The following is a 288,358-nucleotide window of genomic DNA, read 5'->3' as shown; positions in this document are numbered from 1 at the left end:
TATAGCATTATTTCCAGCACACTGACTCATGCATTGCAGATTAAATGAAGCTTTAATTAAACATTATTATTATTATTATTATTATTATTATTATTACCAGTAATTTATATAGCGCACACATATTCCACTTTACAGAGAATATTTGTCCATTCACATCAGTCCCTGCCCCAGTGGAGCTTACAATCTATGGGCCTGATTGAGACCCGCTTGCAAGCGCATAGCGCTCGCAAGTGGGTCGATGGTGGCCCAGTGCGCACGCAGTGTGTGCGAGCCCCGGACACAAAAAGCACTCGCTCCATGGCTCACTACAAAAGGGGTGGCTGTCTATGTTGATTGGCAGCTTGCCCCGTTTTGTACGCATGGCGGGGAGGTGGATTCACAAACGGAGGCGTTCCCAAGCGAACGCCTGCCATTTGTGGGCGGCCCCACTGACATCACCAGTGATGTCAGTGGGAGAGCTTCTGGCTCTATTAGAGCCGGAAGTTCTCTGGGGCTTGCGGTCACGAGACCCTTGCGGTCTCGTCGCAAGCCCGATGGTCGCGATGGTCAAGACCATCGCAACCATCATCCTGGCCGCTCGCAATAGTTGTGGGTGGTCACCCACAGTTATGCGAGCGGCCGGGAGGCCGCTCCAAAAAAAGCAAAAACGCCCAGATTCAGAGCGAACGCTCTTCCAGAGCGTCCGGCTCTGAATCAGGGCCAATGTTTCCTACCAAACGCTCACATACAGACACATTAGGGTTAATTTTTTGAAGTGTGGGAGGAAACCGGAGCTCCTGGAGGATATTTTGGAGTGTGGGAGGAAACCGTAGCACCCAGAGGAAACCCACGCAAGCACAGAGAGAAAATACAAACTCCACACAGGTAGGACCATGGTAAAGTTGAGACAATAGAACATTGTAGTTAATATTGTTTTTTTTTTTTAAGGAAAGAAAAACCCTTTTTTCTCAGTAGTTATTTCAGGTTCGAAAGAGCAAGAAATTTTGCATTTAAAAGAAAGTAAAAATAAACCTTACTAAAATCGTGTATATTTTGTCTTTCAAGAAAATAAGCAAGTTAGTGGAGACCTACTGTAGTCACCATAGGCCTAGACATACAGAGTGGTGATGACTGGATGAAACTCTCCATTGATCATTGAAGGTTTATTCTTCTAAACATCTGCACTTTTTCAGAAAGTGAAACTGCAACTGACCTACTGATGCTTGAGATCTATGATCTCTGACCTCCCAGTGACAAAGCTCGCCATTCTTTATCCCTGCTGGTTGTCGGTGGAGATGGGATTCATTAAACCTTTGAATGATCTTTGTTTTACAGATAAACTGGCCGCACATGCTGATTTTTCTCAGTCCAATTCTGCATCATGGACATGTACACCTTAAATTCCCATAGATAGAAATTGTTTGGTGGTCCTCCTCTAGTAGACAGACACAGGCACTGTATCTATGATAGCTTTGTTTGTGGCTATATCTCTAGAATTCACAATCTATTGCTTGAGTTTTTTTTATCCTAAATAATGACACAAAATCAAGATCAATAAAATGTCATCATCCATGCATGTAGCTAAAATAGATGCAAGCCCAATTATTTGACATTCAGGTGTAAATCCTAGGGGTAAATTTACTAAAGTGAGAGTCTTTTGAAGTGGAGATGTTGCCCATAGCAACCAATCATATTCTAGCTATTATATTCTAGAAGGTGGTAATTAAATGTTAAGTAGAATCTGATTGGTTGCTATGGGCAACATCTCCACTTCTAAAAACTCTCACTTTAGTAAATTTACCCCTTAGAATGCAATATTTGTGGCCACTTAGGACCTTTTCATAAAAGTGCAGATAGGAAAAAAAAACTGACCAGCTACTAAAGCACATCCAATGCATCATCACTCAGCTAAACACCGTGTCCTGCCACAGTCTTTGCTTGACCACACAAAGAGGTTACTGTTTAGGGGTCACTCTGCCTGTACAATGGGGGACCAGTTTAACCCAATTTAATTAGCTTGGATAATGACCAAGTTAGTTAAACATCCAGTCGTTGGGATATCAGGCACAATGTACCTGATTCAGAAATTTATGCAAACCCAATGTACATCTACGATGGCGGGGGGCTGCGCATGCACATGACCCGTTCTGTGCAGCAGGAGTCCTGTGAGATTGCACGCAGTGCCCCCAATATTTGGGGATGGGGACATGGAGGTGCTGCCTGCATTTCCAGAAAACAGAGACATGTTGGCCCCATATTCTGGGAGTGCAGAGGCCAGTGTCTCCATCTTCCCGATGCAGATATACTGGCCTCGCTAGCGGGCAGGAGGTAGGCTTACCCAGATGGACAATGTTGCCAACAGTGCAATTGATGGTTGCGATTTTGATCTGATGCAACTTAGGACGCTGGCATCAGATCTGAGATGCCGGCAGGAGGCATCTTTTTCCTTCAGACGCCTCCTGCAGGCAAAGATGCAGCTGCTATGTAAAAGCATACAATTCTGAATCAGGCCCATTGCCCCTATCTGACGGTGTTTGGTAAACCTAAGGGTAACGCCACCTAAATATGATTTTACTTTATTCAATCAATATGCTAGTGATTACAACTTTCTTGAATGACACTTTCATGCTGGGGTTCTTGCTTTGCCTTTCTCTACTTGATAACACACAGACACAGAAAATCCTTTTGGAGGTGTAACTTTGCACATTCGGTAGGTCTGGTGCAAGGTTCTGATTTGATGATGATGATGCTGGATGCCACTATATGCTAGTTTCAAAGTTTCACATACCGTATATCTTAAGATACCTGCATCTCAGAACACAGCCACAGAAACATAAGTGTACAGAGATATTTTGCACAGAGATGCAGTTTTACACCCCTATAACTCTGCTTCGCCCCTTGTTGCTGTGATGGGTTCCGGCCCACAAAAGGGCGTATCATCCACATTAATATACTATAACATGCTGAGTCTTTTTTAAATTATTTTTGCATTATTTCCATTTAACATGATCATTATTACTTTTGACACTTAGATAACAAGTCCCAGTTGTAGTGTTTCGGTAGATTAACCAATGTCTTCTATGTCATTTCTTTTCTTTACTGTAACCTACAGCTGCCCCAGTAAACGTCACTTACAAGCAGACATGTACATGTTAGCAATAAATCAGCTGTCAGACCTGACTCACTGAAACATGTAAGACACAGATTGCACAGTGTAACTATGACTCACATAACTGTCACCTTTAGGTAGAATTCCGAGACCTCTGAGATATCACATGAGCAGATTCATTGTCTGGGTTCCTTTTATTTTACAACATTTTCTGGAAATCTGGAACATGTTGAGATCTGGTAAAGGGATTTTCTACAGAAGCTGAAGTCACCACTTTAATTTTACCCCCTCTGGGGCCTACTAGGTCATATCTACAAATGATTTTAAACATTTCAGTCTTTGTCTGTGTTGCACGCAGGGATCTGCTAAACCGGTGTTCAAGGGCACTCACTGCTAGTGATTGCAAATCATTTACTCTTCGTCAGCTTTGTGAGATTTTATTTTTCAAGATTATGTTTAAAGTTTTACTTTTATTTGTTTTTTTATTTCATTTTGTAGCTAAATGGAGCATAAGCTTTGATTTTATGTACAGTAATTCGCACCAACAGCTGTTGCATGTATGCTGACTGCTTGGAGCAGGAATACCAATGGTAACTTATAATAGGGGCAGTTGAGTTGGTAACCTGGTTTTTGCAGAAACCTTTATTTTTGGATTAGATGAAATCTGCAATTTGCTAAAGCAACTGTATCTTTCTGACCTTTTCTAAAATGTTGGTCATAGTCATTTGAATTAACATGTGATATAGACAGTTCCTTCACAAGACAGGGCAAATGAGATATTTGCCTTAGGACCCAAAGGGATAAAGCCTTATTAGCATGTCGATGGGTTTTTATAAATATTATCTTTGGAATAAATAAGTTAGTAAGGAGGAATGTTTCATGAGAAAGACCTCAGCTTTTATCAAGTCACCCCTGGGACCATCAGAATAAATTACTTTCCATTGGCTATTTTTGTAATCCAAGCAATAGCTGAGCTCTGTAATGAGCATCACAACCAACATATTGAAAGGCAAAATTGGGAAAAAAATAATCCCCATCTAATTCAACTAAATACTGACACATTAATGGAAAGTTACACCCACTTTCTTATGGAACATGGGATATGGGTCAATCAGCACAGTCCAAACGAAATGAGGACTACTGGGTCTATGCAGTGTGCACCAACGCAGAAAGTAGAAGGAGTAACTTAAGGGGAAAAATACAGCGCTCAGTGGGTATAGAAATAATCTAAAAATTCTTCATATGCGTCTTGGTTACTGAAAGATTCATATAATAAAATTTTAAATGTTGTAATATAAAATATCAAGATATAATTACTAAAAACAATTCATATATATATATATATATATATATATATATCCATATAATAGGCGTACCTGTCCTTATGTATAAGCAGTGCGAACACTGAATCGGTGTATTGATAGGAAATCCCAAAATCCTTGGATTCATTAGTGTGAATAAGGTCTGTTCCGATTTAGTGTCCAGTAAAGGTGAAACTTGGTGTTACCCCTTTGTAGATCTTAATTAGCAAGGCATCCTCGCAGATAGTCCCATTCAAGGGTAGTAGATGATCTAGGTGAGAGTCACCAAGTATAAACTGGTCCGGCAATTGCAGGTAAAGTAATCCAGACAGGTCTGGTAGTCCTAGTAACACCTCGCAGTTTAACGCGTTTCTGTGTGGTATGAGCCCACACCTTCATCAGGAGCAAGCAAGTAGAAGGAGCCATTATTAGATTGATATGGTGGCAAGAATTGGTGGTGCATCCACTATGGCTGCAATATATGTAGGCACATGGGCACATGAGAAAAATGCCCTATCCCCTTGACTTATGGGGCCAATTTTTTTTGTTTGCTAGTGTTTTTGCAATGGAGGACCTGGAGACCCAGGTCTCACCATCATATACAGATCAGCAATGGCATATAAGGGTCCTGCACTGACATGGCATCATTCTTTGTGGCTAAAGCCTCTTCAGTGACTATTATTGCAATGTAGCAGCAAGAGAGGAACACTAGTCAATATTGGGTCTCTTTTAGTAAACATATGAGGTATTGATGTAATGTAGTGTTAATAGGAGCTATTTATATATTGTAGAGGCTACTGATGCAGTGTATTACATGTGGGGGCTAATCATTTAATTGTAGGGTGAGTTGGGGGGGAGGCCTATTTATTAAATTTGGGTGATATTGATTTTAATGTTCTTGCTGTTTGGTTGGTTATCCCAACCAGTGGCAGAGTTTACCTAGGGGCTGCAAGGCTTCAGCCATGCCAGTCAAATTTGCCACTTCAGTGAGCCAGTTGCAGTCTGATAAATCTCTTGTGCAGGTGCCGGGACCCAGCCGGGACAGGTCCAGGTCTGTCTCCTCTCTATGCAGCTCGGGCAGCGGCAGCCCCCTAAGCTAAGAGGGTTGGAGTCACTGCTGATCCCAACCAAACAGCAACAGAACTTAAGAAACCAGAAGCAGTTAGCCAATATTATTGGCCCACATACAGGGTTGGTGGCCCACAGCAATACAGGGGAAACCCCCGGTGGGCCCCACTGTCCCAGGGCCCACTCCCTCCTCTAGGGATCTGGTTCCAGACTATGCACTTGAATTATACATTATACATATGTTACATACGGCACAGGACTGTGGTGTATTTTCTACAATGCCTTGCTGTTATTAATCTGGCACATAATCTTGCATGCCCTAGCAGTATTTACTACTGTTTATATATGTTAAAGGGGCTCAAACCATTCACTCTCTAATTATTAGATAAGTCCCTGTGGAGGCTGGCTCACCCCTAAGTATGGGCCCCTATCACTGCATTCCCCCGGTGGGCTCTTCTTGCCCCAGTCCGACACTGCACACAAACGGTGCAGGCCTACTAAATTCATAAAAATGCACCTGCCAAGGGCCCTATATCTTCTTAATTCAATGCTGTGGTCTTGACTTCTAACAGTGTTATAGTAAAAAAAAGTGTATTTACTTTAATGCTTCATTATATGGTATTTGAGAGAAGGTGGGGTTTCATTGCCAGGGCTGTGTGACAATAGAACACCCAGGACACAAGTAAAGGGTGGCAGGGCACAGGGAATTTACTACTTTAGGATAATTTGGTCAAACTTGTGGGCATGACCATTAAAGTTTTATTTTTTGCCCCAGGTGCTAACATTTATAGTTACAGCTGTGTTCATTGCATTACACTTTGAACAATTTTATGTTGGGAGTTGCTATATTAAAAATGAAGACAGTAAGAATAAATGATGTTAACAGTGTGTATTAATGGCATCATTTATTATCAATGAGTTTTGATGTTAAAGTTTAAGACATTAGAAGCAAGTATCATGATACTGAGACTAATGGACTCTTGTGCCACTCTATTCTGTTTAGTGCTGCTAGTCTGGAGGCGCAGAGTCTAACAAGCCCCCTGGTGTTCACCAAAAACCACCACAGGATGGACTTTGCTGCAGGGAACTCAGAGAACTCACAGGTTGCCTCACCCCCAGACTAGTACAAGTTGAATTAGTGAATGGAGTAGATAACTATAAGGCATGCTAGTATAGATGAGGCACTGTAGAGCAAGTGAGGGTTAATGCACAGATGATGCTGCAGGACTGCTGGAGTGAATGCTAATGCACAGGAGATGTTGCAGGACTGCTGGAGCAGCGTGAGAGGTGATGTACTGGAGATACAGCAGGTCTGCTAGAGCAGTAAACAGCTTAAAGCATAGATATAGGTGCTGGACTGCAGGAGCAGTGTGATAGACTGTGCACTGGAGATATTGTGGGTGTGGTATATTTTGTTGACGTGATCGGAATGTCGACATGCAGCATGTCAACATTGACCACGTCTGCATTCATCACATCTACATTTCAACAGTGTCACCATGCTAAATGCCGACGTGGTCAATAAATGTCTACATTGTAAATATCGATATTATGACTACAGCCCAATGTTGCAGGATTGCTGGAGCAGTGCAGAAGTTAAAGCACAGGTGTAGCTGCAGGAGCAGTGAGGGTGGGGATTTATCATACCTTGAAGAGAGATAAAGTGGAGAAATTGCTCATAACAACTAATCAGCTTCTAACTGTCAATTATCTAGCACAGCCAAGCTGATTGGTTGGTTTGGGCAACTTCTCCACTTTATCTCTCCAATATTTGATAAGTCTCCTACTGGAACACAATCATACCAGGAACTAGAAGGTAGAGATCTGTTGACCAATTAGGTTAAGTTAAGCAGACAGTGAGGAAGCCTATGGGCAACTCCTCCACTGGTTCACATCTCCTCTCTTTTCACTGATTGATACATCAACCCCTATGTAAAAAAAAAAAAAAACCTCACCCGCTGTGACATCTGCATTGAAGACAAATTTGCCCCCTCCTCTTCAGTCCCACTTTGTCACTCCAAACCCCAACCCTGGCACTCCAAATGTACCTGGTTCCTCCAAAAATGCACCTGCTCCGCCATACGCCACTGGAGAATTTATCACTCCTGGCAGACTTTTTTCACTTATACTCAAAAAGAATAGTGTTTTGGTGCACTCATCTAAAAACATTATTAAAATATAACTTTTAATTATAATTTATTAATATTACATCAACACACAGTGAAATATTAAAATGACAATTCTGTGTCTGGGAACTCTGTACTCATGTTAAAATCTATACTTTCTGGGCTGGCATCCTTCGGCGTTCTGGCATCGATATTTCAACGCCTATCTTAAATCCCTTGTCGGGATTCCCTTGAGGGTATTGAGACCGGCGGCATCGCGGCTGCCGGTCTCATAACTACATCCTGTTCATATGGCATACCAGCCAACTGCTTAACCATGTTGCCACAAAGTTCACCTCACCCTCTTTCATCCTACATCTCCCCCACTCTTGCTACCTGCCCTCAGCTCCCGAGTCATCTGTTTGTCTCTCAGACCCATTAGTATGTAATATCAAAATATTAAACTAATAATATCAAATTATTATCTTATTCAGGTCTGGAAAAATACAGTTAAACCATGTTAATTGTTGGAATTTATTATATACAGTGCATCAGGAAAATATTCACAACGTTTCACTTTTTCAACATTTTGTTATGTTACAGCCTTATTCCAAAATGGAATAAAGTAATTTTTGTCCTCAAAATTCTACACACAATACCCCATAATGACAACGTGTAAAAAGTTTTTTTGAGATTTTTGCAAATTTAATAAAAAAAAAACACTAAGAAATCACATGTACATAAGTATTCATGGCCTTCGCCATGAAGCTCAAAATTGAGCTCAGGTGCATCCTGTTTCCACTGATCATCCTTGCGATGTTCCTACAGCTTAATTGGAGTCCACCTGTGGTAAATTCAGTTGATTGGACATGATTTTGAAAGGCACACACCTGTCTATATAAGATCCCACACTTGACAGTGCATGTCAGAGCACAAACCAAGCAAGAAGTCCAAGGAATTGTCTGTAGACCTCCGAGACAGGATTGTCTCGAGGCACAAACTGGGGAAGGGTACAGAAAAATATTTGCTGCTTTGAAGGTCCCAATGACACAGTGGCCTCTATCATCCATAAATGGAAGAAGTTCGAAAACCACCAGGACTCTTCCTACAGTTGGCCGGCCGTCTAAACTGAGCTATCATGCTATCGAGGGAGAAGGGCCCTAGTCAGGGAGGTGACCAAGAACCTGAAGGTTACTCTATCAGAGCTACAGCATTCCTCTGTGGAGAGAGGAGAACATTCCAGAAGGACAACCATCTCTGCAGCAATCCACCAATGAGGCCTGTATGGTAGAGTGGCCAGATGGAAGCCACTCCTTAGTAAAAAGCACATGGCAGCCCACCTGGAGTTTGCCAAAATGCACCTGAAGGACTCTCAGACCATGAGAAACAAAAAAAAGAACTCTTTGGGGTGAATGCCAGGCGTTATGTTTGGAGGAAACCAGGCACCGCTCATCACCAGGCCAATACCATCCCTACTCTGAAGCATGGTGGTGGCAGCAACATGCTGTGGGGATGTTTTTCAGTGGCAGGAACTGGGAGACTAGTCAGGATAGAGGGAAAGATGAATGCAGCAATGTACAGAGACATCCTGGATGAAAACCTGCTCCAGAGTGCTCTTGACCTCAGACTGGGGCGATGGTTCATCTTTCAGCAGGACAACGACCCTAAGCACCCAGCCAAGATATCAAAGGAATGGCTTCAGGACAACTCTGTGAATGTCCTTGAGTGGTCCAGCCAGAGCCCAGACTTGAATCCAATTGAACATCTCTGGAGAGATCTGAAAATGGCTGTGCACTGATGCTTCCCATCCAACCTGATGGAGCTTGAGAGGTGCTGCAAAGAGGAATGGGCGAAACTGCCCAAAGATAGGTGTGCCAAGCTTGTGGCATCATATTCCAAAAGACTTGAGGCTGTAATTGCTGCCAAAGGTGCATCAACAAAGTATTGAGCAAAGGTTGTGAATACTTATGTACATGTGATTTCTTAGTTGTTGGTTTTTTTTTTTAATTAAATTTGCAAAAATCTCAAAAAAAACTTTTTACAAGTTGTCATTATTGGGTATTATGTGTAGAATTTTGAGGACAAAAATTTATTTATTACATTTTGGAATATGGCTGTAACATAACAAAATGTGGAAAAAGTGAAGCGTTGTGAATACTTTCCGGATGCACTGTATACTGTATTTTGATAATCAGTATTCTTAGTGCTTAGAGTGTGCATCTGCATGTTTCCCATTTTTCTGCATTAGAACTACAGGTCTCAGCATGGTAGCACCTCTTATGTTTAAATTAGGATGTGCCGCCCAGCCCCCCTTTTCCCTATGTATGTGTGTATTTAAGGTACACTTGAAGGTGAGACCCCTTCTCCTGGGCTAGCACTCCTCCCGCCTGCCCCAGGTGACTTTAATTAGTATGGGTCCTGTGCATTGCAGTACACACATGTAATGGGCACTATTATAGGCAATAACTAGATAAATTTATGCAATGTGTCAGCATTAGGGATGTTAGGGACCCACCTGATGAGGTCACCATGTTGTGGTAGGTGGGCAAACATCTTTTGCCAAACATGTACTAAGAACCTTATTATAAAACCCTACTTACCAACATTCTGACAGCCCCCTACGGGAGGGGGCTGCCAGGTCAGTGCAGCAGGGGGAGTGGCGGCAGTGGCAGCTGAAGTATGCGGTGGCGTGCTGGTGCAGTCGGGTCATCGCTGCCCCACCCCCCGCTTTGTAATGCCGATATTATAGGCATAGTCCGACCAATCATTATACAATCTGTGCTGAAGATTGTGCATGAATCTGCAATACTCCAACACCACCACCTGCATCTACGCTACCGGTCCTATATTCTGAGGACACATACATGTGTAGCAATGCTTTCCACACAGCAAGCGCCATACAGAGAGAAGTATTTCCCAGCACTATAAGTATTTGGAAAGTCATTTAGATTTCCATTTAGACAAGTCTGGACAATTTACAAGACAATTATTGTCTTAAGCATGGTCAGCACTTTCACTATGGGGTTTTGATCTATTTAGCCGCTGGAATATTTTAGTACAGAATGTATTTATTCCTTTGAGATTTATTACTGGGGTCTATAGGTTCCTCATTAATACTGAGCTTTATGCTCAGCTGTAATTGTATTCAGTATGTACAAATTAGGGATGTGCAGGCTCGGATAGGTTCGAGTTTGCACGTGGAGTTCGGATTTTTCCCTCCAAAAAAACGGAACTCAGAACGAGGCAAAACGTCATCTTACATGGACGAACATCATCATTCCTGGTCTTTTGTCCAGGAATGATGATGTTCGTCCATGTAAGATGACGTTTTGCCTCGATCTGAGTTCCGTTTTTTTGGAGGGAAAAATCCGAACTCCACGTGCAAACTCGAACCTATCCGAGCCTGCACATCCCTAGTACAAATATACTATTAATGTTATTCCTTTCTAAGAACAGGTTGTGCTTTGCTAATCTACAGTATTATTGAATGAATTGTGACATCTTTTATATTTTTTTTATTATTATATTTTAGTTATTGATTTTCCTAATTGTATAGAAATTTAGTTAATACAATTACATTTTAATTTTAGCAATACTGGTTAGTAGAATTAAAAGTTATATTTATGAATTATTTATTTATTTTGCTCTGTTAGATACCGTACATGTGTATATTACAACTGGGATACCTTTCAGATCTCATTAGAGCATGCTAAAAGCTTCTAACTTAAATCTGCAAGATGATACATGAAAAGTGGCACGCAATCATTACATATACTGTCTGTCTGACTGCATTTCTTGGCATTGGTATGTGTGTCATTATAAGTGTTCTTTTTCTGCAACACCTACAGTGATTTGTGGACAATTTAAAATGACCAAAGCATATTTACATAGACTTAGTAATATGTAATAGCATGTCACAGACTACTAAGGGGTAAATTTCCGAAAGGTCAGTTTTGCAGTTTTGTGCACTTGGCCGTCTAGTTTTACCAGGGCCGTAACAGGGATTTTCTGTGCCCTGTGGCGGCCACGTCCCCTGAGAGCATGATGTCATAATTTCATGCAGAGGGGGCAGGGAGACCCGATAATTACAGCTCTGACCGGAGCATCCTCAGTAGTGATTCTAGTTGCAGAGTGTCGTTTTGGGCACCCTGCTAGCCAGATGCAGGGACACCATCAGGGGGGGACTGTCGGGACTGGAGTCACGGGCCCGAACACTCGGGGGGACCTGCCAGGCGTCTACTGCTGCCCGACCGCTACTAAACCTCTGCAGTGAAAGGCCTGGAGGGGGGGTCCCAGCCGCTCCTGCCAGCCACTCGCGCATGTGCCCACCACTATGCCCCTGGCCGCCCCGCCCCCCCCCACACAATACAGTGAGTAAGTGACTCATTTTAAGTCACCTCTCACTCAGCCCCAGCAGTGCCGCCCTCCTGCATTGGCCAGCGTGCCCACTACCTTGCCCCCGATAAAGTTTTTTTTACACTGAAGCGCTGCGCCGCTGAATAAGAGAGAGGAGCCTCAGCAGGCGGGTGGTTAGTGTGAGGAGCCGGAGTCCGGGGCATAGAGGCTGAGACAGAAGAAGGAGAGAGAGAGGTAAGTTTAGTGTATGTGTGTCTATGTCTGTGTGTGTGTGTCCTTTCTCCCAGACCCAGGCCAGGCCATTTTGATGGTTGTGTAGTCAATTTCAGACAGTGGATACAGTTGATGGGACTGAGGGAGAAGGGATGGGAGCCCTGCCTTTTTTGTCAGTCCTGGGCCACATCATTTCTGATGGCAGCCCTGGCCAGATGCAGGTGCTGTGCGGTGGAGCCACTCACACACCCCTAGTTAAGTCACTGAGTTTTACTACCGTGAAAACCGATGCAAAACCATCGAAAATCTGGCTAGAACAATTTAGAACATCGGACGAACTATCGATACAAGAGTTTTAAAAACCGACACAAAAACGACAGCAAACCTGCCCAAACAATATATCTGCTTGTGATAGGTGAGTTTGGAAGAAGCACTGCACGGATCACTATGATCTGTGCAGCATTAATTAGCTTTTAAAGTAAACAAAGTATGACAGTTAAAAATAAATTGTGTCTACCCCCTCCAAATCCATAACCAGCCCCAGACCTTCGCTTGTACAAGAAAATAGGGTGGAAATCAACGTGGGGTCCCCCTATTTTCCTATAACCAGCACCATGCTGAACCAGGTGACACACAGCGTGTGTCTCCCTGTAGAGTATACAGTGATCCAACCCCCACCCCAGTGTCCCTGAGCATTCAAATTCCGTCTCTGTGTTCAACTGCATGCACAATGCTGTATACAGTGCAGAGCGGCTCTCGAGTATCCTCATCAGCGTCACATAAGTGTTGTGTCATGTAACGCTGATGAGGGGACTCGGAAGCCGCTCTGCGCTTTATGCAGAACTGACTGTGCATGCAGAACAGCCACAGCAGCCCCTGTCCAAGAACAGGTACCATCTGCTCTCACTAATTTCAGGGTCACGCTGACCCTGTGTGAGGGCCCCTCTGTACTGCAATTACTTTAGGATGAGGCATCTCTCCAGGACAACTTTAGACCAGCAAAAAAATCCTTGACATTTAGACTATGAGATTAAAAACCGAGGTTTCCGTATAGTACTGCTGACTTCTGCTGTTGTGCAGGCTACCCACTCAAAATATTAAAACATATTTTAGCCAACTGTAGGCAGAACAAGTAGTATAACAGTCTTTATTTCATCTAGTTTGTTTTGGCACAGTATATTCTATGTTCCTTTATTGTGGTTTTACTGTTCAGCAAAGTAACTTGTTCAACATGCACATGACACAAGACAAAGGCAGACAGACAAAACAATTCTAAAATAAACAAATTAATCCCAAAGCAATAGAGAATCAACATCATTTATCTAATTTCTCTGTAAATAATACGAGTATGCTGCATAGAAATAATGTGTGATGGTGACATTATTATTATTATTATTTATAGTGATACAGGCAACAGTGGGTGTTCTTTCATAATTATAAACAAACAAGCACAAGAGACACAACAATATATATAAAGACACAATAAAAACTTAACATAATTCCACAAACCATCATTTGCTCAGATTTGTCTGTAACTTTGACACACAGTTGACAATATTAGCATATGTAGTCAGTGATGGATGAAGACTATACGATGTATAGAACTGTATTAGAACTATATTTCGTACACATCATACAGAATGCACGTCTGTTCCGTTGTTCACGATGGTGGTTCATCGCGTCGTTCCATCTACTGATAGCAGATTGGATGATGCAGTGAATGACATGGTACAGTTACAAGCAGCATGTAACGGTACATGAGCCATTGCATGCCGGATCGTGCAGTGTGTACGGCACACGCGATGTGTCACTGCATCATATCGCACCGTCGTTGGGTCACACAATGGTATGGTGTGTACCCAGCTTTAGGCTCTGAGTGGTACATACATAGGCATAGCTATAGTGGGTACAGGAGGCCCAGAGACTTAGGGGGCCTGGTCCTAGGTCATATAGTTTCCTACCAAGTTTTCAAAATTGCCTGCAGAGAAATTTTGGGGCGCTCTGTGGCATAATGGGGACTGGGATCAGTGTCTGACATAATGTGTACTGGCAGCACTACGATGTGGCATATTGTGAAATGGCAATACTACAATGTAGCATAATATGAATTGGGGGCACTGTGGGTGTAATAGAAACTTGGACACTACTATAGGGCATATATTGAATAAGGGCACTACTATGGAGCATAAAATTAATTAGGGTACTACTATTGATTATAACTTTAACTAGACACTACTATGGAACATAAAATCAACTAGGACACTACTGTTGGTCATACAATGAACTAGGGCACTACTATGGTGCATAAAGTTAACTAGAACATTATTAAGGTTCATAAAATGAACTAGGGCATGGGGCAAAAAATGAGTGAGAGAGAGAGAGAGAGAGAGAGAGAGAGAGAGAGAGAGAGAGGTCTCTCGTAAAGCATTGTGGTGGGGGCCCCTTCAAAATATTTATATGAGGCCCTCAAAGTTTTGGCTACACTTCTGGTAGGCTCCCAACTTCACATATGTCACATATGTTCACCCCCCATACACCCTTCTCTTGCTACAATTGATCTATCACTCTCCCTATGTCTCATAGGCTCCCACATAATTTCCCCTTTATCATGTGTGGACTTTCCTTCCTCCACCTCCACACTCCTATACCTTATCTCTCAGAACCCAGACCCACCCAGGCTCCTGTCTCTGTGCTGTCCTGTGGAGGTTGTTATTGGTCTAGCAATAGGAAGGCGGCCATTGAATTATTGTCTAGTTGTCGCCACTGTAACATGCTTTGTAATGTCATGCGACCAGTATTTCTACATCATTCCATTGTTTAAACCATAGATGTTGCAGTTGAGCATATGCACAGAAATCAGAGCTGGTTTGTGCATTAGCAAAGGAGCACTGCCAATGGGTCAGTATTTCTCGCTGTGGTATATCCCCACACATCAGGATAACACACATCAAAACAAATCATGCAATGGCGGCATCAAATAGCAAAAGCATCTTCATCCACTTTGAAACATCGATTGTTGCAAACTATCGATTTCTGGTGTTTCTCACAGCAGCTCACACCACTGCTGCTCTGTGTGAGTGATAGTGACTTCTGGTGATGAGGTCACCAGCAGTCTGATCAGACTGCCCACATGGCGGTGAGTTGTTGGTGGACAAAGGATGAATTCAGCTTGGTTGCTCCACCATACTCCATTAGATATAGGGCCTGATTCAGAGCCACTCGTAAGCAGCAGCTCGTTCGCTCCAAGCGATGTTTGCCCAACTGCGCATGCGTACGGATCGTTATACGCAATGCGGGAACCAGTAAGTGAGGCCGAAATTCATGTGCTCGCAAAATAGCGAATGCCTGCTAATTTGAGTGACAGAATGAGGCGTATGTGGGTGGTAACAGGGGAAGGTGCTTGAAAACGGGGAGTGGAGATCCGATCGCAGGCGTGCTTAAAGGTCAAAACGGGTGTTTTATGGGTGTGCATAATTAAAACAGCAGTGTCACTGACCACGTCACTGGTTTTTTTTTAAGCCAGAACTGCTCGCAAAATTGTGGTAGGAAAAACCAACCACAAGAATAGCGAGCAGTTCATACCCTGTTCGATGTACTTGATTAATCTAAAAAATAGCGGACATGACGTAGGATGCGAGCGGCCAGGGGGCGTAGTTTCCCAAAAAACTACCGCAAGTTTTGTACGCTCATTCAGACCTAGAGGCGTGAACAGACCGCAAACAGCGAACGGTTCATTTGAATAGCCACCCCTATTTTCAGGACGAGCGAGCGCTAATTGCGTCCGGCTCTGAATCAGGCCCATAATTCCCCTGCTAATACCATAGATCAGAAGTTACCAAACTCTGCCATTTGTTTGTTATAGCTTGCAATGCTCGTTGTGTTTAAAATGTCTGCTGGAAAGTTATTACAAATAGGTGTATTCTTTTTCATTTTAGTGTGCTTATCATTGCCCTAGAGTGTATGGTATTGGAGCCAAGTGTCCCCTCCCCCCTATTTGCCCATATTACAATCCACCAATCTATGTAGCTTATACCACTACAAAGCAGTGTTGTGCAACACTCAAGTATTTGTAACAGATCCCAGTTGGTTTTCAGATAAGCAATCTGAAATAACGTGGACAGTGTAGAATGTACAAATAAAACTTGTTATATATATGCAAATTTGGATCAAGATGTCAAATACAAATTGTGGAAAATTCTCCAACACAGATCAGAAGAACGTTTAATACAGAAAGAGAGAAAAGAGGGATGTCAGATAAAGGTGGGAGCGGGGAATACAGGAACATACGCTCTTAGATCCCCAAGAGGAACATTGGGAGTCAGCCAATTTGCCAGTGTAAATGTGGAAACGTCTTTGGCTAGCATGTGTGTCAGGTTAATGAAGTCAGGTGTCAGTGAGGATGAGGAGGAGAAAGTAAAACAATAATATGCATCCAGGTAACACAACACCATCTCCATTCTCTATCCTCCTCCCTAGAGAGCTCTTATCATTTCTAATGAGTACATGCAAACACCGAGGGGAAGTGTAGAAGGCATAATATAGGCAATTGCTTACATTTACTATATATGGATTTGTAATAAGTATTCTATTTCTAACACTTTTGAAGATCATTTAGCACTGGATCAAACCTGTCTTTTTTATTTTTTTTAATCTTATTTAAATTATTACAAAAACCAAGTACACCTACAAACAACTAGGCAACTATTTCTCATTTACCCACAAATCAGAAATGACACGATGCATCAGCAATAAGATCAGAGAACACTGCAAGTCAGCTCCTATCAAAGGAGGAGACTCAAACAGGAGATGCAATTTATAGAGATACCTAAGATCATATGAAAGAAAATATAAATGAAATTAAAACAACAAAAGGAAAACAATAGAGAATAATAAAATAACTCCCCCAATGTTCTACAATGAACATTGCTAAGATAACCAAGGTAGTTCAAGGAGAAATACAAACTCGGGGCACTCAGAGAATCTGGGGGCAGCCCAGCACTCCTGGAGGTACTGGGCTCCCCCCAGAGACTCTCCCAGCATTGCCGGCTCTTCCTCAGTGATCGGGAGCCAGGCAATGCACAGTAACATCATTGTGCAGCACCTGGCTCCCGGTCACTGAGGTGGAGCCGGCATTTTGGTGCCATCCTTTGGATGGTGATACCCAGTGTGTGCTTCGCACCGCTCTAGTGATGCCACTGCGCAGTACAAAAATAATCGTTCAACATCGCATACAACGGCATTGCTTCCACCTCTCAATCAGGGCATTTGTCTTTTTATTGGTATCTCTAATACTTGGTAGAATACTGTTGATACCATTCCTATCACTAAATGCAATAAGAAATAAGGTTCTCAGGGCCTGATTCAGCAAGGAACGCAAAGGAAAAAACACACACACTTGGCCGATGTTTTTGAACTGCGCATGCATACAAATCGCAATGCGCATGCACGAACTAGCCAGTGCGTACTGGGTTAGGGTACGCAGACTACACGCAGTGTGTACCCAGACCCTTCCGTTTTTGATTGACAGGAAGTGCCATTTGTGGGTGGTGACGTTGGGTGGTCTTGCGAATGCAGGCGTTATAGGGGCGTGCATAATTAAGGCAGTGTGACGGCATACGCAGCCATACCGTAAGCTGTATGGAGGAAGCGGGCAAAATCCTGCGGCAGGTCAGGTCAACCACTATTGTGCGTATGAGTCCGATGGTTCTCGATGTTTACGGTATCTTGCGTAATTATCAGACTGTGAGTAAAGGGAGATGGGCGGTTTTATATGGGGCTGGGTGTCTGCATCTTGTTCTGCGGTCTCCGTATGTATGCATTGATTAGCATATTCTCGTAGAGGAAGGGTGCATGCGTCTGCTAGCGTGCGTTAAGTGCTGAATCAGGCCCTCAGTGTGATAATATGCGCCATAGCTGAGTGAATCCATTTAGTGTACCATGAAATTGATTGTATTATGGCAGCATTAGGGGTCATGGGTTTAACATGGAACCTTTTTGGTAGTTTGCTTTTATTATTGTCTAAGTGGAATTATTACATGCATGTAGTTTAAAAATTTCATTATAAACATCAAATTCTATAAGTAACAAGATATAAAAATATAGATTTTTTTATATCTTTTTTTTCTTCCTCTATGCATACAGTACATTATGTTATACTGGAACTGTATTACAAAAAAGGTTCTAACTATAAATTAACTTGTGGTTTGTCACTCAGCTAAAATATTTCAAGGATCAAATACAGTTTACATTGTGTTAATAGCAATACTTATGTTTACATAGTTGGCATAGTTTAAAAAAGCCAGATTAAACATTTCTCACTGCTAGATTTGTTTCCATATAGACTGCATATTGGAATCTGGCACCGGGGAGAGGGGAGTAGTCTCTGTTCTAGAGCTTTAATACGGAACATCTGGCAGAAGCTACTCCGAGCTCTGTTGGGAATCACTTGGGGGACAGAGAGATATTCAGACTGTATGCCATGAGCACTGCACACCTATAACACATGCAAAAACAAACAGCAGGGTTAATGCTGTGCAACTGTTTACACAAATATAAGTTTAATATATATAAGTGATATATACAGGGCCGCGTCCACTTCGTCTTCAGACCTGGGGCGGGAGGTGGGACTGCACCTTCTCATTCTTCAGCTCTCCTCTCTGAGGGGTATATTTACTAAAGTGCGGGTTTATAGAAGTGGAAGTGATGCCCATAGCAACCAGAGCCGTAACTAGGAGTGTGCGACCGGTGTGGTCACACAGAGCGCAGGACTCTGTGGGCGTCACCGCCCCATGGCCCCTACTTCTGACCGTTCCAGGCACCCTGCAGCCAGTATCAGTGTGGAAGTGCTGCCCCTAGTGATCTTTGCATGCAACGCTGATATTTACGCATTTTGAGCGATTGTTAGCCAAAGCTGTACTGCACACGTGCAGCAATTGTGCATACACAGAGGATTCACTAGCAAAGTGAGTGACAGGTAGTCAGCATTCATGGAGTTAACAGGGGTTAGTTAGAAATACACAAACGTGTCGGACCGTTTAAACACCGTTTTCAGGGCGTGTGTAAATTAGCCATTTCGTCCTTGCTTGCAGCAGGAAAGCCCTCTGCGTGTCTTGAGAAGCACTATGCCTGTGACACCATAGACTTACTCAGTCTGATGGGTGCCAGATCTGCGTTCGATGTTTCCGGTTTTGTGAGTGTGCGGCAGATGTGAGATGTTTTCAGCAGGTGTCTCTTATCCCTTGATAGCGAGTGGGTCATCAGCATATTTTTAAAATTGCGTTCCATGAGAAAACGCAGCTGTGACGGCATTTGCATGCGAATCTGAATTAGGCCCATGATGAGGTGAGCATACAAGCTTTGGAACACTCTCCTTTTGTTCATGGTAAAACAGACCCACCAAAAATGTGATCAATTAGTTATATGGCCTACAAGAAAAAGTTTAAAGGAACTTATCTTACATTTAATAGTGCATTAGATATCTACATAGAGAGAGACGAGGTTTTCTCTATAACAGATTGCTGGCAAAGGAGCAGGAGGGCAATAGCCACAAAGACCACTCTTGTTTTTACAGGTGAGCGTATCGCTGAAAGACAAATAGGACATACTTATCTACTCTGTGGACTTTTCCTCGCAAGATCTGGGAGAAGGGATAGAAGGATCCATGGGGGGCACATAATTACATGATTTGTGTAATCATGGCTCTGCTCTCATTGATGCAATTTATAGCATCATGGCTCCTCCCGGATGTAGTTAGGAAGCCGACGGTCGAAATGCCGACCGCCGGCTTCTCAACACTGAAATCCCGGCATGGGACTGATAGGTGTCTAAATGCCAAAGCCAACACCCAGCATACCGATCGTAGGTAAGCCAGGCGTCGTGAGTGGATATGGTGGGTTAAGGGAGGGCAGGGCCGGCTCTAGGGGTGTTCGACCAGTGCGGTCACACAGGGGCGCCACCCGTAGAGGGCGCACCCCTCCCCAGCATCCCCAGTACTGTTCCGCTGTTCCACCCACGGGCCGAAGTGGCCCGCAGGTGGTCAAATTGGGAGATTGGGGACCCCCACTGCGACAGCTGTACCGGACCCCCGGAGTGTGAATGGATGCCGCGTGCATGTGTCCATTCACTGACGGGTGAGGGCTGGGGGAAGCCCAGCCAGTGACTGAGTGCTGGGCTTTACCCCCAGCCTGACGTTATTTGGAGGTGTGCCATGCAAATAATGTCACATAGGGGGTGTGGCCTATGGTAAATAGGCCACACCCCCAAATTTTGCAATGTAAGGGAGCATTATTAAGGGCTGGCACAGGGTGCTTCAACTCCTGGAGCAGGCCCTGGGGGGAGGGGTAAGGGGGAGGATTAGGGTAGTTACTTACCTTAGTCGGGATCTTCATCTGCCGACCTTGCGGCGTCGGGATTTGAGCCGCAGGGCTGAGGTCCGGCGGTCATACATACCGACTCCGGCTCCTCCATAGTGCATTTAGCAGCTAATCGCGTCATCAAGGCCACGCACACTTCCCAAGAAAGTGAAGTGGGATAAAGGAAGGCAGCCTGCGCTCTAGAGAGGAGTCCATGAAATGTGTTAGTCTCCCAGACATCCCGGGACGGTAGGCACATATAACATTGTGTCTTCTCCTGTGCACCACTCAGCAGTGCCAGTCACTGTATATGCAGCTGCTTACTGTATGTCACTGGTGCATATAAAGCTTCATAGAATAGATCTCACTATTAGGCTTCAGAACAGGAAGTAGGCAGAACTACTGCTTGCAGGATGACATAACTACCGACACTATGGCTATTTATCTCTGTGTTGCTTTCCAAAGCAGCCTGCTATTGTAGATCTATAGTTGCTGCTGTCTACAGACCACTTACATCTGCTTACCCCCCAGTTGGAGAATTGGCAGCCCTCCTACCCTCTGTATTATAATGCTGGTGCACCCAGTTCTCTCACACTGACTGACCTGTATACCGGGAGAAGGAAAGGACTTCTGACAGGAAACCATTACTCCTCTTCTGGATATTGGTACATCACTCACAATGTGTGGGCTGTGTAACTGGTTTAAGTGGGGTAATTTAATTTTAGAAAATGAGCTTTCTCTGAACTGGGCTAAATGCATTATGTATTATATACATTATGTGTAATCATGCTGCTACTGTTGCATTCAATTCACAGGATGCAGTTCTGACGATAGAATCCAGGAGTCCTGGAGAAAGAGGCATGTTTCAGAGTTATACGTAAGTCTTCATCATCAGCACATTCGCACCAGCCCTCTCCGTGGTGCGAGAGATCCAACTGAAGGTGGCCAGATCTCTGTATATACTCACCTCTGAATTATCCTTAACTTCATCAACACACCCACAATATGGTCACGGCAAGCTTAGCCTATGTGCAAACGCCCCATTGCCACCCAGTTCCACTCACTCAGCTGTAAGTGGAGATACGACTGATATCCGAATATCTCTGACTCAACTGTAATTGCTGTCATTTGCATATACACCAGATCCGTTCGCAGATGGAATTGCGTGCAACCGTTAGACATCTAATTCATATCATTATGAAGATATACAGGCAGGATACCCAACGTCACATGACCAACACACCTAGGGGATTACAGTGCGCTGCACAGAGAAGTTAGCTAACAGGACTACAACATGGACTGGAAGTTGAGTATAATCATAGGGAGACAGGATCATTTGACGAGTGAAGTTACAAAAGTGGGGATGGAAATCCAAAGGCCAGTTACACATTTGGTAGTACTGTATAATACATCACATTTGTATAATCTGAATGCTAGCATTGGTATATACCAGTTAGGATGCACTCACATTAGGAAAGGGGAGTGGTGCTGCTAGAGCGGAGGGATCATTCATAGTCTATGGTAAAAGGTCACATACATTAATACATTGCTTTTTAAACATGCTTATTTCTAGTAGCCAGGAATTTCCAAACAAGAAGCAGTGTCTGAGAGAACACTGATACATTATATCACAAATTGGAAACCGAGTAACTCGCTAGCAGGATTAGATCAAAGTGTTATCATCGGATTACAGAACACTGAACAAGTGCATATACAAATCTTTCACAATGGGGGGTATGCAGTCAGTTTGTCATTATTCAGAATATCAATAGCATAAGGTCGACATGTTCTGAATGTCGACAATCAGGATGTTGACATGCACATAATGTCGACATTCACCGTGTTGACACTGTGTCGATGTCAGCAATCTGTGAGCTGTGTAACCCGGTTTTAAGTGGGGTAATTTAATCTTAGAGAATTAGCTTTCCTCTGAACTAGGCTAAATGCATTATATACAGTATGTGTAATCCTGCTGTGAATGTCGACAGCCACAATGTCAAAACCTGACACTTAGGTTAGGGTTAAATTGCAGTTAGGGTTAGGCTTAGAGTTATGCTGGGTACACACTGGGTCAACGGGTCAGCCATTTGGCCGACCTATCTGACAAGTGCATATACACTTACCAATCGTCGCCCGATGTGTCGGGCCTGACCTCACAACTGCACAGGCATTTAAATTTGCCCGCCCTGTCACTCACCCTTCAGCATGTGTACGGGTGATCGGCAAGTCGCCCGTAAACACCAGCAGATGCACCAATATATCTGCAGATATATCGGCCATCTGCTGTGCTACACAGTCAATGTGATATGCCTATGAACAGTATGAACGATATTGTATCTATTTCTGTAGGCAGTCAGAGGCCTGAATCAGCCTTTACCTGCTCTGCCTTTGTTTAAGGCGATGTCCTAGTGATGGTACACAAAAATTCCCTTAGTATTCATATTGAACATGGTCTGTAGTGGTTGTGGTGCCAGGAACTGAAAGGCAAACGCTGCCGGCCCCATTACTGGCCCCCAAGGATGTAATTGCAGCAGATATACAGTGATGATAGTGCACTAGGGGGGACAAGAGTACCATTGCTAGTAGCCATTTATAATCACAACTTCAGAGATATGTGCTTTTTAGAATGGTTGTTTATATGTACAGACAGAAGGGGTTAATGATGTTGTTATTCTGGATTTGAATTGGCGAGAACAAACAATTTACGACAACGGTGATTTGATTAGAATGCACTCATAAATACATAGAAGAGAATCAATAGGAAGCAGTGCAGATGTCACGTATGTTACAATATATGTGCTATACTTTATATGGCCTGATCCAAAGAGTTGTAGTGTGAAAAGAAAAATGTGTGAATTTCTAGAAATAAGACCCACAATGCCCCAGTAGGAGATAGAGCCAAATGACATAGGTCACTTTAGGTAGACATCAATAGTAAATTAATACCAAGAGTTTAGAGTCATTGTCTGAGATTAATATCCAGGGAGATCAAAACAAGTCAACAAACTGTAGAGATGGAGACAAGAGCTAACTTGGCTAGCGGCACAGCAGTCCGGGTCATCACTTACTGTGTAATTATGTAACTTTGGGGTTGATGTATCAGCAGTGAAAGGAGTGGAGAAGTGAACCAGTGAAAAAGTTTCTTATAGAAATCCATCAGCCTTACTGATCATTTATAAAGTGTACTCAGGGGATGCAGTCTGGATACCGACAGGTGCTATCCCGCCCGCCAATATCCCGACACTGCAAGCCCGACATGGGACTAAAGATAGGCGTTGAAATACCGACGCCTATTATCAGCCCCACTACGAAATCCCGACACCCCGGCAAACCGAACAATGGTAACCCGGGCAGGAGGGTTAGGTTTAAGGATCCCCGGGGGGGTCTTAGGGTTAGGGCCCGGAAGGATTAGGGTTAGAATAGGAAAGGGGGGGTTAGGGTTAGGCACCACTAGGGAGGGTTAGGATAGGGAAAGGGGGGTTAGGCACCACTAGGGAGGGTTAGGCACCGCCCAGGGAGGGTTAGGTTTAGGGTGCAGGGAGGGTGGTTAGGGCTAGGCACTAATGGGGGGAGGTTAGGCTTAGGCACTAGGGGGGAAGGTTAGGCACCACTAAAAGAGGATTAGGGTTAGGGTAGGGTTACGGTACTTACCACCCCCCATCGGGATTTCCCTCCTTCGGTCTTCTGGTGTCGGTATATGATCTGGCTGCTATTCAGCCACCGGCATTACATTCCGATTCCGTACTTAGGACCTGAGTCAGCGTGCACTGCTGAATGCAGATTCCCGATGTTTGGGAATCTGCTCAGGACCCATTCTGCAAGTGTGCAGAATGGGTCCTGCTAACTCACTCGCAGACTGGCAGCAGACTGGCAGTGATTGACAGTCTGCTGCCATTTGTGGATGGGGAGGGGGCGTCGATGCCCTCAGTTTCCCATAACGGAGTCATGTCGCAGCCGTTGCGGGGGAGGGAAGAAGCCAGAATCTCTGTCGGCTTACAGAGATTTCCTGGCCTATTCTCCTAAACTGTGGGGCTGGTTGTGGGACCCCATGGGTCACAGCAGCCAGCTGATGTTACGCAGATTATCTGATGCTGCGTTGGACAACACAGCTCGGATAAGTAATGCACAGGAGACGTGATGCCTCCTGCTGCTTTACCATATCTGCAAGGATCGCAATTACAAAGCTGCTTGCATGCATACATCATATGTCTATAGCCTGCATGCAGCTTTGCAATTACGATCCTTGCAGAATCAAGCCCTTAGTGTTTAAGCTCAAAGCCCTGCAAATTGGAGTATGAGTAACAACTGGCCACACACTGTGAAATATACCCATTAAACATGATTGCCTAATCAGAGCTGAAACTAGGCTTTTTGTCACTCGGGGCAAGGCCATAATTTGGCTCCCCCCCAAAAAAAAATATAACATAGAGGATGAAAAGGATGATAGTTTTGTGACACAGTAATGCCCCTTACCACACATTTTGCCACAAACTAATGCCCCTTACAACACATTCTTCCACAGTAATGCCCCTTACAACACATTCTTCCACAGTAATGCCCCTTACAACACATTATGCCACAGTAACGCCCCTTATACATTAAGGTGCAGTAATGCCCCTTATTCATTAAGCCACAGTAAGGCCCCTTACACTTTACGCCACATTAAGGTTCTCTACACATTATGCCACAGTAACGCCCCTTATTCTTCAAGCCGCAGTAATGCCCTTTACACATTATGCCACAGTAAGGCCCCTTACACTTTATGCCACAGTAAGCCCCCTATACATTATGCCACAGTAAGGCCTCTTTTACATTAAGCCACAGTAAGGCCCCATCTCCCTTCTCTTATCTGCTAGGACAGTGCGGTGGATGAGCTTGGGGTGGCGGGAGACGAGGCTGCCACACGCTGGGGAACTGTCAGTACTGCCGTCATTGTAATGCGGTGCCGCTCGCGAACCAATTGGAGCTCGGCTGAATGGCTTGCGACCGGCACCACATTAGACTGACGGTGTCTCTGTGCCTCTCAAGGCTGGGATGCGGCTCCAAACCCACAAGAGCAGCAACCTAGCCTCCCAGCAGCCTCTCCCCGACACCCTCTCAAGTCCGGCACCCGAGTCATGTGCCCCCTCCCCCAGCGGCCCTGGCCTAATGATTTTATCTGCGGCCATCTTGACCAACAAAATGAAAAAGCAAACTGGACAGAGCAGGAAATTATAGGTTGAATGACCAGACCACAAAGCTCTATTCCTATTTCCAGGCCACACAAGGACCTCACACATACTGATAGGAGCCAGCAGCAACACAAACCCGCTCATTTTTTAAATTTACATAAACAGGTAAAACCAGATCCGTGCTGGTGATCATTGGCATCCAGCACGGACCTTGTACAGAGGTGGAGGAAGTCAGATATTTGCAGGTTCCTTAACGCTGAATCCCGCATGAGGGGTGTAAACATGTAATTCCTGTACTCGGGGTACGTCAGACCGCCTCTTCACTCACCCATTCCACCTCTCTATGCACAGAAACATCTCAGTCTTCATGCGGGTTGACACACTCTATTCTACTGCACATGTGCAGTATGAGAAACACAGTATGTGGGTCAAAAATGTGTTTGCACCAGCTCTGCATGAGCCCCATTGTCTTATTATAGTGCAAATCTTACAAGCAGCTTCAGATGTAGCACACATCACAGCCATCTGTCAGTATCTGCTTTTCTTTTTTCTAAAGCTGAGTACACACTACACAATATATTGAACAATCTTGCGAACTGCAATGGTTCACAACAACCATCGTATACTGTGTACCCGCAGTTCTTCTTTTGATGAATTGTCTGGTCGCATCTTCCCATCTGATGTGCTGCAGGTCAGATGGGACGATGTGCCATACGTTACTGTGCAGCAACTTTACCCTGTGAGGATATACAGTGTCATCGTACCACGGATCGTGTAGTGCATACATAGGCATAAATATTGTTACATATATTCAGGCTATCCCTAGATCAACGTGTCATTCAAGTGTGTATGCAGTTTAAGGGGTCTATTTACTAAGCCTTGGATGAAGATAAAGTACCAGCCAACCAGCTCTTGTCATTTTTCAAACACAGCCTGTGACATGGCAGTTAGGAGCTGATTGGCTGGTACTTTATCTCTTTTCACTTTAGCCCCATCTAAGGCTTAGTAAATAGGGTATGCAGTCAGGAAGCCGGCGGACGTAATCCCGACGGGACGGCCAGCTTCCTGACTGCTTTATCCCGGTGAGGGTTAAATGACCGGCGTCTACATCTAGACGCCTGTCATTTTACCAATGCCGGGAGACCGGCGCCCGGCATCCCGTTCGAAGTGATGCCAGGCGCCGCTGCGGACAACCGCGCAGGGGGGGTTAGGTTTAGGGCTCCCGGGGGGGACTTAGGGTTAGGCACCCCCCCGGGAGGTTAAAGTTAGGCTAGGGGAAAGAAGGGTTAGGGTTAGGCACCCCCTGTGGGATTAAGGTTTAGGCACTTAGAGGGGGGATTAGAGTTAGGCACTAGCAGGGAAGGTTAGGGTTAGGCACCCCTAAGGAGGGTTAGGGTTAGGGGGGGAAGGTTAGGTTAGTAAATACTTACCTGGGGACGTTCAGGATTTTCACCCATGTCGGGGAGCCGCTGCCTGGTGGTAATTCATATCGATTCCGTAAATAGACCCCTAAGTCTTTCAGTTAAACTTTATTAACGATTTAAGAGAACTACAAAGCACATATAGTACAGTAGCTGTCGCAGTACCTGAATACACATATATATACTGTATATATATATATATATATATATATACACACACTGTATATAATAATACACTATGACCTGTCCTGTGTCAGTCATGCACAGTAGGAGCAATCACTCCCTCCGGAGTTCCCATCGCAGCAATTGTGGTGGGGCAGATCAGGAGAGGAGAACCCTGCAGCTCTGGCAGCAGGTAAGTATCAGGGGCAGACCCTGCATACCACAGGTCCAAACTTACTAGTAATATTATAGCAGATGTAAGTTAAGGATAGAATATTCTGCACAGTGTTTATACTGTCTGGCTGACACGTGCGAAATAAAGCCGTTTGGGAGACTAGTCAGGATAGAGGGAAAGATGAATGCAGCAATGTACAGACACATCCTGGATGAAAACCTGCTCCAGAGCGCTCTTGACCTCAGACTGGGGCGATGGTTCATCTTTCAGCAGGACAACGACCCTAAGCACTCAGCCAAGATATCAAAGGAGTGGCTTCAGGACAACTCTGTGAATGTTGAGTGGCCCAGCCAGAGCCCAGGCTTGAATCCATTTGAACATCTCTGGAGAGATCTGAAAATGGCTGTGCACCGACGCTCCCCATCCAACCTGATGGAGCTTGAGAGGTGCTGCAAAAAGGAATGGGCGAAACTGCCCAAAGATAGGTGTGCCAAGCTTGTGGCATCATGTTCATAAAGACTTGAGGCTGTAATTGCTGCCAAAGGTGCATCAACAAAGTATTGAGCAAAGGTTGTGAATACTTATGTACATGTGATTTCTTAGTTGTTGGTTTTTTTTTTATTAAATTTGCAATAATTGCAAAAAAACTTTTTACACATTGTCATTATGGGGTATTGTGTGTAGAATTTTGAGGACAAAAATTAATTTATTCCATTTTGGAATAAGACTGTAACATAACAAAATGTGGAAAAAGTGAAGCGTTGTGAATACTTTCCGGATGCACTGTATATAGGAATTTGTTACAAATATGTAGTTTTGTTTTGTTATAGGTTTTGTTTTTATAGATTACGGATTATTTTTGGCCATCTGTAAACTGGGAATAATCTGACATCATATTAGTTTGATTTAAATAATGTTTTGTCTTTTCCACCTTGTAAAAAGTGTTTATTTTAGTGACTAGGATTTGGAATCTGGTTTGTAGAACTAATAAAAGGGGCACCCGCTGGCTGCTAGGTACAGTTCAGCATCTATGACAGCGTGAAGAGGCACCAGGAGGAGAAGGTTTCAGAGAGGGGATTGCAACACATCTGGGACACGTAAAGCAAATATGGAAGTAGTTATACCTGAGCGCCTACTAGCTGGACTGTGGTATATAAGCAAAAGGTTTACTTATCTTTCCTAGTCAGGTGCATATAGAGTCTTCTTAAAGAATATCCATAAATTGATACCGAAGGTACACTCCAAACACATGTAAGGAGAGAAAGAAAAGGACAATCTAGTCTGCATCTGGGACAGGGCTCACACCATGTGGTCAAACCAGAACTTGCCAGACAAATGTAATATCCATTACAGTGTATCTTAGAGGCATCACCAAAGAGCGATGCAGATTGTGTCACTGTGGAAGACAGGCCTAACGCTTTCTGGGCCTGATTCAGCAACAGACGCAAATGCAATCGCCTACGGATCGCAGTTGCTGAAATATGCTAATACTTGCCAAAGCACAGCCGAGCATAAGGACGCCCACTGCTGCCTTCTCATATCCGTCCAATCTTGCTATTATACGTAAACATCGGTACCATCTACGTACATCGGGCAGTCACGCAGCATTTATAACAAGTCTGACCAGTTGTAAACAATGCGCCCCGGACGTGAACCCCTTAGTGTTAGGGACTGCTAGCAACAGAGAAGCCGTGACGTGGCCTAGCAGCCTCCCATGTATTTGCAAATGCATGCAACTAATATCTCTGAATTTCTATGACCATATAGTCTTCATATATTGTTGCAGGTATTATTCAGTGTGCTGAGGTACAATAGGGGGTTAAACCCCCCTCCTTTTTCTACTTAGTATAACCCCTGCCTTTCATGCACCTGATTAGTACTGCTAGATTGATTGAGCAGCTGCCATTTTTGTTCAGTTGTAAACACTGCAAGTCTCCTCGCGCACAGAGAGCTCTCATGCTGTGTAGGCAATCGCAGTGGCTCATTTATGCACGCCCAGGAAAACGGCGTTCAAACGGTTAGACACGCCTGCGTTTCTCAACCACCCCCCCAAATACTGTCAGCCTGTCACTCACTTTGCAATGGATTTCTGTGCATTCCTTTTAAACTTATTTTTATTGAAGCACAAGCATCACAGTACAGACAGTGAGATAAGTACTGTACAGAAGTCAAGATGAAACAGTGATATCAGAGACAATATCAAGAAGCAATAAAATACATTGCATATGAGATGTAATGGATATAAAATTGTAATATACAAAGCATACAGTATAAAACGTAATGTGATGCTGCGATTAAGCAATAAGAGACATTGGGCCTGATTCAGAGCCGGACGCTATTTGCGCTCGCTCGTTCAGAAAAAGGGGCCGGATATTTAAATAGAGCGCTCGCTCTTTGCGGTCTGTTGACGCCTCTATGTCTGCGCGAGCGTCCGAAACATGTGCTCGCTATTTTGTAAAGATGCCCCTTGGCCGCTCGCATCATACGTCATCTCCGCTATTTATTAGATTAATCGAGTACATCGAAAGGCGTATGAACTGATTCTTGTGGTAGCATTTTCCTACCGCAATCATGCGAGCAGTTCAGGCTAAAAGACAACCAACTCACGTGGTCGATGACGCTGCTTTTTTAATTATGCACACCCTTAAAACGCCCGTTTTGACCGTTTGGCACACTTGCGTTCGGATCTCCACTCCCCGTTTTCAAGCACCTTCCCCTGTTACCACCCACAAACGCCTCATCCTGTCACTCAAATTAGCAGGCATTCGCTATTTTGCGAGCACACAATTTCCGACCGCACTGACTGGTTGGCGCATGCGCATTACAACCTACACGCATGCGCAGATGTGCGAACATCACTCGGAGCGAACGAGCGGCAGCTTACGAGCGGCTCTGAATCAGGCCCATTGTACATGACATATAATGGAAATCCACAATAAAATCGTAGTAATATGTAAAGCATGCAATATAATGTGTAATGTGATGCAAAGCTTCCTCCACTAACATTTTCTAATTTTCCTTACTAAGAAAAAAAAGGGGAAGCCACGGTTTTCACCGCAGACACCTCCCAAGAAAATATAAACAATTCACGATCTTGCATTGTAAAAAGTATTAAGTCATCACAACTCAGAAACAAGAGTCGCAGAGACTGAAACCAAAAAATTGTGAGAGTATACAAAGAACGGGGATAGATAAATAAACTGATTAGTGGTTTTGCTGATAATTTAAAAAAGTTATGTAACCTAATATAAGAGATGACATTGGAGTCTATGGGTAATTTTGAAGAACACTTATAGTGCACAAAAATTAGGATATAAAAATATCGGCTAGCTAATATAAATTGGAGACTATTGGGGGGTTGGGCAACTTAACTAGGTGAATGTCCAGGGACAAAGAATATAGTGTAATAATAACCGAGAGTACATATAAACAAAAATGTACTGTGATAAATAATATTATGGGGAAAAAATAAAAAGGTACATATTAAGATTACCTCATCTAAAAAAACTCAAAAAACATCTTAAAATTTTCTGTGCATTCCTACTCACAATGCGATCACTGAGCACGCGCAGTCTGGCTTATACGCATGTGCGATGGGAAACAATCGATCTGCACCTCGCCATTGCGTGCACTGCTGAATCAGGCCCTCAATAGATCGGATTAAGGCCAGAAGCTTACAGTGTAATCACTTTTTGTTAAAACACAAACCACTATATAATTTCATCAATTAACAACTGAGCAGCCTGATTTGCCAATAATCGGGTGATCTGCCTCATTTATTGATATAGTGTGTATGAACGATCGTTTCATCGATAAAATGGTTAGAAAACATCCAGAAACGCATTCCTTCGATTATCCGATCTATCGGTCAAGGGACCAATTTCCCAATATGAAGCAGTGGATCTCATTCAGACCCGCTCACAAGCGCTGAGTGCTCACAAGCGGGTCGATGTTTAGGCCCTGCGCACGCGCAGCGGCCGCACTGCGCATGCGCAAGCCTTGGAGCGAGAGAGAAATTCTCTCACTCCGGAGCTCACTACAAAAGGGGCGGCTGTCGATGTTGATCGACAGCTCGCCCCGTTTTGTAGGCGTGGCGGGGGGGTGGTTTCACAAACGGAGTCGTTCCTTAAGCAGTGATGTCAGTGGGGAGCTTCCTGCTCGATCAGAGCAGGAAGCTCCCTGGGGGTTGTGGTTGCCAAGACCCAACCTTAGGGTCTCGTCGCAAGCCCTGATGGTCGCAATGGTCTTGACCATCGCGACCATCAACCTGGTCGGTCACTAAAGCTGTGGGTGGTAACCCACAGTTTAGCTAGCGACCAGGAGGCCGCACTTCAAAATACAAGCTGCCGCCCACATTCAGAACGAGCGCTCGCATTTTGCGAGCGCCTCTGAATGAGGGCCAGTGTGTGTTCATTCTGAATACTCTGCCCATATTCCCTATGTTCTCCTGTCACTATGTCATCATCCTTGTGGGCGGACATATGCAAACTCACTGTGAAATTCCCCAGGTATTGCATTTAAATTGTATAGTGTGTAACACAGATACCGGGTGATTTACTGAAATATTGTCCCAGTTATCGGTTTGATCAAAAAAATCGCATAGTGTGTACCGAGCTTATCAGATATTGCTATGAATTTTCCCAAGTGCTTGCTTCCAAGTACAATAAGGATACTAAATACTGCAGCTAAGATGTGTGAAGACCACAGACTTCTCTATTGGCAGGTAGCAGCGGTGTGTAAATGGAGGTTAGACCATATGGCAGACGACATAACCAGTTGCAGGTTTATTAACCAGGTAGGAACAGGCAAACACAGGCTTAACAGTAGGTACAGGATATCAGGATTCCCAGTTGCAGCCAGGAGTATTTGTAGGGTTTGCTTGGCGTTGTTGTGCGCCAGTGTAACATACACTGTATGTGCTGCTGATGGTGATAGTGGAATGCCAAATTTAATGAGCGGTGGTGGTACAATGGATATTGGGTCCACCATACTGTATCTATAACCTCTGTTGGGGAGGATAGCGCTGGGGCACGCTTGATGGAAGGAAAAGATGCTGCGGGGAGCTGCGCATGCGCAGTCGCGCCTCCGTGTAAATGGAGGCAGTGGATTTCGCTCCTTTGCCATTATCTTCTAGACGTTTTGGTTGAACAAATATAGAAGGTTACAGAACAGAAATTAAACTTTCCATAAATAAATTAGTACTACATTAGGTAGCCCAGTGGTCAGCATTGATGCTTCAGCGATGGGTAAGCGGTTAATTTCTGGCCTGGGTTCTATCTATGTGAAGTATTGGTTTAATTCATCTTGTGAGAAATGTCTGGGCCACAAGGCACACTACCCATCATCCTCGCTTAAAAATTAAAGCGCCGTATACACGGTGCGATAAAACAGCCGATCCGACGGATTGGTGCAATATGGCTGCTATATCGCACCGTGTATAAGCATGGTGTTGGACCAAGCGTGCACCCATGGGGTTGTACATCGCACCCCCTGATCTTACTGCAGGTTCAGTCGATCAGGGGATGCGATGTGCGATCCCATGCAGCGCTATGCGACTGGGGGAGCCGGCATATCGGGCGGTCGGCCAACCGATCGCACCGTGTGTGCGTACCGCCCGATATGTCGGACGTCGGATCCCCCTCTGAGTCGCACGGTGCCTATTGCACCGTTTATGGCCCGATTAAGTCAACAAGCTGATCTAATCAGATAATGCCTTAATGTGCAAACTCAGAAGAGAGCAATAAAAACATGCTGTTAAAGCTATTTTATTGAAGCAATACAGACATACAGGGTGATATGTTAAAAGAAACAGATGTTTGTGAACATAACATGCACTGACCATGCCTTTTATGTTCACAGTGGCCATGCTCGGTGAAACCTGATGACTTAGGGTCTATATCATTATGGATTACTATTGCGATCGCAGCTGCGATTACGCACGCAGTCTCACTGCCAAAATATGCTAATGATTGCTATAGCAATGCCGTCGCAGCCTAACATAAGGACGTCCACTTCACCTTACACACATCTGTAATACTTAGCAAGCCTGCAAAACCATCGGTAACATGGAGTACCATCGGAGCCTCACGCACACTTGCACAAGCTCTGAAATTGCTAACCTCATCGCACGCAGTGAGAGCTCAGGCTGCGTATGGCATCGCAGTGGCTAATTTATGCACACCCCTATAACAGCATTCAAACGCAATGGCATGCCTGCGTCCCTTAAAACGGTCACTTCCTGTCAATCACTCTGTGATGGTTCTGCGTACTCACTGCATACACGTGCAGTACACAACAATCGGCCGATTGCGTGCATAATCACAGTTGCGATCGGTAATGAAACAGGCCCTTAGAGCGGTGAAACGTGTAAGGATTCTAGTGGTACTGTGATACAACTGCCTCGTCAGAATAAGAGCACTGCTAGCCTTATTCAGAGATATATGCAAACCCGATGGTTTACATACATCTCCGATGGTACGAGATCTGTGCATGAGCAGATGCCGCACTGCGCCTGTGCAGATCTCGTTCTGCAAGATCGCTGGCAGTGCCCCCTAATCCGCAGCATGATTCACATGCTGCGTCCGTTGTGGGGCGGGACTGGTCAACAACAGAAAGCGTTCTTGAAAACGGAGGCGTGTCGCCCCGGTTTTCGAGGGGTGTTGAAACAGTGTCTGCGTCTCCTGATGCAGCTTCACTGGCCCCGGCTGTGTGAAAACACTGCCCATCTTGAGTAACCTCAGGGTTACTCAGATGACTGATGTTCATGCAGAGTGATCCGATGCTGTGTCTTTGGACACAGCCCTCGGATCTGCGATGTCGGCAGTAAGCATCTTTTTACACTGGACACCTCCTGCGGCATTAGCATATTATTGCACAGCCGCTGCGTGTCCATCTCTGAATCAGGCCTTATGCTGGGTACACACTAGACAATGTCTAGTGTGTACCGACCTCGCTCACGATGGGACCCGACGGGGTGCCAGCTTCGGCAAGTGCATACACACTTGCCAATGTCAGCACCGATGGCCATGCTGTATTAGGCAGTATGGCCCCCGCTGATATCGCACGTTGGACCAACATGTAGGGAGCGCCCATTGTCCGTACACACTGGAGGACTTCGAGAATTTATAGTAACAATTGCTTGTTATCGGCAAATTAGTTTACAATGTCATATAGTGTGTACCTGGTTTTAAGGTGATAGGCCCGTATTTCAAATTGAGGCAAAAAGTCCAGTTTTCCAGGCGGAAAAATATTGCGCGCGTGCCCTCTATTCACCATATTCAATTCCAAAGTAGGTGAAATCGAGAACCGACGAAACTTTGATCGGCGAAAAAATACGGGAATTTGATCGGCGAAAAAATACGGGAATTTTCGGGAAATAATTTTAGGACCCCCCTAAAGATGTCCAGACCTTGGGTATAACTAAGGGTACCCCTGTTTTTGCCTGCAGAAGAAAGTCGGGTTTTTATCTAGCCGCAGCAGGTGCATAAATGCGGCTTTGAAGAAGGTGATGCAGAAGAGCATTTAGAAGTTTTTTTTGGGAAAAATAACTATGCCCATCAAATTTGGGGTACTTGAAAATGGGTGCAAGCATATTTTTAAGTCCCATAAATGATATTTAAAAATTCTGCAAAAATGCACCTGCCGCTACTCCTGCAATTAAGAAAACACCCCGCATATAAGGGAACCCCTCTGGACTCCATTCCGCTAATTTAGAAGTGTGTTCCCTATTTGTTTTTTTTAAACCCCAAATTTGAAAAAAACATTTTGGGTTGTCCCTATTTTTTAAAAAAAACTTTTTTTAACACAGATTTTTTTTTTTTTAGGGACCATTTACAAGGTGCAGGCTATTTTTTGTAAGCCTGCACCCCTAAACCCCAATTCTGCACTTTTTTTTGCCTGCTAAAGGCAAGCGAAAAATTATCCCGTTATTTTTAAATTGACTTTTCGCACCGGCGAAAAGTCAATGAAATTGAATATGGGGATATTGGAAATAGGTATTGTGGAAAGCAATGACTGGAACAGAAATACACATAATGGAGCGTACACACGGTCAGATTTGTCAGACTTGTCAGATTTGTCAGATGAACGACTGAACGATTTGAACGATTTGAACGATTTTACCAAAGTTTTGAACGATTTGAACGATTTTTGACTGCATTAAAATGAATGGAATCGTCCAAGTCTGACTGCAAACACATCAGATGTCAGATATCGTTATCTGACAAACGGGAACGCGCATCGTTGATCGTCCATCGTTCAGGCATGTCAGATATGAACGATTTTCCTTCAGATATGAACGACTGAACGATTTTTAAATCGTTATCGTTCATATCTGAAGGAAAAATCTGATCGTGTGTATGCACCATAAGAATGATGTGTAGTCATACCTCTTGTCTACACATTACATATAACTCTCATGCCTCTTGTCTACACATTACATATAACTCTCATGCCTCTTGTCTACACATTACATATAACTCTCATGCCTCTTGTCTACACATTACATATAACTCTCATGCCTCTTGTCTACACAGTACATATAACCAGCTTCTGTGTAGAGTTCTCAGTAATCCTGCGCCGCGGGTAATACACGTGGGATGCACGGACCCACCGAAGTTACCCGGACACAGAATCTTAAGTGATTGACCTCAGAGACTACAAGCAAGTCTAAGGTAGGGTCAGCTAGGGCTAGCCCGGAATAGCAGATTCCACAGACGGCTTCCATTAAGACCCAAAACGATACTGCTTATCTACACCTTAACCCAGAAGGGCTTTTAAACATCTAATCATTTATTTTTTTATTTTTTTCCCTTTCATATCTCTCCTCTTCTTCTTTCATACCAATTACGTTTATCTAATTTTTTAATTTCAATTTTTATTTATTTTTATATTTTATTCTTATTTTGTATCATTCTTATGTGTATTTCTGTTCCAGTCGTTGCTTTCCACAATAGCGCTTAGTTCCCCTCCTTTCTTATTGTCATATTTTATGTATAACTGAGCAGCTCATATTTACACATAGAGCGCAGAACACACATACCCCTTTTCTCTTGATATTGGAAATAGGTAAAAGTGACGTCAAATGCCGACACTTCGCCTCAAATTGAATACGGATCATAGATAAGTTTACTGTTAATCATCTGCATGAATGCTATATGTATTCAAACTCTAATGCTATTTAATGTTACTAACACATCTTTCTGATTGAGAGACTGACATTAGAAGCTGCCTGCTCAGTTTACAACAGCAGCAGCTGAAGACAATATAAATATTCTAAACTTAAATCAGATTAATTTATCCAGGTATATGGTGTTAAATTTATAGATTACTGTATCAAGTTTATATCATACTGCCCAGCGATGTACAGTATATATTTATATAATTTGGCCAGTTTTGGAATGGGGAGTGATTCCATAACGTTATCATTGCATATTTATGTAATCACATAAGGACTCATTCTGAACAAAACAAAAAAGGAGCAATATTACACATTGGCAATACCATGCTGCACTGCAGATGGGGCAGAGGAGGGGTGTGTCCTTGCTTAACTTTACATTGCAGTGTAAAAATAAAGCTGTCCAGCATTTGTGGGCAGGGCCAACTAGAGCGGTTACAGGCATGGGTAATGAGAGCGTGGCCAAATTTGGGATGTAAGGCCATGTCCCCTTAAAATAAAAAAAATTATAAAAGAATACTAGGCTACGGGGGACGCTACATGCTGCAAAGGGGAAAATTTGTACTCCTTAGCAGTGCTGAGCAGTAAATGACCCAAGCTCATGCCGCTGAGCTTCGCAAAGAGCATCCCCCCCTCTTGGTGCTACTGTTTTTGGGATACATGCAAAAACAGCCAGTATTTACCCTGCATGCAAAATAAATGTATTTGCACTCTTTGCATTGTAATGTGGGTTGTCCAGGAGCAATGTTACTCGCTTTTTTGTTTTGCTTTTAACTCAGAATCAGTCCCATAGTGTTAAACTTGTGAACTTGCACAGAGAGCCGGTAGGTGGAGAGCGCCATCCAAACAATACTTAATAGAAGTAATGCTTCTTGTTTTGGAATAAGGGGTGTAATGGCTTGTGTCATGATTGTTGGCTGCTGCATAGAGTAACAGCAAAGTAAAGCACAACCCTATTGATGGGTTGGGCATGATATCCCGGCAGTCGGGATGCCTGCTGTCAAAATACCGAAAGCGGCATCCTGATGCTCGGGAATCCTGACGGGTCAGGTAAGTATAATATCCCTCCACCCTTCTCTTCCTAACCCTCCCCACCCCGCATCCTATCACTACCCCCCTTGCTGCCTAACCCTAACCCACCCCGTGGTGCCTAACCCAAACCCACCCCAGTGGTGCCTAACCCAAACCTGTGATGCCTAACCCTCACCCCCCCAGTGGTGCCTAACCCAAACCCACTCCAGTGGTGCCCAACCCTAACCCCCCCCCGCAGTGGTGCCTAACCCACACCCACCCCAGTGGTGCCTAACCCAAACCCACACCAGTGGTGCCTAACCTTAACCCCCCCGCCCCGTGTGGCTAACAGCTAAGGGCTTACCTTCTTACCTTCGATCTGGATTCCAGCATCGGTGTGTAGGCTGGCTTCTGGATTTAGCCACCTATGTTTAGTCCCGGCCATCTGCATTTTGACTACATCCCCCTATTGACACCAGACGGAATGAGCACTTCTCTGGACAGCTGGGGCTTCCCTCACAGATAATATGCTGATGACTGGGGCATGCCACCTCAGGAACAGACCTGAAAAGAAATAACTACTGCAGAATATTCCCTGACAGTCCTGCGTCATAAATTAAGAAAAGAAACATAGCACAGAATATTAAAAAAATAAAACATCATTGTATCATGTGCTCAGTATTTGCATTAACCTGCTGTCTTTATTTATCTTCATTTCCTTATTTTGTCTTTTAAACAGAGGAAAGCCAAGGCATGGCTTATGCCAAATCACGTTTCTAAGAAGCAAAAACTGAATTGGTCTTCATTATTATACTTTAATTTATATAATGCCAACATATTCTGCAGAGCTGTAAAATCATTGGGCCTGATTCAGAGCCGGACGCTCTGACCAGAGTGCTCGCTCTGAATCAGGGCCCTCCTACCTTTTTTTGGAGCGTCCTCATGGACGCTCGCATAGCTGTGGGTTACCACCCACAGCTATAGCGAGCGTCCATGATGATGGTCGCGATGGTCAAGACCATCGCGACCATCGGGCTTGCGACGGAGACCCTGCGGTAGGGTCTCGCTGCCGCAAGCCCTGGAGTGATTTTGGCTCTATCAGAGCCAAAATCACTCCCACTGACATCACTAGTGATGTCAGTGGGGCCGGCTTGAGACGGTAGGCGTTCCCGTGGGAACACCTCCATCTGGCAGGCACGCCCACCAAAGAGGGCGTGCTGTCAATCAACATCGACAGCACGCCCCCCCTGGTGCGAGACCCGAAGCGATGGAGAGCCCGTCGCTCGCCGGATCTCGCGCATGCGCACGACGGAGCTGCCTCCGTCGTGCGCATGCGCAGTGGGGGAACATCGACCCGCTTGCGAGTGTACTGCCGCTCACGAGCGGGTCTGAATGACCCCCATTGTCCACTGCATACAATTATTTAACTCTCTGACATGTTTGTAGCACTTTACACAAATCTGCACAAGGAAAACAGACCAGGCATTTGGTCTATGTCAGTCCAGGTTCATAGATGAATAGAACACTTTCCTTTGCAGAAAAATTAATCTTCCATTAGAATTTTATTTTGTAGTACATAAAGCTAATAATAAACGTAGTTGTATGTACATTATGATGTTTTATTCAAACAGACATTTGAAAATACACTACCTGTATCTTTTCTATTGTATTTAGCAGCTGTCTGTTTGCTCCTGGGGATTGTCTAATATTCTGGTTAGATACAAGTGTTGAGTGAAGATTGACGGCAGAGTTGATAATGACACCGAGGTGACGGGTACGGGGAACAGGGGAGTGTGTCATATAGTCATCTTCATTCAAAGATGAATGATGGGTTATTGACATTAGAAGGGGGTAAGATGATTAGCTCTATTTTAGACATATTGGGGCTGATGTAGAAGTCTGCTTTGCTGTCACCATTGAATACAATTTTCTATCCTTTAACCAAACCTACAACTATGAATTGATTTATTGTTGGATACTTTATGAAATGCTTTGGTAAACTCTAAATAAGCTAGAACCACAAATCCTGATCTAGAACTTTAATTACCCAGTGCAAAAAGTGAAATACATTTTGTTTGACATGATCCCCAGTAGCAAATCCACGCTGCATTGAATCTTGTAGTTTCCCTAGCTCTAAATGGTTAACTTTTTTTACATTTATTTCATTTCCCATCTATTGATATGAGACTTGAGGTGTGAAGGGGGGGTATGTAATGTCAGGCATGGTTTACATTCTGATGCTTTTAAAACATCAGGCATACTTGCCGTAATCTCACCGATGCTTGCCAGTCACAGGGTTTTACATTTTCCCCTCAGCCAACTGAACTATATTTGCTGTATGGATACCTAATTAAAACCTCTATGCAATCCGGTCTATACCTTCTAAAATCCTGCCTATACCTTCTAAAATTGTCGCTATTTAGGGTAATGAGTCGCACAGTAAATAAATGCTTTCAACTTTGAATGTTGTTCCAAAGCACAAAAAGTTATTATTCAATATAAAAACAGATGGTTACACTCTGTGATCTAAAGACAATTAGTGCAAATAAATCATACAGACCCAAGGTACAGTTGTTACATGCGCAAGCTCTCTGGTCCCAGATACCGGTATCAGCAATAGAAACCCCCATCAACAGCATAACAAGAAGACTCAAGACTGGGGTTAGAGAGCGCACATATATACTCTTACAGGGATAGGCAATACAATAGACAAGTTTGACATGATTTCATTGGTTCTTCTTAAAGGTGCTTCTGTTACAGGATAGTTCATAGGTCAATTCGAAAGGATACAAACAGCCTCTAACAACCCTTTTCCCGCTGCATGCTAATCTAAGATGCTAACATTACAGAGTACTAAAAACTTGACAGCCAGTCGTCTCACTAATTAACTGTGTGGCTTTATGCATGTCACCAGGTATCATATTTCTTTTGTCACTGTGTTCATACTGTGTGTGAAGATATGGTGATGGTGTGTCTTTATGAATACCAAGCATTTCACCATGTGTAAGGGTCATAACTTCTGGAACTACTCTTCCCAAATAACACAAACCTTCGGAACTCGGAGACAGCCACTTATACGCTTTCCTTCCACATATAATATATACATCATCGGGGAGAACATAAGAAATAATAAACATCATTATCGTCTCCCTGGCAAGTGATCCTACTTCAGGTTCTCCCATTTGACTCAAGTTTCTTGTTGTAATATCTTAGCACAATACCCTTCTGGTACCCTACCAATCATTTCTTTGGTGGAACTCAGTCTATATTTATACCGGAAGTGTCTTCCACTTGACCTAATTGTGCGTAACAGTTCATAATTCATAGGCTCACGATCAGTTCTTAGTGAGAAGGTCTTCGTCTGATTATTCCCAGTCACCCCCCAACTTCCTGGTTCATTGGAGTTGGTGATGTTTAAACATAAAAGTGATTTATCTACTTGGTACTGCTGGACTTTAAAATGGGTTGGTATTAAGAAATTTTCCATCTAGTGCATGCTCTCTCTGTGATTCAAAAATTTCAGACACATTAAATGGGAATGGCACTAATCCTACGTTATGTTGTCTTTGGGCTATGTGAGAACACACCCAACAGTCGGTTTGGTTTAAAATTTTGCCCACCATGGTGTGATAATCCTCTTAAGGATACCCACCCCAATACTGATTATACTTAGGTTGACACCATTGGATGCAATTCTCATCAATTACAGACCCACAGAACTCACACTATCAATCATCCTCAACTGAGAAACCTTCACACTGTCTCCGAGTATCCAAAATAGCAGATCTCTTAACAATTACTGTACTAAGATTGGTCAAACACTCCCCTGATTGGCATAGCACTCCTCCTCTCGACTCCACTCCATCAATACTGCCATTAGCTCCCATATCTCCTCTATCTATCCCCAGTCACAGAAACCAGAAATCCCCGAACAAACCAAGATGATGGAAACTCTGGAAGAGAATACAAAAATGACCCAAATGAACACAGCAGACCAGTCCATTGCCGATATCTCACTGCAACCTTTTAACTCTCCCGGAACAAGCTCGCGATCGACAGGTCCAAGTTATCTGCCTCGTCTCCGCCTTGTTTCTCCACCGGTTGGTTGACCTTCTTGCAGTGAGTGGAATGGACCCAGGTATCTCTCTCGGCCACCTTCAAAGATGTGGTACTCGTCAACACCACCTGGTACGGACCTTCCCAACGATCAGTCAAACAACCTGAACGGAAGAAATTTCTGATCATTACATATTCTCAAGGTTCAACATCATGACAGTTTGTTTCAGGCATATCATGGGACAACAATTTCAGTTTCTGCTGTTGCTGTTTTAACTGTTTACTCATTGTTATAAGATACCTTACAGTTACCTCGTTGTTACCTTTCAAATCTTCCTGCGGACTTATAATCAAATGAGGTTGTCTACCAAACAGTATTTCAAAGGGGGACAGATTTAGAGGGGTTCTAGAGTGGTCCTTATGCAATGTAGGACCAACGGTTATGCTTCTGGCCATCCTAGTCCAGTCTCTGCCATGATCTATCTTAATTTATTTTTAATAGTACCGTTCATCCTCTCCACCTTGGCACTGGCTTGCGGTCTGTAGGGGATATGAAGTCGACTATTAATACCCATCAGTTTACATATATTTTGAAAAACATCACCTGTGAAATGAGTATCCCTATCACTCTCGATAATTTTAGGGATACCGTATCTGCACACAAACTCCTGAACAATTTTCTTGGCAGTGACCGCAGCAGTATTAGTGGCAGCTGGGTATGCCTCAAACCAATTTGAAAACACGTCAGTGCACACTAATACATACTTGAGATTCCTGCAGGGTGGTAATTGGATTAAATCAATTTGTATTACCTGCAAAGGTCCGTCAGTCGAAAGAATGTGGGATGGTTCGGTAGGGATCGTTTTTCCAATGTTTTTCCTCAAGCAGGTCAGACAGGACATCGCTCTCTTTTCCGCTTGAGAAGAAAAACCCGGTGCGCACCAGTATGCTCTCACCAATTTACACATACCTTGCTTTCCCAGATGAGTCAGACCGTGCGCTGCCTCAGCCAGGCTTGGGTAGTATGCCTTGGGAGCAACTGGCTTACCTTGTCCGCCTCTCCAGAGGACTCTTGCCCACATCCCTTGGACCTCCAGACTGACTTTTCCTGGAAAGAACACAAATTTTGCATCTCAATTAATTTCAGCATATCAGTTGTTTGAAAAGTCATGATTTGTTCAGTTGGTACATTCATTTTTAACCCTGCTGTCCATTTTGCAGCTTCGTCTGCCCTGTTGTTGCCCAGTGACACCGAATCATCCTCGCATGTATGGGCTTTACACTTAATTACTGCCACTGCCTTAGGCAATTGGATTGCTGTTAGTAGTCCTTTTATATGTTTGGAATGTGCAATTGTGTGCCTGCTGCTGTCATAAATTTTCTCAGACACCATAAGGCACCGAAATCGTGTACTACCCCGAAGGTGTACCTAGAGTCAGTGTAGATATTAGCAGATTTACCTTGCGCTATGACAACTCCCATCCGTGTAAAATGTCACATCTACATTTTCTAAAGGTGTATCCCGTATGTCAGGTCTTGCAGTAAAGGTTTGATTCAGATATTACATACAATCATGTGCATCAATATACCTGCAGAACTCACCTGTTGCCAGCGGCTCACCTCTCTCCACCCTTTGTGCATCATGTTGCACACATGGTAAATACGTAGCTGGATTTAACGTACTGCACCTTTTGATGGTGATGTTTGCAGGTGCTATTAAGGCTAGTTCCCATTTTGTGAACCTAGCTGAGGAGACATGTCTGGTTTGTGCAGAGTTTAGCAAAGCAGATACAGCATGGGGAGTATAGACAATCATATCATGGCCTAATACCACATCCTCACTCTTACTGACCAATAGAGCAGTTGCTGCTACACTTCTTAAACACGTTGGGAGTGATCTTACCACAGTGTCCAATTGTGCACTGTAGTATGCTACGGGTCTACTGGCATCACTAAGGTAGGGTCTCATCAACCTTAAGCCCCAGGGAGCTTCCTGCTCTGTTTGAGCAGGAAGCTCCCCACTGACATCAAGCAAGCACTCCGACAGGAACGCCTCCGTTTGGCCGGGCATGCCCCCCGGCCCGCCCAGCAAACGGGGCGAGCTGTCACTCAACATCGACAGCTCGCCCTGTCTGCTACGAGACCCCTAACGATGGCTCACCCGTCGTTAGCCGGGTCTCGCGCATGCGCACACAGAGCTGGCTCCGTCTTGCGCATGCGCACTGGAGCAACATCAACCCGGTTGTGAGCTCGTAGAGGTAACGACCGGGTCTGAATAAGCTCCTAAGTCCTGTAATGGCAAGGCCAAAATAGAAAAACCTGGGATCCACATTCTGCAGTATCCACACATTCCCAAGAAGGTACGAATTTGCTGTTGGTTCTGCGGCAGAGTCATGTTCTGTATGGCCTGGATTCTGTCATTTGTGAGATGTCGTAACCCCTGAGTTAGGCAGTGTCCCAAATATTTAACCCTGGACTGGCATGGCTGTAGTTTGTTCTTAGCAACCTTGTGTCCTGTTTGCGAGAGATGAAGCAACAAAAGTTTAGTATCATTTAAACATGACATAAACGAATCAAAACATAACAATAAATCGTCCATATATTGTATTAGAACAGATCCATTGGCAGGTTGAAAAGATTGTAAACAGTCGTGTAAGGCCTGGGAGAGGATACTGGGGCTGTCTATGAAACCCTTGGGCAATCGTGTCCATGTGTATTGTACACCCCTGTATATAAAGGCAAATAGGTACTGACAGTCAGGATGAAGAGGTACAGAGAAGAAAGCAGAACAGAGGTCAATGACAGTGAAATGGGTTGCATTTGGTGGGATCTGCATGAGAATGACAGCTGGATTTGGCACTACGGGAAATTGGCTCTCTACCACCTTATTAACCCCTCTAAGGTCTTGTACCAGCCTATAAGCCCTCCCACCACTCTTCTTTACAGGAAAGATGGGACTGTTGGCTACACTTGCTGTACGAACTAAAATTCCCTGCTGTAACAATCGCTCAATTATGGGATAAACCCCTAATTCTACCTCCTGTTTTAATGGGTACTGGGGAATTTTAGGACCTTGCCTACCACTTTTTAGATTTACCATTACGGGACTTACGTTTGCCATTAATCCAGTGTCCTGTCCATCCTTGGTCCAAAGTGAATCTGGAATTTGGGATAACATTTGATCTACCTGAGATGGATTTTTACCTGTACCAGTAGAGTGATACATTATCCTTTGGGGAGTATCCAACATATTCCTCACCTTGTGTGCAACTCTCTCTGGGATATCTAGAAATATACCATCAGGGGTACAATATATGACACATCCCATCTTACATAACAAATCCCTTCCCAGTAGGTTAGTAGGAGCCACTGCTGCCAGGAGGAAAGAATGCCTGGTATTCAATGGCCCGATAGTGACCTCTGTGGATTTTGTTAAAGGATAATGTTGCACTTTACCCGTTACACCCATTGCTGGTACCGTCTCGCTGGTTACCTGTAAGTTAGCGGGAGATTTTATCACTGACCTGGCCGCCCCTGTGTCTACAAGAAAAGGATATTTAGTACCAGCTACATCAACCATCATCACCGGTTCTTCCCTAGTACTTCCCGTCAACCTGACTATCTGTAGACTACAGGTATGACCTGACCACTAGCGTTGACTCGCACTCTCCAATACAGCATTTACGGCCACAATTGGAGCTGATGACTGTTGTGGGTTTCCTGTACTCTGTGTATATCCCTTATGGGGATATCCAGGTACTCCCTGGTTAGGGGGTCCTACCTTCTTCACCCTACAGTTCCTACTTACATGTCCCAGTTGGTTGCAGTTAAAGCACCTTCGTGAGTGGGGTGGGTGAAAGGATTTTTGTGTGGGTTGAGCGGAAGGGAAACATTGAGGGTGTGGATAAGGATATTGAGGGAAACATGGTGGTTGTGGATAGTATGGGTTTTGTGGCTGTGTGTGATAAGTGGGGTAGGGTTGTGTTTGAGGTGGTGCAGGATTGGTGAGGACGTGTAGCTGTGCAGGTGCATGTGTGTCTGTTAGCTGTGATGTTACAGTCATTCCTTCTAGAGCTTTAATACTAACAGCCATTAGCTTCTCACTCTTGGTCTCTCTCTTTTTAAGGATGTTCTTATTGTGTTCAATAGCGGATTCTATGAGGGTGTCTACAGTGACTCCCCTCCAGCCAGGTTGTGAGGTCTGAACTCGGGTCTTTAGGTTCTCTTTTAGACAGGGACGATCATTCCCCTGTGATGAGTGCTATCTTTAATATTCTCTAACCGAGTGTACTGGGTGATAGCCTGCAGAGCTCGGTTACAATAATCCTCTGCAGATTCACTTTCTTTTTGATTTATGGTGAAAATTTTTGCTCCAGTTACTACTGGAAAATATACACCCAATTGAGTTATAATACGGGTAATGTTACCTTGGTTAATTTAGTCTGTTAAGGTAACATCTCCATCCAATACACAATCCGTGATAAACTTTGTCACGTCGGTATTGCGTGGAAGACAAGCCCTTAACACCACTCGCCAATCTTTATTGGTTGGCTCGTGAGCACTACCCAAATTCTTTAAAAATCTTTGGCATTTGGCTAATTCCTTTTTAGGGTCAGGGAAATCATTAATTATGGAATTTAGCTCCACTCTTGTCCAAGGACAATGCATTGCTACTTCCCTTGTGGGCACTACACCGTTCGCATCACCATTCCCATTCGGAACAGTTATTGTCCGGATGGGATGCAGACCAGCCGCACTGCTACTTTTGACCTTGTTACCTGGCTGGGGATTTAGTCTATTACTGCTACGTATAGGGTTAACAACTTCCTCTACGGGTGCAGTGGATGTTAACACTTCCTGTACTATCACTGAAGATGGCGACACCACTTGTGATTGTTGTGGTGGAGCATCTAACATGTGTACCGTATGGGAAATGGCAGATATAACAATAGGCTCATCATCCGCATCATAAACATTTTCTTTATGATTACTTAAGAGAGGGTACAAGTTACTTGTTACATTTTTATGGTTTTTTTTCAACAACTGTACCAGCACCCCCACCCGCATAGGGCGGCGGTGGTGCGCGTGAACCACTGGCAATACCTTTCTGCAACGCTACCTTGCTGCACGTGCACGCTATCTTGCGGCGCGTACGCACTGCAGTATAGCGCTGTGTGTGTACTCTCCGGTAACATGCTCGCGACGCTAGTTTGCGTCGCGTGCACACCTCTAAGCCACGCATCCCCCTCACGCTGCCATAATTTTAAACACTCTATTTTAATTGAAACTCTCCCTTGATAATATGTGTATGTAAGCCGGCTCCGTCGTGTGCATGCGCTGTGGGCCACCATCAACCCGGTTGCGAGCGCTCAGTGCTTGCCACTGGGTCTGAATCAAGCCCAGAGAGCGCACATAAATACTCTTACAGGGAAAGGCAATTCAATAGACAAGTTTGACATCATTCCATTGGTTCTTCTTAAAGGTGCTTCTGTTACAGGATAGTTCATAGGTCAATTCGAATGGACACAAACAGCCTCTAACAACCCTTTGTGTCCTTTTTCCTGCTGCATGCTAATCTAAGCTGCTAACATTACAGAGTACATTTTAATGTTTTAACTCTCTATAGTCCATAGTTTGCAGACGCATGTTGCGATCTTCTCACCGATGATACCGGAAATCTGTGGAGACACAGTGGATCAGTACAACACCAAACACGGTCTGCTTACCATGTACTAAACCTTAGATATCAAATAACCTTTATTTCACAACATTAATAATTACTGAATAAACCTTTAATATTACGCTTTAATGCTAGGGAACCTTTTATGTAAGTGCGCAGTGTGTAAGTATTGGGGAATTGGGAAAAGACGCTAGTTAGCGTTGTGCGACTGTGTTTTGTGGAGTACACCATGGTACGTGTTTTGCAGGGTTAATCATTTTATATGTTTTAGTGACTGTCTGTATTTGTATGGTGAGGACCTTTAACTTCTTTCTATTGCGTGGGAATCGCACAACGCTAAATAATAGCATCGCCGTATGTACTTATAATGGAGAGTTTCACTAAAATGAAATGAATGTGTACCTTTAATGCAGTAGTGTTTCAATTAATTGAATAAAGAGGCCAACATACTAAAAAAGCAATACCAATATAAGTCATAATATACAATAATATTTTGCAATCTGCAGATAGTGCTAACACATATGCTATTTAATCAATCGTGCCTAAGTAATGTTAGATTACAATATGGGAAAAATTACAATGTTAGGAAGAACTATGGAATATTGAAAAATCTCCTTGATCCTCTCTGCGCAACTTGAGCTTCCAGCGTGTGCATAAGTGCAAGTCTGAGATAACAGGACTTATTTGTCTCCACAGTAAACCTTTAAGATTACTGGCTAGTGAGATTGTTGTGTACACAGAATATAAGTGTGACTCAGATCTACTGTACATCTATACTGTGTGCACGATACTGTATGTACACAGAATATAAGAGTGTGACTCAGATCTACTGTACATCTATACTGTATGCACGATACTGTATGTACTCAGATCTACTGTACATCTATACTGTATGCACGATACTGTATGTACACAGAATATAACAGTGTGACTCACATCTACTGTACATCTATACTGTATGCACGATACTGTATGTACACAGAATATAACAGTGTGACTCAGATCTACTGTACATCTATACTGTGTGCACGATACTGTATGTACACAGAATATAACAGTGTGACTCAGATCTACTGTACATCTATACTGTGTGCACGATATTTTCTTTATTTACAAGACAGAGGTGCTCTACAATTAAATGGCTGCTGCTCTCCAACACTGAGGACTGATATTGCAAAACAGCTATCAAAGAATGGGGTGTTTGTGTATTGTTACCTACAGATGCGTGATGTCACTCATGTATTTTTGCATTATCGCTCATGTGCATTAGTCTAGCCTAGCACAGGCACACTAGATAGTATGTACATACATCAGGTATCAGTAAGAATAAGGATACTCATTACCAAATTGAATCAACAACTTGCATGTTATTGAAGATTAAAAGATTTATTTATCAAACCCTCTCAACATGATAAAATGTTTAATTCAGATGGCAATGGCTATCCCCTGTATGAATCACCGTTAAAGTACAGAGTCAAGGGTAACCTGTCGCGTCTCCATTATGCGGAGTGAGATTGGGGGTGAGCACATGCAACAAAGGAGACAGGACAAACAAGGTGAGGAGAAGCCTGCAGTGTCTGTACAGGGTTAGCATAATAGTGGGGTGGAATGGTAGCCGCGGGTCTAAAACTAATAATAAATAATATATGTGGTCTGTGCAGCAGATTTAAGTCAATATAATGTTTTGGAAATTATGGAACATACTTCAGTTACAGTCAATGAGAAATGTGCTTATAATTATTATCCTTTATTTATATAGCGCCACAAGTGTTCCGCAGCGCCTTACATAGTACATAGAACTAATAGGTGAACAAGAAACAAGTAACTTACAGTACATTACAGTGTAGGACAAGGACACGATATATATAAATTTCTGCAATAGCGATTAAAGCACTCACAATAAGCAGCCGGGAGTTGGTAGTAACGTGTTAGGTGTCCTTACGGGAGTAAAGAGTAGAAGAAAGTGTAAGGAGAAGCACATGAGGGAAGAGTTCCCTGCTCGTGAGAGCTTACATTCTAAAGGGGAGGGGCAGACAGACAGGCGTGACACAGAAGGGGAAGATAGGGAGGAACGAGCATGAGGTGGGTTAGGATGAGTGCTGGAAGGCCTTGATGAAGTAGTGGGTCTTGATTGCCCGTTTGAAGATTTGCAGAGAGGTGGAAAGTCTGATAGGGAGAGCATTCCAAAGGTAGGGAGCAGCATGGGCAAAATCTTTATATGCGGGAGTGGGAGGAAGTAATCAGTTGGCAAGAGAGGTGGCATGGATATGTTGAGCGAAGCGGGCGGGAGTGTGAGGGGAGAGAAGGTCAGAAATGTATGCGGGAGAGGATTTGGTGAGGGCTTTGTAGGCGAGTGTAAGAACCTTGAATTGGCATCTGAAGGGGAAGAGGGACCCAGTGTAGGGCTTGAAGGGGAGGGGAAGCAGATGTAGAACGTCTGGAGAGGAAGATGAGCCGAGCAGCAGCACTGAGAATCTATTGTAGTGGAGAAAGGTGAGAGACTGGGAGGCCAGCTAGGAGACGGTTACAGTAGTCCAATCTGGAGATGACCAGTGAGTGGATGAGTGTTTTAGTGGCATCCTGGGTAAGAAAGGGTCTAATCCTGGAGATATTTTTTAGGTGGAAACGGCAGGACTGCGAGAGGTGCTGAATGTGTGGTTTAAAGGAGAGGGAGGAGTCTAGGATAACTCCAAGACAGCGCACTTTGGGGCTAGAGGAGATAGTTGTGCCATCAATAGATAATGAAATTGTGGGAAGTGATGTAGTGAAAGAGGGTGGGAAGATGATCAGCCCAGTCTTAGACATGTTAAGTTTAAGAAAGCGCTGGGACATCCATGAAGAGACAGCAGAGAGAGAGTTGGAGATACGGGTAAGGAGCTCAGGGGTAGAATGGTAAATTTGAGTATCATCAGCATAGAGATGATATTGGAGGTCAAAGGAGTTTATGAGTTCACCTAAAGAGGACGTATATAGGGAGAAAAGGAGAGGTCCAAGAACAGAACCTTGGGGAACTCCTACTGTTAGTGGAAGTGGGGGGGAAGAGGAGTCATGAGAGGACACAGAGAAGGAACAATCAGAGAGTTAGGAGGAAAGCCAGGAGAGGGCAGTGCCACGTAAACCGAGAGAGTAAAGGATTTGCAAGAGGAGAGGGTGGTCTACAGTGTCAAATGCAGCAGAGAGGTCAAGGGGGACGGTAAATGACAGCTACTCTGAAGTTTACTGGTTGGAAGAGGCGTATAGCATGAACCTCAAATGTGGGGAATGTAAGGGATGGTTCAGTGGGTATTAGCTGGTAGGAATAACTGGTGGATAGAAGGACCCCAACACCACCACCATGGCAACCCCCAGGCCGGGGGGTGTGGGAGAAGGCAAGACCCCCAGAGGATAGAGCAGCAGGAGAAGTGATGTCAGAGGGTGAGATCCAGGTTACAGTAATGGCTAGTAGATTCAGGGAGTTGGAGATGAAAAGGTCATTGGTGGTGACCAGTTTATTACAGACTGACCTGGCATTCCAGAGGGCACAGGATAGAGAGATAGCATTTGTGGGGGAGATGTGAAAAAGATTATCCGGGTTGCTGTAATGTGGAGGTAAGATTAATTTGGGGTCCTATATGAATAGAGATTAGTGATGGTGTGGGCACCTGAGCTAGATAGGGAACCTGTAGGAGGTGGGCAGGGAACGAGATGTGGATGGCAGTGGGGTGAAGTGACAGGGAGAGGAGTGTAGGAGGAGGGTTTGTTGGTGGGGTAGTAGGACAGAGGTGAGGTAGAACAGGAAGAAAGTGGAGTATGGGAGAGGAGGGAAGAGTAGGCAGACAGAGGAGGGGGGAGAAGGGGAGGAGGAGGTGGAAGAGATAAGGGGGAAAGGATAAAGGTGGAAGCAGGGGGCAGAACAGAGGATTAGGTAGAGACTGAGAGAAGGAGGGAGTTGACGAAAACCTTGTCATGGTGTTTATAAGTAAACAAGAGGAGTGAAATTTGGAAATGAAAATGAAATATGAATGCAAGAGATTTGTAGAAATGCAAGTGAAAGAACAGTGATAGTAAATATGTATGCAGATTAACAAGTTTCTTATAGGGAGGACTGAAAGTGGAGATCTAATGCAGATTGTAAGCAGATAGAGGATGTGAGGCTAGGCAAGATAAAGGACAGTGTTTCAAAGTGGAAAGATGTAAACTGACATGGGAACAATAACAAACAAACATAGAAAAAGGACAAGATATTGTCAGGTGCACTTATAGGGTCAAAATATTCTAGTATTTAAACAGTTCTCTGAAACAATATTAAAATGTAACCTTTAATTAAATATACTTAAAATTCCAATGATTGAGTCTAAAATTATATAGGCGAAATATGATTAAAATAAAGAAAGATAAGCAAAGAGTGTGTACATATATGTAGAATATTATAAGGTGATTTAAAAAGCCACCTGCTGCCGGTTTATTCAACGTATATTATAATACCTGAGGCTTATATGGTGCACTTCGATCAAGTTTATGAATAGTATTAATATTATTATACCATATGATTCACAAATTGTTACACCTGGTGATTATTTTGTGGGAATTGAGTGTTATTAGTGTTATACTCATGAGTGGAGGGAAGGGAGAAACAAATAATATTGCTTTGCAAACAATATCCTTATTACTCCTATGATGTTATATTAGGAAATAATTTTAGTCAAATGTTGCTTGAGAGTGACAGGACATCTTGCTGAATATATATTGTATTGTATCTTATCCTCACTGTCAGTATTACTCAGTTGTTAATATGTTGCCTTTTGTACTCGCAACAAAATTACATCACATAAAGATACAGTTGCGGATATGCTTCAATCATGAGCTCCCTCACAGTTCCTATATATCGCTATTGTACTTAGGTAGAGTCTTCATATAATATAATTTGGCTCTTTATCTGTAATGCTATAGCGTTTCTATGAGGTTTATCAGGTCTGGGCTGTAATGCATAGACTCATGTCCCAAGGAACTGTGAGGGAGCTCATGATTGAAGCATATCCGCAACTGTATCTTTATGTGATGTAATTTTGTTGCGAGTACAAAAGGCAACATATTAACAACTGAGTAATACTGACAGTGAGGAAAATTCTGCAGTCAAATTCAGTTACCTATAAGTATAATTAATAAAGCAGGCACAGGAGGTGGAAAATTCTGCAGTCAAATTCAGTTACCTATAAGTATAATTAATAAAGCAGGCACCGGAGGTGGAAAATTCTGCAGTCAAATTCAGTTACCTATAAGTATAATTAATAAAGTAGGCACAGGAGGTGGAAAATTCTGCAGTCAAATTCAGTTACCTGTGGATAAGAAGAGAGGCGAGGTCAATTCATTCAAGATCAGCAGAAGAATTAACTAAAAAATAATAACGCAGGTCTAATGCTACGGTTTTGCACTTAAAAAACACTGCACTTCGAAAAACTGCACCATCCAGCCAAGGCTTTTACTATATAAAAGGCAATCAATAACAATTAGAAACAGATTAGAGATTTTCAAGCAAATGTATTTTTTATTATTATTATTAGACACCCCATAGTTGTTGTTTCTTTTAATGTCTATTTTCACTATTACTTATAGCACAATAATTATTTGCTATTTTTTTTCTGAGTGTATAGGCAGCACAAGTTAATAAATAAAGCAATACAATTTTGATTTTATTACTGATTCGGAACTCAGGAGTGCCCCAATTCAGAATACTTTTCTTCTTCTGAGATCTACATATTATATATAGTAAGCTAAGCGCCCTCATTGTGACCTTGTGCTGTCATTTATAGTACAGAATCAGCTTTGGCCATGTTTATCTGACATTACCGATGCCCCAAACAACAAGCATTTCTTAAAAGATTAAAATGCATTGTTACAAATGTATTATACAGAAGAGAAAGACAAAGTGGCACTAGTTGTCTATTTTGGCAGGATTAAAAAAGAAACATAACATATCAATTACCTGCAAGGCAGTGTTTAATCATAAACAGCATTATAATCATCTTAATGTTATAGTCTCTCCAAAACACAGACTCCTTACAATGAAGAAACAGTCATCCATTGTGCTATATCATATCCCACAGGAGAACACTGTACCTTTTGTGCTGTTGTATTACATCAACAAATTAAAAATCAACTAAATATAAATATAAAAAGGTACATTGTAACATTCACAGATGTATGTGTAATGGTGCATACACATGGTACGATAAAAATTAACGATATTGTTCATATCGTTATCGTTCATTATTTTGTGCTTTCCAACCCTCAAACGACTAGCGATGCGCGGGCACTTATGGATGATAACGATATCGTGCATGCAGGCCAACCTGGGCGATATCGTCCAGGTTACATAGGGACCCACGTTCGCTGGCCAGTTGGTGGTGTGCTGGATGAACGATATCGATCATCCAGTGTACCGGGAATGGGGCAGGGAGATCAGTCGCTATCGCTGACAGATCGTACCGTGTGTACGCACCATTAGTTTGGGTACCATGGGCCTGATTCAGCCGCGTATGCAATTGCGATCATAGCTGTGATTTTGTACGGAACGCTGCTGCGAAAATATGCTAATGTCTGCCAAAGCACAGCCGGCATAGGGACGCCCACTGCTGCTTTCTCATATCCATCCAACCTCGCTTTTCTGCGTAAACATGGGTGCCATCGACACACATCTAAAAAGGCCTCGGCTTAGCTACTGCACATGTGCAAATATAGGCTGCTAGGGAATGACCCAAAACAATAAGATATAGACTACAATGGCTAATGTAGAGGTTCCCAAACGCGATCTTCAAGGCAACCCCACCAGTTCAGCCCTAGCCAAGTTGGTGCCCTAGGCAAAATTTTTACTGGTGCCCCCCTAGCAGATAATCCCACCATCAATCTTATACACACACATATAGATAGATAGATAGATAGATAGATAGATAGATAGATAGATAGATAGATAGATAGATAGATAGATATAGAGAGAGAGATTCTGTGACACTCATGGGGCTAACATCATTGGTAGATAACCACACCTCACACTGAGAGGAATCCTCTTGTGCTCTCTGCATCAATTCCTTCCTGGCGGTACCTGGGCAAGTTGGATTTTAACTGAGGCTGAGTGCCGGCCCTCTCTGTATACATAATAAACAAATTCCCCTACTGAGCTGAACAGCCCTGCAGGAGAAAAACAGACGGCACTCCTCAGTAGGCGTTGTCAATGTTTCAAGACGTATTGGTCTTTTCATCAGGACATATCCTGATGAAAAGACCAACGGGTCTAGAAACATCGACAGCACCTACGTGATTTGAGACGATATATCTCTTTTTTTACAACTACTGAGGAGCGCCGACTGCTTTTGTCCTCTTAGGAGGCCACCCTCGAGATTACCAGTGAATTTATCCAGAGTGCCAGACTGAATGCATTATATATATATATATATATATATATAATATATATTTTGTGTTACTTTTTTTAGAAAAATAGGTTAAGGAACTCCTGTCGGGGAGGCATATGTGGGCGGAGATTTGGCTAGAGCGAGCGGAGATACAGTGGGGGTGAGGCATGAATAGGTGCGTAGACCAATTTTTAAAAAAAAATCTAAAATTTGGGCTGTGTGGTGTGGGAGGTGGAATTTTTATAATGTGCCAATCATATAATATATAAAAAAAAAACTATACACATACACACCAACAGACAACCAAAATCTATTCGAAATATATAGGGAAAGACATATCGATTCCACATATATAAGAAAAAGCCAAATCCACATTAAAAAAAAAAAACATTGAAAAACCAGATACACATAAAATACATTGCAAAAGCCAGATAAACTTAAAAAAAGAACATTGACAAAGCAAGATCCCAATAAAAAAAATGAAAACATATGATCCACATAAAATACACTGAAAAAGTATGATCCACCTAAAATTCATTGGGAAGGGGCCCCCAATGCTTTTAGAAATGTGAAAAATTTGTGCTTACCGGTCATCTTCATTTTGAATTATGCTGCGTCAAACACGGTCTGTTCACCCACGCTAGTACTGATCGTCATCCACCGGCCTTGGGTAGGACGAAGGCAAAGGCGCAGTGGGAGATGGTGGTATTGGAATTACAGTGAGAGATGAGGAACGGGTCAGAGGCACACATGGGTATGGGAGGGTCAGAGGAGGCACACATGGGTAGTGGGGGTCAAAGGCCATCACAATGATATGAGCCTTGAACATAGTACAGCGCAGCTGGCATTAGTGGGGACAATAATACAATTTGGCCGCCATGCCTGATTGCTGGGCTTGTTGCATAACTTGTGCTGGGGGTACTAATGCTATGTGACCACCTTTGTAAGAAAGCATGTCAGGTGGAGGGAGATTTTATGATTTTTTTTTTAACGCCTAGTCATTTAACAAAAGTAGCCCACCTCAATTTCAGAGATAATCTGCAATTTGATAAGTGGTAAAATATTCCCCGACCAAAGAAAATCCATTTTGGGTAAATACTTTTTGGAGCTACAATACTATAACACTATAACAATACTATAACACTTATAAGTATATGAGCTGGACAAGTCTGGGAGTGCGTTGGATTGGATACAGTCAGTCCATTGAGCGAAGGTATCCTCAAACCTGTGAAGCAGCCAAACCACAATATAGGAGTACACACTTTCTAGGCATATAGATAATATAATAGAAAAGTAGCCCTTTCCTTCAAAGCATATATATCAGGGGAGGAGATGTGGAAAGGTGTAAAAATCAGGACAACAGAGAATTATGAAATGTGACTTCTGAGCGGGAAAAATGGACCTGATGATATCTGGAAGCCTTTATACCCAGGGCCGGCTCTAGACCAAGTAGAAAATTCCCCTTGGCATTCCCCTTAAAACAAACAAACCGACAAACAAACAAACAAAAAAAAAACTATACTTTTTTTTTTGTGTCCTAAATAAAAATTCACCTTACCTATATGGTGGTATCTCGGCAACATGGAACCTCTGAAGAAATCGATCCTCCCTGGGCAGACAGTGTCTTTAATCAGTAGTCACTATTCACGTTGAAAATCACATGGCCTGGAAGATGCCTGTTTGTGTAGGAATATAACCAATGTCATCATCATACAACATAAGTTCAACCAGACTTGTGCCCCGTGTCCCATCCAGCCTCCTGTCATTCCAGCCTCGTCATTCCAGTCTACTGTGTCCCCTCCAACCTCCTGTCATTCCAGCCTCCAGCCCCGTCATTCCAGTCTACTGTGTCCCCTCCAGCCTCCTGTCCTCCAGCCAGCAGCCCTGTGTCCCTTCAAGCCCACAGCCCTGTGTCCCCTACAGCCCCATGTAATTTCAGCCCCCTGTGTCCCCCTCCAGCCCCCATCATTCCAGCCTTTTGCCCTTCCAGGCTTTAGCCCCCTGTGCCCCTACAGCTCCGCGTCCCCTCCAGCCCCCAGTCATTCCAGCCTTCAGCCCTTTGTCTTTCTAACTATTAGCCCTGTCCCCTCCAGCCTGGTCATTCCAGCCCTGTGTCCCCTCCAGCCTCCTGTCATTCCAGTCCCCTCTATCATTCTAGCCTTTAGCCCCATGTCCCCTCCAGCTCCCCTATCATTCCAGCCTCCTGTGTCCCCTCCAACCCTGTCAGTTCAGCCTTCAGTGCCCTGTATCCCCTCCAGCACCCATTATTGCAGCCGCCATCCCTTTTATTCCAGCCTTTAGCCCCCTGTCATTCCAGCCCCCACTGTCCCCTCCAGACCCTTGTTATTCCAGCGTTTAGCCCCCTGTGTTCCCTCTGGCCCCATCATTCCAGTCTCCAGCCTCGTGTTCCCTCCAGACCCCAGCCCTCTCTGTCTCCGGCAGCCACCTGTCATTCCACTCCCCTCCAGCCCCCATAATTCCGGCCTTTAGCCCCGTGTGTCCCCTCCTGACCCCTGTCATTCCAGCCTCCTGTGTTTCCTCCATCCTCCTGTCATTCCAGCCTTCAGCACCCTGTATCCCCTTCGGCCCAGTCATTCCAGCCTCCAGCCCTGTGTCAGCTCCAACCCCATCATTCCACCCCCTTCTGTCCCCTCCAGCCCCATTATTCCAGCCTTTAGCCCCATTACCCTTAGCCCCCTGTTTTTCCAGCTCCCTATCATTTCAGCCCCCTCTGTCCTCTCCAGCCCATCATTCCAGCCTTCAGCCTGCTGTGTCCCCTCCAGCCCCATTATTCCAGCATCCAGCCCTCTGTGTCCCCTCTAGCCCCCTGTCACTCCAGTCCCGTCCAGCTTCTTGTGTCCCCTCTAGCCCCGTCATTCCAGCCCCCTCTGTTCAGCCTCCAGCCCATTATTCCAAGTCTTCAGCCCGCTCTGACTGCTCCAGCCCTTTTCATTCCAGCCTCCAGCCCCTGAGTAAGCTCAACAGCTAACCCGCTCCTCGGCCCCTTCTAATTTACCTTAATTTTGGCAGCTGGACTTCTGCTCCAGCCATAGCCCATGGCAACCAGTTAAATATGCCGCGCGCTACCTGCTCCTCAGGCTCTGACACAGAGAGAGTGCCGTGTGCCGCGTGATGTCATCACTGCTGCAGCTTCAGTTTAGCCTGGGGCATGCTGTGTCAATCACAGCACAGGCCCCGCCCACATCCCCGAACAGCAGCAGGCCCCGCCCACATTGCTATCAGCAGCAGCCCATCACCGATTGGAATCCTGTTTACAAGTATGAATTGAGTAGGGGCTGGGGGAACTGTAGTGCGCTCTGTAACTCTGCTCCTGTCCAAGTTCTATGCTGCATCTTATACTGAAAAGAGGGGGCAGTGGCAGAGTTCTGGGATGCCCCTAGGTATTCTAGTCGCCCTAGGCATTTGCTTATAATGCCTATGCCTAGGGCCGGCTCTGAGTTCAGGCTTTAGCTATATCCATGGTTGAGAACAGGTGGTTAAATCAAATTGACTGAGGTACTAATTAAGTCATCTGTGGTCAAACATGGATATCCTTAAAAGCTGGACTGTTAAGGTGCATTGAGGATACATTTAAAGATGCCATTAGCTATCAGGGTATTTGGAATACAGTGTTCTGGGTACCTAATGCACAACATATCTTAGGTAACTCCTGCGTTACAGCTGTAATACATTGCCCCAACACTAAATTTAAAAAATCATGCATGCATGAATGATAGATAATGATAAATTAGTCCCTTTAATAATTACACACACAGTTGTAGGTGCTCTTATGAAAAGCAACATATTTCAGCTCGATAATTATTTAAGGAAAATATTACTGTATACATAGGAGTTTAGGAGATTATATTTGTATTTTTTTTATATGCTCACATCTAGAAGCTGTGAAAAATCTGGACTATTTCATTTAAGAAACAGCACAACTGTATCTAAAGACCTGAAACCCTTTATATCACCCATAAGACACACAGAGAACATGGTGGGCTTTTTGTTCATTTCTATTACTTCGAACACCTAGTTACTGCTTGTCACACAAACGGTCTTTTAAAATAAACTTTATTTAAAATGGTTAAGAAATGGCCATTACAAAAAGACTTGGATACATTTAGCATATGTACAACCAATATGAGTTTGTACATTATCCATATTATTGTGAAGCGCTAACAAGAAATAACTGGCTCTCCATAGTGAACGTCTCACAGGGCTTTCACTGCAAAAGTCTCACATTAAAGTTTGTTCCATCCCACCTTAGGGGGGGCCTTTTCAACTGAGCCAGAAGTTAAAGGGTGATCACATAGATGGCTATACAATACCCGTTTAAAAGCAGTTTGAACTGCAGAACAAACCTAATTCCAGTGTATTTTTGGGGGGAGAATCGTGACTACTGTAAATTTTGCCCAGCACCTCACCCATCTATCTAAAGGTGTTTTTAAATGGAAATACTTATAGAAATGTCCCTACCAGCATTACAAGCAGTACAGCCATGGCCAAAAGTTGTGAGAATGACACAAGTATTGTTTTTCACAGTTTGCTGCTTCAGTGTTTTTAGACCTGTTTGTCAGATGTTACTATGGTATACTGAAGTAAAATTACAAGCATTTCATAAGTGTCAAAGGCTTTTATTGACAATTACATTAAGTTTATGCAAAGAGTCAGTATTTGCAGTGTTGGCCCTTCTTTTTCAAGACTTCTGCAATTCGCCCTGGCATGCTGTCAATCAACTTCTGGGCCACATACTGACTGATGGTCGCCCGTTCATGTCTAGTCAATGCTTGGAGTTTGTGGGTTTTTGTTTGCTCACCCTCCTCTTGAGGATTGACCACAAGTTCTCAATGGGATTAAGGTCTGGGGAGATTCCTGGCCATGGACCCAAAATATCGATGTTTTGTTCCCCGAGCCACTTAGTTATCACTTTTGCCTTTTGTACCAATACAACCTCCAAGAGCAACTTCTCCCAATGATCCAAGAGCAGTTTGGTGACGAACAATGCCCTTTCCAGCATGATGGCGCACCTTGCCATAAGGCAAAAGTGATAACTAAGTGGCTCGGGTATTAGTGATAACTAATACCTCAATATTCATCTAAAAATGGCAACCTGCTTATTTATAAAATATCCAGACATATAGTCACATTTGTTGTACAGTACAATGTAAATAATACTAATTGTTCCAAAGCACACAAAGAGAAAGTATGTAGCATCCACTTGTGATCAAACGATTCTTCCCAAATCGATATTTTGGGTCCATGGCCAGGAATCTCCCCAGACCTTAATCCCATTGAGAACTTGTGGTCAGTCGTCAAGAGGCGGGTGGACAAACATCAACCCACAAATTACTCCAAGCATTGATTAGACAAGAATGGGCGGCCAGTAGTCAGTATGTGGCCCAGAAGTTGATTGACAGCATGCCAGGGCGAATTGCAGAGGTATTGAAAAAGGGTCAACACTGCAAATATTGACTCTTTGCATAAACTTAATGTAATTGTCAATAAAAGCCTTTGACACTAATGAAATGCTTGTAATTTTACCACAGTATACCATAGTAACATCTGACAAACAGGTCTAAAAACACTGAAGCAGCAAACTTCATGAAATCCAATACTTGTGTCATTCTCACAACTTTGGCCATGGCTGTACATATATACTGTACCACAGAGAAAGGTTCTCAGCTTCAGAAATGAGCTCTGGATGAGGCCATATAGCTGCAGTAGCTAAATATTCGCAATTTGTTAAAAAAATGTGCAAAGCCTCAATTTTTATTCCAGTTATTATATTACACAACAAAGTTGCAGAGTGGTTTATAAATGTATGCTTCCGTTTGTGTCTAGTATATGCTTAATGCACTCATGTACTTTGTACTTATAAGTAGGCAAAGAACAAAAGAAAAGTAATTCCATGCTCCAGACCTTATACTTCAATATTCATCTAAAAGTGGCAACCTGCTTATTTATAAAATATCCAGACATATAGTCACATTTGTTGTACAGTACAATGTAAATAATACTAATTGTTCCAAAGCACACAAAGAGAAAGTATGTAGCATCCACTTGTGATCAAACGATTCTTCCCAAATATATGGAGTTTGGGTACTTGTCCTTGAGAAGAGGCCACTGGACAATGAAATAGTCTGCGACATAGTACAGTAGTTTCCCTGACAATGAGAGAGATTCCACCCGACAGATGCTTTCCACGTAGACTATGAGGATTTTCTTTAAGCCCAAGATTCCCAGCAGGAGTGCAGAGAAACACACAGGAATGCACGTCCCAGGACCATTGCATAAGATCTACAGTAAAGGGATAAAGCAGAAATAATAGTCACACACCCATTATAATCTCTGACAAATGACTAGTCATTTATCCATCAGTCACACCAATTCTTAAATTAAATTAGTGGGAGTTTACATACAGTCAGGTCCATAAATATTGGGACATTGACAGAATTTTCAGATTTTGGCCTCTATTCACCACCACAATGGTTTTGAAAAGAAACAAATAAGATGGTGCTTTAACTGCAGACTTTCAGATTTAATTTGAGGGTAATTACATCCAAATCGGGTGAACGATGTAGGAATTACAACAGTTTCAATATGTGCCTCCCACTTTTTAAGGGGCCAAAAGTAATGGGACTATCAACTCAAAAGCTATTTCATGGACAGGTGTGGGCTATTCCCTCGTTATTTCATTATCAATTAGGCAGGTAAAAGGTCTGGAGTTGATTCTAGGTGTGACATTTGCATTTGGAATCAGTTGCTGTCAACTCTCAATATGAGATCCAAAGAGCTGTCACTATCAGTGAAGAAAGCCATCATTAGGCTGAAAAATGAAAACAAACCCATCAGAGAGATTGCAAAAACATTAGGTGTGGCCAAATCAACTCTTTGGAACATTCTTAAAAAGAAAGAACGCACCGGAGAGCTCAGCAACACCAAAAGACCCGGAAGACCACAGAAAACAACTGTGGTGGATGACAAAATAATTATTTCCCTGGTGAAGAAAAACCCCTTCACAACAGTTAGCCAAATCAAGAACACTCTCCAGGAGGTAGATGTATATGTGTCAAAGTCAACAATCAAGAAAAGACTTCACAAGAGTGAATATAGAGGCTTCACCACAAGATGCAAACCATTGGTGAGCCACAAAAACAGGAAGACCAGATTAGAGTTTGCCAAACAACATCTAAAAAAGCCATTACAGTTCTGGAACAACATCCTATTGACAGATGAGACAAAGATCAACTTGTACCAGAGTAATGGGAAGAGAAGGAAAGGAACTGCTCATGATCCAAAACATACCACCTCATAAGTGAAGCATGGTGGTGGTAGTGTTATGGCGTGGGCATGTATGGCTGCCAATGGAACTGGTTCCCTTGTATTTATTGATGATGTGACTGCTGACAAAAGCAGCAGAATAAATTCTGAAGTGTTTTGGGCAATATTATATGCTCATATTCAGTCAAATGCTTCAGAACTCATTGGACAGCGCTTCACAGTGCAGATGGACAATGACCCGAAGCATACTGTAAAAGCAACCAAAGAGTTTTTTAAGGCTAAAAAGTGGAATGTTATGCAATGGCCAAGTCAGTCCCCTGACCTGAGTCCGATTGAGCATGCATTTCACTTGATGAAGACAAAACTGAAGGGAAAATGCCCCAAGAACAAGCAGGAACTGAAGACATTTGCAGTAGAGGCCTGGCAGAGCATCACCAGTGATGAAACCCAGTGTCTGGTTATGTCTATGCGTTCCAGACTTCAGGCTGTAATTGCCTGCAAAGGATTTGCAACAAAGTATTAAAAAGTGAAATTTAGATTTAGGATTGTTTAGTTTGCCCCATTACTTTTTGCCCCTTAAAAAGTGGGAGGCACATATAGAAACCGTTGTAATTCCTACACCGTTCACTGATTTGGATGTAATTACCCTCAAATTAAATCTGAAAGTCTGCAGTTAAATCACATCTTGTTTGTTTAATTTCAAAGCCATTGTGGTGGTGAATAGAGGACAAAATATGAAAATTCTGTCAATGTCCCAATATTTATGGACCTGATTGTATCCCTTACAAAACCTCTCTATATCATTTGACATACCTTGGCATGGCACTATTGATATACTTAGTGATACACTACCCATTGGCATGCACTAGTCAAGTGTCAACAGCAGTTTTATCATGCATAAGTTAAGTGGCATTTTGATTTGTATAAATGGTAGAAATACAATGCCAGCATCTTTATACATTGTGTAATATCATATACAGCCTGAAGACCTGAATAGGTGATAGAGATAGCCTATAATCGGATTAACAAAAGTGCATTTACATTCAGAATTCACCTTTAAGTCCTATCATCTTATAAGATTTAGACCATTTTCCTAGCCAAAGCAGAAATGTTGATTGTAAGAGTGTGGGAAATAGACCATATTATTTTATTTTATTTAATAAATCATTCCTATATTCATTAAGTGGAATTACAGGTACAGGAAGTACAGCCTGGTTGCTTATGGGCAGTAAAGCTGGGCACACACTGAGATGACAGGCATTTGTTCCGACATCGATACGAATGCCCTTGAATGGGGATTGCCCGACCACACAAACGATGGAACAATCACTGTTCTGCCCTTCCTTAACTTACCATAGGTTGCTAGCGACGTCGTCAGGTTTGATACGACCACAGGAGCACGCATATTGAGTGTACACACTGAGTGATGTAGGCGATTTGTCATTCCGAAATATCAAATCGGCCCAGCATCGCTCTAGTGGGGATGTAGTTTGGAAGCCGACGGTCTAAATGCCGACCGCCGGCTTCCAGACTTTCTAATCTCGGCGTGGTACTAATGAAAGGCGTTTGAAAACTCGACGCCTGTCATTAACCATACGCTGGAAGACCGACGCCCGGCATTCCGAACAAAGGTAATCTGGGCACCGGGCGTGGACAGCCGTGGGGGGGAAGGGTTAGGTTTAGGGCTCCCGGGGGGACTTAGGGTTAGGGACCCCCGAGGGGAGGTTAGGGTTAGGCACCCCCCCGGGGAGTTAGGTTTAGGCTACGGGGAAGGGGGGGTTAGGTTTAGGAACTTAGTGGGGGGATTAGGCACTTTGGGGGGAGGTTAGGGTTTGGTACCCCTAAGGGAGGGTTAGGGGGGGGAATTAGGTTAGCGATACTTACCTTAGGGACGATCGGGCTCTTCACCCTTGTCGGGCTGCAGCTGTCGGCGGCGGTAATACCTACTAAACCCCTCCAGTGTGTACCCAGTTTTACAATGCCAGGGCAGAAACTACCAGTATAAACTTTCACAGCTAATATTAGCGGTGAAAGTGTAGATGTTAATCTTAGATGGGACTGCTATTCAAGGGAGCACCTGTCCCGGCACAAGAGCAATGATAATTTGCTCTGATAGTTTAAGTTTTGTCACTGCAACTCATGGTAAGTTGAATGGCTAAATTACACTGCCAATTTGCATTTCTTGATGAATAGGTCCCTTAGTGACTTCAGGTAAAATATTAATTCACAGATATATTGCAGCACCTAGTGACCAGCTTAAAGATCATTCCCTAAAGTATACCTTGTTAGAAGCAATGAAGCAATGAAAGGTAAGACAATGTTGTTTAATAAAAAATGGTAATTTTGGCAGGGTCAACACCTACTATTAAATCAAATTATTGATAATAAAAATATATACTATGGATTTTGTAACCCATCTTTCTAGCGGTTATGATGGGTGAGATAGAGGGGTTTAAAGACCCTCTCTCATTTATTTATTCCAAAAAGTGATGTTAAAGTGCATGCGCAAGATGGTGTCACTTCCCGATCCATCCCTGCAGTCTCCACTAGTCGCCTGGACAAGGGGCGTTTTAAGAGAGGAGGGGGCCCGTGTGCATTCCCCTTCCGAGGCTCCCTCCTCTCTCCCCGGCAGCGGCAGGCAGCCGACTGAAGGGGCTGGCCAGCCACCGCAGCATCAGTAGACTCTGGGCACTAGAGTGTGCAGAGAGTCTGGGGACTCACCGGGGACATGATGCGGCTGCCATTTTCCCGGCGATTTCCTTACTGTGCATGTGCAAACACTGGAAAGATGGCTGATGCGGCCATTTTCCGGCGTTATGAGCAGCGCCGAGACACCCGACGCGGGACCTTGGAGAGGTAGGTGTTCGAGGTGTGCGGTGCGGGCCTCCCCTGGACCCGGGGGCCTGTGTACACACCCTGCAGCCATTATAGATACCCCCTGCCAGGGAGGAAAAGGTAAATCCCCTCCCTGCCCCTCAAAACAAACCCATTGCTTTAGAGGACGAGTGGGATTTGTCCTACGCAGTCTAAAGGTACATGGAGAGGACAATAGATATATTTGTGTTTTCTGGGTGGTACAGAAGTTTCGCCACAAAATTAAATATCTTAGTTTTAATTTACTGTTTTAAGAAATTAATAACTTCTCATTCATAACTTTTTTTTTTCCAATATATATTAATTATATTTAGTACAACATATAACCACAGAATAAGTAGTCCGGTGAACAGAGTAGATACACTCATAAAGGGAGTACAATACAGATCACCAGAAACCGTACAGTAAAATTACGTCATATACATACAAAAATATATGAATATAGCAGTACAATAAAGAAAATAACTCAGCAAAATCTGAGAATCCAAACATAGAACACTAGACATCACAAATGAGGGAAAGGGGGGAGAGGAAAAAGCAGGGGGGGGGGGGGAGGGGAATATAGCAACAATTACCACATATAGTAAAAATACTAGCAGCATACAGTTTATTTGAAAAAATAAAAACTAAAAAGACTATCCAAATAGTAGAGTATATTTAGGACAATATGCGTGGGGGTGTCCCATAATTATTTGCACATCATTGCAAAGGTCGCAGAGGACTTAAAGTCTAGTCAAGAGCCCCAAACAGCACAAAAATTCTTAATTTCTTTCCACCCCAATAGGAGATCGTCCATCTAATCTAATCTATCAAACCATTCGTGTATGGTAGGTGGGGAAACAGATCTCCAGTGAACAGGGATCACCGCCTTGGCGGCACTATTAAGATGCTTAAGTAGAGACTTTTTATAAGCCGCTATAGAACCGGGAACTAGGTTCAATAACCAAAAGGAGGGGTCAGTAGGTGTATCTCCGCCTAAAAGTATATCACATAGGGAGAAAACTTTCTTCCAAAAGGGTTTTATAATTGAGCAGTCCCACCATATATGTACTGGAGAACCTCTCTCTTTACTACATCTCCAACAGCTGTTACACATGTTGGGGAACATTTTTGCCAGGGTTAGGGGGCAGCGATAACAACGGGACAGGACCTTAAATTGGGTTTCTATAACGAAGTAATGTACGGAACATGAGAAGGTAGTAACAAAAATCTTCTGCCAGTTCTTCGGATTTAATTGAAGTTGCAATTCACGTTCCCAATCCCCTGTAAATTTAGGTAGGGTTGAGAAAGAGTTCTCTATCAGGAATTTATAGCCTCTGGAGAGAAAGTGCATCGGGCGGGCAAAGGTCTGCCACCAGCCACTCATAGGTTTCTGCACTGGGCAATATGTTTTAACTGTAGGTAACGCCAAACCTCAGAGTTTGGCAAGGACCATGCTGTCTGTAATTCACAAAAGGGCAATAACACCTGTACTTCCCACCAGCTGGCCTACACGCGTCAGTCCCAGCTGAAACCACACTCTAAAACTAGTTGTTAATTTACCTGGAGGAAAGTCAGGGTTTTCAAACAGTGGGGTCAGAGGCGAGAACAAGGAGGAGATCCAAGGCTGTCTCCGTAACTTATTCCACCTTGTCAACGTAGGGCCAATAGTGGGATGAGTTACAATGGGAACTCTGGACAACCAAGGATATATGGATATTGAAGTTGGAAGGGAATGATTTCCCAAGATAACACACTGCTTGCCGTCCTCTAATCTAAACCAGTCAAGTATCCTACCAAGCATGATGGTGTCATAGTATGTAGGAAAATGAGGGAGTTGAAACCCCCCTAAATGTTTTTGTCGAAACAGAATGTCATGTTTAAAACGAGGTCTTGGTCCTCCCCACACAAAATCTCTCACCAGTCTATGGAGGTCAAGAAACCACTTTTTTGGTAGATGAATAGGAAGAGCCTGTAACAAATAGAGCACCCTCGGGAGAATCTTCATTTTCACTATACTGATTCTTCCGACCCATGAAAAATGTTTACGTCGTCATTCCCCAAGATCTAGTCTAAAATTTTGAAGTAGAGGGGAATAATTATCCGCGAAGAGACGGGATAGGTCAGTATTTAGAACCACCCCCAGGTATTTTAAACTAGACGGATGCCAGGCAAAATCAAAGGACTGTTTCAGCATGGAAACAGAGTGGGGGGGTGTTGACAGATGAACAGCCACAGATTTCGAGTAATTCACCTTAAAATTTGATATTAGTCCAAATCTATTGAATTCAGCCATGAGGTCGGGGATCGAGATGACTGGATTTGATAAAATCGCCAATACATCATTGGCAAATAACGCCAAATTATATTCTTTGTTCCCAACTATAAAGCCTGAGATGTCGGAATTGCATCGTATAGTGCGGGCTACAGCCCCCATACAAAGTATGAAAATAAGGGGGGAAAGGGGGAATCCCTGACGTCTGCCATTGTTAATTAATACTGGCTCCGCTCATTCATAACTTTGCCTGGAGTTCATGTTGGTGTCCTGTTTGACTAATCCTCAGAACTAATTTACATGATGTCTCATATGTACATAGGATTCAAGTGACAACACTATCATTGTTAAATGTTCTAATCCCCTGGATTAACAGTCAAACTGAACCAAGCAACAGATCATTTTGCGCAGCCTCTCCTTACTGTAATTAGGATAATAGAAATTGACCCCATTCTTTCTCTATGTGAAAGGCTTTTGTCATATGACAGAATAATTACAAACTAGGAAATTCCCAGAATAGAAATGTGCTGCTATTAAGATAATCATGTACATTTGACAGCTGGTAAAGGTATCTCAAACCAACAATGTGATTCATTAGTAATGTTTCCAAAAATATGTGCAGATTTCCCATATACTGACATATTCAGCTACCTGGGGGGAGGATGACTCAGACAGACACAGACCATCTTGACACTCCTGTATACAGACACAGAGGTCTATTGTGAACCTTTCAGATGTGCCAGCCACAATACAAAAGGCAGGTTTTTTTTTTAAGTCATTTTAGTTTAGTTTCTCTTCTAACAGTGCCAGTCACACTTGCAACAAGAGAATGGAGAGCTAGTCAGTTTAAAATATTGGAAATACCCTTTGTCCATTGGGAAAGCATCTTTTCATGCTCAAAATTCCTGTTAGTTATTTAAGTAAATCTACAGGAGACCACTGGAAAACCTATTTTATAGGCTTACATAAACTAATGGCTCACACTTAGGTACCTTAAATGTAATTTCAATGCATCTTAAAGGTGATAATAAAACTGAAAACTGTTGTTTGGGTCTTTAGAGCTGTGCCCATAAGACCCAAGGCCCGTGCATCACGCAGAGTTTTAAAAAATTCCAGAAGAAAAGGTTTACTGTAGTGACATTTTTTCTGGTGTATATTTCCTAATATAAGACTTGGACACCGGTAAAAATAAATTGAGGTACAGAAACAGTTGACGTACTTAAATGCATGTACAGTCAGGTCCATAAATATTGGGACATTGACAGAATTTTCAGATTTTGGCCTCTATTCACCACCACAATGGTTTTGAAATGAAACAAACAAGATGTGCTTTAACTGCAGACTTTCAGATTTAATTTGAGGGTAATTACATCCAAATCGGGTGAACGGTGTAGGAATTACAACAGTTTCAATATGTGCCTCCCACTTTTGAAGGGGCCAAAAGTAATGGGACTATCAACTCAAAAGCTATTGTCATGGACAGGTGTGGGCTATTCCCTCGTTATTTCATTATCAATTAAGCAGGTAAAAGGTCTGGAGTTGATTCTAGGTGTGACATTTGCATTTGGAATCAGTTGCTGTCAACTCTCAATATGAGATCCAAAGAACTGTCACTATCAGTGAAGCAAGCCATCATTAGGCTGAATCAAAACAAGCCCATCAGAGAGATAGCAAAAACATTAGGTTTGGCCAAATCAACTGTTTGGAACATTCTTAAAAATAAAGAATGCACCGGAGAGCTCAGCAACACCAAAAGACCCGGAAGACCACAGAAAACAACTGTGGTGGATGACAAAAGAATTATTTCCCTGGTGAAGAAAAACCCCTTCACAACAGTTGGCCAAATCAAGAACACTCTCCAGGAGGTAGATGTATATGTGTCAAAGTCAACAATCAAGAGAAGACTTCAAAAGAGTGAATATAGAGGGTTCACCACAAGATGCAAACCATTGTTGAGCCACAAAAACAGGAAGACCAGATTAGAGTTTGCCAAACAACATCTAAAAAAGCCACTACAGTTCTAGAACAACATCCTATGGACAGATGAGACAAAGATCAACTTGTACCAGAGTGATGGGAAGAGAAGAGTATGGAGAAGGAAAGGAACTGCTCATGATCCAAAACATACCACCTCATCATTGAAGCATGGTGGTGGTAGTGTCATGGCGTGGGCATGTATGGCTGTCAATGGAACTGGTTCCCTTGTATTTATTGATGATGTGACTGCTGACAAAAGCAGCAGAATGAATTCTGAAGTGTTTTGGGCAATATTATATGCTCATATTCAGTCAAATTCTTCAGAACTCATTGGACGGCGCTTCACAGTGCAGATGGACAATGACCCGAAGCATACTGCAAAAGCAACCAAAGAGTTTTTTAAGGCTAAAAGTGGAATGTTATGCAATGGCCAAGTCAATCCCCTGACCTGAATCCGATTGAGCATGCATTTCACTTGATGAAGACAAAACTGAAGGGAAAATGCCCCAAGAACAAGCAGGAACTGAAGACATTTGCAGTAGAGGCCTGGCAGAGCATCACCAGGGATGAAACCCAGCGTCTGGTGATGTCTATGCGTTCCAGACTTCAGGCTGTAATTGCCTGCAAAGGATTTGCAACAAAGTATTAAAAAGTGAAAGTTAGATTTAGGATTGTTTAGTTTGTCCCATTACTTTTGGCCCCTTAAAAAGTGGGAGGCACATATAGAAACCGTTGTAATTCCTACACCGTTCACCTGATTTGGATGTAATTACCCTCAAATTATATCTGAAAGTCTGCAGTTAGAGCACATCTTGTTTGTTTCATTTCAAAGCCATTGTGGTGGTGAATAGAGGCCAAAATATGAAAATTCTGTCAATGTCCCAATATTTATGGACCTGACTGTATATGTCCCATGCGTCACACAGAGAATCACCCTCTGGGAGAAGAAATCATTTAGTCAGACCAAACAGCGTGCTGAATTGAATAGCTTTGGGAGCTTCCTCCCAGGGCTATTCAGCATCGCGCTGAATTGAATTGAGCCCATTGACATCAGTCTCTGTCCCACTGGAGCTTACAATCTATATTCCCTACCACACTCACACACTAGGGTTCATTTTAGTCAGAAGCCAATCAACCTATCAGTATATTTTTTTGGAGTGTGAGAGGAAACCAAAGTAATGAGAGAAACCCCACAAACAAGATATATCTCTTGTTGGAATCTAACCCATAAGCCTAGTACTGTGCAAAGCTAACCATTGCATCACTGTTACTAGGGGGTAATATGATCTATATAAAAATTAATTTTAGAACACTACTAACAGGAAGATTTCTAGGTGGTTGAAGAAAACAAACATATGGAAGCACCAGAGTGATAAATGTATCAGTAGCTCACGAGAGCCTCTCTGAGAATTATGAAAAATGAACAGAGAAAAAACAGTTAGATAAGCATGCGGCAATTCAGGAGCTGTGTTTCTAACACGGATGCTCTTGTAGGCTTCTTCATGGAACACATGTGAAGTGGCATTCCTTATGAAGTAGGTGTAATCTATATATGGAAAACAGATAACCTAATACGGCAAGATGATGTCATCACAGGCTCTATTTTTTTCCTCATCATGTAATTTACATACATAATATTTATTATATGTTAAGCCACCCATACACGGTGCGATATGAACCTTGCGACGCGACCTGCGATCTGATGGCCGACATATCGGGCGGTCGCCACACACGGAGCGATCAGGTGGACGACCGCTCGATATCCCAGAACCCCTCTCCCCCACCTGCATAGCGCTGCATGGGATCGTACATCGCATCCCCAGATCAAGTGAACATGCAGTAAGATCTGGAGATGCGATTTTACGACCTAACAGAAGCGCGCACTGGCCTATATCATGCCACACACGGTACGATATAGCAGCGATATCGTACCAATCCATTGGATCGGCTGCAATATGGCACAGTGTATGGGCACCTTAACTTACAAGGAAAACAAATTGAGTAAAGGCAATGGGCGACCCATGTACCTTTAGTAAACGGATTCAGTATGATATCCCGCTGGCCGCATGATATCCCGATCGTCCTAGGTAAGTATTTGCTAACCTAATTTTACCCCCTAACCCTCCCTTAGGGGTGTCTAACCCTAACCTCCCCCCAAGTGCCTAAACCTAACCCCCCCCTTCCCCATCGCCTAAACCTAAGTCCCCCGGGGTGGTGCCTAACCCTAACCCCCCCTTCCCCAAGCCTAACCCTAACCTCCCGGAGGGGGGGGTGCCTATCCCTAACCCCCCCCCTCTGCGGCTGTCCGCGCCCGTCTCCCAGCTTACCTTCGATCGGTAAGCTGGGTGTCGGTCTCCCGTTGTAGGGAAAAAGACAGGTGGCGGGATTTCTACGCCTGTCATTTAACCCTTGCCGGGAATGTACAGTCGGGAAGCCGGCGGTTGGCATTCCGTCCATTGGCTTACCGACTGTTTCCCTAGTAAACATTGGATCCCCTTGCTGCATTATCCCTTTGCTTCCAATTAAAATGGGAGCATCTCCTTCCACCTCTTTTCTTACTGCAATATCCAGCTGGAGCCTTTGTTTATGGCAAAGGCTTGAGGTTGCAAGCAATGCATTATAGGTGTTGTGTTCAATGTACATTTCCAATCTATTATTTTGTCTTTTACTTTTGCCCTGTAAATGAAGGGATCACCAAGGTCGCCCCGTTGGCGATAAGACGCCATGCTGTATTGAGTATGTGGAAGTACAAGTCAACCCTTACCACACCAGGCCTGTATTCCTGTTGCACTAAGGAACTGCTCAGCTCCCACGGTGATTTCTTATTCATACTTTGCGGCAGGGCTTGACAAATTTTTCTAAAATCTAGGAGCCAGGATGAAAGTGTAGGAGCCAGACCACCGTCCGTCCAAAAAAAATTACAGAAGTGAGTGAGGAGCACAGCTCTGTGGGTCTCATTCAGACCCGTTCGCAAGCGCCTATGCGCTCGCAAGCGGGTCGATGTTGAGGCCCTGCGCATGCGCAGCGGCCGCACTGGGCGTGCGCAAGCCCCGGAGCAAGAGAAATTCTCTCGCTCCGGGACTCACTGCAAAAGGGGCGGATGTCGATGGTGATCGACAGCTCACCCCGTTTTGCAGGCGGGGCGGGGGTTGACTACACAAAAGGAGGCGTTCCCGACGGAACGCCTGCTGTTTGGGGACGGCCCCACTGACATCACTCGTGATGTCAGTGGTGAGCTTTCGGCTCTAATAGAGCCAAAAGCTCACTGGGGCTTGCGGTAGACGAGACCCTACCACAAGGGTCCCGTCGCAAGCCCCGATGGTCGCGATGGTCTTGACCATCGCGACCATCAACTTGGCCGCTCGCTAAAGCTGTGTGTGGTCACCCACAGCCTAGCGAGCGGCCAGGAGGCCGGCTCTGACCATAGAAGCGGCCGCCCTCATTCAGAGCGAGCGCTCGCATTTTGCGAGCGGCTCTGAATGAGGTCCTGTGTGCTATGCAACTGTTATACACACTATACTAGTCCACAAAATGGTGACAGTTGAATGGATACAGTAAAATGGAGGTCCCCTCACTGCTCTGCACAGCTCCCCTGCTCCACCGCCAACCCTCAAGTAATAATGGACCACATTTCACATAAAATGGTACCAGAAAGTACAACAAAACCCCCCCTCCCCTCATGGTCACACCACTATCCCTCTGAAGCCGCTCTGCAATTCCTGGCCACACATAGGACCTCATTCAGAGTCGGTCGAAGCGGCCGCACGGTCGTACGGGAAAAGGGGCTGGATATGCAAATGATGCACTCGCATGTTGCGTCCCTAAGATCGGATCGGCAGCTGGCCGACCGAGGGGAGGAAGCGGCCGGACGACAAAAAATAAGCCCCCTTCTCGTACGCATTACACGTCATCTCCGGGCATATAAGGATTAAGCGAGACCATACCCTCTCTTAAGCTCTACGATCATGTCAGTGTAAAAACCTCCCATGTCACGTGTGCCATGACACTACTTTGTTAATTATGCACTCCCATAAAACGCCGTTCGCATAATTAGGCACGCCTGCATTCGGATCTCCACTCCCCCGTTTTCAAGAACCTTCCCCTGTTACCACCCACAAACGCCTCAATCTGTCACTCAAACTACCGACCTGGCTGTGTTCAAGGAGAGAGAAATTTCTGATTGTAGCGGCTAGTTTGCGCACTCGCATTGCGAACTTTATGCATGCGCAGTTTAGCGAACATCGGTGGCTTACGACCGTGCGGCCGTTTCGACCGACTCTGAATGAGGTCCATAGACCCTACTACCGGAGAGCTCTATGCAGCCGGAGATAGAAGACAGTAGACAGCCGGGACGTACAGGAGGATCAGCGTAGACTGGGACAGACAGCAAGGATCAGTGCAGGCCGGGACGGACACAGGCACAGCAGCCACCATAGGCGACACTCCGATATGAACACTGCAATACTATAGGTACGAATCTCCGCCGGAGCTGATGAGGATCTGCTTCCTCCCTCACTGCAAAAACTAGTAGCCAGGCAGCAAAATCTGGTAGCCATGGCGACCTAGCCCCCGGGATTTGTCGAGCCCTGAATTGCGGTGATAGCTGATATTTTATTATTGTAACGATAAGAATCAAAAAATAAATCAGCCACATAATACTCAAAAAAACAATTGTATCTACCATAAACTTTCTACCAAGTGCTGAGATTATTTCCAGTATTACAAGACGATTCTAAAATTCAGTCATAAAAGTTGCCTATGTTAATGAAAAAAAAAAACTACTGTATAAACAAAACATGCCCAATAGTTTGAACAATACAAACAAGTTTTCGCTCTGAAATTATAATACAAATGGACAGTACATTGTGTAAAACCACTAGTTGCCTCAGACATCACTGTAAAGGAGAGAACCTTGAAGCATACTTAGGGGGGGAATTCAATTAGCCACGATAATAAAGTAATATTTCGCACGCTAAGTTTTCGCACCATTCACGTGCAAATTCTGCTTATCGCATCTATCACAAACCTGCATTCGCTCAAAAATTCTTCCTGGTTTAACTTGTGATAAATATAGGTGAAAAAGTGGAATTCTGCCTGTACCGCCAAAAACTGCAAAGTGATCTAGAAGTGTATTAGTGGCCCTAATAAAAGTACTTGAGGTTCTTAAATGATGTTAAATGACTGTTAAATGCATTTTCCTAAAACAGTAAAATAATGATTGAAAGTGTTTTTTTTTTTTTTTTAAATAAATGTTCTCTTTAAATTAAGGATGCATAAAAATGCCTATAAGCATATATTTGTGTCATTTAAATAATCTTTTAAAAAACGTTCAAAATACACTTCTAAACTACCTGCGATCTCAAAAACACCTGTCCCATTCATATAGCACCCCCATATACCTGTTCCACATCAATTCAACAATTTTTTTGCAAGTTTTATTTTTCACCCCAAATATGACATGTCATTAAGGAGGGTGTCCTAGTGGTTCCCAACAGTTTTACCTTGAAATAGGGATTTTCCCCAACTTTCACCTGCTCAGGAGGTGATGAAAACTTAGTCGTGAAAACTGCATTTCTAAATTCGCACCCGCAGAAACCACGGCTAATAGGATAGCGCAATAAGTATACATTTTCGAGATAAGATGGTTTTTGCAAAAAAGCAGCTTAACGCGCCTAACTGAATTCCCCCCATAGAATATTATAATGAACTATACAATCAATATATGAACCATATAAGAAAAAAAAATCCCCACCTAAAATTGTAATTGTGTGTTCTTTCAAAGAAATGTGTTAAAAATAATGCTGTCTGAAATTGTTTCAAAATTTCATTTTTTATTTATTTAAATATCTGATCCCATCCAGTGATGTTACTGTATGTGTCAGTCTCTACTGCTCTGAGATATCCTACAGAGGGTAAGGAGAGACATACTAGTGGAGAATGTTTGCCCCAGTGGTAAATAGAAGAAAGAACAGTAACATCCAACTAGGGAATAGAAGTAAAAGATAACTCCTAATTATCCAGCTGCCATCTTGTAGAATATTTATGAGCTCTCTTGTGTCCTCTCCTTAAGCCTTCTTATACCACTTTCACATCGCAAACCCGGGTCGGCCCCGGGTTTTGAACCTGGGTCAGGGTCTTTCACATCGCCATAATAACCCGGGTTATTCCTGGGTTATTGCAGATTTGGTGCCTTTTAACTCAACCTGGGTTGCCCATGTTACAACAGTGTGATGTAATTTTTAAAGGATTTTATTAGCTCACAATTATGATGACGTTTTCAGTAAAGAAAAAGGAGGGGCTGGGGAATGCTTGCAGTGCAGCAATCATTGGCGACAGAGCACATGTCACAGATGCAAAGTGTGCAAAGGGCCTGATTCAGAGACGGACGCTCTGAACGAGCACTCGCTCTGAATCAGAGCGTTTTTTGTTTTTTTTTTTGTTCGGCCTCCTGGCCGCTCGCACAGCTATTGCGAGCGGCCAGGTTGATGGTCGCGATGGTCAAGACCATAGCGACCATCGGGCTTGCGACGAGACCCTTGCGGTAGGGTCTCGTTGGCCGCAAGCCCCAGTGAGCTTCCGGCTCTAAATAGAGCCGGAAGCTCACCACTGACATCACTAGTGATGTCAGTGGGGCCGCCCCCAAACGGCAGGCGTTCCTTCTGGAACGCCTCCGTTTGGCCAGCCACCCCCCCTGCCCGCCTACCAAACAGGGCGAGCTGTCAATCACCATCGACAGCTTGCCCCCTTTGGTGCGAGACCCGGAGCGATGGAGCGCCCGTCGCTAGCTGGGTCTCGCGCATGCGCACGTCGGAGCAGGCTCCGTCGTGCGCATGCCCAGTGGGCAAACATGGACCCGGTTGCGAGCGCTCAGCGCTCGCGACCGGGTCTGATTCAGGCCCAAAGTGTGCAGTACAGGACAGTAATGTAAATACAGAGACATGTGCTCTGTGTGCAGGCTGGTCAGCTGACTGGAAAAAAACAATCAGCACTATTTTCTCAGACCCGGGTCGAATATCCCGTGTCTGTACCATTTAAGAGCCAAATAACCCAGGACCGACCCGTGTTTAACCCTTCTTTTAACCTGGGTTGAAATACCGGGTCGGTCGACCAGGGTTATTCATTTTGGTGTATTTTAAAATCATGTCAACCCGGGTCGACCCGGCAACAACCCGGGTTATTTTGACGATGTGAAAGGGGTATTAGAAAGTATGCTGCATTTATGGACCAATGACAGCAAATAAATAGCATTCCATGTGCTATTTACACTGCCTAACTATCAACATGCCTAACTGTAAAAACCAGAATACCTTAAGGCACACCTCAAAATGTCCAGACCACAAGCTTGTTCACCTAATTATGCCTACAAATTGGCACTCACTCCCTTTTCACCACCACAGAAAAAAATACAAAGATAGGAGAGCTGGTGGATGATATTATCTTTTACTTATAAAGCGCTGGCATATTACACAGAGGTGATCATGACACAAACAAGCTACAGTACCATGCAATGACATGAAACAGAAGGTAATGATGGCCCGGCACGAATGAGCTTACCATCTAAGGGAGCATATAGTTATGGCAGAATGACAGTACACTGCTAAATATACCACTGAGGCCCCACCGTGTTTCAGTGCTAAGCCTTGATTATAAAGTGGCCAGAGAAGGACATACCAGTCTGCACGTACAGCCATTGGATCTTGGTCTACTTGTAAGAATCTGCTAACTTGCTCCCAGGCCAAACAACTGCACTACATTTGGCCAAGTTAGTGCAATCTTCATCATTGTTCGGCCGTATTTTTAGATTGTCCCAACAACATCTTAATAATATGTGCTATTGATCGGGAATGCTTCTTGTTTCCGCTCAATAGGTAAAGAAAAATTGTCTTAAGGATGGACATGGTGGTTTTGGGCATCCAAAGGGAACTTAGCGTCAGGCTTTGTTGCAGTAGAGTTACAAAGTTACAATAAAGTAAGGTATACATATATGTTGTAGGTTGGGTCAAATAATCTTGACCATTGTTCTCCATAGCCGAAGGGAAACACGTGATATCACAGGACTCCTTGTGAATAAGATGCATGTGAATCCTTGTGTTAACATACTGACTGAAACTCTGTTACAAAACAGTTTATGGTTCCATGTAACACCGGTCTCTCCACCTATTCCCTACACATTGCCACTATACATGAATGAAGAGAAATACATTCCCTATAACAGAAGATAGGTGCATATTTAAATCTGAAACATCTGAAGTGATTAAAACAAAGCTAAAAGGAAAAAGGTGAGTTGGTTAGAGCAGAGGTTCCCAAACTCTGTCCTCAAGGCACCCTAATGGTCCAGGTTTTAGGGATATTCATGGTGGAGTATAAATGGTTAGATCAAATGACTGAGGTACTAATCAAGACACCTGTGCCCAACCATGGTTATCCAGACCGTTAGGGTGCCTTGAGGACCAAGTTTGGGAACCTCTGGACTAGAGGGAGCACTCAAAATATAGCATTTATGGATCAACATTGTCTGTAAACAACAATAAACGTAAAAGGGTTGCATAAAATCAGATTTAAAAATAAACCAAAAAAACGGATTTATTTGATTTATAACAATTTTTTTTTAAATAAACGTTTAAAAATTTTAAACGCTTACTTAAAAATTTTTTTTTTTATAAAAAATCCTATTTAAATCCCCCCAAAAAATCTTATTTAAATCCAATAAATCCGTTGATTTTTTATTTTTTAAAAAAAATCAGATATTTATGCAACCCTGCGTAAAACTAACAAAATTTTCAATGAACACCACAAAAAACATACTTTAATTTTTGGTACAGGCCCCAGCCCAAGTCATTACTGATCTGTAGCTTTAGGATGTCAATGGTGCAGGTGCTAGATCCATGGACCGCCACCTGCAAGCTTGGATGGACTGATACTTGAGGGGATTCTGAAAATACTTTTTGGGCGTGCATAAATTAGCCACTGCGATTGTATACACAGCTTGAGTACTCACTGCGTGCCACAAGACTTGCAGTTTATGTGGCTGGTCAGACCTGGTGTAAATGTTGCGTGATGCGTCAATAGTACTGATGTATACGCAGGAGTACGCGGTATTATGGATGTGAGAAAGCAGCAGTGGGCGTCTCTATGCCGGCTGAGCTGTGGCAGGCATTAGCATACTTTCGCAGCTGCATTCGGTCTGCAATAGTGATTCTTACCGAATTAGGGCCTGTGTCCGGAAGCAGTCCACCATTGTTGACAAGTTTTTGCTCTTCAGTTGCCTGGTAGGCAGCTGGAGATATCGACTATCTATTTTTATTGTGCTTCTTGTAAGTGTATCTGTGTCAAAAAAAATGTGATTTAACCATTACCCCTCTTCCAGCAAAATGCAGGGATTTTTTACCCAGCATTTTGCAGGGCCGCACCTGGCTTAGACCCCGTTTCCACTGCACCCTCGTCCTGGGTTTTTCCTGGGTCGCCTCCATTTCCACTGAACCCGGGTAAGCCCAGCAAAACCTGTGGATGTCATTAAAAATGGCCTTTATTCAGGGCATTTTTAATGACATCCACATGTAATGACATTTTTAATGTCATCTTTTATTATTTATTATTTTTTTAATTTCATGATTTATTTAATTTAATGACATTTTTAATTACATCCTTTATTCAGGCATCTCCTCTGGTCCCTGGGTGATTAAATCAGCAGCCAGAACCCTGGAATAACCAATCAGCGGCTTTTGCAATTACCTGTGTCAAAAAAGAAAAACGGGTAGGTGTTTCCACTGCAGTGTTACCGGATTTTACCCGCAAAAAATCTGCTCAATACCTTGTAAGAAATCCTGAATCAGAAGACTCTAGATTTTTTCCATGAAGCCGTTTCCACTTAGCTGAGTCCCGGGTAGACACGGCAATTACCCCAGTTTTTTAGGAAGTGGAAAAGGGGTATTAGTCAGTTTTCCTTTCCGATGTTCCATTTTTAGTTAATATGAAAAGGTGAGAGCATTATAGGAAGGGACTCCAGGATTTGGTTATACCAGAAAAACGACTCTACATGACTACTGTACTTCAAATAATTGTAAGGGTACACCCTCTGGTGGTTTAGAATATACCCCATGCACATGTTGTCATTATCTATATGATTGATTTATGTATATATATATATGGTTGTTGAATATATTTTAGATTGCACATTGTGCGTATTAAATGTGTTTTTTTATTCTCAAAATGGTTGCTCACAGTTTTTATTACAGTTTTTATTACTGTGTCCTTTTTCAAAACAATAGATCCTGCTGCATCTGCTTATTATACATAACACAATAAGTGTAATGATATAGTCAGGTGCCGTGTAATCTAATTTATTTTAGTTCTTTTTTTTATATAGTATGCTCCTGGGGTGACTACCCAGTATATACGGCAGCATATTCATATATCCTTCTTCATATATAGAATGTTTATATACTGACGTTTATCTACTTTGTATTCGAAATTTACACACTCTACACGTGGATAGGCTCTAGGCAGCGTCTCACTATTTGCGTTTGCACACTTTCTGATATATTTATTAGGTTTGTTTATTTTGTGATGTTGCATGTTTAAATATATTACCAAGTAGCTGCCCGGGTTTAAATCTTCAAGTTATTAAGTTTTATTATGTGATGTTGTCCAATTCCATCCAGTGGAAGGCTCAGAACAGGCTCCCCAGGTCAAAGTTCTGTCCAACATACACCAACGATAGATCCGACCGGGACCCTAACCCCCTAAATACTGGCCAGGATCCAACTGGACCACCTCGCGTTGGTTTAATCCCAATCAGTGAACACCTGCCAGTGACAGAATATGATAAAACTAGCTGATGCACCCAGTTTCACCTGGGTAGACCATAGATATTTACTGTTTCCATTTCCATCTCGTCATTCCAATAACACATGAATCCACCACCTCTAGCATTCCCGCTAAGCTGTTTTAGCGGGGTGCCGCACCCTGTATGATCTCAAAAGGGCAGAATGCGCCCCACCCTTATGACGGCGCCCTGTCGGTGCCTTGCTAAAGCAACCTGCCGGATGCCGAGCCCACCCATGGGTGATGTTGCGGTCACAGCCCTCACCGCCGATGAATATTTACAGCAAGGTGAGAGCTTGGGGGCAGTACAGCATGTCCGTAAGTGATGGACACACCCCCAAGAGTGATGAAAAGGGGACATGCCTTAAAGCCACACCCCTTTTCTCATGATGATGTCCCTTTTTGACAGCGCATGTGAGAACGCCTTTTCTACGGTGCAGTGCCCTGCCCTGCGCCGGACATAGAATCAACACTACCCCTCTATAGAATGCATCCCCTCCCTCACTGCAGAATCGGTATGAAATACCATCGGCCGCATGGCCGGTGGTTCGATTCCCGGCATCGGCAGGCCGAACGAAGCAGAGTTCCCGGCAGTGGAAGCCCGACAGCGCTGGAAATCCCAATCATCCCTAAGGTAAGTATACTAACCTAACCCCCTAACCCTCCATAGGGGTGCCTAACCCTAACCTCACCCCTCCCCCCAAGAGCCTAACCCCCCCCTTCCTCGTTGCCTAGACCTGTCCCCCGGGGGGGTGCCTAACCCTAACCCTCCCTCCCCCTAGCCTAACCCTAAGTCCCCCCCGGGTGCCCTAAACCTAACCCTCCCCCCCGCGGCTGTCCACTCGTGGTGCCCGGCTTCGGGAAAATGTCAGGCGTCTACATCTAGACGCCCGGCATTTCACCCTCGCCGGGATATGACAGTCGGGAAGCCGGCTGTCGGTATTAAGGCAGCCGGTTTCCCGATTGCATCCCCTCACTGCTATAGTACAAATTCCCCTCTCTCACCTCATCTCTAAAGTAACACATTTCCCTCCCTCGCTGTGTTGTAACACATTTGACATTCCCCTCCCTCATCTGTGTAGAAATACAATCCCTTCCTCACACCTGTAGTAACACATTATCCTCACTCACACCTCTAGTAACTTATTCCCCTCCCTCACCTCTGGAGTACCACACTAACCCCTGTAGTAACACATTCCCCTCCCTCACCCTTGTTGTAACACATTCCCATCCCTCGCCCTATAGTAACACATTTGACAATCCCCTCCCTCACCTGTGTACTGACAATTCCCTCCTATACCTGTGTAGTAACACGTTCCCTTCCCTCACCTCTATAGTAACACATTTCCCTCTCACTGCTGTTGTAATGCTGGCTACAACTTCAGTTGAATGGCCATTAAATCGTGTGTGCATTGACCAGTGTGTACAGATGATATGTCTGAATGACGTAGTTCACAGACATATTGCGTCGGCTGTGCAACACAGCCAAAGGCAGCCGAATGCCTGTACACTTGCTTCAGAAGCCACCGGGGATGGGGGCACGATGCGACCCCCGACCAGATGGCAATGATGGTTGTTCAGTGTGTATGAACAACCATCATCTGCAGATATATCTGCAAATCAGTCAATCTGCAGATACTACTTTCAGGTGTGTACCCAGCTTTACACATTTTCCTCTCTCACCTCTGTAGCAAGTGTAACCCATTCCCTTCCCTCACTACTCAAATATGGGAGTCACACAAACTGTCAGTGATGTGCAGCACTTTTGGTGTTTGAATATTGAGCTCTGCTGTAGCCACGATGAGACAGTCAGGACATTGCACAGGGTGAGCAAATATTTTAGCCCTTTTCACCCTCTTACAAGTCGAATTTCGAAAAAAAACCTTTCTTAGTGGGCACCTAGGTCATGGAAGGAATATACACCCAGATTTTCATGTTTCTCAGTCCAGGGGTTTGGGCTGGGGGTTGATGAGTCAGTAAAGGACCTACACACTAGGCGATATTTTACACGATTTGCCCGATTTTCGACGCATCGGAATGACAAATCGTGTAAAATATGTCCAAATCGTGAGTGTCCACTCATGATCACGATGCGCGTACCTGCTGGTCGCACATCACATCTTTAGATCTTGCCTGCTACAGGTAAGATCTGCCAATCTCGGACACGATACACTGGAAAAAGGTAAGGATGCACGATAGATCGTTTGTCACATTGGACACTTTTTAACACCAAATCGTGTCCAGGACTGCCGGGGAGCTGCTGGGGAGAGTTCAAGGGAAATCGGACACGAGATCGCATCGTGACCACATCGCATAGTGTGTAGGCACCTTAAGTCAGTCAGTTAGTCAATCAGTCAGTCCCCTAACCCTCCTTTAGGGTTGCCTAACCCTAACCTGCCCCCTAGTGCTTAACCCTAACCTCCCCCCATTAGTGCCTAAACCCAACCCCCCCCTCCCCGCACCCTAAACCTACTAACCCCCCCTTCCCCAAGCCTATCCCTCTCCAAGGGGTGAATAAACCCAAGGCCCCCTGGGGTGCCCTAAACCTAACCCTCTCCATCCCCCCCCCACCCGCGGCTAAGAGGACAGGTGCCCGTACTGCATTCCAGCATCGGTATCTTGACGCCTGTCATAAATCCCTAACTGGCATTCCAGCTAGGGATAACTACATCCCCATTCTAGCACCCTTCACCTGTCACAACTCTTGCAGTTCCTCTTTCCTGCCTAGGGTGTCACTCTCTGCTCTGGTGCTTATAGCACACTCAGATGATGCAACAAACTGCTGCTATACAGACCAGAGTTTGCTAGAAGCACCAGAGCAGACAGCGAAACTGAAAAGGGGAACTGCATGGGTTGTGACAGGTGCAGAGTACTAGAATGAACATTATGAAATCATTGTAGATAGTCAGAGTCAAACTGCCTTCATTGGGGACAGCTGTCAAGGTCAATTTAGCTTTTCAGAGGTGTACCCCGATATCGAATGTTATGCTGAGAGGATAGACTTTTGTCCAGGAATGATGATGTTTGTCCATGAAAGATGACGTTTTGCCTCTTTCTGAGACACGATTTTGGCGGGGAAAAAAAAAATATCGAATTTGGCGGGCAAATCCGAACTAATCCGAGCCTGCACAACCCTAATAACAACTTGCAACCTAAATTTGTCTCTTTTTGCTGTGTTATGCAGCCATAAGAAATGATTGCATTTTTTATTAAATAGATCTCACATTGAACTGAGCTTAGTACATTTATACAAGGTGGTTAGGGTCTTTTATGGGGGAAAAAAAAACCTAACCTCCACTGGACTTAAAAAAAAAAAGAAAAAAAAAAAAAAGCTTCTCTGACCCAGCCTAACTTGTGTCATCTGAAAGGAGAGTGCCTATATGGAAGAACAGATGTAATACTGCAGATGTTCTAGTAATAACTAATATTCTGTCAATAATCCTTAAAAAGAACCAAAAACAAGTTGCCAAGTTGGTTGACTAGTAGGAGCAACTGTGGGTGTGGAAGTAGAATAGTAAGACTAGATGCGGGCGCTCGCTCTCAGCGTATGGCAATTTTGCAAAGTGACGTCAAGGCAGCCTCTCGCTCAGCAAGGCACAAGGACGCCCACTATGCCTTGGCAGGCGATCACTTTGTGTTTACAGACGCCCACCAGCCTGTCTTTAGCCACCCACTAGCGTACGTCATCTCCAGGAAGTGCATTCAACCATCGGTACATTGGGTTACATCAGATCTGACCGCAGCACTTGCGATTGACTGTACCCTACCGCAAGCACTTCAGTGTATTATTCAACCACATGACGTGTACCATGACACTGCCTGTTAATTATGCACGCCCCAGAAATGGCGTGGAAACACTCTGGCACGCCTGCGTCCGCAACTCCACTCCCCCGTTACTACTGCCCTGCCCCTGTTACCACCCACAAACGGCCTCTCCTGTCACTCATTCCATTGGGCTGTCTTTGCAGGGCGAGTGAGCAAAATATGATCGCTCCTACTAGTTTGCGCACGCGCATTGCGAACTACATGCATGCGCACATTAGCGAACATCGTCTGCAACAAGCGGCCGCTTGCTAGCGAGCGGGTCTGAATCAGGCCCTATGGGCTGTATTCAATTAGCAGCGAAAACAGACGTTTTTCGCCAAGAAACAGGCGAAAACACAATTGGCGAAAAAATCCCCAGACCAGGCGAAAAAAAAAGCAAAATCCCTATTTTTGTCTAAAAATGTGAGGATTTCTTTCAGAACCCTTTGGACACCCCCCCTTAATGATAATTTAATTTTAGGGGGGGTGTCCAAAGGGTTCTGAAAGAAATCCCCCCATTTTTAGCCATAAATAGGGATTTTGCATTTTTTTTCACCTGGTCTGGGATGAAGAAAACTTATCTCAGTTTTTTTTCGCCAATTGCGTGTTCGCCTGTTGTTTGGCAAAAACGGCCATTTTTCGCAAAAAAATGGCGATATTTTCGCCGCTAATTGAATACGGCCCTATGCAGGAAAAGGAGTCATTGCTGTTACTACAACTGTGCAGAATGCCCTATTTTGTCTTCTCTATTAAAAACCCCCCAAATCTATACCCAATGTTGAATTTTAACATCAAGTTTCCCTCTTCCCACTACTGCCATACTTGGTTACAGTTGAATTTTCTTTCTTCGATCTCATAGGAGACTTGGGACAAGTAATGATGTGATGACTGCCACCATTATACAATGATGGGATTCACAACGTGGGCAAGGATATGATCATGCAAATTGTGTCATCATGGCTTTGCCCACTTCCTAAGAAAGAGATGCAAAGTCTTGGAGGTTGGCATACTCTCCCTGGAGTCTGGGAGGACTCACCGAAACTCATGAGTCTTCCAGACGTTGCGGGAGAGAAGAAAATCATGCCCTACTGCTGAGCACAGCACAAGTTTCTGTAGAAATATAAAGTTAGTAGGTAATATCTGGTGAAAAGGTTGAGAAATCATGTTTGGTAAAATGGATATATTACATTTAAATTGCAGATATACTTGCAGCACTTGGCTGTATTGCTCTTCTGCAATAGTGAATATGGGGTGTTTCTGAATTGAAATGATCTAATAAGCAAACCATTCCCTCAGAGTTTTGAGTAATCTTCATGCATAACTCGTGACACGGGGTGGTTGGATGGCACCCCAATGCCCTGACTTTGCGTCTGAGGATTAATCAAACGTGCTACTACTAAAGATACAGGGTAGGGATACCAGATCTCTTCACTTTGGCAGCAACAAACAATAGATTTATCCTCTCACATTAATTGGATCTATGTCGTTTTTCCTATAGTTCATTCCCTGGGACTCTAAGTAGAATAGCACTAGGTATTGACGAGATTTGGGGTACATCTGACTGTAATAGTGCACTACAGCTGTGTATGAATTTATTATCAATCGGAAAAAGGAAGATAAACAAAAAACACTGGCCATTGAATGATATTGGACATGAAGTTTCTAAATAAAAAAAGAACTGTCTCCCTGACTATTCTGGTAATGACAGTACATAATTATTATCCACAGCACAGGAGAACAAGATTTTCCAAATGTCAGCACACAGAACAAGTTACCATTATCAATTCAGCGGCAACAAGAACCGTCTTTTTCCAGTATGCTCTTTAAGGCAACAAAGGTTTCATACAGGGTAGGATAACCACAAATTCTATGTGCTGGGCCACTGAATATTCTAGAAGGGTTATTGTTTGCTTCATGTTTATAACCCAAAAGAGAACTAATTAATAACTCAGTAGTAATCTTGGCGGCCTTTAATTGAGTGTTCAAAGCTCATTCTTATTGATGCATTTTCTGTGTGTGAACTGGACGAACACTTAGATTTCCCCATACTTAGATACTTAGATCCCCAGAGTGTGATCGGGTAGTTTGGCGTGACCGAATGACCAGAACAGTGATCAGATAGACCACACATGCTGATTTCTGTCTCAGAGACTGGGTCACCAGGTTGTTGTGAACAATGGGGATAAAGTCATGAGCTTGGGAGAGTACGGTCACTACCTTAAATTAAATGTATGTATGCCTGTCATTTTGTTTGCTCAAGTTCAGGAAATGATTTAAAGATATTTTAACAATTGTATTGTTCCAAATAAAAAATATATACATTAAAAAATATACAAATAAAACATATAAACTAAAAACTAAACAAAAGTTATATCTAGCCTGAGCATTGCAAAAATGTACATTTTGCTCTGGCCATTTGTATATGAAGGGATTAAATACAACATAGCAGAACACTGGCCGGCCTCAAGATTCTATAGATTTGCTGATTCAGATGTAATCGCAGAGGTACTAGAGGGGTCATTAATAACTGCCTGGGAATGTCATCTCAATGTCACCAGATACAGACACAGAAAGAGATGTACTGGAGACTGTGGTATGAATTTGAATAATAATCATCCAATAATATGCTCATAGCTTAATTTGCAAGGAAATGATTACAATGGCTGCCAGCCAATCTCTAATTTCACTTTTCTCGACTGTGTCACTGTGTTGTTCACAGGAATAGATTAACATGTGGGCTGTATTATTACATCAGTTCATTTACAAGAAATCAGCCAGGTTACAAACAGATTCAACAATCCCTAGCTCCCTGTCTTGTAAGAAACTTATAACATCACACACCATGAGCAAGGAACCTTTCTTACTAGTATATCATCCTGGATACTATCACGTGATTGCCTGATACTGTGCCATTTGGAAGTTCTGACTAAGAAGGCCCTATACTATAATCTTCTGTATGACAATCTCTATGCCTCTGCATGAGAGAACAGCGCCTCCCCTCTCCACCCAATGGTTCTCACCCAAGGGATAGACCACCAGAAAAGAAAGACCACTGTGCACGGAACAGGGGGTTAGTAAAGCAGGAAGGTGGTGGGACGAGGCATTTGCTGCGTCTATACTACTAGTACATTATAAAACAACACATATTTGGCTCTAACCATAGACCACATCGTGGTTTTCAAAAATTAGCCAAAATTGCTGGGTGTCTCAAATTTTGATACTTGCTGCCAATTCTGTTTCCAAAATAATCACTATTATGGACCCTAAATATATAAAAATAACAGATAAAATAAAGAAAAAAAATTCAAACAAAAAAATAGGTCAGATTTTTTTTTTTAGAACAATAATAAAAAAAATCAGTAAAGTATCAGTATATTAAATATCAATATAGTATTGCCAAAATTAGCGAAATTAAATGCAGAAGTTTTTCAATGTGACCCAGGCAGACAGCTGTTGTAAGTAAAGATTCTGATACCTGCAAACAAATAGCTATTGCACAACACACGGCCTTGTAACTTTAATTCTTTCTTGAAACAACTAAAATATTATATACACACACAAACACACACACACACACACACACAGCTTAGACAAGAATAAAGCACATGTACTTTAACGATCAATACATAGGGGACCTACTGTCTAAGAGCAAGCCATTACTGCGTAAATGTAACACAAAGTAATGATTCCGGTCTGTGAAGCAGGAAAAGAGCTTATAGTGCCTTTGTGTCCTCTGAGGATTTATGCAGTTAGGAGGGTCTTGTGATACAGGGATGGAAGGGTTAACTGCAACTACAATTATTAAAAGAAATAATAAGAGGAAACGGCTTATTTATTCAACCTATTTATAGATTCTTTGTTGACAAAAAGTATTATTCCGTGTAATAGAACAGGAACCACTGCATTTTAGTGCTCTAAACAGCATGATGTTATTTCAAATCTTTAGAAAGGTTTTTTAAAAACAAATACCAATGGTTTAGTCTAATGTTAGCCTGAAAAACAAAAATCCAAGGTTTTATTCTGTAAAACAAAAAATACTGAAATCCAGAGACAGGTTTTTTGTATCTAAAGACAAAGCATCAACAAAGAATGATGCAGAGCTATAAAATGAAAAATAAGGTGAGAAATCGCGTCCCACACACCCAGAAAACAGAGCGCCATGATTTACACATCAGCCAAGTTCAGACTACAGTACAATCTCTAAAGATAAACACTGCACATTTTATGGTGACGTAACAAATACCTGTATCACGTTTATGCTATTTTAGACCTAGCTTTGTGCCCCTATAAAAATGTTGAGCACTAAAGGGGAAGAATTGTTCATTATTAGGACTGCTAGAATGAAGTCATAATTACTAGTGAGCATAGTGCAAAGTAATCTAATACTTTGTCATTTAAGTTGTAATTTTCTGTGTGTTACTCATTTTAAAATATTAAATAAATTGCCATTTCTTAATTACTCCATTTGTTACTCCCTGCTGTGCAATTGATGAAGATAATTTTACAGCCGGCTACAGGACAAATTCATGGTTGTTACGTATAAAATCAAGGCTGGACTGCTGTTCATGTTGTGTAGCAGCTGTAAAGCCTGGTTAATGACTGTTGAGATGGGGACCAGTGTATATTAAATACAAATAATGTGAGAACATCAAATAGCAGTCCAAATTGTGTCACTTTATAAAGGTAAGCAGGAAAATAAACAGGTCAATTAAAATTTCCCTATACATGTTTAATTAAATAAGCCAGTAATGACCACTTCTCTTGCATATCACACTAAAGAGAAACAAAGGGACAGAATCAATTATAAATAAGGTGATACTCTATGGGATGTGAGGTTACTAATATATTGCTTATGTTTGCTTGCACCAAAAAGCAGCAAAATAATATAATCAGCAATAATCAGTATAAACCATAATGCACACACATTGTATATAACACATGTTTAAAAAAAACAAACAAAAAAACCACACACACACACATATTATATATATATATATATATATATATATATATATATATATATATATAAAACCAGGGATCAGGGGGCACTCAGCGGACTTCAAAAAAACATCAAACTGTGATTTATGTATATCCTGATGAAAAGACTGTGATTGCCTTGAAACGTCGATTAGATGGAATAAATCACAGTTTGATGGGGTTATTTTTAAGTCCGCTGAGTGCCGCCTGATCCCTGGTTCACAAGGGGGTCTCTGGTTTTATTATGATGTTGGATGGCACCCCGGCTAACTATTTCTGTTGTGAGTGCCCCTCTACATGTTATATATATATTTTATTTGTGCCATTACAATCCCAATAGTGTTTTTTAATCTATTGTGGCCTTACAATGTAATAATTCTCTGCTATTTGCACTAGTTTGTTTTATTAATTTAAATGTTTATTTTATTCTGGTACATCAGCTGTCCTTACATTAGCACTGCATTTTCTTTTTGCTTATAAAACAGTATCACATAAGTTTCTGTGGCTAACTGCTAAGACTTATGCTGGGTACACACTATGCGATAGGTCGTTAGTTCAGCCGTCAAACAACATATCGCAGAGTGCAAATGTCCATGTGTACAGACGATAGGTCTGTGAACGATGTCGTTCACAGACATATCGCATTGGCCCTGCAGCACAGTCGAAGCCGATATATTTTGCAGATATAATGGTGCATCTGGTTGTGTGTACAAGCGACCTGCCGATCACTGCAGGGACTGGCGACACTGACACCTCAACAGGGCGGGCAAATTTAAGACACGTCGACCGGCCAACTGGTGTGTGTTGGCGTACTGATCGGATACGTGGGTCAGCGGACAAGTCGGCCAGGCGTGTACCCAGCATTACGTTGCCAATTGGATGTTGACATATTTCTGCTACAGTCCATCCCGCCTCTTAGGATAAAGACAAATCTCTTCATAGAAATAATGTATATTTCAGACTTTTCTTAGTCTGCCCTTCTCCACACACTGCGGTCAATAAGTACATTTGTACACCTACTCGATAAAGCAAGGATCTAAGGCCCTCATTCAGAGCCGCTCGTTAGCGGCAGTACGCTCGTTCCGAGCGATGTTTGCACATCTGCGCATGCGTACGGTTTTTAGTACGCATGCGCGAACCAGTCAGTGCGGCCGAAAATCGTTGGTACGCAATATAGCGAGTGCCTGCTATTTTGAGTGACAGAATGAGGCGTATGTGGGTGGTAACAGGGGAAGGTGCTTGAAAATGGGGGAGTGGAGATCCGAACGCAGGCGTGCTTAAAGGTCAAAACGGGCGTTTTATGGGTGTGCATATTTAAAACAGCAGCGTCAGTGACCACGTCACTGGGTTATTTTATAGCCAGAACTGCTCGCAAATTTGTGGTAGCAAACACCAACCACCAGAATAGCGAATAGTTCATACGCTGGTCGATGTACTCGATTAATCTAATAAATAGCGGACATGACGTAGGATGCGAGCGGCCAGGGGGCGTTTTTAACAAATAAACGAGCGTATGTTTTGCTCGCTCGTTCAGACTTAGAGGTGTGAACAGACTGCAATGTGCGTACGGATCATTTGAATAGCCACCCCTTGTTTTTAAACGAGCGACCACAAATAGCGAACGGCTCTGAATGAGGGCCTAAATCAGTGTTTCTCAAACTCAGTCCTCAGGACCCCACACAGTTCACATTTTCCAGGTCACCCAGCAGGTGCCCAGGTGTATTCATTACTAACTGACACATTTTAAAAGATCCATATTAAAGTAGTCTTCCCGCCTGGACGTTTTAGCAGGGCGCCGTGCCCTGCCAGATTTTAAAACGGCAAAATGCGCCCTGCCCAACCTGTTGACATCCTGCTTAAACTGCCTGCCAGGTGCTATCCCAAACGCAGGCCACAGTGTCCCGCGGGGAGGGGGGGGGATGATTACGGTACAGTGCTCATCGCCGGCGAGTAGAAGCCATGCGCATGCATCTATTCACAGTGAGGTGAGAGCTTGGGGGCTAACCAGCATGTCCGTAAGTGCTGGACATGCCTCCAAGAGTGATGAAAAGGGACGTGCCTTATGAATACGCCCCCTTTTATTGAGGCCGCACCCGTTTTCGGGGGACACGTAACAGTGCCCTTTTTTACTGTCCGGCACCCTGCCCAGAGCCAGACCTAGAATTAACACTATGAAGCTAATTATTTCACTTGTGATTCTGTGAGGAGACCAGGAAAACAAACTGTTTGGGGTCCTGAGGGCCGTGTTTGAAAACCACTGATCTATATCAACCCTTGTTCTAGATATTCATCCACATTGCAGTAACTCAAAGCATAAAAAGGCGCAATTGTTGCTGTTCAGGTCAAAAAAACAGAATGAGGAAGAAATGTGATCTAAGTGACCTGACTGCCGAGAGTCTTTTCGTACGACTTATCACCTTCAAATGCATCTTATTCGCTGATTAAAATGATATGCAGCATGATATGCAGCATGCTTATCTTCTGATTGCAGCTGCGGGTGTATCTGCATGCAAAACGCTATGTTACAGTGTCACAGCTGCTGACACTGTAAAGTAGCATTTCGTATACAGATACACTTGCTTACCTAATGATAAGAGATTATGCCAGACATTAGCTCTTGTACTTACCAAGTCTGGCTTCAACCGAACAGTTAATGGAACAGAGTAAAATAAGGACTGTAATGTAGTCAGCAAAGACGAACTCCAGGATTGTCGGACTTCTCTGCTCCTGGGGATGCGATGAATGGAATACTGCATAAAACAATACGCACAGTCAGGAAACAAGGGCAGATGTTTGGAGGAAAAAAAGGACTTAAGGTACGTACACACTAGACGATGTGCTCACGATGCGATATCGTGAGCGATTTCACTTGAACTCTCCCCGGCACTCCAGGACACAATATGGTGCTAAAATGTCTCCAATCTGACCAACGATATATCGTGCATCCTTAACGATTTCCAGTGCGTCGTGTACGAGATTGACAGATCTTGTCTGCTGTAGGCAAGATCTGAAGATGAGATGTACGACCCATGGGTACGTGCATCGGCATCGTGAGTGGACAGTCACGATTTGACACACGATTTGACGTTTCGATGCTTCGAAATTGGGCGACTTGTGCAAAATATCGTCGTGTGTACGCACCTTTAATGAGCATACACACTAGACGATATGCTCCCTGAGCGATATCGTCTAGTGTGTGCCCGGCAGGGTGTGCTCAATGTCGTCCATGACATTGAGCACACCGGCTGAACGATATCATTAACGATATCGTTCAGCGCCGGGTTCTCTTCCCCATTCCCCAACATGCAGCAACCTGACAATATCGTCAGGTTGGCCTGCATGTTTACCCGTTGAACGATAATGACGAACGACCCGCGGGTACGCACATTGCCGTTATCGTTCATCGTTTTGGTGTTAAAAATGGATGATAAGTCCATTCAGTCGTCCACTTTAATCACCCAGTGTGTACGCACCTTTACAGTAAACACAAGTGATGTTATATTTGTGTGTAGAAAATGTATGTTTATTACTTAATTAGCACAATGCAGAAAAATACATTAAAAACATATAATCAGTTTTTATAACATAGTTTGACTTTTAGAATCCAAGTACTATATATAGGAATGAAGTCGCTGTGGCTATATAATCTGCATAGGGCAGGGTTCCCCATTTAGATTTGCCAATGGTTTGTCTTTGCATACAAATAAGCAGTGACTGAAATGTATTAAATCCATACTTTCACACCCCGCTTATAAAGTCTTACATCATAAAGTTATGGGCAGTTAATCATATGCTAATATAAATGACAGTGTTAAGCCCAGCTCACTACACTGAGCACTGAGGTGGATGGGGCTTAATGACGCAATTTATGTAATCCAGCAGGGCGGCTTGGAATGCAAAAAAGCAACCAGACGTCTACACCGGGGCGCTGAGGAGGAGAGGGGAGAGAATAGGGATTATCCCGGAATAGGTGAGCAAAAAAACAAGGAAAACAAAGGAAGATTAGCAGCGCTCAAGGACTTACAGTACCATGAATCCAGTGATAAGTAGTCCACAATAATAAAGACATAAAACTTATGATTAAATAACCCAAATGACATAAAAAACATTAATAGAAACATGACTGCATGAACAGGGTTGAATAATCTACTTGCCAATTTTTGAGGAAGTAAGCACTAGGAAAGTGTAAAACACACACTTCAGTTGGTGTGAAATTTAAAAATAACATTATAATAAATCAGCAAGAGCTTACATCAATAGTCCATATCTATGATACTCCAACTTGCAAATAACCCCTCTAAATGTATTTCTGTTTTGTTACTGAAGGGTATTTATTACATTTTCCTAATAGAGGGCTTGATCTCCTACTTCAATTTATCCCACTGGGAAATCTATTTAGATAATAGGTGGGAGAAGTGTGTCCCATATCAAGTCAAACCTAGCTTCAGTATGAGATAGTAATGTCCAAAGATGATGTCATGTCATACATTGAAATCTGATGCAATGAAGCCACTTTAGCTGAGCTGGATGTGATGAAGTAGTAACATTTCCCATTAGGAAAGCGCAGATTAGGGACTTAGAACTCATGTAAATACATCAGGGACAGAGTGTGAGTAGAGTCACTTATATATGGCACAGATCATATTATATGCTTACCAATAAAAGGCATATGTCTGTGCTTAGTGCACTAGGAGCTCTGTAGCCTGTTTCCAGTGCTTGTATTTGCACCTACTGCTGCTCTTTGGCCTAGTGAGGAGATCCAGTAAACAAGGCTTGTATTCATTGTTTTCCTTTACAAGTGCCCACCTTGTCTCCAAGGTCACAGGTCTGTGTCCATTTTGTATTTCCCTCACCATTCACAGGGTGGAGTATCAAGAAGCCCACCTGAGACGGATGTTTGGCCTTGAAATGTTTAAAACAGCCATGAGTACGGAATCGGTATGAAATACCGCCGGCCGCATGGCCGGCGGTTCGATTCTCGGCAGCGCCTGGCCGACAAAAGCAGAGTTCCCGGCAGCAGAAGCCCAACAGCGCTGGAAATTCCGATCGTCGCTAAGGTAAGTATAAACTAACCTAACCCTCCTTAGGGGTGCCTAACCCTAACCTCCCCCCCCCAAGTGATTAACCCTAATCCCCCCTCTAAGTGCCTAACCCTAAACCCCCCCTTCCCCGCTGCCTAAACCTAAATCCCCCAGGGGGGTGCCTAACCCTGTCACCGCCGGGTGCTCTAAACCTAACCCTCCCCCCCCCCCCGCAGCTTTCCTCTCGCGACGCCCGGCATGCCTTCGAACGGGATGCCGGGCGCTGGTCTCCCGGCATTGGGGAAATGACAGGCATCTAGATATAGACGCCGGTCATTTATTCCAAGTCATGATAAAGCAGTCCTCCCCTCATCTGGATATATTTGTCACAATTATTGATGTTTAGACTACTCCTCTTATCTTCAAGTTATACACATTATTCTTATTATCCCTATTTAGCGACTCTGTATAACTGTCTTCCTACTACAATCACCATATTAGTAGTTAATGCTGTCTGCTGTTACCTCAACTTCCTCTGCATCATTGTTTTACTATTGTATGTCACTACGTGCATTTACCTGCGGTTAGACAGTGGGTGTGATCCTGTAGGATCCTGTAGATGGGAATGCTGGCTGTGTTAAGCCGCATACAGACTACACGATGTGTGTATGCGGCGTTATTGTCATCGGCCCGGTGGAGGTGCCGGCATGTATAAACACTTGCCGATGCTCTCTTTTCCTCCTCTGCAGACTGTTGCCATAATAGGAGGGAGAGGAGTAGAATTAAAAACTATTTTTTGGTGTAAAGCGGTTATCAACATGCATAAGTAGAAACCCCTATTGATAACTAAAAGCTATGGCTCTACCAGTCACTGAAGTATAGTTTAAAAAAAAATTAATTGGAAAAGAGATTTGTAATCAGAATTCAATCACTGGTGGCAATGGTCCATGCGAGCATTTTAGTATCCATCTTCAACTCGTGAAATAACTATAATTTTGGAGAAAGGTATTAGGTTTGCTGTGCAAAATTATGTATACCCAGAAAAAAAATCTAACATTAAAATAAAGAGTATGTTTGCCCAACCCCCTTTATGAAGAACATTCTACCTCATGGCATAGTACCGCTATACTATTATATACAGAATTATCCAATGGAGAGATAGATCTTGGTACATGCGTCAACCTACTGGATCCTGTCTCACTAGTTATTACATACAGGCAGGCATTCTAGCATATGCTGTAAGAGAGTTCCCTGTGCTCCTAAGCCTTGTTCCTGCTGCGGTGCTACCTTTGCCTCCTGTCAGCTAATTGGCTACCACAGATCTCCCAGCACCACTCTGACCAGTCCCACAGCCTCCAGTCCGGTGGTGACTGCCCTGTCTCCCACAGGGTACCCACTCCTGTGTTTTGAACCTGTCGTTAACTCCTCGTTCAGCCATTCATCAAGGATATCTCATTCAAGCCATTCTACAGGATATCTCAGCCATATTTGCATCATTTCTTAGACATCTCTGCCACTTTTCTGGACATTGACTTTGTTCTCGCCCACTACAGTGACCTATCATCCACATACCCCGGTTCTAAGTTTATTTACATTGGGACTTTAGTTATAAAACAACCAACTTTCCAATTTAAATCTGTTCCTGCCTCCACAAAAATCCCAGTCCGTAACACCACCTCTAGGGACTTGTACTGAGCCAGCTCCGCTGTTCTCTTCAGTGACTGCCCTCCTGTATACTCGTCCCTGAGGACAGTAATGCAGCCTCTACAGATGACAGGGAGCTCCACCGATCACTGCACATAAGGAGTCCCTGAACAGCAGGTTTGCCAGCGCTTTTGTAATGGGTCTCTTCACGTGGCAGCTGCCCTCTTTACTGCAAGGTCTACTCCTCTCACTGCTCACAGCAAGAGCTCCTCTTCGGAGCTTAGGGCAGAAAATAATTTAGACTTGTCGGGAGCAGATCAGGGGATCCCACCCACAGAGCCCTGCCAGCAGCCCCCTGATGTCCGATAGTGATGATGATCCTTAGCCTAAACCCTTCTTAGGAAAATTACCTACACAATGGTGAGAAAGGCATCCCAATCGGTTCAGTGGTTGTGGAGTTCATCACAATCAGGTAAACAAACAAACAAACAGACATTCTCGTTTATAAGTATTGTAGACATATACGGCTAAAAAAGGTAAATTAACCCTACAAAAACTAGATATACTAATCAATTTGCCACTAAGAATGACATCAATACATGAAGAGTAATCCTGTAATTGTATTATTTATACGAATATAATAAGAACATTGTGTCTGTCTGTTTGTTCCAAGTTGGCGCACAAACTACTAAACTGATTTTCATGAAAACTGCATCATTTTGTAGTGGAAATGCCCAGGAATAATCTGCACTTTGTTTCATCTCAATCCGTCAAATTAAAGCTGAGCAATAACAAAAACAAATTTATTGACATCATCAATGCAAGAGATATATGTGGCAACATGCGCGTGGCCGGTAGGAGGAGAGGAGCTTTGGGCCAGCGTTCACGTGAATAGGATAGGGTACATATACATAGCAGTCTGTGCACAGGGAACACAGTGACATGTGTGTGTGTGTGTGTGTGAATAGGATAGGGTACATAGCAGTCTGTGCACAGGGAACACAGTGACGTGTGTGTGTGTGAATAGGATAGGCTACATAGCAGCCTGTGCAAAGGGCACACAGTGACATTGGTGTGAATGGTGGGTGAATAGAATAGGTTACATAGCAGTCTGCGCACAGGGCACATAGTGACATTGGTGTGAGAGGTGGATGAATAGGATAGGATACATAGCTATCTGTGCACAGGGCACACAGTGACATTGGTGTGAGTGGTGGGTGAATAGGATAAGCTACATAGCAGCCTGTGCACAGGGCACACAGTGACATTGGTGTGAGTGATGGGTGAATAGGATAGGCTACATAGCAGTCTGTGCACAGGGCACCAAGTGACATTGGTGTGAGTGATGGGTGAATAGGATAGGCTACATAGCAGTCTGTGCTCAGGGCACACAGTGACATTGGTGTGAGTGGTGGGTGAATAGGATAGGCTACATAGCAGTCTGTACACAGGACACACAGTGACATTGGTGTGAATGGTGGGTGAATAGGATAGGCTACATAGCAGTCTGTGCACAGGACACACAGTGACATTGGTGTGAATGGTGGGTGAATAGGATAGGTTACATAGCAGTCTGCGCACAGGGCACATAGTGACATTGGTGTGAGAGGTGGATGAATAGGATAGGCTACATAGCATTCTGTGCACAGGGCACACAGTGACATTGGTGTGAATGGTGGGTGAATAGGATAGGATACATAGCAGTCTGTGCACAGGACACACAGTGACACTGGTGAGAGAGGTGGATGAATAGGATAGCATAGCAGTCTGTGCACAGGGCACACAGTGACACTGGTGTGAGTGGTGGGTGAATAGGATAAGCTACATAGCAGCCTGTGCACAGGGCACACAGTGACATTGGTGTGAGTGATGGGTGAATAGGATAGGCTACATAGCAGTCTGTGCACAGGGCACACAGTGATATTGGTGTGAGTGGTGGATGAATAGGATAGGCTACATAGCAGCCTGTGCACAGGGCACACAGTGACATTGGTGTGAGTGATGGGTGAATAGGATAGGCTACATAGCAGTCTGTGCACAGGGCACACAGTGACATTGGTGTGAGTGATGGGTGAATAGGATAGGCTACATAGCAGTCTGTGCACAGGGCACACAGTGACATTGGTGTGTGTGTGTGTGTGTGTGTGTGTGTGCGTGTGCGTGGTGGGTGAAGGCGCAGCTGCCACCAGTCTGTATAGCACTGTTGGTCATGTGGACCTCTCCCGCGACAGGGTCCCTATGCAAAGCAATACAACTAGAACACCTCAAATAAACAAAATGTTGGCAGAAGCGATTTTATCGTGTGCGAAGCCGTGGGCAACAGCTAGTGTTTATTTAATCTTTTAATTTTAAATTTCCTTGTTTATTTTCCCCGTTTTGGTCTCAAAAAAAGTCTGACCTCCTGGGAGTTCTTGTTTATGCCACTTTTAACATCTATTTTTGTATGTTGTTGTGGCCTATTGCATTATAGTTAATGATGACAATAAAACTGGGAGCTAAATCCAGTTTGTGCAGTAAGTGTAACATATTAGAGTGGTGTGCCACCTAGAGGTAAGCACAAGACAAACATCACAGCATGTGCAATCTATTTAAACTGAAAAAAAAAATTCTGAAGATGACAAACTCATTTTAACACACTATTAATGAATATTGCCAAATTAGTGTTGTGGTATTTCAATGTGATTAGGATATGCAACAATCTACTATACTGGGACTCCAGAAAACCACGTGACCATACCAGCATTGCCTAGGTGAGCTTATACCACGCGCGCCACACAGCTGGAAAAATCTCTGAAACTGTAAACCGGGACTTGCCAATACAGCCGACGGCTGCACAGCACAGCGGGGCGGATATTTGTATCCACTGCTGCATGTTCTTCATTGAAGCCCACTCAACAAGTAGCGGATTTACTGAGACTACAGTATATCAGGCAATGTGGAGCCCCAACCATACGGTAATTACAATCTGGTAAAACAGCAAGATACAGAGGGGTATTCACTGTCGAAGTTAACGTTTCATATCGGAGTTTTTACCTGCGTTAAAGTATTGGGCGCGCTCCCGCTTATCCCCGTATTCAATATAAAATTAACGAAAACGGGATCCTCCGAAGTTGGATTTGCGTAAAGTTACGAATTTTTCCTTAAAAAAATTGTAAGACCCCCTTAAAGTAGTAAAAACATGGGGGATCACTATGGGTACCCCCATTTTAGCCTGTAAATGAAAGTCGGGGATTTAAATAGCCGCAGCAAGTGTTTTTTTCCCGACATTGAAGAAGTGATGCAGAAGAGCACTTAGGTTATTTTCTTCGTTTTTTTAAGTGGTCCCATCAAATTTGGGGTACATGAAAATGGGTACTAGCATATTTTTAAGTCCCTAAAGTTAGTTTTAAAAAATTCTGCATTTGTGCACCTGCCGCTATAAATCTATTCTAGAAAACACCTGCCGCATACTTGCAGAATAGCCCTGAACCTATTTCCCTATTGTTTAACAATTTTTTCCATTTTTTTTTTTTCACCCCAAATTTTAAATTCATTTTTTGGGGTGTCCCTATTTTTTTTTAAAACTTTTTTTGGCACAGTTCTTTTTTAAATGTCATTCCCAGGGGTGCAGGCTATTTCTTTTTAAGCCTGCAACCCTAAACCCCAATTCTGCACTTTTTTTCCACACCTATTCAATGGTGAAAAGTTATCCCCGTTTTCTATCAAAGACTTTTCAAAACTGCGAAAAGTCTTTGAAATTGAATACGGTGTAAGAGTAAAACCTCCAAAAATGACGTAATAGCTCCGATATTAACGCAAAAACGATGTTTTCGCTCCCATATTGAATACCCCAAACAGAGTCCTATAATGGAGGTTTATTGAACAAACGCCACACAATTCATAGGACCCACTAATATCTACTTTGATTAAGATGTTACTTTGTGTCTTTTTACTTATTATTGAATAAGAGATACACTGTGCACAATTCAGTTACCACCCGGTTACAAATTAGTAACTGTATACGGAACTGCAACTATTACATAATTCTAAGGAAAGTGGTGTTATACATAACTCATGAGGCATTGTTTCTATTTTTTACTGTGATATTTATATGCATGTATTGGAATACTGTTATTAAATAACTAATGGTGAAAACACGTGAGTTGGATTTATATTATTGTAATATTTTTATATATATTCTAAGTGCAGGCGCTCCCATTTTCTTAGTATTAAAGAAAGATATGCCTCATTCTGGATGTACAGTGGGACAAAATCACAGAGATAACTACAGATCATCACCTTAAAGCATCTTACAATGAGGTCACCACCTACTAGTGACAGTGGCTCCATTGAGCGTTATACACTACAACAATTTTTTTCATTAAGATATGCACGCCATCTAGTCACACTGCGAGGAGAGCTTGGGGGCAGCCCAGCATCTAGTGTTCATTCTAGCACCCTGCACCTGTCACAACCTGTGCAGTTCCTCTTTCCTGTTTGGGGTGTAGCTCTCTGCTCTGGTGCTTCTAGCACACTCTGGTCTGTATCTCAGCAGTTTGATGCATCAGCTGAGTGAGCAAGAAGCACCAGAGAGGAGAGACACCCCAGAATGGAAGGAGTAACTTTCATTAGTTGTGACAGGTGCAGGGTGCTAGAGTGAACATTAAGCATCTCCGTGAGTACTGGATACTCCCCGTACAGTGATGATGAGGGGGTGCATTTAAAGGACACGTTCCCTTGTCTAGTGACCATGCCCATTTTTCGGGCGCACTTGCAGAGGATTACCCATAGCCGCCCTGCCCCCCCTAGAATGAACGCTGAGGGTAGAATTTACAAAGCAGCGGCTTCTGTAAGCCGCTGCTTCCCGGCAGGTTGCAGGGAAATATTTTAAATGCACTCGGAGTCAGTATAAAGCACGCCGGGCTTTACACTGACTCCGAGTGCCGTTTAACAGCCGCTGCTTTGTAAATTCTACTCTATATGTGTATTACGCTGTAATGTCTATTTTCACGTGTTTTATTAATTGCTATTTACTATTTGATTATTTTATGAATATATTGCATTCAGAGGTATTATTCTCATCTTTGAAGATTATGATCTACAGTTTAATGTCCAATTGTTATTTCTTTTGTGTTGCGTTTGTTTTCTTTTGTAATTGAATATATCAATACAAAATTACTCAATTTAAAAAAAATTAAGTTTTAATAATTGTTGTGATTCTGCAGAATGCGGGTCAGGACAAAGTAGTCGAACTTTTTGATAACAGTTTAATTGTCAACAAGACATGTAACTAACTGCACAACAGTGTCTGACGGGTGGATGTCACTAGGAACGGCTATCAACATTTAGCAGCCATTGATGGTTTGACACTCATGGTTAATGGTTTTGCCATTGATGGCAGAGGTACTGTGTTTCTCTGCCAATGATGGCAGAATTGTGGTAATGTTCTTTTTTTTTTTTTGAGATAGCACTTAATGTTCTCCCCCTACTCCCTTTTTGTAATTGGCCCACTGCATACAACTGACCAACAGTAGGGATGCCCATCGATGGTTCAAACTATCAATTGTTTCCTGCCATGGCACAATTCGATAACAATGTCAATATGTCACATGTTGTGTCTCATGCCATTAAACTATGGAGTCTTAATAACTAGATCAGCATTGTCCAAAGACAAATTTAGTTAATTGCAATAATATTTAAAACAATTGTGGATATATATATATATATATACATACATATATATATACATATATAGATATATAAAAACTGAATAACTGCGGCACTCGGAGACTGACGTGTAAATAAATATATATTTATTTACACATCAGTCTCCGAGTGCCGCAGTTATTCAGTTTTTCTACATGTTTCCTCATTCCGAGGGCACCGGAGCAAGTAGCTTTTCTAATAGAGGAGTGCCGGTTCGTTTGTATCATATATATATATATACATACATATATATATACATATATATATATATATATATATATGTCAGATGTCCTGCCTAACTGACTCAACAACACCAAGCTCAAATCCCAAACTCCTGGACCTAGAAAAATGAAAATTGGGGAGTATATTCCTTCCATGACATAGGTACGCACTGAGAAGGGATTTTTTTCGAAATTCGCCTCCTAAGAGGGTTAAACGGGCTAAAATGTGTCCTCCCCCTGTGCAATATCCGACTGACTGTCTCATCGTGACTGTAGCACAGCTCATACACTAACATCAGCTGTCAAACATCATTGGCAGTTGGTGTGGTTCCTCCATTTGAAAAGGAAATGTGTTACTACACAAGTGAGGGAGGGGAATGTCAAATGTGTTACTACGGGGTGAAGCAAGGGAACGTGTAACAACACGGGCGAGGGAGGGGAATGTGTTACAACAGGATGATCGGAATGTGTTACTCCAGAGGTGAGGAAGGGGAATAAGTTACTACGGTGCCCCTCTGAAATAGCTTAGTGGGAACGCTTCACGCATGCACTCTCACAACTATCCCAATTTACATTGTGAGTATACACTCTCATTTCGGGCAAGTCCTCTCCCGATTAGAATGCAAGCTCTCTACAGCATGGTTGTCCATTTTACTCTCTGCATTCATGTTATCTACATTGAATGTATACTCTATTTTGCTCACTGTCCGGAAACTTACAAATCAAAGATAATAATGCAACATTTGTGTAAATTTGAACATATGAGTCACTGGGCCCAAAACAAATGACTTACCAACGGGTGGGATGAGCCCTTATTCTTTGTGTTTTCAAATGAACGGATCTTATCCTCACTCATTTTATCTGTATCAGCAATAATATAGTGTGTTGGGAAGTAGGATTTGGACAGACTGCTCAACAGTCTCAGGATTTCAGTTGTGTGACCACCTAAACAGCAGATAAAAACAAGTTATTCCACCCATGGCAAGAAATTTAAAAAATACACCAATACATGTACTTAATAATAGAAAATACTGTTGGCAACTATAGAGATGAGCGGTTCGGTTTTGGTCGGATCTTCCCTTCAAGTTTGGATCTCACAACAAGGCAAACCTATTACATAAGCCTCAAAATATGTAACTACCCAACTGTTATAAGTTTGAACAAATAAAAATATGAAAAAATAGATACAAGGATATTAACTTTAATAATAAAATTAGCTGCTGACAAAGGGAATATGCAGTGGATAGGGTGTAAAATGTTTACAAACGGTGAACAAAAAAAAATAAAAAATCACACTGTAAATAACAATCGGTATCCAGATGAAGGGTTCACAGATAAAATGAGACAATGCATAGGTGAACATAAAATTGTCGACATGAAATAGGTAGACAAAAAAAAAGTGTCAACTTTTTTTGTATTAATGTTTTTAAGGTTAGGTGTTAGGCACTTGCGGGGAGGGTTAGGTTTAGATACTTAGGGATAGGCTTAACCCACCTCCAAAAATGACGACCAGTTGTACCTGCCGACATTAAATCAGTCAACCTTTTATCCCTGTCGACCTATTGCCGGTCAACCGTTTGGTGTCGACCTTTTGTCTGTCGATCTCTTATACTACACCCGATAAAATCACAGGGTAAATGCACCTGAGCCCAGAGGTGTTTTCAAATCTAGCATGTTTTAATCTGAGCTAGTACAAGCACATAGAGTACTCTGAGCATTAACTGAGAAGACGGTTTGATAACTTTTATTATTTGTGGTAAGAGACTGTTTAGTCACTTGTCATATTTTTTGCCAGTGCAGATCTTCTGACATGATATAACATACTTTCCTCACCAACTTCATTTACCATAAGTTTCTTGGGCTAAACTAAATACTTGATAAAAAGGGCCTTTAAAACTTAATTAATCCAATATAAATCCAGGGGCAGTATTGTTGGCATAGCGGTTAGCATTACTTCCTCAGAGTCCTGCTCGTGAGTTCGATACCTGACATGGTACTATCTGTGTGGTGTTTGCACATTCTCCCCATACATATATATGTATTCTCCCTCCAAAGCATACTGGTAGGTTAACTGGCTTCTGGAACCAGACACTGATGCAGGACAAGGTTTCCAACATTTCAGTGCTTAGTTATAACACATTTCTGATCATGACAGTGTTATAATTAAAGACCGAAAGGTTGGAAACATTGTCCTACATTATCATATGGTTCATGTGTAGGCCTACCCTTAAACCTGCAAACTCTGGTGTCAGTATCATAACTGTAATAAATAAATACAAAGTCAGATGGTATAACAGGAGAATAATCACCCAGCAGCAACACTTTGAGATCTATGCCATCCCTTTTTCAAGCTGCATAAAAGAGATTTCACAGAATATTGCTGCTGTATCTGCTTTCCATATACACTCAAGTGCTACAAGCAGGTCCTCCTTTCAATCGGATTACAGCAGCAACACGGGGCACGGACTACGAGAGCTCTCTGGAGTAGTATTGCACGCTGGGCGGATGTTACAATGCATGCCAGACAATGCTATCCACAATTGTCGCACGTTGGATGTCTACCCTGATGTTGTGTGTCCGCATTACACCCTTGCAATTGTTGAATGTGAAAATACAAATTTCATGTTGATTTCAGAGATGGAGTGAGTGCGCTTCACTGACACCTAATATCAAGCCTTGTTCAAAGTCGCTTAAATAGTGATACGCTGCCATCTTCACTGCAAATTATATGATTATATTGCAGATATTTCTGCCTAGATATAGTACTGCAATTGCGGAAGATACCATTGAATGGGGTGTGGTGGCATGGACTGGGAATAGTAGCAGCTATCTAATTTTTCTGCCAATGAGTGTGTGTAGTTAGTGTGGCATTTCATACTAATTCCTGTACCAGCAATTGTTTCCCTTTATTTTTGTCCAAGCATAGCAGAGTATTTCACTTATAAGGCTCAGGTGTATATATGGCCTAACACATCAGCAGGTGACAGATCTCCAGCTGTTGTAGAACTATAAGTTCCAGCATGTTAGGTCCCTTGTTATCAAACTAAGGGGTATATTTACTAAAGTGACTTTTTAGAAGTGGAGATGTTGCCCATAGCAACCAATTAGATTCTAGTTATCTTCTAGAAAGTGCTAGTTAAATGTCAAGTGGAATCTGATTGGTTGCTATGGGCAACATCTGCTTTTCTAAAAACTCTCACTTTAATAAATAAGCCCCTTAGCTCTAACCCCTGGTTCACAGGTTACCTAGCATTATGGCTTTCTGTCAGAGGGGGACACCAAGCGAACCGCAGCAGGGTCAGAGCACTCACCAGAGCCCGCCACCACCAGCAGGCTGACATGGCCTTTGTTGCCAGGTCGGTGCCCATCAGGCCGCCTCAGCATTAGCCACAGCCTGATCCCCAGCACCAGGGCGGTGAGCAGGAGGCCGCTGGCCGCAAGGAGCAACCACCCCATCATCAGCCCGGTGCACTGACAATCAGGCCGAGCCGAGAGTGAGGCGCTTCCGCCAGTGACGTAGCAGCAAAGCATTTTACCATGGCAACACTCGGCCGCCATAATTGGCAGTCTGGCCATGTCACGCCTGATCATTGGCTGGCATACCATGTGATGCATAATATTTTGAGGTCTGGCCGTGTGATGGATGCTCATTGGCTGGCTGTGTGACTGTGTGATTCATGATCATTACCATCACGCCCTCTTACAGATTATATTTACCGTACTGGAATGGAAATAAGCTCTACACCAGGGGTCTTCAACTTTGGCCCTCCAGCTGCTGTGGAACTATACATCCCAGCATGCATTGCCACCTTTTTGATATAACAGCATGCTAAAACTATGGCAGTGCATGCTGGGATGTGTAGTTCCACAGCAGCTGGGGGGCCAAGGTTGAAGACCCCTGCACTACACATTACTAGCCCAGTGGTGTTGTTGCTGTCTGGTGCATGTTGGTAATCATCTACACTGGGTGATGTGGGCATAACAAAGGACGTGCTGTATAAATAGCATAGGTGTGTTTTGCTAACGCTGTAATCCTAATACAATAGAGAGGGGTATGTTGGAGTGCAAGCTTTCATGTTTTAAGGGGTTGAAACCACTTTATGTATTGCTTAGATTGCAGCTAGAAGCAAAATATTCTGATGCCAGTCAGCTTCTAGCTATCATTTTATAAAATGTGCTAGATAAATGTTAGTTAGAAAGTGTTGCTATGGGCAACATCTCCATTTGTCCTCTTTAGTAGGTTTGCTACAACACCTGCCTAAAATATGGGTTTGTGTGCAGTTGTAGCCAAGCATCAGCATCTTTAGCATGTAGCTGCACTCTTAGCCGTATATAGCGGCATATGTATCAAAGCTTGATGTGAGATAAAATTGTGAAATATATATCACCAACCAATCAGCTCCAAACTATAATTTCTTAAACACAGCCTGCAAAATGTAAGTTAGAAGCTGATTGGTTGGTGATATATATCTCACAATTTTATCTCACATCAAGCTTTGATACATAGGCCCCATAAAGTGGTGTCTGAATTGTATGGGCTTTACAAGGTTTGTGTAGTGAAAATGTGTTTGATCATGGAAATAGTGGTACTAAACATCTGTGCTAAAAATGATTCATGCAATGTGATGGTAGTATGGTCCAAGGAATGGTACTTCTGTGGGATCAAAGCGCCTTTGTCCCATTTTCTAAATGACCATTTTTCTTTCTCTAAAAATGTTTTCTCTCACGCAGTCCTGAGCAGAATGCCACCTTCCGGCATTACACAGCTACATGCAATGGTTCATATGTTAACACTGATTGGTAAGTAAGTGCATTGAAATGGAATCTGTACACCAGTGGCAAAAGTACAATGAGTGCAGTGCATGCAGCGACTACAGGGCCCAGAAATGAGCGGGACTGGCAATGCAGGGTTGTCTTCTCTGAGGCCCCCATATCCTGCTGGCAGGGGTGGTTCAAGAGAGAACCCTTCCCTCTCTTGCTGGTGTATGCGTTAAGTAGATACTGCACGTAACTCCAGGAAAATGGTGCCGGCGCCCTGAGGCGTCACTAGGGCTGGTTTCACCCGTTGCTGTAATGCACGGTGACACCACCCCCCCTCCACCAAAAAAAAAATACAAAATCGGGACCAAGGTGCGCAGCTCCGTGAATTCTTCCCCCTCACCAGTCCAGCAGCCACACTGTGCTCACAGAATGCCAGGCGCACCCGGTGGGCGTGACAATGCCACGCCCGATATTCTGGGTAGCAGTGCTCAAAGTGGTCCTAGAGATGTGGTGGAACGACCCCCCTCCCCCGGTGATTTATCAATAAAAGCCTAAGGCGTGTAGCGCAAAAAAGGGGCGTGATCTTGAAAGAAAGGGACATGGTCATATATATACTATCCCCAATTCAAATTACGCCACACAGTAGCATAATCTTATCCACATTACACCGCACATAGTGCTAGAAATTCACATTACACCATAAAGTAGTGTCCCTTATTTATGTTCTGACACACATTAGTGCCCATTTTACACAATGACCACATTATTGACACTTATACACAATGCCCACAATAGTAGTGCCCCTTATTCAATGCCCCCAGTAGTGCCCATTATGCAGTTCCCCCTTTAGTAATACCCCTTTATGCAATGCCCCCTGTAGTTGTGCCCAATATGCAATGCTTCCTGTATTAGAACCCATTATGAAATGCCTCCTATATTAAAGCCCATTATGCAATGCCTCCTGTATTAAAGCCCCTTACGCTGTGCCCCCAGTAGCTCCCCTTATGGAGTGTCCCCAGTAGTGCCCCTTATACAGGAGGCCCAGTAGCGCCCCTTATGCAGTGCCCCCTATAGTGCCTTTATACAGTACCCCAGTAGTGCCCCCAGTAGAGCCCCTTATACAGTAGGCCCAGTAGCACCCCTTATACAGTGCCCTTATACAGTACCCCCAGTAGCACTCCTTATACAGTGCCCCTATAGTGCCCTTATACAGTACCCCAGTAGTGCCCTTATACAGTACCCCAGGAGTACCCTTATGCAGTGCCCCATATGCTGTGCCCTCTGTAATGCCCTTATATTGTGCCCCCTATACAGTTCCCCCAGTAGCGCCCATATGCTGTGCCCCCTCCCCTGCGCAATACTACTTACCTATCTTCAGGATGTCCAGGCTGGCTTCCACCAGGAGGGTTCCTGGCGCGCACCTCCTTCTTCCTCAGGCATGCCGCGTGATTGATGACGTCACCGCGGCCGGCGTCCAGAGCAACACACAGGTACATAGAGATGCTCTGTGCCTGTGTGTGGCTCTGGACGACGGCCAGGGTGAGAGAACCAAGTGACCCGCGGCGGCGGCGTGCAGGGCCTCTGTCGGTGGTGTAGAGGAAGGGGTTATGCTGAAGAAAGGTGCAGCCCGCGGGTCTGTATGCTGCTGAGGACCGAGTTTGAGAACCACTGCTCTAGATCACAGGTTCTCAAACTCGGTCCTCAGGACACCATACTTTGCATGTTTTCCAGGTCTCCTCACAATCACAAGTCAAATAATTAGCTCCACCTGATGATCTTCTAAATTGTGTCAGTGAGTAATGAATACACCTGCTGGGTGACCTGGAAAATGTGAACTGTGTGAGGTCCTGAGGACTGAGGGCCCGATTCAGAGCCGGACGCTATTTGCGGACGCTCGTTCAGAAAAAGGGGCTGGCTATTTAAATTGAGCGCTTGCTCTTTGCGGTCTGTTGACGCCGCTCTGAATCAGGCCCTGAGTTTGAGAACCCCTGCTCTAGATTTTGGAACATGGATGCATAGATTTGCTCCTTTCAGCCACACATAGGGCCTGTTTCAGAACCAGACGCTAAGCCGCGGACACACGCTATGGCCGATAATTGCCCGTCTGCGCATGCGTCGCAGTGCGCGAGCTAGTCACTGCGATCGGGAATCGTGCGCTTGTAGTACACAGACTGACCAATAATTTGAGTAACAGTGCCGTTTGGGTGGTTTCGGGATGGTCTATGAAAACGGGGATGTGGATGTGTGAACGCAGGCGTGCCTGTGTGTTCTAACGGCGTTTCATGGGCGTGCATAATTAGCATCGAGGCGTCATTGTACACATTACCTGGTTGTATTTCAGCCTGCAGTGATCGCAGTGCTTGCGGAAGGGTAGAGTCTACCTCAAGGGCCACGAGCAGCTCCGATGGCTCTCGATGTTACTGATATTACATATACTTCCTTGAGATGATGTGTGCTGCAAAGGAAAAGGGAAACGTCTTTAGATCGGTGTGCGTTCGCTCTGCCGTCACTCTCTAAGACATAGAGGGCGTCCTTAAGCCTTGCCATGCGATTGCGGAATTTGCATACCCTGCCTCTGATGGCAGCGAAAGTGCGCTGCTTTGCCTCCGGGTCTGAATCGCCCCCATAGTGAGGCTGGGCCTTCCATTTCATCTCAAATGATTTCGATAAGGTTGAGGTCAGAGCTCTGTGCAGGCCAGTACAGTTCTATCACTGCAAATTTAGCAAACTATTTTTTATGGACTTCACTTAGCTAGAATCTGGTTGCTATGGGCAATATTTTTTTTTTCCTTTTTGGAAACTTTGATAAATGTCTCCCATATTTATTACTACCTAGGATAGTATGCTTCCTTCTTTCAAGATTCCCCCACACATAGACATTGCACTCTATGAGATATATTGACCTTGCATGATCACTGGGATCTTACTATTGCTAGGTTGGCATAGATTCTTGGCATGCACGGGTAGGTAACATGGCGGTTAATTCGATCTAAGGGCCACATCCAAATTTGTGACCATACCAACTATTAGAATGAAAAACAACGTTTCACTGGTAACTGATATATATCTTAAAGCAGAGGTCCCCAAACACTGCCATTACAGTCCAGATTTTAAGGATAGGTTAGGCTGCGGTTAGGGCTAGATGGCTATCACGAGCCATTCTGAAGGTCCGCAGGGGGTCCGGGACTTACCCGTCCGTCTGGCGGGGGTGCAGGCTGCTGGCAGTTAGTGCGGTAAGCGGGCAGGTCCCTGAGAGGCAGCGCTGGGTCTCTGGCATGTTGGAGCTGCTGTGTATGGGAGTCTATGCAAACGCTGCCTGGTGCTGGGCGCTGCCATCTTGGATTTGGTCACGTGTCAGGAAGGAGCCAATCCAGTCTGAATGATTCACAATGGGCTCTGATACCCAATCTAGCTCCAGCCTTCGCTACTTAACCACTTAACTGACAAATTCTTTTTCCAAAAAACGCTCCAAAATTGTCGGTTTCTTTTATGATTGAATTAGGTCAAGAACATAATTTTAAACTTATCCATCACTATTTTATTTGCAAATTTTTTTTTTTAAAACACAGTATACCATAAAAATAGCGACTTTTATGTTATGCTGTAGTGATGGCCATTGACAACTGTACCATCGATGGTTCAACCATCGTTAGAAACCATCAATTGTTTAGCGATTGATCGAGGAGATCTGTGTAGACCACATCTGCCGATGTTTCCTAAACATCGATTGAGGGTTGCCATAGATGGTGCAACATTGATGGCCACCAGCAATGGCAAACCACTTGTTTTCAGTCAGACCATCGATGGTTTGCAAACCATCGATGGCTGGTTGCCATCCCTAATCATAGGCTTTGCTATATTATATATATATATATATATACACACACACATATATATATATATAGATATATACATATATAGATATATATATATATATATATATATATAGAGAGAGAGAGATATATAGATATATATATATATATATATATATACATACACACATATATATATCTTGATATATATGCATATATATATATATATATACACATACATATATATATACATATATGTATATATATATATACACATTTATATATATATATACGCATATATATGTATGTGTGTATATATATATATATGTGTATATATATATATACTTATATACGTATATGCACATATATATATATATATATATACACACACACTATTGTGGCCCTTATGAAAACTTGCTTCATGGGGGACGAGGAGGAGGAGCTGAGGCCGGTGTGGGAGTGTGTGGGGGGCTGCTGGGCTGCCTGGGTACATAGAAGCAGCAGCCAGAGTCACGGCTGCTGCTTCCTGTACATTGTAGTTCCGGAGCCACAGCGGGAGCGTGTCCCGCTGGTGGCCCGGATACATAGCAGCAGCGGCGGCTACCACTAGAACTTGGGATCTGGAGTTAGGTGGGGACATGGGGGAAGCCAACTGGGCTAAAATATTTAATTTGGCACATGTTTGCTCACCCAGTGTTGGTGTTCGGGAGACTCAGTACAAGTTAATATCCCGTTGGTATAGGTGTCCGGACACTCTTTCCAGGATGGGGATTGGGGTGCCCAACATTTGCTGGCGGTGCTCTAATGCCCCTGGCAACCCATTTCACATATGGTGGCAATGCACCCTTCTCCACCCATTTTGGTCCGAGGTTCTTAGACTTTCCGCTATTATTATAGGAGAACCGGTTCCTTCTGACCCGTTGTTTTGGTTATTCCATCTGTCCCCTGTCCCCTGGCGCTCCTCCTCTCCTCCAACAGTTAAGGACTGGTTTACCAAAATTGACTTCTACATGGACATGGAAGATATTGTATCTTCGGTGGATGGGAACTATCCAGTTTTCAGGGATACTTGGTTCCGCTGGTTGGATTTCAAGGACTCGGGGACCTATAGGGATATTATCGCATCTCACCCCTCCTAATTAATTACCACCTTATGGTATGTGGATCCTTCTGGTCCTCGGCCAATGGGTTTGGGCACTGATTTGGTTCTCTTGTACTTGGCGGACTGCATTTTCTTTCTCTATTTTCTTTCTCTTTTGTTCTTTTTGGAATTCGGAGCTGATTTTCCCCTTTTTTCTTTCTTTTTTTTATGTCCTATATTTAGATGTTTTTATTTTCTTTCTGTCTGCAGATTGATTGAGATATATATATATATATATATATATATACTGCTAAAATAGTTTTTGTTAAATTTGTTTATTATGAACTAATAATGTATTTGCACTAAAATGCTGATAGGGTGGGGTAAGGGAAATGGTGTGGTTGCATTTGGAAACGAGCCGACCATTGTGAGGCCCTCATTCAGAGGCGGTCGGAGGATGCAAGTGGTCGCTCAGAAACTGGGCGGCCACTTGCATCCTGACCGGCCGCCTCTGTTTCGGTCGTTAGGCTGTGGGTTTACACCCACAGCTCTAACAACAGCTAGGGTGATGGTCGCGATGGTCATAGACCATCGCGACCATCGGTGCTTACGACGAGACCCTAGGGTAGGGTCTCACTTGTCGTAAGCCCCGGAGAGCTTCTGGCTCTGTCAGAGCCGGAAGCTCTCCACTGACATCACTAGTGATGTCAGTGGGGCCTCCCCCAAACGGCAGGCGTTCCCATGGGAACGCCTCCATTTGGGCTGCCACCCTCCCGGCCCGCCTTCCAAACGGGGCGAGCTGTCAATCAACATCGACAGCTCGCCCCCTTTGGAAAGAGACCCGCTACGACCGGCGCTGTCGGTCGTAGTGGGTCTCACGCATGCGCACGAAGGAGCCGGCTCCCTCGTGCGCATGCGCACTGGACAAACATTGAGGCGGTCGTAGACCGTACGGCCGCCTCTGAATGAAGCCCTGAGTCTCTTAAGTGCTTAAACAGGTGAACAGTGGCCTTTCTTCACTGTCTTGAGATGGTAACGTGTAGTTTTCCTTATAGGTAAGCTGGTCCGTTTTGTAACAACAGCAATCTGAATGGCGCTACAGACCATGCTGACAATGAATTTAGCAAAGTATATCCCAGTTTCAGTGGAGAAGTACACAGCTTTTTCTCTATTCTCAAATAAATTGCGACTTGGCAACTTTTTTCTTTAGTGTTTGTGAGAAACTCACGGTTCAGTTAAGTTACAAAGCTGTCGCTGCAGCACTATGGCTTCTCACTCCATTGTGTAGTTACGTCCAGGTTTTCTGTGTCTTTTGCCGCAGATCAAAATAGATGTGGTCGGAGCCCCGTTCTTGTGGAAATCACAAGGTCTGATAAACAGGATGTCTAGCACAGAGTTCCAAATTGGTAATCCTTGTTCCAACATATTCCATCTGAATGCTCAGACCAGGGCCATAGCAGGGAGAAAATCCTCCATGTGCCGTCCCTGTTATTAAAATCATGTCATGATATCACATCAAGGGGGTGGGGCCACCAAGACCAGGATTAAGCTGAGCACTTGGCGACTTCCAAGTAAACTCTGGGCGGCTCTGCTGCGACTCTGCCGGATGCCGTTCCAGACACACTGCAAGCCAAATACAGGTGCCACAGAGCGGCAGCACCAGTCGCTCAACCCTAGTTACGGCCCTGGCGCAGACTTCCACAAGAACATGGCTCCGACCACAGCTATTATCAGTGGCAAGAGACACAGAAAACCTGGAGAACTTACATAATGATCACTGTGATCAGTTCAATCGCACCCACACTCAGTCTAGTAGTTTCCAAGGAGCCTACTCCTTTTATGGATTCAATATAGGGACAGTCCAGATAAAATCTTTTTTTTCTTGTTCCCGCTAACTTTAATTACATGACTTTTACTTGTGTGCTTAATGCTAGTAGAACACATTATTATTACCCTTTACATGGCGACACAAGGGGTCTACAGCACCTTACAAGGAAAGCGATTGAAATACCGGTGGCTGTTTAGGATTCAAATCCTGACAGCGGATGCCCGACGGATGAAGATCCCAACTGGGGCAGGTAAGTACCCTAACCCTCCCCTGCCCTCCCCCCCCCCTAACCCTCCCTTAGTAGTGCCTAACGCTGAACTCCCAACCTAGTGCCTAACCCTAACCTCCCCCCCGGGGGTGCCTAACCCTAAGCCCCTCTTACCGCGCCCTAAAACCCCAACCGGGGGGGTGTCTAACCCTAATCTCCCCTAGGGGTGCCTAACCCTATCCCTTCCCCTTAGGGGTGCCTAGACCTAATCCCCCCCTCCCAAACCTAACCCGGCTAGACTCACTAATCCTAACCCTCCACCCCCCCATGGCTAATTGCTAATGGCGCCCTGGACTTACCTTCGTTCGGGCTGGCGTCCTCGGCGTCGGGATTAACATAGGCGTCGGTATTTCGACTCCTATGTTAAATCCCTTGCTGGGTTTCCGCTGTCGGGATTGAGACCGGCTTCATAACTACATCCCCCTCACAAGGTACATAGGGCCTGATTCATCTTGTATCGCAATTGCAACAGCGAATGCAGATCGGCCGGTGGACCGCAGTGCCCAGGCCAGTATTGCGATCGCACTGCGATCACGTACGCAGATACAAAGCCATCACAGGCGAGCTCAGGGAGGACAGAAACCTCCCGTGGAGCAGAAGGGCAAAAGCTAACCCTAACCTCGCTACACTGTCTAAAGCTACCCCCCCTGCAGCTAACAGCTAAGATCCCCCCCCACCCCCGGACTTACCTTGTTCGGGCCAGCATCCTTCTGGAATGTGGCCTTTGGGATTAAGACGCCTATCTCAAGTACCTTGTCAGGCTTCCCCCGTTGGGATTTAGAACGGCGACATCGTGGCCGCCGGTCTCATAACAACATCCCCATCAGACAGCTCTTGTCATTGCTTCCCAAGTCCTTCTAGAATCAGCCCCCTGCGGATGTCCTTTATAGTTTAAGTATACCCATCAGAGTTCACAATCCCCCCTTAGTTAGCCTTTTTGCGGGAGCCCATACAAAGAGGTGGAACTGTGGGACAGCAAACATTCTTTTTCCAGCCCTCAGAGAAAAACCCCTGGAGAACAACGCTCCCTGCTGGCTCTGACTCACAGTGACCTACTGCATGTAGAGGAGGAGGTCACATCAGTGACACGCACCATGCAGATCCTCCTCCTAGCCACCGCTGCCGTGAGCCTGCTGCTACTGCCAGCATCCTAATGCTTAAAGGTGCTGCCCATCTGACACCTGAGCCATGCAGCACAGCTGGAGCTGAGTGGACCACATACATGCTGTGGAGAGGGGGAGGGGGCTGGATGGACTAAATTGCCTTCCGGGCCGCATTTTGACGAACCCTGCTCTAAAGTAAAGATGTGCGTCGACCCCCTTGTTTTGGTTTTGGATCTGGATCTCCCCTGGTTTTGGATCTGAATCTGGTTTTGGATTTTTTTCCTTCGTGTTTTGTTTTCGTGTTTTGGTTTTGGATCTGGATTTTTTCTTTAAAAAATCATAAAAACAGCTAAAACCACATAATTTGGGCCTGTTTTTGTTCCTACAGTATTATTAACCTTAATAACAATGATTTTCAGGCATTTCTATGCATTTTTAACCACCTCACAGCTCACAATATTGATTTCACTATTTTTCACCAATATGGGCCAAAGGCTGCAGCGAGCTGGCTGACTACAGTAAGCAAAAGAGCAGCGGCACAAACGCACGGCAGTTTAAAAAAATATCAGACATCTATGAAACATTGCCACACAGCAGTGGCAGACAGGATTGCAGTTTAATAAACTATAATGTCAGTCGGCAGTGCCCCAAATTGTGCCAAATGTAAAGGAAAGAGGTGCAAGATGGAATTGTCCCTCCCACCCACTCTTATGTGGGATATTAAAAAGGACATGCACAGTTTAACAAACCAAGCACTTTAGCCACTAGGACTGACACTTTCGTGGCTGAACTCCTTGGTTTGTTTGGGCCCCACAAAACATTTTTTGGAAGGACTACCTTCAATTATTAAGGTTATGGTCCAAACTGCTGGTAACTGATACTGGACTGCTTGTTATTAATTTACAAATTATAATTTTGTTAAACAAATTGCATGAACTTGCTGCAAATGACGTAACAGGGAGGAGGTGCTTAGATGGTTAACGTCCCTTCCTCTGCTAACTTTGGGCCTGATTCAGAGCTGTTCGCTATTTGCGGTCGTTCGTTTAAAAACAAGGGGTGGCTATTCAAATGATCCGTACGCACATTGCAGTCTGTTCACACCTCTAAGTCTGAACGAGCGAGCAAAACATACGCTCGTTTATTTGTTAAAAACGCCCCCAGGCCGCTCGCACCATACGTCATGTCCGCTATTTATTAGATTAATCGAGTACATCGACCAGCGTATGAACTGCTCGCTATTCTTGTGGTTGGTGTTTGCTACCACAAATTTGCGAGCAGTTCTGGCTCTAAAATAACCAAGTGACGTGGTCACTGACGCTGCTGTTTTAAATGTACACACCCATAAAACGCCCGTTTTGACCTTTAAGCACGCCTGCGTTCGGATCTCCACTCCCCATTTTCAAGCACCTTCCCCTGTTACCACCCACATACGCCTCATTCTGTCACTCAAAATAGCAGGCACTCGCTATATAGCGTACAAACGATTTTCGGCCGCACTGACTGGTTCGCGCATGCGTACTAAAAACCGTACGCATGCGCAGATGTGCAAACATCGCTCGGAACGAGCGTACTGCCGCTAACGAGCGGCTCTGAATGAGGGCCCTTGGCTTTACAAAAGGAACAGATGCCTTCACAACTGTTGTCAGAATTTAGATTAAAATAATTCCACACCCAAGACGTTGCTTTTCTGGCTTTCTTTTTATCATTAGCAAGAACTGCTGCCACTGGTGGCTGATTTATGCAAACCACATCCTTATCATCAACATCCACATTAGCGTCAGATAGGACACAAATTTCCCCCTCATCCTCCTTTTGCACTTCCTCTACACTATCATCCTCATTCTTTATTATTTCACCATCTAATACTAGCACAGCCATCATGGCGTCAGTGGTCCGCTGTGAAACTGGGTGACAGCTGTTATACATACTTCCTCTATCAAAGGGCTGTTTAATAGTGAATTTTTTTTTAAATTACTTCCGATCAAGAATGAGGATGTAGGTGATGATGTTGGTGTTGGAGATCGAAGGCGTTTGGATCCCACAGAGAGGGAGCAGGTAGGTGAAACTGGACTTGTTACGTTTTGAGTTTTGGAACTTGGCGACATACACTTTGATATTTGATGAATGCGCTCCAAGTGATGTAACAAGGAGGAGGTTCCTAGGTGGTTTAGGTCCCTCCCTCTACTCATTCTTGCATGGCAACGTGCACATATGGCTTGACAACTGTTGTCCGGATCGGGATGGAAATAATTCCACATGTGAGAAGCAGATTTTTTTGTCTTTTGTCCCGGCATGACAACAATGGGCTTTGGCTTTTTAAAACCACGGGCAACAGCTGTTGCCTTACTTACACAAAGGACATCCTCGGCATCAACATCCTCATCACCAACATCTTCATCATCAACATCCTCATCATCCTTAGCGCCTTCAACTACCAAAAATATCCTCCATGTGCAATTCCACAGAAGCATCCTCAATGACTACGTGTGCAAGATGTTGACTGCCCTTCCCCACATTTACAGAGGGCACACAAATGTTGGAACTTGGAGGATCCTCCAGTACACTAGTATTTAGGTCGGGCTCACACATGGCAACCGTGGACACACTTGCACTCTCCTCGGGGATTTGTGATTTCGATTTCTCAGGGCACACAGTTGGTTTTCCTGGAGCTGTCTTAACAACTTTCAAATTTTTTATTGGACCACCACCACTACTACTACAAGCAGAAGGGCTATCAGCAGTCTTCATAAAGAAAGGCCAAGGCCTTATCCTTTCCTTTCTACTTCGTGTAGTGAATGGCATATTGCCAATTTTTTGTTTATCTAAAGGCAAATATCCTTTCAATTTTTTTTCTTAACTTCAGAAAAACTTGCTGTACCATATCGATGGCGTGACTGAAGCCCTGGGGCATGGGCCTTCATAGAGGACGAGGAAGTTGACGGCCTTACACTGCTGGCGGCAGCTACAACATGTGGTTCTTGGCCTTGCTCTCCTGTCATGTGACAGCCCTCCATATTTTCTGCAGTCTTGAAGCAGTGTCACAATCACCAATAACCACACCAAGGTGTGGTTAAAAAATTCACACACGTGCAGTTATGCGCACACACAAAAATATTAGAAAAAAAGACAAATGATGATTTTTATTTTTTGTCAGCTCCAGAAGAACTTGTGCCCAGAACACCAATTGATCACCACTGGAGTCAGGCAGCACAAGGTTGCAACTTGCGTTGCTGGCTGGCTCTTGTGCTCTACTGCGGTTAAGCCTAACACCCACAAGCACACACAGAAAAATAAAATATAAGACACTTATTGTTTTTTTTTGGAGCACGACTGTAGTCGGGCAGCACAAGGTTGCAACGTGCGTTGCTGGCTGGCTCTTGTGCGCTACTGCGGTTAAGCCTAACACGCACGCACAGAAAACTATAAAAGACACTTTGAGATTTTATTTTTTTTTTACTTTTTTTTTTTATGGAGTCCAGAACTTGGGCCCAGAGATGGACACAGCACAAGCCCAGGACACAGCAGACAGCCCAGATGGATCAGCAGACAGCCCACTGAGAGTGACAGTACCGTGACCAGAGACCCGAATGGATCAGCAGACAGCACAGTGATAGTGATAGCACCATGACCAGAGAGGATCAGCAGACAGCACAGTGACAGCACCGTAACCAGAGACCAGAATGGATCAGCACCAGCCCAGGACACAGCAGATAGCACCAGCACCTCTCCCAGCCCTACACTACCCACCCTCCCTGTTCAATCTCCACAGCTGAAGTGAAATGGCGTCCGTCGCGTGGTCCCTTATATACTACATTGATCATAGAGACGAAATCTCGCAAACCGCGAGATTTCAGACCCTATTGTTTTGCCTCGGTTTCGAGATCCGAGTAGGCGGGAAACTCCGAGCCTGCTTGGATCCGACTCGGTTATGCTAAATTCGGGTGGGTTCAGAACTCTGGAATCCGAACCCGCTCATCTCTACTCTAAAGTCGCGATTCAGACAACCGCTGTTAAATATGCATTGTGTGTGTTTACATGTAATGGCCATTATAATCACGTCTTGCACATTACACATGAAAGTTGCTGCAAATGACTCAGTTACCAAGCAATATTAGACTCTGATTTCCATTTGTGCCTGGACAAGGAAGATTGAAGCTGAGCCCGCCTGGTACAGCAATGTTAGTACATTCTGTGATTTGGGACCAAGGTAAATAATGTTTCCTACACCTTAAGCCCCATACACAATGGACGATTTATTTGAACGATAACGATATCTTTCAACGATATATATCGTTCAAATCGTCCAGTGTGCATGCACTTACCGACGAACAATGCATGCTCCCCCGCTCTTGTTAACGATATCCCCAGTCGTCTGTACATGCAGTCCAATATGGGGATATTGGTAATGATGCCATGCTCCCGAAAGCAGCATGGAACCGTTACCCCCCCGCCCGTTACCCCCCCAACGTCGTTCATCGTTGCCGGCATCGGCAAGTGTATATGCACTTGCCGATGCTGGCACCCCTGCCGGGTCCGTCGCATCTGACATCGCTGGGTACACACATCGTTTAGTGTGTACCCAGCTTTAGTCTTAATGCCATAAGGTCTGCAATGGATACGTGTTAGCAAAACGCCTAAGGCTCTAATGGCAAAAAAATAATATACTTGAATTGCAGGAACACATGCTGCTGCAGACTGAATTACACACTTTCACTTCTACTATTTTATAGATCAGGGGTTTTCAACCCTAAAGGCCCCCATACATCAGAGATTGATTGCAGCAATTGTGCAATTTGCAATCGATTGTGTATAAAAATCTTTCCCTTTTTGTTTCGATTGCAGAATTGCCACAATCGTTTGTGTATAAAAATCTTTCCCTTTTTCAATCGATTGCAAATTGCACGATTGCGGCAATCAATCTCTGATGTATGGGGGCCTTAATCCTCAAGTTCCACCAACATGTCATTTTTGTAATGATTTCTTTAATCATGCACAGGTGAGTCAATCTATTTTGCTGGGTCAGTAATTATCCCTCCTACTTCCTCAGACAGAAATCCACAATATATTGCTAAAGCTGGGCATACACGGCCAGATAAAATGTCTGTCAGACATTTTACCTGGCAGCCTGCCAATCGCAGATGTCCGCTGCATACACTGTGAGATTTCTCATAGTGTATCTGGCCGCCATTTTATCTGGCAGCCTGCCATCCGCTGATGTCCGCTGCATACACTGTGAGATTTCTCAATGTATCTGGCCAACATCTGCGCTCCGCCCTCGGGGGAGGAGACATTTCCCTGTTCCTTTCATGGGAAGGAACACAGGAAATTTCAGTCTGTCGGCCGCGGCTGGGCACACACTGCCCGATGCGGCCTACAGTTTACCGATAAATATCGCATCGGATGAGCATGCTGGACAATCCGGCATGCCCGACTGAGCAATATTTAACCCTTGGTCACCCCCCCCACACGCTACAATTATCGGGGCGATCCGCAGATATCAGGTGGATCGCCCCGATAATTGTAGCGTGTATGGCCGGCTTTATTAAGCTGGGTACACATCATAAGATGTGATGTGTCGAGTGATATAATGATACATTGAGCCTTCCTTACACACTGCCCGATGCGATGTATCATTGCATGCATATACAGTAACTACACTGTGTAGTATATTGAATCGCTAAACGACGGCTGGCAACGACGGATAAGGCATACACCCTTTACGATATATCATATGGTGTGTAGCCAGCTTTGGTGGTACTTGAGGATTGTGGTTGAGTACCCGTGAATTAGACCATGCCCACTCCAATCCTTACCACTTAAATAACATACAAATAAACACATAATCAATTTATCCAGACTTTACTGTAGAAAACCAGTGGCATAACTACAGGTTGACTAGACTGTCAAATGTCCAAGGACCCACAAGGTGAAGAGGGCCCAACGCCGTGCACCCTGCAGGCTGTATAGCTGCTCTGAGTGTCCTAAGGATGCTTGGAGTGGTGCAGAACTGATCTGGAGTCGGTGGTCCCCAAATTCACCTGGGAGTGTGCACCTGATGCCCACGACACACCTGCTGCAGCGAGTGGGTGGAATGCAACAGTGCGCGGCGCCGCCACTGGGAACTCACGGGGATGAGCAGTGAATATAAAGAGAGGTGATTGGCCAGGTGGGCTGAGTGAGGAGGAGATGAAGCCCGGGTATGTAGGACGCTGCTGTGGATGGAGATGATGAACAAGCAGCAAAGTTCTAGTCAAACAGGTGATTTCTAGCAGGAGGCAGGTTATTATACCTGCAGGTGTGTGTGATTGGGGACCACATTTACCCTTAGTATTGACTATCTTGACCTTTATTGTCGATGCTCGCGAATAACTTCCCAGTTTCAACATTACCATCTCCTTGCGTAGGTGCCTAGTATAAGCGCAAACATTTATCAAGTGCTGTGATAATATCGTTCAAAAAATATGCCAGTGGTAGTGAGAAACGAAAATGGAACAAGAGGAGAAAGAAAAGTGCACTAAACCGGTTTACATGTATTGTATTGTATGTGTTGATCAATGAATTGGAGTTTCACTGTAAATTGTATTTAGGAGTTGTTACATATTTCTAATATGCATAAAATATAAATTGTTCGGATATGATGAAACATGTAGACCTAAGGGTTTATAGACATCATATAGGAGGCCCACCTTCAGAGTTTGCCAGGGGCCTCCAAGCCTCTAGTTATGCCCCTGTAGAAAGCCCTAATTACAATACCGATATGTGTGTGGGTGGGTGTATATATAAATATAAAAACAAAGACAGGCGCTAATATCAATGTGTGTTACACTTGTAGCTGTAACCACCTAACGAGCCTCTGTGTGAGCTCACTAAGGGGCCCATTTATTAATGATCGCTTTTGCAATGCGATCAGGGCATGTCAGTACCGCCCATGATCGCATTGTAAAATGCGATCATAACGGCCGGATGTATTAACCGGAACATGCAGGGAGACAGGCTCCGAGATGTGGCCGGAGTGCACTCGGGGCTGCTGCGCATGAGCGGCGCCCATTGCCGGAAGAGGGTCCCTCTGCCGGCTGATGTGCAGTAAGTACCCATAGGCTACAGCGGCTAAAGCTATCTTCAGATGGCGTTAGCTGCTGGGGCCAATATCGTGAATGCTTCGCATTCCGGATATTGGTACATTTGGCAGCATCGCATCCCCCATAGAAACCTATGGAGGAAGCGGCTGCCAGCGGGACTGGAGGGATCGCAGCATGTATCTCCGATACCTGCTGCGGTCCCTCCTTGATACATCCGGGGGATACTTAATAGATGAGGAAAACCCTATGCTTTCAGGGATTTTACCTCAAATATTTAATGATAAATGGGTCCCTTAAACTTAAAAAAGGCCCAATATATTAACAATGGTGCTGCGCTAGTATCACTCAAAGAGCTCTTTGGTAAAGTTTCCATGATTAAAGCGAAACGCGTCAATGGATAGAGAGGATACCTGAAAACATTTGGATATTGATCCTTCTTAGCCGCTTGCCGAACAATCTATTGCATCTGGAGTTGAGTGGGGAAGCTGACTGACATGCTGGTACATCTTCATGCAGCCATTGAAGGAGAGCGCTGCAGCCATCTCTATTCAGTGGTACAGCGGGCTCAGTGTGTGCATTGTGGAGGTAACATATTCAGCTTACTATTAAGGCTACCTCTGGTGAGATACAAACCTTAATAATACCCACAGAATTTTGCAGCACAGGAGCAATGATATTAAAAGCCGGAATCCCACTGGTAATTTAAACTAAAGTACGGTTCTTAGAAGTGGAGATGTTGCCCATAGCAACCAATCAAATTCTAGCTATTATTTTCTAAAATGTGCTAGATAAATGATAAGTAGAATCTGATTGGTTGCTATGGGTAACATATCCACTACTAAAAACTTGCACTTTAGTAAATATACACCTATGACTCGTTTTGCTAAGTAGGATTTTTCAACCTTCTATACCCTCCCTGAATTAACATGGAGACTTTGCTAAAGGTATAGTGGCACTCGATTATAGTTAGATTTATATTGGCTATTTTGATATGCATTGAAGTGATAGGAGGATTTTTTATATGCAATGAAGTAATAATAGGATCATGTAATCAAGCAGTATTCACTTTTTTTTAAAGATATTATATGTGAATTTGTTGTTGCAAATCTTTTTAAATATTATATAAAATGTATTTCATTATAAAAGTGGCGTATTGATTATTATTTCTGCCATGAAAAGATTATACATATTTTTCTCTTACGAGTGCTACATTGTTGTTAATATATAAATATATTTTACAACATTACAGTCATAATCAATACACTATTGTCTTGTACATAGTAAATACAGTACACATGATATCATACAGTATAAACGATACAGCATAACAGCTTTCAGTTCACCACTGTGTATCGTTTATATATTTGTGTTGATTTATTTGAGTTTTTATTCTGTTTCTTACTGTACTATGTTACTCTCAATTGCTATTTTGTCTTCCCTATTTATTCCCAAATGACTTCTGCCATCTCCTACTTTGTATGCCCATGTGACGTCTGCCTCTCCGTCTCTTTGTTTTGTGTGTCCCTTATATGCCTTGCCTGGTTTTCCCATCTCCATGCTTGTCATGCCTCGCTCTCCCATCTTTGTTTGTCTGGCATTGTTTTCCCATGCTGGTGGGTCTCTTGCCCAAGGCAGCTCCATAACAATAATGTAATACCTCTGACTGGCCACTAGATGGGTTCACACTGTAAATTAATAGACGCAACAAAGCATTTAACCATTTAACTAGCAGATTCCATTACTGTGATGTGTTTCCAGTATAATCTAATGCAATGCTTTTATAGTGCTAGGCTTTAGTTTGGTGCTATAACATTATATTTCTGTCAGTCATGTTTCAGTGAGTGGTTGTGACGGAATAATGTACAAAATCTATAGCTTGTGAGCGAGGCCTTCATAGCTCTTTCTATTACCTAGTTCGTTCTATTACTTGATACCATTTGTAAAGCGCAACGGAATATGCTAGCGCTATATAAATAAATGTTAATAAATGGAAACAAATTTATATGCACTTTTTCAAGACAATGCAAAATCCTTGTCCTATACATTTTGTATCATCATTTAATAATGCCCATCTGAGCCTTGGTGTAGATGCCACCTTGGTGCACCTGATGTCATCCCAAGCAGTAAGGTCCATATCCATAGAGTGCAGGTCTGTCTGGCACAGCAGTGGTTAACACAAGAGATGAAACATGATCCAGCTGCTATATTGCTATATACTGCATAGCCCAGGCTTCCCATAACAGCAGCATCCCCCTGTCTTACTGCGATCACCGCCTCCTCCTGCTCAGTCAGTGAGGCCCAGCCAGGGTGGGGGCGTCAGGCACAGAGATCACTGTCACACATACAGACAGCAGCACTGTGCCTGGGAATTGAGCGCCAGCCTCATCCTGCTGCATGTGCAGCCTCCATCTCTGCAGCTGCTTCCTGGATCCCCACTGACGGCATCATCCAGCATGGTCCCTGCCTGCAGCTAGGACAGCAATGAGCCCTCCACAGCCCCACACTGGCCTACATGTAGGACCCTTACCCGCAGGTAACTCACTGCTGATGGCTGCTAGGCCTGTAATCCTCATGTGTTACACTATTGTCACCCATTTCTCTCTTTAGATCCATTCATGTATTTTCAGTCTGATTCATTTTTTTATTAATCCATTGTCCTCAGCACATTGGCACATTGGCACACTTCTATGGTTTATTCTGCAATATTAACGCTTTCTTAAAAGATAAGCCCAAAAAAAGTCAAAGCAGAACAGGTTTCATTTATCACCTGATTATTATGTTATCTTTTGTATTAGATTGTTGGCATTTTCTATTTGCATGGGGCACCTGCTTTGTGGCAGGAAATGCAGTGTTCCAATGATTCATACAGCGATGCTGGTCTATAAAAACTCCACTAACTGGCTTTCATCAATAATGAGAAGCCACATCATGTAGTATATATATTCTGAATCATTCCTGTTTGGCAAGGCATTGCTGCTAGTCATAGATTTCATATGCATGCTGCTGTGTATTTTTTTCATCAGGGTTTGTCTTCCTTTTTTTTTCTTCACATCTACCCCTATGGGATGGTAAATATTTACTAATTTACCCGCTAATATTTATAAATATATTGAAAGTACTAAAGTAAATTAACACTTATTGCCTGTTTCGGCACGCAGTCTCACTGCGAATATATGCTTATGATTGCAATCGCAACATAACATAAGTACGCCCACTTTACCTTACACACATCCGTAATACATCGGTAACTTCAAGTACCATCGCAGAATCACGTTCTGACCTTACTCAGAAATTGCTAACCTCATCGCACGCAGTGAAAGCCCAAACTGCGCATGGCATCGCAATTGGTAATTTATGCACGCCCCTGAAACGGCATTCAAATGCACCGGCACGCCTGCGTTTCGCCAAACACCTCCCGTCACCACCCCCAAACAGTGCTTCCTGTCAATCACGCTGTGATGGTTTTGCGTAGTCACTGCGTAGTCCTGATCGCAGTGGAGTCTTCGCGAACTGCAATGCATGCGCAGAATGCAACAACCGGCCGATTGTGTGCGTAATCGCAGTTGCGATCAGTAGAGAATCAGGCCCTTAGCCACTCTTTATGGATTTCTTTTTTTTACATTGCTTATAGTTATGTATATTTTATTCTTTACTATTACATTTAGACTTAAGTACCCTATGTGTTGTGTACTACAGTCTGAGGACTTACAGTAGGCAAAAAACACGCCGAATTCCTTTGACCAAAATGTATAGTAAACAGACAAAACTTTGCATGTATGTGATGTTAGACACTTTTATGTTTTAAAGAACACTATTGTAATATATGTTTTGTTTTGTCCACCCTGAAGAACTTTAGGCAAATATTGACTGCTCTTGAAAATTGTGCTGTGTGCAAATTCCACTGAGGGAAAAACAGATTTAAAAGCATCTTAATTGATTGTCCTATTCTCTGGGCATGAATGAATACGCAAACCTATACAGAACCAATCTGAACATGCTTTATGCTTTATTTGACATATGTTGTCCACCTGCCTTAGCATTAACCCTCATACCCCTTTTACAATGGCCAAATAGCCCAGGTTATTGCTGTGTCAACCCAGGTCACGGATCAGTGTAGATGGGTCCCGAAAAATAACCCGGGTACAGTGACCCGGCAATCCAACCTGGGTAGCGAGTAGGGTTGGACCTGGGAAGGGGATGTAGTTATAATCCTGGCGGTCGGCATGCTGGCGCTCAGAATGCCAGCGCCAGAATACTGACACCAGTCAAAATCCCGACGCCAGCATCCCAATGGTAAGTATTGGGGTTAGGGGGAGGGTTTAGGTTAGGCTGCAGGGTGGAGAGGGTTAGGGGTAGGCTGTGGGGGAGGAGGGTTAGGTTTAGCGGTAGGGTTAGGGTACCTATCGGCAAGTGTTGATATTTTAACTCAGTCGGGATTCTCAGTGCCAGGATCCTGAGTGCCGGCATACCGTACCCAACCCTTGGGAAGGACCCGTGTTATGGGGCAGTGTAAACGGGTGACCTGGGTCATCCGACCCCGGTCCTGTTTACTGCATGGGAACAGAAGGCTCACCGTCACTTGGAGATGATGTCATCTCCAAGCGCCGGAGAAAACTTAACACTGCACCCATTTGCAGTGTGGACGGCCCGGCCTAGGAATAACCCGGGTCGGAGATGCAATGTCAACATAGTCTGTCCCAGGTTGGAACTGTGAGCCTGAATCAGACCCGGTCGCAAGCGCTGAGCGCTCGCAACCGGGTCGATGGTGGCCCAGAGCGCATGCGCACGACGGAGCCGGCTCCGCCGTGCGCATGCGCGAGACCCGGATAGCGACAGGCAATCCGTCGCTCCGGGTCTCGTACCAAAGTGGGCGTGCTGTCGATGTTGAGTGACAGCACGCCCCCTTTGGTGGGCGGGCCGGGGGGCGGCCCCACTGACATCACAAGTGATCACTGACATCACAAGTGATCACAAGTGATGTCAGTGGGAGAGCTTTTCGGCTCTGTTTGAGCTAGAAGCTCTCTGGGGCTTGCGGCCACGAGACCCTACCACAAGGGTCTCTTCGCAAGCCCGATGGTCGCAATGGTCTTGACCATCGCGACCATCATCATGGCCGCTCGCTATAGCTGTGGGTGGTCACCCACAGCTATGCGAGCGGCCAGGAGGCCGTTCTTAAAAAAAAAAAAACACCGGCCCTGATTCAGAGCAAGCGCTCTGTCAGAGCGTCTGGCTCTGAATCAGGGCCTGTGTTCCAAATCCCGGGTCAGACCCGGGAATTTAGTGTAAAAGGGGTTTTATTCTCATTTATGCCCTACATAACTTTGACTGACCACATTTAGGGCCTTATTCGGAGCCGGTCGCAAGCGCTGAGCGCTCACAACCGGGTTGATGTTTGCCCACTGGGCATGCGCACGTTGGAGACGGCTCCGATGTGCGCATGCGCCAGACCCGGTTAGCGACAGGCGCTCCGTCGCTACGGGTCTCGCACCAAAGGGGGCGAGCTGGCGATAGTGATTGACAGCTCGCCCCGTTTGGGAGGCGGGCAGGGTGGGTGGCCGGCCAAACGGAGGCGTTCCCGACTAAATGCTTGCCGTTTCGGGTGGCCCCACTGACATCAGCAATGATGTCAGTGGGGAGCTTCCTGCTTGATCAGAGCAGGAAGCTCCCTGGCGCTTGCGCTTGCCGAGATCCAAGCTTAGGGTCTCGTAACAAGCCCCGATGGTCGCGATTGTCGTGACCATCGCGACCATCAACCTGGACGCTCGCTAGACCTGTGGGTGGTAACCCACAGCTTAACTAGCGACCAGGAGGCCGCACTTCACACCACAAGCGGCCGCCCTCATTCAGAGCGACCGCTTGTATCTAGCGATCGACTCTGAATGAGGGCCTTAGTTTCTTAATCAGCTCATTCCTCATACCTAGGGGGCGATTCAGTTCTCTGTGATGTGCTTCCAGGATGGTCGCGAAGGCACTCCATATTTCCTCGCATCACGTAAAGTACACAGGAAAGTTATCAAAGATTATTTATCCTAATAAGCGAAAATGTGCACAGCCGGATTTCATAGGCGCATATCGCAGAGAACTGAATACCCCCTCAAAATGTCACAGGTTTCAAAGTATAACCTCATAAATATGTGCCAGTTTTGTTGGCATTTGAAACGGTTCACAATTTTTTGTAGCATTTTTAGTTTAGGAGGACAAGGAGGCCCTGATCACTGGTTTAATTAATTCAGTATCAGAACTGGCAAATATTACCGTAAAAAAAGAAGCAAATAAGCGTTATATGTAACCCTGTTACACCTGCTAGGTATATATCTACTGAGAATTTATGTTCATCACTGTTAGAGCAAGCTTATAGTCATACTAACTTATGTATTGCTAATGAAGTGTTTAATGTTCAGGAGCACTTTTTCCACTCCACTTTGGGAAGTGAAAAAGCAGGCATGCCCAGCCTCCACTCCCCTTACCACTGCCTCCACTCCCCTTACCACTGCCTCCACTCCCCTTACCACAGCCTCCACTCCCCTCACCACAGCCTCCACTCCCCTCACCACAGCCTCCACTCCCCTTTTCCTTGAATTCTTTCCATTCACAAAATGGAAAAACTAATTAACAGGAATTTTAATTATAGGTTCTCTGTAATTAGTTGCCTTTCTTCAAGGCTTCAGGTGAAAATGTGTTACCTGTAGAAACTTCCTTCTGGGCCTCGGGCTTTCTACAATGACACAGACGTGTTACGACTTTGTATACCTATGTTATTTCTCCCTAACATCTAGGTTTACAGTTATTACACCATTTATGGACCTTTCTTGTAATATGAAATTTGCAATTTGCACAGGTAATTTAAACTTAAAATATAGGTTTGTTGCAGTTAACTGAGGGCCTGATTCACTACGGATTGCAATACTACGTTAGCAAGCTAATCAACTGCGATTGCATGCAATTTCCATCAGGACGCCCACTTTACCATACGCACATCTGTAATACTTAGCAGAATAGCGAAACCATCGGTACAATCGAGTTACGTCGGACCCATACGCACAGTTGCACAAGCCCAGACCTTACTCAGACATTGCTAACAGCCACGCCTGCTATCAGACCTCAGACTGCATAGGGTATTGCAGTGGATAATTTATGCACCCCCCTGAAACGGCGTGCCTGCGTTCAGCCAACCCCCCCGTCACCACCCACAAACGGTGCTTTCTGTCAATCACCATGCGATGGGTTTGCGTAGCCTCTGCAATCGCAGTCCTGATCGCAGTGGCTATTTCGTGCAAGCGCACTGCGATACATATGCAGAACGCAACAATCGGCCAATTGCGTGCGTATTAGCAACTGCGATCCTTGCTGAATCAGCACCTGTATTTTCTGGATGAATCCGGTGAACATGTGTTAGCTGTCCCAACCTCTTGTAGATCACGTGTACAGTAAAATTTCCTGTATCTATAATATTCTATTTAATCACCTCTTTACGTAGTACTCAGATTTATAGTTGACAATAGTTCCACAACTATAGCCTAATAGACAGATCACACTTGTCAGGCTATTTATATACCCTTGCTGTTTGTCATACTCTTGATAAGATTGCATCTTTAATTACTTGCATCCTCACATTTGCTAATGCATTATTGTCCAATCCAGTGGTTATATTTACTAAAGTACGGGTTTTTAGAAGTGGAGATGTTGCCCATAGCAACCAATCAGATTCTGCTTAACATTTATCTAGTACATTGTAGAAGATAATAGCTAGAATCTGATTGGTGGCTATGGGCAACATCTCCACTTCTAAAAACTTGCACTTTAGTAAATATACCCCCTGGTCTTTACAACATGCAACACATAAACCCTCGCACTGAGCCACACTCATAGACCCTAGTGGACATACTATGTTATACATATTATGACAAAATATTCATTATATGTATTACATTTTTTTGGGTGTATGCTACTTCCCTCTTTTTAGTTATTCCAGCTAGGTACAGATTTTGCTGGGGAGCAGAACAAACCATGTTGCACTGCAAGACACTGTTACGGAGCTGAGCGTACGCCCTACGCGGAGCCTATCTTGCATGAATTTGCGCTGCACATGTGACAAAATGGACTCACAAATACGGGCAATCAGAGCCGTAACTAGACTTTTTGGTGCCCTGTGCCAGAAAGAGCATTGGCGCCCCCCTCATTTTCAAAGGGACATAATGCACCCAAAAAAGGGCCATGGCTTCATGGGGAAGGGCCAGGGAAGAGATAGGAGAGGTCAGGAGATGCTGGGGATTAAATAAAAGGAAGCTACGACCAAGAATGATAAACAGAAATTTGACAGGCCCAAACATTGCCCCCTGACCTGTGGTGCCCTGTGCGATGGTACCGCACTACCCTAGCTACGGCCCTGCGGGCAATGTCATACATGTTGCATTTGCATCTACATTTGTAAGTGTGCGTGTGACCCTGCAAGTGTGTCCTATGCAGACCTGGATGTAGACAATAAGCCGTATCTTTTGCGCCTGCTATATGTCAGATGCATGTGGCTGCTGCTGCTGATAACTTGTATTAAACATTGTAGAGATGGACTCGGCTGCATCCTCTCATAACTCTAAATCACACCGTGCATTTCATTTTTACATTTTACCCCCCCGCAGCATAAAAAGGAGTAAGACGAGCTCAGAACTCAGACTTTTTAACACACTCACACCAATCTGTGTATCCACTTGTGTACGAAGATGTCATTGCAAACAGGAGAGCACACTTAACGTATTGGTTAATGCACAATTGCACATGGTCCAATATGCAAAGTATAACTGCACCTGGGCTGCCAAGTACTTTGCAGTTGCATATTTCCAACGACAGTAGAGCATAGCATGTGCGTGGACACACTTGTCTGTGGTGGTGAGGAGGCAGGGTTGGAGCTAGGTCTCATATCTTCAGATCTGATAAGCTTCTAGAGCTTGTGAATGTTGTTAGTACAGTAATTGTTCAATATTAAAACAATTTCCATTTAGGTTTAGTAGTGCACTTTTACTGTTATGGTCATATTTTTATTGTTTATACCAAGCTAAATAAAACAGTTTCTGTACTAAAATGAGATAATCCTGGTCTGGGTGGTTAGATCTATCTTGCTATCGTGTATTGTGTATTGTACAGAGGGCCTGATTCAGACCCGCTCGCGAGCGCTGAACGCTCGAAATCGGGTCGATGGTGCCCTTGTGGTACCCCAGACCTTGGTGTACTCGTGCATGTTGTGTCCTACATGTAAATACTGTATATAGAATATGTAAATACAGTGTGCTCTGTGTATGTGGCAAAGACTAATTAATATAAACCATATTGTAACTGACTGATAAGAGAGTGACCAGCCATCCATTCCTTTTAGTAAAATACCTGAACCTCATTTAACAACTCTACCCTACCTGGCGGGGTGTCACATTTGGAGTCACAACGAACAGGATTCAGGATCTGAGCTGAAGAAGGTTTACTAATAGGCGAGATGTCACAGCATCAGTATTCTTCGGGATACTCAGTCCATCAGAGTCCCATCATGTCTCAATTAAATTCCATAACGCTACCATACTACTTTGGGGCCCCATGGCTCCCATAGTATATTGGGGGATGATCAAGATTCTGATAGCAATGCCTTCAGGGAGTTCAAGAATAAAATGAAAAGTATGTTCCGTTTATATCCACTGACAGATCGACAGCAGGTGGAGATCCTCATTGGTCAATTACAAGGATCGGCTTTACGAGAGGTAACCTCCTGGCCAAGGGAAGAACGACAACACATTGACCAAATTCTACAGAGGTTAGCTAAAACATTTGACATCAGTACCATGTCCGAGCTGAAACTTAAATTTTATGCAAGGAAACAACAACCAGGAGAATCTCTCCGAAGCTATGCTTTAAGTCTCCAAGAGGTCTTGCGGAGGATACAGGCTGTGGAAACTTCCGAAGTAAGAAACGTTGATGAAACATTAATTAATCAATTCATCGAAGGATGTAAGGGGGAAACCATCAAGACACAGCTACGTCTATTAAGACTGCAGCTTTCTAGGAGTTCTTTTCTGGATTTTAAGGAGGCAGCCATTAAGGTGGTAGGTTCTTATCAGAATAACCAAGTGACCTTCCCTGAGATGCCAGCTTTTCAGGAGGTGAATGGAGACTCCAATATGGGAAGTCCCTCTAGAATGAAAGAAATGACTACCCAAAGTTCTCAAGCATCAGCCCCTGACCCCTTACAAACATTAAAAGGACAAATAGAAGAATTGACCCAGGGAATGGCAAAAATGTGTAAGGAATTTAAGAATTGTATCAAACATGTGACTGAAAAAAGAGAAATTACCTGGCAAACAGAAAGAAGGAGGTTCCCTAATAACTGGACAGAACCTCCTCAGAGGAACGGGAAGAGAGAGAATGATCACTTTAATTCACAAGGACGACCCATCTGTAGAAGATGTAACCCGTGTGACCACATTGAATGCTATTGCATCCAGAGAGAGCCTTTAAACCCAGAAGTGCTCTCAGGAGGGATAGATGGGCAACCCAGAGATGTGAGTCCAGGCTCAATATTATCAAATCGAATGCAAATTGTGAGCACACCACCTGCAGGTGACGTTACATCAGCCATCTCAAGAGGAGTTTTGGGCAAAGTCATATGGTTCCATGTGTGATGCGGCTATGGGTTCATAAAACGTGATGACACCAAGAATGATGTATTTGTCCACTATACGACCATTCAAAAGAACAACCCAAGAAAGTACCTCCGCAGCTTGGGAGAAGGAGAGATAGTCCAGTTTGATGTGGTGAATGGAAAGAAAGGTCTACAGGCAGCTAATGTAACTGGTCCTGGTTGTGTCCCAGTTCAAGGCAGCAGATATGCAGCAGATCGCAAGCATTATTGGCACCATTCACAGCAAAGATGTTCTCCATGTAATTACCAACAAAATGACCTATACCACGAATACAGACAGGAGCATGAAGAAGCGGAAAGAGAAACAGTGAGGCAGAGCCAGAAAGACATAGTCCAGCGCCAGTACGTGAGAGTAAGTCTAGATTGGAAGACATCGATTCCAGTACGGCCTACCCCAATCAGGCAAATTCAAGTGCCGCTGACAGGGAAAGAGACAATGAAGGAGTGATTCACATGGCCACAGCAGAGGGATTGGAACCCCTTACACCCAATTGCCCAGAGTCAGCTATACCGAAGTCCAAATCTAACGTTCCAGCAGAATCCCCTAGTGCAGCTAAAGAGGCTGTGTCGTATCTTTTTCCAGAGTGGCATCACCCAGATTTTGAGTACACAACAGTGGACTCTAATGACATAGTCTCAATTTTGCAAAAGGCATTTAGAAAGTCAGGAAAGAGGAATAAAGATGCCCCGCATATACAGTATAGACATTAGCCTGAGAATAAGTATTGTGCTTGTAAATATTAGATTAAAATTATTAATCAGAAAATTGTTAAGCGAATATGTGAATATGTACTATTAATGCGTGAGGACACGCATGTTTTAGTGGGGAGGAATGTGGTACCCCAGACCTTGGTGTACTCGTGCATGTTGTGTCCTACATGTAAATACTGTATATAGAATATGTAAATACAGTGTGCTCTGTGTATGTGGCAAAGACTAATTAATATAAACCATATTGTAACTGACTGATAAATTGATGCCCCACCAGAGACCGGGGACAGTTACCCATATACCTATATGTACTGGTGCAGGTAATATGCGGTATGTCAGCAGCAGGTCACATGACACAGAAGCTGCTGGAATCAGCTGTAGTGGGCGGAGTAAGACAGTTACGTCGGTTACAGGGAGCCCTGAGAGGATGGTGAGGAAGGAAGGACTCGCGCAGCAACGCTCACCGGAGTCTCTGCGGACACCAGAGTAACATCAGGAATCGGTAGCGCTGCACATTACAACTTGCTGATAAAGCTCCTGGCGGTGTGCCTGTGATCCGACAGTGATGTACAGCGCTTGTGGCTGGAGGTGGAGAGTGGAAGGTGGATCCCTTCTATCTGGAGGCCGGCTGTGAGGCAGACTCTCCCTCCTACAAGGCGTGCAGGGAAGGGAGCAGGGAGCCCGATGTCAGAGCTGATATGAAGGAGGGCGGCGATCTTATTAGCCGATCCTCATTTCTGGACAAAGGTGACGCCTGGAGAGGTAACAGCCAGCGCTCACAGCAGAGACTAGCTCACCTCCCCAGGCCACAGTGTCTCTGTATAATCAGGACAGTTACATCTGTTCCTAGGACACCATTAGTAGCGCAAAGCAGCCAATAATACTGTACTGAAAGACTCGCTAAAGTCACTGAATAGTTCTCAGTCGTCAAATTACAGTGATACGCCAAGTGCAACTTTCACAGTGTCATGTGGTGGCAGAAAAGAGATCGTAAAAACTGTTTTAAGAATAATTTCTTTGCCACAAACAGAGCCAGCAGTTTTGGGATTTTCCAGCCCCTCTGCATGGACATCTAATAGCCACTTCCCCATGACACACAATTCGAGAATCAGATCTGCAACGTACAGTATGTGCACCACCTCTACAGATCCAGCGGGGTAATTGTACTAGAGAAAGTATTGACTAAATTAAGTTTATAGTAGTCCTAAAGGGTTTTATGCAAAAATGCCTTTTACGTTGTTCCTGTTCCCTCCAACCTACTAGTGGTTCGGTCTAGATAAGCCATTTAGGTGGTTTAAATTATATTTAAATGGTATTTAGTAATGTGGTAAAGTTTGGTTAAGGTAACCTGCATTGGTATTGTCAAACCAGTTTTATGTTCTAAGGATCACATAGATCCAACAATTGAAGAAAACTTTGGATCTTGCCGAGTTCCAGTACAAAAAAACCTTGCTACATTGTTATGTGTATGTTACTTACCCAGAAATACCTTTTGCATGTATTTATCTTATGAAATGTATTGAAACTATATCCCTAACATTATTTCAAATGTGCTAATGAGTTAGTACTGTCAATAAATAGAGTCTTGTTTGACACTAATTGGCATAATTCATTGGGTGAAGAATCAAACTCCTCCTCTGCTGTGAAGATAACCCTCATAAGAGTTAATACAGAGAGTGACCAGTCATCCATTCCTTTTAGTAAGATACCTGAACCTCATTTAACAACTCTACCCTACCTTGCGGGGTGTCACACCCTAGTGCGCATGCACATAACGGAGGGAGCTCCGTCGTGCGCATGCGCGAGACCCGCATAGCAACGGCCAAGCTGTCGCTATGGGTCTCGCACCAAAGGGGGCGTGCTGTCAATGGTGAGTAACAGCACGCCCCCGTTGGTAGGCGTGCCGGGGGCGTTGCTGCCCAGACGGAGGCGTTCCCACTAGTGATGTCAGTGGGAGTGCTTTTGGCTCTGATAGAGCCAAAGCACTCCTGGGCTTGCGGCAGCGAGACCCTACCGCAGGGTCTCGTCGCAAGCCCAATGGTCGCGATGGTCTTGACCATCGCGACCATCTTTTTGGGCACTCGCATAAGCTGTGGGTGGTCACCCACAGCTATGCGAGCGGCCAGGAGGCCGCTCCAATTTTAGGTAGGAGGGCCCTGATTCAGAGCAAGCGCTCTTGTCAGAGCGTCCGGCTCTGAATCAGGCCCTGATTCCCAGAGTTAAGTTACAAATACTTAAATGCAATATTATATGGCCTAAATCTGGGGCATGCTTGGACTTGTAGTTCTGCAACTGCTTGCGAGGCACAAATTGCCTACCACTGATCTTAAGCTGCATATACACGTAAAGATTTTCTGTCCAACTATCCAACTAGTTGATTGGTTGGAATGAAAATCTGGTAACGTATGGGAGTAAATGATGATCAGCAATTTGCTCCTAAATGCCAGAAAACAGATGAAAATGGTCGTTCAGACAAGTTTGTTAAATGTTTGATCTAAACAATTTGTTCAAACAACAGTTTTTGTCCATTTTCCGGTGTTTGAGAGCAAATTGCTGATTGTCATTTACTTTCATTCCTTACCAGATTTTCATTCCAACCAATCAACTAGTTGGATGGTTGGACAGAAAATCTTTACATGTGTATGCAGCTTAAGGATTCCTTCGTGTCACAACAAAACGCACGTGTGTCTGTATTGAGATAAAGATAATTGTATAGCAGGCTTCACATGCTTGGCTCAGTTTTAATTACTTTAACTGTCGTCCTAGTACTCTTTGCACACTGTGGGTCTCATTCAGACCCGCTCGCGAGCGCTGTACGCTTGCAAGCGGGTCGATGTTGCCCATATGCGCATGCGCACGACGGAGGCGCCTCCGTCATGTGCATGCGCGAGACCCGACTAACGACGGGGTAGCCGTTGTTATGGGTCTCGCACCAAAGGGGGCGTGCTGTCGATGGTGAGTGACAGCACGCCCCCTTTGGTGGGCGTGCCGGGGGCGTGGCTGCCCAGACGGAGGCGTTCCCATGGGAACGCCTACCGTCTGGGTCCGGCCCCACTGACATCACTAGTGATGTCAGTGGGAGTGATTTTGGCTCTGATAGAGCCAAAATCACTCCAGGGCTTGCAGTCACCGAGACCCTCGTCGCAAGCCCGATGGTCGCGTTGGTCTTGACCATCGCGACCATCATCATGGACGCTCGCATAAGCTGTGGGTGGTAACCCACAGCTATGCGAGCGTCCAAAAGGCCGGTTCGCCAAAAAAAAAAACACGCCCTGATTCAGACCGGGCGCTCATTCAGAGCGTACGGCTCTGAATCAGACTGCTCCACAGCCACCAATCAGCTCATTTTAGGCATGACACAGGTCCCGTAATTTATACCCATATTCCACTGCTGTAATAACCCGGGTTATTGCCGGGTCTACCTGGGTTGTGGTTCAGTGGAAAAGGGTCCATTAAAAATAACCCTGGTCAAGTGACCTGGAAATCCAACACGGGTAGCTACCAGGGATGGACCCGGGTAATGGTGCAGTACAATTATGCACAAGCTAGTAATGCAAATGTTAGGAAATGTGGCCCTGATTCAGAGCTGAACGCTCTGAGCAGAACGCTCGCTCTGAATCAGGGCCGTCCTATTTAAATGTGGAGCGGCCTTATGGACGCTCGCATAACTGTGGGTTACCACCCACAGCTTATGCGAGCGTCCATGATGATGGTCGCGATGGTCAAGACCATCGCGACCATCGGCTTGTGACGAGACCCTGCGGTAGGGTCTCGCTGCCGCAAGCCCTGGAGTGATTTTGGCTCTATCAGAGCCAAAGTCACTCCCACTGACGTCATTACTGATGTCAGTGGGGCCGGACTCAGACGGTAGGCGTTCCCATGGGAACGCCTCCGTCTGGCTGCGACGCCCCCGGAACGCCCACCAAAGGGGGCGTGCTGTCAGTCACCATCGACAGCACGCCCCCTTTGGTGCGAGACCCCGAGCAACGTATTTCTCGTCGCTCACCGGGTCTCGCGCATGCGCACGACAGAGCTCCCTCCGTCGTGCGCATGCGCATTCTCACAACATCGACCCGCTAGCGAGCGAACTTTGCTCGCGAGCGGGTCTGAATGACCCCCAGTGTTCAGTAGATTCATGACTTGCAAGCACCACGACAGTGCAGTGACATCCGATCAGTCTGCTGACTAACAGGATAACCAGCAGAGGCTTTGCTCAACTTGCTATAACATAAACAGCACAGCTATGTAATAAATGTAACTATTTTGGGAGGAACCTCTTTACTGTATCCCACAGCTTAATGGACATTGGGACGTTAAATATTTACTAATTTACCCGCTAATATTTATATATATATATTGAAAGTACTAAAGTAAATTAACACTTAGGGCCTGTTTCGGCACGCAGCCTCAATGCGAATATATGCTTATGATTGCAATCGCAATGCCGTCGCAGCCTAACATAAGTACGCCCACTTTACTTTACACACATCTGTAATACATCGGTAACTTCAAGTACCATAGCAGCCTCACGGTCTGACCTTACTCAGAAATTGGTAACCTCATCGCACGCAGTGAAAGCCCAAGCTGCGTATGGCATCGCAATTGGTAATTTATGCACGCCCCTGCAACGGCGTTCAAATGCACTGGCCACGCCTGCGTTTCGCCAACCACCTCCCGTCACCACCCAAACAGTGCTTCCTGTCAATCACGCTGCGATGGTTTTGCGTAGTCACTGCGTAGTCCTGATAGCAGTGGAGTCTTTGCAAACTGCGATGCATGCGCAAAATGCAACAACCGGCCAATTGTGTGCGTAATCGCAGTTGCGATCAGTAGAGAATCAGACCCTTAACCACTCTTTATGCATTTCTTTTTTTTTAACATTGCTTATAGTTATGTATATTTTATTCTTTTCTATTACATTTAGACTTAAGTACCCTATGTGTTGTGTACTACAGTCTGAGGACTTACAGTAGGCAAAAAACACCCCAAATTCCTTTGACCAAAATGTATAATAAACAGACAAAACTTTGCATGTATGTGATGTTAGACACTTTTATGTTTTAAAGAACACTATTGTAATATATGTTTTGTTTTGTCCACCCTGAAGAACTTTAGGCAAATATTGACTGCTCTTGAAAATTGTGCTGTGTGCAAATTCCACTGAGAGAAAAACAGATTTAAAAGCATCTCAATGTGTGTCCTATTCTCTGGGCATGATTGAATACGCAAACCTATACAGAACCAATCTGAACATGCTTTATGCTTTATTTGACATTTATTTGACATATGTTGTTCACCTGCCTTATGGTGGGCATACACGGCCAGATAAAATGCCTGTCAGACCGACAGACATTTTATCTGGCCGGCTGCCAGACGCAGATGTCGCCAGCATACACTGTGAGATTTCTCTCACAGTGTATTCGGCAGACATCCGCGCTCCTCCCCTGGGGGAGGAGACATTTCCCTGTTCCTTCCGAAGGAACACAGGAAATGTCTGTCTGTCGGCCGCGGCTGGGCATACACTGCCCGATGCGGCCGACAGTTTACCGGGAAATATCGCATCGGACGGGAATGCTGGACAATCCGGCATGCCCGACCGATCAATATTTAGCCCTCGGTCGCCCCCCCACACGCTACAATTATCGGGCGATCCGCCGATATCAGGCGGATCGCTCCGATAATTGTAGCGTGTATGGCCAGCATTAGCATTAACCCTCATACCCCTTTTACACTGGCCAAATAGCCCAGGTTATTGCCGTGTCAACCCAGGTCACGGCTCAGTGTAGATGGGTCCCGAAAAATAACCCGGGTTCAGTGACCCGGCAATCCAACCTGGGTAGCGAGTAGGGTTGGACCTGGGAAGGGGATGTAGTTATAGTCCTGGCGGTCGGCATGCTGGCACTCAGAATGCCAGCGCCAGAATACTGACACCAGTCAAAATTCCGACGCCAGCATCCCAATGGTAAGTATTGGGGTTAGGGGAGGGTTAGGTTAGGCTGCAGGGTGGAGAGGGTTAGGGGTAGGCTGTGGGGGAGGAGGGTTAGGTTTAGGCCCCGGTTGGGGGGGGATGGGTTAGGCTGCGGGGAGGGAGGGTTAGGTTTACCGGTAGGGTTAGGGCACCTACCGGCAAGCGTCGATATTTTAACTCAGTCGGGATTCTAAGCACCGGGATCCTGAGTGCCGGCATACCGTACCCAACCGTCGGGAAGGACCCGGGTTATGGGGCAGTGTGAACGGGTGACCCGGGTCATCCGACCCTGGTCCTGTTTACTGCATGGGAACAGTAGGCTCACCGTCACTTGGAGATGATGTCATCTCCAAGCGCCAGAGAAAAGTTAACACTGCACCCATTTGCAGTGTGAACGGCCTGACCTAGGAATAACCCGGGTCGGAGATGCAATGTGAATGTAGACTGTCCCAGGTTGGAACCGTGTTCCAAATCCTGAGTCAGACCCGGCATTTTAGTGTAAAAGGGTTATTATTCTTATTTTTGCCCTATATAACTTCTTCTTGAATGACCACATTTAGGGCCTCATTCAGAGGCGGTCGTAGGATGCAAGCGGTCGCTCAGAAACAGGGCGGCCGCTTGCATCCTGAACGGCCGCCTCCATGTCGGTCGTTAGGCTGTGGGTTAACACCCACAGCTCTAACGAACGCTAAGGGAGATGGTCACGATGGTCAAGACCATCGCGACCATCGGGGCTTACGACGAGACCCTAGGGTAGGGTCTCGTCAACCTTAAGCCCCAGGGAGCTTCCTGCTCTGTTTGAGCAGGAAGCTCCCCACTGACATCACTGATAATGTCAGTGGGGACGCCCACAAAACGGCCAGCGTTCCGAAAGGAACGCCTCCGTTTGGCCGGGCACGCCCCCTGCCCGCCCAGCAAACGGAGCGAGCTGTCAATCAACATCGACAGCTCGCTCCGTCTGCTTCGAGCCCGCTAACGACGGGTGATCCGTCGTTAGCGGGGGCTCGCGCATGCCCTGTGGACCAACATCGAGTGCTCGCGACCGACTCTGAATAAGGTCCTTAGTTTCTTAATCAGCTCATTCCTCATACCTAGGGGGCGATTCAGTTCTCCGTGATGTGCTTCCAGGATGGTCGCGAAGGCACTCCATATTTCCTCGCATCACGTAAAGTACACAGGAAAGTTATCAAAAATTATTTATCCTAATAAGCGAAAATGTGCACAGCCGGATTTCATAGGCGCATATTGCAGAGAACTGAATACCCCTTCCCCCCCAAAAAAAATGTTACAGGTTTCAAAGTATAAACTCATAAATATGTGCCAGTTTTGTTGGCATTTGAAACGGTTCACAATTTTTTGTCGCATTTTTAGTTTAGGAGGACAAGGAGGCCCTGATCACTGGTTTAATTCATTCAGTATCAGAACTGGCAAATATTACCATAAAAAAAAGAAGCAAATAAGCGTTATATGTAACCCTATTACACCTGTTTCCAAATGGATAAATCAATTAACAGGAATTTTAATTATAGGCTCTCTGTAATTAGTTGCCTTTCTTGAAGGCTTCAGGTGAAAATGTGTTACCTGTAGAAACTTCCTTCTGGGCCTCGGGCTTTCTACAATGACACAGACGTGTTACGACTTTGTATACCTATGTTATTTCTCCCTAATATCCAGGTTTACAGTTATTACACCATTTATGGACCTTTCTTCTAATATGAAATTTGCAATTTGCACAGGTAATTTAAACTTAAAATATAGGTTTGCTGCAGTTAACTGAGGGCCTGATTCACTACGGATTGCAATACTGCGATAGCAAGCTAATCCACTGCGATTGCATGCAACTTACATCAGGACGCCCACTTTACTATCCGCACATCCGTAATACTTAGCAGAATAGCGAAACCATCGGTACAATCGAGTTACGACGGACCCATACGCACATTTGCACAAGCCCAGACCTTACTCGGACATTGCTAACAGCCACGCCTGCTATCAGACCTCACACTACGTAGGCTATTGCAGTGGATAATTTATGCACGCCCCTGAAACGGCGTGCGAACGCATTGGCATGCCTGCGTTCAGCCGACCCCCCCCCCCCCCGTCACCACACTCAAAGGGGGCTTCCTGTCAATCACAATACGATGGGTCTACGTAGCCTCTGGGATTGCAGACCCGATCGCAGTGGCTGGTTCGTGCAAGCGCACTGCGATACATATGCAGAATGCAACAATCGGCAGATTGCGTGCGTATTAGCAACTGCGATCTTTGCTGAATCAGGCCCTGTATTTTCTGGATGAATCAGGTGAATGTGTGTTAGCTGTCCCAACCTCTTGTAGATCACATGTGTACAGTACAATTTCCTGTATCTATAATATTCTATAACACTTACAGACTCTAGTGAACATACTGTGTTGTACATTTTAAGACAAAATATATTTTACTAGCACGCTAACTTCAAGAAATATAGACAGTGGGATGTAATGCGGCCGCCGGTCTCAATCCTGACACTACAATCCCGGCAGGGGATTTAACATAGGCGTCGAAATACCGACGCCTATGTTAATCTCGATGCCGGGACCCCGACAGGACGCCGGACCGATCGTCCAGCACTGGAGGTAAGTAGAGATGTAGCCGGGATGGGGGGGTTAGGTTTAGGGACCTCCCGTGGGGATTTAGGGTTAGGCACTCCCCCGGAGAGGGTTAGGGTTAGGCTAGGTAAAGAGGGGGTTAGGTTTAGGCACTAGGGGGGCGAGGGTAGTGACCCGCCGGGAGGGTTAGGTTTAGGGAGCGAGGAGGGGGGGGGATTAGGTTTAGGCACTAACGGGGGGTAGGTTAGAGTTAGGTACTAGGGGGGGAGGTTAGGGATAGTACCCCTAAAGGAGGGTTAGGGTTGGGGGGGGGAGGGGAGGGTTAGATTACTTACCTCTGCTGTCGGGATTTCCTCCGCGTCGGGCTAGCGCTGTTGGGATTTGAACCTGCGGCTACACAGCCGTCGGCATTTCAATCCCATTCCATAGACAGTATATATAGGGAGAGGTTCAACTAGCGGCGAGGTTACGTCAGAACCTCTCATGCTAATTCAACAAGGGCTATGTGGCTCATTTCTGCTTGTACCCCATAAAGGTGCTGTTAATACTAGCAAGGTTTTTATACTAGTAACCTGGTTTGTGTAGGCGCTTAATGAAATTTCGCCCATAACATCTTCATACTACACTTATCATATAATGAAGTCCAACATAGAAGCTACAGAAGCAAAGAAATGCTCACAGAGCAGCTTCCATTCTCCATTGTTTTGTTATATATATCTGTGACAGTGACAGTCATTATATGTATTACGTTTTTTTTTGTGTATGCTACTTCCCTCTTTTTAGTTATTCCAGCTAGGTACAGATTTTGCTGGGGAGCAGAACAAACCATGTTGCACTGCAAGACACTGTTACGGAGCTGAGCGTACGCCCTACGGGGAGCCTATCTTGCGTGAATTTGCTCTGCACATGTGACAAAATGGACACTCACGAGTACGGGCAATGTCATACATGTTGCAGTTGCATCTACATTTGCAAGTGTGCGTGTGACCCTGCAAATGTGTCCTATGCAGACCTGGACGTAGACAATAAGCCGTATATTTTTCGCCTGCTATAGGTCAGATGCAAGTAGCTGCTGCTGATAACTTGTAATAAACCAGGTGCATATGTGCAGCCTATGTACTTTCAACTACACATCAGGCCCCATAATGGCCAGCTCTGTTTTTATGCTGCATTGTAGAGATGGACTCGGCTGCATCCTCTCATAACTCTAAATCACACCGTGCATTTAATTTTTACATTTCACCCCCTGCAGCATAAAAAGGAGTAAGACGAGCGCAGAACTCAGACTTTTTAACACACTCACACCAATCTGTGTATCCACTTGTGTACGAAGATGTCATTGCAAACACGAGAGCGAACTTAACGTACTGGTTGATGCACAACTGCACATGGTCCAATACGCACACAGTATAATTGCACCTGGGCTGCGAAGTAACTTTGCAGTTGCATATTTCCAACGACAGTAGAGCATAGCAGGTGCATGGACACACACACCACACTTGTCTGTATGGTCATATTTTTGGGGATTGACTTGGCCATTGCATAACAGTCCACTTATTAGCCTTAAAAAACTCTTTGGTTGCTTTTGCAGTATGCTTCGGGTCAATGTCCATCTGCACTGTGAAGCGCCGTCCAATGAGTTCTGAAGCATTTGACTGAATATGAGCATATAATATTGCCCGAAACACTTCAGAATTATTTCTACTGCTTTTGTCAGCAGTCACATCAACAATAAATACAAGGGAACCAGTTCCATTGGCAGTCATACATGCCCACGCCATGACACTACCACCACCATGCTTCACTGATGAGGTGGTATGTTTTGGATCATGAGCAGTTCCTTTCCTTCTCCATACTCTTCTCTTCCCATCACTCTGGTACAAGTTGATCTTTGTCTCATCTGTCCATAGGATGTTGTTCCAGAACTGTAATGGCTTTTTTAGATGTTGTTTGGCAAACTCCAATCTGGTCTTCCTGTTTTTGTGGCTCACCAATGGTTTACATCTTGTGGTGAACCCTCTATATTCACTCTTGTGAAATCTTCTCTTGATTGTTGACTTTGACACATATACACCTACCTCCTGGAGAGTGTTCTTGATTTGGCCAACTGTTGTGAAGGGGTTTTTCTTCACCAGGGAAATAATTCTTCTGTCATCCACCACAGTTGTTTTCCGTGGTCTTCCGGGTCTTTTGGTGTTGCTGAGTTCTCCGGTGCGTTCTTTCTTTTTAAGAATGTTCCAAACAGTTGATTTGGCCACACCTAATGTGTTTGCTATCTCTCTGATGGGTTTGTTTTGATTTTTCAGCCTAATGATGGCTTACTTCACTGATAGTGACAGCTCTTTGGATCTCATATTGAGAGTCGACAGCAACTGATTCCAAATGCAAATGTCACACCTAGAATCAACTCCAGACCTTTTACCTGCTTAATTGATAATGAAATAACGAGGGAATAGCCCACACCTGTCCATGAAATAGCTTTTGAGTTGAAAGTCCCATTACTTTTGGCCCCTTAAAAAGTGGGAGGCACATATAGAAACCATTGTAATTCCTACACCGTTCACCTGATTTGGATGTAATTACCCTCAAATTAAATCTGAAAGTCTGCAGTTAAAGCACATTATGTTTGTTTCATTTCAAAGCCATTGTGGTGGTGAATAGAGGCCAAAATATGAAAATTCTGTCAATGTCCCAATATTTATGCACGTGACTGTATATATATATATATATATATATTTATTGAAAGTACTAAAGTAAATTAACACTTAGGGCCTGTTTCGGCACGCAGTCTCACTGCGAATATATGCTTGTGATTGCAATCGGAATGCCGTCGCAGCCTAACATAAGTACGCTCACTTTACCTTACACACATCCGTAATACATCGGTAACTTCAAGTACCATCGCAGCCTCACGGTCTGACCGTACTCAGAAATTGGTAACCTCATCGCACGCAGTGAAAGCCCAAGCTGCGTATGGCATCGCAATTGGTAATTTATGCACGCCCCTGCAACGGCGTTCAAATGCACTGGCACGCCTGCGTTTCGCAAACCACCTCCCGGCACCACCCCCAAACAGTGCTTCCTGTCAATCACGCTGCGATGGTTTTGCGTAGTCACTGCGTAGTCCTGATCACAGTGGAGTCTTTGCAAACTGCGATGCATGCGCAAAATGCAACAACCGGCCGATTGTGTGCGTAATCGCAGTTGCGATCAGTAGAGAATCAGGCCCTTAAACACTCTTTATGCATTTCTTTTTTTTTACATTGCTTATAGTTATGTATATTTTATTCTTTACTATTACATTTAGACTTAAGTACCCTATGTGTTGTGTACTACAGTCTGAGGACTTACAGTAGGCAAAAAACACGCCAAATTCCTTTGACCAAAATGTATAATAAACAGACAAAACTTTGCATGTATGTGATGTTAGACACTTTTATGTTTTAAAGAACACTATTGTAATATATGTTTTGTTTTGTCCACCCTGAAGAACTTTAGGAAAATATTGACTGCTCTTGAAAATTGTGCTGTGTGCAAATTCCACTGAGAGAAAAACAGATTTAAAAGCATCTTAATGTATGTCCTATTCTCTGGGCATGAATGAATACGCAAACCTATACAGAACCAATCTGAACATGCTTTATGCTTTATTTGACATCTGTTTGACATATGTTGTCCACCTGCCTTAGCATTAACCCTCATACCCCTTTTACACTGGCCAAATAGCCCAGGTTATTGCTGTGTCAACCCAGGTCACGGTCGGGATGCTTTGGGAAGTGTAAAAGCAGGTATGCCCAGCCTCCACTTCCCTTACCACTGCCTCCACTCCTCTTACCACAGCCTCCACTCCCCATACCACAGCCTCCACTCCCCTTACCACAGCCTCCACTCCCCATACCACATCCTCCACTCCTCTTACCACAGCCTCCACTCCCCATACCACAGCCTCCAGTCCCCTTACCACAGCCTCCACTCCCCATACCACAGCCTCCACTCCCCTTACCACAGCCAACACGTCCGTTACCACAGCCTATACTCCCCTTACCACAGCCTCCACGTCCCTTACCACAGCCTCCACTCCCCTTACCACAGCCTCCACTACCCTTACCACAGCCTACACTCACCTTACCACAGCCTCCACGTCCCTTACCACAGCCTCCACTCCCCTTTCCACAGCCTCCACTCCCCTTTCCACAGCCTCCACTACCCTTACCACAGCCTGTTCCTTGAAAAATGGAAAAACCAATTAACAGGAATTTTAATTATAGGTTCTCTGTAATTAGTTGCCTTTCTTCAAGGCTTCAGGTGAAAATGTGTTACCTGTCTAAACTTCCTTCTGGGCCTCGGGCTTTCTACAATGACACAGACGTGTTACGACTTTGTATACCTATGTTATTTTTCCCTAATATCTAGGTTTACAGTTATTACACCATTTATGGACCTTTCTTCTAATATGAAATTTGCAATTTGCACAGGTAATTTAAACTTAAAATATAGGTTTGCTGCAGTTAACTGAGGGCCTGATTCACTACGGATTGCAATACTGCGATAGCAAGCTAATCCACTGCGATTGCATGCAGTACAATTATGCACAAGCTAGTAATGTAAATGTTAGGAAATGTGTTCAGTAGATTCATGACTTGCAAGCACCACGACAGTGCAGTGACATTCGATCAGTCTGCTGACTAACAGGATAACCAGCAGAGGCTTCGCTCAACTTGCTATAACATAAACAGCACAGCTATGTAATAAATGTAAATATTTCGGGAGGAACCTCTTTACTGTATCCCACAGCTTAATAGACATTGTGACTCATTTGTGACCTCTGCAAAGGAAATGACAGGTAAAGGTCCACATTTCTCATCCATAGCAGCATTTTATAAATGTTTTAATTATATTTGTATATTTAAATAATAGAACATAGACAAGTGTAATTAATATATTAGTGATTTGTGTAACTCATAGCAAACAGTCAGGGTTGGATGGGTATGGGATGCCGACACACGAGATCCTGACGGTCAAAATCCTGACGCTGGCATGCCGACAGGGTTAGGATACCGCCACCTGTCAGTAAGTATCCTAACCCTCTCCCTACCATAACCCTCTCCCTACCATAACCCTCCCTCCCCAGTGTCTGAACCTAGCCTCCCCTCTTAGTGCCTAAACCTAACCTCCCCGCACCCTAAACCTAACCCTCTCCCCCTAATGCCTCACCCTCCCCCTAATGCCTAATCCTAACCCTCCCACAACCCCACTACTTATATTCGGGATGCCAACGGTCGGGATTCTGACAGGTGTCGGGATTCCGGCACCGGTATTCTGAGCTCCGGCATCCCCTGTGTCGGGAGATTGAACGTATCCCGTCAGGCTTGCTTACATTTTTTAACCTGTGTTTGAAAAATAGACACATCAGGTTGCCATGAGTTACAGCATTTCTTTGTGCAAATGGCCCCTTGTTTTTAAGCGTAACTCCATTAAAAAATTATGTTGCCTAATGCTGGACATACACGGCCAGATAAAATGTCTGTCAGACTGACAGACACTTTATCTGGCAGCCTGCCAGCCGCAGATTTCGCCGGCATACACTGTGAGATTTCTCTCACAGTGTATCAGCCCAACATCCGCGCTCCGCCCCCGGGGAGGAGACATTTCCCTGTTCCTTCCGTAGGAAGGAACACAGGAAATGTCTGTCTGTCGACCGCGGCTGGGCATACACTGCCCGATGCTGCCGACAGTTTACTGGTAAATATCGCATCGGACGGGCATGCTGCACAATCCGGAATGCCCGACCGAGCAATATTTAACCCTCGGTCGCCCCCCGAAACGCTACAATTATCGGGGCGATCCGTTTGATATCGAATATCAAACGGATCGCCCCAATAATTGTAGTATGTATGGCCAGCATATGCAAAATTGTCATGCATGACCGAAAACTTATTAAAACATCTGATACTTTAAATTGAACTTCTGCCTGAAGCTGCGTGCTCAACGCCTGATTCAGAGATGGAATCAATGCCAATATTGTTGCAGAATGAGCGATTGTTTGTTATTGCACATGCGCGAATGCCCCACTGCGCACCCGCAGCGATTACATTGGATTTTCTGTCGTACATAGGAGAGTGACAGGTAGTCAGGCGTGTCCGACCCTTTAAACGCTGTTTCATGGGCGTGCATAAAGTAGCCATTGTGATCGCCTTAGCAGCATGAGAGCTCTCTGCGTGTCAGGAGAGCTGCAGTGTTTGCTGCTGGTGAGACTTGCCGTACATGTTGCGTGACTGCCTGCTGTGCATCTATATTACCGATATTTATGTTGTTGCACGTCATCGGACCGATATGAGAAGGCAGCAGTGGGCGTCCCTATGCTCAGCCAAGCTTTGGAAGGCATTAGCATATTATAGCAACTGCGATCCGTAAGAGATTGCAGTTGCGAATACATTAACATCCGTCTCTGAATCAGGCCCTCAATACGTACAAACACGATGTTGTTGCTGCTATTTGACAGCTTGTTCAAAATTCTAATTTTGGTAACGGTATGCAGTCACATTGTCATCATAATGTGAACACCAGAATGTCGACAGTTATGACGTTGATATCTGGAAAATTTCGAAAAGGAAAAGTTGACATAGTGAAAATGTGAACTTTAGGGTTAAGGTTAGGGTTAGCGTAAGGGATACCTTTGAAATGTATCGTCGTCATCATGACCATGTTGACATTTAAGGTCGGTATGCATGACGTATCGCACTCGCGATGCGAAGCAATCCAACGATCATTGCATGCATGCCTGCGTTGTTAATGTCGGCATGCATAACGATCCCCGTAAAGGACCGCTCTGTTGGCAAGAGCGGCCCTTTGCGGTGGAGTGACCTCTGGGTCTATGACCCAGAAGCCCCTCCGGCGTCCTTCTGCGCATGTACAGAAGGACACACGTGCCATGGGAGGTGCTGGGAGGGATCCGATTGGATCCCTCTATCAGCACTTGGCAGAGAGAAGCCCTTAGGCTTCTATGGGTAACGCCATCGCACTCCGGGGCTTGGTGCATATGAAGAATGCGGTCAAACCAGCATTTTCGGGGTTTGACCGCATTTTTACTCTTGATGCATCTCGCCCTTAAACAGTTTCGACATGTTAAATGTTGACAGGATGAATATATTGACTTGTTAAATAATGTCGACATTATCACCATGTGTACATTATAATTGTCGACATTGCCAACGCCGACATAATATACCACTTTTTAACAACATTGTTAACCTTGAAAACAGACTGTGTCCTGCGTTGGTTGTTTCCATAGATGCTGGGGAGTGACAGTCTTTAACCGAGCCATCAGATGTCAGCAACAGAGTATATTTTAAACAGGTGACTTCAAGCCAATGACATATTTAAAGTAAGATGAGTTACCCCAGTAAGTTTTAGTACCCAGCATAATGATTTTAATTAGGCAACATAAATTTTAGTATACTTATCCTTTAAATAAGTCCCTGCTTGTAATGATAGGCCATGCAGTTACTCTTTGCACTGACAGCTGATGCAGCAAAGGAACCTACTGCTATTTTTTTTCTAATAGGTCTTGTTACATCAGCTATAGGTTAATTTTAAGGTTCAGTAAACCTTAATGTTTCATGTGCATGTGTATTTGAAACATTGCATATACTGCTTATCACTCCTCAGTGCTAAAGGACTATTGATCCCTAGATTACCTGACAAATGTGCTTTCATGTGACTTCTTGGCATGCATCCGATCATAAGCACCTGAGATGATCAGTACTATCGTTGTGTGTGAATGAATCTTCAACTTTAGATACAAATGGACCTATTTATTAACATCTGGCAATAGGGCTGGTTTCCCATTGACGCTTATCACAGTAATAGAGAACCACCTATTACCATAATTTATAAACATCTGAGCAATACCCAGCACTTTACCGGGCCTGTCACAGGGGATATGCGGATTCGCCGGACCAGCCTAACTGGTTCATGCATGTGTAGAAGACCAAGTAGACAAGAATTGGGCTTTCAGTTCCACTAGTTGGAAAAAAAAATATGGCAAAAATTTGTTTAAAAATAGAATATAAATATACAAATGTAAAATATTTAAAAATAATTATCATGTGAAAAATTATTTATTTCAATAATAAAGTTTTTTTTTCATTGAATTTCTTTTGCTGTCGACATCTTAAGATAACAGTTGAAGGATTGCATGATTCTTGTTAAATAATTGTGGAGAAGTTTTTGCCAGCGAGATCCAGCAAATATATAATCACCAGTGAAAGTATTGCTATCACCGGCAATGACTCTTTTCCTAGAAAGGACTTTTCTAGTTTGAACAAAGAGTTAGGAGCAGGGGTGTATCTATAATGGGTGCAGGTTGTGCTGTGCACATGGGTCAAAGGAGGCCCGCAACGCACACCCTACACCCATTTATTCAATACTCCGGAGTCCCGCATTGGCGGTATCGGCGCTGTACAAATCACAGGCAATATTTTCCCGGCTTTTTGTGCATACGTAGCAGGGAAATCTCCAGGAAAATGGCTGTTGCGCCATTTCCCCAGTGACTTGCGCATGCACAGAAGACTCTGGCACAGCTCTAGAGTCTAGTAGTGCCCAGAGTCTACTGCTGCACGCACTGCACTGCCTGCTGCCGGGTAGAGAGAAATGGGGCCCCGGACAGAGACTGCAAATTGCGGAAATGTGCAGCTGAGGAGCAGGCCACAATATCACAGTCTGGGAGTCTGGTTTGCTCTATTGAGAGTTCTGGAGAGCTCAGTGAAATTCGCTTGTATGACTAATATAAAAGAGCATATTTACTCCTACCTAGACACACCATTTATTTATTTCTTACCAGTTATTTATATAGCGCACACATATTCCACAGCGCTTTACAGAGAGAATATTTGGCCATTCACATCAGTCCCTGCCCCAGTGGAGCTTATAATCTATATTCCCTACCACATGCTCACACACATACACACTTTGGCTAATTTTTTTTTTTGTTTGGAGCCAGTTAACCTACCAGTATATTTTTGGAGTGTGGGAGGAAACCAGAGCAAACCCATGCAAGCACAGGGAAAATATACAAACTCCACACAGTTAGGGCTGTAATGGTAACCGAACCCATGACCTCAGTGCTGGGAGGCAGTAATGCTAACCATTACACCATCTGTGCTGCCCAATTTATATTTTGGTTCATGCAGAGAAAACACTTTCTCATATAGCACATAAATACTGGACTAAATTTACACTGCAATTTAGATGTAAGCTAGGACACTCCCTCTCCCAACCCTAAACATGTCCATACATTTTAATTATGTCCCATCTGAAGTGCAACATGATTTAGCTCCTTTATTACCTAGTTCTTAATTCTAAAAGAGGCCCTATGTATGTGGATCTATTTAATGTTGACCTCGTATGCAACCTTCATCTGTTAAAATAGCATTAGTACATGTGACTAGTGGTAGATTTAACCTACAGACTGCGGGGCTGCAGCCCCCCCCCCCAGTAAAATCCAACACCTAGTGTTCATTCTAGGCAGGAGCGTTTCTAGAGAGGAGGGGGCCCGTGTGCAGTCTCCGACACGGCCCCCTCCGCTCTGGCCGGCAGCGCACTGAGCTGTGCGTGGCCAGCGCCGGAGTTATAGACTCTGGGCACTAGAGTGCGCCCAAAGGCTATAGAGATTGCGCTGGTCACCAGGAAAATGGCCGTGGCGGCCATTTTCCAGTCGTTTTTACAGTGTCGGACCCCCGCTGTGACGTGGGACTCCGGAGAGGTAAGTAATTCAATGTGTGCAGGGTGTGCAGTGCGAGGTCCCCCCGGACCCATGTTCCCCGCACACCCTGCACCCATTATGGATACGCCCCTGATTCTAGGGTGGGCAGGGGATAGGGCGGCAATCAGGGAAGAGCACTCCTCTGTGTGCGTCCAAAAAAGGGGCGTGGTCACTGGAAAAGGGGCATGCCCTTGAGACACTTCGCTGATGGCATTAAATGATGTAATTGGCTGATGCTAGTGCAACCCCATTGAATAAACATTGGTGCATAGAAAAACATGTTCTAACCTGTATCAACCTGATTCTGCCATTTTTCTAGTGCAGTTAAAAAAAATGGGTTACACGATGGCGCAGTACTACTAAACGTCAGCAACAATTGTTTCAATAATAATTTCCTATTATTTAGTGATGTTTTATAATGGAACATTAAAATAGCCCTGTTTGATGAAGCAGCCTTTGCATCAATCAAGATCCCTTCAAGCATTAAATATGTAATTACAGTTCTCCTCCACATAAATAGGATACTCTGCAGAAAGCATCATATCTAAACTCCCATGTTTCACTTTGACAGTGATGGACAGGGCTGTATTCTACTGTTTTCATATTCTCTTTGATGCACAGCAGTTTGATAGAATGATGCATTGGTGGTATCCCTCTTCATAAAAGTAAATGTAGCGATAAAGCGACACATAAAAGGAAATTAGTGCTTGCGCAGTAAATGAAAAGGTATTATAATAATAAGCCTGAAAACGGTTGTCGGTGTTCCTCTACTTCTTTACTTTACATGACTTCACTGCGCTTGCACACTTTGGGCCTGAGTCTGACCCAATGGCGATGTCAGATGCAGTGGAGCGCTGTTTTTCATCTGCACATGCTACTGAGTTGCACTGTGCATCCGTCCTATCGTTTGTGCAGAGTTGCAGTACAGATTTGCATGCACGGTAGCAGAAGTGTATTGGAGACGTAGGCGGCGTTCCTGGGCGGTAACGGGAGAGACTAATCAGACACACGGAGATGTTGCGCCTTATGGGAGTGTGGAGAGCGTGTCACTGATAGTGTATGCATTCAGAGATGCAGAACGCTCACACGGGAGGCCATATTCAGGCGGATAATCTGCACCTGCCATAGGGCTGGAGCAAGTTTCAATGGTGCGTCTAAAGACACACCAAAGCGTATATGAGCCCTTGTACATTCATACCCACGGCTGTACACCAGGGAAGGGCTTTGTAGCTGCATTAGCATAAAGTTTCAGACGCCAATGTGGCAAAAGACGGCGGCACAAACTCGGCTGCGTCCCGCTCAGTATCAGGCCCTTTAAGTTGAGTGAATGTACAATTCATTATTTGCAGGAGCAGTGGATACTATTGTTTTTTCTCTGCATGTTACCGTAGAGTTGTGGCACCTATTGCATTCATTGCAAGGTCAGTGATGGCCAGGTCTCCCCACTATCTGCACACTTGCAGGGAACAGCAGTTGAGCAGGACTCCCATTAGCTTGAAAACATGGAGCCAGTACAAGTCCATTTTGCTGACAGGTCTTGAGACTTTTAGCACTATGGATGCTCCGACCCTAGCCGAGCGTACATATCTATAGGCGATACTTGGGACTGAGTTGTGCGTATACAGAGATATATCCAATATATATAGAGGTAGCAGCCCTGCACTGTGGCAGGAGGAACAACACATGAGGCCTCACTGTTACAGGGGTTACCAGGGAGGTGCTGTAACTGGTTAAGGGTTTTAAAAGAGGGCTTCATTATTTCTTTATTCTTTGCTGTAAACGAGGCTGACCCTATACAAGCAGGACTGGCACTAGGTTGTGTGTTGGTGGGGAGAGCACTTTTCAGCCTGCCAGCCCCTCCCCCCAGCCCCATTGCGCTGTGATGCAGTTTCATCATTACGCAATGGGGGCAGGGCTGACAACAACTGAATAGGGCGCGGGGACTGGGGGTGTGGCCAAATGAGGAAGGCGTAGCCACACCCCATCAGAAATTAAATTGGCACTGCTCGGCAAATCTGCATGGGCCCCCGCCGGGCCTCTCCAACAAGCCAATCAGTACCCTCCCCCTCCTCTTGCTGCCCCTGGCAGAGGGTGAAGTAATGGTGACACAAATCGTATCCTCACACTCCCTATTTCAAGGTCTGTTGGTGTCCAGTCATATTGTGTGATCAGTGCAGGACTCAGATGTGGGCAGTAATGCTCACGCACATGAATAATATGTACTGATGCTTCTCCAGTTTGCTAGAAACAAAAATAGCCCCCCCCCCTTTATTATGTGCTGAATGGAGCGGCGACGTTGGACGCAGTAGAGCAATGTTTTTTATTGGCTGAGCCACATCCTGATGCATCCTGATTTTGTTCGTACAGTGTCACAGAACAATTTTATATGCGTGGTGATAACGGGGGTGGCTAAAAAGACGTACAGAGATGTTGCATCTTATGGGAGTGTCGGAGGCATGTCACAGGCGTGTTGGGGGAACCAGTTCCGTACAAAGAAGCACAGCTGCTGTCATAGGAGTCCGTATTCGGACCTGTCATAGGGCTGGTGGAAGTTTCAATGGTGCGACCGAAGCACCGAGTGGTATTTCAGCATCTACTGCACATTCGGACGCATAGATCTCTGGACAGGGAAAGATTTTGTTTGCGTCATTAGCAGCTGCGTCTGCCCCCGACTAAGTCAGGCCCTAAGTGTCTCAGGCATTTAACATGAGGACTACAGCAGATATCTCTGATATCTCCAAAATCTGCCGCAGTCCCTCCATTTCTGACTACAAAGCAGCCCCCATATGTTTCTGTGGGGGCTGCTACACTGTTGAATTTACCAGCACTGGAATGCGAAGCCCAGATGGCATTAGCACATAATAGTTTTTGGGCTACTCTATCACCTATGATTTTAGAACAAACAGAAGCCCAGGAGAGAACATATTACAATCTGAAGCCAGTCAAAAAATTAGAGGGAACTTTTTTTGGAAATGCCTGGTGTGCAAGTCAATATATAACAGATAAATAAAATAGCCATCTTCATTTCGGTGATCAGGCATCTTTAAAAGGAATGGATTAATATTAGTTAATGCTTGTCTGCTTGTTATCACCTAGTGTCGCAGATGCTGCTGCGCTCTACTTAAACGAGGGTGTAAAGCAGTTCTGTATGCCGGCCAAATGCGTGTTTATAGAATTCACAGCTGATTCCCTGTTGAAGAGTGGATTTAGAGATGCGCCTTCTGTTTTCCATTTCCTGGATAGTGCTTATCGCTGCTGTCAGAATATCAAGCATTTTGTAGTCAAACGGAAACAATGGATTAATCTTCCCTAATGCTTGTCTTAGAATTCAGGTAGATCTTTTCCACTATAGAGGGACTGAGCTACATGTATGGAATGATTCCGCATACAGTATGTAGGTGTGCTTCTCTTGCAATGCATCAATAAAATTTAAAAGTGAGCTACATGTTCTCTGTTGCATTCCTACCTCCATGTCACCCAGTCACGGAAAAGATACCTGAACAAAGAACATACTGTATTTACGTTTATGTTCCACTTATTGTTCTATACATTTTTCCCTCTAAAGCACATTTGCCGAATCCTTAAATTAACTCTTTTAGGGCCTAAATCCGAGGTGGCCGTGGCTGTGACTTTCGGTGGATGCCTGCCTGTTACTTTATGCAAATTTCTCTATAAAGCTCCTCCCTAGTATACATCCGTGCCTATGTGCTAGGACTGAGATGCCCACTTTGACCACCCGTAAACCCTGTAATACCGCCTAGTGCATCTTTAGATGCACCATGGAAACCTTGCACCAGTCCTACTGCAGTTCAGCAGGTACAGATTTTCTGTGTGATTATGGCCTTTAATGAGAACAATTTAGCGTCTTGTACGCAATCACTTTCGTGACACGACCTGCTACCCTCCTATAACACAACCATAAGACGCATCATCTTGAGGGCACGAATCCTGGGAGATGAAAACACTGACAGTGGTCAGTGTTCTCCCCAGAAAATGTTTCCAGCCGGGTGGTATCAAGAAGTAGCCGGGTGGGGCCTTCGCAATAATAAAATGTTTTAAACCCTGACCTTATAATGATTTAAACTTCAAATAACATTTTTATATATTAATTCTCCTCTTATTAGAGGCCCAGTTGTCTGACTATGAAAAGCTGCAAAGTCTGTAGGATCTGGTCCTTTTTATACAGTTCCCAGATACTGTCCCCACTTGCAGGCTCCCAAAGTGCCGGGTGGTGCACCCGCAAAAAACAGCCTGGGGAGAACACTGCCCTCCCTTACCATTCCAGCCTGACGGGTCTCAGGCTCCTCCCCCACTGGCTCAGTCTAAAGTGGCCATTATGCAGTGCCCCATGCAGTTATCCCCATATGCAGTTCCCCCTTGTATTTGTGCCCTTTATACAGTCCCCCTATAGTTTCCCCTTTATACATTGCCCTCTGTAGTTTACCCCTTTATACATTGCTCCCTGTAGTTTTACATTGCCTCCTGTAGTTTTCCCCTTTATACATTTCTCCCTGTAGTTTTCCCCTTTATGCATTGCCTCCTGTAGTTTTGTTTTGCCCCTATGCAGTGCCCCCAGACTGGCCCCTTATGCAGTGTCCCCAGACTCAGACTGGCCCCTTATGCAGTGCCCTCAGACTGGCCCCATATGCAGTGCCCCCAGACGATTCCCAGCCCCAGCCCAGAACTTACCTTAATATGCTGCTCGGCGCTCCCACTCCCGCTGCCTCGCCCTGACTGGATCTAACTAGATCCAGCAGGCGCGCAGGGCAGGCTCCTCTCGTCGCGGGTGACGTCATGACATCACCCACGCAGTGCATCACTGGAAACACTTGTCTCTGAAGCCATCGGAGGCTTCTTTAGCCTCCGGTCGCTTCAGAGGCCAGCGTTCCACAGCAGGAGGCGGAGGGTGACCGGGAATGCGGCCGGGGGAAGTGCCGGGCAGTAGGCTGTTTATGCCGGGCGATGCGCCCGCAGAAAACAGCCTGGGGAGAACACTGGTGGTCTTTAGATCTGAACTGGTCTATAGCACTGGCTGCTGTGCATGTGATTGGAAAGTACCAGGAGTCAACTGTGATCAATCCTCACTGGATAGTTTAGGGGGCTGATGTAGTATGTGGTATACTCTGTTGGGCACAGCAGGGTTGGAATATTATTTAGCGATCAAACCTTTTACATGCTGTTATATTTTACATATGACCACTCTTAAAAAGTTAGATATAATTAATTATTGCCTTTTTTAAAACACAGTGGGGGGTATCCAATTAGCCCCAATAACCCGTTTTTCTCCAAAAAGTTTCCACCATTGAAAACTTTTCTCCAATATATGAAAACTGGAATAGGAATGATCACAAATTTATTTTCACTACCTCTGACCAGGTGATAAGTTGTGCAAAACCCATATTTTTGGCTAAGAATGTCGGGACTTGGTGCAGAACCACTGGGGCACCCTCCTTAATGTCTAATTAATTAGCTTAGTTTGGCCAATAATAACATGTAATTTTTGGGGTGGAAAAGTAAAAAGTGTTGGAAAATGGGTTTAAAATAGTGGGGCAGGTATTTGGGGGGCTGTATGGATGGGACAGGTGTTTTAAACATTGCAGGAGCAACTGATAGGTGTATTTTTAAATATTTTTTAAAATGCTCTATAATGACACAAAAATATACTTACACCCATTTTAATGTACCCCTAATTTAACTACAGCATTTATTTTGCCCCTAAAATATTGCTTTCTATAATTTTTTCACTGTTAGAGAAAAATACATAACAGCCTTTTGACACAATTTAAGAACCCCAAACCCTTGGATTATGGCCACTAACACACTTTTAGACATTACCCTACCTTAGTTTACCTTTTTTGGGGGTACAGGCTGATTTCTCTATTTTCACCTCTACTTATCGCCTGTCATCCGTGCAAGAATTATTATGCAAATTAGTTTTCACCGGTTTTACAATAGGATAGCACGATAAACGGGAGTGCGCAAACATGCGCTAAACTGGAAATTCGGGAGAATGGCCCGAAAAGCTTTCTACGTTGGAAGCATATTGCTACTGTGGCTTATTTGATACCCCCAAAATGTCAAATGTTGTTTTCTTATGATGTTCATCATTCAAAATATGTGTTTATTGCAAAATGGGTGTAAATTTTAAAAAAATTCACTCAAAAATAACATTTACGCAAATGGAAATAAATTACTTAAACAATTCACGAACGCATAAACTGCCCACACAGCCAGTCAGTGTCAGTGCAAACAGCCAATCACAAGCAGTTTATCAGTGCCAGCGACTATCATAACCCCATATTACCCGCCAAGAAATAAAACTTCTTTCCCAGATGTATGTGCGTCTTTTTCCCGGGCTGCATGGGCTCCCAATTGCCCTAACAAGCCCTCGCCATACTTGGCCTACTTTAGAAAGCCCCATCACGCCCTGATCTGCGCTGGTGAATGCAGGCAAAAGTGGCAGGATTACGCTAATCTGAATGGCACATGCGTGCTCACACTATTCTGAGCATACACAGGTGAAGATATGCCATGCCAGCGGGCGTAGCATTACTCTGCATGGTCCCATGTTGGTCGTCACTGCATGTGTGACCATTCATATGTCTAGATAACTTTCAGTAATATATGATGCTCACATCCCTTGCAGTATATCTAACACTGCTCAGTAAAAATCATTAGGGGTAAATTTACTAGAGGTCTAGTTTAATCGATTTCAAATCAATCTAAATCAATCAACATTGATGTGTTTCAGTGTTGCACATTTATTAACACGTAAAAATCGATGTAAAAAAAATATGTATATCATCTGTTAGTAAATGTGTGATTTCGCCCCTGAAACACAATATCGATGTTGATTGATTTAAAATTGATCAGAATCAATCTTTAGTAAATTTACCCCTTGGGGGGGAATTCAGTAACACCGATAATTTTTTGTGTGGAAAAAAACTGGGACTTTTTCGTATTTTTCTTATTTTTTACATTAGGCCAATTCAATTAGAGTCTGTTTTTTTGCACCCGAAAAAGTATCTGGTTTTGGCCGAAGACACATAGAATCCGTGATAAGTTCATGGATATACTGTATGTGTTTTCACTGCCTGATACGCAAAAAGAGATAATTAGTGGGGAAAAAAATATTCTGAGCCTGCTGAGGTCCCGATAAAGCATCCCCAAAAAGTCAGGCTTGTCGACTTTCTGGCTGTCCCTTCCGGGAGGGAGCAGCCGGATCAAGGAGGCGGGGCCAGCCAGACTAAAAGTATTTATGGACGGAGGCGGGGCCACGTGATCACATTATTTTGCCCCCGCCCCCGCTACACAATGCCAAAATTACGCGATTCAGCGTGAATCACGTCACTGTCCCCCCCTGCTGCGGGGTTTCAAAGGTAATTGCGGGGGCATAGGAGGGGTGGGCAGCAGCTGGGAGGATTGCCTGCCTTCCCGGGAGGTCGAGAGCGGCACCCGATTTTCGGGAGGCTCCTGACTAAATCGGGAAGGAGAGTAGGCAAGTATGCAATAAGTGCTGCAGGCGGCCTCCCTTTGGGGCTAATTTTACAGCCCCAGGGGGTTAATTAATCCGTAGTAAATTACTGTGGATAATTGAATTCCCCCCTTTAGTCTGGAATGTATAATCATTTCTTTGTTCAGATATGCTGCCACAGTTCAAGGAGATTAGTTAATGTGTCAAATAAATGTAAACAATGTAAACAATGCAGCATAGAAGAGAACTGCAAAGAAATGTGATGTTGGTACTTTCAGTAGTATAAGGTAATATTTGCTATTTACAGTTGTCAATTCTTTATTTAATCTTATCTCTTTCTCACACAGGTTACTATGCCTAATTTCAGTACGCTGACCCTTTGCATCTCTGCATCGAGCTTTGCCATATCTCAGCTCCTCTTCTATCTAGGAAGCTCTTGGCTCTCAACGCGTTTTACTCTTGGCTTCAGCAAGCTGAGTGCAAAGCAGAAGATTGAATGGAATTCCAGGTAAAACTGAGAAACAATGTTTACTTTGTGCTAAAGAATGATGTGCTGTGCTGGCCTTAAGCTGTATTTACTTTGTGACACATTACTATCAACCCTCGTTTTCCAGGGAAGATCAATACCGTTTTATGGTATGTCCTATGCATATGGCATATGAAGCCAGATCATAAGCTGTTATCTAGGTGAAAGTATGAATGTGCCATACTGCCAGACACAGTGTAGTCTCCCCCTTATTATTAGAAGAATTAGATTACCACTCCCAAGGCATCCTGTCATTGTATGATCTGCAAAAAATAAAAAGCAGTCAGATTTGTAAAGTGGATTAAAACTTGATTTAGGGACATTTTTATTATAATCTGCAGTAAGAATCGTTATCACAGCATATCGCAGCAATAAAAACTCTGCAGATAAGGATTTTTTGATGAAGTATATCAATTTAAATCGCCGGGACACGGGCTCCGATAAGAGCCTGCCCTGGGGATTAGGAAGAAGGTAAATGAATGTGTATGCAATCACTTTACCTCTTGTCCCCCTTTTGTCTCCTGCACATGCACAATGTGGGAAATCCTGTAAAAGCGCATCGGGATATCCTCCAGCCCATGGGAGCGGCATGACAAGATCCCTCTCCGGCAGGGCTGCCCCATTGCAGTCTATGGGCTAATGCCGTCTGAAGATGACGTTATCCAATGCACGCAATAACGTCCCCATAGAAAACTATGGGGACAGCTGCTGCAAAGGCTGGCAGCCAGGCAGCAGGAGATATCTATGTCTGTTTTCTGCATACACCGCCTTGATGTCTGGAGTCATGCATTCGATGCTTCGTTAGTAGAACACCATGTGAAGAGTGCATTTGAATTTGCTGACATCGGCACAGTGAGGCAGCGATGTGGGCATGTATGGCTGCAGAGAGTATCCATAAGAAATACAGCAACCTGCAACATCTCTTGAAGTTTAGGTTAATGTTAGATATACTCTACTGGAGAGTGCATCTAACAGACAGTTAAAGATGGGCCGTGGTTATATTTATGTGCCAGCTGTGGGGCATCCACATCTCATATACATCTGGATTGCTGTTAGTCTTTGGTATAAATGATGACGAGTATGTTGTCTATTCACATTTGATCATGGAGCATGCAGACCACATATTTTGCATGTTTATTCCATAAGTCTACATGACCACTGTGCTCAGTCCCATAGTGCTTTCAGGGCCTGATTCAGAGCCGGACACTCTGACCAGAGCGCTCGCTCTGAATCAGGGCCCTCCTACCTCAACTTGGAGCGGCCTTATGGACGCTCGCATAGCTGTGGGTTACCACCCACAGCTTATGCGAGCGTCCATGATAATGGTCGCGATGGTCAAGAAAAATCGCGACCATCGGGTTTGCGACGGAGACCCTGCGGTAGGGTCTCGCAGCCGCAAACCCTGGAGTGATTTTGGCTCTATCAGAGCCAAAATCACTCCCACTGACATCACTAGTGATGTCAGTGGGGCCGGACCCAGACGGTAGGCGTTCCCATGGGAACGCCTCCGTCTGGCAGCCACGCCCCCGGAATGCCCACCAAAGGGGGTGTGCTATCAACATCGACAGCGCGCCCCCTTTGGTGTGAGACCCGGAGACCGTAGCTGGGTCTCGCGCATGCGCACGACGGAGCTCCCTCCGTCGTGCGCATGTGCATTTGGGTACCATCGACCCGCTTGCAAGCGTCCTGCGCTCGCGAACGGGTCTGAATGAGACCCTCAGTTTTAGAATAGACCTTTAGTTTTTCCTTACTACAAACAGAGCAGCATATGCACAGCCTAGGGCCTGATCAGCACAGGATGCTAATGCAATGCAATTTTGCACTGAACGCAGCTATGAAAATATGCTAATGCTTCCAAAGCTTAACGAGCATAGGGAGGTCCACTGCTACTTTCTCATATCCGGCAAATGTCGTTCTCCTGCATAAACATCGGTAACATCGGCGTACATCGGCCAGTCACACAGCATTTAAGCCAAGTCTGACCAGCCTCAAACACTGCAGCTCTCTCCTGACACGCAGAGAGCTATCAGGCTGCGAAGGAGATCACAATGGTTCATTGATGCATGCCCATGAAACGGCCTTCAAACGTTCAGACACGCTTCTGACTCGCTTCGCGAATGGATCCTCTGTGTGTACCTAATTGTATTGCAATCCCTGCGGCTTACACACATGCGCAATGGCAAACAGTCGCTCGGTCTGCGTAAATATCGTTATTGCGTCTGCTGCTAAATATGGCCCATACTTTCCACTGATTATATGTCACCTTTCGCAGCCTGAGAAACAGTAATAATTAACTAATAGTGAATAACAGCCTGTGTGCATAATCCACTCGATGCCTTTATTTATTTATTTATTTATTTATTAACAGTTTCTTATATAGCGCAGCATATTCCGTTGCGCTTTACAATTGGAAACATTGATAGAACAAAACAGGGTAATAACAGACAGACATAGAGGTAAGAGGGCCCTGCTTGCAAGCTTACAATCTTTATTTCTGCCATAATTAAAGCACTACAGGCTTTTTTTTTTGCACTTAGCACAGACTGAATACATGGGTCTCTTGTGCCATATGGGATGTTGATTGGGTCTCAGATTATCCGTGAACTTCCGAAGTTTTATAATAAGCCATTTCTTGGCCCGCCTTTCCCTGCAATGCACATATGCTTTTGAGCTTTGAATTTCACTGACTGGTATCTCTGGGAGTAATCTGATATGCCTGTGGGGAATTTAAAGTAGCGTTCCCCTTTCTCTTGGCAACCAAGCAGGTTTATGTGGTACTTTGCGGTACAGAGCCACGAAAGCAAAAAGAAATAGTTGTTATATGGCCCATCTTGGAACAAGACCTACAAAAGGAGGATTATATTTTTTTAGTTTTAGAAATCAAGAAAATGACTTGTTTTAATAGAAATGCCTTCATAAACTTGTTATCCGCATAGGTCTTAACAGGTTACGCATAAGGACATTGTGCATTTGACTCCATGACGGTATCGTGAGCGAGATTCTCACTGAGGCCCTGATTCAGAGCCGTACGCTCTGACAGAGCGCTCGCTCTGAATCAGGGCCGTCCTTCTACATTTTTAGAGTGGCCTCCTGGTCGCTCGTATAGCTGTGGGTGACCACCCACAGCTATAGCGAGTGGCCAGGAAGATGGTCGCGATGGCCATCGTGCTTGCGACAAGACCCTTGTGGTAGGGTCTCGTTGTCACAAGCCGTGGAATGCTTTCGACTCAAACAGAGCCGAAAGCACTCCCACTGACATCACTTGTGATGTCAGTGGGGCCGGCCACAGACGGTAGGCGTTCCCATGGGAACGCCTCCGTCTGGGCAGGCACGCCCCCGGCATGCCCACCTAAGGGGGCGTGCTGTCACTCAACATCGACAGCACGCCCCCTTTGTTGCGAGACCCAGAGCGACGGTTTGCCCGTCGCTATCTAGGGCTCGCGCATGCGCACGACGGAGCCGTCTCCGTCGTGCGCATGCACACTGGGCCAACATCGACCTGATTGCGAGCACTCAGCGCTCGCGAGCGGGTCTGAATCAGGCCCTGAGTGTGATCTCTATTTGAAATTTAGACAGCCAGTATTTTAACTCTATTCCTATCTATAACAGCTGATTTTCTTTGAAACACATTTGTTTTGAAATGTTTTAAATGTAGTTGAATAAACACATTAGAATTACGAGGGGGGAATTAAATTATTGTTTGGGCACCCATTAGTGATGGGCACTCAACAGAACAATTAATTGTTGCTCCGATTGGGCGCGAGTGCCCAGATTTCTGCTCGCAGTCTCCTGAGGTCGCTGCGAGCAGTTTGAGCTGTTTGGGTGCTCTAACCAGGACTTTAGACGGGTTTAGCCCTTTACGTGGCTAAACTTGGTACATTTGGGTGCATCAAGTGCGATAAGTAATGGGCGCCCGTGGCACTCTCGTCTGATCGGAGCAACAATTAAGTTGAAATTTATTTAACTAGTAAGTAGGGACATCTCAAGTGTATAACAGGAGACTTTTCCAAACGATTCTGCCAAATAATATAGCCTACATTTCACATATTAAATTTAAGTTGGAGTATGTTCTTTATGATCCATATACTAAATTACAGTGAAGTCAAGATTTGGATGCAGTTGGTCGAATCCTAGTTATTTATTGGTACCCAGATTTACTAAAAAGCAACTTTATTTTGTTCAAATCCCAACGTGAATGTGGGAGCTGGTGCATCTTAATAAATAGGTTAATTTTAAAAGTGAAATACACTGAGTGGCCAAATTATCATGACTACCATTTTTATTTTATGCTATTCTGCAGATCAGGGGTTCTTAACTCTAGTTCTCTAGTACCACAAACAGGTCGTGTTTTGTGGATTTCTTTAATCATGCACAGGGGAGTTAATCTATTTTGCTGAGTCAGTAATTATCCCACTGGCTTCCACAGACAGAAATGTTGGGAAAACCTGAGCGTTGAGGTTGAGAACCACTGCCACAGATTATGCTGTCATAGGATGCCTGACTCTGCATAAGATAGTATGCAGAGACTAATGAAGTGTATCACTCATGAAATAATGGGTTAAAAACGCGACCTGACGGACTTTGGACATAGAATTATTGTTGGCACTAGAAGGAGCAGTGCGAGCTTTAGTAAAATGGCTGCCGTGGTGAGTTGGTCGAGGCTGGCAGTTGTTAAAGTGTACACAGCGTGGTCCAGCAGACAAAACCTGGGTCTGAGCGCAAGGCCTGTGGTCGTAAACGGCTACTGGATGCTCAATAGACAATAAGTTGGCAGAGTTGTTCAGTCCCGCAGACGGGCAACAGTTCATCAATCTGCGGATAGTCTGAATCAGGGAACAATTCAAATGGCCTTTCAATGAACAGTACATTGTACATTACATTGTATGGACTACAGAAGCAGAAGGTCTGTCCATACACTATTGGTATCTGCTGCAAACAGTGGAACACCTCTAGTTTGCTCAGGAGCACAGGAATTGGACGGTAGAAGATTGGAAACGGGTCATGTGGTCTGATGAATCACGTTTCCAATGACACCATGCAGATGGTAGGATGAGGATAAGGAGACAACATCACCAAAGCATGGATCCTAATCGTTATGACATTCCAGGCTGGTGGAGGCAACGCTATGGAGATGCACTTCATGACATCTGAGCTAATATTCCCCGCAAAACATAAAGTTAGTAGAATCCATGCCTAGAAGTATTCAAGTCGTATTTAGGGCAAAAGGGAGCCCAACAAAGTACTAACCCAGTGGTCATAATAATTTGGCCACTCAGTGTATAAATTGGTATAGCTGTGTCTGATTGTTGAATTAAAAAATCCTAAAAACTTCTAAAAGAACATTGAATGTGTGGAGATATTATCCCATGTTATTATATTATGCATTTTTTTTTAAATGACTTTATAAAATGTCTCTTTAAGTAATACAACTTTATATACAACATTTATTGGCCGCCATTTTGCAGACATTTTGTCCATTTTGCTTCAAGAGTACAGTACTGTAAATCTGTATATTTAGTGACATGATGAATAGATCCCCCAACCTTACATTCAGTTTGTTTCCATTCCACAGGACTGTGTCAACATTCCATGCGCTGGTGGTTGGATGTTTCTGCTTGTATATTTTAGTGTATGATGATGCTGTCAATGAGGACCCAGTTTGGTAAGTGGTAGTGTCTTTTGTACACGCTCTTTGTAGCGTGTTATGTACCTGACTGAGAAGTAAGTTGTTGTGAAACCATCATTATTACAAATTAGTCGATCTACCTCTTTGTCAATTATTTATGTGCTGTTCTTTTAACTACCTGCAACTAAAAAGTTTTCTGCACCAATGACGCTTAATCTTTTTTTTAGCTGAGACCCAAAGTATCAGTTTTTCATGCTTCTGGGACCCCAGGTATTAATGTGCCTTTGTACCTCAGGTACCAGTTGCTATTGTTCTCGGTATGACATTGATTTGGGACTCCAAGTACCAGTGGGCCCTTGATGTCCGTGCATGCCGACACTTCTGCAACTGCCATCATGCTCTAGCAACCTTGCTGGGACCAGTAGTCCACCTGTAAGGAACTATATTATTTATACCATTATTTGTTTATTACTTAAATACACAAGGACCCAGTGGGTACAGAGAAAGAACTAGTGCTATTGGAGCTAGAGCTGGTTGTGCTCAGGAGGGGGCTGCACATTTTCTGTGTGGGCCCCTTTAGACTGGGGAAGCCAGCCTTGGTGCTTGGTGGCCTAGGGTGTGTGGAATCATGGTGGAGGCCTACACACTATGGGTCTCTCCTCTATGGTTCCAATAGACCTAGCTAGTCAAGCCTAGTGCTGGTAAAATGACAAAAAAGGGGGACCCCACTCTCTTTGTCATCCTGATTTTTCCAATACCAGAGTAGGCAGAAGCATTAGTGCTGGTTATGATTAGTAAGGGGACTTTTTTTTACTTTAAATTACTTATTTTAAATATCATTAAAACAGATGGAGCATGGCAAGCTAAAAGCATTAGCAGCTATCTTACTACCTTCTGCCCTGTCTATTGTGAGTTTTTGGCTTGTTACAGCTGCGGTTGGGATTAGACTACGGTTATTGTTAGGCTGCAGTTAGGGTTAGGCTGTGGTTCGGGTTAGGCTGCAGTTAGGGTTACAGTTAGGCTGTGGTTTGGGTTAGGCTGCAGTTAGGGTTAGGGTTAGGCTGTGGTTTGGGTTAGGCTGCATTTAGGGTTAGGGTTAGGCTGTGGTTCGGGTTAGGCTGCAGTTAGAGTTAGGGTTAGGCTGTGGTTAGGGTTAGGCTGCAATTAGGGCTATGGTTAGGCTGTAGTTAGGGTTAGACTGTGGTTAGAATTAGGCTGTGGTTAGGGTTAGGCTGCGGTTAGGGTTAGGCTGCATATAGGGCTAGGGTTAGGCTGTAGTTAGGGTTAGGCTCCGGTTAGAGTTAGACTGCAATTAGGGCTAGGGTTAAGCTGTATTTAGGGTTAGGCTGCAGTTAGAATTAGGCTGCAATTAGGGCTAGGGTTAGGCTGTAGTTAGTATTTTGCTGTGGTTAGGGTTAGGCTGCAGTTAGGGTTAGGCTGCAAATAGGGCTAGGGTTAGGCTGTAGTTAGGGTTAGGCTGCGGTTTGAGTTAGACTGCAATTAGGCTAGGGTTAGGCTGTAGTTAGGGTTAGTTTAAGGCAGTGGTCTCCCACCTTAATTGGGGTGGGAGCCACTTCAGAAAAATGAGACACCGTGAAGAGCCACATTTTATTTTTGAAAACTAAATTCTGGCTAATAACCAAATTTTTCATAGAAAAACAACAATGCATGTATTAAGAAATGCATTGTTGTTTTAAATAAATAAAATAAAATTTGGTTATTAGCTAGATTTTAAATTTCAAAAATAAAATGTGGAGAGCTGTCAGAGGGGAGCAGGGGACTGCTGCTTGTGCAGGCGGGACAGAGGATGAACAGGCCCCACACCCCCTTTCAAAGTTCCCGACCCCCGCCACAATCCCCCACAACCCCACAGAGCAGGGACAGAGGTTCTCCCATCATGCTGAGCTCACAAAATGACGGCAGTACCACAGGGATGTAGATTGGAAGCTGATGGTCTAAATGCCGACCGCCGGCTTCCAGACTTTCTAATCCCGGCGTGGTACTAATGACAGGCGTCGGGAAAGGGGGGGTTAGGTTTAGGCACTTTGGGGGAGGTTAGGGTTAGGCACCCCTAAGGGAGGGTTAGGGTTAGGGGGTAGAATTAGGTTAGCGATACTTACCTTAGGGACGATCTGGATTTTCACCCTTGCCGGGCTGCCGCTGTCGGGATTTGAACCGCAGGCCCCGCGTCCGGCAGTAATACCTACTACACCCGTACACCATAGGCGACAAATGCACCCAAGTAATCTTCCCATATTTTCTGAGAGAAACTCACACAGCCAGAAATAAAAAAAAAGAATAAGTAGGCAACATAACTAACATAATTATATAACACTGAGAAGAATTATCTTACAGCTAAATAAATATTATAATCAATGGGAAAAAGTAACCAAAGAACAAAGCAGCCCTAGCCAGTCCCACTCCCCACATCCGCAACATGGCATCAGACCTGAAATAATGCAAGAAGAATAAGATAACCTTACCTCCTTCTTCTGTTCTGGCTGCTCCTCCATCCAGGGTTGTTGCTAGCCTCAGTTCAATCCTCACATGTCGTGGTTCCTCTTTTAGCGGCGCGACGTGACTTCATGACGTCATGCGCGCTGGCTCAGAACAAGTAAAAACTTTATTGCACGGGCCGGCTGCAGCAGCCTAGGTAGGAGGTGGAGCTGGAGGGCGGGCTCTTGACTTTCACTTCTATTGTGTCACAACAAGGGTATCTGTCACAACAAGTGTATAGTAATAGCGGTACTCCAGCCACCGTCCTTACAGCTACGAGCTAAACGGTGGCTCGTGAGCAACGGGTTGGTGACCTCTGGTTTAAGGTTTAAGGGTTAGTTTAAGAACAAAATATCAATGCTGACATTGACAATGTCGACATTCACAATGTCAAGATTTTATCTGTTGACATTCTGAACATGTCGACATTCAGACTTAGGTCCTGATTTAGAGCTGGAAGTAATGCTGATATTTACACAGTTGAGCGATTATCCGTAATCTGTGCATGCATCTAAGTCGAACTTCGCATGTGCCAAGATACATTACCATACCTCCCAACATTTGAGGAGGTTCACTTGGGACATCCGCATCCCCGAAAAGGGGTGTGGCCTACATGGAAAGGGGGTGTGGCCTAGCGGCACGCCCCGTTTACATCAGTAAGGAGCGTGCCCAGCATCTCCGAGAAGCTAGGCTGCCCCCGTGCTTCCCCCTGTACTGTAAATAGATGCTGTGCGCAGGAGCACAGCATCTATTCTCGCTCTGCATACACGCTGCTCTGCTATGCAGAGCAGCTGTGTATGCTTTCCCCAACTTCCCCCCCCACCGCGGGACACTGCGGCCCACGGATGGAACAGCAGGACAGTCCCAAAAAAAACGGGACTGTCCCGCTGAATGGGAGGTATGCATTACTATAATTGCTCACAGCGCCTGTTTACCTGCAGTTTGAATGACAGCCAAGAAGCGTTTAGGGGGGGGGTAACGGGGAGTGGCAGCAAAACTGCAGGCGTGTCTACGATCCCATACGCAATAAAAAGTGCTCCGGCATCTCATTTTAATTCTACAGTATCATATTCCTGGTAGGCAGGTATTTGCCTCATTTTGATACTTGCCACCACTGATATTAATGTCCTCCCGAGAGGCATTTCCTACCAGCTATTTTAACTTCTTCTTTTACTATTAGATTCATGTAGAACTGATAATGGTGGCTATGGGACAAATGTGTGAAGCAGTGATGACCTCTTTGTTTGCCAAAAAAAGGGGTTATTCCTGCTTCCCCAAAATGCATGAAGAGGCAGGCTGTGGGGAAATCTGAGATATCTCCAGCGGTGCCTACTTCCTAATGCCACTGCCATACCCAGCTATAGCGGCAAAGCATTATGGGCACTTACTAAGCGATGAAAATGTGAGCTTATCATCGCTTGCCAGCTAACTAATAGCGCCAGCTGAGGAGACAGTTGTATGGTGTAATCAATATTCACACTATCCATTCTCCGAGACAAAGCGTACGCAGGGACGGGCAAAGTGGACATCTCCACCTGTGACTAAATTGGCGTAATTGGGCTAAAAGGGGGTGTTCTCATAAAAGCGAAATTCTGAGAGAACCTGCTGATGGAATTGTGGGTTATTCAGATGGATCTCTCCCACCAAGTATATTAGCTGATGAATGGGTGCCATGATGATGATGAAACGTACGGTCCAGGGGTAAGTACACTGCAGAGATGCTTAAAGCTCTGACTACAGACAACTGAAACAGGCATTAGTTCTGTGCACACAATGCAGGAGCTTTGTGACCAATTTGCATTAATCTCTGCATCAGACCAATATCTACATTTATTTGAATACATAGGAGAGAATTAAAAGATATATTAATATAAAAGTGTACTTGCATAAAAGGGATTGGGATTGAAATGCCGGCCGGCAGTTCAAATCCCGACAGCGGATGCCCGACAGGATCAAGTGCCCGACAGGGGCAGATAAGTACCCTAACCTCTCCTGTGGCCCCCTAACCCTAACCCTCCCTTAGTGGTGCCGTATTCGGTATGAATAGCCAGCTGCCGCATGACTGGCAGTTCGATTCCTGGCTGTGGCATCCCGACAAAACAGCAGAGCCCGGCAGCGGATGCCCGACAGCGCTGGAAATCCCGATCGTCCCTAAGGTAAGTACTTACTAACCTAACCAACCCCCCTAACCCTAACTAACCCTAACCTCCCCCCTCTAAGTGCCTAACCATAACCTTCCCCGCTGCCTAAACCTAAGTCCCCCGGGGGTGCCTAACCCCAAGTCCCCCCCGGGGGTGCCTAACCATAACCCTCCCTCCCCCTAGCCTAACCATCCCAGGAGGGTGCCTAACCCCAATTCCCCCCCGGGTAACCTAAACCTAACCCTCCCCCTCCACAGCTGTCCGCTCGCGGCGCCCGGCATCCCTTCGATCGGGATGCTGGGCGCCTGTCTCCCGGCGCCGGGATAATGACAGACGTCTAGATTTATCCCTAGGCGGGATAGAGGATTTGGGAAGCCGGCAGTCGGGATTGCGGCCGACGGCTTCCTAAACGTATCCCGTGGTGCCTAACCCTAACCTCCACCCTTAGTGCCTAACCCTAGCCTACCCCCAGGGGTGCCTAACCCTAACCCCCCTTACCGGTCCCTAAACCTAACCCTCCCAGCGGGGTACCTAACCCTAACATCTCCCTGGGTGTGCCTAACCCTAACCCTGCCCCCTAGGGGTGCCTAACCCTAATATATCCCGCCAAAGCTAACCCTAACCCCGCTAGACTCCCTAATCCTAACTCTCCCCCCCTCATGGCTAACTCTAAGGGCGCCCTGGACTTACCTTCGTTCGGAATGGCGTCTTCGGTGTTGCGGCATCGGGATTATGATAGGCGTCGGTATTTCGATGCCTATCATAAATCCCTAGCCGGCATTCTGCTGTCGGGATTGTGGCCGTTGGTCACATGACTACATCCCGCATAAAAGCCTAAAAGTGCAATTCATATATTTGAAGATCATATCTAATCTGCTTTTTTTATTTGATGTTTAATCACTGTCTTGTATTTTCTCAATAATACGCACAGTATAAATCTTTCTAAAGCTATCAGACGTAAGTGTATATGAAATATTTATTTTTTGTTGAATTATCTAGTATGTGTTTCCTTTTGCAATTTAGTTAGTATCTTACCTTTCACACAGCTGTGCTAATCTCAGTTATACTGCTTTTCCACCAGTCCAGGGTCTGACCCCGAGATTTGGAACACGGGTCAGACCCTGGAATACCCCTTTTCCACTATGGTGCCGATCCGGGCTATTCCCGTATCGGCGCCGTTCACACTGCACATAGGTGCAGTGGTCACTTCTCCTGGTGCTTGGAGATGACATCATCTCCAAGCGCTGAGAAACCAGGAAGTCCCCATGCTGTAAATAGGACCCGGGTCGGACGACCCAGGTTACACGTTTACACTGCAGGGTTTCACGGGTCGTTCACGTGTTAAACCCTGTAAGTTACCTGGGTTGGATTGCTGGGTCACTCGACCCGGGAATCCAACCCTGGCCCCTTTTACACCAAGGAGCTACCCGGGTTGACCCTGCAATAACCCGAGTTTTAGCTCTGGTGTAAAAGGGGTATTAGATACTAGAGACTGATTAGTGCTGCTATCATTCTGTTATAGGTGTGGCAGTTATATTCCAACCACCCAGGCTATTGGCAGCTCACGAAGGGTTCCATCTTGAGCTAGTTCAGAGTAAATATTTTATATTGTCCCATTTATCTGCGGGATTGATCTCTATACTCTTATCATATAGCCCTTTAAAATGTTGCTATGTGGCTCACAAAATTCTAGTTACCCCCCTGATTGTATACCAAGGGTCATATCCTATTGCAGGCAAAATTTAGAAAAACTCTGCGGCATAGGGATTTTCCCGCAACCGTAAGGTTTTTTATTATATAATTGCCGGGTAGAAACTCAGTTGCAGTAATTTCTATAAGAACTATAACGGCTATTTTCTCACAGCCCCAGAGCAGGTCTAAAAAAATTATAAAAAAACTTATTATAAGCTTAAAATGTTGGGGACCCCTACAGAACTCCTTGTACACCCCCCAATGACTAATTACGCAATTGGTAGTTTTCAATTAGCCTTATTGGTCCAATAATTAAATGTCATTATTGGTTGGTAAAGCAGTAATGACTTCAAATTAAAGCAATTAAACAAAAAATAATTGCTTTTTATTTATTTTTTTAAATTGGCCTAAAATTACTCTAAAATTACCCCAAAATTACATTTTTTTTCTACATTCTTCGTTTTTTATTCGTTTGTAATAAAACAAAAAGTTTTTAATTTGTATTTGCTTTATATCTTTTTTTACTTTCAAAAAATAATTCACAAATCATCCATTTGCTGTATTTTTAAAGAACAATTTATTCTTCTTTGGGACAGTAATAACAATTATTACTATTACAAAATGTTTTTATTTTTTAGTGGTACTGGCTGTTTCTCATTATGCGTTTTACATTTCCTGTAGGGTTTTTCCTGAAAAAAATGTTGCCACCGATTTTTTTCCTGTTGGATACCAGAGGTATCGGGAGTGCGTATACCCGCGGTAATAGAAAATTGGTTGCAATTTTTTTTTTCTGCAGGGAAAACCTTGTGAACAATTTTATATACCCCCAAGCATTCTTAATCATAATGAGTGTCTGCAACTCAAATTCGGCCACAGTCGTCATAGGCGCACTGGTCCTCAAGCCGATTTCTGGTGCCTATTATGGTCATGTCCATTCCTTAAACGTTTTGGAGAAGAAGTGGTGAGATTTTTCTGATTAGTTCTTTGACCGCTGTCCCTTTAGAACCTAAGTTACTGTATACCTCTCTAATATATAGATGTAGAGGAACTGTCATGTCACGTGTATTTTTCGAAGGGAAAATATGTATTATTTTGTTAGAAAGGCTCTTATTTTGAAGGTTACCAAATGCCTCTACTACTATTTCACCCTGGAATGTAATGCTATACTATAAAATCATTGCAAATGCCAAGATATAACTTCAAGATATGAAAAATGTGGCAGACAGCTCCAGTCTTTTAGAATGCTTGAGATACATAGCTAGGACATTTGTTACGTTATTATTTAGATTGAATAGAGTCATTTAATTTACTCTAATGTTACTTTAGGTACACTTGAACAATTCCACTCACGATCTAACCAAGTTTTTGATCTTCTCTAGTGTCCACTTTAGGCTCTTGATCGGCAGGGCGCAAATCAAGAGAGAAAACACATCTGTACGTTTTCCCAGCACTCACAGATATGCTGGGCTGCCTCCAAGCTCTTCCCGCACTATGAATAGATGGCGTGTGCACGGCATCTATTCATCCACTGCACAATGCCCCCTCCCCTCCTGTGGGACACTAGGGATGGCGGGGACAAAGGAGAGGCTCAGTGGCATAGCAGTAGCCATAGCGCAATGGGCACATCGGCTTCAGGCTGTGATCAGTGGGATGCCAGGGTGCCTCCATAAGGGCAGGGCTCATTTTCCCATTTTAAAATCTGTCAGGTCGCGGCGCCCTGCTGAAACAGCCTAGCTATTCTCAGTGATGAACATCAAATTTCTATGTACATGTACATGTGATTTCTTAAACTGCATACCCACACAACGATTTTGTTACCAACGATTTTCTGAACGATTTTAATGAATGATTTTTTTGAACTACTAATGATTTTTGCATATTTCCTTAATGAAAATCGTTCAGTTGGTCAGTCTGACTGAACTATAAACTACAAAGGTAAATGCGCATGAACGATAATCGTTCATCGTTTTAGCTCAGAAAGTGAACGATTTTTTTCAACGATTGAACGATAAACGATATCGTTATCAATAATCGTTCAAAAAATCATTGTGTGTGTATGCACCTTTAGTGTTTATTTTTTTATAAAATTTGCAAAAATCTCAAAAAACTTTTTACACGGTCTTTATGGGGTATTGTGAATACACTCCGGATGAACTGTAGATTGTAAGCTCCCTGTAGATTGTAAACTTGTGAGCAGGGCCCTTTTACCTCTATGTCTGTCTGTTTTTACTTTTTACCCAGTTTTCTATTGCTGTTGTTTCCAATTTTAAAGCGCAACAGAATGTGCTGCGCTACATAAGAAACTGTTAATAAATAATATAGTGGAATATACCATTGTCATAGACATGTATTTGTTTCTTTGTTCCTGCATTGCATTTGTCATATTCTCCATCAGTTGTGAACTATGCCTAATTATTGTACACTGGTTTCAATCTGAACGAATAAACCTAAAATAGGCCCACCCCTCAGCGTGCAATCTGTAACAGACCATTTGAGATACATAGGGCCTGATTCAGAGCCGGACGCAATTAGCGATCGCTCATCCAGAAAATAGGGGTGGCTATTCAAATGAACCGTTCGCTCTTTGCGGTCTGTTCATGCCTCTAGGTCTGAATGAGCGAACAAAACTTGCGGTTGTTTTTTTGAAAAATACGCCCCCTGGCCGCTCGCATCCTACGTCATGTCCGCTATTTATTAGATTAATCGAGTACATCGACCAGCGTATGAACTGCTCGCTATTCTTGGGGTTGGTTTTTGCTACCACAATCTTGCGAGCAGTTCTGGCTATAAAACAACCCAGTGACGTGGTCAATGACGCTGCTGTTTTAATTATGCACACCCATAAAACGCCCGTTTTGACCTTTAAGCACGCCTGCGTTCGGATCTCCACTCCCCGTTTTCAAGCACCTTACCCTGTTACCACCCACATACGCCTCTTTCTGTCACTCAAATTTTCAGGCATGCGCTATTTTGCGAGCACGTGAATTTCGACCGCACTGACTGGTTCGCGCATGCGTATAACGATCCGTACGCATGCGCAGTTGGGCAAACATCGCTCGGAGTGAAGAAGCGGCCGCTTACGAGCGGCTCTGAATCAGGCCCATAGTGGTGTGCCTTCCTGTTATATATCACTCTCATTGCAAGTATTAGGCCAGGTGGATCTTTGTAAATCTCATTAATCTTGCCTGCGAGTCACAGTTCCCTTTATTACAGTACTCTGCTGATAGTTCTCATTGCTCATATATTGCCTGCGAGTCACAGTTCCCTTTATTACAGTACTCTGCTGATAGTTCTCATTGCTCATATATTGCCTGTGAGTCACAGTTCCCTTTATTACAGTACTCTGTTGATAGTTCTCATTGCTCATATATTGCCTGCGAGTCACAGTTCCCTTTATTACAGTACTCTGCTGATAGTTCTCATTGCTCATATATTGCCTGTGAACACAGTTGTGCATGTTGGTGATAAAACAGATAATCTGTAATGCGCGTGACATTGAACTGTGATTAGTTTATGTAGATTTGCTGAGTGATTGGAATTCTTGTTTGTACTTATTTAAAGATAATGCTATGGTTAGGAAGCTGCTGCAGACATATGATTTTTATAGTAACATTGTGCAAATAGGATATAACATACATCTCTGAGTATTTGTTCTGTTTATTCTTTTGAATCTTGCATGTAATTGTTACACTGACCTAGAATCATCAATACTGTATTACCCACAGCCACTGCCCATCTGTATTAAATGTTGGCAGATATATTATTACTATTACTCCTTATAGAGCACCTGCATATTCTACAGTCCCCTCGATCATCCCATATATCATTTATACACAGCCAAATAATCTCCAGATAGTTGGATGTTTGCCTGCAGTAATTGTTTCCTCACGATAAACTGCCCACTGCCCCATGCAGTCAGATTCTGCCCCTTTTCTGCAGTCACTGATATCTGTTTTCTATACTCTAGCTCTCTCTCTATATAAATGATGGGCAGAATTCTATATACTTACAGTATATGTATGAGTGTGACTAGCATTACTGTACCCATATCCATTTTGTCTGTTCGGTGTTGACACTAGTAATTGGACGGAAAGTGTGTGTGGGGGAGGGATAGGTTGATATTTGAAGGCCTGTGAAAACAATCATTAAGTTATTTCTGATTTCTGGAACACAAAAATATTACTTATCATTGCGACAATCATGCTATGTGTCACGGTCTAACCAATTTATTTTCCAGGGGAGACCCTTACATGGTCAAGTTAAATGTTGCGATCACCTCAGGCTACCTCATTTCAGGTAATTTTATGCTTGATAAACTGTGTATGTTCTATACTGAGCTGTTCAGTTATCAGTAAAAGTGCTTACGGCTACACCCTTCCAGCATTGCAGTTTGGTGGGGTTTCCCTGAGCCCTTTTACTTGTGTATGGTGGGGGAGTCTTCAGATGTGTTATACATGTCAAACCCCCCCCCCTCACTGCAACATGTTTTGACAGTTGAAAGGATTTTTTTTTTCAGTTCGTAACATTTGGACATCCTATTAAAGTATTCTGGTAACACAAAGTTGGTAAATTTCCATTTATTGTATGTGTGTGTGCGTGTGTGTGTGCATGTGTGTGTGCGCGTGTGTGTGCGTCTGTGTGTGTGAAAAGTGAACCTGTTGCTTAGCGTTCTGGCAATGGGATAAGCCTGTTTGTGGTCAGATTTCAGGCCCTCTTTCCTAGCCATGATTCTTTCCTAGCCATGATAAAGCAGATTTGGCTGTGTTCACATATATTTTGATACAAGTTCATAATGAAGCAAATATGGGCCTGATTCAGAGCTGTACGATATGCCGATGTTTTTGCAAATTAAGCGATTGTTTTCCACTGTGCATGCGTCAAGGTACATTACCATTGTCACACACTGCGAGTCTTTATTCACAGTGTGATTGTCTGTCAGGGAGAGGTTGGGGGAGTCAATGGGGAGTATCCTCTAAAAATGCAAGCGTGTCTCGACAGTTTTGAGGGCGTGTCACTTTCTGCGTCTGAGATCCCATACACAGGAAACATGGCTCCGTCGTCTCAGTTGCGGAGACCATTCTTAGTGACCATAGGAAGTTGATGTTTGCATAACCTGCGTCTGATGCTGGTTATGTGTACACAGTTGTGGACAGCTGCGTTGGCTCTGGTGGGTGTCTCAGTACTAATACCGGCCGCTGTTACATTAGCATATCTTTGCAGAGCCAGCCATAACCAGTTTGGTGCCCTAGGCAAGGTATTGGCTGGTGCCAGCTAGCAGATAAACCAAATTTAGTGTTTATACGCTTCTTACACCTTTTCACAAAATTGTGATTCATTTGCTCCCGTCTTAACATATCTATTCTCTCTCTCTCTCTCCCTGTACAAACACACATACAAAATCTGAATAAATATTAACATATATAGTCATATATCTAGATATATCATTTATCTACACACACACATACAGCACACACACTAACCCAGTTACTGCCCACCTCACCGCGCTCAGTAACCCTCCTCGCAGTACCACAGTACCACATACTGCACTCCTTTCCCAGCACAGCGCCCCTCAATCAGCACCCCTCTCCCAGCACAGCACCCCTGGCCCCATCCAGTACCCCTTTCCCAGCAAAGCACCCCTGGCCTCATTCAGAACAGCAACCCTGGCCTCATCCAGCACCCCTTTCCCAGCACAACACCCCTCATCCAGCACAGCATTCCTGGCCATTTCGAGCACAGCACCCCTCTGTCAGAACAGCACCTCTTGCCACATCCAGCACCCCTCTCCCAGCAGAGCACCCCTGGCCTCAGGGGCGTATTTATAATGGGTGCAAGATGTGCGGTGCACATGGGCTCACACATCGCACACCCTGCACCCAATTCAATCTACTTACCTCTCCGTCAGCCCGGCTGCAGAAATCACCAGGAAAATGGCCACCACAGCCATTTCCCGGTGATTCACATATGCGCAGTAGAGATGTCCCGGAAATGCGGCGGGTGCGCCATGCTCCCGGAGACCTGTGAATGCGCAGTAGACTCTGGCACAATGCCAGAGTCTACTGCACCGCTGTAGAGGAGGGGGTCCGATCGGAGCCCGCACATGGGCCCTGTTCTCGCTTAAAGCGCCTCTGCCTGGCCTATTTCTGCACCCCTGCCCTCATCCAGCTCAGCACCCCAGGCCTCATCCAGCACAGCACCCCATGCCTCATCCAGCACCCCTTTCCCAGCACAGTCAGCACCCAGGCAGCCAGAACCTCTCAGTCAGATCCAGCAGCATCCCTCTGTCCATTGTCCTCTCCCAACTGAGAGCTCAGCTAGGAAAGTTAGACAGAATCACTCTTGTCTGGCTCTTCTCTTCAGCCAGGGTAGGCAGTCACGGACAATTTTCCAGCTCCTGGGACTGTCACTGTTGGTGGACTTGGTGGAGTTGTCACTCACGACTCCGCTCCGCAAGTCCCATGGAAGGAGTAGCCGCGTCAGGGCATGAGCTGAAATCTGATCGTGGCTGCGGCGGGTAGCTGGTAGTCGCTGGCGCCATCACTATGCTGCAGCCTCCGAGCCGCGGGACGCCAATAAGGCTTTCCAGATGCCCTAGGCATTTGCCAAGAATGCCTATGCCCAGAGTCGGCTCTGTATTTTCAGATTTCCACAGCTGCAAAAAATGCAGCTGCGGCAACATTAGTGTACAACTCTGAATGAAGCCCCTATGTCTGCAAATAGGTGTATTTTACCACTTTATGTTACATGCAGTGAAACGTTTTGAAACAAAGCAGAAGGTTTCCTGTTTTTGTGCAGTTATTATTATGCCAAGTAAATTACTATGTTTTGTTTTCTTGCAGACTTGTTGCTTATAATTTATTACTGGAAGGCGATCGGTGATAAATATTTTGTGACCCATCATGTGGCAGCTCTGTATGCTTACTACTATGTACTGGTGAGTGCTATATTAGCTTATACTGCAGTGGTACAGGCAGACAAGTTGGAAAGATTGGCCATGAATGAACTTCCTAGGCACAATGATCTCATTTGATGCGAGATCAGTTTTGCTTTAGAGCACATAATGCCAAATAATACCTTAAAGCCTAATTAGATTAACAGGGGATTAAAGCACTTTGTAAAGCTGGGTTTTAGAAACCGATTGCTTCATTCATATACATACATCTTTTATCTGGCGTTCTAGTATCCAAAAACAGAAAAAAGGGCTAATAGTAAAAAAAAAAAACGGCTGAGTGTGAAATGGAATGAAATGAAAACACGTTCTATGACTACAGCTGGATATATTGTACAATATATCGCTCTGATACGGATTGGAACGATATATCGTACACATTGCATAGTGTGTACGCCCGATCCCTTGTTGCTGGCTGTCGTCCATCGCATCGTTCCATATGCTGTGCTGTACGTCAGATGGGACGATGCAATGAACAACGCGGTGCTGTTACATGCTTCATCACATGCTGGATCGTGCAGTGTGTACGGTGCATGCGATGTATCGTTACAACGCTCATCGCAACTCTGGGTCGCACCGTCGTTTAGGTGTGTACTCAGCTTAAGTCTAGAACAATCACTTTATTATGACTTCTTAACCTATCTCCAAAAGAGTTAGAAAAGCATAAATATCATTAAAAACAGACAAAAGCATAAACAAGGCATAGGTGCTGTAAAGCTCATTCTTGGTCAGCCTTATATGAACATGGCTTGAGTTATCTTACTGTCAGACCAGGCCTGGAATGCGTAGTAAGGCATTTCGGGTTTATCCTGGCAGTGATGGCACTGAGAACGTTTGCATGGAATGCTGAATTTCTTTCTTTCTGCCTCCTGTGAAATGTACTAATACCTCTCTGTCTGCATGATAGCAATGTAACGGCATCCCAGAGGAAATGTAATTGCATGTGTATTTAAAACACTTAGGGGTAGATGTACTAAAAAAGATTAGTGGAGGTGTTGCCTTCACAACCAATCAGATTTTAGCTATCATATTCTAGAATGTATGATATACATGATACCTGTCTGATTGGTTGCAAAGGGCAACACCTTCACTTTTCCTTTATAGAAGCTTAAGTAAATCTACCCCTTAGAGTACTTTGCCACCAAACCTACAGATGTGTCCTCATGTACTATAGCTGCAGCCACGCCAAACAGCCCCTCTTGGCGCGCCGTGTCCTGTGCGACCATCTTTTTCGGACGAAACTGCATCTTAGCTGCAATGCAATGTGACTAAGAAGCACCAGGAGACTGTGCTGATTAATGCAACACTTGTGTATTCAGGGCCGGTTCGAGGCACGTTCGACCAGTGCGGTCGAACAGGGTGCCACCCAATAGAGGGCGCACCCAGGGCCGCAACTAGGGGGGGGCTGAGAGGTCATGTGCACCGGGCGCCATCCTCCAGCGGCACCGGCCACACACACTTCTCTGTGCCGGAGGTCTGCAGATAGAGACCTCCGGCAGTGGTGCTCGCCGGACAGTGGGCACTGAAAATCGGCGGAAGATCCCGCCCTCCCTCCTCCCCTCGGAAGTTAGGGTAAGAGCTCAGGGGGGGGAGGAGGGGGCGGAGAGGGAGTGAGAGGGGCGGCAGTGCTGCACAGGGCGCACTGCCGTCTAGCTACGACGCTGGGCGCACCCTTCCCAACCATTCGCAATTTCAGCGGGACAGTCCCATTTTTCAGGCACTGCCCCGCTGTTCCTCCTGCGGGCCGAAGTGTCCTGCGGTCGGTCGGGCCTCGGAGAAGAGAATGGATGCCGCGCGCATCCATTCAGTGCAGGAAGAGGGCTGGGGGCAGCCCAGCTACTGACGGAGTGCTGGGCTTGCCCCCAGCCTGAGGTAAAATGGAAGGCGTGCCATATGGGCACGCCCCCAAATAACGTAATTTAGGGGGTGTGGCCTACGGTAATTAGTTCATGCCCCCATTTTTGGTCGCACGCGGCTTCACCACGCACAGGTAACGGACGCCTCAGTCCTGTTCTGCACAGGGAGCCAGCCCTGTGTATATCTGTGTGAGTCTGAGCTGTATACAAAGTGCTATGATGCAGTGACTGCAGCATCATAGTGGGTGTGGCCTATCCATTTTTGGTCGCACGCGGCTTCACCATGCACAGGTAACGGGCGCCTCAGTCCTGTTCTGCACAGGGAGCCAGCCCTGTGTATATCTGTGTGCGACTGAGTCTGAATCTGTATACAAAGTGCTACTATGCAGCGACCGCAGATTTTTCTCACTCCTCCTAGTCCCGTTGTGCTTACATTTACAGACTCAGTTGCACAGAGATACTAGTGTCACATATCAAATTAATCACTGCAGTCTCCTGGTTTGTATTAGTGCATTAGATTGCGACTAAGACACATTTTCTGTTACAAAAAAGACTCTCAGCGTAGAGTGCACAGGACCTGGCAACTCACTTCCGGAAGGCCTGGCACCGCATGGCGTATTGAGGCTATGTGCATGAGTATTTGTATATGTGCATGCATTATTAGAAATAGTAATAGCAGTAAATAGCGCCAGGCGTGCATGTGCTGAGGCCTGCTACTGTACAAGCTTGAATTTATGACTGTGATAAAATGTGACTGTTGTATTTCATGTTGTGCAAAAATACTGCAAAGTGCAGAAAACTGTGGTGACTGATTCACTAAGCAGTGTACTGTTCCTGTGTGCATTTTCCCTAGCTGTCCAGGTCCTCACAATAGCGCCTGTATGTCTACCGATGTTTGTGTGCAGCGGATGTGAAAAATATATTGATTTAGGACATCATTGTTGTATCCCTTTGACCTCTATTGGTTATCGCTGGAAATAGTGTTGATGTTTGAATTCAAGTAATTTACTTAACACTGATTCCTGGCCACATTCAAGACAACATTTTGCAATTACATGGTTGCGGAGGATGTTGATGAGCCGCTTGGATATATTGCTGTACAGAATGTTAAAACTCTGTTTAGTGGGATAGTTTGTTAGTAAGACAGGAAGTAGCTGAGAACTGCATTACAGAAGAACTGAACCCAAAATGTTTATTTGTACAGTTACCCCCACAATTCTGCAGTGGCATCATGTTCGGTCCATTGGTATCACAACCTGAAGTTTGCATGTTGACTTCTGCAGGTGCTGCTTTGATACAGTAAATGAACTATATAGACATCAGTAATGATTACAGTCAGACTCCAGTGTCTGAGTTCTGGAGCATAAATGGCAGACAATGGCAATGCCGAGCTCTTTTCTATTGGCAGGAGTTCTGGTAGTGCTTTTATTAGATGAGGGAAGAGGGTTTACTGCACAAATAAAACAAATGTGGATTTATTTAACTCCCATTCATATTCTTGCATGCATTTTTTTAACAAGTGTTTAACCCAATTTTTAGAGGTGCATAGAAATGAAATATCGCATAACTAAATTCACTTTACCAACCAAACTGTGAGAAATAACACTTCATCTCATAGCCAACAATTGATTTATCCCATAATTCCCATAATCTGTAAACATATTACACAATATTCCCCATCCCTCCATCTAATGTGTGAAGTTTGTTATCCTACTAAGCAGGTTATGGCAATGTGCAGATATGAAACACTGTTTGTGTATGTGATATATACCAGTGGGATGTAGTCCGGATGCCGGCGGTCGAAATGCCGACCGCCAGAATCCCGACACTGAAAGCCCGGCATGGAAATAAAGATAGGCGTCTAAATACCAATACCTATCATTAGCCCCACACCGAAATCCCGACACCTGGCGTACCGAACATAGGTTAGCCAGGCGTTGCGAGCTGTTAGCGCGTGGGGGTGAGGGTTAGGCACCCCCGGGTGGACTTAGGGTTCGGCACACCCCCGGTAGGGCTAGGTTCAGGCTAGGGGAAGGGGGGGTTAGGTTTATGCACCACCAGGGGGAGGTTAGGGCTAGGCACCCCCCCGGGAGGGCTAGGTCTATGGTGCGGGGAGGAGGGGTTAGGCACCACGGGGGGATTTAGGGTTAGGCACCACCCCCAGAGTCTAAAGGTTAGGCACCCCCAAGGAAGGGTTAGGGGGGAGAGGGGAGGGTTAAATATACTTACCATCAGGGGTCAGAATTTTGATGTGTTGGGCTTCCAGGGATGGGATTTGAACCAACGGTTTTTAAGCCGTCAGTATTTCATACCCAACCCATACCAGTGGTACATACACTGTGGCTTGGCAGCTGATTTTCCACTGACTACAGTAGTGATAATATCAAACTTTTAGTTTTTACAAAATGTATTATGGGTCAGTGCTGCCATTACTGGGAAACACATCATATAAAAATTAACTTATAAATAAACGGATCACTGCAGCTGCAGGAACACATTATCATTGCTCTCATAGATATAGATAACTGAATTTGGAGGCATTGCAGTTTACTATTCAAGGTCAAAGTCCTTTAGGAATGTATAGATTGCACAAGCAAAGCTATGATAAGATGTTTCATGGAAGGTTGACTCCAGAACAATTATTCGTTACTGGGATTCATTTCAGGAAGTCAATAACACTTATCAAGTCAAACATAGAGGAATGTGTTTTTAAAAAGCATTAAAACAATTTATGAATTACCCATCTGTGAACCCTTACCTTCCAGGGGCATATCTATAATGGGTGCAGGGTGTGCGGTGCACACGGGCCCCCGGGTCCAGGCACACCCTGCACCCATATTATCTAAAACTTGCGTTGGGTGTCTCAGTGCTGCTCACGGCCATTTTTCTGGCGTTTTGCGCATACGCACTCTGGTGCCCAGAGTCTACTGATGCTGCAGTGGCCGGCCAGCCGCGTCATCAGCTGCCGACTGCCGGGTAGAGAGGAGTGGTCCCCGGATGGGGAATGCACACGGGCCCCCTCCTCTCTTAAGACGCCCCTGTTATCTTTGTGATATCGCCTGCATTTACTGAAGATAGATGGCCTTATTCTGATTCACACACAACTTCATATGTGGGCACGTTTTTCGCTTACTGCACATGCACCCTGCACTGCATACCCATCTTTGTGACCATACAGATGATTTCTCTGCGGTTGCTAAATGGGCATTTCTGGGAGGCAAACTGGCAGCAACAGTGTGAATACACGTAGGAGCACATATGTTGGGTGTGTAGCCAGGGTTACTCATGAATCTGGACTCCATATTCTGATGGTTCTCCTGCGCCTAGCATGGGGTAGGTGTAAGTGCCAATATTTCCAAGCAATCCATTTGCAATACATTGAAACTGCGACTGCGTACGGACCTGCGTGCTACTGAGAATCAGGACCATTGCCTGTCCTCTGTGACATTACATAGGCAAAAGGAAATACAATATGTATAGGCCTATGTTGATTTTAGAAATCCCATTTGTAAGAATTTCAGCTGATTATATATATATATATATATATATATATATATAGAATATTTTGGTACACTAGATGAACAGTCCCTCTCCTTAGTACATTTATTCTATGCCTTGTGTTATATTTCAAATACATGTGACAGAAAATACCTGACAGCAAATGCTCCTAGTTTCTATTTCTACTTCCCCATAGGGACACTATATATAGCATACTTGCCTACCCTCCCGGAATTGCAAGGAGGCTCCCGAAAATCGGGTGGTACTCCCGGCCACCAGGAAAGGTAGACGAGTCTCCCGGGGACTGGGGCCATCCTGCCGGGGCCGCCCCCTTCACTGGGCATAGACAGTCGGTGACGTGATTCGTGTTGGATGGTGACTCTGCCCTCTGCTCCACAATGCTGGTAATCTCGGCATTGCATAGTGCGGGGCGGGGCTAATATGGCACGATTACGTTGTCATGCCCCCAGGCCCACCCACCTCTGCCGAGCCCCGCCCATCACTGCCCAGACCCGCACACCTCCGTCATGCCCCACACCCCGCAGTGTCGACCTGGCTGCCTTCTCCCGGAGGAGGCAGCCAAAAGGACGGCGATAGATAGATAGATAGATAGATAGATAACAAGAATGGGGGCACTCGGCATCTTGCAGTGAAAATCAATTCCTTTATTCCGACGTTTCGGGACTCAGCCTGTCATCAGGGACATAAATAATAAGTGCACAAATACTCAACTATATAAAGGTAATGATGATACAGGTAATAATTAATGACCTGAATGGAATGAATCCAGTCGGGTCATTAAGGGCGCTGTATCTACCTGTATATATTTGACATCAGGACTCATCGTTTATACCGATATTATTTTGCATATTATATACATCTGTTAGCATCACTTGTATGTTATAGAATGATAAATCTCATTATTTCTATGCTTGAGGGCCTGAGAGCATGGTGATATGTCTCTAAAAGTGTTATCCCCAACTAATGTCCTTACTCTCAGTACTAAACATAAGAACAGTATGTTGTTTGTTCTTTAATTCCTTTATTCAGCTTCCACAAACATATAATAAGCCAGTTACTGACTTGTCTGTTTGTAATACTAATAGTGTAAGCCAAGCAGCCTCAGTGCTTAACAATGTGGATTTACCAGTATCTAAGAGTACTGGTATAAAGACAGTTCATATCTGTTGGAGTCACCTCTTGCTTTTTAGGTTTGTATCCACTGATGGAGCTGTAAGTATGCATTGGTAGTGTAGCAGCCTTATGTGTGGCAGGAGAATATGGCCACCTGGATCCAGTATAAGTAACCACCATTATGACAGCTGGGATTTAAGTACCACCTGGGTAAGGATAATGGGGGTTTTAATTCAAAATCAGCTGATGGTCACCATTTTGGAATTTCTAGGCCCATATAGAGCAATGAATATTGAAGAAGTCAGCCTCCTCTCTGTGTACTGTATATACCAGAAATATCTGTCTGCTTGTTCTTATGTCTATGTGAATTTCCATTGCTGCCAGCTCTTTTTATGTCTCCTGGTGTTCTGGTGTTTACTCCTTGGGTATCTTTTTATACTTTTTCACTTCTACTCATTCTTATTAGCTGTAAGTGAAGTTTGTGTTGTTTTCAGTCTGTCTGTCTGAGGGATACATTTGTTGGGTTGTGTCTGTGCTCTGCAATGCGGGTCACAATTTGTAAGACCATAATGAGTACTGTAGAGATGTATTTTACATGCACCGCATTTGGGTTGGGTACGGGATCCCGATGGTCAGGGTGCCGTCGGTCAAAATCCCTGCAGCCTAGCCCTCTGTTCCCGCAGCCTAACCCTAACGCTTCCTTCCTGCAGCCTAACCCTAACCCTTCCTTCCTACAGCCTAACCCTAACCCTTCCCGTAGCCTAACCCTTCCTTCCTGTAGCCTAACCCTCCCCTCCCACAGCCTAACCCTAACCCTTCCTTCCCGCAGCCTAGCCCTAACCCTTCCTTCCTGCAGCCTAACCCTAACCCTTCTTTCCCGTAGCCTAACCCTTCCTTCCTGCAGCCTAACCCTAACCCCTCCTTGCCGCAGCCTAACCCCTCCTTCCCGCAGCCTAACCCTAACCCTCCCCTCCCGCAGCCTAACCCTAACCCTTCCTTCACGCAGCCTAACCCTAACGCTTCTTTCCCGTAGCCTAACCCTTCCTTCCTGTAGCCTAACCCTTCCTTCCCGCAGCCTAAACCTAACCCTTCCTTCCCGCAGCCTAACCCTAACCCCTCTTTCCCGCAGCCTAACCCTAACCCTTCCTTCCCGCAGCCTAACCCTTCTATCCCATAGCCTAACTCTAACCCCTCCTTCCCGCAGCCTAACCCTAACCCCTCCTTCCCGCAGCCTAGCCCTATCCCTTCCTTCCTGCAGCCTTACCCTAACCCTCCCCTCCCGCATTCTAACCCTTCCTTCCCACAGCCTAACACTAACCCTTCCCGCAGCCTAACCCTAATCCTTCCTTCCCGCAGTCTAACCCTAACCCTTCCTTCCCGCAGCCAAACCCTAACCCTTCTTTCCCGTAGCCTAACCCTAACCCTTCCCGCAGCCTAACCCTAACCCTTCCTTCCCGCAGCCTAGCCCTAAGCCTTCCTTCCCGTAGCCTAACCCTCCCCTCCCGCAGCCTAACCCTAATCTTCCCCCTAGTGCATAACCCTAACTTTCCCCCTAGTGCCCAACCCTCCCCTTAACCTATGTTTCCGCCTGACTAATGCTTATCTCCGCAATCTCTCGGGTTTCTGACAGGTATTGTGAACGTCTCCATCATGACTGTCGGGATGCTGATTATATCCTCCCCATTTATATGTCAAATTTATAAAATATGTAATAATATAAATATCTATTTTAGCAGAAAGAAATCCATTTCACAACTACTTCTTTCTTCAGGATCTTGCTACTGCATTTGTACACAGTTTAATAAATAATGGTCATCTAATATTATTTTACTGCCTAGCAATCAAACACATCCTTATCGGTGTGTGACTAATAATTCAGATGATTAAGGGCCTGATTCAGAGCCGGTCGCTATTTGCGCTCGCTCGTCCAGAAAATAGGGGTGGCTATTCAAATGAACCGTTCGCTGTTTGCGGTCTGTTCACGCCTCTAGGTTTGAATGAGCGAACAAAACTTGCGTTCGTTTTTTGGGAAACTACGCCCCCTGGCCGCTCGCATCCTACGTCATGTCCGCTATTTATTAGATTAATCTTTTTGACCTTTAAGCACGCCTGCGATCGGATCTCCACTCCCCGTTTTCAAGCACCTTCCCCTGTTACCACCCACATGCGCCTCATCCTGTCACTCAAATTATCAGGCATTCGCTATTTTGCGAGCACATGAATTTCGGCTGCACTGACTGGTTCGCGCATGCGTATAACGATCCGTACGCATGCGCAGTTGGGCAAACATCGCTCGGAGCGAACGAGCTGCCGCTTACGAGTGGCTCTGAATCAGGCCCAAAGTCATTACAAAGTGTAGCTTTTATCTATTAAAAATGGCAGCAATACAAATAAGGGCGTTATAGTTCATATCGTAACTCACACCATACTTACCTATTATATCAGCTGTCAATACATCTAACAAATAACTGTGGTGAATAACCTGGCATCAGTGTTTATTACAGTCTGACCTTTTAATGTTAGTTGAAGGGGAAATCACTTACTGTGATTTTATTAACCCCTCTGTAAAGAACTTAGGGGGAGATTTATCAAACATTCTAAATAAGACAAGTGGAGTTATTGCCCAAAGCAACCAATCAGATTATAGCTATCATTTATCTAGTACATTGTATAAACTGATAGCTAGGATATGATTAGTTGCTATCTGCCAAACCCCTCCATTTGTTCTCTTAGGGTTTAATAAATCTAACCCTCAATTAGTAAAGTCTCGTTTGCAATAAATATGTTTAAGTTTTTTGCATAAGTCATTTTTCTGCCAAATCCTGATTAGATTTATTACACTTTTTTTTATTAAGTTTTATTACCTCCCATATGGTTATCTCATTTCCAATTTTGAGACAATTCTTTTGTATTGCAAAGGTTACATTTTCACTGTATATTACATACGGCAACTTCTCTCAGATTCTGCTATTCTCTGGTCAATATTTTGCTGTAAACATGAATGACAGTACAGCCCCATCTCTGAATTTACTTTGACACAAAAGTGGTGTTTCACATTTTGAATGTTGCATAACTAGAAGGAACATTTGTCTTATACAGTGATGTTATGATTTTGGCCTGGTTATGTAAATAATTACAGTAGTAATCCGAAACAGTGAGTGATGATTTTCCCCTCTTCAAATTTTTTTTCTGTGAACCACCTTATTTTCTATTATTAAACACTACAGGGCTCATATAGAGTTAAACAAACACCAACTTTTTTATGGTAAGGTACACATTTCTGTACTGCGCATGGCCACAACATTTGGCTACACATACATCCACGTGTAGACTATTGCATATTACCGATTCTCATTCATTACTGTACGCAACTGCAGTTCAACTGCGATTATAGTATGCTAATTCATTGCGATCACGCTATTCCCTCGCAGCACTACACAAGGACTCACACTTTACTTAGCTCACATCCGTAATGTTTAGCAAGACTGCGAAACCATTGGTACAATCGAATACAATCTGTCACGACCAGGGTCTCTCGGCATGGTAGTCGACGGGTAATACCTGTGAGGACGCTATGGCGAGGGGCGTCTGGCAGTGGCGGTGGTCCCTGGCGAAGAGCATTGGCTGTGCGTGGTTCTGTGGGGGCATACTGTCACTCTGGTCTGGTTAGGCCTGGGGGTGCTTCCGTTCCGTTCTGGCATGGGCGCCGCCATCTTGTCTCCGGTCAGGTGACCTAGTGGCCCTATCCTGTTGTGTCACATGCTCCTCTCTGACCAGTCACGGCTGAGCACTGGGGATTTAAGGGAGTTCAGAGCTCCCTTGCATTGCCAGTGCAACGTGTTTCTCTGCGAGAGCTGAGAGAGAGTGTTCCTGTGCTTAAACCTGTTTATTGGATTAATTGCCTAAGCCTGCTTTTCCTAACCTGCTCCAAACCCTGCTGGATTCCCCTACCTCCTCCATATACCTTTCTACCTACCTGAGTACCTGAACCTGCTGTTTCCCTGCACCTTGCTTCATTTCACTCCCAGCTGGACTCTCACTACCTCTGTCTGCATCATTTACAGCTCACCAAACCTGCATTCAGTTACAGCTCATCATACCTGCATTCTGTTTTAGCTCACCATACCTTTACTGGACTGTTCTGCCTGTCACTATCTGGACATTTGTTCATTAACCCTCACAACAGTTATCAAGTGCACTTTAGTGCTATACCTGTACTTTTGTTTGCCACTCCCATGTCTTCTCAGTCCCTTATTAAAAACCCCACTTTTTCATTTAAGTCTGCTCCTGTGTCTGCTTCTATCACCACCCCGGGTCCACAACAAATTCAGAACCTCACACAATCGTAGCCTCACGCGCACTTGCACAAGCCCTGACCTTACTCAGAGATTGCTAACAACCACGCACACTATCAGGCCTCAGGCTACGTAGGCCATCGCAGTGGATAATATAATCATGCCCCCAACCCCCCCATCACCATCCTCAAACGGCACTTCCTGTATATCACTCTGCGATGGGTCTGCGTAGCCTGTGCGATCGCAGTCCCGATCACAATAGCTTGTTTGTGCACACGCACTGAGATGCATACGCATGTGCAGAACACAACAATCGGCTGATTGCGTGCGTAATCGCAGTTGCGTACGGTAAGGAATCGGCCCCTGAGTCCAGGGAGGGCATCTAAATGTAATTGCAATATAAGACATAGATGCATTACCAGATATGCCTTTCAGGGGTGTGTCTCTTGTGAATACTGGAGTGCGGGTGCAACAATATGCCTTCATGATTGGCCAACTGCATATTGACCCCTCCAGGTGATTAGCACCTATATTATATCAAGACACATGCCTTATTTGCATTACTTAATTGACATTCCATTTACTTGGAGAATGTGACTTTAGAATATATTATTAACTGTTAATACTGTTTTGTATCTTGTATACACGACACCTCATTACATTATTGTGTACAAATAGGGTAATGCATTTACCACTAACAGGAACATTATAAGCTGTGTATCGGCTAACGGACCTGCATACACACCTATGTAATCGTTGGCACGATCACCAGTATTCTCTCCAGATTTTAAAGCCATGAATTTCTTGTAGATGGGCAGGAGTGGTAACTAGTTTATGGGGCTGATGGAGTCTCACTCAAGTCCATTTTGCAGACGGATTTTGCAATTCTCTTTAGCCCTGCATACGTAAGTTTGAGCAACTACAAATCATTCAGAATCATACACGTCTCAGCCACAGTAAAGGGCATTCAGACATAGGATTAGTGATCTGAGGATGTGTCTTGTGTGTATAGGTGGAATAACGGGCTGTTCAGAGGTGACCATACAGAGAGATCCCTCTGGTTTCAGACTGATCTCTTGCAACAAGGATAGGGCTAGTGCAAATGTGCGCTGACGGGGATGATGACTACTTTCACACATGGATGGACCAGGGCGGCGTGGCCACATAAATGCGACCAACTCTGGATACCGATAAAGATGCACATTTATTTCCAAATGTGCCCTGCAGCTAACTTGCTGTGCAACTCTGTAACAGGCCTTATGTGCATATTGCATACTGTGTTTAAGGGGTCTATTTACTAAGCAGTGTTAGGAGACAGAGTGAAAAGTGATAAGGTGCCAGCCAATCAGCTCCTAACTGCCATCTCACAGGCTGTGTTTGAAAAATGACAGTTGGGAGTTGATTGGCTGGCACCTTATCACTTTCTTATCACTTTTCACTCTGTCTCCTAACACTGCTTAGTAAATAGACCCCTAAGTGTCAACACAGAGGAAATATGAATCCTAAGGTAAGCACCATATACACTGTATTACAGCACGTATCTCAAAGGCTGTAGCATATACGATAGGGGTTTCATTTGGTAACTATTTTGGTAAAATACAGAAAGTCCACATAAGGTAGATAATATGTCTGCAGCAATCATTAGCTTTGATTCGCACATTAAAGTAAAGGGGACATTCTCCTCCTTTGTCAGAAAAGAGATTCAGCTCTGGACTGCCATGTGACAGTGACATCAGGCTTCTATATAATATATATATATTATGTAGTGAATCCACGGTGAATAATGTCATTATAGCTCTGTTCCCCATTAATGCTACAAATCACAGCATTTTACAGTGGGTGCTGGGCCTGTGATAACACAAACCACGTTTCCTAGCACTCCCAGACCTGCTCCCTGGACTTCTCCTCTCAGATTTCCTAAAGGGGAGCAACAAAAAAGAGGTAAGTAGGGGCTTTGATAACCTTTAACAGCAGATCCCCTTTACAACTAATTACATTATAGTATGTCATGTTCCTGCAATGTCACACAGTCATGTGCTATCAGTTATCTTGTTTACACGGTGCTTCCTCTTTATAATGCCACCCTCACATGCCATCAGGTACAATACATTGTATTAAGTTTGCTAGCTATATATATATATATATATATATAAATATATATATATATATACACACACCTGTACGTAATATCTGTTTGTTTTTTTGTGTCATTACTAGGAGTAATTAAGAGGGCTTTTTAGATGTGGAGTTGTTGCCCATAGCAACCAATCAGATTCTAGTTATTATCTTCTAGAAGGTGCTAGATAAATGATAAGTAGAATCTGGTTGCTATGGGCAACAACTGCACTTCTAAAAACCCGCACTTTAGTAAATATACCCCCTAGTGTTAATTATTACACAGTATGATATTAAAAGTCTTAATTAATTTTTGTGCGACCTGTCTAAAAGCACTTGCCCTACAGCCAGAACATGTCAGTGACTTCTAATATCCTTATTATGTAATCTAATTTGCAGCCGGGGTGCATTATCCCACATGTACTGCTCTGTTTATAATGTCACCCTCTCTGTAATGCTATTTTCAGTCTGTGATTTATGCAGATGGTATGAAGCAGGTGGCACTGTATAAAAAGGGAGCACTGTATATGTATAAATGTGTACAACAGATATTTTTACATCCTTGCTTCACTTTCCAGGGTGAAGGAATGTTGCCATATTTTGGTAATTTCCGCCTCTTAGCCGAATTCTCCACACCCTTTGTCAATCAACGGTAGGTAGAAACCTTCTTTATACCTAATGCTTCAATATTTGTCTAGTTCTCATTTCATGCTGTCCTATGTAATGAGATGGGGTATTATGCAAAGTATCCTGCATCTGCTTCTTGTGCCTGATTTATGCCTATGCACACTGGTTTGTACAAAATGGCATCTCTTGTGGAAGCATTTCGATTGGCTTTAGTTGATGCAGTGGTTCCCAAATTTTCATGGCACCCCTAGGCCACAATTTTCCTATGGAGAAATTCATAAAATATTCTTAAAGTAAATTGTGCTCACCTGTCATCCTTAGGGTCAGTTATGTATGGTGGCCAGGGTTGTGCTCCTGTTTGTCCACACATTTTATGATTGGCATCCACTATCACTGGTTTCACCTATCATATTTACCATAATTAGGGCCGTATTCAGTTAGCGGCGAAAAGCCATAATCGTGAAAAAGTATCGCGGATGACGTCATTTCGCCAGGCGGAAACTTTTCACCGTATTAAATTGCAAAGACTTTTCGCGTACGCAAAAATTCAATGCAATGTAATAGGCGAAAAAGATTTGCCTCTGAATAGTAGGCGGAAAAAAGTGCAGAATTGCGGTTTTGGGGTGCAAAGATGCGGAAATCACTCTGCACCCTTGGGACAGCCCCCCCAAAGGCTAACTGCGTAAAAAAAAATGTAAAAAAAGTGAGGAACACCCCAAAAATGCCATTGAAAAAGGGAGCGAAAAAGCTCAAAGTGGGGGTACACACATAAAAAGTAGCTAAGTAGACTTTTGGGGGGTCTGCAAGTGTGGGGGTGGTGTTTTTCTGATTGCAGGTGCTTGCTTCAGGTGCGTTTTTAGCGTCAAAACTTAACCTTTGCAATTTTAAACCATGCTTACACCCATTTTCAAGTACCCCAAATTTGACAGGAATAGTTATTTTTCTAAAAAAACAACTGCTTCATGCAATTCTTCTTTACCACTTGTGCAAAGACGCTATTTAGAAGCAATTTACAGCACTTAAGTACCCAAAATAGCTTCAGGGGGGCTATTTTTGGACTTCTATACTGATCCCCAATGTTAGTGCATCTTTTGGTGGGTGCCAGGCTGATTTCCCCATCTTTGACAGCACTTTTCGTCTGTTTGAGTTTCGCCGGGACGCTTTTTCGCGTTCTTTGGAATTGAATACGGCGAATAGTGGTGGGCGCACACGAAAAGTTTTCGCATCCAAAACAGGCGAAATAGATGAAAAGTCCGGCAGGCGGAAAAGTATCGCGGGTGCGAAACAAATTGAATACGGACCTTAATCTGATTTGGCCCTGGAACACCAGCCCATGGCACCCCTACAATTGCAATTACCTGGGTGCCATGGCACCAAGTTTGGGAACCACTGAGTTGATGGGTGAAGTGTGCTTTATAGATATCAGGATCAAAGATGAAAACTCCTCCTGCACTGGTGTATATAATGTCAGTAAACAGTCACATATATAATAGAACAGAATACCCCTAAATATAGGTTTAGTTTACTTATATATTATAAACCAGATTATAAATCGAAAAACATGGAGTGCACATGTGACACATGATGCGTCCGAAGTTGCACGTAGGTGATTGCGTGTCTTGCATCTTGTGCGTACAGAGACTAGTGTTAGGTACACGTTTCTGGGCTGCAGGTTTCACGACGCATGGAACAGCTGTTCCTTATGGTAGTGTATGTAAACCTCTGTGCAATTCTGAGTTGTGCGTACTAGGAAGGGAAGTCTGTTTCTGAAAGATGCCTTGCACCAGACATGGGGCTGGCGCAGGTTCCGATACTGATGATGACTGTTGCGTCTGCGGACACTAGAACAGCGTGCAGGATAGGCTTGCATTATCGGTTGCACGGTGTTGCAACTTACTTTGGTGAATGGTCACATTAGTATATGAAAGTAAGTACATTGCTGCGGCATTAGGGAGAAGGATCTGACTCAGAATGAGCCCCCTTATGCGCAAAACAGAATCCTATTTTAGTGATTGCCTGGCATACAGTAGTTAGTATTTTGATATCTATAAAGTTAATTCAAATGTAAGGACCAGAGTGTCTCTAGCTGGCCACTTCAGAGAGAGATTAAAATATAATTTTTATTGAAAGATTAATTAAAACATAGTCGTATATATTTATTGGATTAAAAGGAACAGCAAAATAAAACAAAGGATAGAAATGTGATAGGGAATTAAAAATGTGTATAAAAAAACGTATTTGCCTGTGTGGATTACTGTTTATTATTATTAAACTGAAGAGGAAACTACCTCAGAATCACTATTTATTTGATTATATATAGTTTGTTTTGTGGTTCTGCAGATGTCTGAAAAGCGGGTCTTGTTTCATTTATAGAGGTCTATCCAGAGAGGTGAGAATTGGCTTGTGCAAGCCGTTTTCATTGCAAACTCGCACTGCCAGGTGCAGTTGCAATCCAGTTCCAAACTCGCATTTATTTTTCAGTGGAAATTGACGTTGTTTTGTGCGCATCTCCCTGAGGGTGAGATGGTAGGAAAAATCTTTATATTTAGGGTGAAAATGTCAAGACACAGCGCAGAACCCCTTGGACCGCCCCTCTAATGACTAATTAGGCATTTAGCAGTTTTCAATTGGCTTAATTGACCTAATAATTATTATTAGTTATTTTTGGGTGTTTCAAAAAAATGGCCTCGAATTATCCCCAAATCAACATTTTTGCTAGTATTTTTTATTTTTAATGAAAAATATTTTTTTCTGATTTTTTTTTTTATTTTCTTTTTAAAAGTTAAAGTGGCCTAAAATAACACAAAATCATGCTCTTTCTACTTTTATTTTGTATTTTTTGCTTAATTTTTATTTCAGATGAAGCAAAAAATTTTTTTTTTTTTATCAGTTTTTTTATATATATTTTTTTTTAAACAATCCCCTAATCAGCCATTTGACACCATTTAAAAATTTCCAGTACTTTCCTTAAGCCCACTAACAGCCTTCTAATTGATTCTGCTATCAAATTTGTCACTTTTTGGGGGTTCAGGATGATTTCACTTTTTCATGCTCTTCTCCCAAATTGCATAATATAGAAAATTTCCACACCCTAGCCGTGACTAGCGCGAATAAGCATTTCTAATTAGATCCCGCACCTAATTGGAGTGACCCCACAGAAAGATTATTAGGTGAAAGTTTGTTTCAGAAAGTGGCTACATATTATTTAATTAGTAAGGAACAAATAAAATGCAATTTTTAACTTCAACATTGAGAAATTTCCTTTTAAGAAGCTTTGATTATTTGAACATATGTTAATGTCCTGGCAGATTAAAGTGTGATTCTTTAGATGATTCAGTTGTTTTTTTAATTATCTATCAGCTCTATAAAGCATTGTATTTGTTACATTTATTGAATTTTGCAGGTGGTTCTTTGAAGTATTGGGATACCCCAAGCATACTCTGCCTAACATGTTGAACGGAGTCCTGATGACCATTGTCTTCTTCATTGTCAGAATAGCAGTCATACCCACCTACTATGGGCGTGTCTTCTCCACCTTTGGGACGGAGGCATTTCACAGACTGGGTCTAGGTGCACAGTGTGCCTGGATCATCTCCAGCATCTCCTTGGATATAATGAACGTCATGTGGATGATGAAAATTACAAAGGGATGCTACAAAGTCCTCTATCACACTGATGGGGTATTGACCAAAACTCAGAAAAATGGGAAAGCTGAATAGACGTAACATATTTTCTTGTGTCTTCCATCCATCAACCCGCATGTCTCTTTTTTTTTTCCTCTGATATAAAATGCATTTTAATTTAGTGAATTTCCATTATTACCTCTTTTTAAAGTCCATCTTATACCCTGAGCTTCCACATACACTCTAGTCCAAAGAGTGAGAGAAGATTTTTTTTCTCAGTATTGGGTTATTGATGAGCAGCAAAGTTTCAGGTTCGATTTATTACGTATCCTGTAATAATGGTATGCTGATACAGGAAATACATCGCCCGTATGACAGATCTTCTTGACTTTGCTTCATTAAACAAAGAAATCTTCATTTCATATTCAACTAGCAGAATTAACTAAAATGAACACACACTCATTTACATTATATGAAGCTCAGTCCTGGAAAAAGAAAAAACAGCATACCCTAGATGGCATAATTGGTTTTCTCGTTGCTGCTTTTAATGATCTCCCAAAAAGAGTGAATATTTACCTCCTGTGCTTGCAGGTCATTGAAAAGGAATTGGTGGGTTGAATTAAAAGAAGCTTCTATCCTTGAATACAGAAAGATATTTTAAGTCATACCTGCTAACTGTACCGGTATGTCTGGGAGACTCACAAATTTCTGAGACGACCCATAGACTTCCAGAAGAATTGGCACCCACTTCCTGGTGAAATGGGTGGGACAAGTTACAATATGATGGGATTCTTGGCGAAATGCGCCATCTTAATCCTGCTCCGTGTATTTGATGTCTTGATTTGCAGCATTGCATGATGAGGGCAGGGCTAAATTACACCATTTGCCACCTTCCACCTCCACAGTGGCTATCTTCATCTCCCCTCCGGGAAGTCTTCAGGAGGAAATTTTAAAAATATTGACAAGTATGTCTTAAGTACTCTAATCAAAAATACTTGGATGATATACTTTTTTTTTTAAGAGGATCACAGTGTAGACGCATATATGCTCAAGCATATTCATAGTAGAGATGAGCAGTTCGGTTTTGGCTTGGATCTTTTCGCCAAATACCGCTCTCAGAATGAGGAAAAATGTCATCTTCCATGGAGAAAAACGTCATCTTTCAGGGACATTTGTGCCGAGATGTCCATGAAAGATGGCTTTTGTCTCATATTGAGAACCGAACTTGGCAGAGAGATCTCTGAGCCAAAACCAGACCGCTCATCTCTACTATGAATTAAGTGTGATAACCTAATTAAAACAGTAAAGGATTATATATATATATATATATATATATACACACACACACACAAAATAGATGGGTCGGCATTCCTCATTTATGCAAAAAACGGTTACTTGCCTTGGTGCCCTCCTGGAAGTTCCATCAGAACACCCTTATACATGACAACAGACAGGCGGCACTCACAGGTCTGATAAATGCAAGAATCAAACTGACAACTTTGTCTGCCATAGTTCAATGTTTCAGTCAGATATGACTGTTATCAAGTGTTCCAAAGGGCCACACTCGAGACGACTTCTCAAATCAATCACGTAGTCGGTAACTTGATTTGCAATGTTTCAGAACTCTTTATTAGGTTCTTTCGTCAGGATAAGGGTATAAATGACACCAACTTTGTTTAAATACATGTGGACACCCAAAAGTGCACGCCCAGCATCTCTAATCAGAGACATCGGGACATCTGTAATTAATTAGTGACAGCCCATCACCCAAAATTACGTACAACTGATTTTTACCAAACAAACATGGAAAATATACATAAAAATTATTAAAACTACAGATTAGAATAAATCTATATGTGCATATATACCACGCTAGTTCACATTATTGTAATCTCAGTACATCAAAGTAGCAAATATAGTAAACTAGATAATACATCTTAATTATGCCTAAAAAAAACATTAGTACAAATCTTAGCATGTCTTACATTTCCTTAGCATACTGACTTAGAACATCTTTATCCTCATGTTTGTTATAAGTGCAAGCTTCCTAGTGCAATCTCAACACTGGTAGATCAGAGAAAACATGTAATAAGGGAAGAACATCGTATAGCAAATATACTAACAAGTAACATTGTAAATGAAACAACTTAATCCTCATATTTAATATTAATGCAAGCATCCTAAAGCAATCTTCAGTAGGGACAGATCAGAGGAAACTTGTAGCAAAGAAGGAACGTCAAGCAACAAGTAGACTCACAACTGAGTTGTTCATTTAGCCCTTTAAGGGACATGGTTTCAAGGCGATAGATCCATAGAGCTTCTCTCTGCAAGAGCAAACGAGATCTATTGTCACCTCTGACAGAAGCCGGTATGTGATCAATGATCCTGTACTTGATGGCAGATAAATTGTTTGGCTTCCAGGAAATGTTTTGCGACTGGCTGGTCGCTTTTGCCTTTTTCTATGGCATTCCGGATCGCACTCCTGTGATGCGCCAACCGCTCCTTGAACATGCGATCCGTTTTGCCGACATAACATTTACTGCACGGGCAAGTGATGACATTAATGACAAACTTTGTAGTACATGTAAGAAAATGATCTATTTTGTACGAGAATCCAGTTTGGGGATGGTAGAAGATGCTTCCTGGAGACATATACCTACATGTCACACAGTTTAAGCATTGGAAGCAACCCTTTTTAGATCTTACTGTACGGATATGCTCTTTTTTGTGATGTCAGGTATTACCAACATATCACGTAAATTCCTCCCCCTCTTAAAGCAATGCATAACTGAGCTCGTGTTAATAGATTAAATCACTGTCACTTGAAATAATTGGCCAATACTTCTTAGTATTTTTCTTAATAATTGAACTACCGGGATTAAAGTGGTTTACCCACGGAATCCTTTTAGTTTTCCTCGATTTACTTCTAGGGGTAAGTAAAGAGCCATGTGAGTGACTGAGAGCTTTCTATTTTTGTTTAAGCAAAACCTCCAACTGATAACCACGCTGTAAAATTGTATCAATCATAGAATCCAACTGTGACTCAACAGTACTCCTGTCATTATTAATCCTGCAGATTCTCAAAAATTGGGAGTAAGGTAAACTTTGTTTAAGATTAATAGGGTGAAAACTTCTATTATGCAGTAAATTATTGCGATCAGTGGATTTTCAGAAAATTGTAGTGACTAATTTTGCATTGCTCTTAGAAATAGTGACATCCAGGTAATTGACCTGATCTTCCTTGCAGCTAAATGTAAAGCTAACCAGTTGTGAAGTATCATTATGATTCACAAATACTTCAGTAAGTTGTTCCTTGGTCCCTGACCACAAAATCAGTAAGTAATCTATGTATCGAAGATACAGAAACAGTTTATCATAGATTTCATTCTTAAGCTCCGTACACACAGATATCATTGTCTAATCGTCCTGCATGTGCTGGATGTTTGATATCAAACATCCAGCACATGCACCAACCCCCAAATGACTATAACGACCTGCGATCAACGATCGGGGGTCCCTATAGTAACCTGGCCTGCATGCCGGGCGATGGTCGAAATCGATATCAACCATCCGTGTCCGCGCATCGACCATCATTTGGGGGTTGGAAGGGCCCAAAAACAGGACGATATGAACGATAACGATATGATCGATATCGTTATCGTTCATATCGTCCTGTTATATCTGCCCGTATGTACGCTCCTTTAGTGGAAAAAAATGATCTTTCAACTGTGAACATATAACAATTTGCATACGCCGGAGCAACCGCAGAGCCCATAGCACATCCTGCAATTTGCAGGAAAAATTCACCGTTGAAAATAAATAATTCCTAGTAAGCACAAATTGCAATATCTCAAGGAACAAATTAATATCAGGGCCCACATAATGACAATTATTAGTGATCAACTCATGTACCGCCGAAAGTCCAGCATTATAGCATTAGAAAGGCTGTTTACATCAGCTGTACATAAAACAAGGTTATCCAGTAATATGGGCAATGCGTCCAGGATTTTCAACATGAAGTAGTCTCTTTGAGAAAAGTCCATTCATGTTGTAGACAGGGTTGAAGTACATGATCCAAAAATACAGAAACAGGCTGGTAGAGGGATCCACTTGCAGATATGATTGGTCTGCCTGGGGGTTTAAGCAGACATTAGTGCACCTTAGGCAGAGTGTATAACAGCGGCAAAATTGGATAATCATTTAGTAACGAAGCATTGAGATCTTTAGCAATAAGATTATTATCCAAGGCAGATTGCAAAAATAGATAAAGTTCTTTCTTATAAACTGTAGTTGGATCGCCTCTTAATTTCACATATGTACTTGAGTCAGCAAGTTGATGATATATATCACATTGATAATCATCCAGGTTCTGTATTGTAATCGAACCCCCCTTGTCAGAGGGTCGAATAACGATATCCTCATATTGGATAAGATTCTTCAAAGCCTGGCGTTCCTCCCTGGATAAGCTATGATGTTCAATTATACACCCCTTCAGCTCCTGCTGCACAGAATCCTTCAGAAGCCTTGAAAAAGTTTTAATGGATGAACTAGTAGAGACTGGATCAAATATAGAACCTCCTTGTAAACGCCTAAGTTTTGGAACTATTTGGCTGTTGTTAGGAGTTTCATTCTTAAACTGTTCCTTTAATTTCAAGCTCCTATTAAGCTTGTAGTTCTCCACCTGCCATTTGAAAGGGTCAAAGTTCGTGGTTGGTACAAACGAAAGTCCTAAATTTAACACTTTTATTAATTCGGCTGTTGTTAATTGGCGGTGTGAAAGATTGAACACTAGACTCTCCGTGGTAACGGGGGTCTTCCTCTTGTTTTGCCCCGATCTGTGCGTACGCTGCTTTTTGAGTCTAATTGTTGGGCTCTCGTAGCAACTCCTAAAGGGTATTTGAGTTCTGAAACGTTGAAAATCAAGTTACCGACTACGTGATTGAGTGCCGCCTTTTGGAACTAGTATTGTTATATCCCCTTACACCGTTAGGGTTTATGTGGAGGGCACCGTGCCGCAGTTATTTCTAAAGCCACGGAGTGTCGGCTTGTTGTGTTAACTTCTATATATATATATATATATATATATATATATATATATATATATATATATATATATACATATATATACCCGTTTTGCCAAAATCTCTGCTTCAGCCCCATTGTCTTACATAATAACATCAATTAGACAGCCGATTTGTGCAATCTCAAGCATTTTCTCATTATATTAGATCCTGCGATTTATATTTTGCAATCTTACGTCACCTAGCATTCACTGTAAAGTAAACCTAAACAACATGAAGCACTAAAGCAGAGGTTCCCAATCACGGTCCTCAAGGCTCCCCAACAGTTCAGGTTTTAGAGACATCCATGGTTGATTTAATTCATAGAAAAGTCAATTTGATATAACCACCTGTGCTTAACCATGGATATCTCAAATACCTGAACTGTTGGGGAGTCTTGAGGACTGCGTTTGGGAACCTCTGCACTAAAGAGCAATGTGCTAAGTATAAGTGCTTACACTGATGTCCTAATTATTTTAATTACCTGAGGTGAACTGCAAGTCTAAATGCATAATATAATTTAGGGAGAGATGACTTTGAAATTGTATAGACTTTAGTAATGAGAAAAAAAACCATGCAGTAACAGGTCAGAAAACAAATGAAAAAATGACGTGTTAGTAAATAAGGCATGCTCTTCTGAATGAAATTTCTGCCAGCCTATGGATATAAACAACAATAACAATACAGTATTAGTAGAGCTCATGGGTAAGATTATGGGATTTAATCTTTAATAATTCAAACAAAGTGTACTGTATTTCTTTAATCATAGGACACTCCCTCCCATTCTCAAACGTTATCCGGGCACATTCTTTTTCATCGAGTGTTAAAATGACAGGTGTGCCTTGCATACTAATTCCAATGTCTCCTATTGTGAATAATTCATTTGGCATAGGTGTAGCCTCAGATAATGAGTAAAATGATTCAAATGACACCCAGGAAGAAATCTCTTACCGCGGCATTTCCAGCAGGTATTCTGAAATATTCACTCAGGTTTTTTTGATAGTGTTTTTTTATGCACTTCACAAATGAAACGGTTTTAGTAGAAGGTAGAAATAATCCTAGCATGTTAAATAGCAGAACTCCGCTGATCCTAAATAATTAATATTGCTTTGCATATTTAATGAGTTTCACCTTCATTTACATTGGTGGGCAATTAGAACATTTTCCATCACATCGATTGAAGTTTTTCTGTTGTGTTACGCATAGACTCGGCTCTAAAGGAGATTCAGTTTTATTTATTTTATTACAGTGCTTTGATGATAACATGTACATAGATTCATATTTGTTGATGGTTTGATATGTTTTTGTTCCACAATGCTACAGGAGCAGTAAAACTGCCCCAGTTAACATAAAACTTGATATTTTTGTGTCCGCGCACAAAATAATTTTCTTGATTATTTTTTCCTAATTATAGGAGGGCAATAAATAAACAGAGATTTTATTTTCTTAATCTCTTAATGTCCAATAAAACCGTTACTTGGATGCAATGGATTATGACATTTTGAAAGGTTAAATGTTATTTTTGTCTAGGTATGTTGCACCACTCCAGGGCTATTCTGTGTATACAATTAGGGCCCTTTTCAGATTTATTATGCTATTTTGAATAATGAATGCAATAAAAGTTTCTCTTAAACTAGAATGGCTGGCAGTGTGACGTCTGAGTAATAGTATGTGATTTCTCGTTTTCGAGAGATGTAATAAACTTTAAGGGCATTGCAGACAGCCCGCTTTAGGGAATGGGAAATAGGGACGTGTGGTTTTGCTATATTTTCACACATTTCTCTGTAAAAATGGATTCTCGCCCAGATTATGCCCATCTGAATAGATTCACACAAAGGGGCTGATTCTGAATTGGGAGCAAAGCAAAAAATAAAACCGGGTATACATTATATAATTGCATAGTGTATTGCTGCGACCAACCAGCATTGAAGGAAAGCAGATATCATGTGGCCATACACTGGGAAATATCTCACAGTGTATGGCCACAAAATCTGCTGGGTTTCAGGCTGCCAGATAAGATGTCTGTCGGTCTGACAGACATTTTATCTGACAGTTTTGGCACCGCATAATGAGTAATGGGGCCCTTACAATCCTTGATTCACTTACCTGGACCAAAAATGATCGGGATCGGAGAGTCAAGGATTTTTAAGATGCTGTTTTTCCTCGATCTGCACGGATCGCCGATCATTGTTGCCTGTGGATTGGTGTGTTTCAATGTTATTGAGAAATGGTGGTGCTGATGTGGCCTGCACACAAATCAAACTTGCAGTGTATAAATAAAGCTGCCCAGCTGCCCACTTCATCTGTTTCAGTGCACTAGGAGACTGATTTCTGGGAAAATAAGGCAGATGATGACTCTTCCCCGTATTTATCTTTCTAGATCCCATGGCCCCAAAATTGATACACCAGTAACTACCTAATACACTGTGGGGAAGATGCAGAATTGAACACTAGTGGCCGTTATTGCACCGCTCTGTGGGCCCGATTCAGCAAGGATCGCAGTTGCAAAGATGCACGCAATCGGTCGTTTAAGTTGCATTGCGTATGCATCGCAGTGAGCGTGTGCGAACTAGCAATTGCGATGGGAAATGCGTTTGTAGAGGCTATGCAAATCCCTAGCACAGTGATTGACAGGAAGTGCCATTTGTGGGTGATGACTGGGGGAGGGGTGGTCGAGCGAACGCAGGCGTGCCAGTGCGTTGGGACGGCGTTGCAGGGGCATGCATACATTTTCCACTGTGATACCATACTCAGCCTGAGGCCTCATGGCGTGACCTGAAGTAAGCAATTCCTGAGTGAGCTCTGACCTGCCTTATCTGTGCATATGGGTCCGATGTTACCGATTATTTTGATGTTACCCAAGTATAGGGATGTGTGTAAGGGGAAGTGGGTGTCCTTGTGGTAAGCTGTGATCACAATGCGATTGCAAACATTTGCATTTCGCCACTAATATTATCAACTGCAGTGCGTGCGTTCTAGCATAATAGCGATCAGTCTGCACCTGCACCAGCCCTTGTGCCCTCGTTACACACAAAAGCCCGTTAGCATCACTTTAGCCACAAATGGAGATCTGTTTGCAACACTGACTTGTGTTCAACTCTGCATCAGCCCAAATGTCTCTAGCTGTACGGCACGGCGGTGGTCCATGTAAGTTCACTTTCCTCTGACAATAGTGATTGCTCTCTGAAATAATAAGATTGTGGTCATGTGTCACTCATGAGACATGGTGCATAATTCAGAGGCGCACGCAATTCGCACTCAATGCCGATGTTTATGTAGTTCAGCGATTATCTGCAGCTGTGCATGCACAGTTACTTCTGGAAACCACAGAGCGTATGAACAATGATTCTGTTGAGATCGGGAGAGACGGTAGCAGAAAAGGGGTGGCAAAGTGATGGACATTCCTGGGTGGTGATTGGGAGATGGCCTGAAACGAATGCAAAAGAAAGGTGTTATGGGAGTGTTGCATACTTCACAAACACACAGCCGCAGTCATAGAGTCCATGTTCAGATGGAGAAACTGCACCTGAAATAGGGCTGGTGCAAATGTCGGTGGAGCACACTTTGATGCGCTGATGGTGGCATGTTAAGAATCTATATTGTTACAGCGTGCACAGACACAGAAAGTGGGCGTCTCAGTGCTTACACAATCAGACGCAGGCTACTACAGCAGGAGAAAGCGGACACCAGCATTTACATATTATCACAGCCACAACAGCTGCGTCCGCCTCTGAATCAGGCCCACAGGCAGATGTATCAAACTTTCTAGAGAGATAAAGTGGAAAAGTTGCCCATAACGACCATTCAGCTTCTGTCATTGTATAGACTGTGCCGATATTTATTCAGTTGACCGATGTTCTTATTACTGCGCATGCATGTAAATGGCACAGCCCATGCATCCCGGTGCCTCTGTGATGTCACTCGCAGAGAGGATTGAGACACTGAGTGATTGACTGTTAGGGACCATTTGTGGGTGGTAACGGAGGGGTGAAAAAATGTGTCGCAACCATTTTATAGGCGCGTCAGATCCAGTGACTGTGTGTTTGCACACCGTTTCACTGGTGCAAGCGTCTTAGGGGGTCATTCAGACCCGCTCGCGAGCGGCAGGACGCTCGCAAGCAGGTCGATGTTCCCCACTGCGCATGCGCACGACGGAGGGAGCTCCGTCGTGCGCATGCCTGAGACCCGGCGAGCGACGGGCTCACCTTCGCTCCGGGTCTCGCACCAAAGGGGGCGTGCTGTCGACGTTGCTTGACAGCACGCCCCCTTTGGTGAGCGTGCCGGGGGCGTGCCTGCCAGACGGAGGCGTTACCATGGGAACGCCTACCGTCTCAAGCTTGCCCCACTGACATCACTAGTGATGTCAGTGGGAGTGATTTGGGTTCTGATAGAGCCAAAATCACTCCAGGACTTGCGGAAGCAAGCCCATCGCGACCATCATCATGGACGCTCACTATAGCTGTGGGTGGTAACCCACAGCTATGCGAGCGTCCATGAGGACGCTCCAAAAAAAGGTAGGAGGGCCCTGATGCAGAGCGAGCGCTCTGGTCAGAGCGTTCAGCTCTGAATCAGGCCCTTAGTTCCATCGCCCATTCCGAGTATCTATAGGATTACTGAGAAAGCCGACGATCGACTCCTCTGCGACCAATACTGCCTTTTTTTACACAGATGCTGTGACTTTGTATACAACTGCTTGGATATATAAATCTGCCGGTGGGTGTCTCATATACATATACAGGTGGCTGCAACAATTGCATATTATCCCACAGTATCTGTGTAAAAAGACGCAGTCGCGTAACGGGATTAGTGTACAATTCTTAATCAGGCCCATAGTTCACGGCTGGATACACACCTAAAGATTTTCTGTCCAACCATCCAACTAGTTGATTGGTTGGAATGAAAATCTGGTAATGTATGGGAGTAAATGATGATCGGCAATGGGCCACATAAAAATATTAAATGAAGCCCAAGGGCCCGACTCTGCCCTCTCCTCACACAATTATGGGCCTGATTCAGACCCGCTTGCGAGCGCTATGCGCTCGCAAGCGGGTCGATGGTGGCCCAGTGCGCGAGACCTGGATAGCGACGGGCAATCCGTCGCTCCGGGTCTCGTACCAAAGGGGGCGTGCTGTCGATGTTGAGTGACAGCACGCCCCCTTTGGTGGGTGGGCTGGGGCGTGGCTGCCCAGATGGAGGCATTCCCATGGGGCCGGCCCCACTGACATCACAAGTGATGTCAGTGGGAGAGATTTCGGCTCTGTTAGAACCGAAAGCTCTCTGGGTTTTGCGGCAACGAGATCCTACCACAAGGGTCTCATCGCAAGCCTGATGGTCGCGATGGTCTTGACCATTGCGACCAGCATCATGGCCGCTCGCTATAGCTGTGGGTGGTCACCCACAGCTATGCGAGCGACCAGGACGCCGTTCGAAAAACCAGAAGGCCGGCCCTGATTCAGAGCGAGCGCACTGTCAGAGCGTCCGGCTCTGAATCAGGCCCTATGTCCCATAACTGCCCCTACTACAATTTTAATTAGGTCCCAGAACGGACCCACTCCTCCCACAATTATAATTATGCCCCATAACTGTCCCTCCTCCTCCATTAATTATGTCAGATAGTTGCCCCATCCTCAAACAATTATGTCCAATAACTGCCCCCCTCTGCAGTGCCCCTTATGCGGTGCCCTCAGTAGTGGTCCCCCCTATGCAGAGGCCCCAGTAGTGGTCCCCATTCTGTAGTGCCCCCAGTAGTGGTCCCCATTATGTAGTGCCCCCAGTAGTGGTCCCCATTATGTAGTGCCCCTTACATATACACAGACAACAACAAAAAAACAACACTTACCTGAATTTCTGCTCCTGCGCCCGACGCCATCTGCTCCTTCGTCCTCCCGGCCTGCTCGGCACTATGGGAGAGACGTCATGATGTCCCTCCCTTCACCCACTGCGGGAGCCGGAAGGCGGATGTCATGAGTGGCATCTAGCCAGGGCCAGATTAACAATGGGGCGGATGGAGCTCCAGGCCTCCACATAAAAATAGGCCCATTGTCATGACAACATAATGTTGACTGGCCATCTGCGCTCCATACGGTCAGCCATAAATCACAAGTAGTAAAATTGTATTTCTATTTACCTCACAAAATGAAGGATTTTTTTTCCTTTACATAATTAGGGAGACCTTGGAGCAGAGAGTATAAGGGGGTACACGCCCACATGGCACTGGACACACCCACACAGCACTGGTCATGCCTCCTCTGCTTCTCATAATAGGCCCTTGGTCATTTTCAGCTCCAGGCCCATTTGGCCATCAATCCGGCCCTGGCTCTAGCCCAGTTCCGGCCATGGGTGCAGCAGCCAATAAGAGTTTGTCTGACTCTCATTGGTTGCTAAAACTAACACATCGCCGCCGGGTAGTACACGTGTACTACCCAGCGGCTGGGTGTTTGTTACTGTGTCCAGGTCCATTTCAGTTATTGTAGTTCGGAACAGAGTGAGTGCGGTCTACACTACACCAACTGAAACGGACCTGGACCGCGCCACTGGTAAGGGGGTGACATTAGGGTGTGCCTGTGCACACCATCGGCAGGCCACGGGGAACAGCTCCACGACCCCTGCCTTAATGCCTAACCCTATCCCCACTACTTACCGTTGGGATGCCAGCGGTCAGATTCTGACTGGTGTTGGGATTCTGGCACCGGCATTCTGAGCACTGTCATCCCGACAGCCGGGATTTTAACTACATCCCCCACAATGAATCTGTACACTTGTATTTCCACATCTGTGTTTTGAGTTGCACACATTCCAAGATAGTGCAACCATAAACCTAACCTATAAAAACGTCTGAAGAAAAGATACAATAACCATCATCAACTCCATAACCTGTACCAGATTAATGTATGTGTAATATTTACATCTCATATAGTGAAAATGAGAAGCATCACAAAAAGGTAAGCTAAACTTGTATTTGCACGCCCTTATCATACGGCACTTGTTTGTTAACCCCTTCCCCATTACCCCCACCCCCCAAAAAAGCAGGGTATTACATGATTCTGAACCATACTGGGGACTGGGCCAGGTGCAGAGCAGAAATAGGCGCTGACGCATTGTCCGATCTTCCAGCAGCTTGCAGTGAATAGGGGTATACTTCTAAAAGTCGATTTAAATCGATTTTGTATTTCTGGGGCTAAATCACACATTTACTAATACTTAAAAACCAAATCAAAAGTTGTCTGTTAGTAAAAATGTGATTTATGTAATCGAGCTCTTCTACTGCAGCTAGGACTGAGAGGTCCGGACAGTGCACTCACCAAGGAGAGAAGCATCTGGAAAAGGACCTCTTCTGACCACCTCTGCCACCGTGCAGGGAAGATGGGGGGATCGACAGCAGAGAGAATGAGGGGCGGAGGGGGGCATTTCTGAATATAAAATAGTTCACACTAGTTGCTCCAAAATGCCAGATGGATGTGGAAAATCATATGGAATCAACAATATATATCTCAGGTGACATGTTGATTTTGCTAAAAACAAAATGGTTTCAAATTTATAAATATATATACATAGTTTTAAACTCTTGTTCCTTGTATCTAACAAAATAAAAATAGATTACTCTGATAAAAATAGATGACTCCGGTAAAGCACCTTAGAACAGCAGCGGAATCATTTGTTTCTTTTTGTACATGAGCCAAAGCATGCATCAGTGCAAATTGTATTAGCCACAGTCACATGGCCTCTAGCTTTAATGACCTGTAGCTATTCACTTATACGCCTACTTCCTCTCAAAGTGACCCAGCGGCTAATGCGGCATTAGTCTATATGGGGGAATTCTATTACCACAGGGTTTATCCCAGACATTAAACCACAGTGGTACACTTCTGCTCGCAGCTTCAGGAGCTATGAGGAAAAGTACGCGGGAAGAGGCATCGGGTTTAACTAGTGGGGGAAACCCATTGATTCCACACTTTACGCAGGATCAATTGTTTAACGCGCTGGGAAAATGCCATTTGATTGAATAGCATTTCCCCCCGCCGTGTGTTCAATTAGCTGTGGGGCACATCCTGCGGCTAATTGAATTCCCCCCCTAGATTCTGGATTAAGCACCAGGAACAATGGGTTAACTCGCTTACGGAGGCCGCGGTAAGGGCAGAAGGCTGCGAACACAAACCAGCGGTAAGTGAGGCCTGCGGGCTAACCGTGGGCTTTAAGTGAATAGCCTTGGGCACTGCTACAAGCCCTCGCTAAGCACTGCTTCTAACTGAATCGGCCCCTTCATTTACACAAGAATCACATCTATATGGAAGCAACGTTTTCAAAGTCATTTGTAACCACCATTTCCTGATTGTTTCTCTTTATTTTTAGATCTCATTCTTTTTTGCAACAAAACAATGACAACTGGGCCACATCAGCAGATACAATATATTGTTCTGTTATTTGGGTAATTAGCAATTGTGTTATTCATCAGATACTTTACCTGATTTGTAAACAGTTGCCAAATTTAAAAGCTTCTTATTTTTTTGATAGAAACGGATGTGTACGTATGGCACCACCTGGTGGAATAAAATAGTACATCATGTTAAAATGCTCCTGCTGAAATACTGTACAAAATAAATATGCTTACCTTTAACTGATATTACTAAGTGAATAGAAATATGCCACTTTTAAACTAATAGCCTAATGCAGAGGAGTTCACAGAAATCTGCAAAATGCTAACTCTTGGTGCAGATCATCCCCATTATTATCAATGTGAACTATGGTCTAACCCCTATGTACCAGTTTGACCCTGTTGATGTACACAATTCTCAGATGGCGGAAACTGCTTTATCCCTATGGAGGCATATTCTGAGGAGAGGGTTCTTACGATCTCTCTCCTGCAGCTTATGGCCGGCTCTAGAAACTGGCACTGTGCACATGCGCAGTGTCAGATTCCCCCGGAACGAGGCTGATGTTGGCTTCTTATTCATTTCTTATTCACTTCTTATTCATTTTCCAGCTTCTTATTCAGAAAATGTTATATTAAAACATTGAAATAAAGTTATATCACTAAACTATGTAAACAAAGACTTGTGTCCCTTACACAATTTTCAATTGTTATTTTCCTGGCACAATAAGGATTTGGGCAGGAATAGGGCAGTAAAGCGGGCACAAGCACTAGATTATCTCATTTTGAATAAGAAGCTGTAATTGTGCAGGGGTTAACTAGCTTCGGTCATCAAATGTTACACTTGAAACCCACAGAGGGTGGTCTGGTACATATGACCCACTTGTCATTTCCCTTGAGCAACAAGGATTTTGGCATGAATAGGGCAGTAAAGCGGGCACAGGCACCACATTTTGTCATTTTGAATAAGAAGTTGTAGTTGTGCAGGGGTTAACTAGCTTCGGTAATCAAATGTTACACTTGGATCCCACAGAGGGTGGTCACATGCATATAACCCAATTGCCATTTGCTTTGACCAAGAAGGTTTTGGGCATGAATAGGACAATAAAGCGGGCGCAGGCACCAGATTTTGTCATTTTGAATAAGTAGCTGTAGTTGTGCAATGGGTAAATAGACTTGGTCAACAAATTTGACACTTGGGTCCCACAGAGGGGGGTCAGGTACACATGACCATCTTGCCATTTGCCTTGACCAACAAGGATTTTGGCATAAATAATTTTGGCAATGGACAAATGGTCCGGATCTCGGTACCTGCACATAAACCCCAAAAAAACAGCCACCCACACGGCTTCACTTTACTGACTTCTTTCTTTAGTGTGTACCGCACACACCAACCTGACTACTCATACATACACCAGCACCCTGCCAACAGCAACACAGGCTGGATGTAGTGCACTCCATATCACCATGCTACCCCTATGCTCCCCAACAATGCATCTACACCAAAAATGTAATAATTGTTACAGGACAATGGAATAATGCAGTTATAAAGCACTCCAATAATCACAAACAGGTACCTTACTACAGCCTACCTTTTAATGGAGGCCAGATTGCAGTAGCTGAGATGATGAGGTAACAAGGTTACAAACCACAATACATTCCTATCAAATCAGAACAACAGTACTAAAGGGCTTAATGATCTTCTGCTGCCTCTGGCCTAGTGCCTGCCTTCTAGGGGATCAATGACACTATGTAGGGCCTATTGCCCACCTAACAATGGGTTAATGATGTGGATCCCAAATGAACCCTATAGGGCCTAATGCCCCTTATACCTTGTGGGACTAGTGCCCTCTCTGGTTCAGGCTTATTGTCCGCCTAACAAAGGCCATCCCTGCTGATTAGAGCTTAATGCCCACAGTGGCCACGGGCCTAATGCCTGACAATTAAAATAGCATGCGATTGAATGAAAATACAATGCAATTAGACTTACCAGTTCAGTAGTCTTCGGCTGAACTAAGCCTTCATCCACAATTGCTATGTGTTCTTCACCCGAGGTGGGCCGACTCCCACGATCTCAGTGCTTCCTGTAGTCTTCACCTTGAGCTGGCAAACTCCCACTGCCACAGCAGTCTTCACCCAGGTAGCAGTGACCAAGGTCCAGGTGCATAACTATGGTGTTTGGCGCCCAGGGCAAGATGAGAAGTTGGCACCTCGCTTATTTATGTGACCTGGGCCTATTGCCCAGGGTCAATTTGTGCCACAGGCTTAAGGCCTGATGACCCCTACATGCCTACTGCCTGACAAGCTGGTCTAGGGAGGGCTTAATGATGGTAAGGCCTCAAAGAGGGCCTACCTGTCCGGTGGGAGAAACTGCAGTGAGGAGCTTCATTCACTCTTTTACTTCCCAAACACTGCAGTACTCTCTGGTCCTCAGTCGCATTCTCTATTGAGCCCAGTGTCTTCTGCAGCCGCTGGAGGTCGTCTCTTTTGAGCCCGGTGTCTTCTGGACTCTTCCACGGCTGCTGGAGCTCTTCACCCATTTCTGCCAAATTGACTCTTCCACCCAGAGATAACTGACGTTAGACGCCAGCCATGACGCGGCTTACAACGATTGGCTCACTGTGACCGATTTCTATTGGCTGCCGGTGCGCGCCGTGATTGACTCAGATTGTCAAAATTGTCTCCACTGTGATTGGCTCAAATTCAAATTGTCACAACTCTTCAATGGCAGGCAGTCCATGAGCTGCACTCAGCTAGCAGCCGGTGCCACGTCAGCCGCTGCTGGTCCTTGACCGGCGCTGAAAACAGACATACTGTCCCAGCACTGGACACTTATGTGTCCTGCTGGGAATACATCTCTCCGGACTGGAGGACTAAGGCGCTGGGATCAAGCACTTGGTCACAGCACTGGCAGTGGTGTAACTAGGGTATATGGAGCCCAGGACATGGAGCGCGTCAACATGGCACACATCCCTATCTCGTCACATTCCTTTCCATTCCATATGCACCTTAATGCAGTGTCCCTTATACAGTCCCCCCTATGCAGTGCCCCCAGTAGCGGTCCCCCTTATGCAGGCCCTCAGTAGTACCCCTTATACAGTACCCCTAGTAGTGGTCCCCCTTATGCAGTCCCCCATAATATCCCCTTATACAGTGCACCCAGTAGTGGTCCCCCTTATGCAGCCCCCAGTAGTGGTCCCACTTATCCATTGCCCCCAGTAGTGGTCCCCCCAGTAGTAGTTCCCCTCCCCATGCAGTGCCCCCAAGTAGTGGTCCCCCGATGCAGTGCCCAGTATATGTCCCCTCCCCAGTAGTGGTCCCCCCGATGCAGTGCCCCCCAGTAGTAGTCCCCAGTAGAGCCCCCCGATGCAGAGCCCCCAATAGTAGTAGTTACCTCCCTGTTAGTAGTAGTCGCTAGTAGAGGTCACCTACCCCCCCCCCCGAAGCAGTGCCCCCATTAGAATTACACACAAGTAAAAAAAAAAATACCACGTACCTGAATCCCTGCTCTGGCTCCTGCCGCCGTCCGCACCACCGCAGTCCTCCCGGGCTGGCGCATGACGTCTCTCCAATAACCCAGTGCAGGAGCCGGAAGGCAGAGCTCATGAGTGAACTCCAGCCCGGCTCTTGCAGTGGGCACAGCAGCAGACAATGAGAGTCTGTCTGACTCTCATTGGCTGCTGTAAATGCACTGGCGGTTCTACGGGCTAGCCTGAGACCGCCTCCCACCCTTCGCCTGGCGCTATTAGGAAGGAAGCGTGCATAGTATTGTGCTAGGGAGGGTGCTCAGAAATGGTGACAGCTGCCAGAAGGGGAACGAAGGGCCGTGATTTGGCAGCGGACCTGGTAACAGAATCTAGAATCCTGATGTGTGACACTGGCATAGGAAATCAGACTTTATTCCTTTGTGCCCAGAAAAAAAAACACAAACTGGGGTGGATTGATGATGTATGTTTACTTTGAGCAACTGCTAATAGATTTTCTAAAAGGTAAATCTGATATAAGCATCTCACAAATGTGCAAAACTAGAATCTAACTGCAAGTGTCCAAAGTGCAGCAGTTACAATCTACTTAGAAAGCAAATTCTTTTTCATGGGACCTGAGAATGGGATACAGAGAAGTTCAAATGTTTAGCTACTGAACAAGTCCATGAGACATACATAGTATTTTCCAATTACTCACTATACAGTATAAAGAATGTTGAGCTAGAGAGGTCATATAATTGTGAACCCAACTGGAAGTTTTGTATTTCATAAACCTTATTTAGCTGTCTCATTTATAGAAACACAAAAAGAACACTTCATAACACATGGTCAATCCTTCGTCCCTCTTGTATTGGTCCCAAGCCCATTTCCAAGGGGAGGCAGTATGTAGCCTCCGATTTATAGCTCAGAGTTAGAGTTTAAGATACACAACTACTGGATTCGGTATGATTTACCGCCGGACACCTGGCCGCCGGTTCAAATCCCGACAGCGGCTGCCCGAACAGGATGAAAATCCCGATCGTCCCTAGGTAAGTATTCACTAACCTATTCCCCCACCCTAACCCTCCTTTAGGGGTGCCTAACCCTAACCTTCCCCCCAGTGCCTAATACTAATCCCCCCTCTAAGTGCCTAAACCAAACCCCCCCTTCCCCACCGCCTAACCCTAAGTCCCCCCGGGGGTGCCTAACCCTCCCTCCCCCTAGCCTAACCCTAACCTCCCGGGAGGGTGCCTAACCCTATGTACCCCCCGGTAGCCCTAAACCTAACCTTCCCCCCCGCAGCTGTCCGCAGAGGCGCCCGGCATCACTTCGATCGGGATGCCGGGCGCCGGTCTCCCGGCCCTGGTAAAATGACAGGCGTCTAGATGTAGACGCCGGTCATTTAACCCTCGCCGGGATTAAGCAGTCGGAAGCCGGCTGTCGGGATTAGGTCCGCCGGCTTCTAGACTGCATACCCATCTACCTGTATGAGATCCACAATTTAAGGGAGAACTTAAAGACGTTTTTTATCATGTCAGTAAAGATCACCCTGGATTATGGCCTGTGTGCTGCACACATGGTACCAGCACACTAATATCCGAAATCAACAACATATTCCCATAGCTTGTCCTGTACTGAGGAAACAGCTGTTAAATCTGAGAGCAGTGATTTATATATTCACTCCAGTTATTTGTGGGTGGTGTGAGGTCAGTCAGCACAAATCAATTTCAGCCACACCATAATCTGACTAAACTAAATGTTTGAATGTATTGTAAAGAAAATTATTTTTGTTGCTTCCGCCAAGGGAGGGGTACTGCCAGGGGTTTCCCAAGAGATTCTGCTGGCTCTGCCTAAGGCACAGGGAGTACAGAAATCTATTGAGGAGAAGAAAGGCAAAATATGTTTCAGCTGTAACAGATGTCCCTTTGCAAGAATGGCTGTTGTTGGACCTAGGTTTAGCAAATAGCATCATTCTAAGCAGATTCAGGCCTTTGTTTGTCATCAGCATATAGTAGACCCAACTTTATTAGCAGCAAAGAACCATCTTACATGGACATTATAGTTCTTCCATTTAAATCACAGTGGTAATTTAAATGGGAGGCCTCGCCAGTAGAGAAAGGCGGCAGTTCTAACTTGGAGAAGGAGATCTATCCAGTAGAGAGTTCTTATACCCCTTTTACACCAGAGCAAAAACCTGGGTTTTTGCTGGGTCTACCCCGTTCACAGCTCAGTGTAAAAGGGTCCCTGAAAAATAACCCGGGTCAAGTGACCTGGCAATCCAACCCAGGTAGCTACCAGGGACGGACCCAGGATGGACCTGGGTAATGGTGCAGTGTAAACGGCGCAACCCAGGTTATCCAACCTGGGTCATGCCTAAAATTAGCTGATTGGTGGTTGTGGAGCAGTCACCTCCCAATTTTTATGACCTCACAAGTTTAGCAGGGCAGACCCAGGATCAGTGTGAACGGGGCTGACCTGAGAATAACCCAGATCGATGGTGCTGTGTAAACGGTGTCTGACCTGGGTTGGAACCACGTCTGAAAACCCAGGTCGGACCCGGGTTTTTGGTGGAAAAGAGGTAATAGTATTGTTAAATTCTCCAATAACAATAACAAAAAATCTATTGTGAAATTATAACTGAATTGTAGGACACATGTTGACATGCAGTTAATACACAAACATTAACTACTTTAGAAAAGCAACAAAATGAAATTATGTTGCAAACAAGAAAAAAAGCATAAACTCTTCTATTCACTAATATTAGTATATTACTATGAAGCACCTGGGTGTTAGAGCCAGGCCTCACTAGAAAACCCAATGTACCTTTGGTGTTCAGGATATCACAGATAAGATAAAAAGGAAGATATACCTGTATATTTTTAAAACTTTAAGGAAACAATACAATACACAAAAGTCACAATAAATTATAATTGAATCAATTGCCAGGATAATCACCCAAAGCCCTAGGAAAGATCTTACCCACAGTGTTCCTGGAAAGAGGCAGCACTCCACCCCCCAAGTTCTGACTGATGTCAGTCACAGCAACCACTGGGTCACAAGATCGTGTCTCTTTATTTAAACTCAAATTCCCATGCAGTTGTGTCCCTCCCAGGGGTACCGTATTATTATATATACACTGTGAGTATCTAAGTCCCCAAGAGGGCTGTATGGGACATGTGGAATCCATTGCCTTGTTTGCTACGTAATCATGGCAAGTTGGACTCTTTCAGATGTGAACCAACAGTACACTAACAATTTGTAATTATGTGGGAATTATCATACTTTGTGTTACACGGCAGTTTATCCTGGTCCCTGGTTTTAAAATACAGTAGATGTTTTGGTCTTTGCCAGGTATGACAATTTCTCTAAGCCCTGGACTCTCAATTTTGGCTGAAAATGAAAATGTAAAAATTCCCAATTTCTACTTTAACAATTAGTTACTTATCCAGCATGTACACAGTAGTGACAAAAGTTGATCCTGGTACCTGGTTTTAAAGTTGCAGATGAAAATGTCTTTACAGAATATAAAAATATCCCTAAGCCCCAGGCCCTCAATTCTGGCTAAAAATGAGAATGTCAAAAATGCCCCAATTTCTGCTTTAATATTTAGGTACTTATCCAAAATGTATCACTGCAGTGACATAATGTGATTTTGATGCCTCTTTTTAAAATAGGAGATGAAAAAAAATCTTTGCAGCATATGGAAAATTCCCTCAACCCTTGAACTTCAATTTTCTTTGAACAGTACAATTTTAAAAATTAACTGTACTAAATAACACTGCCCCCATAAAAATTTACTGTACTAAATAACACTGCCCCCCCAAAAATTCACTGTACTAAATAACACTGCCCCCCACAAAAATTAACTGTACTAAATAACACTGCCCCCACAAAAATTAACTCTACTAAATAACACTGCCCCCACAAAAAATCACTGTACTAAATAACACTGCCCCCACAGAAATTAACTGTACTAAATAACACTGTGCCCCACAAAAATTAACTGTACTGAATAACACTGCCCCCCACAAAAAATATGAGATATGGTAAGAACTTACCTTTGTTATCTCTATTTCTACGAAGTCCATAGGGTTCCACAGGATACCTTGGGGTATAGGTGTGACGTCAGTCGCAGGGCACCAAAGAGTTAAGCTTTCAGCCTCCCAGGATGCACTAGGTCCCCCTCCTATACCCCGCCCCCGGGCCAAGGCACCTCAGTTAGTTACCAAGCCATAGGCCGGAGGAGGAGAAGGAAGAGAGAGAACAAAGATCTGGACACATACAAGAATCACATTCTCACCAGAGGGAGACGGAAAACCGGTGACCAGAGCAAAGCCCATCTGCAGCACAGGTGCGACAGGGCGGGAGTCCTGTGGAACCCTATGGACTTCGTAGAAATAGAGATAACAAGGGTAAGTTCTTACCATATCTCATATTTTCTACTTCAGGGTCCATAGGGTATCCACAGGATACCTTGGGGATGTCCCAAAGCAGTATCCTTTAAGGGTGGGGACGCTCCTGTGCAGAAAGGAGAATCCGCCGCCCGAAGGAAGCATCCTGAGAGGCGAAGGTGTCAAACCTGTAATACCTCACGAAGGTATGGACAGAAGACCACGTAGCAGCCTTGCAGATCTGAACTGCCGAGGCACCACTTCGAGCTGCCCACGAAGGACCCACAGACCTAGTGGAATGAGCCTTCAGAGAAGGAGGGACCGGTAGGCCTTCATGAAGATAAGCTTCAGAAATAGCCATACGGATCCAGGCTGCCAAAGTTTGCTTTGAAGCAGGCCAACCCTTTTTACGGAAGCCATAGAGGACAAACAAAGCGTCCGACTTCCTAAACGAAGAAGTGCGGTCAACATAAGTCCTTAAGGCCCGCACAACATCCAAAGAGGCCTCACCCACGGAAAGACCCGGTGAGTTAAAGGCCGGAACAACTATTTCCTCGTTAACATGAAACTGGGAAACAACTTTGGGAAGAAACTCGGGCCGAGTGCGGAGCACTGCCCTGTTCCCATGAAAAACCAAGAAAGGGGGTCTACAAGAAAGAGCCCCTAACTCAGAAACACGTCTGGCCGAAGCAATGGCCAGAAGGAAAACAGTCTTAGCTGTTAGCCATTTAATATCCACTGAGCCCAGTGGTTCAAACGGCGGTCCTTGGAGAGCCCTCAGGACCACAGCCAAATCCCAAGGCGCCACAGGTGGAACAAAGGGCGGCTGAATACGGAGAACACCTTGCATAAAGGTGCGCACATCCGGGATTGTAGCAATCCTACGGTGAAACCAGACAGATAGGGCCGAAACCTGTACCTTCAAAGAAGCAAGGCGAAGCCCATGATCTAGTCCCGCTTGCAGGAAGGCGAGAATCCGAGACAGACGAAACTCCCGCGGTGCATAACCTCTCGGTCGACACCACTGGAAGAACATACGCCACACGCGATGGTATATCCTCGCGGAAGACGGTTTCCGAGCTCGTAACATGGTACGCACCACAGAGCTGGAAAACCCCCGGGACCTCAGCATGGCCGTCTCAACAGCCACGCCGTCAAAGACAGCCGAGTCAGGTCCGGGTGAAGGCAAGGACCCTGAGACAGAAGGTCCGGTCGTAGCGGCAACCGCAGAGGACTGTCCACGGACAGACCCTGAAGGTCTGAGAACCAGTGCCGTATGGGCCACGCGGGAGCGTCCCTCCTTCCTGTTTGAATTTCCGGATTACCCGTGGAAGAAGAGAGACCGGAGGGAACAGGTATGCGAACCGGAACGTCCACCGGACGGACAGAGCATCCACCAGAGACGCCCCTTCGTCTCTTGTGCGAGACCCGTACACCGGCAACATGTTGTTGTGCCGGGACGCCATGAGGTCGATTTCTGGAAGACCCCACCTGTCCACCAGTAGTTGAAAAACGTCCGGGTGCAGGGACCATTCCCCTGGATGAACGTCCTGGCGACTTAGAAAGTCCGCCTCCCAATTTAGCACTCCCGGGATGAAGACTGCTGATATGGCCGGAAGATTGCGCTCCGCCCAAACCAGGATCCGAGAGACCTCTACGAGAGCCGCCCGACTGCGAGTTCCTCCTTGCCTGTTTATGTAGGCCACGGTGGTAGCGTTGTCCGACTGGACCTGCACCGGGTGACCCTGGAGAAACCGCTGTGCCTGCAGGAGAGCATTGAAGACCGCACGGAGTTCCAAGATATTTATTGGAAGCTCCGCTTCTGTCGGCGTCCACCTGCCCTGGAACAAGTGTGGACCCGAAACTGCTCCCCAGCCCCGAAGACTGGCGTCCGTTGTCAACAGGACCCAATTTGGAACCCAGAACGGACGTCCCTTGTTGAGGTGGGTCGTCTTTAACCACCACGCAAGGGACAGGCGAACCTCCGGGGTGAGCACAATCGTCTGGAACTTCAGAGACTGAGGCAGCCCGTTCCACTTGGACAGGATCAGGTGCTGCAGAGGTCTGGAGTGAAACTGGGCGTATTCCACCATGTCGAACACCGACACCATGGAGCCCAGTAACCTCATCGCCGAGTGTAAGGACACCCGGCGGCTGTGTAGACAACTGCGCACCCTTGACTGTAAAGCAGAGATCTTGTCCTCCGTCACGAAGATCCTTTGCTGTCCCGAGTCCAATAAGGCTCCAAGATGCAGAATCCTCCGAGACGGGATTAGAGTGGACTTCTGCCAGTTGATTAGCCAGCCGTGCCGTTGCAGCAGTGCAATGGTCAGGTCCAAGTGGTGTAACAGGAGCTCTGGAGATCCTGCCACCAATAACAGGTCGTCCAAGTACGGCAACATGCGGACTCCTTGCAGCCGCAGAGAAGCCGCCATGACCGCCATCACCTTGGTGAAAACACGTGGTGCTGTCGCCAGGCCAAAAGGTAACGCCCGAAACTGGAAGTGGTCGCTGCAGATTGCAAACCGAAGGAACTCTTGATGGCGCAAAAGAATAGGGACATGCAGGTAAGCGTCCTGTATGTCCAATGACACCATGTAGTCCCCAGGTTCCAGCGCCAGAATGATGGACCGTAGGGTCTCCATCCGAAACTTCGGGACCCGCAAAGACTTGTTGAGTGCTTGGAGGTTGAGAATCGGACGATATGACCCATTGGGTTTCTGTACCAAAAATAGATTTGAATAGAAACCCTGGCCCCTCTGGGAGAATGGAACAGGCACTATAACTCCAGCCTGGAGCATAGTGTGCAATACCTTCCGCAGCTCCGTAGCCTTGTTCCGGTCTGATGGTAGACCCATGGTGAAGAATCGAGGCGGGGGTCTGTGCCGGAAGGAGAGGGCGTACCCGTGGGAGACCACCTCCAGAACCCAAGTGTCTGTCGTAGTGAACGACCAACACCGGGAGAACTGCAGCAGGCGGCCTCCCACCCTGGGATCCCCAAAGGGAGGCCCGGACCGTCAGGCCGCAGGCTTGTCATCTGGCTTGGGGGCCGGACGTCTGGTACTCCATGCCTGTTTCCGGGGCTTGACCGATTTCTTAGGGCCAGCCTGTAGAGGAAACGACTGTGGTTTGGGCCTGCCCTGGGCCCTAGATGACCGAAAGGACGATGGTCCAGAACCAGAAGGAGCAGCGGCCGACGGGAGACAAGCAGATTTGGCTGCCGCCAGCGTGGCCACAATCTTATCCAGATCCGGACTGAAGATAACTTCTCCGGTAAACGGCAACGCTTCCAGACCTTTCTTGGAATCTGCGTCCGCCTTCCAGGATCGCAGCCACAAGGTGCGACGAGCAGCTACCGCTGCTGAAGAAATTCTAGACACCAGAGTACTAATGTCTAGAGCCGCCTCGTTGATGTAGGTGGCCGAATCACGGAGATTGCCAATCAACTCCGCCTGTTCGGCCAGACAGTCGGATTCAAAAGAAGCCTCTAATGAATCCGCCCAGCGCTCCATCGCTCTGGCAACCCAGCAAATGGCCATAGCCGGCCGTGCTGCCCCCCCTGCAAGGGAATAAGCGGACTTCAGGCAGATTTCTACCTTGCGGTCCGTAGCATCCTTAAGGGAGGACATGGATGGCATCGGCAATGTGGCACTACGGACAAGACGGGTCACGTGAGAATCCACCTGTGGAGGGGATTCCCACTTCTTAGATTTAGCCGCTGGGGGAACTTCGTCCTCAATCACCAAGGCTGTGCGGACCGCCCGAATAAGTCCAGGAATATATACTTTGGACTTAGCATCAGCGTCCTTAGTATGGAGAGGTTCCTGATCGTAAGGATCCAGAATCTCCCCATCATCAGACGTCCCTTCGTCATCCTCATAAGGAGCGGACAGAGACGCCACCGGCCGTTTATGCGGCCGCATCACAGACTCCCCTTGCAACACATCCGACAAGTGCTGTACAGAACTCGTCAGGGAGTTAACCCACGCTGGCTCCTGAGAACCCGGGAGCGGGGAAATAGGGAGACTGTGGGGTACCACCAATTGTCGTGGGAACCCCTGCATGGGTGACGACACCACAGACTGCTGGGACAAACCCATCGGAGTAAACGCGGGCTGCGGAGCTAACTGGCCCACTAAAGCTGTTAACGCCTGAGCGAAACAAGCCCAGGGCGGCTCCTGTACCGGTGCTGTAACCGTAATAGGCCGCGCCATGGACAAACACTGCCGGCAAAGGCCCTCCGCGCTACCCTCCCCCTCCGCTAACGGTACTTTGCACGTGGTACACTGTAGCCGGAAGGGAAAATCACTTTCAGACATGATGGCACCACGTATTTGACCTCTCTCACCAATTAAGTATTAAATAGGCAAGAGACCACCCTGCAGCACCGCACCGCACGGGCTTTAGCAGAAAGAACAGGGACAGTAATAAAGCTGACAGTTTTGAGAAGATAAAGTTGCAGGCAGCAGCGCTAGCACAGTCACATACGATGCAGAGAAATAACAATTCCTGCACTAACAGCGCTGATCACTCAACTACACAGACACAGGGCCTGGTAGGACACAGCGCTGCATACACAGACCTGAGCCACAGCGGAGGAGAGGTATGCGGTGGGACCCAGACCACGATGCTTCCTTCCAGGCTTCCAGCAGTGTTCACCATGCGTTGCAGAGAAGATGGCCGCCGAGGAGCAGAAAGAAGCTGGCCTGGGGGAGGAGCGCTGACACAGGACCAGTCAGCACAGTGCAGAGAGGGCTGTGTGCAGCGGGGGAGGCGCCGGCTGTGAGACAGGGAAGGCACGCTCCCCTGGCATGCATTTAACCCCTGGGACGCCGCAGCGCTACCGCTCTTCTGCAGTCCGCTGTCCCAGGGGGTAGTGGAAAGCGCAGGTTCAGTACCTGGCTCCACGCTGCAGCCAGTCCCCAGGGAGCCCCCTGCCTGGGGACTTAGGACCATGTGACCAGCGGGGACCCACCGCGGGACCCCGCTGCTTACCTTTGTCCCCCTTGGATCCGGCCATGGTCCGGAACATCTGGGGTCACCGCTAGCTGTGACCCCAGATGCTCACCAGCATCCCCGGATCGGTACCGGCGTTCTGGTACCGGCGGGGGTGTAGGGAAGACAGCATGGACGTCAGGACTGACTGTCCATGCTGTACATCCAGATGTGCAGCCACAGCTGCACTGAAGAAAGCTTCAGGGGCTCTTCTAGCCCCCACTCCGACAGGTGCACCCGACGCCGGCCGGGCACCAAACTAAACTGAGGTGCCTTGGCCCGGGGGCGGGGTATAGGAGGGGGACCTAGTGCATCCTGGGAGGCTGAAAGCTTAACTCTTTGGTGCCCTGCGACTGACGTCACACCTATACCCCAAGGTATCCTGTGGATACCCTATGGACCCTGAAGTAGAAATTAACTGTACTAAATAACACTGCCCTACAAAAAAAATAATTGTACTAAATAACACTGCCCCCCCCCACAAAATTCACTGTACTAAATAACACTGCCCCCACAAAAAAAATCATTGTACTAAATAACGCTGCCTCCCACAAAAAAATCACTGTACTAAATAAAACTGAACCCCCACAAAAAAATATCTGTACTAAATAACACTGTCCCCCACAACAAAATTCACTGTACTAAATTACACTGCTCCCCCACAACTAAAATTCACTGTACTAAATAACACTGCTCCCCCAGAACAAAAATGCACTGTACTAAATAACACTGCTCCCCCAGAACAAAAATGCACTGTACTAAATAACACTGCTCCCCCACAACAAAAAATTCACTATACTAAATAACACTGTCCCCCACAACAAAAAATCACTGTACTAAATAACACTGTCCCCCACAACAAAAATGCACTGTACTAAATAACACTGCACCCCCCCCCCACACAAAAAAATCTAAGTTTTCCACTATGAAAAATACAAATGTTACTTTAATTGTTTTAAGCAGTGACAACAAACTTCATAAATTAGGGGTACTGCCATGGGAGTTTCACTCTGACAAATAACTCCCAAAAAATAAAAGCTTTCCACTGTGAAAAATACAATGGTTTATTTAATCTTCCTAAATCTTCTATTGTGAGCACAGAAAGCCACTAAAATTAGATATAGTAAATATTTATATGATAAAAAAGGGGGGAAGAAGGACAAGTGCCTGATAGTGTGGTATCTTTGATGATAACTTGTAAATGATGTGCTCAATATATATATGCGTACGCTTGTCAGTTAAGCGTATCAATTGTCTTTCAACATCAATATAGGGACTCCCCACTGGAAGATCCTTCCACCATGCCAAACTAACCCCCCCCCCCCCCCCGTGGCTGTCCAAGCCAGGCTTACATTCGATCGGGATGCTGGGCGTCGGGCTCCCGGCGTAGGTAAAATGACAGGCGTTGGGATTTGACGCCTGTCATTAGACCCTTGCCGGGATCAGACAGTCAGGATGCCGATGGTCGGCATCGCGACTGCATACCTTTCCTCCTGTATCCCCCTAATTCTCCCTCATCTTTCCTATTATTGCCCCCATTCCTCCCTTCTTAACCTTTTCTCTTGCCTTCGCCTATTCCTCCCCCTCTCCCCTTTTTGCTACTGTTTCTACACTTTTCTTTCCTAATTATTAGTTTCCTTCTCTCTCGGCTCCGTCTATCGTCCTTTCTTCCCTGCATCTCCTTTTCTCGCTGCGGCTGTTGGAGGTAGTGAGTGCACATGACAAGTTGCTAGCTGTTGTCGCCGGCATTGCCTTTTTTCCCCTTTCTCTGTACTCCCATCCTTTCTATGTCTGCCCCCCTCCCCCCTCTTCTCTCCTCCTGTTCTAACCCTTATCCGGATCTCCCTCTCCCCTTTACCTATCTCTGTCTTTATCTGTATTCTCCATCTTTCTCTCCTTCTCTTGCCCCATCTCTCTATACTCTTTCCCACCATTCTTTTTTCTCTTCCCTGCTGTCTTTTGCTGCTGCTTTTTTTTCTTACCGATATATCAGTCCGACCAAAGTATTTGATCGCTATAACAGAACTTGGCTGACAGTGATAGTAAAGTTGTCGCCATTGGACTGAGGATGGTGCAAATCCCCTACATTTCACCCAGACCCCGCCATACGAAAATGAGGTGAGGAGGGAGGGAGGTTGGGGGTAGAGGTGGGTCAGACACAGACACTTACACAGCAGGCTCTGCAGCCATACTGGGGTGTCCACCTATTACAGTGGTGTACCTAGGAGTGTGTATGGAGACACTTGTAGTGAGGGAGTATTGGGGAGGGTGTAGGAGTGAGCTGTGTACTGGACACTAGTGAGATCTATGAAGGGAGAGAGGGGGCACAGCCTTATCTGTGAAGACAGAATGTATGACCATCGCATAATATATATACACACAATGATGAGCCAAAACATTATGACCACCTGCTTAATATGCTGTTGCAAACCTCTGAAGGTTTCCTGTGGTATCTGGTACCAGGATGCTACCAAAAGATACTTCAAGTTACAAGATGGAGCTGCCATGGATCAGAATTGTTTTATCAACACAAAGCATGGATGATTTGGATCCCTGGACGACACCTTGAACGTTTTGTCATATTCCTCAAACCTTTCCAGAACAATCGTTGCAGTGTGGCAGGGCTCATTATCCTGCTGAGAGAGGTCACTGCCATCAGAGAATACTGATGGTCTGCAATGTTTAGGTAGGTGGTAGATATCACATTAATGTCCACATGCATGACCTCCCAGCAGAACATTGCCCAAAGCATCACACTCCCTACTCCAATTTGTTTTCTTCCCACAATGTGTCTTGGTGCCATCTCTTCCTTAGATAAACACACATGTATTCAGTCATCCACATGAAAACGGTTTCATGGGGCCAGGCAACCTTCCATTTATCCAAGGATTCCATTGAACCGACACTTGCTTGCCAAATGTAGGCACATTGGACAGTGGACGAAGGTTAGTATGGGCATTCTGACTGGTCTGTGGCTACGCACCTCCATATGCAGCAAGGCTTGGTGCACTATATATCGTGGCACATTGATCCTGGTGTCATCATTAAAATTGTATGCGATTTGTGCCGCAGAAGCCCTTTTGTTGGTTCATACCAGACAAGATAGTTTTAATTTTACTCTTGGCCATCCAATACCCCATAGGTGGTTCATGCTTTTCCCTCCATCCCAACGCTGTGGGTCGGTACTCCCCATGGTTGACTTAGAGCAACCTACAGTCTTTGGCATTTCAGAAATGATCGGTCGACTGGACATAACATTTTGGCCCTTATCAAATTTACTCAGTTCTTTAGATTTGCTTGTATCTTATGCACTCAACACGTCTACTACGAGCAGGGGTGTATCTAGGGGTCCGAGTGCCCCTGGCAAACTAAGGGAGGGGCGCCCCCTCCAAAGATTCAATGTTTGCTCCCAAATAACACACTGATTCATTGCCTCCACAGCCAGAAAATAAATAAAAACAAACACTGCTGGGCTGTCACAGATAGTTGCAGAGCTAATTGCAGGAGTCCAGCCTCCAGTCGCTTCAGAAAGTCCAGACCAGTGAGTGTCTCCCTCCAGAGAGTCCAGACCAGGCCAGTGGGTTGGAACTTGGTCCCACTCCCTCCCTCAGCCCCACATCACTGTCTTCATCCCCTCATCACCATCCTCAGACCCTCATTACCTCCCTCAGCCACTCATCACCCCCATCAGCCACTCATCACCATCCTCTGTCCCCATCACCTTCCTCAGTCAGCCCACAGCCACATCACCTTCCTCAGCCAGCCCCTATCACCTACCTCTGCCCCATCACCTTCCTCAGCCAGTTCACATGATCTTCCTCAGCCAGCCCCCATGGCCTTCCTCAGCCCCCATGATCTTCCTCAGCCCACAACACCTACCTCAGTCCACAGCCACATCACCTTCCTCAGCCAGCCCCTATCACCTTCCTCAGCCAGCCCCATCACCTTCCTCAGCCAGCCCCTATCACCTTCCTTAGCCCCCATCACCTTCCTCAGCCACCATCACTTTCCTCAGCCCCATCAGCACCCTCCGCCAGCCCGCATCACCGTCCTCGACCAGCCCCCATCACAGACAGATCCCAACTCTACACTCCTCCTGTCTGCCTGTTCGTCCTCACCCTCGCAGGTCCCGGCCGCCAGAGTCAGCAGTGCAGCATGTGCCCTGACTGCTCCCTGGAGGGCACCTAGATGCTGCCATTAGGCGTGTGTCCTCTCTACCAAAGCACGCACGGTGTCTGACATCACATGTCACTAAGGGGGTCATGCGGCCGCCACTCTGTCACTCTGTAGTGATTGTGACAGCCTCATTGTGTATGTGTATACTAAGAGCCGGTAGCCGGGAAATCACTGGGGCGGGCAGCAGGGAATCGGTGTGACCACAAAGGGATAGAACTGGCTGCGGGTGGCACTGACGGGCAGCAATGGCGCCCCTCCTCGGCCAGCGCCCCTGACGAGTGCCATCCTGGCCAATAGGAAGATACACCCGTTACTACGAGTACCTAAAATCAGCTTGCCTTAATGTCTAATATTTCCCTGACATTGACACAGGGACAGGCCATTCTATTGTACCCTCTATATACCTAAAATCACTACAGTAAGGCTAAGTAACAAGTCAGACTGTAATTGGTCTATAATATCCTGCAGGAGCACAGTGGCTGGGAGCAGCACGCAGCCACAGTCGTGGTTGTGACGTCGAAGGTTCATTCTTCAACTTGAATCTAGCAACTGCCCTGAGCTGAGTCTTTAAAGAGAGCCGGCTTGAAGCTTCTCTCCGTTGCCTAGGTAATAGCCAGGACGAGGCCTGACCCGCACGCGTCGCACAAGAAGAATATGACGTCACTTACCTGCACCTTTCCTCGTGTCGGTGGACTCGCAGTTGTCGTTGGGAGCGGAGCTGCCGCCTTCGGTGCTGCCGGGTAAGAGGAGGAGTGATAGGCGGGTGTGGAATCAGCCAGTGTCCGGTTACAGTGTGGCTGGGAGATTGGTGCGGTGTAACCACACAGGATAGTGAGTGTGACCTCTGTCAGCCTGCAGGACACGGTGCTGACTCCAGTCTGGCTGCACACACAGTAACCACTGGCTGCCTGTTATATATAATCTTTACATATATAACCCCTGTATATATTATTACACTATACTACAAAGAAATAATTCACATTTGTTCCTGCTCAATAGGAGCTTACACTGATTTCTATGGGTGCACTCTTGGGAACCTTATTGCAATCTGTGTGTTTTAGATCTCTAACATTAATGCCTAAAACTTTTATTATTTATCATTTAAATTTTTTAAATAAAACATCATTAGTAAAATAAGCAAAATGTAATTAAAATGAGTGCAAATAGAAAAATGTGTTATTTAAAAGGAAAAATTGTTCACTGCTTGTCACCTTAGTACAGTGATCCCCAAACTGGGTACTGCGGGGCACTTGCAGGGGTGCACGGGTTGGTGGTCTAGGGCCAAATCAAATTATTTACGGCCGATGTGATGGGCAGAACCAATGGTTTTGGTTGCCAGTGTGGACAAACCAAAGCACAACCACCGCATAACTGAATTAATGGATGACAAGTTATCAATGATACCCCTTTCACATCGCAAATGCGTCTCTGTCCCCGGAATTTTGAACACTGGTTCAATCTGGCTGCGACCTGGTCAGACTCCATTCACACTGCACCTTCGACCCGGGTAATTCCCGGGTTGGCCCCGATCACACTGAACCTGGGTCAGCCCTGTAAAACACTGTGGATGTCATTAAAAATGGACTTATTCAGGCTCACAAAGATAAGATGAGAAACGGGAATACAAGGGAGGGGTGGGGACTGTTCACAGCATTGCAGGAATCATGGCTGATGGATTACCACTGTGTAGCCTTGAGTTCTTGAGTGTTTGTGTTTTAGTGCCATTTGATTCAGCCAGTGAGAGCATGATGCAGCTTCTGACAGCATAGTGTACAGCTCCAGTTAGCCATCACTGTAATGACAGTAGTGGTATTAACCCCTTTCAGACTGCCAGAATGCTGCCTGTGTGTCTGACTGCTGACATCATCAAGTGAGAACCAGGAACATCCAATCAGCGTTGTTTGCTGAGTCCCGGGTTGGATAACCCAGGTAGAGCCTGTTGACACTACACTTCAACCCAGCTTGTTCCCGTGTTCAACCCTGTTTGATTGCAGGGTTGAAATGCCGAGTCGAGTCAGGATTTTTTTTGGTGGCACGTTCACACTGCACCTTGACCTGGGTCAACCCGGCAATATCCCGGTTTATTTTTGCGATGTGAAAGGGGTATAATTAAATACTTATTTTAACAATAGTAAATCATTTAATTTTGCTGGATTTCTCGAGAAACTTTTAGCCCAGGGAGCACTGAGAATATATATTGATTTTAACCCAGGGGAGCCATGAAAAAATTACTGGTACTCTAGGGCGCCGTGATTTAAGAAAGTTTGGGAACCTAGTGTTCATTCTAGCACCCTGCACATAATCAGTGAGGAGTGTATATTTTAATTTTGAAGAGCCAAATTTTATATATGACGTATTGCTACAGTAGCTATAGTGATACATCACGTCTAAAATGTTGCCCTTTAAAATTAAAATATGCCCTCACGGATTACTTACAGGGCGCTAGAATGAACACTAGGAACCACTGGCTTAGTATATTCCCTATATTGGGGTTAGTGCTGTATCCTCACAGGATTTACATAGTATATTTGTGGACTGTGGCAGTAAACTGGAGCACCTACAGGAAACCAATAATCTATACTAAGGAGCTGATTCAATTCAGTGCAAGTTAGTCCCAGAGCTATTCAATTCAGCGCGCTGTTTTGTCCGACTATTATAATTTAAGTTAGAGAATGTTGGTTCTCGTGACTTATCTTGTGTGTTTAGTCGCGAGAACCAGAATTCTCAGACTAAAGTGCGGGCTGTGAGCGCCGCGCTAAACCGACAAACAGCCTCATGGCCGGCGCTTTAGACTGACCCTCTGTACAGTTCGAGAAGAAATTCTTTAGTCGGCTTAACAACGCACTGAGTTTGAATAGCTCCGGGACCAAATTCCTGGCGCTATTCAACTCGCGCTGAATTGATTCGACCCCTAAGATCTTCTAATGGGTTTTATTTACATGGGTGCTAGATGTGTCGAATGTTCAGTAAATGCCAGGTTTTAAAGATTCGCCCTTGGAAGAATACAGTTCAGTGTTTTCCCCAGATTTTTTCTCCAGCCTGGTGGCACTATGAGGGAATGGGTAGGGCAGGCTAAAGCTGGCCACACACTAGACCAACTTACATCCAACCAGCCAACTAGTTGATTGGTTGGAATGAAAATCTGGTAAGGTATAAAAGTAATGACAATCAGCAATTTGCTCCCAAACACCGGAAACTGGACAAAAACTGTTGTTTGAACAAATTGTTTAGATCAAACATTTAACAAACTTATCTGAAGACCATTTTCATCTGTTTTCTGGCATTTAGGAGCAAATTGCTGATCATCATTTACTCCTATATGTTACCAGATTTTCATTCCAACCAATCAACTAGTTGGCTGGTTGGACAGATAATCTTTAGATGTGTGGCCAGCTTAAGGCTAGGTTCACATCAGAAAGACGTGTAATGAAAGGATATGTTGGGTGGCTTTACACACTGCACGGTCTGGTATACGACCCCGCAATATACCCTTCCATTCCGCATTCACTTACATGCCAGCCTGATCGGCCCATCTGAAATGCAGCACATCAGATGGGAAGACCCCACTGACGATGCATGTGAACGCACGATTGAGGGTACACTCTGAGCTATCCAGGTCGGAACAATAGATTGTCCATTATATCGCGTGATATGTACCCAGCCTAACACTTTGCAATGACAATAATGAAAAATGTGATACAAGTAGTTAGTGCCCACTTGCTGGCTGGACTGAACACAATTATATTAATTATAATGACTCTGGAGGTAATTGCAAGTAATGTGGAAGAGCACAATCAATTTGTGCAGCTGTAACGTGGAGAAGCCCTGGTTTTATTTTGTTATCCCTGCTACAACTCTTGTCAGATAAACTTCATCTTAGTCCCTAAATAATTTGGATAGCGAGTCACCAAGTATATAGGGGATCTATATATAGATGGCGAATATTCTTCCCACAGCTCTACCTGTCGCTCTTGTGCTACGTTACAATGAGCGGATATTGAATGAGGGATGGGATGGACGGTGAGTGGGAGGAATCGAATAAAGAGAGAACTGGTACTTGCTGCTGCACTCCATGACTGTCAATCATGGATTTTGAAACAGATTGATAGCTGGCTGTTGCACCCATGAAAAGAGCCCTGGGGAAAACACTGATTCAATTTCTATTGTGCATGCTTTATATGCAATTCTCACACACTGTTTGTTCAGTATTACAAAATACCAGCTACTAATACTCCAATCAAATCATGAAGTAAATTTGCTGTGATCTAGTGAGACATGGACCATTATTGATGTATTGCCTCAACAACTAAGTTCTGATGTGAAAATGATGTCTACTATGGATTTATTTTGTTTGATAGCTAAGATGAGCACATCTGCTTCTGCTGCATCAGTCACCACGGAGTCAGCAGTCTCTCCACCTGCAGAATGTCCCATGCACAAAAAGATGACCGGTATGTATTTCATTCCTATGTCCATGGGTAGTCTAAACAATAACTTCCTAGCCAGTTCTGGTCTTGTTAGAGAACATGCAGCAGTGTCTTAGACTGGGTCTTCAAAATTACTGATCACACCTACATGATGTTCAAAAGCGTTACATCTCAGTGAGCGTTCAGGTGCAGGAGTGAACATAGACACATGTCTGGTTGGATGTAATATGTTATAGCATATTTGAAAAATTTTATTTAACTGAGTTATACCTCTTTTACTCCTAAATTCCGGATCAGACCCGGAATTTAGCCGGTGCTGACCCAGGATTTTCCTGTGCCGGCGCCATTCACACCAGAGCCGGGTCTGCATAGACTCGGCGTTGAAGTGGACGCTTGGAGATTACGTTATCTCCCAGCGCCACTGAAGCCGGCCAATCGGCAGGCATGTGGTACGATCCAGGTCACTGTGACCCGGATCGCGCCGTTTACACAGCAGGCTTTCACTGGTCATTCCCGTGTTAAACCCTGCTAGTTACCTGGGTTGGATTGCCGGGTCACTCATCCTGGGAATCCAACCCTGTCCCCTTTTACACCAAGGAGCTACCTGGGTTAATCCTGCAATAACCTGGGTTTTAGTTCTGGTGTAAAAGGAGTATTAATAATACCTACTGTCAGAGGTTAGACTGACCACATGCTGCTGTAGTGAGCATCAAACTATGTTATAACACTGCACGATTCTGATGCACACATACATTTCTATTTCTCCACCTGTAATGTTAACATGGAACAGAAAACCAGGGGATAAAAATGACTGACTTGTTGTTTCATTATTGTAAATAAGAGGTTCCAGATGGAACCATTACACTTAATGACCAATGCCGCTGATAATAAATAATTTAAATGACTGCGTCTATGGTATGAGCAGTGGTAACTCAGTGATTGATGGGTAACTCCACACAGATTGCAGATGCTGCACTGTGTAATAATGATTATTATTAATAATAATAATAGTAATGTCCCCTCTCCAAATCCTCCATTAGCCCCATTGCTAGACATGAGTGGGGTTCCTGTGTTTTAGTGGAGTCCAGCCCCAGGCCTCTTCCCAATACACAAAACAGGTTTTCTTTTTTCTTTAATTACCCACATAACATCACAATACACTAATAAAATACCCCTTCCCAGGACCCTTCGTTAAGCATTTTAGTCAGAAACCGGAAACAAACAAAAATACTTTGGAAAAGTCCAAATAAAAAAAATATATATATCTACTCACTCAAGAAGTACAACTGCTGGTTACAATTGGTATTCCTCCTGGGCTCTCCTGCAATGCCAGCCAAATACAGGCAGCTGGCATGGGTAACCAGTAGTGTTTGGCTGCGATTGCTCTTTGTGATTGGGTAGTTTTTTTTTTTAATGATGATTCTTCTGGGTCCTCACAATTACCACTCCATGGGTCCCGACATTTACTGATGAACCTGACCCCAAGAGTATTTCACAGTAGTGTGAATAGCCAATGAGTAGAGGGATGGGGCAGGGATGCTATATTTTGTAGCCCCTCTGCCCATAGATGTACCAACCAGGACACACAATGTAACTTGTAGAGTACAGCATACAAGCTTTGTTTCATTCATCTGACGTGTGGTTTTTGTTGTTGGCAGGAGAATGTATTCCAGGGAATTTTAATACTATGCTTTGTTAAGCACAGGTGATGCATTTTGCTTCCTTAAAGAGTCAGCGCACATTACATTAATGAAGTGTCATATTAAATGGTACTTTACGGCTTGTTAAATCTGTAGCTTTGGGGTTTATTTATCATTTGGGTCAGGTACAGTAGGTTTTTGTTTACCACTTGGTTCAGGTAAATGGTGGTTTTAGTTAGGCTTATCTTGCATTTGCTATCACTCTTTAAGTTCTTGCGAGTGGGTAGTAACGATGGGAGTAAACTGACCTGCTTGCACAAATCATGTCTGGTGGACGAAGGAGGTTCTCACAATTACTTTTTCTTATTTTTGTAAAACTACAGGCTGTCCAATGCACAAAGAGGTTCCACAGAATGCTGATATCCAGAACTGCTCGGGGCCAGCACATCAAGAAAGAGCCTATGAATATGTCCAGTGTCCCATGAGATCTGGCAGCAAAGATGATATTGATCCCAGCAATATGGTAAGACACTACTTAGCAGAAGGCGTTTTGGAATATCCTTTACTTAAAACACTCAATAAGCAGTTTCATATTTATAAATGATTGTTTTTTTCTGTAAATGTTTTCTATTATGTTTAATGCTGAAAATAGTTTCAGGTTTTAATACCTTGGTTTTACTTGACTCCTGACTTTGCGGAGTACTTTGTTCCATATAAAGTTAAAATGCTATAGTACAGCATTAATTAGTCCAGTCTACTTATGGTAAGAGTTGGCGTGTCATTGGTTAATGCAGTTTCTCTATTTGTAGCCTATGTGAATTTTTCGTATACAAATGGTGGTATAACAGTATGTGATCATTCTATACACAACTGTGTTCTTATCTCTGCAGATGCCTCCTCCAAACCAGACTCCAGCCACAGATCAGCCATTTCCTCTTTCCGTAGCCCGAGAAGAATCCAATATTCCTCGCGCTAACTCTGGAAAAAATTGGGTTTATCCATCACCGCAGATGTTCTGGAATGCAATGCTGAGGAAAGGGTGGGTTGTACAAAATGTCCCTTGATTTCGATTTTGGCTCCCTAGATTACCACTGACATCACTATGTGTTTGTAACTTGGTGTTATTTACTATCAATGTGGAAATGTGCATCCACTTGTGATATTTCATCAATCAACTGCAAGTTAGATAATCAAATGTCTGATTAATTTCTACTTGATCTTGCACATTAACCCTTTTGCTCTGTATCTGTAAAGAACTCAGTTTTCAAATACACTTGTTTTATGTATATAAGTAGTGATATATACCGTGTTTCCCCGATAATAAGACACTGTCTTATTTTTTTTTTTTGGTCCAAAAAACACACTAGGGCTTATTTTCGGGGTAGGGCTTATTTAATTTAACATTGACAGCAATTTCAATGTGCCTCTCTCCTCCCCTGTTGAATGCAGCCTGTGCCTCTCCAGCCCCCCCCCCCTGTTGATGAATACAGCCTGTGCGTCTCCAGCCCACCCCCCCCCCCCCCCATCCCGGCGTTGAACTCAGCCTGTCCCTCTCCCTGTTGAACTTACCTTTACAACAAGAAGTCCACCTTCAGAGTCGCGCCTTCCTCCACGATCCGCGGCTCCTCCGTTGTCCACCTTCAGAGGCGCGCCGTGACTTCATGACGTCACGCGCGCTGAAAGCTTGTTTTGCAGTCTGAGTACGTTCCTGTAAGCTGGTGGAGGAGCGGGCCGGGCAGCATCTTCCAGCTCTTTCATTTACTGCAGTACCGGATTTCATGCGGGGGGCAGAGCTGGGTGCATATTAGTGTAGTGCAGGGACCGGGAAAAATTTAGATTTTATTAGGTCTTACTTTCGGGGTAGGGCTTATTTTGGGCCATTCATCAATAGTAAGGATAGGGCTTATTTTCGGGGTAGGTCTAATTATCGGGGAAACACGGTAGGTCATAGTTATGACCTCTAGTTATGGATTGCTGGGTAATGACATGTAAAGGGGAGGCATCCCGGGTATTGGCATGTGGAGGGGAGGCATCCCGGGTATTTGCATGTGGAGGGGAGGCATCCCGGCTATTGGCATGTGGAGGGGAGGCATCCCGGCTATTGGCATGTGGAGGGGAGGCATCCCGGCTATTGGCATGTGGAGGGGAGGCATCCCGGCTATTGGCATGTGGAGGGGAGGCATCCCGGCTATTGGCATGTGGAGGGGAGGCAACCCGGCTATTGGCATGTGGAGGGGAGGCATCCCGGCTATTGGCATGTGGAGGGGAGGCATCCCGGCTATTGGCATGTGAAGGGGAGGCATCCCGGCTATTGGCATGTGAAGGGGAGGCATCCCGGCTATTGGCATGTGAAGGGGAGGCATCCCGGCTATTGGCATCTGAAGGGGAGGCATCCCAGCTATTGGCATCTGAAGGGGAGGCATCCCGGGTATTGGCATCTGAAGGGGAGGCATCCCGGGTATTGGCATCTGAAGGGGAGGCATCCCGGGTATTGGCATCTGAAGGGGAGGCATCCCGGGTATTGGCATCTGAAGGGGAGGCATCCCGGGTATTGGCATCTGAAGGGGAGGCATCCCGGGTATTGGCATCTGAAGGGGAGGGATCCCGGGTATTGGCATCTGAAGGGGAGGCATCCCGGGTATTGGCATCTGAAGGGGAGGCATCCCGGGTATTGGTATACTAAGGGGTAGCATGCCCGGCAATGGTAGGTAAAGTGGTGCCAATCCTTTTAATGGTATGTAAAAGGTTGGCATCCTGGGTATGGTATTTAAAGGGGTGGCATATGGGGTAACTGTATTCAAAGGGATGGCATGGGATCTGAAAGCTGAATTTTACATTACTGTGGTTCTGCCTTTCAGGTGGAAATGGAAGGAGGATGATCTTAAACCCGACGATATGAACAATATCATTAAGATTCATAATCAAAATAATGAGCAGGCCTGGTCTGAAATTCTGAAATGGGAGGCGCTCCATGCCAAGTAAGATTCCTTCTATTACTTCAGTGTAAGTGGGGTAGTTACACTAATAATGTGAGTTTATTACAAATCTGTATGTTACTTGCTCAGCTTTGATAAGTAAAGTATTTGTTACCAGCAACAGAAAAAGGTGTACATGCAACAATGTTATTTTCATAAAGGGAGCTTTTATATTTGTACATAGACTTCTATTCTCTAGCTATGAGATCAGCTGCAATTGTAGTGTGCCTTAATATCTAGAAAGGCTGCAAAATATTTCCTATATTTTTCGCTATTAAAGATGGGACTTCTGTTATTTTTATCTAGTTCTTTAGTCTGGTATTTACTTTAATCTAGTTTGCAATTGAACTCCAAATATTTCTGGCCCCGTGTTCAAGTAATGCTGGGGCTGTCAGTTCAGAATGACTAGGAAAGGTGGGGAGTTTGACTGGGGCGGTACACCTGTCAAACCGTAACGCAGGTGTCCTAAGGCGAGCTCAGGGAGGACAGAAACTTCCCATGGAGCAGAAGGGCATATATATAATTATATGCAGCAATCTGGCTCTGGCCTGGATGCTTGTCACTGACATTTGGGAGACAATAAATAAAACGGAAGCCCAGTCACGTAGTGGTTAGTGCTGCTGTTATATTATTAGATGGTGTTGGTAAGGTAGGTGTCATATTAATACAAATTTTAAGCAAATGCTTTTACAACACATTTTACAACCAAGATTAACCACTTTACTGGTTAATATTTTTCTCTAAAAATGAACCCAAAATGTATTTTTTTTAAATAATGTAAATAATAGCCATTTAAACCTGATTAAGTAGAATTTTATTTATTTTTAAACAAGTATACATAGGTTTCAATAGAATTATACTTAATCAAGTGTACATAGCCATTATTTACATAATTTTTTTACTGTGCAGAATTACTCCTTGTAAGACTCTCTGCAAGAGCAGCCAGCTAACAGCAGAGTGTGAGCGTTCATGAGGATAGCCCATCACTGCTGCAGCTGCCTCGGAGAACCTTGAGCACTGTGAGGCTAGGTCTGGCTGCAGCCGTGGGTGGGCAATTGCCTGTTCACTGTGGCTGGGGAGGGAACTGGAGAGGAAGCAGAGGGGCCGCCACAGTGTTCTGAGCCTGACAGTTTCCAGGAGCCTCCAGTGGGTGCTTCTGACACTGTCACATCAGATGTGACCGTGTCACGGAAAGTTCAGCTCATATGCGACCACGCCAGGCAAGTGGCTAACAACTGCTGAAGACGTACGGTGTAACAGCTTCAGGTTATAACACGTCTCTCTACTTTGTAGGGAATGTCCCTGTGGTCCCAGCCTGGTTCGCTTTGGTGGTAAAGCAAAGGAATATTCTCCCAGGGCACGAATCCGATCGTGGATGGGGTAAGGTTTTGTTTCTTTACATTTATTTTTTTTTCTTTTATATATCACAAATTTGTTCTAACTCTTTCCTTTCCTGTACTGTAGCTATGAACTCCCCTTTGATCGTCATGATTGGATTGTAGATCGTTGTGGACTGGAAGTCCGATATGTCATTGATTACTACGATGGAGGAGAAGTAGATAAGGATTATAAATTCTCAATCTTAGATGTCCGCCCTGCGTTTGACTCCATGACTGCTGTCTGGGACAGGATGAAAGTGACCTGGTGGCGCTGGACCTCTTAATCTATTAACTAACAAGAATTGTCAATCATCTAAAGACTCCACTAACTATACAGAGCTTTATTGCAGTGTGTTACATATATAGAAAAGAAAATTGCTGATCAGTATTTAAATAATGCAATGTACATTGCAAAAATGACTAAAAAAAAAAAAATTAATAAAAACCTTAAAACCTAAGACACTTTTATCTTCTCTCTTTGGGTAGGATGCAATTAGCCACGAAAATTACCATGCGAGGAAATGTGGTAGTAGCCTTGGACTTTTACGCCTGCAGCTATTCAATTATAAGCCCTTTTCCTTGCGTGGTAAATCCACGGCTAACATATGTTAAGCCAGGGATTCCAGGACAAGTGCTTGGAGCTATGGGTTAACGTGTTTGCGCCACCCGAGAGAAGGATACTTGATGCAGATTTCTGTTTGAGCCTCCTTCATGCTCGGACTGAAAGCCTCGTTAGGTCTAGCCTGCAGGCTGTTGCTGGCTACAATTGAATAGCCTCTGCGTTAGCTGCAGTTCATTAACTGAACTAATTGAATCCGGATCTTTTTTTTACCTGTTGAGGATGTTTTCCCGAACTATTCTAGAAAATCAGTAACCCAGGGACTAGCAGACACTGCCCGTTGTACTGGGTCATAGAAGTTGGATGCTATAGAATAGAATTGTGGTCATGTCAGTCTTGGATACTGTACACATATTACCAGATGAGTATAAACAGAATTTCTCCCATCACAGGTCCTCCTGTTGTACAACGTTTTATGGCATCATATAGCCAGTATGCATCAAGAGATGACAAAAAATTTCCAGTCTATGACACGTGGTATAGTGCAGGGGTCGGGTAACTTTTTTACCTTTTACCCCAAAATATATTTAGATACACAGACGTTACCCCCTTGATTTGAAAGGAAGGAAATCATATAGTAGTGCCTCATTAGTTATGCCCCTGTAGTGTCGCTTGTACAAAAAAAAACACTTTCCTTAATCCCCGCTCCTGCATCCACCGCCGTCCTGTATGCCCGGCTGCTCCTCGGAACTATGGAAGAGACGTCATGATGTCTCTCCCATAGTGCGCATGGAGAAAGCCGGAAGTTGGAGTTCAGAAGAGAAACTCCAGCCTCCGGCTAACGCGGCGCTGCAGGGAAGGAGCCGGGCGCCCACTGGTAATAACATCTCAGCGGGAGTCCGGCATAGAGCCTCCCTGCGGCCCAGCCGGGCATACATATGATTCATTCTGTATTCTAGAATGATTCATATGCATGCCCGGTTGTCCGTCCATTACCCCCAGGAATTTAATTTTTACCCCATGTGGGGTAATTTACCCCTGTTCCCTGACCACTGGTATAGTGAATGCCTAGTAACCACACAATGGGTGACGTTTGTGCCACAATGGCAGGCTGAACTAGCAGGACCTCTATTTCCAGGCTGACATCCTATCTGTCACTTTGAAATGCATCGAATCCCCAAATTTTAAATTTTGGGGGCAACTGCACCATATGTGGGATATCCGCCCCTTCTGCACAGTATACCTAATACTATAGCTGGCACCCGTTACTATTATTACCTTATGGCTAGTAAAGGAAAATGTGTTTAACTTTGGCAGAAGAACCAGGGAGAATCCATTGCTCACAGAAGACAGACTATGCAATTACTTTCTCACTTATGGTTTATACACCTTTCTTACTCTTTATAATCAGTACTGCCAGTGTTCTCCCCAGAATCATTTTCCAGATTGAACACCCTTATATTAATTACAAAGACTGGTATTACCAGCTATGTGGAAGAGCACATTAAATGTGTGCAGGTCTAACACATGCAGTAGCGCAGATGAGCTGTTATTTTGTTCTTCCTGCTTTACCTCTGTGTCAGCGAAACTTCATTTTAGAAGGGATGAAATTGCCCATAGCAACCACAAGGCTGATAGCTAGCGCTTGTCAAGTACTAGTCTATATAAAATGATAGGTAGCTGCTATGGGCAACTTCTCCACTTTTTAGATTGCATTATACATTTCAACGCCAGTCCCTAAATAATTTGAATAGTGAGTCACTATGTATACAGAGGAACAATGTACAGAAAATCTGAGAGCACTGAGTAATAATGCAGGAGACAAAGAATACAGGTGCACACTCCGAGTACTAAGAACAATGATAGTCAAAATAATCCTGATATACTCCATTTTAAATGTAGAGTTTAAGAGAGGTTCTTAGTACAGCCATGGCCAAAAGGTGTGAGAATTACGCAAGTATTGGTTTTCACAAAGTTTGCTGCTTCAGTGTTTTTAGACCTTTTTGTCAGATGTTACTATGGTATACTGAAGTAAAATTACAAGCATTTCATAAGTGTCAAAGGCTTTTATTGATAATTACTTTAAGTTTATGCAGAGTCAGTATTTGCAGTGTTGACCCTTCTTTTTCAAGACCTCTGCAATTCGCCCTGGCATGCTGTCAATCAACTTCTGGGCCACATACTGACTGATGGCCGCCCATTCTTGCCTAATCAATGCTTGGAGTTTATCAGAATTTGTGGGTTTTTGTTTGCCCACCCGCCTCTTGAGGATTGACTACAAGTTCTCAATGGGTTTAAGGTCTGGGAAGTTTCCTGACCATGGAATCAAAATTTCGATGTTTTGTTCCCCAAGCCACTTAGTTATCACTTATGCCTTATGGCAAGGTGCTCCATCATGCTGGAAAAGGTATTGTTCCTCACCAAACTGTTCTTGGATGGTTGGGAGAAGTTGCTTTTGGAGGAATTTTTGGTACCATTCTTTATTCATGGTTGTGTTCTTAGGCAAAATTGTGAGTGATCCCACTCCTTGGCTGAGAAGCAACCCCACACATGAATGGTCTCAGGATGCTTTACTTTTGGAGGATGGCCTAGTGTCAAGAAGGGCAGCAAAGAAGCCACTTCTCTCCAGGAAAATCATCATGGACAGACTGATTTTCTTCAAAAGGTACAGGGATTGGACTACTGAGGACTGGGGTAAAGGTATTTTCTCTGATGAATCCCTTTTATGAATGCCCCTTAATCTCTAAAGTGAAATAACTGCTTTCCAGTCCAATCGTGTGGTTCCAAAGCACAGAAAGTTATATTATTCAAGAAGAGGTATAACACTCTTTGATCTAAACAATTAGCGCAAAAAGCAAGTAAATACAAAGGTACAAACCAATACATACGCGTGCGCACTGGATCCAGTCTCCAGCCATCACTCCTGACGTCTGGGGTCACTTGGGCATGACTGAATACTAGCTAAAGTACACAAGCTGTATACCTTACAACAAGATAATAGTCACCCCAGCACAATAAGATACACAATAACCGCAGCAAATATTTCCTAAATGTCCGTGGTAAAGTTCAAAGTCTAATTGTAAAGAAGGCGAGGTTTTTCCTTAAACTCCAACAAGGGTTAGAATTGTAGAGAAGTCTTCACACTCCCATGTGTTACGTCAGTTCATATAATAAAGAGGTAGAAGGACTACCATAGTGTAGTAACTTTTAATAAAGTAACAATCATATAAAATATATAAATTAAAATCCACCAAAGCATATAAAAAGTACAATCCAGGAGGTGGGAATTGTTGCAGAGGCATTGGAGTTTGCTGAGATATCACGGAATCCGGTTCCCAGGAAGTGCTATATGAGCGACTTTAGGTGTATTCTGTACACCCACACCATCTGGTACGCCTTGAATCTTTTTATATGCTTTGGTGGATTTTATTTAGGAAACATTTGCTGCAGTTATTGTGTATCTTATTGCGCTGGGGTGACTATTATCTTGTTGTATATATGTTTATTGGGTATTTATAGGGATTACCTATTGTTACCCATTGGCTGCACACAGTGAAGCGTGGGTTTTCTTTGATCTCTAGTTATATACTTTACAAGCTTCAACAATAATAATAGAGACAAGCAAACAGGTTTTCATTGGTTCTTGCTTCCGGTCTGTCTGGTACGATGCAGGTCATAGGTCACATCATACAGTGTCATCAGGGGTATGGATCAGCCTCCCAACAGTCTTTGTGTGTCTTTTCCCGCCGAAGAACAGGTTTAAACTGACTACAACACTGCATACAAAGATTTACATTCTAACCAATAACTCCCTATAATCCATAATTAGCGAACGCAAGATGCAAGTTATTTGCCGGTAAAACCGGAAACCTGCAAATAAACGGATTTAGAATTGTACCAAACATGACATGTCTACTATATTCTGAACCTTAGATATCATTTACATCACAATTACTTAGCTAACAAAACCTCTAATATTAAGCATAATGCAAGGGAACCTTTTTATAAGTGCGTGCATGTGTGAGATAATTGTGTAAATTCGCTAGTATGCGTTGTGCGTATGAGTATGTGTGCAACGCAAATATGCGTTGTGCGTGTATGTATGTTTGTATTCGCTAATGTGCATTGTGCGTATCTGCACTGTCATGCAGCAGCATGCCAGACTTCCGCTATCAGGAGTCGCACAATAGCGTCAATAGATATTAATTTGTAAGATTGGTCTCAGCCAATCTTCTGACTTCGACACCTTTCAGATTGTTTGGAGCATCTGGAAAAACGCTTGTCCGGAGAATGAAAGGTGAGCGCTACCATCAGTCCTGTGTCATGCCAACAGTAAAGCATCCTGAAACCATTCATGTATGGGGTTGCTTCTCAGCCAAGGGAGGGGGCTCACTCACAATTTTGCCTAAGAACACAGCCATGACTAAAGAATGGTAGCAAAACATCCTCCAAGAGCAACTTCTCCCAACCATCCATGAACAGTTTGGTGACGAACAACCCGTTTTCCAGCATGATGGAGCACCTTGGTGGCTCGGGAACAAAGCAACAAAGTTTTGGGTCCATGGCCAGGAAACTCCCCAGACCTTAATCCCATTGAGAACTTGTGGTCAATCTTCAAGAGGTGGGTGGACAAACAAAAACCCACAAATTCTGACAAACTTCAAGCACTGACAAACTCCAAGCATTGATAGGCAAGAATGGGCGGCCATCAGTCAGTATGTGGTCCAGAAGTTGATTGACTGCATGCCAGGGCGAATTGCAGAGGTCTTGAAAAAGAAGGGTCTACACTGCAAATATTGACTCTCTGCATAAACAATGCAATTGTCAATAAAAGCCTTTGACAATTATGACATGCTTGGAATTTTATTTCAGTTATACCATAGTAACATCTAACAAAAAGGTCTAAAAACACCGAAGCAGCAAACTTTGTGAAAACCAATACTTGTGCCATTCTCAAACCTTTTAGCCATGGCTGTACAAGTTTGACCAAAACTGTTTGTCCATCCACCACGTCAAGGTGAACCCCATAAGATGGGTAATTAACATCCCTAATACTAACACCTTATGTCAATTTATCCAGGACTTGCCTATAATAGTGCCCATTCTAGTATGTAGACAGCAATGTAGGAACCTGTGCAGATGATTAAAAACACCTAAGGGTGGATGGATGGGCTGCTAATACCAAGCAGAAGGAGTATTAGCCTTCAAGTGTACAATATATACACAAATATAGTGCAAAGGGGGAGGGGGCTTGCACTGCACACCCTAATTTTAAACCTATTGGGATGGGCAAACATTTTTGGGCAAACGTACTAAGAACTTCACTTAAAACCTACAATTAAAATGGAGTATATCAGGATTATTTTGACTATAATTGTTCTTCACACTCAGAGTGTGCACCTGTCCCCTGCATTGTACTACAAGTCTCAGCATGGTAGCACCTCTTATGTTTAAAATTAGGGTGTGCAGTCCAAGCCCCCTTTCCGGGACTGAGTATTACCATGGCACCACTGATCTGATCTGTGGGCCTGATTCAGCAGAGCAGGCAGATTCCTGATGGTCGGGAATCTGCGCAGACGCCGGACCCGTCTTGAGCATGTGCAGTACGGGTCCTGCGTGAACGCACGCAGAGCGGCAGTAGACTGTTAGTGATTGACAGTCTACTGCCATTTGGGGGTGGCGACTGCCTCCGTTTTACCGAAATGGAGGCGACGCCACTGTTGGGGGGGGGGGGGGGGGAGTCCATTATCGGCTGACGGAGATTCCCTAGCATCTTTCATCTGTGGCAGCCAGCTTGCGTGACCCCATGGGTCACTTAGCCGGCCGATGTTCTTGCAGATTATCCCATGCTGCATTGGACAACGCAGCTCGGATAAGTAATGCATACATGAGGCGTGATGCCTCCTGCTGCATTTTCTATAATTGCAAGGACAGAATTACAAAGCTGCTTGCGTGCATACATCATATATCTACAGCCCGCATGCAGCTTTGAAATTCTGTCTGAAGCTGAATCAGGCCCTGTATATGCACTTGATGCACTAAAAAGTGCTTAACAGCATGAGGTATGGGGCGCATATCTGTACCCCCTGACTGTCCGCACGGAAGTGTTACCACCACTCTACCTGCTGCTCTAATGCTACGTCACACTGAGTGACAGGGATTGAATGAGGAGTGGGACAGTTAATGCGTTGGAGAGATCTACGGAGTGAGAACTGGTGCCTGCTGCTGCGATCCCTTGGTTGTCATTCATGAGCATTGGAACGAATTGACAGCTGGGTGGTTCTGGGGAGAACTGCTCTATATATAGCAGGTTCACACTACTGGTGTAACTGCCAGCTGGGCTTGAGCTAGGGATAAATAAAACCTCAAACACAACATAATAGGGTGGTCAGCAGTAGTATTATGGCCTTATGTTCACTGTCTCCAGGAAGAGAAGACCCAAGTCTTGTTGCTGTCCCCTACATGTCTCATTACATCACACAGTCACATTGATGGTGGACTGAACTATATCCAAATAGACAAACCACTGAGATGTCACGTACGCACTTACAAAACTTTTGTAAATTCAACTATAAGACTTCACTGGTCAGGAGCTGCCAATATACAGTATGTACTGAGAAAAAGGAAACTTACATAGAGGATAAGCTTGAAATATGAAATGAAAATAGCTGTTAATGCATATATTGCTTCTCGATGAGCAAATCAACATGTTCCAGACAGTCATGTGAATTCATTTCTAAGTCCTCCATTTATTATTTACTTTAAAATGTGTCCTTTGCCTACAGAGCAAGTTATTCTGTGCACTGATCCCATATGCAGCCAATTTTTTATTTATTTATTACCAGTTATTTATATAGCGCACACATATTCCGCAGCGCTTTACAGAGAATGTTTGGCCATTCACATAAGTCCCTGCCCAGTGGAGCTTACAATCTATATTTCCCACCACATGCGCACACACTAGGGTTAATTTGTGTTGGGAGCCAATTAACCTACCAGTATATTTTTTGGAGTAGCTAGTGACCTGACGGCGACATGATTTATGACATTCCTTATGCCTCAGTGAAGCCATTCGCTCCTAGTGGGTCAGTCCACAAAATAGCTGCATCTTCCCTGGGCAGGTGACAGGAAAGCTATAACCAGTATCTATTTCATGACTGATGTCACCTTGTCAAGTCGCTGTGACCAATATGTAAAGTCATTAAATTATTATTATTATTATCCTTTATTTATATGGCGCCACAAGTGTTCTGCAGCACCTTACAAAGTACATAAACAAATAATTTGACAACTGACTTACAGTAAAAAAAATAGGACAAGGATAATATACATTGATACATAAGTGACCATAACACCTAGATATGCAACAGAGCGTAAGCAACCAAGTGTTAGGTGCCCTGGTGGGGGGGGTAAGAAATAGGTGAAAGTAAAGTAAGGAGAAGCACAAGAGGGTAGAGGGCCTGCTCGTAAGAGCTTACATTCTAAAGGGGAGGGGCAGACAAACGTGTGACACAGATGGGGTAAACAGAGGAAGGAGCATGTTGCAGCAAGTTAGGATGGGAGCTGGAAGGCTTTGATGAAGTAGTGGGTCTTGAGAGCCCGTTTGAAGGATTGTAAAGAGGAGGAGAGTCTGATAGGGAGAGGGAGAGAGTTCCAAAGGTCGGGAGCAGCACGGGCAAAATCTTGGAGGCGGGAGTGGGAGGAAGTAATCAGTTGGCATGAGAGGCGGCGTGCATTGGTTGAGTGAAGGGGCCGGCCAGGAGAGTGGAGGGAGATGAGGTCAGAGATGTAAATGGGAGAGGAATGGGTGAGGGCTTTGTAAGCAAGTGTGAGAACCTTGAATTGGGTTCTAAAAGGGAAGGGGAGCCAGTGGAGGGCTTGTAGGAGAGGGGATTCAGATGTAGAGCGTTCGGAGAGGAAGATGAGTCGAGCAGCAGCATTGAGGACAGACTGGAGAGGAGAGAGATGGGAGTTGGGGAGGCCAGATAGGAGAAGGTTACAGTAGTTCAATCTGGAGGTAGGACGACAGCCAGGAGAGAGCAGTGTCACGTAAACCAAGGGAGTGAAGGATTTGCAGCAGGAGAGGGTGGTCAACAGTGTCGAAGGCAGCAGAGAGGTCAAGGAGAATAAGCAGAGAATAGTGGCCCTTGGATTTGGCAGCAAGGAGGTAATTGCTGACTTTTGTGAGGGCAGTTTCAGTGGAGTGGAGAGAACGGAAGCCAGACTGAAAAGGATCAAGGTGGGAGTGGGAGGAAAGAAAGGTGGTAAGGAGCTTGGAGGCAAAAGAGAGGAGAGAGATGGGACGGTAGTTGGAGAGAGTGTTGGGATCAAGGGTAGGTTTTTTAAGAATGGGGGAGACTATCGAATATTGAATGCAGAAGGGACAGTGCCAGATGAGTGGGAGAGATTGAGGAGGTGGGCAAGATGGGAACAGGCACAATGAGAGAGGAAGCAGAGGAGACGTGAAGGGATAGGGTCAAGGGGGGAGGACCAGATGAGAGCCATGACTTCCTCTCCAGATACAGGGGAGAAGGCTGTCGGTGAAATGGATGGAGATGGGTGATCAGGGAAAGAATGAGGTGTAGAGCAGAGGGACTGGTGGGATGTGATGTCCTGACGTATGGAATCGATTTTGGATGTAAAGTAGGTAGCAAAGTCAATGGCAGCGAGTGAGGAGGGGAGGCGGGGAGTGGGTGGACAGAGGAGGGAGTTGAAGGTGGTGAAGACGCTGGGGATTTGAGGACTGGGAGGAAATGAGGTTCTTGAAATAGGACTTTTTAGATAGGGAAAGGGCAACACTGTAGGATGAGAGCATAAATTTGAAATGTAGAAAATCTGCCTTAGAGCGTGATCTTCTCCACTGTCGCTCGGCGGTTCTTGAACATTTTTGCAGATATCTGGTGCATTTGGAATGCCAGGGTTGTAGTGTGGATCTGCGAGGGTGAGTAGTGATTGCCGGTGCAACAGAGTCCAGAGCAGAAGTAAGGGAGGCATTGTATAGGGAAGCAGCTTGTTCAGGGCAGGAGAGAGAGAGGATAGGGGAGAGAAGCGAGTCAAGCAGGGAAGATAAAGAAACGGCATTGATAGCCTCAATGTTACACTTAGTGATGGTGGCCTTCGGAGGTAGAGGAGAGGAGGGAGAGAGAGATAGGTTAAAAGAGAGAAGGTGATGATCAGAGAGGGGGAATGGGGAGTTGGAATAATTAGAAATATTACAGTGGTGAGTGAAGATTAAATCAAGTGAGTGCCCACTCACATGTGAGGGTGAGGAGGTCCATTGTGAGAAACCAAATGAAGATGTGAGGGTAGGAGTTTGGAGGCAAAGGATTCTGTGGGGATATCAGTTGGAATATTGAAGTGACCAAGGATAATGGAGGGGAGGTCAGAGGAGAGAAAGTGAGGGAGCCAGGAAGCATTCCAGAGGGCACAAGATAGAGGGACAGTGTTTATGGGAGAGATGTGAATGAGATTATCAGGGTTGCTGTGACGAGAAGGTGAGATTAATTTGGGTGACCGAGATGAATGTAGTAGAGATATTGTGCGGGCACCAGTGTTGGGAAGGGAATCTGGAGGTGGTGGGCAGGGAGGGAGTTTAATGAGATGTGGGTGGAGGTGGGGTGGCATGGCGTGGAGAGGAGGCTTGAAGGAAGGATTAGCAGTGGGGTAGTAGGACCTAGGTGGGGTAGAAGAGAACAAATGTGGAGTAATGGGAGAGGAGAGGGAGGAAGGCAGACAGAGACAGAGGAGGGGAGATAAAGGAAGGAGGAGGTGGAGGAGATAAGGGGGAAATGATAAAGGTGGAAGAAAGGAGCAGAGCAGAGGATTAGGTATACACTGAGTGGAGGAGGAATTGGATGAAAACATGGTCATGGTGTGGCTGGGCAGAGTTAGGGGAGGAAATCTAGACGTAGGAATAGAGTATATATGTAAGAGAAAGTGCAGGCGATTCGCAGAGAATCAAGTAAAAGTACAGTGGAATAAGGTGTATTTGTGTATTGATAAAAGGTTATAATTGAGTGAAGGAAAAATGGAGATTTAGTGTGGAAGAAATGGATTATTAAAGTAAACTGTGTTAGAAGACAGATGACAGCAAATAATTGTGTTAGAGATAAACTGAAATTGGCACAGATACAGTACATTATGGTGTAAAATATTTGTGAAATCAGAGAGCCAGCCCAAATATTAGCAAGTAAAGTGTTAAGTTCTTAGAGTGAGTGATTCAGAGCCAGACGCTCTGACAGAGCTCGCTCTGAATCAGGGCCGTCCCTCTTAGTTTTTAGAGCGGCCTCCTGGCCGCTCTTATAGCTGTGAGTGACCACCCACAGCTATAGCGAGTGGCCAAAAATATGGTCGCGATGGTCAAGACCATCGCGACCATCGGGCTTGCGACGAGACCCTTGTGGTAGGGTCTCGTTGCCGCAAGCTCTGGAGTGCTTTCGGCTCTATCAGAGCTGAAGGCACTCCCACTGACATCACTTGTGATGTCAGTGGGCCGGCCCCAGACGGTAGGCGTTCCCATGGGAACGTCTCCGTCTGGGCAGGCACGCCCACCAAAGGCGGCATGCTGTCACTCAACATCAACAGCATGCCCCCTTTGGTGCGAGACCCATAGCGACGGCTTGGCTGTCACTATCTGGGTCTCGCGCATGCGCACGACAGAGCCGGCTCCCTCATGCGCATGTGCAGTAGGCCAGCGCTCAGCGCTCGCGAGCTGGTCTGAATTAGGCCCAGAGTCCAGTGAGTAATGTCCAGGTTAAGCAGACAGCAGTTGTTTGTAGAGAAGAGATTCTGAATTTACATACCTTGTTTATAATTTGTCCAGATGGTCAGGTTTTTTGGATGGGTTGAGGTTAGAGTGGTCTCCTTCTGTTTGACTTCGGGCTAACGCCAAAATATGGTTACAGTGCACTTGTATTAATATTATGCACCAGCAGCCTCCCAATGAAAGTTAAATAGGGAATGCTGACATGTGTATGCAATGATTGCAATCAACCCCCAAAACCCACCTACTAAAATGGCAAGTAATAAAATTCCTAATGCAAACAAACAATGAATAAATAGCCAGCTTATTTACCCATCAACGCCAAACTCCGGGTTTCCAATCACTCTTGACTAGAAGTTGCACTAAACTGTGACTTGAGTGGAATAGGTTGTTTGCAAAGGTGCAAATTTGTGCCTTTTGCTGTTCCACAATGTGTAATGTGTAGTCTGTTACCTTGATTCATTCCTTATGCTATGTGGTGTGTTTGGAACAGGAGTGAGGTCAAATTCTGCCAGTGTTACATGCAGTGTTCATTGCTAATACAAAATAGTCCTCTCTACTTCAAACCCTCCCCTAATAATTTAGTAGGAGTGTGCTTATTTTCCATGTACCTTCTATAGAAACCAGCACGACAGCATGTCATTATCAAGCTGTCATGATGGTGGGCCTATTTTTATGTCCACCCCACTGTTAATCTGGCCCTGCATCCCACACCAACCATCTACAGCTTAATCTAAGGCATTGGTAACACACTCGCTGATCCAAATTCCTGCATCCACTGGTGACTTTAAACATGTCTTCCAACCATCCCGATTTCAACAGGACAGTCCCCGTTTTTGGGAACGGATTCGGTATTATATACCGGCTGCCGCATGGCCGGGAGTTCGAATCCCGTCAGCGGCAGCCCGACAAAACAGCAGAGCCCGGCAGCGGAAGCCCGACAGCGCTGGAAATCCCGATCGTGGTAAGGTAAGTATCTACTAATCTAACCTAACCTCCCTAACTCTAACCCTCCTTAGGGGTGCCTAACCCTAACCTCCCCCCTGTGCCTAACCCTAATCCCCCCTCTGAGTGCCTAACCCAAACCCCCCCCTTCCCCGCTGCCTAAACCTAAGTCCCCCGGGGGGTGCCTAACCCTAACCTCCCCCCGGGGGCGCCTAACCCTCCCTCCCCGTAGCCTAACCCTCCCAGGGGGAGTGCCTAACCCTAAGTCCCCCCCGGGTGCCCTAAACCTAAGCCTCCACCCCCGCGGCTGTCCGCTTGCGGCGCCCGGCATCTGCTCGATCGGGATGCCGGGCGCCGGTCTCCCGGCATCGAGGAAATGAGCGGCGTCTAGATATAGAAGCCGGTCATTTATCCCACGGCGGGATAAAGCAGTCGGGAAGCTTCCCGATTGTATACCTTGGGAACTGTCCCACCCATGGGCCACAGTGTTCAGATCACTCTCTGAATGGATGGCGGCATCTATTTAGAGCTGGGAGGAGGCTTGTGGCAGACCAGCAGCTGCCGGAGTACTGGGCTTTCCCCCAGCGTGATGAGAAAACGACATGCACAGGGGACATGGCCTAGCTTGCATAAGGCCTCTCTTTCACGTCAGCGTGCCTTAGGCACGCACCTAACATCAGATTGTCTGGAGGTATGCTTTCAATGTCCAAATAATAGGCCGGTTACATTCGTTAGTTACCTAATATTAGTATTTAACATTTTCGACCTAATTCAGAGATGACGCTATGGGAATGTTTTTTCTACTGCGCATGCATCAGTCACACTGCGCATGTGCCGCGACGGTCCTGCGATGGCGGTCATAGTCAGGATTTACTGACAGGGATCGTTTGTGGCATCGCAAGCGCGTCGTGACCATTTTTGGGGCGTGTCTCAGTCTCTGCAATCTTGTACGCAGTTGCGAAGGCTCAGTTCCAACAACCATCAGGTTACCCAGAACTTTGATAATTGACTGATCTGCATCTGTTGCTTCATCTGTGTATGCGAAGCTGCCAGTGGGTGTATCAATACAAGTCCCGGCAGCTGTGACATTTGCATATTTTCTCGCAGTCTCTGCATACAAAGATGTAATCGCGATGGGATTTGCGTTCATCCCAGAATCAGGCCCTTAGTCCCATACTGCATAAAATTCCTATTTCATCCCAATCCCTTGTCACTGTCTCTGGTAAATAATAGGGGAGAAATGTTAATTTTACAGTGTCATTTATAGGATGCCTGAAAGGATGTGGATGTAAAAGCTGTATTTAAAGTGGTTTTGCCTTTTGAGTGATTTCCACTTTAAAAATATTGGCAGACTTGCTGAAATCGCTCCTGTGTCTGCATCTGGCAGGCTATTATATATGCGCCATGGAGTGTTCTGATGGCCTGAGAAGACAGGTATTTCATTTCAACATTATAAAGTCCTGGATCATTATAAGCAGTCCCTTAATTTGTGCAATAAAGATAAAAGAAGAAGGTCTGGCGCCTAGTCTAACACACACTTGTGGATGAACCCAATTAGTTGCTGCAGCTATCTGTTTGGAGGGAATTGCCAACCCTCTCAACAAATAGAAGATTGAAAAATACCATGTAACAGAGGGCCTGATTCAGAGCCGGACGCTCTGACCAGAGCGCTCGCTCTGAATCAGTGCCCTCCTACCTTAAATTGGAGCGGCCTCCTGGCCGCTCGCATAGCTGTAGATGACCACCCACAGCTTATGCGAGCGGCCAAAAAGATGGTCGCGATGGTCAAGACCATCGCGACCATCGGGCTTGCGACGAGACCCTGCGGTAGGGTCTCGTTGCCGCAAGCCCAGGAGTGCTTTTGGCTCTATCAGAGTGCTTTTGGTTCTATCAGAGCCAAAAGCACTCCCACTGACATCACAAGTGATGTCAGTGGGGCCAGCCCCAGACGGTAGGCAGCAACGCCTCCGTCTGGGCAGCAACGCTCCTGGCACGCCCACCAAAGGGGGCGTGCTGTCACTCACCATCGACAGCACGCCCCCTTTGGTGCGAGACCCATAGCGACAGCTTGGCTGTCGCTATGCGAGTCTTGCGCATGAGCACGACGGAGCTTCCTCCGTCGTGCGCATGCGCACTAGGGCACCATCGACCCGCTTGGCCAATACAAATTGGCCAATTTCTATTATTGATATTTTATTATTAAATATGTATATTTTCAATTGAATTCATTGTGTGGACAATCCTATTGAATTGCAGCACTGTCTGTTACACAGTATTTTTCAACCTTAATATGTGCACTAACATTACACTACACTGACCTGATATACATATTTACACAGAGGTACCAAGCATTTAGAAATTATTAATGTAACCTGAATTATCTTTATTTTTTTTATTTTCTATTTTTTACTTATTTTATTTTTTATGTACCTGCAACTGGAAGCCGGAGTCTGGGGTTTCAGTTCCAGTGCAAATATGGGAGCTGATACGCCAGCTCACATTTGCGCTCTCTTAGAGAATTAACTGGCCTGGCAAGTGGAAATATTGCTCAGTGTTGCTGGCGATGCTCAGCTGCCCTGGTGACTTTTAGTTGATAAATACCAATAAAATTATATTTTCTATTGCTGCGATAAGCTTTCAATACTTGTGGAAAAATAAGTCATGTATATTTCGCAATGTATTAGCTTATCGACACTTAGCATTTCGACTAGCAATAGGGGAGCAGCAGTATGTCGATCCTGATATGCCGACATGGTAGTACAGTGCTGTAAAGCAGGGATGGGGAACCTCAGGCCTGGAGGCTGTATAATGCCCCCGGAATCATTTGGTCTGGCCCTCTGAGCTTTTTTCTGCTAGCCTCATCTGGCTAGCAGGGTGCCTAGAATGGCACCCTGCAGCCAGAATCTATGCAGCAGTTCCACCTGGAGCGTCCTTAGGATGCTTCAGACGGTCACACACCTGCTCTTACAGCTACGGCCAATGCCATAATCACCAGTGATTGTGGCCCCGCCCCTGTGTGACATCACACGGAGAGGGGGGGGTTGCCTTCACAATGGCCCTCGGAGAAAAAAGGTTCCCCACCCCTGTTGTAAAGTATCGTCACTGTCTCCGCTTTAAAACTCTATGGAAAAGTATCACTTATACTTATTTGTAAAAATGTATTACAAAGTATATATAATTCTGCTATATACTTGGATTCTACGTTCTCCATGTTATATTAAAGTGGAGTGGTGTGGTGTATTTTAGAAGAAAAAAGAACAGCGCCATCATGTGGTGTTTAGCGGAAACACGCGTTGTATTTACACATAGTGGACTATGCTGCCACACAGTGGACACTCCCGGCGTTGCAGCAGGCGGAAAGGGAAGTCCCGAGTCCGACTCCCGAATCAGCCACTATGGTCGGAGACGTGTCTCAGTCTGGGATGAAGCACACCTGATACTCAGGCTGTATATGCAGAACAGAAATGTCTGAGGTTGCGTTGGAGGAGATCTCTGCGCTGTCAGCCATATACTGTGAGCCGGGGGAATTTCAGGTCCTGTCACATTCAGGTGAATGGCACTGTAACGCCTACTACTGTATCTCAGTACTCTATATAACACATTTCGTTGTTTAATGTAAAGATCTTGATCTTTACCACAAGTTGAAGGATCAGATTCAAAACAAACACTTTGTCTAAGTTCCTATGAATTTCAATATCCAGCGCCAGTCCTATGAAATGTTCTACCCTACCCATACTGAATTACACTTCATTAAGCCACAAACAGAACATCACACACATTAAAGGGTCACAGTACAGTCAAACTGCAAAATTGCAGCATAGTTGCTCTTCTGTGATGTATTGCACCTACTTTAGCGCAGTGACAATTCTCTGGGAAAACGCATGGTGTTCACCACCATGACCAATGCCCCACCGAACAATGCCACGTTACACGCAAACAAGCATCTGCGCCGCCCAATTCACTAGGGAAGTCTGCGGGATCCACATTGGTGCCCAGTGGTGCATAATACTCTTCCAGCAATCATATTTTAACATATATATATATATATATATATATATATATATACACACACTGTATATCCAGCCTCTGTAAGGAAAAAGGTGAAAGGGGAAAGGTGGTTGTTAAAATGCCCCTTTCCACTTAAATCCCGACTGCCTAATCTCGGCATATGTTTAATGGCAGGCATCGAAATCCCGACGCCTGTTATTAGACCTACGCCGGGAGCCCGACACCCGGCTTACTGATCGTAGGTAAGTCAGGCGCGGACAGCCACGGGGGGTAGTTAAGCTGGGTGGGACAGTGGGACAGTGTAGCACCGTCTAGAAGATAAAAGCTAGAATCTGATTGGTTGCTATGGGAAACACCACCACTTCTCTTAACCCGCACTTTAGTAAATATATACTCCATACTTGCCTACACTCCCGGAAGTCGCAGGAGACTCCCCATTTTTCGGGTAGCCCTCCTGGAAGTGTAGGCAGATCTCCTGCATCCTGCCCACTTCCTAGTGAAGCGGGCAGGACGGGGAGATTTATTGGGGAATTGCGGGGATAAACGACACAATGTGCATAATTTAGCCCCACCCCCTCCTCATGGAACCGCGAATCGAGGACTTTTCCAAGGAAAGGGGTGGGGCCTAATTACGTCACCAGTCCACCCCCGCCCCCTGAACCAGCCTGCAGGAGAAGCTGTCCAGGCTGCTCTTGGAAAGCATATCTACAAAGTAGGTAAGTATGATACACCCCTGAAGTCAGCCAGCCACAGAACCCCGATTAATGGACTATTAAAGCAACCTTACCTTGGTCCTTGTATCTAAAGCCGCGTATCCACTTGCAGACATAAATGAGCCATTGAACGATTACGACATCGTAATCGTTCAGTCGCTCATTAATCGTGCATAAATCGGGCAGTTTAATGTTGGAAGCGACCAGCGATGAGCGCTCCCGTTGGTCGTTTCCGACATCAATCATCCCCTGAACATGCCGATAACGGCTGATTGGCCATGTTCAGGGATGAGGGAGGGTGTCTACACTGAACGACATATCGTTCAGTGTAGGCACTACAGGGGATGAGGAACGACTGTACAATTACGGTGTTGTAATAGTACTGTCCTTCCACTATCAGTAAGTGGATACGCGGCTATACACATACTTGTCAACTCGCCCTGTTTGTCAGGACTCCCTGAAGAGTCCAGCAATCTCCCTGATTGCACCTTACCCCCATTATGTAGCTGTTCTATACTTCAAGTACACGTCCACTTTAACGCTGCACTCATACAGTAGGTGTTACTTTCACAATCTCCCTGAAAAACTTTTTAATAGTAGGCAAGTATGATCTTACAGTACGGGCTGCATTATCAGATATCTTCTCTTGTGTGTCGCTGGCCCTTTATCCAAGTTACTGTATCTAATTTACTGGATGCTTTTCAAGCTAATAGTCAAGTGTCTTTCTTATGATATTATAATATGCTTATTTGTAAATAAGAAACTCATTACGCTGTAACAGTCTAATCTCCGCTGTCTAATCTTTAACAGTTTTTAGAATATAAATGACAAATTATTTTCCAGGTCACGTAAGCGGCACTGGATATTGTTTGTCCATGTCTGTACCAAAAACACAATCCTGATAAATTGATGTTCTTACAAGTCTCTGTGCAGTTTATGCTAATTCCTGTGCAAATCCTCCTCGATGAATATATTTGGGAAATATGCTGATAAAGTCACATTAAGAGCACAAATGACTTGAAATTTTAATGAGGTCTTCCGTTTTATTGGCACAATAAATGTCACCCCAGTAATAATGTACTTGTATATAGTGACAGCCTTTTCAGCAGAGGTTGTGTCAGCACCTTAATGTACCAAAGTAGCAATTGCATTTTCATAGAAACAGATTTAATCAGGTATTACCATGCCTAAACAGGAGACGTGTAAGATAAATATGCTCTATAATGATATACTTGGTATTGCTAAACGATTTACGTACAACGCATTTCCTCAATAATGACAGTGGTGTGTCTGTGGATGGACAGTGGTGCCAAAGACAAGTTGTAGAGGGGATATAATTTTCGTTGCGGACTTTGTGTGGTCAACTCAGGGCAGCCATCAGGGGGGTACAGGTGGTACACCTGTTTGGGGGCCGGGCAGAGAGGAGGGGCCCTGTGGCTCCAATGATCCTATGAATCAGAAGCAGTTCCTGGCAGGGATAAAGGGATAATTGATGCCTGCAGAAGGGACAGGTTTTGATGTAGGTTCCTGCTGTGAGGCCTCCGTTTCTCAGACTGGATCCCCCGTCGGACATCTATTTCCGGATCAGCTTTCCTTCCATGTCGGTCGGGATCTGCAATAGTCCCGCCCCCAGCTCTCCCTCCTTTGGCCCGGGCAGAAGCATAGTGCGCACTGCACAGATGAAGGCTATGTAGTAGCTGCAGGGGGATCTTGGGGACATATTGAGAGGTCTGAGTCGAGGGTACTTCATGATATGCCATGCGCCTGCTGCCTGCTCTGGGTGCCGGGGCGCAATGCCACACCTCTGAGTCCAGCAGGCCTTGGGGGGGAAGGGGGGTTGGGAGTGGAGGTTGAGTAGGTGGGGAGAGGGGCTGCCTTTTTCATATGTACTGGGCCCAACAATTTCTGATGGCAGCCCCGTGTTAACTAGATAAGTGGATATAATGTCTCTTTGGGGGAAGAAGAATCAGATGGGCCTGTGCGGTTTATCTGATAATGGAGATCACAATGTGGTTGTACAACAAAAGTGCAAATCTCTATCTGTTCTTTTATGTATATACTGTATGGATGACTGTAATGTTCCGTACCTATGGTGCATTTTCATATTGTTATTGTACCATAGTTATTATGGCCTTGAGTGACATAGGATAGTGGAAGAAGAGGTGACGTACGGAATGGGTTGTGGTCTAAAATTTGTTATTATATAACTATGCTAAAGGTGCTAATACTCCTTCTCTTGTTAACCTGTCCATCTTGTAATAAAAGCTCAGCCGTCTTTATGATCCGAACCCTAGAATGAGCTCCAGAGCGTATATGGCTTATCCCCAAGCTTGCTATACAGGACCAGGACATGGATAATATACATTGCTACATTAGTGACCATAACACCCAGATATGCAACAGAGCGTAAGCAACCAAGTGTTAGGTGCCCTAGTGGTGAGTAAGAAGTAGATGAAAGAAAAGTAGAGAGAAGCACAAGAGGGTAGAGGGCCCTGCTCGTAAGAGCTTGCATTCTAAAGGGGAGGGGCAGACAAACAGGTGTGACACAGATTGGGTAGACAGGGGGGAAGGAGGATCCCAACTGTCACCGTGTGTTCAGTACTACTCCTCGCACATAGAGAGAGATACTAGCACTGGGGGACCCAGTCAATGAACATGGCAGCTGTCGAATCAGGTACAACATTCTCGTCCCTGCAATGCAAGTAGGAGCTTTTGCCCTGGAAGCTTTCCTCTTTGACACAAAGCTATAATGAGGCTCCTAGGGAAACTTGTACAACCTATTTACCCCATACTTGCCAACTCTCCCTGATTGTCAGGTAGACTCCCTGAAATAGCAGCAACCTCCCTGACTCCCTGAAGAGCCCAGCAATCTCCCTGATTTCACCTTACTCCATTATGTAGCTGTTATATAGATTAAAAAAACAAAGATATATATATTCAAATGGGATCAGTAGAAGAATATTCCTGCGTTGGTTATAAGGCACAATGGGGGAGATGTACGAAGCCCAGAAACGGTATCAGCGCATGTTAAGTGCGCTGATACCGCTTCTCCCCGATGTATGATCGGGGGTCTGGGCGGTAAATGACAGGGGCGCTATGCGATAGCAGCGCCGACAGCAGGGCCATGTACGAACGGTCATAACGCATGACCGTTCGGCCGGCTGTAGCTGTCGTTATCGACAGCTACAGCCTGGCGTTAGCCTATCCCCACAGCAGGGACAGCCCTGTCCCTGCTGCGGCGGCTGCCGGCTCCAGGGCTCCACACGGGGATCTCGCGATACTTGCGAGATCCCGCGCATGCTCAGTGGAGCTGGCCGGGAGAGAGACACAGCGCATCAGCACTAGGCTCTCATCGGTAGTGCTTCCTGCTTCGCCTCGGGAAAGAGGCGAAGCGGAAAGCGTTATAGCGGCACGTTAAGTGCCGCTATAATACATCTACCCCAATGATCCCTATGGTTACAGGCATTTTCTGGAAAGTATTAGTGTATTTTTCATCAAAAAGTAGATATTATGAACTGCTTTGGGGGTAATTTACATTTGGATATAAGTCAGTGTTATGACACGCCTCTCAGATGTAGCAGTACATGCCCGCTTTACCGCCGCGCTCATAGATGCTGCTTTCACAATCTCCCTGAAATGCTCTTTCAAATGTAGGAAAGTATGTATGACTTAACAGTCACTGTAGATTAGCATTGCCATTTATAAATAGAAAGAGCAGTAGTAATTAGTAGATGTGGAATTAAATATTTGCAGCAATTTCAGATACATAGAGTCAGCAGCACAGACACAGAGCCTGAGAGCAGCGCGCAGACACAGCAGCTGACACAGAGAGCCTGGGAGCAGCACGCAGACACAGCAGCTGACACAGAGAGCCTGAGAGCAGCACGCAGACACAGCAGCACACACACAGAGCCTGAGAGCAGCACGCAGACACAGCAGCACAGACACAGAGCCTGAGAGCAGCACGCAGACACAGCAGCTGACACAGAGAGCCTGAGAGCAGCACGCAGACACAGCAGCACAGACACAGAGCCTGAGAGCAGCACGCAGACACAGCAGCACAGACACAGAGCCTGAGAGCAGCACGCAGACATAGCAGCACACACACAAAGCCTGAGAGCAGCACGCAGACACAGCAGCACACACACTGAGCCTGGGAGCAGCACGCAGACACAGCAGCACACACACAGAGCCTGGGAGCAGCACGCACTTAACAATACAAAATTATGAGAAACAATAATGTCTTTTTCTCAGTCACTGTAGATTAGCATTGCCATTTATAAATAGAAAGAGCAGTATTAATTAGTAGATGTGGAATTAAATATTTGCAGCAATTTCAGATACATAGAGTCAGCAGCACAGACACAGAGCCTGAGAGCAGCACGCAGACACAGCAGCTGACACAGAGAGCCTGGGAGCAGCACGCAGACACAGCAGCTGACACAGAGAGCCTGAGAGCAGCACGCAGACACAGAGCCTGAGAGCAGCACGCAGACACAGCAGCACAGACACAGAGCCTGAGAGCAGCACGCAGACACAGCAGCTGACACAGAGAGCCTGAGAGCAGCACGCAGACACAGCAGCACAGACACAGAGCCTGAGAGCAGCACGCAGACACAGCAGCACAGACACAGAGCCTGAGAGCAGCACACAGACACAGCAGCACACACACAAAGCCTGAGAGCAGCACGCAGACACAGCAGCACACACACTGAGCCTGGGAGCAGCACGCAGACACAGCAGCACACACGCAGAGCCTGGGAGCAGCACGCACTTAACAATACAAAATTATGAGAAACAATAATGTCTTTTTCTCAGTCACTGTAGATTAGCATTGCCATTTATAAATAGAAAGAGCAGTATTAATTAGTAGATGTGGAAATAAATATTTGCAGCAATTTCAGATACATAGAGTCAGCAGCACAGACACAGAGCCTGAGAGCAGCACGCAGACACAGCAGCTGACACAGAGAGCCTGGGAGCAGCACGCAGACACAGCAGCTGACACAGAGAGCCTGAGAGCAGCACGCAGACACAGCAGCACACACACAGAGCCTGAGACACAGCAGCACACACACAGAGCCTGGGAGCAGCACGCAGACACAGCAGCACACACACAGAGCCTGGGAGCAGCATGCACTTAACAATACAAAATTATGAGAAACAATAATGTCTTTTTCTCAGTCACTGTAGATTAGCATTGCCATTTATAAATAGAAAGAGCAGTAGTAATTAGTAGATGCAGAATTAAATATTTGCAGCAATTTCAGATACATAGAGTCAGCAGCACAGACACAGAGCCTGAGAGCAGCACGCAGACACAGCAGCACACACACAGAGCCTGGGAGCAGCACGCAGACACAGCAGCTTATACAGAGAGCCTGGGAGCAGCACGCAGACACAGCAGCACACACACAGAGCCTGAGAGCAGCACGCAGACACAGCAGCTGACACAGAGAGCCTGGGAGCAGCACGCAGACACAGCAGCACACACACAGAGCCTGAGAACAGCACGCAGACACAACAGCTGACACAGAGAGCCTGGGAGCAGTACGCAGACACAGCAGCACAGACACAGAGCCTGAGAGCAGCACGCAGACACAGCAGCACACACACAGAGCCTGAGAGCAGCACGCAGACACAGCAGCTGACACAGAGAGTCTGGGAGCAGCACGCAGACACAGCAGCTGACACAGAGAGCCTGGGAGCAGCACGCAGACACAGCAGCTGACACAGAGAGCCTGAGAGCAGCACGCAGACACAGCAGCACACACACAGAGCCTGAGAGCAGCACGCAGACACAGCAGCTGACACAGAGAGCCTTGGAGCAGCACGCAGACACAACAGCTGACACAGAGAGCCTGAGAGCAGTACGCAGACACAGCAGCACAGACACAGAGCCTGAGAGCAGCACGCAGACACAGCAGTACAGACACAGAGCCTGAGAGCAGCACGCAGACACAGCAGCACACACACAGAGCCTGAGAGCAGCACGCAGACACAGCAGCACACACACAGAGCCTGAGACACAGCAGCACACACACAGAGCCTGGGAGCAGCACGCAGACACAGCAGCACATACACAGAGCCTGGAAGCAGCACGCACTTAACAATACAAAATTATGAGAAACAATAATGTCTTTTTCTCAGTCACTGTAGATTAGCATTGCCATTTATAATTTCAGATACATAGAGTCAGCAGCACAGACACAGAGCCTGAGAGCAGCACGCAGACACAGCAGCTGACACAGAGAGCCTGGGAGCAGCACGCAGACACAGCAGCTGACACAGAGAGCCTGAGAGCAGCACGCAGACACAGCAGCACACACACAGAGCCTGAGACACAGCAGCACACACACAGAGCCTGGGAGCAGCACGCAGACACAGCAGCACACACACAGAGCCTGGGAGCAGCATGCACTTAACAATACAAAATTATGAGAAACAATAATGTCTTTTTCTCAGTCACTGTAGATTAGCATTGCCATTTATAAATAGAAAGAGCAGTAGTAATTAGTAGATGCAGAATTAAATATTTGCAGCAATTTCAGATACATAGAGTCAGCAGCACAGACACAGAGCCTGAGAGCAGCACGCAGACACAGCAGCACACACACAGAGCCTGGGAGCAGCACGCAGACACAGCAGCTTATACAGAGAGCCTGGGAGCAGCACGCAGACACAGCAGCACACACACAGAGCCTGAGAGCAGCACGCAGACACAGCAGCTGACACAGAGAGCCTGGGAGCAGCACGCAGACACAGCAGCACACACACAGAGCCTGAGAGCAGTACGCAGACACAGCAGCACAGACACAGAGCCTGAGAGCAGCACGCAGACACAGCAGTACAGACACAGAGCCTGAGAGCAGCACGCAGACACAGCAGCACACACACAGAGCCTGAGAGCAGCACGCAGACACAGCAGCACACACACAGAGCCTGAGACACAGCAGCACACACACAGAGCCTGGGAGCAGCACGCAGACACAGCAGCACATACACAGAGCCTGGAAGCAGCACGCACTTAACAATACAAAATTATGAGAAACAATAATGTCTTTTTCTCAGTCACTGTAGATTAGCATTGCCATTTATAAATAGAAAGAGCAGTAGTAATTAGTAGATGCAGAATTAAATATTTGCAGCAATTTCAGATACATAGAGTCAGCAGCACAGACACAGAGCCTGAGAGCAGCACGCAGACACAGCAGCACACACACAGAGCCTGGGAGCAGCACGCAGACACAGAAGCTGACACTGAGAGCCTGAGAGCAGCACGCAGACACAGCAGCACACACACAGAGCCTGAGAGCAGCACGCAGACACAGCAGCACAGACACAGAGCCTGGGAGCAGCACGCAGACACAGCAGCACACACACAGAGCCTGGGAGCAGCACGCACTTAACAATACAAAATTATGAGAAACAATAATGTCTTTTTCTCAGTCACTGTAGATTAGCATTGCCATTTATAAATAGAAAGAGCAGTATTAATTAGTAGATGTGGAATTAAATATTTGCAGCAATTTCAGATACATAGAGTCAGCAGCACAGACACAGAGCCTGAGAGCAGCACGCAAACACAGCAGCTGACACAGAGAGCCTGGGAGCAGCACGCAGACACAGCAGCTGACACAGAGAGCCTGAGAGCAGCACGCAGACACAGCAGCACACACACAGAGCCTGAGAGCAGCACGCAGACACAGCAGCTGACACAGAGAGCCTGGGAGCAGCACGCAGACACAACAGCTGACACAGAGAGCCTGAGAGCAGTACGCAGACACAGCAGCACAGACACAGAGCCTGAGAGCAGCACGCAGACACAGCAGCACAGACACAGAGCCTGAGAGCAGCACGCAGACACAGCAGCACACACACTGAGAGCCTGAGAGCAGCATGCAGACACAGCAGCACACACACAGAGCCTGAGACACAGCAGCACACACACAGAGCCTGGGAGCAGCACGCAGACACAGCAGCACACACACAGAGCCTGGGAGCAGCACGCACTTAACAATACAAAATTATGAGAAACAATAATGTCTTTTTCTCAGTCACTGTAGATTAGCATTGCCATTTATAAATAGAAAGAGCAGTAGTAATTAGTAGATGCAGAATTAAATATTTGCAGCAATTTCAGATACATAGAGTCAGCAGCACAGACACAGAGCCTGAGAGCAGCACGCAGACACAGCAGCACACACACAGAGCCTGGGAGCAGCACGCAGACACAGCAGCTGACACAGAGAGCCTGGGAGCAGCACGCAGACACAGCAGCTGACACAGAGAGCCTGGGAGCAGCACGCAGACACAACAGCTGACACAGAGAGCCTGGGAGCAGTACGCAGACACAGCAGCACAGACACAGACACTGAGAGCAGCACGCAGACACAGCAGCACACACACAGAGCCTGAGAGCAGCACGCAGACACAGCAGCACACACACAGAGCCTGAGAGCAGCACGCAGACACATAAGCTGACACTGAGAGCCTGGGAGCAGCACGCAGACACAGCAGCTGACACAGAGAGCCTGGGAGCAGCACGCAGACACAACAGCTGACACAGAGAGCCTGAGAGCAGTACGCAGACACAGCAGCACAGACACAGAGCCTGAGAGCAGCACGCAGACACAGCAGCACAGACACAGAGCCTGAGAGCAGCACGCAGACACAGCAGCACACACACACAGCCTGAGAGCAGCACGCAGACACAGCAGCACACACACTGAGCCTGGGAGCAGCACGCAGACACAGCAGCACACACACAGAGCCTGAGAGCAGCACGCAGACACAGCAGCTGACACAGAGAGCCTGAGAGCAGCACGCAGACACAGCAGCACGCAGACACAGAGCCTGAGAGCAGCACGCAGACACAGCAGCACAGACACAGAGCCTGAGAGCAGCACGCAGACACAGCAGCTGACACAGAGAGCCTGAGAGCAGCACGCAGACACAGCAGCACAGACACAGAGCCTGAGACACAGCAGCACACACACAGAGCCTGGGAGCAGCACGCAGACACAGCAGCACACACACAGAGCCTGGGAGCAGCATGCACTTAACAATACAAAATTATGAGAAACAATAATGTCTTTTTCTCAGTCACTGTAGATTAGCATTGCCATTTATAAATAGAAAGAGCAGTAGTAATTAGTAGATGCAGAATTAAATATTTGCAGCAATTTCAGATACATAGAGTCAGCAGCACAGACACAGAGCCTGAGAGCAGCACGCAGACACAGCAGCACACACACAGAGCCTGGGAGCAGCACGCACTTAACAATACAAAATTATGAGAAACAATAATGTCTTTTTCTCAGTCACTGTAGATTAGCATTGCCATTTATAAATAGAAAGAGCAGTATTAATTAGTAGATGTGGAAATAAATATTTGCAGCAATTTCAGATACATAGAGTCAGCAGCACAGACACAGAGCCTGAGAGCAGCACGCAGACACAGCAGCTGACACAGAGAGCCTGGGAGCAGCACGCAGACACAGCAGCTGACACAGAGAGCCTGAGAGCAGCACGCAGACACAGCAGCACACACACAGAGCCTGAGACACAGCAGCACACACACAGAGCCTGGGAGCAGCACGCAGACACAGCAGCACACACACAGAGCCTGGGAGCAGCATGCACTTAACAATACAAAATTATGAGAAACAATAATGTCTTTTTCTCAGTCACTGTAGATTAGCATTGCCATTTATAAATAGAAAGAGCAGTAGTAATTAGTAGATGCAGAATTAAATATTTGCAGCAATTTCAGATACATAGAGTCAGCAGCACAGACACAGAGCCTGAGAGCAGCACGCAGACACAGCAGCACACACACAGAGCCTGGGAGCAGCACGCAGACACAGCAGCTTATACAGAGAGCCTGGGAGCAGCACGCAGACACAGCAGCACACACACAGAGCCTGAGAGCAGCACGCAGACACAGCAGCTGACACAGAGAGCCTGGGAGCAGCACGCAGACACAGCAGCACACACACAGAGCCTGAGAACAGCACGCAGACACAACAGCTGACACAGAGAGCCTGGGAGCAGTACGCAGACACAGCAGCACAGACACAGAGCCTGAGAGCAGCACGCAGACACAGCAGCACACACACAGAGCCTGAGAGCAGCACGCAGACACAGCAGCTGACACAGAGAGTCTGGGAGCAGCACGCAGACACAGCAGCTGACACAGAGAGCCTGGGAGCAGCACGCAGACACAGCAGCTGACACAGAGAGCCTGAGAGCAGCACGCAGACACAGCAGCACACACACAGAGCCTGAGAGCAGCACGCAGACACAGCAGCTGACACAGAGAGCCTTGGAGCAGCACGCAGACACAACAGCTGACACAGAGAGCCTGAGAGCAGTACGCAGACACAGCAGCACAGACACAGAGCCTGAGAGCAGCACGCAGACACAGCAGTACAGACACAGAGCCTGAGAGCAGCACGCAGACACAGCAGCACACACACAGAGCCTGAGAGCAGCACGCAGACACAGCAGCACACACACAGAGCCTGAGACACAGCAGCACACACACAGAGCCTGGGAGCAGCACGCAGACACAGCAGCACATACACAGAGCCTGGAAGCAGCACGCACTTAACAATACAAAATTATGAGAAACAATAATGTCTTTTTCTCAGTCACTGTAGATTAGCATTGCCATTTATAAATAGAAAGAGCAGTAGTAATTAGTAGATGCAGAATTAAATATTTGCAGCAATTTCAGATACATAGAGTCAGCAGCACAGACACAGAGCCTGAGAGCAGCACGCAGACACAGCAGCACACACACAGAGCCTGGGAGCAGCACGCAGACACAGAAGCTGACACTGAGAGCCTGAGAGCAGCACGCAGACACAGCAGCACACACACAGAGCCTGAGAGCAGCACGCAGACACAGCAGCACAGACACAGAGCCTGGGAGCAGCACGCAGACACAGCAGCACACACACAGAGCCTGGGAGCAGCACGCACTTAACAATACAAAATTATGAGAAACAATAATGTCTTTTTCTCAGTCACTGTAGATTAGCATTGCCATTTATAAATAGAAAGAGCAGTATTAATTAGTAGATGTGGAATTAAATATTTGCAGCAATTTCAGATACATAGAGTCAGCAGCACAGACACAGAGCCTGAGAGCAGCACGCAAACACAGCAGCTGACACAGAGAGCCTGGGAGCAGCACGCAGACACAGCAGCTGACACAGAGAGCCTGAGAGCAGCACGCAGACACAGCAGCACACACACAGAGCCTGAGAGCAGCACGCAGACACAGCAGCTGACACAGAGAGCCTGGGAGCAGCACGCAGACACAACAGCTGACACAGAGAGCCTGAGAGCAGTACGCAGACACAGCAGCACAGACACAGAGCCTGAGAGCAGCACGCAGACACAGCAGCACAGACACAGAGCCTGAGAGCAGCACGCAGACACAGCAGCACACACACTGAGAGCCTGAGAGCAGCATGCAGACACAGCAGCACACACACAGAGCCTGAGACACAGCAGCACACACACAGAGCCTGGGAGCAGCACGCAGACACAGCAGCACACACACAGAGCCTGGGAGCAGCACGCACTTAACAATACAAAATTATGAGAAACAATAATGTCTTTTTCTCAGTCACTGTAGATTAGCATTGCCATTTATAAATAGAAAGAGCAGTAGTAATTAGTAGATGCAGAATTAAATATTTGCAGCAATTTCAGATACATAGAGTCAGCAGCACAGACACAGAGCCTGAGAGCAGCACGCAGACACAGCAGCACACACACAGAGCCTGGGAGCAGCACGCAGACACAGCAGCTGACACAGAGAGCCTGGGAGCAGCACGCAGACACAGCAGCTGACACAGAGAGCCTGGGAGCAGCACGCAGACACAACAGCTGACACAGAGAGCCTGGGAGCAGTACGCAGACACAGCAGCACAGACACAGACACTGAGAGCAGCACGCAGACACAGCAGCACACACACAGAGCCTGAGAGCAGCACGCAGACACAGCAGCACACACACAGAGCCTGAGAGCAGCACGCAGACACATAAGCTGACACTGAGAGCCTGGGAGCAGCACGCAGACACAGCAGCTGACACAGAGAGCCTGGGAGCAGCACGCAGACACAACAGCTGACACAGAGAGCCTGAGAGCAGTACGCAGACACAGCAGCACAGACACAGAGCCTGAGAGCAGCACGCAGACACAGCAGCACAGACACAGAGCCTGAGAGCAGCACGCAGACACAGCAGCACACACACACAGCCTGAGAGCAGCACGCAGACACAGCAGCACACACACTGAGCCTGGGAGCAGCACGCAGACACAGCAGCACACACACAGAGCCTGAGAGCAGCACGCAGACACAGCAGCTGACACAGAGAGCCTGAGAGCAGCACGCAGACACAGCAGCACGCAGACACAGAGCCTGAGAGCAGCACGCAGACACAGCAGCACAGACACAGAGCCTGAGAGCAGCACGCAGACACAGCAGCTGACACAGAGAGCCTGAGAGCAGCACGCAGACACAGCAGCACAGACACAGAGCCTGAGACACAGCAGCACACACACAGAGCCTGGGAGCAGCACGCAGACACAGCAGCACACACACAGAGCCTGGGAGCAGCATGCACTTAACAATACAAAATTATGAGAAACAATAATGTCTTTTTCTCAGTCACTGTAGATTAGCATTGCCATTTATAAATAGAAAGAGCAGTAGTAATTAGTAGATGCAGAATTAAATATTTGCAGCAATTTCAGATACATAGAGTCAGCAGCACAGACACAGAGCCTGAGAGCAGCACGCAGACACAGCAGCACACACACAGAGCCTGGGAGCAGCACGCACTTAACAATACAAAATTATGAGAAACAATAATGTCTTTTTCTCAGTCACTGTAGATTAGCATTGCCATTTATAAATAGAAAGAGCAGTATTAATTAGTAGATGTGGAAATAAATATTTGCAGCAATTTCAGATACATAGAGTCAGCAGCACAGACACAGAGCCTGAGAGCAGCACGCAGACACAGCAGCTGACACAGAGAGCCTGGGAGCAGCACGCAGACACAGCAGCTGACACAGAGAGCCTGAGAGCAGCACGCAGACACAGCAGCACACACACAGAGCCTGAGACACAGCAGCACACACACAGAGCCTGGGAGCAGCACGCAGACACAGCAGCACACACACAGAGCCTGGGAGCAGCATGCACTTAACAATACAAAATTATGAGAAACAATAATGTCTTTTTCTCAGTCACTGTAGATTAGCATTGCCATTTATAAATAGAAAGAGCAGTAGTAATTAGTAGATGCAGAATTAAATATTTGCAGCAATTTCAGATACATAGAGTCAGCAGCACAGACACAGAGCCTGAGAGCAGCACGCAGACACAGCAGCACACACACAGAGCCTGGGAGCAGCACGCAGACACAGCAGCTTATACAGAGAGCCTGGGAGCAGCACGCAGACACAGCAGCACACACACAGAGCCTGAGAGCAGCACGCAGACACAGCAGCTGACACAGAGAGCCTGGGAGCAGCACGCAGACACAGCAGCACACACACAGAGCCTGAGAACAGCACGCAGACACAACAGCTGACACAGAGAGCCTGGGAGCAGTACGCAGACACAGCAGCACAGACACAGAGCCTGAGAGCAGCACGCAGACACAGCAGCACACACACAGAGCCTGAGAGCAGCACGCAGACACAGCAGCTGACACAGAGAGTCTGGGAGCAGCACGCAGACACAGCAGCTGACACAGAGAGCCTGGGAGCAGCACGCAGACACAGCAGCTGACACAGAGAGCCTGAGAGCAGCACGCAGACACAGCAGCACACACACAGAGCCTGAGAGCAGCACGCAGACACAGCAGCTGACACAGAGAGCCTTGGAGCAGCACGCAGACACAACAGCTGACACAGAGAGCCTGAGAGCAGTACGCAGACACAGCAGCACAGACACAGAGCCTGAGAGCAGCACGCAGACACAGCAGTACAGACACAGAGCCTGAGAGCAGCACGCAGACACAGCAGCACACACACAGAGCCTGAGAGCAGCACGCAGACACAGCAGCACACACACAGAGCCTGAGACACAGCAGCACACACACAGAGCCTGGGAGCAGCACGCAGACACAGCAGCACATACACAGAGCCTGGAAGCAGCACGCACTTAACAATACAAAATTATGAGAAACAATAATGTCTTTTTCTCAGTCACTGTAGATTAGCATTGCCATTTATAAATAGAAAGAGCAGTAGTAATTAGTAGATGCAGAATTAAATATTTGCAGCAATTTCAGATACATAGAGTCAGCAGCACAGACACAGAGCCTGAGAGCAGCACGCAGACACAGCAGCACACACACAGAGCCTGGGAGCAGCACGCAGACACAGAAGCTGACACTGAGAGCCTGAGAGCAGCACGCAGACACAGCAGCACACACACAGAGCCTGAGAGCAGCACGCAGACACAGAGCCTGGGAGCAGCACGCAGACACAGCAGCACACACACAGAGCCTGGGAGCAGCACGCACTTAACAATACAAAATTATGAGAAACAATAATGTCTTTTTCTCAGTCACTGTAGATTAGCATTGCCATTTATAAATAGAAAGAGCAGTATTAATTAGTAGATGTGGAATTAAATATTTGCAGCAATTTCAGATACATAGAGTCAGCAGCACAGACACAGAGCCTGAGAGCAGCACGCAAACACAGCAGCTGACACAGAGAGCCTGGGAGCAGCACGCAGACACAGCAGCTGACACAGAGAGCCTGAGAGCAGCACGCAGACACAGCAGCACACACACAGAGCCTGAGAGCAGCACGCAGACACAGCAGCTGACACAGAGAGCCTGGGAGCAGCACGCAGACACAACAGCTGACACAGAGAGCCTGAGAGCAGTACGCAGACACAGCAGCACAGACACAGAGCCTGAGAGCAGCACGCAGACACAGCAGCACAGACACAGAGCCTGAGAGCAGCACGCAGACACAGCAGCACACACACTGAGAGCCTGAGAGCAGCATGCAGACACAGCAGCACACACACAGAGCCTGAGACACAGCAGCACACACACAGAGCCTGGGAGCAGCACGCAGACACAGCAGCACACACACAGAGCCTGGGAGCAGCACGCACTTAACAATACAAAATTATGAGAAACAATAATGTCTTTTTCTCAGTCACTGTAGATTAGCATTGCCATTTATAAATAGAAAGAGCAGTAGTAATTAGTAGATGCAGAATTAAATATTTGCAGCAATTTCAGATACATAGAGTCAGCAGCACAGACACAGAGCCTGAGAGCAGCACGCAGACACAGCAGCACACACACAGAGCCTGGGAGCAGCACGCAGACACAGCAGCTGACACAGAGAGCCTGGGAGCAGCACGCAGACACAGCAGCTGACACAGAGAGCCTGGGAGCAGCACGCAGACACAACAGCTGACACAGAGAGCCTGGGAGCAGTACGCAGACACAGCAGCACAGACACAGACACTGAGAGCAGCACGCAGACACAGCAGCACACACACAGAGCCTGAGAGCAGCACGCAGACACAGCAGCACACACACAGAGCCTGAGAGCAGCACGCAGACACATAAGCTGACACTGAGAGCCTGGGAGCAGCACGCAGACACAGCAGCTGGCACAGAGAGCCTGGGAGCAGCACGCAGACACAACAGCTGACACAGAGAGCCTGAGAGCAGTACGCAGACACAGCAGCACAGACACAGAGCCTGAGAGCAGCACGCAGACACAGCAGCACAGACACAGAGCCTGAGAGCAGCACGCAGACACAGCAGCACACACACACAGCCTGAGAGCAGCACGCAGACACAGCAGCACACACACTGAGAGCCTGAGAGCAGCATGCAGACACAGCAGCACACACACAGAGCCTGAGACACAGCAGCACACACACAGAGCCTGGGAGCAGCACGCAGACACAGCAGCACACACACAGAGCCTTGGAGCAGCACGCACTTAACAATACAAAATTATGAGAAACAATAATGTCTTTTTCTCAGTCACTGTAGATTAGCATTGCCATTTATAAATAGAAAGAGCAGTAGTAATTAGTAGATGCAGAATTAAATATTTGCAGCAATTTCAGATACATAGAGTCAGCAGCACAGACACAGAGCCTGAGAGCAGCACGCAGACACAGCAGCACACACACAGAGCCTGGGAGCAGCACGCAGACGCAGCAGCTGACACAGAGAGCCTGGGAGCAGCACGCAGACACAGCAGCTGACACAGAGAGCCTGGGAGCAGCACGCAGACACAACAGCTGACACAGAGAGCCTGGGAGCAGTACGTAGACACAGCAGCACAGACACAGACACTGAGAGCAGTACGCAGACACAGCAGCACACACACAGAGCCTGAGAGCAGCACGCAGACACATAAGCTGACACTGAGAGCCTGAGAGCAGCACGCAGTCACAGCAGATGACACTGAGAGCCTGAGAACAGCACGCAGACACAGCAGGACAGACACAGAGCCTGGGAGCAGCACGCAGACACAGAAGTTGACACTGAGAGCCTGGGAGCAGCACGCAGACACAGCAGCTGACACTAAGAGCCTGGGAGCAGAGGTCAGCACTGGTGTGCGCAGGGGAGAGAGCAGCATGTCCGAGGGTGGCACTGTCACAGTGTACCTGCCTATGATGGCCTTCATGCTTTGAAGAAATTTTCTAGTATATTGAAATTGCCTTAGAAAAAAATTAGGAGTCTGTTTATAACATTATATCAGGATTGCCGTGTTTATTGAGAAGTGCTACAACATTAAATGGAGAGAGTAAACAGAAACCTTTTCTATGCCTGATGCTCCCTAATTCTGGTGAGTAGATATTATATACAGTTTTGGATTATTGGATGACATAGACGCATCTGCTATCAAGAATTATAAACAGTCTTACTTCTATGTATATTTAGAAGCGACAAATTTTTCTATATTGTTTTGTATATGGTCCTAGCTTTCAGTTTCCATGCTTTCCGGATGGGAGCATCAATAGGGAGATTATTTTAATCTCACCTTACTTATACCCCTTTCACACAGTCTATATACCTGGGTTTTTGGCGGTGCATGTGCACAGACCCCGGTCTAGATGTGTGAAAGGGGCTCACCCGGATCGCCTGTAGTCTGAATGGCATAACCCAGATTGCGATGATCTGGGTCATGCCTTTATGGGCTCGATTCAATTGATTGCGAAGTAAATAGTGCCGGGAAGGAGTTCCCGGCGCTATTCAATTCTGCCTGCTGTTAGGTAAGGGAAAGCCCGTTCGCCCACCCCTCCTGCCTTAAACAGGGTGTTTAGTCGCAAGAACGGACATTCTCTGACTAAACTTCCCAGTGCGATGCTATTTTCCCGGCGCTAAGGGCAGTAAACAGCATCACGTCTGTACTCTTGTCAGATTCTGCTTTCAGGCCTGGAGGGGTGCGAGAAGAAATCCTTAACAGCGTGCTGAATTGAATATTTACTTTGTGCAATAGAATCGGGCCCAAAGGCTCTGATTGGCCGGCTTAGTGACTCTGGGAGATGACATCATCTCCAAGCGTCCACTACTGCCTGACGGAAGACCCAGGTCTCTGGGTCCCGTGTGAAGGGTGGCGACCCGGGAATAAGCTGGGTTCTCACCAAGGCCGGTGCAAGGTTTAGTGGACCCTAGGCAAAGGTTCACAATGCTGGCCCTGTTTTCCCCCAAACCCTCCGCCCAGCTCACAGACACAGCGCCCCAATAAAATTCACATGACCCGAATTAAAGGGATGATTCCCACTGCAGTGCCCCCAGTAGTAAGGCCCCCTGTAGTGCCCTCAGTAGTAATGCCCTTGTAGTGCACCCAGTAGTAATGCTCCCTGCAGTGCCCCCAGTAGTAATGTTCCCTGCAGTGCCCCCAGTAGTAATGCCCTTGTAGTGCACCCAGTAGTAATGCTCCCTGCAGTGCCCCAGTAGTAATGTTCCCTGCAGTGCCCCCAGTAGTAATGCCCTTGTAGTGCACCCAGTAGTAATGCTCCCTGCAGTGCTCCCAGTAGTAATGTTCCCTGCAGTGCCCCCAGTAGTAAGGCTCCATGCAGTGCCCCAGTAGTAATGCCCTTGTAGTGCCCCCAGTAGTAAGGCTCCATGCAGTGCCCCAGTAGTAATGCTCCTTGAAGTGCCCCCAGTTGTAGTGCTCCCAATAGTGCCCCATATGATGCCCCCAGTAGTAAGGCCCCTGTAGTCCCGCCAACAGTAAGGCCGCTGTAGTGTCCCCATATGATGTCCCCAGTAGTGCACCCTGTAGTAAGCCCCCCGCGCGCACAAAAAAAAAATTACTTACCTCATGACGTCACTCCCATAGCGCACTGCGGGACCCGGAAGCCGGAGCTCAGGATTTAGCTCCGGCTGGCGCTTGGGGGGGGGGGGACAGAGAGGAGCAGGGCGCCCGCCGGTAACACAATATCAGCGGGTGCCCGGCAAATGGAGGGTGCGATCACACCACAGTAATCGCACCTCCTGCACCCTCCGTAGTTAGGGCAGACTCAGAAGCGCCCTCCAGTGGCCGGCGCCCCTAAGTAGCTGCATAAGCTTGCCTAGTGGAAACGCTAACCCTGGTTCTCACCCATGTGTAAAGGGATAGCCCTGTTTCAACCCGTGCTCAGTTTCCTGGGTTCGAGCCGGGTTGAAGCTGGGTATTTATATCTGAAAAGGGTATAAGAGACACTGGACCGGACTCTGAGATGGACGGTATTGCACAGCCGCGAGGAAGCGGCTTTGTAATATCGGCCAATGCAAATGCAGCAGGAGATATCTGGAGGAAATAGACACCTCCTTGCTGCATTTGCGATCCGACTGCAGCGTCCGTAGGCGGACGCTGCATCGGATCACCATCGTGACCATCGGCTGGGACTTGCGCATCCTGGCCGGTTCCTGGCAGCCTGCAAGGCCAGGAAATCTGCGACCACCGAAACTGACCTGGTCTTGTCCCTCCCGGAAAATGGGGGTGAAACGCTCCCGGGAACGCAGATCAGACATGACCCCGCTCCGCCCCCAAACGCTGCAGCATGTCAAGTGATGCTGTGGCTTGGAGGATTTGTAAGCGATATCGTAGGATCTGTCCTGCACATGCGCAGAATGGGTCCTCAGCATGCGCAGTCCCCGAAATATCGGAGATGTATGGGTTTGTGTATAGTGGCCAGTTATTTGCTCCATAGTTTCCTTGATGGTTTGAAAAGTGTATCACGGGGGTGCTGCCTATGTTTACTCCAAAGCATATCTTAAGCTGAGATATACAGTCAGGTGCATAAATATTGGGACATTGACAGAATTTTCATATTTTGGCCTCTATTCACCACCACAATGGCTTTGAAATGAAACAAACAAGATGTGATTTAACTGCAGTCTTTCAGATTTAATTTGAGGGTAATTACATCCAAATCAGGTGAAGGGTGTAGGAATTACAACGGTTTCTATATGTGCCTCCCACTTTTTAAGGGGCCAAAAGTAACGGGACTCTCAACTCAAAAGCTATTTCATGGACAGGTGTGGGCTATTCCCTCGTTATTTCATTATCAATTAAGCAGGTAAAAGGTCTGGAGTTGATTTTAGGTGTGACATTTGCATTTGGAATCAGTTGCTGTCGACTCTCAATATTCTGTCTATGGGGGTCATTCAGACCCGCTCGCGAGCGGCAGTACGCTCGCAAGCGGGTCGATGTTCCCCAATGCGCGTGCGCATGATGGAGGGAGCTCCGTCGTGCGCATGCGCGAGACCCGGGGAGTGACGGGCTTTCCATCGCTCTGGGTCTCGCACCAAAGGGGGCGTGCTGTCGATGTTGGTGGGCGTGCCGGGGGCGTGCCTGCCAGACGGAGGCTTTCCCATGGGAACGCCTACCGTCTGAAGCCGGCCCCACTGACATCACTAGTGATGTCAGTGGGAGTGATTTTGGCTCTGATAGAGCCAAAATCACTCCAGGGCTTGTGGCAGGGAGACCCTACCGCAGGGTCTCCGTCGCAAGTCCGATGGTTGCGATGGTCAAGACCATCGCGACCATCTTTTTGGCCGCTCGCATATGCTGTGGGTGGTCACCCACAGCTATATGAGCGGCCAGGTGGCCGCTCCATTTTCATTGAGGAGGGCCCTGATTCAGAGCGAGCGCTCTGGTCAGAGCGTTCAGCTCTGAATCAGGCCCAATGTCCCAATATTTATGCACCTGACTGTATCATATCTTGGGCACCAATCCCAACAATCCGGCTAAGTAATATAAAATATAATATGTAATATAAAAATAAATTGGGGTTTGCTAGATCACCTTTACTTACTGGAAAAAGCAATATTAACTTCCACAGCTGTACCACCTAGAAAGTTTTGTTACCGAGATCCAGCACCACCTAGCCTAGCATTTCCTGATGCCCATTTCGGGGGGCTCGTTTGCTCTTCTTACAACTCTGGCTGAGAATGTGATTGGTTCTGTCACCCCCAGCCTTCCATTCACCGCCATTTTAAAGTGGCGCACAAAATACATTTACCGTCTAGGTAAAGCTGGTTATTAGGTACTAGGTGGCAGCTTTAATAACGTGGTGGTTATTTTTTGCCTGCATGTTGTTTTTTATTTGCACTAATAATGTAATGAATTGCTTCCTAACTTCCTCTCTGTTCATCTCTATAAATACAAAGCAGAACATCTTTTGGAACACTAGAAGGTTTAGTAGTTTGCAAAACACAACAATGGGCCTTATTTTGTGATATTCATGAATAATAAAACTACATTGTTTTTTTTTTTAAACTAATGGACAGTGATATGAAAGTACACATATAACGCTCAGGGAAGCAAAGTCATGGTAGGTCAGTGACTTAGACTTAAAGAGAGCCGGCAGTAGAGCACATACATCAGAGTGACAGATAAGCATTACTAGTCAGGACAAAGGGTTACACAGTCATTGTTAAACATAAAAGTATTGTTAGAAAATGGATTCCTGCTTATTCCTATTTGCTGGATTGGGTTTAAGGTGAAGTAAAATGCCCCAAGAAGTATGGGTTCCTGTTATATATATGATGTGCATAGTATGCGCATAATAGAAGTCAAACCTGATACTCTCATAGGTCAGTAACTCCGAAGCATCATGTTCAAACGCAGGCACTGTATATTGTGGAAATAATACTGTTGTTAGATTAAAAGAAATTTACAACTTCAAAATAAGTTCGATTAACTCTAATACACGACTCTAAAGGGGCGATTCAATTGTTTTCGCCGGGGGTGGTAGTGCTGGGCACCCAGCGAAGTAATTACATTTTTGCTCCGTTAGGGTGAGAGCAGCCGAGGAGGCGAGCAGAAATGGGTGATAAATCCTGCTTTTGGGGTCGCCCAAACGGGAGTGTGGGCTCCCTAATCTGGGCTTTAGATGGGTTTTGCACGGCGAAACCCGGACTAATTACCCGCAAAGAGCGCTTTAATGAATGGATGCCCAAATCAATTGAGTTGCAACATTGGGCGCCCATTAAATGCCGTGACATATAAAAACAGTTGAATCGCCCCCAGTATATGTTAAACTATATTTCTGGAAAAGCACTGTCCAGATATCTGTTGTTTGCATGATGCTGAAGAGAAGATGGAATGGCTTCCTGCTTGGATATCTGGGAAATGTAAACGGGGGTTTGAGATGACCTCTAGTTTTTTTTTTGTTTTTTTTGGCATACGCTCCTAAATAAATTAAGTTTTGTTGGAACATATGATTTGGAGACCGTTATATAGAATGGGGGTCCATCCACCTATCATGGGCTTTATGCTGGCCATACATTGTCAGATAAAATGTCTGTCAGACCTACAGTCTGAAACTCATCAGATATCGAGGCCATACACAGTGGGGGAGATTTATCAAAGCGTGTACAGAGATAACGTACCAAGCAATCAGCTCCTAACTGTCATTTTTCAAACACAGCCTGTAAAACCACAGAAGCTGATTGGTTAGTACTTTATCTCTCTCCACTCAATGGAGGAGTTTTATCAAAGCTTGAAGAGAAATAAAGTACCAACCAATTAGCTCCTGTCACTTGTCAAACACAGCCTCTAAGCTGGCAGTTAGGAGCTGATTGGTTGGTACTTTATCTCTCTCCAAACTTTAATACATCTCCTCCCATTTCTTTCCAAGCTTAGATTAATCTCCTCCACAACTGTGAGATATTTCATAATGTATGGGCACACGATATCTGCGTTCCTCTCCTAGGGAGATAACCTTTCCTATTTCCTCTCCTGTGAAGTAACGGGAAATGTCAGACTGTCAACCCGCAGCAGCCCATACCCTGCCGTACACTACACAATTATTGGCCCGATCCGCCAATAATCCACGGAACGGGACGATAATTATGCATACTGTATGCCTAATTACACTATAATTACATATCGTCCACATCGGCGAGTGTGTACCCGCTATGTCGCTGGCTATGTGCGCTTCCGCACGTTGCCAGCGACATCGTCCGTCGGACCTGCATATAGTCATCGGGGGCCACGCCGCTGAACTGCCGTCGTTCTGTAGCTGCCGGCATCGGCAATTGTGTATGCACTTGCTGATGCTGGGACCCGCCACGGACAACAGCGTGCTGGGTACACATCGTTAAGTGTGCACCAAGCATTAAATGACACAAATGCAATTGTGGAAGGATCTTGCAAATGTCACTATACTGCTCATGTACCAAAGAAATAGGTGACGGCGTGTGGAAGCAGATGTGACCCCTGTCAGTCTCTGAGTACCTAGAAATCCCCCTACCAGGCCAATCCATCCCCACAGGACACAATTATTCCTTTTTCTTTCAAAGTGAGACAGAGGGCAACATTGACTGTGGTTTGGCTGCGGTTTTGCTATCTGCAGATTTACTAAGTCCAAAACCGCTGCAAAACTGCCATCAAAACACATTTTAGAATAGAAAAGAGCAGGGCTGTCATTTAGAAACCACTGCAAAACCACCACCAAACCCCTGGGGTTTAGAATAGAATAGAAACCGCCATCAAACCCCCGGGGTTTAGAATAGAATAGAAACCCCCACCAAACCGCCGGGGTTTAGAATAGAATAGAAACCGCCACCAAACCGCCGGGGTTTAGAATAGAATAGAAACCGCCGTCAAACCGCCGCTTAGTAAATTTGCCCAGAATCTCAGTCTCATCAGGCCGGTCTGTGAGCTCCGAATGGGCTGCTTCCACATAGCTATGGAGATGGCTGAGAGCAGTACAGGGGAGCTGCTGCGGCTGCAGCTCCTCCCTGACAGCTCCCATGTGCCTTTGAGTGCCAGTGATGTCACTCACTGTACTCATCGGCTTAAGTCCGGAGAGCAGGTAATTTAGCACTGCCACAAACAACAGTCATCACAGGTACCTGCCATCTTCTTTTTATACCATGGGTGTGGGGGGAGATGGTCTGTAGAGTGTTTGTAATCTGCAGTGTGAGTGTCTGTGTGTAATCTGCAGTGTGAGTGTCTGTGTAATCTGCAGTGCGAGTGTCTGTGTGTAATCTGCAGTGTGTGTAATCTGCAGTGTGAGTGTCTGTGTGTAATCTGCAGTGCGAGTGTCTGTGTAATCTGCAGTGTGTGTAATCTGCAGGGTGTGTAATCTGCAGTGTGAGTGTCTGTGTGTGTAGTCTGCATTATGAGTGTCTGTGTGTGTAGTCTGCAGTGTGAGTGTCTGTGTGTAATCTGCATTGTGTGTAATCTGCATTGTGAGTGTTTCTGTGTAATCTGCAGGGTGTGTAATCTGCAGTGTGAGTGTCTGTGTGTGTAGTCTGCATTATGAGTGTCTGTGTGTGTGTGTAGTCTGCAGTGTGAGTGTCTGTGTGTAATCTGCAGGGTGTGTAACCTGCAGTGTGAGTGTCTGTGTGTGTGTAGTCTGCAGAGAGTGTCTGTGTAATCTGCAGTGTGAGCAGGGCCACCATCAGGGAGGGACTGCCTGGACTGGAGTCCCGGCCCACTCCACTGCCACCCCCGATTCCCCCCCCCCTCCCCCTTTAATTTCTGCCATTTTTTTTTTTACGGAGAGCAGCAGCAGCACTGCTGCTGTCTTCGTCAAATTATTTTAAGGTGATGGGCACTAGGACCCGCTGCGGCTCTAAGAGTCTCGTTCCAGCTCCAGCAACACATGCAGACGCATCAATGCTCGGGCACCAGGACTCAGCAGAGGAGACAGCGCCACAACTAGTAAGTTTAAACATGCTGTGCTGTGTCTGTGAAAATGGGGGAGAGGGGAGGCTGGCTGGACACACACAGAAGAGGGGGCTGGTTGGAGACATAAGGGGGGCTGGTTGGACACATAAGGGGGGCTGGTTGGACAGATAAGGGGGGCTGGTTGGAGACATAAGGGAGTCTGGCTGGGGACACACATAAGGGGGGCTGGTTGGACACATAAGGGAGGCTGACTGGACAAACACAGAAGAGGGGGCTGGTTGGACACATAAGGGGGGCTGGTTGGACACATAAGGGGGACTGGTTGGACACATAAGGGGGGCTGGTTGAAGAAATAAGGGAGCCTGGTTGGACACACACATAAGGGGGGCTGGTTGGACACACACAGAAGGGGGGCTGGCTGGACACACACAGAAGGGGGCCTGGTTGGACACATAATGGAGGCTGGCTGGACAAACACAGAAGAAGGGGCTGGTTGGACACATAAGGGGGGCTGGTTGGAGACATAAGGGGGGCTGGTTGGACACATAAGGGGGGCTGGTTGGAGACATAAGCAAGCCTGGCTGGACATACACATAAGGGGGGCTGGTTGGAGACATAAGGGGGCTGGTTGGAGACATAAGGGAGCCTGGTTGGACACACACATAAGGGGGGCTGGTTGGACACACACAGAAGGGGGGCTGGCTGGACACACACAGAAGGGGGCCTGGTTGGACACATAATGGAGGCTGGCTGGACAAACACAGAAGAAGGGGCTGGTTGGACACATAAGGGGGGCTGGTTGGAGACATAAGGGGGGCTGGTTGGACACATAAGGGGGGCTGGTTGGAGACATAAGCGAGCCTGGCTGGACATACACATAAGGGGGGCTGGTTGGAGACATAAGGGGGCTGGTTGGAGACATAAGGGGGCCTGGTTGGACACACAAGGGGAGCTGGCTGCACACACACAGGAAGGGGCCTGGCTGGACACACATAAGGGAGGCTGGATGGACACATAAGGGGGCCTGGCTGGACACACAACGGGGCCTAGTTGGACACACACAGGGGGGCTGGTTGGACACATAAGGGAGCTGGCTGTATGCACATAAGGAGGGGCCTGGCTGGACACACACAGAAGGGGAGCTGGCTGGATGCACACAGAAGGGGGTCTGGTTGGACACACACAGAAGGGGAGCTGGATGGACACATAAGGGGGGCTGGCTGGAAGCACATAAGGGGGGTCTTGCTGGATGACCATAAGGGGGGCTGGCTGGACACACACAGAAGAGGGGCCTGGTTGGACACATAAGGGGGCCTGGCTGGACACACACAGAAGGGGGCTGGTTGGACATAGAAGGGGGGCTGGCTAGACACACATAAGGGAGGCTGGCTGGACAAACACAGAAGAAGGGGCTGGATGCACACAGAAGGGGGCCTGGTTGGACACACACAGAAGGGGGGCTGGATGGCACATAAGGGGGGTCTTGCTGGATGACCATAAGGGGGCCTGGCTGGACACACACAGAAGGGGGGCTGGTTGGACACAGAAGGGGGGATGGCTAGACGCACATAAGGGGGCCTGGCTGGACACACATAAAGAGGGTCTTGCTGGATGACCATAAGGAGTTTCTTGCTGGACACACACAGAAGAGAGGCCTGGCTGGACATACACAGAAGTGGGGCTGATTGGACACATAAGGGGGGCTTGGCTGGACACACACAAAAGGGGTGCTGGTTGGACACATAAGGGGGGCTGGCTGTATGCACATAGGGGGGGTCTTGCTGGATGACCATAAGGGGGGCTGGCTGGACGCACATAAGAGGGCAGGCTTGATATTTTTTGGCCAAATATTTTTGTAGGAATAAGGTAGTGGGACCCCACAATTTCTGATGGCAGCCGTGAGTGTGAGTGTCTGTGTGTGTAATCTGCAGTTCGAGTTCCTGTGTGTAATAATGTAACTATCCATGTGTGAGAAGCATGTGGGGAAGTGGGTGGTAAATATATATATATATACATAATAAACACACACACACACATACATACATACATACATATGCAGAAACCCCCCCTTACAAATCCTGCATTTGCCCCTGCCTGTTACTGATGGATCTTTTACACCTAGCATGGGTGGGTGCATGTCCAGATACTAGTGATAGCTGCCGGGGGGAGAAGCTTGCACATGCAGCCATAGGGATTTTTGGCATACTGGGGCAGATATCTGCAGTAGCATAAGGGAGTAAGTAGGATACAGCGGCCGAATGTAAAAGCCGTCGCGGATGCATATGACTCGGAATTAGGCCCTATATGTGCACATGTAAATGTTCTCTAGGTAAATGGAGACCTATTTAGTGTATACTTAATCTCACAACAGATGATTAGATAGTGAGGTATGTCTTGTTTCCCTAATGAGTTATCTCTGCTGGTGGATATTTGTCCTCACAAAGGGTGCTGCAGTATCCTATAATAGGCAGATTTGCTGCCTTAAGTCATTTGGGTGTATATTGTGTTTTTACATCACATTGACCAACATGTATTTGTAGTGAACATTTTCCATTCATAGCTGTGATTTATCCCATGGAAGCTCACTTATCTCTTTCCTCTGTGTTTCTTTATGGAATGTATGACATCTCTTGGGGGTAGCCTATATTTATGAAACAGTGACTTTTGCAAGTCGCTGCTTCTTAGCAAGATTAACCTCAAAATTTAAAGAGGCACTAATATTAGCTGCCAAACATACCGGGCTGTACAACTTAATATTAGTGCTGCTTTAAATTTGAGGTCAAAGGCAATGATTTGTGAATAAAGCTCTTAGGCCACGATTCAATTCAGCGCGACGCTGAATAGCGGCGGGAGGGAGCTTCCGGGTCTATTCAATTACATGCGCTGTTAAGTCGGAGAATGCCAGTTCTCGCGACTTATACTGGGTGTTTAGTCACGAGAACCAATATTCTCTTAACTAAAGATCCGTCCGCGAGGCTGATGGCGCCGCGCTAAGTCACCAAATAGCCGCACCCTGGCACTTTTATTGGATTTCTCCTCGCACCCCCGGGGTGACTGTTTACAGATCATTGATAAAGATCATTTAGCAAAGAATAATGTCATTCTAATCAGCCTAAAACCAGTGTTATGCTACTACCTGCATGATGGCATGCCATAAAGCGTATCTGTGTATTTATAATAAAATATGACATGTTAAAATGTCCCTCTAAATGATATAAAAAGACAGAGTACTTTCTTATAGCGTGGACAAAAATAGAATTTTATAGGATTTTGATATCAAGTTTTTTTTATTTTTATAACATTTAACTGTCCATTAATGTTTGATCCTTGAAGTCCTTAACAAAAGACGAATGATCCAAAGCGCTATTGGAAAATGTAATTTCCCTCTGATTTATTGCTGTCGGGATATTGCACTGTGGCTGATTGAGTTTCCATGTTTTGCAGAAAGTGGAATAACTGTAATGATTCAGACAAGCGTGATGCAGGTTAGGGAATCAGAAATTCCACTACGACTAATATTTGATCTGCCCGTTACCTATCCATCCTGCCTACCAAACCTCTCTGTCAGCTCGGAAAAACTAACTAGGGCACAGTGCAAAGGACTAAGAGACAAATTACTTGACCAAGCTGGCAAACATCTCTCAGAACCTATGATACATGACTTGCTTCTGTGGACAGAGCAGAATATTAACAATCTAACTGGGGATTCCATCCAAGATGAAAACCACCTTCTGTCAGCAGTGACTGACGATGGGACCTGGACAACACTTTTACATTTAGATCACATGAGAGCTAAGAACAAATATGTCAGAACTGTAGAAAAATGGACGGCTGATTTGAAGCTGACCGGAAAGATAATGTTCATGAGCAAGCTAATACTGATTCTTCTGCAAGGGGACAGAAGTAGTATCCGGGTGAGTAGAGAAAACCCATTGTATCTTTAAGCTGAAAGTATAAACAATGTCCTTATTATCCAAACCATTGTGCCAGAAATGAAGTAGTCACTTGTGGGTTAATATTCTGGATAAAACGCTCTTATGGCGTGAAGGAACTGTATACCTCCTGGCGAGTTTGATGTGAAGTTGCGCCGAGGACATAAACCTAGAAAGTGCACACTTGCTTTTTTATTTTTTTATTTTTACATCTGCGTTTTAAAGTGAACGTATAACATCAACTTGTGTTTGGTGTATAAATGCTTCAGGAGCAAAACTATAGCAGTCATTATCTTCATCATAATGGTGACTGCTATATCTTTCGTTAAACTAAATAAATCATAACCAGTGCCTGGGCTCTACAGAATGGGCTGGTTAGCACAAAGGGACTCCCAAGTGGGGACTCCTCCTGCAAATGGGAGAACTAGCACCAGGCTAAATAGGCTGGCAGGTCACAATATAATAGGGAAAACCGTAGCGCGTGCAGAAATGTTAACAATGAAAGATACGCAAGTCATGCAACACTAGACTTATGGACATGCATCTGCATCTAATATACTTGTAACTTTGAATAGGATAAAGCTATAATGGGCTTTCTGTGCTTTCATGTACACACCTTTACTGCACTGTGCTTGCATGTACACGCCCTTACTGCACTGTGCTTGCATGTACACGCTCTTACTGCACTGTGCTTGCATGTACACGCCCTTACTTCACTGTGCTTGCATGTACACGCCCTTACTGCACTGTGCTTGCATTTACACACCCTTACTGCACTGTGCTTGCATGTACACGCCCTTACTGCACTGTGCTTGCATGTACACGCCCTTACTGCACTGTGCTTGCATTTACACGCCCTTACTGCACTGTGCTTGCATTTACACGCCCTTACTGCACTGTGCTTGCATTTACACGCCCTTTCTGCACTGTGCTTGCATGTGCACGCCCTTACTGCACTGTGCTTGCATGTGCACGCCCTTACTGCACTGTGCTTGCATGTGCACGCCCTTACTGCACTGTGCTTGCATGTGCATGCCCTTACTGCACTGTGCTTGCATTTTTACTGCACTGTGCTTGCATGTGCACGTCCTTACTGCACTGTGCTTGCATGTACACGCCCTTACACACCCTTACTGCACTGTGCTTGCATTTACACGCCCTTACTGCACTGTGCTTGCATGTACACGCCCTTACACACCCTTACTGCACTGTGCTTGCATTTACACGCCCTTACTGCATTGTGCTTGCATGTACACGCCCTTACTGCACTGTGCTTGCATGTGCACGCCCTTACTGCACTGTGCTTGCATGTGCATGCCCTTACTGCACTGTGCTTGCATTTACACGCCCTTACTGCACTGTGCTTGCATGTGCACGTCCTTACTGCACTGTGCTTGCATGTACACGCCCTTACACACCCTTACTGCACTGTGCTTGCATTTACACGCCCTTACTGCACTGTGCTTGCAATGTACACGACCTTACTGCACTGTGCTTGCATGTATACGCCCTTACTGCACTGTGCTTGCATGTGCACACCCTTACTGCACTGTGCTTGCATGTGCACACCCTTACTGCACTGTGCTTGCATGTGAATACTCCTGATCTGCATATGCTGCAAATGGAAGATTGTTTTTTAACTCTAAAGGTGCAAACACACACAATGATTATTTGACCGATTATCGTTAAACGATATCGTTTAACGATAATTGTTTGAAAAAATTATTCACTTTCTGAGTCAAACGATGAACGATTATTGTTCATGCGCGTTCACGTTTGTAGTTTGTAGTTCAGTCAGACTTGTCAACTCAACGATTTTCAGTAAGGGAATATGCAAAAATCGTTTGTAGTTCTAAAAAATCGTTCATTACACTTAAATGAACATAGTAAATGAATAACTTTAGTAAACGATTTTAGTTCATTTTTTCAAGGGAGATAATCGTTTACTAAAATCGTTCATTAACTAAATCGTTGTGTGTGTATGCAGCTTAAAGGTGCATACACACACAACGATTTTTTTTGAACGATTATTGTTAAACGATATCGTTTAAAAAAATCGTTCACATTCTGAGTCAAACGATGAACGATTATTGTTCATGCGCGTTCACATTTGTAGTTTGTAGTTCAGTCAGACTTGTCAACTCAACGATTTTCAGTAAGGGAATATGCAAAAATCGCTTGTAGTTCTAAAAAATCGTTCATTACACTTAAATGAACATAGTAAATGAACAACTTTAGTAAACGATTTTAGTTCATTTTTTCAAGGTAGAAAATAGTTTACTAAAAGCTTCAAGCTGCATACACACACAACGATTGAGTTAATGAACGATTTTAGTAAACGATTTTCTACCTTGAAAAAATGAACTAAAATCGTTTACTAAAGTTGTTCATTTACTATGTTCATTTAAATGTAATGAACGATTTTTATGAACTACAAATGATTTTTGCATATTAACTTAATGAAAATCGTTGAGTTGACAAGTCTGACTGAACTACAAACGTGAACGCGCATGAACAATAATTGTTCATCGTTTGACTCAGAAAGTGAACGATTTTTACAAACGATTATCGTTAAATGATATCGTTTAACGATAATCGTTCAAAAAATCGTTGTGTGTGTATGCACCTTATGGGGTATGTTTACTAACGGGTTTTTAGAAATGGAGATGTTGCCCATAGCAACCAATCAGATTCTACTAAACATTTATCTAGCACCTTCTAGAAGATAATAGTTATATTGTGAATGGTTGCTATGGGTAACATCTCCACTTCTGAAAACACACACTTTAGTGAATATACCCCTAAGAGGGGAATTCAATTCTACATGAAGTGCCACTGGGCATTGCGGCGTTGCCCAGCTACATATACATCAGCCAGTTGTAGTAGTGCTGACTTTACAAGTTTAACATCACACCTTTGTGGGGTGCTAGGGAAGACTTGCCAACGGATGCAATGTGCCTTTCCGGAACAAGGCATCGTGTACAATTGAATTCCCCCCTAAATATGAACACAAGGTTTGGTGCAAGCCATCAAAACACATTAATTTTTTGCCCAAATAGGCTTATGCCCCACTGCAAATGAGGCCCTACTCAGGCTGGACCATTGAAGTTCACCATTTGCATGAAGACAGGCTTCATTTCCTAAGCGCACTCAATGTTCACCACACAATACCTTTGTTTTATACATTTAGGTGTAAATGTAATAACCTGCGGGTTGCTGCAATTTAGCTGGCAGATTTAAAGCGGCAATAATTGACATGGCAAAGCCAATCTGGTTTTGCATTTTAAATTATTGCCCCTTAAATCTAGCGGCTAAGGCAGGGGTGGGCAATAAGCAACCCTCCAGACGTTCTTGAACTACAATTCCCAGCATGCCTTGCAATAGTTTTAGCATGGCCAAATAACAAAACTGGCAAGGCATGCTGGGATGTGTAGTTCTAAAACAGCTGGGGGCTGCTAATTGCCCACCCCTAAGCTAAGGGGTTTATTTACTAATTGTCAGCTTGCAAAAGCCTGAAGTTTAAAAGGGCAGTGCCTTAATAGCACATGTTTTGCTAATGAAAGCATTGCCCTTTTAAATTTTGAGCTTAAACATTTTGTGAAGCAGCATCTTTTGAAAGCTGCAGCTTAGTAAATAAAACCTTAAATCACAGTAAATGTATGTGTGTGTTTAGCTAGCAGCCTTCTACATTTACCCCTTAAGTGCAGGCTTCCGTTCAGGAGATATCTATGCATACCCCAACCATCTATCATGTTATATCATGTCAGTAAAACCCTTTCCTAAAATACTGCTCTGTTTAGCCTCATTCAAAGATTTAATTGATCATGTGTCATTTTTTGTAGTTCACCTAGAAATATGCCTCTCTGCTGCGGAATGGTGCAAAAGGGGGGCATTTAAAGAATGGGAGCAGATTTAAAGATTTCCAAATCTCAGCTGGAACAACATTACTTGTGCTTCCATCTAATCTCCAGTAATCCCAATCCATAAAATAAAATCAGTTACAGTATTTGCACAGCTTTGCAAAACTTGACCCTGATCTGTACTTTTAGAATATCCCCCTAACTCTTCACAACACACATTCCTTCTCTGGGGAATCTTCTGCATACCTATATTGCTTCAGCATAAATACAGGTGCGCTTAAATATATTGAGGTGCAATGCGGGACTGAAGCTGATTTTTACTCTATCATATCTACTGTTTTATGCTCCATAAATGACCTCCAATAGGGATTACCATTGTGTGCCCTGGCTCTATACCCATGATAATTCAATGGATGCTGCACAGTACCAGTGATACTGATCCCTAGAGAATGAATAGGCTGCCTCCTTAAGAATATTCATTCAGTCTACTCTTTTCTATGTGTAGGTGGCAGCCTGCCATTTCTGCTCACAGGTACATCCCTCATCTTGCCTTAGCTGGGTGATGCTTTATACCAAACTAAAACTAGTTGACGACTATGGCCAGATTAAGGGCAGTATAAGCCTGGGGCTGAAAATGATCAAGGAACTAATGTGAGAAGCGGAGAAGCTGTGATCATTATCATGTGGGTGTGGCCAGTGTCATGTGGGCGACAACACCCTTTTGATGTTATTTTGACACTTGGGGGTCTATTTGCTAAGCAGTGTTAGGAAACGTGATAAGGTGCTAGCCAATCAGCTCCTAAATGCCATCTCACAGGCTGTGTTTGAATAATGACAGTTGGGAGCTGATTGGCTGGCACCTTATCACTTTTCACTCTGTCTCCTAACACTGCTTAGTAAATAGACCCCTTAATCTTTAAATGCATTGAAATTAAGCTTTTTTGTCATAGTATGTAATCTTCAAATGTTGCTGGATTCACTATGAAAATGAGTATTTATTCCCTATTGGACTTTAGTTGGACATATGCAGATTATATGTATATCTGCCGATTAAGCACCTATTTAGAGCTAGGTGCAATTTGAAATAAAGCCAGTGATTTGTAGCTGGACAATCTATGTAGCACTGCAGGGGGTACAAATACAATTTTGTATTCAATGTTGCATGCTTGAAAATACTGCCTGCTTCTGCCTGTAGCACATACTTTTATTTTTCCACTGTGATGAAGAGTTAAGCTAGGACGTGTCCTCAACTCATGAAGCACATTTAAAATTTTGCGCTCAGTATGGTTTTGCCACGGTGCATATGTGCTCATCCTAGCTAGATTTACTCCTAATTCTAAAAGAGTGTAGCCAAATTGCGGGCTTGATCCAGAGCTGGACGCAGGACTAATCGGTGTCGCGTCTTCGTTAGCAGCGCATCTGAGCAGATGTAATTGATGCCGGTGGCGTTTTTTGAATTGAGATGCCCATCTGTGCCTTCTCAGATTCCTGCATGTGCCCAAAGACCCAACATCGGATCGCCACCGGAAACAAGGCGCTGGCCATCGGGCATCTTAGCAACTCTAAGGTTGCAGAGTGCTCGCCACAACTAAGCTGCCAAGGTCAGTGAATCTGTGTCAGACGATGCAGCCACTGGTTTTGGCTCACCTCACAAAGCTGGGCTGATACCCTCTCTGCTCCCAAATGTCTCCAGTGTGTCAATCACACCGTGAGCCAGTTCCCAGTGCGACATGCAGAAAAATATCGTCCAATAGCGGCTGTAACCAAATAGCATCCACCTCTGAATCTTCCGCTGTGTTTGGAATGATACTTTATCATGGAGATGACTCTATGGGGCGTATGTCGTGCCGGACCTATTCAATTAGCGGGGATTTCTCGCGCGTGTGTCCCCGCAGTCGGAGGTGTGAGGTAAATTCCGCATAAAAAACACCAAATCCGGCTTATGCGGGGAAAAAACCCATTGATTCCGCAGTGTACATGGAATCGGTGTGTGAGTCCCGATTTTTTGGCGAGGGAAAAAGACTATTGGATAGTTTTCTCCGTGCTGCAGGGATTTTGGCCAGCAATTAGTTGCGGGGGAGACCCTGCGGCTAATTGAATATGCCCCAAAGGCTGCAAATGAAATGTTGTGAAGTATCGATAGTTCAAACCACCATTTACCAGTAGTCAGGGTCTAGGAATACAGATCCGGTCAAAACATTTATATGTTGGGGCATCCTATATCAGGACCTACCCTTTGTCTGCTCTGCAAATGCTGCTTTGCCATTGACTGTGTTTTTTGCAACTTTGTGATTTGCAGGAATATTTGGTCCTGAATAAAACCTGTAACGTGGATGTTGACTCCAGTGGAAAGAAATGCAAAGAGAGAATGATCAGTGTTTTGTGTGAAGTGAAACTGCCATCGGAACACAAGAGGTACAATATTGTACTTTGTGTTGCTAAACAAAGCTTGTCCCTTTAATAAAGTTGTTTCTTTCTGTAATACAGGTTTCCATCATTTGAAGTGAAAGAGTATTCTTCAGTTAGGGAGCTGGAGAAGGAGTTTGAAATGGCCGGACTCTCTGATATTTTCACAGCATTTGTGCTAGGTTTTGTCTGAAGAACACAAGGGAAAGAAACACAAAGTCAACTGAAAACGAGAAGATCTCAATATTTAGAGAAGACTTTATTACACTTTATTACATTTTTAATCTGACCTAAAAGTGTATTAATATTGGAAATCCACAGGAATATGTTCATTGCATGTGACAGGATATAGGTGTACTTTCTCTGTATAAGCCACGTTCTCAGTATTTTAAATGGCTTCCCAGTTGTGTTATCCTTGATTGAAATGGTCGTCACGCTTACATGCCATCTGTGCTGAAGTCGTGACAGACCTGCTGAGTTCCAAGTTTTGTTTGATGTATGGTATTGTCTAATTTAATACTAAAGATGATACATATGCATTGTTACACTGATTTTCAATGCTGTCTCCATATTTCTTGTACAAACCATTTTACACCAGTACAGAATATGTAATGACTTTAGGATATACAGTCAGGTGCATAAATATTGGGACATTGACAGAATTTTCATATTTCGGCCTCTATTCACCACTACAATGGCTTTGAAATGAAACAAACAAGATGTGCTTTAACTGCAGACTTTCAGATTTAATCTGAGGGTAATTACATCCAAATCAGGTGAACTTTGTAGGAATTACAACGGTTTCTAAATGTGCCTCCCACTTTTTAAGGGGCCAAAAGTAATGGGACTATCAACTCAAAAGCTATTTCATGGACAGGTGTGGGCTATTCCGTCGTTATTTCATTATCAATTAAGCAGGTAAAAGGTCTGGAGTTGATTCTAGGTGTGACATTTGCATTTGGAATCAGTTGCTGTTTGGTGGCATCAAGAAGTAGCCGTGTGGGGCCTTTGCAATAATAAAATGTTTTAAACTCTGACCTTATAATGATTTAAACTTGAAATAACATTTTATATATTGATTCTCCTCTTCTTATTAGAGGCCCAGTCGTCTGATTATGAAACAGCTGCAAAGTCTGTAGGATCTGATCCTTTTTATTCAGCTC

General features: G+C 45.0%; 4 protein-coding genes and 1 pseudogene across 9 annotated transcripts; 4 read left to right on the top strand and 1 right to left on the bottom strand.

Moving 5' to 3' along the window:
• Positions 1-60,304: 60,304 nt before the first annotated feature.
• Positions 60,305-104,799, bottom strand: ALG14 (ALG14 UDP-N-acetylglucosaminyltransferase subunit). 3 transcript variants are annotated; one of them, XM_088446811.1, is made up of 5 exons: positions 104,595-104,799; positions 102,077-102,228; positions 94,312-94,483; positions 91,340-91,462; positions 60,305-61,018 (listed from the first exon to the last, which is right to left on the bottom strand). In XM_088446811.1, the coding sequence occupies exons 1-5, from the start codon at positions 104,740-104,742 to the stop codon at positions 60,738-60,740; spliced, it is 876 nt and encodes a 291-aa protein (XP_088302937.1). In that variant the 5' UTR covers positions 104,743-104,799; the 3' UTR covers positions 60,305-60,737. The 3 variants fall into 3 exon arrangements, with proteins under 3 accessions (XP_088302937.1, XP_088302938.1, XP_088302939.1); XM_088446812.1 differs by lacking the exon at positions 94,312-94,483; XM_088446813.1 differs by lacking the exons at positions 91,340-91,462; positions 94,312-94,483.
• Positions 104,800-105,180: 381 nt separating this feature from the next.
• On the top strand, positions 105,181-195,156 carry TLCD4 (TLC domain containing 4). Of its 2 annotated transcripts, XM_088446810.1 has the most exons (8): positions 105,181-105,293; positions 106,015-106,083; positions 158,745-158,905; positions 164,496-164,585; positions 175,116-175,174; positions 177,718-177,812; positions 191,304-191,377; positions 194,756-195,156. In XM_088446810.1, exons 3-8 carry the CDS (start codon positions 158,751-158,753, stop codon positions 195,069-195,071), a joined length of 789 nt encoding a protein of 262 aa, XP_088302936.1. In that variant the 5' UTR covers positions 105,181-105,293; positions 106,015-106,083; positions 158,745-158,750; the 3' UTR covers positions 195,072-195,156. The 2 variants fall into 2 exon arrangements, with proteins under 2 accessions (XP_088302936.1, XP_088302935.1); XM_088446809.1 differs by lacking the exons at positions 105,181-105,293; positions 106,015-106,083 and adding an exon at positions 123,456-123,748.
• LOC148506405 (uncharacterized) lies at positions 130,748-132,604 on the top strand (annotated as a pseudogene).
• A 30,848-nt stretch (positions 195,157-226,004) lies between the features above and the next one.
• On the top strand, positions 226,005-236,455 carry HCCS (holocytochrome c synthase). 3 transcript variants are annotated; one of them, XM_088446807.1, is made up of 7 exons: positions 226,005-226,153; positions 229,787-229,880; positions 231,880-232,019; positions 232,387-232,535; positions 234,355-234,474; positions 235,765-235,851; positions 235,936-236,455. In XM_088446807.1, the coding sequence occupies exons 2-7, from the start codon at positions 229,793-229,795 to the stop codon at positions 236,132-236,134; spliced, it is 783 nt and encodes a 260-aa protein (XP_088302933.1). In that variant the 5' UTR covers positions 226,005-226,153; positions 229,787-229,792; the 3' UTR covers positions 236,135-236,455. The 3 variants fall into 3 exon arrangements, with proteins under 3 accessions (XP_088302933.1, XP_088302932.1, XP_088302934.1); XM_088446806.1 differs by having other exon boundaries at positions 226,006-226,169; positions 229,788-229,880; positions 235,936-236,450; XM_088446808.1 differs by lacking the exon at positions 226,005-226,153 and adding an exon at positions 226,187-226,260 and having other exon boundaries at positions 229,788-229,880.
• A 15,002-nt stretch (positions 236,456-251,457) lies between these two features.
• RWDD3 (RWD domain containing 3) lies at positions 251,458-287,746 on the top strand. Its single transcript, XM_088446805.1, has 4 exons — positions 251,458-251,665; positions 280,442-280,911; positions 287,089-287,204; positions 287,277-287,746. The coding sequence occupies exons 1-4, from the start codon at positions 251,581-251,583 to the stop codon at positions 287,386-287,388; spliced, it is 783 nt and encodes a 260-aa protein (XP_088302931.1). The 5' UTR covers positions 251,458-251,580; the 3' UTR covers positions 287,389-287,746.
• The last annotated feature ends 612 nt before the right edge of the window (positions 287,747-288,358 follow it).

This window comes from Taudactylus pleione, unplaced genomic scaffold, assembly GCF_031769625.1.
Source record: "Taudactylus pleione unplaced genomic scaffold, aTauple2 ptg000406l, whole genome shotgun sequence".
NCBI lineage: Eukaryota > Metazoa > Chordata > Amphibia > Anura > Myobatrachidae > Taudactylus > Taudactylus pleione.
The sequence above is the reverse complement of the archived record's forward strand: the minus strand, read 5'-3'. Positions and strand labels throughout refer to the sequence as shown.

Coding starts and splice junctions, on each gene's coding strand:
- HCCS (XM_088446807.1), top strand. CDS start 229,793: ATGAGCACATCTGCTTCTGCTGCATCAGTCACCACGGAGTCAGCAGTC. Junction 232,536..234,354: donor AATGCAATGCTGAGGAAAGG/GTGGGTTGTACA, acceptor TCTGCCTTTCAG/GTGGAAATGGAAGGAGGATG. Junction 235,852..235,935: donor CGAATCCGATCGTGGATGGG/GTAAGGTTTTGT, acceptor CCTGTACTGTAG/CTATGAACTCCCCTTTGATC.
- TLCD4 (XM_088446810.1), top strand. CDS start 158,751: ATGCCTAATTTCAGTACGCTGACCCTTTGCATCTCTGCATCGAGCTTT. Junction 177,813..191,303: donor ATGCTTACTACTATGTACTG/GTGAGTGCTATA, acceptor TTCACTTTCCAG/GGTGAAGGAATGTTGCCATA. Junction 191,378..194,755: donor ACACCCTTTGTCAATCAACG/GTAGGTAGAAAC, acceptor TGAATTTTGCAG/GTGGTTCTTTGAAGTATTGG.
- ALG14 (XM_088446811.1), bottom strand. CDS start 104,742: ATGATGGGGTGGTTGCTCCTTGCGGCCAGCGGCCTCCTGCTCACCGCC. Junction 102,229..104,594: donor GCTGGTGGTGGCGGGCTCTG/GTGAGTGCTCTG, acceptor TCTGCTGTTTAG/GTGGTCACACAACTGAAATC. Junction 94,484..102,076: donor AGGGCTCATCCCACCCGTTG/GTAAGTCATTTG, acceptor TTATGGCAACAG/TCTGCAGAGGAGGAAAAGAG.
- RWDD3 (XM_088446805.1), top strand. CDS start 251,581: ATGTCTGAGGTTGCGTTGGAGGAGATCTCTGCGCTGTCAGCCATATAC. Junction 251,666..280,441: donor TCAGGTCCTGTCACATTCAG/GTGAATGGCACT, acceptor CATGTTTTGCAG/AAAGTGGAATAACTGTAATG. Junction 287,205..287,276: donor CTGCCATCGGAACACAAGAG/GTACAATATTGT, acceptor TCTGTAATACAG/GTTTCCATCATTTGAAGTGA.